The sequence below is a fragment of the Rhipicephalus microplus genome, chromosome 3 (genome assembly GCF_043290135.1).
Source record: "Rhipicephalus microplus isolate Deutch F79 chromosome 3, USDA_Rmic, whole genome shotgun sequence".
Classification (NCBI taxonomy): domain Eukaryota; kingdom Metazoa; phylum Arthropoda; class Arachnida; order Ixodida; family Ixodidae; genus Rhipicephalus; species Rhipicephalus microplus.
Window position 1 is genome coordinate 284,620,156 of NC_134702.1, and position 270,340 is coordinate 284,890,495.

At 46.7% G+C, this 270,340-nt stretch overlaps 3 protein-coding genes across 11 annotated transcripts; 2 read left to right on the top strand and 1 right to left on the bottom strand.

The window, feature by feature from the left end:
* The first annotated feature begins 2,952 nt into the window (after nucleotides 1-2,952).
* Nucleotides 2,953-214,305, top strand: LOC119167698 (uncharacterized). Of its 3 annotated transcripts, none has more exons than XM_037419224.2 (7): nucleotides 2,954-4,332; nucleotides 19,407-19,578; nucleotides 71,550-71,710; nucleotides 131,249-131,332; nucleotides 157,293-157,407; nucleotides 204,418-204,606; nucleotides 214,207-214,305. In XM_037419224.2, exons 1-6 carry the CDS (start codon nucleotides 3,746-3,748, stop codon nucleotides 204,580-204,582), a joined length of 1,284 nt encoding a protein of 427 aa, XP_037275121.1. In that variant the 5' UTR covers nucleotides 2,954-3,745; the 3' UTR covers nucleotides 204,583-204,606; nucleotides 214,207-214,305. The 3 variants fall into 3 exon arrangements, with proteins under 3 accessions (XP_037275136.1, XP_037275121.1, XP_037275129.1); XM_037419232.2 differs by having other exon boundaries at nucleotides 204,418-204,602; XM_037419239.2 differs by lacking the exon at nucleotides 204,418-204,606 and having other exon boundaries at nucleotides 2,953-4,332.
* Nucleotides 190,401-229,000, bottom strand: LOC119167716 (uncharacterized). Of its 7 annotated transcripts, XM_075887748.1 has the most exons (5): nucleotides 228,620-229,000; nucleotides 225,930-226,036; nucleotides 216,725-216,794; nucleotides 216,406-216,604; nucleotides 190,401-191,887 (listed from the first exon to the last, which is right to left on the bottom strand). In XM_075887748.1, exons 3-5 carry the CDS (start codon nucleotides 216,783-216,785, stop codon nucleotides 191,881-191,883), a joined length of 267 nt encoding a protein of 88 aa, XP_075743863.1. In that variant the 5' UTR covers nucleotides 216,786-216,794; nucleotides 225,930-226,036; nucleotides 228,620-229,000; the 3' UTR covers nucleotides 190,401-191,880. The 7 variants fall into 7 exon arrangements, 2 of the variants coding, with proteins under 2 accessions (XP_075743863.1, XP_075743862.1); XR_005109285.2 differs by lacking the exon at nucleotides 190,401-191,887 and having other exon boundaries at nucleotides 214,861-216,604; nucleotides 225,930-226,040; XR_012893958.1 differs by lacking the exons at nucleotides 190,401-191,887; nucleotides 228,620-229,000 and adding an exon at nucleotides 227,312-228,082 and having other exon boundaries at nucleotides 214,861-216,604.
* Nucleotides 229,001-251,106: 22,106 nt separating this feature from the next.
* Nucleotides 251,107-253,081, top strand: LOC119168079 (THAP domain-containing protein 1-like). The gene is made up of 3 exons (XM_075891072.1): nucleotides 251,107-251,436; nucleotides 251,591-251,789; nucleotides 252,444-253,081. Exons 1-3 carry the CDS (start codon nucleotides 251,366-251,368, stop codon nucleotides 252,849-252,851), a joined length of 678 nt encoding a protein of 225 aa, XP_075747187.1. The 5' UTR covers nucleotides 251,107-251,365; the 3' UTR covers nucleotides 252,852-253,081.
* The last annotated feature ends 17,259 nt before the right edge of the window (nucleotides 253,082-270,340 follow it).

Consider the following 270,340-nt stretch of genomic DNA (forward strand, 5'->3'; position numbering starts at 1 on the left):
CGCACTCAGCGCTCAATTCTAATGGGGGGGGGCCCAATGTCTTGTTGATAATTAGTCTCGTACTACCATTCCGATATGCCATGGCTACTCTGTCAATAATTATCTTACCAACATTAATGTGCTTCAATACTGCAAACAAAAGAGCGTGGGCAACGCAATCAAACGCTTTCTCTAGATCCAGTATGGCCACACGAGCTTGACTGGTGTCAACACATTCGAGCACGGATCGCATTTTATGAACGTTTGTAACTATGGACCGACCTTTGATTCCACACGTTTGGTGTGGACCGACGATATCTTTTATTACTGACTGAAGTCTAGCCGCCAAAATTTTCATTAATATTTTGTAGTCTACGTTTGTCAGTGTGATTGGCCTGTACGCTGTGACGTGCCTGAGCTTTTCAGTCTCGTCTGTTTTCGGAATGAGAACGGTACGCGATTCACCAAAGGATGGTGGTAATTTCTTTTCCTCATATGCCTCATTAAAAACGCCTGCAAGTATAGGAGACAGTTCACTTTTAAAACATTTGTACCACTTAGCACCTGGAGATTTTCCGGGATTTAACTTATCAATCGCCCGTTCCACTTCAGATGCAGATATAGATAATGCCAAAGCGTTTTTCACTTCCTCACTCACTTTCGGCATTCGTCCTAAATATTCTTCTTTAAATCTTTCTAGGTTTACCTGTCTACACGCAAAAAGGTTTTCAAAATGACTTGAAAATACGGATAAAATGCTGTCCGCATCAGTTACTTCGTGACCATTCTTCTCTATTTTTTCGATATGATTCTGTCGAGCGTTCGTTTTCTCCACCCCTAACGCTCTTTTGGTTGGCGTCTCTCCCGCAGCTAAAGCCTCAGCCCTAGCACGGACGAGTGCACCGCGGTAGCGTTCCTCGTCATGCAGTGCAAGTTTCTGCTTAATATTGCGTATGTCAATTTTATACTCACCCGGTTGTTTGCACTCCAAGTCTATTAGTCTTTCCAAAGTCTTTCGGAGTTCTTTTTCTGTCTTTTTCCTTTCGTAACTCAATGCGCAAGAACGATCAATAGCTTTTATTTTTATTCGCTGCTTGAACTCTTCCCATTGTTCTGCAAGTTTAACTTCATCGTCCATTTTTATTTCATTGATACAGTTCATTACCTTATCTAAGAAATATTTGTCAGTGATCAAAGTGGAATTCATCTTCCACAGCTCCCATGAGAAAGTTCCACCTTTTGTTTTCTCTCCCATATCACATTTAACTAAACAATGATCACTGAAGTGTATAGGGTAGACAGCATATGTTTTACAGTGGGCAATTAATTCAAGCGACACGTAAATGCGATCAAGGCGCACATGGCTATTCCCCTGAAAATGTGTGAAACGCACATCCCGCGTTCCCTCCATACAGCTGCCCACGTCTTCTAACTCGAATTCAGTAATTACGTCCGCTAGCGTCCTACTACTTTTATCGTAAATGGCGCGTCCATTTGCTCGATCTCGCCCGCTGAGGACGCAGTTAATATCACCAAGTAATACATATTTCCTTTCCAAAGTGAAGTGCTGCTTTAGGCTTGAAAAAAAAAGTGATCGCTCCTCGCAAATGGTTGGTGCATAAATACACACTATACGCCACTGACATTCATTGAATACAATATCACAGGAAACCAATCTACCAGACGGGCAAGAGAAGGTGTCTTGCACTACCAGACCCGGCAACTTCTTAATGAACAAAGCACTGCCTGCAGACGTGCCTATTGCTTGACTTACAATTGCGTAGTAACACGCCGTAAACCTCAGCACCATGCCCCGGGTCTCCTCCTCACCGTCTACTTTTGTTTCTTGTACAGCTAGTATATCCAGATCATGATCCAGGAGCAGCGTGTAGACTTGGCTCTGTTTCCGCTTGGCGGCAAGACCTCGAACATTTAACGTTGCCACTCTAAGTTTCGGTGCAAAAGTTATGTCTACACCATGAAGAAGTTAGCCCGGGGCATGATGCTTACCTTCAGCGCCTAGCATAGAGCTAGACATCTTCGGAGCCTCCAGGTGGACCCGTGCCACTGGAGGGCAAAGGAGGCCAGTGTTTGTCCAATGTCGGGTTGGGACGCAGCCTTGTGCTGCTGCGTCTGAACGAAGTGGCCTTCGCAGGTGGCCCCTCTTCATGCTTTTCACTGGATGCCTCACGCCGTCCTGCAGACTGCTCGCGGGGTCTTTTGCTTGACGCCCCACCACTGATACTCTCGCACAACACTGGAAGTTCGGTTAATTCCACCGGCTCCGGCGCCTTCGATGGGGTACTTGTGAAGCCTTCTTCAGTTTGGCCGGCTGGCTTTTGAGTAACCTCCCCAGATTCTATGTCTGCTTGTACTGTTGGTTCATTACCACCAGTCGGTGTGGCAGTAACTGTTGAAGCTTCTGGGTTCGCCACGTCGCCTGCGCCTTTCGCCGCGTCTTCAGCCTCGGTCACGTCCATCACCAACTCTGCTGTGTCTTCACCTTCAGCTGATCCTACAGCCGATGCGTACGTGCGCATGCACGCGTCTTCGCTGTGGCCAAACCGCCGACAACGCGAGCATCGGGGTACCTTACACTCTCTTCTAACATGGCCGGTACCTTGGCAGCGCAGACACTGCATTGGCCGACCAGGTGCAACCACAAAAGCCAGTTCACCAGCCACCCTGATTTGATGCGGGAGATCTTCAACCTTCACGCCACTCTTGAGCTTAAGTAGCACAGTCCGTGTGGTTGACCCCTTGTCGCTGACTCCTTGAACACGCTAATTCTCCCTGGTGACTTGTACGACTTCCTTCCCATAAGCCGCCAACGCCGTTCGCACGTCTTCATCGTTGACGCCATACAGCAGCCAATGAAGACGCAGCCGCACCTGCTGATCCTGGGCATGTCCTGGGGGTCTACGATGATGCAGCGTCGACCCTTGACTTTCAGTTCCTTCACATCCAGCAAGCGTCTCGTAGCGTCCGCGTTGTTCATGGTGACTGCCCAGACATGATTTATCTGGTAGGCCCCCAGTGCCAACACCTCCGGCAGCAGTCCTGTAGGTCCGAGCGCGTCTCGGAAATCTTCCACTCGATACGGTCTGCCGCGCACATCACCGTGTAAAAACACAGTGTTTTGCGCGACGCGTCCCTTGGGCAGTGGTGGCAAAATTACTTCGTATCCTGCGTCTTGCTCTTCGCTCATCCTGTTACCGCGGCTAGTATGTGCCGCAAACGCCGCTCCTACGGAGCACATGATTCTTGCGTCCGACGCACGTGAGTGCCGATGAAAGAATGACTACGCCACAGCTGCTGATCAGTTTGAGCTGGCAAACAAGCCGGTTTTGTATTGTTGCCACGCTAAACCTAACTAACATTTTTGTTCACTTTTTCGTTTGGACGTAATTTTAACTGGTTTTATCGTTATGTCTAGACTTACCGCTAGACACTCCCGACTATTCAAACAAAGCGCCTAACCAAAAATTGCATGACGTCACTTCCGTGCGGCGCAGCAGCCGTTTCTGTGTGGGGGTGGCTCGTGCGCCGCGCGGCGCAGCAGTCTCTGCTTTATTTATATCGCAGTTTTTTGATCTCTCGGGTGCCTTGCAAGTTACAACATCGCCAGTTCTTATTTAGACCCACGGCGTTGGCAACGTGCGACCGTCGATAGGAAAGTGAAACGTCCAGGCTCGACGACGGAGATGTGCCGTACCCCTAATGCACCCTTTGTGCAAACTAGTCTTCGGCAATAGGTGAAAACACGATGAACCGCAGTCATATGGAATCAGAGGATGGCATCCACATCAAGTTCGAGGATCTCCCGTTCGAGCTTCAGCTGCTGGTGTTCACTTACTTGACGCACAGCGAGCTTTCTGTGGCAGCCCGCGTGTCCAACTCTTTTCGGCGACTCGCGTACGATCCATCGCTATGGAAGCGCGTCAAAGTGGACAGCAGTGACTGTAACGCGGCTAGCTTCGGGGCGCTCCTCGATCGAGCGCCGCTTCTCGAAGATTTGACGATGCGCGCATCGCCGCACGTCCTCGAACTGGCGGCGCGCTCGTTCGCGGTGCGCAGGCTGCGCCTACTGGACGTCGGCTTCTCGGTGGGCGTCAACTGTGCGGCCGTCTCGGCGCTCGTGGATGCATGTACTGACCTTTCGCACCTGAACGTTGAAGGCTGCAAGGCCATGGATGACGCGGCCGTAACGATGCTCTGCCGGCTTCCGTGCTTCCTGAGCCTCAACATCTCGCACTGCGGCTTGGTCACTGACGAGGGCATCGTTGCCCTGGCGCGCGGCTGCCCGCACCTCAGGTTCCTCAATATCGATGGCATCCCCAGGATAACGGACAGGTACGTCGCTGTCGACGTCTCGGGCGCCAGGCATGCTTCGACTTCCTCCCGCGCCTTGCCGTGCGGGGCTTAGCGGTGTCCGCGGAAACGGAGATCCTCTAGTGATTGGATCTTACGGAAGATGTGGCAAGGTTCCTTTTGGCGTTGCATAAATGGTTGCCAGACTGGAAGGGTGGTTGTTGCCAAATTGCCGCTAAATTTCGCTGCAAAATTTTCTCCTGTAGTTGTGGCTTTTCCGTAAAAGTTTGGTGCTATCCGCGGTGCACTTCTTGGCTGAAAATTTTTCTCCTGTAGTTGTGGCTTCTCCGTAAGAGTATGGTGCTATCCGCGGTGCATTTCTTGGCTGAAAATTTTTCTCTTGTAGTTGTGGCTTCTCCGTAAGAGTTTGTTGCTATCTGCGGTGCATTTCGCGAGTGCATGAGCGACGCTGGCCGTTTTAATTAACGGAATGAACCAAGCCTAGCAGAAGCCGAGCGCGGCGCTGCTGCGCAATTAAGAGGCCGTTTTAATTAACGGAATGAACCGCGCCAAGCAGAAGTCGAGTGCGGCGCTGCTGTGCAATTAAGAGGCCGTTTTCATTAATGAAATGAACTGCCAATTACAGAAGTAGAGGCACGTTCTCTTGCTATGTGCGCAGCTGTGCGATTAAGATATTGCGTCTCAGTATTAGGGATGACGGGGAAAACTGAATAGAGTCGCAGGAGGTGATGCGCTGCCCCCCTCCCCCCTTACTTTTCTTTTTTTTTCCTCTCTCAGCTGATCGTGTCGCGTCGACCGCGCGCTACGACGGGGGACGCTACGTTTCCCCTAGCTGTGTCAACACAAGACATATCGTTCGGACTCGTATATACATGTGATGAATAAGCGTTCCAAGGCTGGTTAATCGGGGTACGTCGGATATGCTACAGCTATGTAAGCCTGGAAGGCTGCTTTATCGAAGCAGATGGAGCGAATTAAGCGCGACTTGCGCGTACCTGTAAATGGGACCCGGCCGACGAGCCGCCGTCGCTTACAGGGCCCCACCCACAATAAGCACAAATAGTCTCTCAGCTCAAGAGCGCAGTATAAAACAATGGGTGGGTACATAAGAATAAAATGCCATAATATGTCTCACTACACGCTCATCACTCAGGATATGGCAGGGATCCCTAAACGGGATATCGGCGAGCGATCACCTCCAATAATCGAAGGAAAGGGTCTTTCACGTTGAGACGTGCAACGACCAAGTACGTCTCGAGAGGCAAAAAAAGGAGCCTTGCCCCTGTCTACCCTGCATCGTGAGTGTCCCGCGGAGCTGGGACAGCTAGCTGTTTCCTGCAACCATTGTACCTGAAATGTGGGTCTGCTCGTTTTTTTGCCAGGGCGATTGTACGTGACGACTTACTGCATCCTGCGTCACCATAATTAAGCCGAGGTCCTTGCAAATTCCCCATCTCCCCATCACTCGGATGTCGGCGGCCGCTTCTGTGCTGTTCCCGACTGTCTGCAGGTCGAACTGCCGCTCGAAGCGATGGCGTCTTCGACAGTCCAATAATGCGACGGCTCCTGAAATGGTGACAATGTACTTTGCACAACTAACGTTACGGCAATTCATAAGGATCACGATCCTAAAGTTTAGGGATTGCGACCGAGATAGGGAGCACCAAATAAGGAAATTTAAGAGGTTTACGTGAGCAAGTTTGGCCATGTCTCGACGCCCAATGCATTGAGGTGGAGTACGTGCCCTGGGTGGTGTACTGTTTACATGATACGTGGGTCACATCACGTAGCATCACGTAACGTCGTTCGCACTCCCGCTCAAGTCACCGTTGCTGTGGAGAAGGAGGGGCAACGAAGTGGAGTACGTGACCTAGGTGTTGTACGATTCGAGGCGTCTTCGCCTATCCCGTATTTTCACACATATGCTCGCGTCGCGTCGGCGCCATGTCAACCAACGTTAGAGGTACAAAAAGGTTTTTTTATGTTTTTTTTTAATTCCAGGCATCTTTGCCCACCCCCTCTTTCTCCGCAGACACTCGCGTCGCGTCGGCGCCATGTCAACCAACGTTAGAGGTCCAAAAAGGTTTTTTTTATGTTTTTTTTTATTCCAGGCGTCTTTGCCCACCCCCTCTTTCTCCGCAGACACTCGCGTCGGGTCGGCACCATGTCAACCAACGTTAGAGGTCCAAAAAGGTTTTTTATGTTTTTTTATTCCAAGCGTCTTTGCCCATCCCGTCTTTCTCCGCAGGTGCTCGCGTGGCATTAGGGCCGTGGCCCATCCACTCTTTCTCCGCAGATGCTCGTGCCACGTCGGCGCCGTGACCCACCCCCTCATTCCCCGCTGATGCTGCATCACGTAGGTACCCTGTCAACGTTGGAGCGCTCTATCCCCCTTTCACCTCATGACCCTTATAAAATGCCGTAACGTTAGCCATGCTAGCTACACTGTTACCAGTTCAGGAAGCGTCTCGTCATGGCCACGCCATGGATAGACCCCAGCTTTGTCGAAATCGCCGACATCATAAGGTACCCTGCCGCGGAATAGGCCTTCCTTCGTGAAATCGGACTGTCGCCTGCGCCATCGCTTCGACCGGCAGCACATTCTTCCCGGGACGACGGTGTACAGCGACGAGTGGGCCGCGTACCAGTGCATACCCAGACTTGTGAATGCCAACGGAACACCACTAAACTTGGACTGGCACACCGTGAACCACAGTGTCAACTTCGTTGATCCACGACAGGCACCAACACGTAAAGGATTGAAAGTGAATGGCACAAGAACAAGTGCCGTCTCGTTCGCAACAGCAACAAGACGACTACCTCACTTATACCGTCTCACCTCGCCTGGCTTTGGTGGAGATCAATTAACGCACGTCCCAACGTGAAAGACCCTTTTCTTCTAATAATGGAGGTAATTGCTCGCCGGTATCCAGTTTAATTGTGATTAGCGCATAGTGAGACATATTGTCATTTTATTCTTATGTTTATGTTGTCATTATATTGTATTATTATTGTCATTATTATGTTTATTATGTCATTTTATTTATTCTTATTGTTGTATACTAATCTCTTGAGCTGATAAACAATACACAATCATTATTTGGAATTTTGGTAGTTTGTGCTTATTGTGGGTGGGGCCCTGTAAGCGACGCTGGCTCGTCGGCCGGGTCCCATTTACAGGTACGCGCAAGTCGCGCTTAATTCGCTCCATCTGCTTCGATAAAGCAGCCTTCCAGGCGTACATAGCTGTAGCATATCCGACGTAGCTCCGCGGGACACTCACGATGCAGGGTAGACAGGGGCAAGGCTCCTTTTTTTGCCTCTCGAGACGTACTTGGTCGTTGCACGTCTCAACGTGAAAGACCCTTTCCTTCGATTAATGGAGGTGATCGCTCGCCGATATCCCGTTTAGGGATCCCTGCCATATCCTGAGTGATGAGCGTGTAGTGAGACATATTATGGCATTTTATTCTTATGTACCCACCCATTGTTTTATACTGCGCTCTTGAGCTGAGAGACTATTTGTGCTTATTGTGGGTGGGGCCCTGTAAGCGACGGCGGCCGGGTCCCATTTACAGGTACGCGCAAGTCGCGCTTAATTCGCTCCATCTGCTTCGATAAAGCAGCCTTCCAGGCTTACATAGCTGTAGCATATCCGACGTACCCCGATTAACCAGCCTTGGAACGCTTATTCATCACATGTATATACGAGTCCGAACGATATGTCTTGTGTTGACACAGCTAGGGGAAACGTAGCGTCCCCCGTCGTAGCGCGCGGTCGACGCGACACGATCAGCTGAGAGAGGAAAAAAAAAGAAAAGTAAGGGGGGAGGGGGGCAGCGCATCACCTCCTGCGACTCTATTCAGTTTTCCCCGTCATCCCTAATACTGAGACGCAATATCTTAATCGCACAGCTGCGCACACAGCAAGACAACGTGCCTCGACTTCTGCTAGGCGCGGTTCATTCCTTTAATTAAAATGGCCTCTTAATTGTGCAGCAGTGCCGCGCTCGACTTCTGCTAGGCGCGGCTCATTCCGTTAATTAAACTGGCCTCTTAATTGCGCAGCAGCGTCGCGCTCGACTTCTGCTAGGCGCGGTTCATTCGGTTAATTAAAATGGCCTCTTAATTGCGCAGCAGCGCCGCGCTCGACTTCTGCAAGGCGCGGTTTGTTCCGTTAATTAAACTGGCCTCTTAATTGCACAGCAGCGCCTTGCTCGACTTCTGCTAGGCGCGGTTCATTCTGTTAATTAAAACAGCCTCTTAATTGTGCAGCAGCGCCGCGCTCGACTTCTGCTAGGCGCGGTTCATTCCGTAAATAAAACGAATTCTGTAATGCGCGGTTCATTCCATTAATTAAAACAGCCTCTTAATTTCACGGCAGCACCATGCCCGACTTCTGCTAGGCGTGGTTCATTCCGTAAATAAAACGGAATCTGTAATGCGCGGTTCATTCCATTAATTAAAACGGAATTAAAACGTCCTCTTAATTGCACAGCAGCGCCACGCTCGACTTCTGCTAGGCGCGGTTTATTCCGTTAATTAAATTGGCCTCCTAATTGCACGGCAGCCCCACGCTCGACTTCTGCTAGGCGCAGTTTATTCCGTTAATTAAATTGGCCTCCTAACTGCACGGCAGCCCCACGCTCGACTTCTGCTAGGTGCGGTTTATTCCGTTAATTAAATTGGCCTCCTAATTGCACGGCAGCACCACCCTCGACTTCTGCTAGGCTCGGTTCATTCCGTTAATAAAAACGGCCAGCATCGCTCATGCACTCGCTAAATGCACCGCGGATAACACCAAATTCTTACGGAGAAGCCACAACTACAGGAAAAAAATTTTCAGCCAAGAAATGCACCGCGGATAGCACCAAACTCTTACGGAGAAGCCACAACTACAGAAGAAAAGTTTTCAGCCAAGAAATGCACTGCGGATAGCACCAAACTTTTTCGGAGAAGGCACAACTACAGGAGAAAAATTTTCAGCCAGGAAATGCACCGCGCATAGCACCAAACTCTTACGGAGAAGCCACAACTACAAAACAGAACTTTTCAGCCAAATTTAGCGGCAGTCTGGCAACAACCACCCCAAAGTCTGGCAACAAACTTATGCAACACCAAAAGGAACCTTGCCGAAGATGTCATCCCCCGGGGCAGTCCTCTTCCTCTCCCACTTTCGCCTCTCAATTTTGATCTTTCCTGTCTTCTCCTCACGTCAATTTCTCCCCGGACATGGCTAGCCCGTGGTGGCGGCCCCTTTAATCGACATGTCCCAAGTGTGGATCTAATGTGTACAACCCAGAATAATGCAAAATAAGGTTCACATTGCGTGCTCACACTTGTACAGAAAAAAAGAAAGTAATGTCATTGCACTGATAATCTTGTTTCGCTTGAGGAAGAAATGAAGCTGATGTGGTATATAAAGCACCACATCGGTTGCAGGCAATTTCCTTGCGAATGGCGCATAGCAAGCCCATGGTGGCGGCCCCTTTAACGTAGCAGGTAAGATTGCCCTGTCGAAGCAGGGCCTCCTGGGCTGTTGGAGCAGGAGGCTTCTTTATGCATGGCAGGGTCTCCAGAAGCCTGCAAAGGGCAGGCATTCAGTGCCTCACTCAAGGACGTAAATTCTAGCCGATCTTTTTTGACATATTCGAAGTCGATGGCCGAATGTGGCTCATTTTAGCTGTTGAAGAGAGACAAACTGGCTCGAGTGACAAGACAGGCCCTCTGAGGTGCATATAGACAGGGAAATCGTTTCACAGATGAGCAATTTCACCAAAAACGAAAATGAGTGTACAAATAACAATTGTGATGAGTCTCACTTAAAATTTTAGCGCTAAAGAGAAAAACGATTTCTCCCCTGTTAGTAAATTACGATTTCCCAATACCGAAAGCACCCGTCTTGCTGCAAGAAGATACTTGGTAAGCAAGAAAATATGTGAAAAGAAATTTTGGGTAGAAATGCTACCTTGCAATTCCTGCACCAAACGCCATCCCGTCATAGATTTTGACGGCATGTACACGGCCATACGTTATTCCTAGTTGATACCAATAAACTTTTTCCTCTGAGGGGGCCATAGATATCACATACCAAGTTTCATCAGAGAATTCGTTGAGCGCTATGTCGCCCAACTACAAGCATACCTCTATATTTACAAATGAGACTGACTTTTATGTTCTACTCAATTTGCAAACATATGATGGTAAAATAATGAAATTAAATTTTTCAGAGCATCATTTGTCAGTCTAAGCCGATTTATTGTCTCACTTTAGTGTTCTTTTAACTGTATTCACAAACCAATTTTATCCTAATTTTATGCCCTCCTTACCTTTTCTGCACGTCAACATGTTTTATAAACAAACTTCAGTCCAACCTTTTCTTAACCTTATCGCCATGAAAAGGTGGTGCTTTATGAGGTAGGACAAGTACCTTAAGGCACAACTTATGCGGTGCACCATGGCTGATTATGCAAGCATCCTTGCAGTGTCCATCGGTCTCTTCACACTTCTGTTGAGTTTTAGTTCTTTGAACGCCCTCCCCCCAAGATATTCAGGGGTGTTACGTCAGAGCTGGGATCGAAACTAAAAGTTTAACAGTGATGATTCCGTTAGCATTGCCGATGATCAATGATGCATTGTTTGAAAGTAGATGAGGAGGCAACGTTGACGATGCCATTGGGCAGGCCATTCCAATCTAAAGCTGCTTTGATGAATAATGAGGCAGAATATGTAGCGGTATGCCATGGTGGGCGGGCAACTTGAAGTGGAAGGCTAGTGCGATGGCAATGGCATGAAATGGCTGTGATATACGGTGCTTTATTCAGATGTACTAAACAGCAAGGGGCAAAGGGGATGTGGCAAAAAAGAGAAGAGGCCAATGAGTTGCTGATAAAGCCTTTGTTCGGGTGCATTCCTGTGCGGTACCCCGCCGCGGTGTTCTAGTGGCTAAGGTACTTGGCTGCTGACCCGCAGGTAGCGGGATCGAATCCCGGCTGCAGCAGCTCTATTCCAATGGAGGCGGCAATGTTGTAGGCCCGTGTGCTCAGATTTGGGTGCACGTTAAAAAACCCCAGAGGGTCGGAATTTCCATAGCCCTCCGTTACGGCATCTACATAATCACATGGTGGTTTTGGGACGTTAAACCCCACATATCATTCCTGTGCATTACTTCTCACTGCCCTATGCTACCGTCTGAAGACTTTGTCACCTAGAACTCCTCGTGACATTTGGTGGAGGTGCTGGGTATTTCCAAACCTGGAACTCCGAAACCGGACTTTTCCCTCCGTGCCTGCCATGCCTGAAAACGCTGGGCCGAGCAACCCTTTCTAGGCACCGCCTGCGGTTTACTGTTCAGGTATGCCCTGTCAGCGAGACCCTCTGACTTTGCAGTGGAACTCTACAATTGGAACCTCTATAATCAGAACCTCTACTATTGGTTGTCCTTTACGGCAAAGTTAGTGTGGCCAATAGGTAGAATGACGCGGATAAGCTCAGCTATGGCAGCTTCTACCTCTCCGGAGTCGCAAACATTTGGTTCCACAATCATGAACTGAAGTTTCCTACCTGAGCGGAACTCAAGACCAGACTCCTAGATGTATTCGGACGCTCTGCTGCCCGCAAACTTCGGACAGAAGCAGGAGCTTCGTACCTGTGCTCAACAGGGAGGTGAAAACTTCACCAGCTACATTTAAGATGTAGTAAACCTTTGCTTTTGTATTAACATCAACATGACCGTAGAAGAGAAGATAAAGAGTATTATGAAGGCCATAGAGGACGACGCCTTCGAAATGCTCTTAGCGAAGAATACTCAGACAGTGAACGAAGTAATGAGTCTTTGCCAGAGTTGTAAAGAACTGTGCATCACATAGTACGCTTTTTTTATGTGATACGAGACATGAGATCTCGTATCACATAGTACTCTTTCGGCGCTGACAAACAGTTCCTATGCTGCCGCCTCCGACTCATTTCTTGACCAAGTCAATCAATTTGTTCGAAAATAAGTTGCATGTCAGCTGTCCCTTCTGCCAGTCACCCAAGCGTCCGAGTCGCTCTTGACGCCTCACATCCGGCAGGTCATACTGGAGCAAATGGCAGACGTCGTACCTCTTGCTCATCAACCAGCTCCTGTGACAGCTCCGCTAACTTACGCTGCCCTCGTTGCTAGGCTAAGACCACATTCTCCGACAGTTCCATACTCGTCTACGACCACCTTCCCTTTTTCACCTGTACCCGCGGCTGCGAACCACACACCAAGAACCTACTGTCCACCATCGCAGCCTCCTTGCCCTGTGCGGCAATATTTCGCTCCATCTGCGGCTCCTGTTTTCAAGCCGTGACGCACCCCTGACAACCGGCCCATCTCTTTCTCATGCCGCAGTGCTGGTTATGCAGCACGGTTTCGCCACCGACGTTCATGGTATTTGCCCGACTCTGTGCGGCCACAAAGCTCTGCTCCAGACTATGTCTTCCGCTCTCATACTGGCGCTCAGCCATTCGTTGTCGGGCCTGCTGCTTCCCAAGCTTTTAGCACACAGTGATCTTCGTTTCCTCGTCGGCGTTCCCCATCGCCGCTCATCCGCCGATGTGAAGCTCCCCAAGAGGAAAACTAATGAATGCAGTTTCGGAGACAAGAACTGTGCTCTGTACAAAATGCTCAAGACCTCATTTATTACCTACGAATGTAATTGTAGTTCATGCCAAAGATATTGCTGTTCATGCACTTGTCGATATGGGAGCAGCAGTATCAGTGATTTATGACCAGCTTCGTGTTAAGCTTCGCAATGTCGCCACACCATTTTCAGTATTTTCGTTATCCACAGCCAGCGCCGAGCCAATCGATCCCTTGGGAAAATGCACTGTTCGTGTTTTTATAGACAACATTCTTTACCACATTCAGTTCATCATTCTGCCTCGATGCTCTCATGCCATGATCTTGGGATGGGACTTCCTGTCATCCCATCATGCCATTATAGATTACGCCCGCGAAAAACTTTCGCTGTCTCCATTCGGTGGCAACATCGCAGAAGATTTCCCAGCCACTTCTAGTCAAGTGTTTGGGCCACAGACTCTACCATTCTTTTTTTCTCATCAGCTTTTGTTCCCGTCTCCTGCGCTGCGTTTTTCGACGATACCATTCTTTTGAGGCTGTCTAAGCTTGCTACTTGCCGTCATCACTTGTTACTTACTTTTGCCCTTCTTATGGCAAAGTTAGTGTGGCCAGTAGGTGGAATGACGCAGATAAGCTCAGCTACGTCAGCTTCTACCTCTCCGGAGTGGCAAATATTTGGTTCCACAATCATGACCCGAAGTTTCCTACCCGAGCGGTGTCAGCGCTCAGGTAGGACAAGGTGTCAGCGCACTTCATGTTTCCAACATGTTTCTGTGCCCAGTTCCCCTGCACCACGATGAGTGCCTTGGTCATGCTAATGACCTTGATCCAAGTTTTGTCTATCATGTGCCTGATGACTCCACTTCTCGATGCTGCGAACGTTGATGTTCTTCCTGCGCAGCCATCTCTTGACTTCCGTTTCCTCGATGCATTGACCCCAACCTCACACCCAACCAGCACACTCTGCTAGTCGCGTTCCTCGACTGCTTTCGTACATCATTCGACCTTCTACAAGCTCACTTAGGCCACACTTCCACTGTTGTCCACTACATTGACACCGGAGACCACGCACCGTTGCGTCAATGGCCATATCGTGTGCCCGCAACGGAGCGCCGAGTCATCGACGAGCACGTAGGAGACATGCTCGAATGTGGTGTTATACAACCTTCGTACAGTCCCTGGGCCTATCCTGTAGTTTTGGTAAAAAAGAAAGATGGCACCATTCGCTTTTGTGTGGACTACCGTCGTCAGAACAACATAACCCGTAAGGATGTTTACCCGCTTCCTCGTATTGACGGCGCGGTAGACTGCCTCCAAGGCGCAGAATTTTTCTCATCCCTCGATTTATGATCCGGCTACTGTCAGGACCCTGTGGCTGAAGCAGACCGCCCGCAACTGCCTTCATCACCCCAGATGGTCTATATGAGTTTACCATCATGCCCTTCGGCCTATGCAATGCACCTGCCACAATTGAAAGGATGATGGATAACATACTGTGGGGCTCAAGTGGCAAATCTGCCTTTGTTACCTGGATGATATCCTCATTTTTTCGCCGAACTTTCTTTCTCACCTACTTCGACTCGAACGTGTCCTCACATGCATCGCTAACGCCGGCCTCCAGCTCAACTTAAAGAAATAACGCTTTGCTGCTCGGTAGCTTGTCATCCTAGGCCATGTCGTGACAAAGGTGAGGTATTCCCTGATCCGTCGAAACTACACGCTGTTGATGACTTTCCACAACCTGAAATCCTGAAAGAACTTCGCAGATTTGTCGGGTTATGTTCATACTTTCGACGCATCATACGCAACTTCGCCATCATCATAGCCCCTTTGACATAGCTCCTTTGTGCAGACCACAACCTTTCAACCTGGTCACCAGATTGCGATGCCTCGTTCAAAACGCTACGTCGTCTTCTCACCTCTCTTCCGATTCTGCGGCATTCTGACCCAAACGCGCCGACAGAAATTCACACAGACGCCAGTGGTGTGGGCCTCGGCGTCGTTCTTGCTCAACAAAAAACTAGCTTCGATGACTACGTCGTCGCTTTGGCCAGTCGCGCTCTGACGAAGACTGAAATGAACTATTCTGTCACAAAAAAAAAATGTCTGGTGATAATTTAGGCCCTAACTAAATTCCGATCATACCTCTACGGCCGCCAATTTGAATAAAAGAACTTATAATGAAGGGTCGACAAGCAATGCAGAGATAAAAAAAAAGTAGTAATAGACCAGATTCAGCTTTCAAGGGTGAAAAAAATTTCGGCAGATCCCATGTGCCGTGGGAATCGATGTAATGCAAAGCATGCGGATGGAAGGTGACTGTGTTGTAATTTTTTTTATTTAGCAAAATGTGACGAAGTGGCCAACAAAGGTTGATGGAGCAAATTGTCAAGCCGTGAAGAAGCTCGTAGGCAAAGTCACCAGTGCCACAAGATTGTTAAAAGGGATAAGAGACAGGCACGGCGGTATAAAGGAAGAAAATGCCATTCGACTAATTCATTCTTTCAATATCAGCCGCATTGCCTACGTAGTCGGCTACCACTACCGGTACGTCGCTGATAATAAAATCAACATGCTCATTAGGAAAACATACAAGAGCGTCTTGGGCCTCCCGGAATCTATGAGTACCGAGGTTTTGACCCAGGGGGGTATACTTAATAGCCCAGAAGAAATATTCAAAGCACAATGCATTTCACAGCTTGACATCCTGTCGACCACTTCAACGAGAAGACAAATTAGGAACTAGCTTGGCATAACTTACCACCACCAGCACAGCCAGCAAACTTATATCCCCATTGAAATCATGGACACCATTACAGTAGCAAGTATCCGTGAAACTGTGCACCCCAACCACAACCGAGGCAGAAGAAAGGCAGAGCGGAGGCATTGCTTCGTTATTTCAGCAGAAAGAGGAATGACCGCTTTGTCGATGCAGCTGAATGTGCTGTTGGTCTTTAAATATACTGCCATAGTAACAGACACTGGCTCTAAAACCAGAATTGATGAAGTGTACGCATGTAATCTTTAGTGTGTCTGTCAGTGCCACTCATAGCTAAGGCAGAGAGTGGGGAACACCCTTTCTGCCATATGGCGTCATGTAGCACAGGATCCTTTTTACAAACTGACAGCTTGCATATCTAACAACATAACGAGCCTTTAATTCCTTCCACCTTTTATAACGAAGCAAAGTTCTTGTCCCAGCATATTTCATTTGCCCTCAGGTAGCTGTGATGATTAAGTGGCTTCACGGTGACAGTGTTGTGTTCTCGGTGTTATGTTGTGGTGTCGGCAGTTTGGTGAATGCAGTGGCATAGACACTACAGCAGCACCATGCAACGAACACGTGCAGCGCAGAGAAAATTAAGACATTGACAGGTGATTGCACGGGTCAATGGATGAAGGCAAAAAAGGCCATAACCAGTTGGAAGGCAGCACGGCAGTGACAGAGAATAAAACGACAATAACCGATTAGAAGGTGGTACAGCAAAGGGAGAGCTCGAGAAGCAGGCAGAAACGTTTGTCAAGGTACACAAACAAAAATAAGTCACAGGTTCAGTTCAATAAGTCACAGGGGGCACGTGCCCGGTGTGCAACCGCCTGGCTACACCCCTGGGAAGTGCCCATACTTTAGGAGTACTAGAAAAAGAACTGGCATGAAGTGAGCCCGATATAGGTCAGATTTCCACAGTCCACTGCTGTCGGAGAAGCAAGGAAGCCTATTTAGACTCTGTGGTGTCTTGAATGCAGAAGTTGCCTCTTTTGACGCATCAGGTCCATCTAAGGCCTATGGGCCGAAGTAAAGTATTCGCTTGCTAGGAGTGGTTGTGTCAACATGCCTGAAAGCAACGTATTGGGTTAGGTTGTAATCTTTCCTATGGTGAGGCTAGCAATTCAGCTGAGTCTACGAGCCACTGTATGCTCACTTATAGATGACCGCCTTCTCGCCAGTCTTTCCAAGGCCATTCGATTCCTTTCTCTAACCATAGCCAAACAGTTAGGCCTGTTAAGCATCTTGTTTGGGACGCTGTAACCTAAGCCTCAAGTAGAAATAAGGGGTGGTTTCTTTTGGACCTTGATTACAGACAATGGAAGAGTATTTTTTTGTAATGAGTGAGGGTTATTCACTTGCATGGAATAGGAATTGTGACGTGTTGTATAGTTTTTTCCACATGATAGTGTATATATGTAAAAAGTGGTTGGTATACAAAGGTTAATTTTATGTGTATGTGTGCGAGGACTATTTGGCGTGTGAGAGAACTGAGAACTTAATAGGCAGACGAGAGGACGATTCGGTGCTAAGGTCACTGAAGACACAGCGGGCTGGCGACATCCCTGCCCATGCACACAGCGTGGAGTCTGGCAGCAAGCACCTGGGCTCGTCTCATGACTGGCAACCGGCAGCAGGCTCAGCTGCATAAACAACTGGAGACCCTTCGACGCTACGGATCCTTTGTGCTCGACTCCGAAAGCCGACAGCATGAATCCAAAGAGCCACGTTGTGTCCCTCTGGCTACTCTGGGTCTCTCTCGGCAACTGGAGCGGAGAAGCCTGCTCGCAATGGATGTTCAGCTGCTTGATGGGACGGAATGCTCCCGTACCAGGTTTGTTCGTTTCTGAGAATGGGAGACAGCGCTGTTGTGTCCTTTGTGCTCGAGTCCGGAACTCGAGAGCACAGACCCTGACTCCAGCATCTCTTCCTCTGCCCGGTCCAAGTCAGAATCTGCGAGCTCCTTGTCATCGTCTTCTCTCCCGTTCTCCTTCTGCTGAGCCATCTTCTCTATGTTTCTTGTCGTTTTCTCCTCTGCCTTGACCGTGCCACTTTCCAATTGGTCGGATTCCTTACTGCAGTCATTCGTTGACCCGTGCAATCGCCCCCCCAACGTCTTCATTTTCTCTATGCCACACGTGTCCATTGTGTGATGCCGCTGTTGTGTCTATGCCATCACATTCGCCACACTGCCGAGAAATGATCATTGTTTCAAGATTAAATTTAGAGTATTGTACCAGATCTAACTTGCATGCTAATTTGATTTTTGTTTGCTCCATTAGAGAATGGAATCGCTTATCAAATGAACAAGTGTGTTGTATTAATGAACATTAGTTTTTTTCTACATTGTAACCACTCTGCTGCAGTACCTTTGGGTTAAGCAGGGTAATCATTGAATAAAGAATAAAAGCGTCGATTTAGCTGCCTGCTCTTAATGCTCATACACTGCGTAACATCACTGGGCTGAAGAGAACGTTCTATGTTTGCTTCCATAGCCAATGATGGCTCAAGCTAGCACTTGGAGGGCTAAATCTTGTGCACCTGCATAAATATCTATCACTGTGAGCAGCCGTCGTGGAATCGACAAGTTGAGCGGCTGGGTAAAGATGCATAGTAACCTATTGAAAAGTGTTTGAAGACCGGGTAAAAAGAAAAAAAAAAGTAGACAAAAGAATCAATAGCTTCAAACTAGTACTGATTTATAATCACACATGTAATACACTTTTCTAAGCCCAGATATATCGAATAGTATATTATGAATAGCAACTGGTGTATCAGATGTATGGGATTCTAATGTATATATTAGGAACATGGTTCTTGTTTGAAGTGTCCCATTTACCTTTGTTTTGTATTGTTTTTAATGCTTTTTTATTAGTGGCTATGCATAATTGAAGCGAAGCAGTTAATGCAAGGGACGTGTAATGCAAAAGCTTGTTTGTTTGGCTGTCAGTGTAGCACTTCCATATTCTTGTTTCTGGATTCTACATCTCAGTTTAAAGAAATCCTACAAATGACTGGCCTTCGTTATCAGTTCGCTTTATAGCTCTCCTCGTTCAGTTTATACTTCATTGAAACCAAGTTATCTGTGTTCTGTAAAACTGACGTTAGGCACACTCGACTTATTGTTCAAGGAAACAAGTGGAAATTAAGGACTCATTTGCTTTGTTGGTCCCAATAATAATGAGAACTAACAGACAATGAGTAGTAATTGTGATATACCTGTGAAAAAGGAAGAAAAGATAACTTTCTGCTGGCAAGGACCTTCCAGTAATGCGTCCGATACTCTCCCAACTGAGCTATAGTAGTGGCCATGCCCCCAGTTCACTTTACGGGATGTATATGTGCATTTAAACGTGGGAGTGTCAGTCAGTTCTACTAGTAGCCATGAAGGTGAGTGGGGAACACTCTTTCTGCCTGTTCGCATCCCGGCTAACACCCGGAAAACAGTGTGAGACACTCTTTTTTGACTTGTTTGATCATCGCTGTAGATCAGCAAGTAGAGCATCGAATGCGTTATTCTGAGGTCCCAGGTTTTGTCTTTTCCAAAGGCAACTTATTTTTGCGTCTGCTTTACCTTCTTATGTTACAATCGCTACTAGCAACATCCCCCATACTTTCCTTGGCATTGTTGTCTGTTAGTTTTCATTTATTATTACTGTTCAAGTCATTAGTATAATATCCCAGCTGCTGTTCCTGTTGAAAAAAGAATGGATTGTGCAGGGCAGTGCGTGAACTGGGCCAGCGCTTGGGACACCAGCTCATCTCTTTGGAGCTGGATGGGGAGGAGCTGACGGATGCTTCTATTGAGGCTCTGCACACCTGCAAACAGCTTCGCACCCTGGGCATTAGCTATGCCGAAAACCTCTCCGATGCCAGCCTTGCCTACATCCAGGCCAGCAGTTTCTTTTTTTTATTAAAACCTCAGTGTCTCTAAAGGAAGTCTAAATCTGGCCTGTGCAGTGTGCCGTGAAATGCCAAACAAGTGCCCTTTTACCTTTTTGGAAAGATCTGAAATAAGTGCCAAATAAATGCCAATGACCAGTCCGAGTCTGAGCAAGTGCCCCTTCCAAATCTGGTCAGATTATCTTTTGTTGTAGAGAGGGGGGAGGGTGCTTGCTCGGAATTTTCACTGGTGCAGCTATGTTACATTGGCAGAGCATGTGCACTTGCTCTCCACAGAGCTCCATGCATGTCGCCGTCAACCACACGGCAGTAGCACTTGCCAAAGTAACATGCATTTGCATTGAAAGGCCAGTAAAGAACCCTCCTGAGCTCCAAAAATTTTAATGAAGAGAAATATGGGCACTTTTGCTATCTGAACATGCTACAACAAGAATTTCGCAGACACGAGCTATAATAAGGAACTTTCAGAGGTTAGAACTTTAGTGTCAGCAAGTTTTATACTTTCACACGGCCTGGCCGCCCTCCTCCACTATAGGAAAAAGAAGGCCTATCATCGTAACTCTGGCCCTTTGGCAACATGACATGACGTCAGTGAAACGTCATTGGCGCACAGCAGTGGCGCAGCCAAGGGTGGAGTTGGGCTGGTTCAAACTTTCCCCTGAAATTTTAAGTGCAACCACGCCCCCCTCCGCGTCACTTACCAACCTTTTTTTCTTTTTTTTGTCACTTCGTGCTGACATGATTTAAAAACTTGAGAGTGTAACTATCACAAGTGATTTTTGGGCGCTTTTACAGTGAATAATGTCTGCATGCGAAAAAAACAGGTCGCAGTGTTTGCCAAGGCTTCGACACTTTCTTTAATAAAAAAAGAAATGCGTATAATACAGAAGCAGGTCCCAAAGTGAAAACTGTCAGAGGGACCTCCTGTTAGAACAAGTACATATAACGTAAACAAAGATTGATAACTAAGAAACTGTAATAAACTCTTTCAATATAACAAACTAGCACTTATTTCAATATTTATCAAGGGATACACATACATAGTGAGCGTACACACATATAAATATATTTAAAGCAATACTTATATAGATACACAAATACGATAGGGCGATGCGTGTGGTTAGTAAAAAATTGTTTGAGTTGACGCTGTAAGTAATGTAATTAAGGGCTTGATTTAATTGTTAATGGAAGTGAATTCGAAGATGAAATTGCAGTAAACAATGCTGTCATTTTACCGTAGTTAGTGTTTACTTTTGGAAGCAGAATGTTGCTATTTTCAGAAAACTGTGTGTTATTGTTATTGTGAAGATATTGCTACGGGGTGCCACAAATGAACATTCTAGAAAAGAGGACGATGTTTAGCGCGAGCTCGTGCAGACCGGGCTCCATATTGTATACCTGCCTGTTTACCAAAAGTAAAGGCATTTTTCAGACGCCTTCTCCCCGTAACATTTTGGTGGAGAGTGCGGGTCTTCTCACAGTCAACACCACGACGATTCTACGCAGCGGACGTTCCTTGGCTGCCTGTGCGATGCCTGATCAAGACGAACACGAGGATTCTTCGGAGACTACCCCAAGCGTGCTTCGTCCAACTACGCAGCAATCAACAGCACCGCATCCAGCTGCTACTGACCGCACCGTCGTCCTGACTCAACCGCGTGACCCAGGCACATTTTCCGGCAGTGACAGTACTGACGTGGAGGAATGGCTCCAGCTGTACGAAAGGGTGAGCGTTCTTTACAACTGGGATCCGACGCTCATGTTGGCCGATATTATTTTCTACCTTGATGGTACAGCTAAAGTTTGGTTTTCCAACCACGAGGAAGATATCACGAGTTGGGACATCTGTAAGCAGAAACTCATCGATCTCTTCGGCAAGCCCATTGGGCGTCGTCGTGCTGCGCAGAAAGAACTAGCGTCCCGACTCCAGTCCGGCACCGAGTCGTACGTCACATACATACAGCATGTGCTCGCCCTCTGCCGGAAGGTTGATGACAAGATGCCGGAATCTCAAAAGGTCGCGCACATCCTCAAAGGAATCGCCGATGACGCTTTCAATCTCCTCGTATATCGAAACTCATCGACCATAGACGACATTATTAATGAATTCCGACGCTTCGAAGACGTGAAAAGTCGCCGTATCACTCCACACTTTTCGCGTCTTCCCAACGCGGCTGCAACATCAACCTGCGAGGACGCCCGTTTGGCACCAGCCCCTGCTGCTTCCGACAATATCGTGCGCATCGTGCGCTACGAAATCGAGGCAGCATCTCCTTTGTCTGACCAAGTCCAGGCCCCTGACGACTCTCGCGCCACGATTTCTTTAATCAAGAGTGTCGTACGCCAGGAACTGGCCAACGCTGGCCTTCAGACGCTATGCCCCATTAACCGACCTGACTACCGACTGCCCAGTACACCTAATATGTCCTGCGGACCGAACAACCGCCCACGTTACCGGAACCCGGCAGAATGGCGAACTTCCGATGACAGGCCGATCTGCTTCAACTGTGGACGAGTGGGCCGTATTTCACGTCGTTGCCGCACTTCCTGGGGTTGGCAGCCATGGTCGCATTATGCCAACACCCGACGCCCACCTGCTGGCTCTCGGATGCGGATCTACACGGCACAAGATGATGCTTCGCCATCTAGGCCCGCCCAACTAAGCCGCTCTCCGTCGCCCTCTGGACGCATGTCCCGCTCAACTAACCGACGTCGCTCCCCCTTGCCCTCCTACCACCAGTCCTCGGAAAACTGACGGGCGCAGCTCCTAGAGGTGAGCCTGCTTCGACGACCCGACCCAAAATTCCTCTACACACGATACTTGGACACAACAACTTGATTAAAGTAAATGTTGACGGTACTTCTGTGGCAGTACTCATTGACACCGGCGCTCACATATCAGTCATGAACTCCAGCCTTTGTGCTCGACTCAAGAAAGTGCTCACTCCTGCTCCGATCACTCTTGTCCGAGTAGCTGATGGTGCAACACCAGCGGTCGTCGCCCTCTGGACGCATGTCCCGCTCAACTAACCGACGTCGCTCCCCCTTGCCCTCCTACCACCAGTCCTCGGAAAACTGACGGGCGCAGCTCCTAGAGGTGAGCCTGCTTCGACGACCCGACCCAAAATTCCTCTACACACGACACTTGGACACAACAACTTGATTAAAGTAAATGTTGACGGTACTTCTGTGGCAGTACTCATTGACACCGGCGCTCACATATCAGTCATGAACTCCAGCCTTTGTGCTCGACTCAAGAAAGTGCTCACTCCTGCTCCGATCACTCTTGTCCGAGTAGCCGATGATGCAACACCAGCGGTCACTGGGATATGTGCCGTCCGCGTCACTGTTGCTGGACGTCATACCACTGTTCTGTTTTACGTACTGGACCACTGCCCACATGACATCATTTTGGGACTAGATTTTCTGACGGAGCATTCCGCCCTAATTGACTGTTCTGCTGGTGTTGTTCAGCTCGTCCTACCACACGCCACTGACCCTCCTGATTCTACGACGCCAAAGCTATGCTTTGCCAACTTTTTTCGCCTATCTTGTCGAACTGTGATGTATATCGATGTCTCTTCTGATCTACCTGTGGCTGACGACGATTATGTCACTTCACCTAAACCTAAAGTCCTGTGTTCGCACAATGTTGCGTTCCCCCACACCATCATCACAATGAAGGACAACGTGGCATGTCTCCCTATTGTGAACTTTGGACTTTGCTCTGAAGTTCTGCCACGAAGGATATCCCTTGCAACCCTTGCCCCAGCCGGTAACTACCACATATCCGCGTTAACAGAGGATACATCGTCATCTGCCAGTATTCAGTCGGGCAGTACACTAGACTGCATAACTAAAATGATTGCCTCTGATCTGCCGGCCGAGCATGATACATCGTCATCTGCCAGTATTCAGTCGGGCAGTACACTAGACTGCATAACTAAAATGATTGCCTCTGATCTGCCGGCCGAGCATGTGCCTGCGCTTCGTGGCCTTCTTACGTCGTATCAAGACGTCTTTGATTTCCACGACCCACCCCTAGGTCAAACGACCGTCGTAAAGCATCGGATCAACACCGGCGATGCAAATCTAGTACACCTGCGACCCTATCGGGTTTCCTTCACCGAGCGCCACGTGATCCAGCAAGAAGTCGACAAGATGCTTGCTTGAGACATCACTGAACCTTCTTCAAGTCTTTGGGCTTCGCCCGTTGTGCTCGTGAGAAAGAAGGATAACAGCTGGCGCTTCTGTGTCGACTACAGAAATCTTAACAAAGTTACAAAAAAAGACGTGTATCCTCTGCCACGGATAGATGACGCTCTTGACTGCCTTAGTGGAGCAAATTATTTCTCTTCCATCGACCTTCGTTCCGGATACTGGCAGATATCAGTTGATGATCTGGACCATGAAAAGACAGCATTTATAACTCCCGACGGGCTCTATCAGTTCAAAGTAATGCCGTTCGGGTTATGCAATGCCCCAGCTACATTCGAACGAATGATGGACGCTCTTCTTCACGGTTTCAAGTGGTCAATCTGCTTATGTTACCTTGATGACGTCATTGTTTTTTCGCCAACTTCCGAAACTCACCTCGAGCGTCTCTCAACAATTCTTTCGGTTTTCCGCAAAGCAGGGCTCCAACTAAACTCGTCCAAATGTCACTTCGGCCGCCGGCAGCTCACTGTCCTTGGACACCTTGTCGATTCTTCTGGTGTTCGTCCCGATCCTGAGAAAATCCGTGCCGTCAAAGATTTCCCTGTGCCGACCTCTGCGTACGACGTCCGAAGCTTTGTGGGCCTCTGTTCTTATTTTCGTAGATTTGTACGGAATGTCGCTGACGTCGCACGCCCGCTCACGAAACCACTAAAAAAAATGCGACTTTTGTGTGGGGACCTGAACAAGCCAGAGCATTCGTTGAACTGACGACTAGACTCACGACGCCACCGATTCTCGGCCACTTTGATATATGCGCTCCGACGGAAGTGCGTACCGATGCCAGCGGACACGAAATTGGAGCCGTTTTGGCACAATGACAGCATGGCTGCGAGCCCGTTATTGCATACGGTAGCTGTCTTTTATCGCCGGCAGAGCGAAATTACTCCATCACAGAATGCGAATGCCTCGCGCTCGTCTGGGCAGTGGCTAAATTTCGGCCGTATTTGTGTGGACGCCCGTTCACGGTTGTCACTGATCACCCTGCCTTATGTGGGTTGTCGTTCTTAAACGATCCTAGTGGACGTCTCGGCCGGTCGGCTTTACGGCTACAGAAATATTCCTACACGGTTGTCTACAAATCAGGCCGCCACCATGAGGATGCTGATTGCTTGTCGCGTCATCCAGTAGACCCAGGACACCTTTCGGAGAGCGATGAGTCTACTTGCGTTTTGGCACTTTCCGCGTTTAGCAACATGAGCTAAACGCCGTGATCCTCACATCAGAGATATAACCCTTCATCTCGGTGGTCCCACAACTCCTCCGTCTCTCAGTATGTTCCTGCTCAAAGATGGTGCATTATATCGCTACAGCATGCATCTTGATGGACCTGAGCTGCTGTTGGTCATACGACAACATATGGGTCAGACAGTCCTTGCACAGTTGCATGATATTCCGACAGCTGGTCACCTGAGAGTTGGTCACCTGGGATCACCTGGGAGTTTCAAGAACTTATGACCGCGTTCGACGTCACTTCTTTTGGCCCGGTATTTACCGATCCGTCTGCTGTTACATTGCCTCATGCAAATCCTGTGAACACCGCAAAAAACCAGCCACCCTTCCAGCGGGACGCCTTCAGCCCATTCAGATCCCATCCGAACCATTTTATAGGGTAGGTGTTGACTTACTAGGACCATTCCCTTTATCGGCCAGCGGAAACAAGTGGATAGCAGTCGCCACGGATTACACCACTCGGTATGCCATCACGCGGGTCCTTCCTACCAGCTGTGCGACCGATGTCATATTACACCACGGCGCTCCTCGGCAACTGCTTACCGATCAGGGTCGCTACTTTTTATCACAAGTTATCCAAGACATATTGCACTTTTGCGCTACAAAGCACAAGTTCACAACGGCGTATCATCCTCAAACCAACGGGCTCACGGAGCGGCTAAATAGAACCATCACGGACATGCTCGCCATGTACGTTTCTTCCGACCATTTGACTTGGACTTCGCCCTTCCATTTGTAACATTTGCCTATAATACGTCTCGGCATGACACTGCAGGTTTCTCGCCATTTTTCCTCCTGTACGGACGAGAACCTACGTTGCCTTTCGACACGCTCCTTCCTGCCGTTGGCCACATGTCAGAATATGCCCGGGATGTGATTTCTAGAGCTCTAGAGGCACGTGAGATTGCTCGCCGGCGTCTGGGCGATTCGCAGGAACGACAACGACAGGTCTACAACAAGTGCCATCGTGATGTCCACTTCAGTCAAGGTGACACAGTCCCTCTCTGGACGCCGTCGTGGCGAGTTGGCCTGTGCAAAAAGCTGACTTCACCGTACTCGGGTCCGTACCGTGTGGTGCGTCAAGTCACCGACGTGACATATGAAATTGAACCTCTTAACGCCACCAGCGCGCGATCGTGTTCTGACGTTGTTCACGTCATTCGGCTGAAACGATTTTACTCAGACCTACCAAGCACCGAGACGGTGCTTTCGCCGCCGGGGGTGATGCTACGGGGCGCCACAAATGAACATTCTAGAAAAGAGGACGATGTTTAGCGCGAGCTCGTGCAGACCGGGCTCCATATTGTATGCCTGCCTGTTTACCAAAAGTAAAGACATTTTTCAGACGCCTTCTCCCCGTAACAATATGTTAGGAGAAGTATGTCAGTTGAAATGTCACCTCTTCTGCTTTTGAATAATAAACCACCAAGTTTGAGTTTAAAAGTGGAGGTGATAGGTAGAATCTCGAGTGTTAAAGAGAGGTGCTGCTGATGCAGTGTGTGATCTACGAGTGATGATAAGGATTGCTCTTTTATGAAGGTGAATTATGGATGCCAGACGAGTAGTGTACGTGTAGGACCAGGATGAAATGTAGTAATTAAGTTGACTGAATAAATGCATAGTAAAGTGATTTGAGAATTCGTTGCTGAAAGTAATGTCTTGAGCAAATGTGTATGCGGATGCCATTAGCAATCTTTTTGATGACATAGTTTTTATGAAAGTTAAACTTAAGGTAAGGATCTAATATTACACCTAGAAAAGTAACGAACTTTGATGGTGTAATGACGCAGTTATCTATGTGTATTTCCGGATTTAACGTCACATTCTTTTTATTTGAGTGAAATAATATGAAAGTTGTTTTAATAGGGTTGATTTTCAATAAGTTGTTATTGCACCATGAAACAAGATTCCCGACATCTGTGTTTAATTTTTATAGCATATTGGTGAGATATTTGTCACTGGAAAATATTTTTGTATTATCAGCATAAAGGATGGAGTCAGAAAAAGTAAGCGGTGATGGTAATTGATTACTGTAGATGAGAAATAAGGGATGTCCCGAAATTGAGCCTTGTGGAACTCTCTAGTTGTCATTTGAAAGAATAAAACACAGTAGCAGTTCACAACTTGGATCCTGTTAGCAAGGTAACTTTGTAGAAGGGCTAAAGCGGGCTGACAAATTCTCAAGGATTCAAGTTTAGCAATCAAGATAGTGTGGTTAATGGTATTAAGCACTTTAGTTAAGTCGATAAATACCGCCCCTGCCCACAGACCTTTATCAATAAACTGTTTTAAGTTATCAGTTAGTTTTATTTGCGCTGATTTGGTCGACAGCTTAGCAAGAAAACCAAACTGCTTAGGTGACAAAAGATTAAATTTAGGTAGTTTGTAAAGCAATTAACAATGAGCTTCTAATTAACCTTACTAAAGAATGGTGGGATTATTATTGGGCGATAATTAGAGAAAACTTTTCGGTCTCCTTATTTAATACAGGTGTTACGTTTCCTTGTTTGAGAATAGTTGGAAAAACGCCAGAATCAAATGCGCTGTTAATAAGATCTGAAAGCACAGATGATAAATAGGGGGAAACAAGTTTGATTTTGAAAGGAGAAATTGAATATAGGCCACATACTGTTGTCTTCAAACTTTTTATAGTGTGTAGAACTTCATCAGATGATGTGGGTTTCAAGAAAAGTGAGTAAGACAAGCGAGATGAAATTAGCGATAGCAGTGGCATTGGTTATAGTGCTGGTGCCGTTCGAAAATACTGTTGGAAGTGTGTCTGGCTGATCAAAATGTAAAAACTCTTTCTTTATTGTAATAGATAATAATTGAAGAATTTACGTTCCAGTTTTTGCTACAGTCATTACCATTCTCAAGCACTTTATTTTGATAGCAGGTTCGCTTAGCTTTTTTAAATAGGACAGTAAGGGTTTGTGAATACACTTTAAAGCGGGCCCAAAGCCCCGCCACGGTGGTCTAGTGGCTAAGGTACTCAGCTGCTGACTCGGCAGGTCGCGGGATCGAATCCTGGCTGCGGCGGCTGCATTTCCGATGGAGGCGTAAATGTTGAAGGCCTGTGTGCTCAGATTCGGGTGCACGTTAAAGAACCCCAGGTGGTCGAAATTTCCGGAGCCCTTCACTACGGCGTCTCTCATAACCATATGCTGGTTTTGGGCTGTTAAACACCACATATAAATCAAAGCGGGCCCGAAGAGACAAGTTGAATGGCCTGAGTTTTACTTTTTTCTAAAGATTGTCTTTTTTTTATGTGGCGCAGCAGTCCTCTCGTAATCCACGGGTTTCTAGGGGCTTTGTACCAACCTGATATAATGGTTGCAGACGTAAACGAATTTATGAAACCTGTAAGTTTCTTGGTCAAGGCATTGAACACTTTGTTAATGCAAGGATTTATGATAAATCTTCCCGCCTGAGCACAATACCATAACAACGAACTTTGCAGAATCTAAAGCACACTTATTGGCCATTTTAGTATTGCTATTAGTTTGCCTATTTTATAGCAAAAATTATATAATGGTCTGTCAGATTGAAATTGACCACACCGGCTTTTCGAACAGATATTATGTTACCGAGTGTACGGTCAATAAGTGTGTTGCGGCTGGGAGAAATACATCGTCTTGGAGAATCCAGGAGAGATTCCAAACCATGCCCTATGCAACAGTTGGAGTATTGAACACAAGAGGTATCGTTGATATTTGTAATGTCAATGCTTATGGCCTAAAATGATCACATTGTAGTTTTGAGATATAAACGAGCTTAGAATGTCATCAAGTTCAACACAGAAGTCACCGTAAGATGATGATGGGGACCGATAAATAGATGCAATGATAGTTCTTTTGTTAGATGGAAGGAAGCCACGGTGAAACTCGAGCCAGACTGATTGGCATTTCGCCACAGAAAATAGGATATCAGTATTTCTGTCAGATCTCAGTACGTCTGTGAGATATTAGTATGTCTGCAAAATATCGGTACACTCTGAAATTTCGGGCAGGAATCTGGGCCGCGAGCGTTTTAAGTATGGGATTAATGCTGCACTGGTGGTCATACCTGTACCACCGGAAGAGACCTCGCCGGAGTCGATCGCTGCGAAAAGTTTTCTCCAGGCAGAGGTTCGTTTTAATTGTAAAAACCATGCACAGTTTCAAGGTCTGATAGGCCACGTTCAAGCATATTGCATTGTGACTCTTCGAATGTGTGCCAATAATATACCTAAATCAGAGACTAACATTTTGATTGAACTTTCACACGTTCTGCCAACATCTAAACACACATACACACACACACACGTGAACAATCCCCACCCCCCACACGCGCATGCATGCACGAAGGCACACGCAGGCATGCGCGCGACAGAATATTCGGTTTATTCAAGGAACTTCAATTGTATGCGAGTGCACAATATATTGATACCTATTTTCTTATGCCCTAACTGCTAAAGGCACTCTGAAGTGATGTGTAGTGAGAAGGTGCAACACAGGCGAACGTGCAGGCCAATCACAACTTTAGAAAGGCCTACTAAATATCCATGATGTAAAAAGGTGATGGTTATAAACATAAAGCAGCATAATGGAAATTGTAGCGTGGGAAGTTCTGGTGATCACAAGGTTTATTGTTCAGCAGCGTGGCAAACAGCGCAAGAATAAGGAACATAAAGATGAAAAAATATGCAACGAATTAAAAATAATTCTTTGGATTCGCTTCATCTGCTCGTCCCTTTACATTGGCATGACTGGAAGCTAGGGCACCCCGAGCGATTTGTGCAACTAGCGACATAACGCACAACAAGAAATGCACAGAATGAAGAAACATGGTTGGATGTAGACATTCCAATATTAAGAACAATATACATTAACTATAATTTTTTGGAAGAAACGAAATAAACTCTGTGCAAGCGATATTTCATGCAAAGAACAGACACATGACACAGCAAATACTGTTGGCTATCTTCTTCAATTGATACAAAGATTATCTTGTGCATTACATGTCATAGTATATGCCACGTATGTTACCCAGAATTTACGAGAATCGTTACATGCAAACTTTGCTTGTTGCATTGCCGTTCAGACCTTTTGTATCTACAAACCACGTCTGCAAGTGAAAAGTGCCACCGAAAAGCAAGAAGTAGGCAATGGGAGGAAACGAAATCACTCTGGCACGGTGTAAAAGTGATTTTCAGCAATATATTTCAATCAGTTGAACATGCGCTTTTGCAGCTGGACGAAACGTAGCTCATAATAATTTCACCCAAACCGTCATTTTTATGACCCGCCATTATGGTCCTGTGGTTGTTGTGGCGCTTTATTGCTGACCCGCAGGTCGTAGAATTGAATCCCTGTCGTATTTTTGATGTAGACGAAAATGTGCGAGCCTGTGCATGTTAAAGAGTCAAAGTGGTAAAATTTTCAGAACCCCCCACTACGGCATCTCTCATAATCATATTGTCATGACGCAGACACAGCAGGAGTTCGATATAGAAGAGCTCACTTTAATTAAAAATGAAAGGCGCTCGTAAAGAGGACCGGGCAAGAGCTTCGTCTTCCTCTCTGGCTGTGCGAGCTCTCCTCTGCAGGTTGAATGCGGCATTTGCCTCCCTCCAGGAAGAGCATTGACCCGATGCTTGGCTACAGAATACCCGGTGTATGTAGTTGACGTATTACGCAACTGGCTCACTGCAATATGGCTTCATCCGCACAACGTGTGCGATTTCAGATTTTTGAGCTCGCGAGGAACTGTCAGGGATGACTTCATGATTCACGTCACTTAGGCGCCGTATAACATTGTAGGGACCAAAGTACTTCTTCAGTAACTTTTCACAAAGGCCGCGTCGGCGAATAGGGCTCCAGACCCACACTTTCTTGCCTGGTTGATAAGTGACGTATCGGTGTCGCAGGTTATAACGTTGTGCGTCGTAACTCTGCTGTCGGGCGATTCGCACGCATGCTAGCTGCCGTGCCTCTTCAGCTCGTTGGGTAAAGGCTTGAACATCCGTGTCTGTATCCTCGCAGTCGTGCAGCAGCATGGCATCAAGCATTGTCGTCACTTCACGGCCATAAAGAAGACTAAATGGCGTGCTCCGTGTAGTTTCCTGCTGCGCCGTATTATAGGCAAACGTCATGTATGGTAGAACGTCGTCCCAATTTTTATGATCCACGTCGATGTACATACTAAGCATATCAGCAATTGTCTTGTTGAGGCGTTCTGTTAAGCCGTTGGTTTGTGGGTGGTAGGAGGTAGTTTTTCGATGTGCTGTTCCACTCAAGCACTGACTTGAGGAGCATGGCCGTGAAAGTGGTACCTCTGTCTGTTATTATAATTCTAGAAGCACCATGCCTCAGAATGATATTTTCAATGAAAAATCGTGCCGCTTCTACTGCGGTTCCACTTGATAAAGCCTTTGTTTCTGCGTAGCGAGTAAGATAGTCCGTAGCGACAATTACCCACTTATTTCCAGTATGCGAAGTCGGAAATGGTCCAAGGAGATTCATTCCGATTTGTGCAAAAGGCATGGTGGGCACTTGAACTGGTTGCAACAATCCGGCTGGTTTTAAAGGTGGTGATTTTCGTCGTTTACAATCGAGGCACAAGCGGACGTAATGCTTTACAGTGCCTGGAAGCTTCGGCCAGTAGTACTTTTGTTGCATTCTGGCCAATGTGCGCGTGTATCCGAGGTGGCCGGAGGTTGGCTCATCGTGGCAAGCGCTCAGGATCTCATCGCGAATGGATGTCGGGACGACAAGTAAGTGGGCATTTCCGCTGGGGGCAAAGTTCTTCTTGTATAGGACACCACTGCGCAAGCAGAATGATGGCAGGCTCCTTGCAAATATCTTGGGAACGCTTGTAGACTGGCCGTTAAGAAAATTAATTAGAGGGAGCAACTCACTGTCTTCTTTCTGCTTAGACGAAATGGTGACCGTGTCGACCACTCCTAAAAATGCCATGTCATCATCTTCTGAGACATAATCTTGCTTTATAGGCGACCTGGATAAGCAATCAGCATCAGAGTGCTGTCGTCCCGACTTATAGATGACCGTCATATCGAATTCTTGTAGGCGTAAGCTTCAGCGCGCTAGCCGACCGGATGGGTCCTTCAAGTTGGTCAGCCAGCAAAGAGAGTGGTGGTCGCTGACTACGTGGAAGGGACAGCCGTAGAGGTATGGGTGAAACTTCAGAACGGCCCATACTACAGCAAGACATTCTTTTTCCGTTGTGGAATAAAAGGACTCGGCACGGGAAAGCGTCCTACTTGCATATGCAATCACTCTCTCGGCTGAGTCTTGCCACTGGACGAGTACAGCGCCTAAACCTACGTTGCTGGCATCAGTGTGGATCATGGTTGGAGCGTCCTCGTCAAAGTGAGCAAGCACAGGGGGTGTCTGCAGGCGCTGTCGTAGAGCGTCAAATGCTGCTTGTTCCTCTTCGCCCCATAAAAATGGAACATCGTCTCTCGTTATGCGTGTTAAGGGCGACGCTATGTGCGAGAAATTGGCGATAAATCTGCGGTAGTAGGCGCAAAGGCCAAGAAAACGTCTTACGGCCTTCTTTTCTGTTGGCACCGGAAATTTTCGGACGGCGTCGATCTTGTCAGGGTCCGGACGAACACTTTCATGGCTCACCACATGTCCTAAGAATCGGAGTTCCTTGAAACCGAAATGACATTTCTCAGGTTTCAGCGATAAGCCAGCGGACCGTATTGCTCGAAATACTAATAGCAGCCGTCTTAGATGTTCCTCGAATGTTGGTGAGAAAACAATGACGTCGTCGAGGTATACCAGACACGTCTGCCACTTAAGGCCTGATAGGACGGTATCCACCAGTCTCTGAAATGTTGCTGGGGCTGAGCACAATCCGAAGGGCAAGACTTTAAACTCGTAAAGCCCGTCAGGCGTAACAAAAGCAGTCTTTTCTCTGTCCCGCTCATCGACCTCGATTTGCCAATAACCGCTTTTCAGGTCCATCGACGAGAAGAAGCGTGCATGCCTCAGCCTGTCAAGTGAATCGTCAATACGTGGTAGTGGGTATACGTCTTTCTTTGTCACGCGGTTCAGCTTGCGGTAGTCCACACAGAAGCGTAAGCTGCCGTCTTTCTTCTTAACTAGCACTATCGGTGATGCCCAAGGGCTTTTTGACGGCTGAATGATGTCATCATTGAGCATTTCCTGGACTTGTTCTTGGATTGCTTCGCGTTCTTTCGGTGCCACGCGGTATGGGTTTTGTCGAATTGGTCTTGCTGTCTCTTCCGTTATAATTCGGTGCTTTGTCAGTGGCGTTTGATTTACCCTCAAGGTCGACGAAAAACAATCTTCAAACTGGCCGAGAATATCTAGAAGACTCTGCCTCTGCGCTGGCGATAAATCTGTGCTCACGTCGACAGGCAGTGGTGTTGAAGTGGCCGGCGTCTCTGCCTGTTGTACTGCGAAGCACTCGCGGAATTCTACAATTTCTTCGAAGTATGCAACTGTGGTACCCTCTGCAATGTGTCGACGCTCGTTGCTGAAGTTTGTCAACAGGACCTCTGCTTGCCCAGACACTACACTGACGAGACTTCTGGCAATAGCGATTCCTCGAGAGAGTAAAAGCGTCGATATTTGTTCCGCGACACCTTCTCCACTATGCTGCGTGTTACACGTGACAGAGACGAGATGGCATGACAACGGTGGCATGGTCACGTCGTCAATCACGCGCATGGGCTTGCGCTGCAGCGCTGCGCTATGGTCCGCTGAGAAGGTCAGTACACCGTCCGGTATATTTATAATGGCACCGTACTCCCGCAGGAAATCCATACCCAAGATGGCCTGTTTACAACACTCTGAAAGAATAAGGAAAAAAAAAAAAGAATAAGGAAGGTTGCCACGAATGATGAATCCCCAATCTTGATTCGTGCGGTGCACTTTCCGGTAGGTGTCAGCAGCTGGCCTCCGGCTCCTCCAATTTGCGGCCCCGTCCATTCCATTTTTACCTTCTTGAGTTGGTCGGCCAGATTCGCACTCATTATTGAAAAGTCCGCACCAGTGTCGACCAGTGCGGTCACGTTGTGACCGTCAATTGAAAGTGTAATGTCGGCGGTGACAATCTCGTCTTTCGTCGGTTCATTCGGAATGTGCGGCACTTCATGCGGCGGTAATGGGGGATTTTCAAATCTTCGGCAATTCGCAACCTTCCCCCCTAAGGTCGCTGCTTTTAGTTTCCCCGGCGTGGACTGGGAGACCTTCCTCTCGCCATGTCCGTGGTGCTACCCCTATTAGATCGGGGAAAATAACCTGGGGAGAGCGAGCGTGACCAGAACCCAGAAGAAACGTCTCGCGGGATCGTCGCGCTCGTTTCAACGTTGCGTCTTCCGTCCAAATAGTGCCGAGGGGTAGTGGACGGAAATCCTTGATACCCGGCAACGCGATGAGGACAATACCGCACGATGTGGCCTGCTTCCCCACAATGGAAGCACAGGGGCCTGTAGTCAGGGGTACGCCATATGTCGGTTTTGCGGAGTGGGGGTCGCATCGGCGTTGACGTTTCCCTGTAGTACCAAGGCACTGTCGGCGGCTGTTGCTGGTGGTACTGTTGAGGTGGCGGCACGTTAGATCTAGGCTGTCGACGGAGAATATCTGCATATGTTGGCCTAACTATTTCAGTGTTCGGCTCGGGAAGTGAGAGCGCTTGCCTTATTTCTTGGCGAACAACTTCTGTGACCGACGCAATCGCGCAGTCATTCGGTGTGGCGGCGAGCTTCTTCACCTCTTCTTGCACGATTTCGCGTATCAGGTCACGCAAAGAACGCTCGTCAGGAGTCACAGTGGTCACAGCGGTTGCGCTGATTTGTCCGCTGTTGTTTGGACGGTCGTACTGGCGGTACTGTAGCTGTAGTGCGCGTTCTATGGCGGTCGCCTCTTTCGAAAATTCGTCGACGCTTGAAGGTGGGTTCCGTATGAGACCAACAAACAGCTGCTCTTTAACACCATGCATGAGGTGGCTGATCTTTCTGTTCTCGCACATATGAGGATCGGCTGGATGAAAGAGACGAGCCATGTCCTCAACAAACATAGCAACAGACTCGTTGGGCTTTTGAATCCGTGATTCAAGGAGTCGTTGTGCATGCTCCCGCCTTTCGGTGTTTGCAAAGGTGTCCAGGAACTTCCGCCAGAACTCGTCCCACGTTGACCACACGCGATTCGTGAACCACATGCAAGCCCCGTCTTGAAGGGGGAAATACACGTACCCCAACTTCTGTGCGGCGTTCCACCCGTTAACGTTGGCTGTGCGCTCGAACTCCTCAAGCCAGTCATCTGCGTCCTCATATGTGTTGCCATGGAAGTCCACAGGAGTTTTAGGGGTGAAAACAGTCACCTGTGTCGTGCTTGGGCTCGTCATGGTGGGGCAACTGCTTCCCGGCGCGGTCATGTTTTCTGTCCAAGGACCGAACTCTGGGCTCAGGCTTAACAGGCGGCGGCTGGCGCGGTGAAGGGGTGTTTCGACGAGCGGAAGTCTTTGTGGACTAGATCCCGGGCTGTTAGAAGGTGTCCTGTTCATGTACCCAGCTCCTTCACCAGTGTCACGACGCAGACACAGCAGGAGTTCGATATAGAAGAGCTCACTCTAATTAAAAATGAAAGGCGCTCGTAAAGAGGACCGGGCAAGAGCTTCGTCTTCCTCTCTGGCTGTGCGAGCTCTCCTCTGCAGGTTGAATGCGGCAATATTGTGGTTCTCATAATCGTCTCTCATGATCACCTAGTCTGCCACAGAAAATCACAGTGTCTATGATGGAGATCAGTATTGTTTTTCTGTTAAATTCATTTTCTGCTTGCACTGATGACTCCACTTTCTCAGCGACTGACTCATCTTTTAGTGCTTCTAGAAAATTTGTCGCGTTGAGAGCAGCAGTCTTGTAGTGGTCACGCTCGTTTTGGCTTCTAAAACTGCCGAGCGCCTTCTTCTGACATGTGAGTGGAAAAAGGACCATGCTTGCACCAAGAACTTGGTGAGTTCTTGTCTCAACTTTCTTTTCCAAAAAGCACACATGTCTTGCTCCCTCATCATACTTGGAATACGCCATCAGCCAAGAGAAAATCTCTTACCAGTGAGGTTGGAACTTCAATTTGCCCTTACTAACTGAGGGAAAGCTGTACATATTGAGAGCCTGGTTTACATGTCGTCATTACCAAACGTCGTCTAGTCTTGTCGTGCTGCAACTCCTGGTGTCTTGGCCCGTTAAACACGCAAAGATCAATGTGGTCAGGAATCGCGGTTTCGGTTGATGCATCATGCTCCGATTGGTTTTCGGGAGTTTTCTCTGCGCACGAGTCGTATTCAGGCAGTGCAGAACTAAAGTTGGGAACTATTTCCTCTGCTGCTGTAGCTTTTTCGCCAGTTGTGTGTGCATCGGGAGCAGCGTCGCCTTTCGAGAAATAATCATCAAGCTTTACCTTACGGCGTTTCGGTGCGGCCAGATTGTACTCAAGCGTGGCTATGAAGTCTCATAGAAGGGCGCTGATTGACACAGAACATGAACTACCCAGCAATACGTGTAGGCAGCGTATTTCAATGGGGTGCCTTCGCATTGCTAGGAAGCAACACGCTCGGCAAAGTTCGGGCAATGACACTAAATGCGAGAAACGAGAACTTTATCGACGATACATGTCGGCTGGTAATATTCCGCCTTAAACACTAGCTCTCATTTTTCCCCTGGCGGAAAGACTCACCAGGATACATTTCCTCTGCTTCCCTTCAGGTGCCGATAAGGTCGCAAGCGCCTCAGTATCTTACTCTGCGCCAAAAAGGTCTCGAGTTTGTGATTAGGCCCTTACAGAAAGCTGGTGGATTCTGTTGTATTATGGTGCCATACCAAAAACGTGAATGAACGCGAAGGTGTTGATGCGAGCAGTGAAGTTTCAGTGCCTCGCATCAGAATACCTGAAACAGACGACTGACAGGCACGGATGGTGCACAGTACAGCGTAAGTAAACTTGTATTGCATGCGCTGGCAGGTGTCATTAGAGTTCTAAGAAATTGATTATGGTGCACTACGCTCTGAAGAAGATCGAAGTTCTTTACTTCACTAGTGAACCGATCACTCGAGATTTCGCGTGGTACAAGGCTACTCCTGTTCACGACGATGTAAGTGCTGCAAATATGAATGCACGAACAAGTTAGAACAGTGTCTACATGGCATATCCATGCTTCGCAGTGAAATATTCTGTATGGTTCTGAATCTGTTAACCTAAAAGGAACGCTTGGAAACAATGTAATACTTCTTGCTACAATGCTATGGTTTCAGGGAGCAGAGCGATGAAAGCTATGAAATAAGAAAATGAGAACATTACGCGTTTTGTGCATATTTAGGTTTTCTAGCGCATACAGGAAGCAAACTTATTTCTATGTGAGTAGGTATTGTCTGGTCCCAGGTGCATTTTGATTGAGTGTAGCAAACATTTCTCAACAATTATTTTCTTGCCCTCGCAGATTGCACAACAAAATCTCTGCGATTGGAGTACTTCATTGATATCAAAAGTCACAGTGCAACTGTAATGTCAACCATGGTTGCGAGTAAGTCTGCCTGAAGAATAACTCGTGCAAAATTGTGTTGCTAACGTGCAGCAGAATTTACAAACAAAAAAAAAACTTCATTGCGTATCGCAAGCATGCGTGGATGCGCACAGTAAAGTAAAAAATGTGTACTAAAAGTCATCATTGTGGCAGGGCTGCTTGACATATGGAGCTCAACATAAAAATCATTTCCATAGGCATGCAGTCATTCTTATTTCACATTGTAAGCGAAGCCGTCCTTGACTAGTGAAACGCACTTCGCCCCGACGAGGACTATATACGCCGTCTATGCTTAACAGAGATTAACAATTAACAATGTCTTCTCCCATCGGGCGGGTCGTCACAGTGATTTGTTTTCGAATACTAGTCCATTCGCAGGTGCGACAAGAGGCTGTTGCTTGAAATGACCACTGTACCTGTTGTTGTCTTGCTACTGCTGCTATTACTTTACTTTTGCTTACTCTCTTCACAAGCATAATGCCACGTTCCATTTCCTAAGTTTTGTTATCGTCCCAAAACACTACACAATTCTCAGCGCAAACCGCGCCTGCAGTTTTCGAGAAGCTTCCGGACTGTAGTACTAGGTCATTTCGATAAGATCACGCCTACTCTGCGAACAGTACAGATTATTCTGGAACCTACCCCACCACCAGTGATAACGCTAAAACATCCGACGGCAAGAGTATAAATGCCGACGCGCTTCGCCGCTTGTCAGTAGTTGATCGACGGCCGACGCTCCGTTCACTGCTATCTGGGCAAGACTGCTACTGTAATCGAACTTTCCGTTTACCAGGCACAGGTTCGCCCAAATAAACAGTTAAATCCCAACATAAAGTCTCCCGTCTTCGGCCACGTCACGACCCCGTGACAATATACACGTGGTGGTAGGAGGAGGAGGGAAAGAAAGTCTCATGACTATGATATACATGTACACAATATTCTCAATATACCACCGATAATGACATCACAAAGAAAAGCTGATGCCTGTACCCCCCCCCCCCCCCAGTCGGGTCGGTATGAACTCCCCCGAAAAAAATTTCTGGCTACGCCTCTGGCGCACAACCAATGACTGAGCAGGGCGCCCCCACATAAACACGTCATAGAGGCACGAAGAGGAGGCTTGGAGCGAGGATCATATTTTCTGTAGCAGTAAAGTAGCGAGACTAAAAATGTAGCTCCTTCATGTGTGTGTGTGTGTGTGTGTGTGTGTGTGTGTGTGTGTGTGTGTGTGTGTGTGTGTGTGTGTGTGTGTGTGTGTGTGTGTGTGTGTGTGTGTGTGTGTGTGTGTGTGTGTGTGTGTGTGTGAGAGAGAGAGAGAGAGAGACACAGGAGACGTGGTGGCTATGGCTATACGATGAACCATTTATTTGTCTTTGTCTTCCTCCTTCTGTACCATTCCACCGCACCGTTCTCGTGGGGTTCGTCACACGCTTCCCCCCTCCCCCGAGAGAGACATAGATGCAAGGTCGGATGATATCGTTTAAGTCTCCCAACATGAACAATATCAGTCTGGTGACCGAGTGGAGCCACGCTGCGTTTGATCTCGTAGTTAACTGCCGAAATCTTGAGTATGATAATATAGGGTCCTTTCATGATTGCGCTGAGTTTGCCGCGGTTCGGGTGCCAGGGTGTTTCATATAAAACAAAGTCTCCAACTTGAAGCTCTAATGGATGGAACTTCTTGTCATATATGATCTTGTTTTTCTCGTGATATGCCACTGAATTGCGGACTGCGTTTGTACGAGCTTCCTGCAGATTTTAGGCAACGCCTGAAAGAAGATAGGGATACGATGGTGTGTCATACATAAAAAAGGAGGGTGGGTAGCCTGTGACTTCGTGAGGTGTTCTATTGTACTCGTCGACAACCTCGGAGAGGAGACGCGGCCATGATTTTTGGGGTTTGTCGTTGATCTTGCATCGGAGGCGAGTAAAGATCGTCTGATTAGTGCGCTCGTTTAGGCCATTACACTGCGGGCGTTGTGAGCTTGTTAAAAGCTGATGAATATTGTTGTGCTTGAGGAACTGATTAAATTTGCTGGCAGTGGATTCTCTGCCGCGGTCAGAAAGGAACTTCCGAGGCTTTCCAGCAGCGAAGATACTCTTCAGGCAAGAGATTTACGCAACGCAAGTCTCATTCTTGTGTGCGAAAGCCCAGACATAATGGATGGCATGATTAACGGCAAAGTGGATGAATCTTTTGAATGAGCCGTAGTTGCCTAAACCTTCGATAGTGTCCATAGCCAGAAGATCAAATGGTTGTTCCGCTGGTGGCAAAGACTCAAAGGAACCAAAGCGTTTGGTGTTCGGTTTCTTGCAGAGCTGGCAAGTATCACAGTGGCGTATGTACTCGCTCACCTCGGTGATCATGTCGGGACTGTGGAGAGAGAAGCCGCAACATCTTCTTTACCCCGATATGACTGAAAGCGTCATGAGCTTTTTGAAGAAGAGAAGAGCGGAGGGCAAAAGGCACATAGACTTTTCGTATTCCTCTGCGTGTCATTATACTCAGTCCGTTCTCAATGGTATGCTTTCTGGGTGGTTTGTCCTTGTGATGCTCTCGCAGTTGCTCAGCTGATAGGAGTTGAACTATCGGGCTTCGAGATAATGCATCAGCTTCAATGTTGTCAATGCCCTTTTGGTGTTTGATGTTCACGTCGTACATGGAGAGTTTCAAGGACCACCAGAAAAGTCGGCCTCGGGGATTCTTGATGCTTTTAAGCCATTGCAATGCTGCGTGATCCGTGATCACAGTGAAAAGTTTCCCGTGTAGATGGCAGTGCCATTTATCAATGGCGTCTATAGTTGCCAAACATTCAAGTTCTGTGATGTCGTAATTAATTTCGTGTTTTAGTAACTTCCATGAATGGTATGCAATTGGGTGTTCTCTACCTTCATCATCAGCCTGCTTCAAGACGGCGCCGATACCTCTGTTGGATGCATCGCAGTATAGCACGCAAGGCTTAGTGGCATCATAGATGTTAAGGATTGGCTCTTCTGTCACGCATTTCTTGTGCTGAGTGAAAGCCAGTTCACACTCCGAATCCCAGTTCCAGGTGGCGTCTTTGCTGAGCAGGCGTGTCAGTGGGTGAGCGATTTGACTGAAGTGGTCGATGTATCGACAGTAAACATTGACAGTGCCGAGAAAATGCTGCAACTCTTTCGGGCGTGATGGTGTCGAAACCGTAGGATTGCATCCACATTGCTTTGCTTTAGAGGGACGGTGCCATGCGAAACCTTGTGTCCCATGTACTCAATGGAGGTTCGAGCGAATTGACATTTCTTTAATATCAGCTTGACGCCTTCGCTTTTGAAAGCTTTCAAAATACATTATAGATGCCTCAGATGGTCTGGAAACATGTCAGAGGAGACAACAATGTCATCGAAGTAATTCGTGACAGTCTGCAAACGGTGTTTCGCCAATATAAATTTGACAGCCCGTTCGAAGGTGGCCGGAGCATTCCGAAGACCAAAAGGCATGACAAGCCACTCGTAGTGACCGGTACGTGTGGCAAACGCCGTTTTTGGAATGTCAGCAGGGTAAATCTTCACGTGCCAGTAACCTGACGTTACGTCTAACGTTCAGAAATACGTAGATTTCCCCAGAGAATCGAGAACGTCATCGATGCGAGGGATGGGCTGATAATCAGGCACCGTCAATTCGTTTAGCTTGCGGTAGTCGATGCAGATGCGCGTGCGTCCTTCCCCTTTTTTCTCTGCCAGAAGTACTGGCACAGCGCATGGGGAAATAGATAGTCGTATGACACCTTGCTTGAGAAGCTCGTTGATCTGGCTGTTCATTTCAACGCTGTTGGTTTCTGAGCATCGATAGGGGACTCTGCGAATGGGAACATTGTTGGTGAGATGAATGCGATGCATTTCGCCATTGATGCACCAAATGTCTGTCTGTGACTTGGAAAAAATGCCATCGTACTTGTGGATAAGCTGCTTCAATGCCAACTGTTGAGTTTTATTTAGATGTAGTACATCGCAAACTTCAACACCTTGCAAAGACGCGCCAATGTTAGCCGTGGTATGGTTTTATGTACGAGAATGGAGGATGTCTTTCTCTTGGCGTAGAGTCATGGTGTCAAGGTCCAGTGACAAGTTGAAGAGGCAAGCACTATCCAAGCCAAGAAGTAAGTTGCTCTTCATACCTTGTAGAACATGAGCCTGAATTTCTCTTGCCACTTTTCCTATCTGCACCTTTAGATTAACGTGACCCAAAGTTTTGGTAGATGATGTGATTTATGGAACTGAGATGTATGAATTCCTCATTATTTGCAGGTGAAGCGCCTTCAGCACTGCTTGGCTGATGCAGGTAATAGTAGCTCCGGTATCAAGAGTAGCGCTGACAGGGTACCTGTTAATGAGGGCATCAAACTGAATTATATGAACTCTGGGTCGCCCTCCTTGTTTCCCTGGTTGGTGGAGAGGGCGGAAATGCTTGCGCGGCGTGGACATTCATTATGCCAGTGCATCTGTCGGTGTAAGCCATCCGTCAGTGTTTGCACTCGCGCACGTGTGTTCGTACCGGGGTATTACGTGGACGCTGACTAGTTCTGTCACTTGTTACGTTAATCTGTGTATTCCGAGCTGGTGGAAGGCGATGTAACTTCACTCTCTGCATGGTTGACTCTATATGAAGTGCAGCTGTGAGCCATGCCGCTGGTGTAGATGACGTAAGCCCAGCAAGCGCCATCTCCATATGCGCAGGATGAGCCCTGATATAAGGTGCGTGTCCTTTAGGTCGGCGAGGCGTCCGGGAGACATTTTTTCATTATAGTATTCCTTCAAGCTCTGGCCTCTTTTCAACCGGCAATGAATGAATTGGACGCCGCTCGTAAAGCGTTCCTTCATGCGTTCACATAAGCTCTCTCAAGACGCGTCAGTGTCGAAAACCTCGGTAAGAAACCATCGGAAAGCCTCACCGTCAAGGTAATCGGAGAAGTAGCACAGCTTGTCTCGCTCCGTCCATGCTGCGGCCGCAGTCCTCACCTCAAAGAGCCGGAGCCACTTGTCAAAGGGGACGTCCGTAGATGCTCCCGAGTACTTCGGGATGTTGATGACTTTCTTGGGTGTAGCCATGACGAAGGGCACGGTAGATCCTGTCGACTAGTGTGACGCAGGTGACGTGATGGCTATATGATGAACCATTTATTTGTCTTCGTCTTCCTCCTTCTCTACCATTCCACCACACCGTTCTCGTGTAGTTCGTCACATATATATGATGTCACGGGGTCGTGACGTGGCCAAAACAGGAGACTTTGCGTTGGAGTTTAACTGTTTATTTGGGCGAACCTGTGCCCGGTAATGGGAAAGTCCGATTACAGTAGCAGTCTTGGACTGATAGCGGCGAACGGAGCGTCGGCCCTCGATCAACTACTCACAAGCGGCGAAGCGCGTCGGCATTCATACTCTTGCCGTCGAATGTTCTAGCATTATCGCTGGCGGTGGTGTAGGTTCCAGAATAATTTGTACCGTTCGCAGAGTGGGCGTGATCTCTTCGAAATGAACTACTACAGTCCGGAAGCTTCTCGAAAACTGCAGGCGCGGTTTGCGCTGAAAATTGTGTAGTGTTTTGGGACGATAACAAAACTTGGGAAATGGAATGCGTGGCATTGCCCCCCTCTGAAAAAGACATCGTTTCGATGCTTTAACTAAACATGAAGGTACAACAATAATGCAAGAAAGTACAATGAATAAATTACGATACAATATAATACAAAAAAACACTGTTTCAGTTTGTTAACGCGCATGAAACGGCTTAAGGCACGCGACATGGACGACTTCAGGTCGCGATCGGCGTCATTGAGAGTTCGTGATGCTGTTGGGGACAACCTCGTAATCAAGTGGGCCAAGACGTCGAACCACCCTGTACGGTCCGAAGTACCGTCGCAGAAGGTTTTCACTTAGTCCACGTCGGCGTATCGGCGTCCACACCCAAACACGTTCACCGGGCTGGTATTCCACGAAGCGTCGTCCAAGATTATAACGGCGGCTGTCGGCCATCTGTTGATTCTTGATACGGAGACGCGCGAGTTGTCAGGCTTCTTTGGCGCTTTGAAGGTACTCACTCATATCGAGGTTTTCTTCGTCAGTGACGTTGGGTAACATGGCATCGAGCGTCGTTGCCGGGCTCCTTCCGTAGCCCAATTTGTATGGAGATATCTGCGTCGTCTCCTGCACCGCCGTGTTGTATGCGAAGGTCACGTACGAAAGAATGGCGTCCCACGTCTTGTGTTCGACATCGACGTGCATTGACAGCATGTCGGCGATCGTCTTGTTAAGCCGCTCGGTGAGGCCGTTGGTCTGTGGGTGGTACGCTGTCGTCTGGCGGTAGTTTGTCTGGCTGTCTGCCAATATCGCTTGAGATAAGTCGGCAGTAAATGCCGTTCCTCTGTCGGTGATAAGGACCTCCGGGGCACTGTGACGTAGGATGATATTTTCGACAAAGAACTCAGCTACCTCGAATGCACTGCCTTTGGGAAGGGCTTTTGTCTGGGCGTAGAAGGTGAGGTAGTCGGTAGCTACCACGATCCACTTGTTTTCGAAAGCCGACGTCGGGAACGGCCCCAGTAGGTCCATACCAACCCGCTGGAATGGTTGGCAAGGTGGTTCAATTGGCTGCAGAAGTCCCTCTGGCCTTGTCGGCAGTGTCTTGCGTCGCTGACTGTCCCGGCATGTCCTCTCATAACGAGTTACGTCGGTGGTAAGATGTGGCCAGTAGTACCTTTCTTGTATCCTTGCGAGCGTGCGAGAAACATCGAGGTGCCCTGCCGTCGGATCGTCGTGCAGGGCCTGCAGGAGGTCTGGTCGCACAGCTGGAGGCACCACAAAGAGGTACTTAGCTCGAAGCAGTGAAAAGTTTTTCTTTTGTAGAAGACCGTTTCGCAGGAAGAACGACGCAAGTGCGCGCTTGAATACCTTCGGGACTTCGGCGGTCCTGCTTTTCAGGTATTCTATTAGGGCCTTAAGTTCCAGGTCGGCCCACTGTCGTTCAGCGAAGTTGTCGGTAGTTATCGTTCCCAAGAAGTAGTCGTCACCCGGGTCGTCGGGTGGTGGTTGGTCGACAGGCGCATGAGAGAGACAGTCGGCGTCGGAGTGTTTCTTGCTGGACTTGTAAATGACAGTAATGTCATACTTGAAGTCTCAGGCTCCATTGTGGGAGGGGAGCTGAAGGGTCCTTCAAGGTGGCTAGCCAACACAATTAGGTTAGGTTTGGTTAGGTTAGGTTAGGTTAGCTTAGGTTAGGTTTGGTTGGGTTGGGTTGTGTTAGGTTGGGTTAGGTTGGGTTAGGTTAGGTTAGGCTAGGTTATGTTAGGTTGGTTTAGGTTAGTTTAGGTTAGGTTAGGTTAGGTTGGGTTGGGTTGGGTTAGGTTAGGTTAGGCACGGTGGTCGCTCACAACTTTGAAGGGCCTGCCGTAGAGGTAGGGGCGAAATTTCGACGTAGCCCAGATGATGGCGAGACACTCCTTTTCTGTTGTGGAATAATTGGCTTCTGCTTTGGATAGCGATCGGCTGACTTAACTGATAACCCTGTCAAGGCCGTCAGCCCTCTGCACAAGGACGGCGCCAAGACCTACGCTGCTTGCGTCAGTGTGTATTTCTGTCTCGGTGAATTCGTCGAAATGGCCAAGTAACGGAGGTGTCTGGAGGCGATGTTGAAGCTCCTGGAAAGCGTGTTCCTGTGGTGTTTCCCTCTTGAATTCCATGTCGGTCTTGGTAAGATTAGTGAGAGAATCGGCGATGCTGGCGAAGTTTTTCACGAACTGCCTATAATAGGCGCACAGGCCAAGAAATCGGCGCACCGCCTTCTTGTCAGTGGGCGGCGGGAAGTGGGCGATGGCGGCTGTAATTGTAATTGGTAATCATGGCCCCAGAAACAAGAGCTCCTCGCACGCAAATCTGCACTTTTCTGGCTTCAGTGTGAGTCCGGACGTCTTGATGGCTTGAACAGCAGTCTTGATGGCATGGGAGAGCAGGATTTGTAAATAAATAAATAAATAAAGTACAGCTTCAAGGCGCCGAAGATGCTCGTCGAAACTCGAGGAAAACACAACGACGTCGTCCAAGTACACAAGGCAAGTCTGCCACTTCAATTAGAGTGTACTAGAATGGGGGAGTGGGTCCACTGAAGGCTCCACGCTGAGGCGTTTTTTTCGGAAAATCCAGGTGGCGCTACCATCGCCTTCACCTGAAGACTTAGCCGTGGTTGCCATGGTTACAAGTCCCCTTTGCCACGCGGTTCGCGACGGGTGGGTAGTCTGATAGTTCGCGCGGTTCGCGTGCTGCTCGCGCGTCTGGCGCAGTCTCGCAGCGTTGTTGCTTCGTTCGTGCGTGCGTGGCCGTGAACGGCGTCGCACCGTGCTTCCGCGCCAGTTCAACAAAATCTAAATGTTTATATTGCGAAACGCCCTGCTCGTATAGGTAGTCACGCACGCAAGTACCGTGATTTCCACGGTAATTGTTTACAATCAAGAGCGTAAGTTGAATTTGGCTTTTGCGAAAACGTACGCATCGAAAGTGTAATATGAGCATTAACTGCGATGCTTTTAAAAATGTCAATATAACTGGGATATATAAGTAAGTTTGCGTTTGGTGCAAATTTAGACTCACGGCAGCAAATTGAATATGATGCAAGACTAAAGTTACCAGCTGTTATCACGAGAATTAAAGCTAAAGTATGCGAACCCTTCTGCAAATTTGCAGCTATTCGTTAGGGACGCGTGATATTATTGAAAAACTGAACCAGTCCTGTTGCGATTACGTGAGGGTGTTGGCAAAGGAAGTTTAGTCACATCGGACGGCAACTGTGCTATTCGTAGGAAATGACTTATAGGGCGGACGCACGTCCGTCGCGGTGGTTTTATGATGAGTTTTTGTTCGGCATCTAGTGCTGGTATACGTTGTAGGTATTAATGAAATATGTTATATTTTACCTTTTCTCTTCGTGCCTGCGGTACGTGTCCATGCAAACATTTGTTCGAAACATGAACGTGTTTTCACCTATAGATAGGAAGTCTGAAAGACACCAATAAAGAAGTGATATGCGCAAAATATTTTATTTTAAATTGACTGCGCAAGCTTTTCGCATAAATATAAAAAACAAAATAAATATCATCGAAAGACTTCGACACCGTCGCTCAAGGAACGTCAGGCTCTATGTTGTCCTGCTAAGCTTTAAGTGTTTTGCTCTCGCTCGTTTCGAAGCGTTTTCCCTGTTCATTCCCTTCACTAAGAAGTGAAGGCGAGTGAGCACGTAGAACGAAACGAGCTTTGTGCTCACTGCATCTTTGTGGTCTGGACAGCCGACCGCTTTCGAGTTCAGAAAATTAGTTTTCACCAATGAAAGGATGTCAGAGATGCTATCTGTGTGCAACATGGAAACACTGAAACATTCAGTAAACAAGTTTTCAAGTGAGGCAATGAAATCATACAGCTGTCGTGAGGGGTACAGAAGTCCACCCCAGTCGCATTGCTCCGTGAATTGCGAAGGGAGCTGTTCAGCAACCGCGACAGCTTTCTCAAACAGAAGCACTTCTTTGCATTGTACGCATGCCAACTTCAATACACACTTTCTGGCCACGTACCCTGCTGTGTAGTAAATGAGTCTCGAGTCACTCTTCTCCAAAGTCACATCGATGTGGTCAGCAAACTTTTCTGGCATCGTGGCAATCGTGCTTTCGACCTCGCCAAGTTTTCCCTGTGATATAAGATCATCAATTTTTTTGTGCGTGACCTTTAGACCCTGTCTGTCATGCACAGTGACAAGAGCGTTTATCATGTCAGGGTTTGCGTTTGCGCTGTCCACACTGTGCGCCAAGTTATAAAAGGACAAGCAGTTGACGGTTATTAGAAACTCATCCGGAGAGGGGTGCGCGTTGCAGCCACTTGACTGGCGAACGATGCCGAAGAAATGTTCCACGGGATCGGTGCTAAGTCGAGATGTCATGAGATATTTGAATCCAACGCTCTCTGTCAGGTACTTCAGCAATGAAAGGGTATTTGCTATAGTGACCCTAAAACCTATGGCAGTGGACTCGCTGAGAAAGTGCCGCTTGTTGTCACTGAATGATTCCCAGTCATTCAGGAAGTCCAGAAAATTGGACAGGAATGCCACGTCTGTAGAAGCTGGTCTCAGCGCTTCGGCCCGAAACCTGGAAGTCATCACGGTGATCAGTCGTTGGATCTTCCTGCAAAATAAACAAAAAGAATGTATGTCAGAAGAGCGCTCATCATGCGTTTGAGATGTTTACGATTACACTTAATTCATTTGGAACGTAGGCGCAACTCACGAGAAGAACAGCTGAGTTGCCTCGATGCTGCCACACCTTCTCTCGATGTCCTCCTTGTAGAAGGCCAGGCCCCGTAGGACATATGGACCGAATAGTTGGAAGGCGAAAGGGGTTCTCATCTTCTCAAATGAGTTTGGTTCCAGATGCGTCTCGGTCAAATTGGGCATAACTTTCAGTGTCCTAACACTTCTGTCTAGAAGGTACGCCTCCCGAACCGGATGCACAGACACCTAGAAATATAGGTTGAGGTAATGCAATGTATGCAAAAAACACAATCTTTGTAAAATGTCAACCATGAATCTATACGTACCAATCCGTCTGGTGTTGCAAAGCCTTTCTGGAGAAGACCATTCCTGAGGCATTTTAGCAGATGCGGGAAATCGGAGATAAAGTGCAATTTCCTCATCTCGTCGACAGGATGCTGTATGGCGCCATTTATTTTCTTCGATGACGCCGACACCCCCGCTAGCTTCCACATTTTTCGATTCCAGGGGGCTCCGTCACAAGTGATGTGGTCGACGAACAAGCCCGCCTGTTCCACGAGGATGGTAGCTTCCATGAGAATTTTCAATAAAATGTCTCCTCTCACATTTCCTTTTGTCGCAAAAACGCCCACAATTTGGCTCCATTTTCCAGCGAAAGGCACAAACATGATGACCATGCCGTGATCACATTGCTGGTACTTGTCTTCGGGCTTCGTAAATTCTCCAAGGTCCACGAAGCCTTGAATCTGGCCAGACGCCGTCACATTGAAATGTTCTGACAATTTCATTTCGTCCACCAATAGTCCGCCGTGTCTTTCGAGGTCTGACATGCTCGCGGTTTTTTTCTTTAGAGTGTTCATTACTGCTTGATTAAAACCGAAGGCCGACTCGTATGACCTCAAGTATCTTTTCAAAGTAGTGTTGCTGGGCATCATGAGAATTTCGTTCTTTCTGATGTGCTGATAAAGCCGGGGACTCTTTAGTTTCATGAGTAAACACTCGAGGATCCACTCCTGATTGTAGCGCATGCCCTGCTTGCTGGTTTGTTTGGCAGCTTGAAAGCAAGCGCGAACACTTGCCTGCTGCTTTCGCGGTAGTGACGATATTTTATCCTCTAGTATTTTATCCGCGACATTCGCATTGTTTGCCCTCATCTCTTCGAGACGACCAGCAATGTCCAACAGCCTTGTCGCCATCCGCTTGTTTCTCTGACTCAGGACCCGCAGTTTGGTGGAGACTGAGTTTCTTCGCTCTTTTCGTTTTAGGTAGCTTTTTCTGGTGAGTATTACTTTCCTCACGTACTTGCATGAAATGCATGAAGAACCTGGAAGTATACGAGAAAAAAATTATGAAGAGCTTCCAGTTTTTTACCATGCATGTTTGAAACGCAATTTATGCACTTTCACTTTCTGTAGGCAAACTATTCTTTCGTAAATGTTAATGAGTACTACAAAAATTAGGGGCCACACAAATGTTCTAGCATTAAACAGCTTACTGATTGATTAATTGTACAATTACAATTGACGTCTCAATAAACGTTTGCCGCACTCACCTTGTTGTTTAACCGCTCCTTTGCACGTGACACTGAAGACAAGGCCGTCGGAATGAGAGATTTGCTGCTCCAGTTTCTTCGTAAGAACGTCATAGGTGAAGTCCTTCGCCCTACCTGCTCCTCTGCAAGGGTGAAGAGATTCTGCGCAGTCCAGGACTTGTTTGGCATCTTCAAGGTTATAGGCGACCTTTTCGGAGATCAGCGTCTTCCGAACATATGTCCGACAAATCACTTCACTCCGGTCGGTACCGTAATTCATGAGCACAGTCTTTTCGATGCTTACGAGTTCACGACTTAGGGAGGCCGAAACATAAGCAATTCCGTCATAATGACGAAACTTGTGCATTGCCCAGTGGTCGTTTGGCCGGACAACGTCTTCAAGTTCAAATGCGTTGTCGCTTTGCCTCGCACTTTCGCAATCTTCAAATCTCAGTTGCGGCTCAACTGATTGCAGCGCAGTTCTTTTTGACGGCTGGTCTTCACAGGTTGGTGGTGAAGCCGCTCTCTTCTTCGTTGACTGCTCCGGTGTGGGCTGCTCGTCAGGACACTTCAGGAGATGAGGTATAATTATGGGTACAGCATCACTGCGAAGTTCCGGCTTTCCCCGCTCTATATATACTTCTCGGCCTTCGATAATATGTACATATTGCCTTAGTATGTATTTTTGCTCGAAGTGCAGCTCGCAAATGGCATCGGTGACTTGCAAGGGCCGATCAGCGCGGTTGAGATTCTGGTCCCATAGCCGGCGTCTTTCTTCGTCTTGAGGTACTCCAAAGAGTGAGAGCTTGGGCTGGTTTTTAACTCTGCTGTATCCGGTTTGGCAGCCTACGACACAACAGTAATTTCTACGCCTAGACGTGCTCATCCTCTAATCTTTTGAAGCAGCTTGGAACGCTCCGTTATGCAACCAGCAGACACATATCTGCGCACGCAAACGTGCCGTCTGCCGCGTATTCTTTGTCCAGACGGCTTTGCTCAAAGGGAAATACAAACCTACGCGTTCACGAAAAAAAGCATACATTTTATTTCATGTCACTTGTTTTTGTCTCTAATAATGTGTAAAAAAAGAACCAGGAGACAAATTGTGAAAACAGCGCACGAACGACGGTGCATCGAACAGACGACGGCGCGTCGAGCAGACGACAACATCGAGCGCTCAGCGTCCCCGCCAGCGCGTCGTGCGGCCCGAACCGCCGCACGACTCGCACGCTCCCGCCGAAACTGACGTCACTTCAGGAGAAGGCTACTGCAGCGCCACCAAATTTTCCGCCGTTTTTGCTTCACCCGCACCGCTTGCCGCCGGCCACAGTGGACCCACTCCCCCATTCTAGTACACTCTAACTTCAATCCTGCCAGTACTGTATCCATAACGCGTTGAAAAGTTGCAGGCGCTGAAAAAAGACCGAAAGGCATCACCTTAAACTCGAAGAGGCCGTCCGGTGTTATAAACGCCGTCTTCTCTCGTCTTCTCTCGGTCTCTTTCGTCGACTTTGATTTGCCAATAGCCAGTCTTGAGGTCCATTGACGAAAAGTACTTGGCGTTATGGAGCCGATTAAGTGCGTCGTCTATTCGTGGGAGAGGATACGCGTTCTTTATTGTGATATTGTTCAGGCGGTGATAATCGACGCAGAAACGTAGGGTCCCATTCCTTTTCTTCACTAACACCACGGGGGATGCCAATGGACTCTTGGACGGCTGGATAATGTCATCCCGCAGCATTTCATCAACTTGTCTCTTCATGGCCTCAAGTTCTGGCGTCGAAACCATGTACGGACTCTGACGGAGTGGTCTGGCATTTTCTTCGGTTATGATGCGATGTTTCGTCATCGGGGTCTGCCGAATTTTCGATGACGACGAAAAGCAATCTTCGTATTGCAGGAGCAGGGCCTTGAGCTGTTCTTGCTTATCGTTCGGAAGTCTGGGATTGACGTCGAAAGCTATGGGAGAGGCTTGGTTCCTCTGAGCAGGTTCTGCAGAATCGGTGACGGTGAAATCACTGGTGGCTTCGACAATTTCTTCGATGTATGCGACCGTTGTTCCTTTGTTCACATGCTTGTACTCATTACTGAAATTCGTGAGCATAACCGTTGCTTTGCCTCCCCGCAGCTCCGCAATTCCTCTTGCGACACAAATATTTCGGGTGACGAACAGATTCTGACTGCCTTCAACGACGCCTCCCAAGTCGGGTGATTCAGGAGCGCCGACTGAAATAATGACTCTTGAGCGAGGCGGAATGGTGACTTGTTCTTCCAGCACATTCAAGGCATGGGTTCCTGACGGCGTGCGCGGCGCTGGTGCTTCTTCTGTGGATAACTTTATCGACATTGTTTTTAGGTTGATGATAGCACCATGGAGACATAAGAAGTCCATGCCAAAAATGACATCTCTCGAGCAACGCTGTAGGACTACGAAGTCTGTAGGATAAATACAGCCGTTAATGGTGACTCTCGCTGTGCAGATTCCTGCAAACGTTACGAGATTACCTCCGGCTGTGCGGATTTCAGGGCCTTCCTAAGCTGTCCTAACTTTCTTTAACTTCGCGGCGAACGACCCACTGATGACGGAGTAGTCGGCTCCAGTATCGACAAGAGCGGTGACACTGTGGCCGTCGATAAGAACGTCGAGGTCGCTGGTTTGCCGTCTCGCATTACAGTTAGGGCGTGGTGTCGTGTCACCGCTGCGTCGGCTTGTTCTGCTGCTTCCATGTTGCGTCGTCAGGTCACCTTCGGCAAGTGAGGTTTTGCCGTCAGGGCTTTGCTTGGTTGGTGTTGTGTTCGGAAAACTCTGTCGCGGCGGCGTCGTCGTCGGAGGATCTTCGGTAGTTCGTCGCACAGCAACCGCACCTTCATCAGTTGCTGCCCTTAGTTTCCCCGATACGGGCTAAGAGACCGGCCCAGGGTTGGGCCAGAGTACTGCCGGTGGTGCGGTGACGTGCGGCAGCTGGGCGACATCGAACGGGAAGGGCTTCGTGGTGTCCACTGAGTTCCTTTCAGGTAGTCGGCGATGTCACGTGGCCGTTGTCCTGGCTGTGGACGCGGTGCAATGACGGCGAAGCCGCGCAGTCTCGCAGTCCCATCTGTCGGTACTGGCAACGGCGGTATGTGTGTCCAGCCTCGCCGCAGTGGTAGTAGATCGAGCGGTGGTCAGGGGTGTGTCAGACGTCAGTCTTCCTTGGCGCACTGCGCTGGGCCGCTGGCGAACGGTAGGACGTCGGTGGGGTGGCGTCTGGCGACGGAAGTGCGATGGGGCAGCATTCTGGCGTGCACGTCGAGGAGGGGCGTGGCGGTGGGCTGCAGCAGCATAGCTCATGGCTTGCAGCTGAGGCTCTTAAGACTGAGGAACGCCCAGCGGTTGCTGGATCTCCTAGTGTACGACGTCCGCGATGGATTCCACGTGAGGCTGCTGCGCTGAAGGAAGTAATTTTCGCAGGTCTTCTTGCTCGATCGCTCGGATCGTCTCACGCAAGGCAGTGGTTCCAAGCCCTTGAATGCCGGCGTAGCTTGTAGTCGAGAAGCCACGGTTATATTGCAGTGTGCGCATCTCGAGGGTCTTCTCTATTGTAGATGCTTCTGAAATGAATTCGGCGACCGTCTTTGGCAGGTTTCTGATCAGCCCGGCAAAGAGTTCCTGCTTTACTTCTCACATGAGCAGACGGACCTTCTTCTCCTCGGACATGTCGGAGTCAGCGTGGCGGAAAAGTTTAATCATTTCTTCCGTGAACAGCATCACGTTTTCGTTTGGCATCTGCATGCGGATTTCGAGGAGAGCTGCGGCCTTCTCCTTGCGCACCACACTTGCGAAAGTGGTGAGGAACTTTGCACGAAAGACGTCCCACATTGTAAGGCTTCGCTCTTAATTCTCGAACCAGGTCCGAGCAGCATTTTCTAAGGCGAAACACACATGCCGGAGCTGGTCATCGTCTGTCCAGTCATTGAAGGCGGTGACTTGGTCGAACCTTTCGATCCAGATTTCCGGGTCTTCCAGTGGCGAACCGCGGAAAGTTGGTCGCTCTTTAGGTTGCCGGAGCAGGAGTGGTGCAGGCTGCATGGCGGTGCTCATGGTTGCAGTAGTTAATGTCGGGATCCAGGTCTGCCTGGCTGCTTCAGGAAGGGGCCCGTACTCTGGTTGTAGTCCCCTCTGCCTGCGGCTTGTTCGCTGTTCAGGGTTAGCGTCCGTGTCTTCTTTGCCGCTTGGGCTTAGGTCGCGGCTTGAAGGGGGCGTCCGGAACATCAAAGAAGCAGCACCTCCACCAGATGTCACCGGGTCGTGACGTAGCCGAAGACAGGAGACTTTGCGTTGGAATGTTTATTTGGGCGAACCTGTGCCCGGTAAACGGAAAGTCGAACTAGAGTAGCAGTCTTGGACTAATAGCGGCGAATGGAGCGTCGGCCGTCGATCAACTACTGACAAACGGCGAAGCGCGTCGGCATTTATACTCTTGCCGTCGAATATTGTAGCGTTATTGCTGGCGGTGGCGTAGGTTCCAGAATAATCTGTACCGTTCGCAGAGTGGGCGTGATCTTATCGAAATGATCTACTACAGACCGGAAGCTTCTCGAAAACTGCAGGCGCGGTTTGCGCTGAGAATTGTGTAGTGTTTTGGGACGATAACAAAACTTGGAGAATAGAACGTGTGGCAATATATTTATATATATATATGTATTGTGTTCTGAGATTCTTTACTTAACACTTGTTTATCTCGGAGGCTTCCGTTTTGGCAATACCGCTTCTTCTGGTAGTCTCAGGCTCTACAAAAATTGCAGAAAGTAGAAAAGAAAAATGAAAATTGCACGGCCGAAACTGCATCACCGCAGGGCCAAGGCGCCGTTTCGTGGGACAGAACACAAATCAACGAGTTCGATGGTACATAAAGTTGCCCATGGGCATACATGCGTCATCAATCGAGTGTACACCAGCCTGGTCTTTCAGAGAGCTACGAATTGTCAGTAGGGCAAGCAAAAGGATGGCCTTGTTCGAAACTGCAATCACTACGCGTGCACTCTCGTAGTCTACTGTAAAGCTTCTGTTGGCATTCAAGTTTCGTGTACTTTATCGATTACGGATTCGAATGATCGCCTTCCACTCACATTTTTCCTGCTGCTGGCATTCATCCTATACTCCGTTTCACAAGCTGTCGGCAGTGCAGCCAAAGGTAGAGCTCCCTCGTCCAATTCAGGCTGTAGAAGTACGGCAAATAGTCCCTGAAATATTTTCACAATCCAGTTCTAAATTGCAAGCTACACCCACAGAAGTTGGACACATTGTTAGGATTGACTTGTTCGAAACACGTAGAATGTTTTAATCATTAGTGAAATCAAAAGGGAATGCGTGCATGGACGCATCTCTGTGGAGGCCTGTTGTAAGAGGCTGATGTGCCATCTTTTGGAAAAATGACGTCGCACGAGTTGGTTGTGTCTGCGCAAGATGAGTCTCCAGCTGTGTGACTAGTGAGCCATCCTTCGAATGTGCACGGTTATTTCAAGCGGGCGAAGCAAATGGCTTCAAAGGTTTTTGAAGGTCTTTGCGTCGATGGCAGAGCCAGTACAAGTGTGCATGGGACCGCAAAACTGACTTGGGTGAGCAAGTGAACGCTGTATCGGTGGGAAACAGAGATAGAGGACACCGGCAAAGTCCTACCATCTAAGAAGCGATCTTGGGAGAAAGGCCGTGATAGGACAAAATAACTGGATGATTTTGACCTTAGTGTCTGGCGAAGAGTGGTACATGGATTTTTTGAGAAAGGCTAAATTTGAACTATCATCGAAGAGTTGCAGCATTTCATACAACATGGGACACTACCGAATGTGTCCACAGCGAGGATGCAGAGGATGGTGAAGAAGAGGTACTGGCGAACTTGCCAAACATTAACGTCTTTTGTCACGATCGTAAAAATGCACGTGGCAGAGGCGCACTCATCGCCACTAAAAAGAACTATCATGCTCTCTAATCAACACATTTTCGTAACTAGAATCATTATGTGTAATATGCCGTGCCCCTCCCAAAGCAATAATACTTGGCGTATGCTATAGGCCCCCTCAAACTGACCCAGACTTCCCCCGCAAACTTAACAAAATCTTATCCCAGCTAACTAATAAACACCCTAACGCACGTATTCTGCTTTATGGGATTTTAACTTTCTCTCCAATAATTGGCTCAATCAGGTTTCACCAACCTTGGGAAATACTAAAGCAAGAGAATTTGTCGATGTTTGCCTCAACTTTAACCTCATCCAACAGGTAACCGAACCAACGCGTGTCACTAGTGAATCCTCAAACATTTTAGACCTAGTACTAACAAATAGCCCCGAAAGCTTAAAATCTATTGCATACTTACGTGAAATCAGCGATCACAAAGTTATTCATACGATATTTAACTTCACCCCAAAAATATGCCCCATTTTCCGCAAAACGATTCACTTGTATGATAAGGGTAATTATGAATTAATTAATCGTGAATTACGAGATTTCCTACCATACTGCGAACTCAATCTCTGTTCCTGTTTTCTCAATGACAGCTGGCTAATGCTTAAGGACAAGATAACTGACTTGACTAATAAATTCATCCCCACAGTGAGCTTTACTGCCAATAAAAATAAACCATGGTTTTCCAAAAGTTTGAAAACACTTGAAAATTTAAAAAAGTGCCTCTTCTGAGCTGCGAAGTATAATGGTAATGTGTGTGCATGGGGCAAGTACTATGCTGCGGAAGATGCTTACTATGCTGAAATTAGAAAAGCGAAACAGACATTCTATCACAATGATTTATCTAAAATTCTGAAATCTAACCCTAGAAAATTCTGGGAAATCATAAACCCGCAACTAGCACGAGACATCATGCTTACAAATGATAAAAATGAAGATGTAAGCCACACTGTTTGTGCCAATATCTTTAACACCGTGTTCTCATCAGTGTTCACTAAAGAAGCCAACGTACTGTTTCCTTTGCCACTTTTTACGACATTACCAGTGATGGCCCCTGTTGTGTTATCCGTTGGTGGCATTTCATCACTCATTGACAAAATAAAACTTTCAACATCGGCTGGCGTAGACAATATTAACTCTAAATTGTTAAAAAATACTAAGGAAATAATTGCAATGTACTTTTTGATGATGTTCTCATTGTCACTCGAAACGGGAATTTTGCCAGACGACTGGAAGGAGGGAAAGGTCATTCCAGTTCACAAATCAGGTAACAGACAGTCCCCCTTAAATTATCGACCCATCTCTCTAACAAGCGTCCCCTGCAAAATCATGGAACATGTCATATATTCTCACATCATGCACTTTCTTGACACCAATTTTTTTCATTCTTCCCAGCACGGATCTCGTAAATCATTATCCTGTGAAACCCAACTTTCTGTATTTATTCATGATCTACACTCTTCTCTCGACCGTCACTTTCAGACCGATGCAATCTTTCTCCACTTCGCAAAAGCCTTTGATAAGGTACCACACAAATGCCTACTGTTAAAACTTTCCCAGCTGAACCTGCACCCCAACATTCTTGCATGGATCACACAATTTCTTAATAACCGCTCTCAGTTCGTCTCCATTAAATATACTCATTCTAGCTCCCTCCCAGTAACATCCGGCGTCCCCCAAGGATCTGTACTCGCACCCCTCTTGTTCCTAATATATATTAATGATCTTCCCGTTCATGTATCTTCCCATATCCGTTTATTTGCCGACGACTGTGTCATCTATCGCACAGTTTCTAACATTTCTGATCAAACTGCACTCCAACAGGATTTTGATCTCGTGCAACAGTGGTGTGATCTTTGGTTAATGATGCTTAATCCGACTAAATGCAAACTGGTCTCATTTCAACGCCAGCGTAATCCATTATCATTCTCATACCTAATCTCTCATTTCGCTATCGAACAAGTTCAGTAATATAAATACCTATGCGTCACCTTAACATCTGACCTTTCCTGGAACGCACACATCAACATCATATCATCCACGAACAGATCCCTCGGTTTCCTAAAGCGTCATTTGCGTCACGCACCACTAGACATAAAACTTCTGGCTAACAAATCGCTCATCAGACCTAAACTAAAATATGCAGCGCCTATCTGGAGCCCGCACCAAATATACTTAATAAACGAAATATAATCTGTACAAAATCGTGCCACTAGATTCATTCACTCTTCATATTCATACGACATAAGCATATCATCCCTAAAACGTGACATTGATGTTGCTAATCTTTCTGTGTGTTGCCGCATCGCCAGCCTCTGTTTGATTCACAAGTTTTTTCACAGTTCCCTCAATCAAGCACCTTACATCATCCCACCAACGCGCATATCTCACCGCACAACCATTCCTTATTCAATCGCATGCGCACGCGCTCGCACTACTACTTTTGCTGCCTCATTTTTTTTTCGCACAGCAGTGGACTGGAATGGCCTTCCCCGTGACATTGCAGCCATCACGTGTTCATTAACGTTTGCGCAAAACATAAATGCGTATTGTTTGTCAGAAGATCACTCTCTGTAACCTCCATTTGAAAATCCACCCCTTATGTAATACCCCCTCACCGGGGTCTTTAAGGTAATAAAGTGAAGTGAAATGAAGTGAAGATTGGCTTTGAGTGCAAGAAATGCTTTCGGGATGCCTTTCTCATAAAAGCGACTGTCATGATATGCGCGGTAGGTTCATCTGGTGCGCGATGTTTGTGAGTTTGTGCTGTGCCGTACGCCGACGAAGATGACGATGAGACAAGGAAAAGGCGGAATCGTGTCGTCAAAGTCAAGCCAAGCCATGGGGAGAGAGAAGAGAAAGGCGACGACGGGGCGTTCGAGAAGGAGGATCCGAACGAAACAGTGGCAGGCTGAAGCGCTCGTCGGGTCGTGGTCCCGAAGCCTACCTGTGCCTGTGGTCCGCACGAGCCTGGCTCCCTTCTACCGTGTGATCCAGCAGCCGGCGCCGGTCCGTTGTACTCGGATCCGGGCATTTTCCAGACCTGGGCCTACTACTGGCTGTCCGGGACGTGCTTGCCACACATCGACTCTGCCTCACGCTCCGCTCCGACCATGCCTGAGTCATCGCTGATGTCGGCGTAAGACGCGACGCAACGCATCGACTCATCTGCCTTCGACGTCACATGGTGAAGTGTTTCAAACCTTGTGTAGTGCAGTGGGGGACTACGCTAAGCGTCAGACCTTGTCTTTCGAGAACGTGTGTCGTGCTCGTACCTAAGGCAGTTCTTCGCTGTTGCCATGTAACACGCCAAGCTTCATTAGCGTTTTTTTCTTTTTTTTTTTAAAAAAAAAACTTTTTGAAAGGGGGGACTTTTGTCATGATATGCGCGGTAGGTTCATCTGGTGCGCGATGTTTGTGAGTTTGTGCTGTGCCGTACGCCGACGAAGATGACGATGAGACAAGGAAAAGGCGGAATCGTGTCGTCAAAGTCAAGCCAAGCCATGGGGAGAGAGAAGAGAAAGACGACGACGGGGCGTTCGAGAAGGAGGATCCGAACGAAACAGTGGCAGGCTGAAGCGCTCGTCGGGTCGTGGTCCCGAAGCCTACCTGTGCCTGTGGTCCGCACGAGCCTGGCTCCCTTCTACCGTGTGATCCAGCAGCCGGCGCCGGTCCGTTGTACTCGGATCCGGGCATTTTCCAGACCTGGGCCTACTACTGGCTGTCCGGGACGTGCTTGCCACACATCGACTCTGCCTCACGCTCCGCTCCGACCATGCCTGAGTCATCGCTGATGTCGGCGTAAGACGCGACGCAACGCATCGACTCATCTGCCTTCGACGTCACACGGTGAAGTGTTTCAAACCTTGTGTAGTGCAGTGGGGGACTACGCTAAGCGTCAGACCTTGTCTTTCGAAAACGTGTGTCGTGCTCGTACCTAAGGCAGTTCTTCGCTGTTGCCATGTAACACGCCAAGCTTCATTAGCGTTTTTTTCTTTTTTTTTTGTGGCATTAAAGCCTTATAACTCAAGTTGCAAATGTCTTCGTCAGTCTCGACAACGATTATTTAAGTTGCCGTGATTACACGAACCTTATCCCTCACAGTCCCAAACTGTGTGGCCCTCCAAGTTCTCTTGACTGCACTCTTGAAAAAGTCGGCACGATGGAGCTGGGGGCCAGAACAAGAGCGAGCCTTCAAGGCGCTTTCTGAAGCTCTTGTGGCCACAGCCGAGTTAAAGCTGCCCGACCTGAACTGAGAGTTCGTTGTCCAAGCGGATGTGAGCGAGCTGGGTCTCGGCGCGGTACTCCTTCAGGAGCACGACGGCGTCCTCCGGCCAGTCGCCTTTGCGAGCCGGTCACTTAACACCGCTGAGCGTAACTATAGCGTCACAGAAAGGGAATGTCTCGCTATAGTTTTTGCTCTCCGGAAGTTCGACTGCTATGTCGACAGCGTGCCACTCGTGGTGGAAACGGACCAAATGACACTCACCTGGCTTGCGCGTGCCCTCGGGCTGTCTCGCGCGCTGGGCATTGACCTTGCAGCGGTACAACTTTGTTGTGCGCTACCGAAAAGGGAGTTCGAACGTCCTGGCTGACGCCTTGTCCCGTGCCCCTGTTTCGGCGTCCGACACTTGTGTCCGCCACTCCAGAGAGCAATCGCATCAAGTAGACTCCGGGCCCTCTGGCTCCAAAGGGTCGAAAGGTGCGAACTCCAATGGCGAAGTGACTTTCGTGTCGACAGCCTCGGGTGAGGACGCATACCTGGTAGACCCTGTCACGTCTGCCGGTATCGTCTTTAGCAGAGAGGAGCTGCTCAAGGCACAGCAGGACAATCCGTTTTGTCAACACATCGTTGACGAGCTCAAAGAGCTGAGCTCTCAAGCGGAGCGGGGCGGTGAAGCCGCCGGGCACGAACAGATAGCTGGTATTGCTGTCGGCGCCGAGTGCCGTACGCAGGCTGGTATTGCTGCGGGCACGTTGGACTCGTACCTGCTTGATGCCGACGGCGTTCTCCTGCACTACGTCCCATCTGAAGAAGCTCCCCAGGAGTCTTTCGAGGTGGTGATACCTCGCAGTCTAAGGAAAGACTGCGGGGTATCAGTCCTCAGCTGCAATCACGTCTTGAGTGACGCCGCCAAAGGCATCTCGGCCTCCCTTTCGGCCAAGTGGTTGGGCCCATACCGAGTGCACACCAAACTGTCGCCCCTGGTATATAATCTGGCTGACTTCCAAGGGAGACCAGTCGGCGGTCCAGTTAGCGTCTCCGACCTCAAACCTTTCGTTGCCCGCAGCAACGACTTCGGGGAGGGGGAAGCGGTCACCGAACCGCAGGGAAACAGGGATAAGGCTGGTTCCAAACCATGCCACTGGTACAACCTGCGAAAACGTACTTAGGCTGATTTTCGCCCCTGGCATGTAGCGGGACGTTATCCCCTCTATGTAAGGGAGCGGAGATTTATAGCTGCTGTGCGAGAGCCCATCCAGCAGCAACAGTAACGGTTACCTGGCGAGCTTTCTCCCTGCGAACACCATTACACGCGCTGCGCGCGGAATACCGACCTAGTTCCCAGCACTCCCAGCTGCTCGAGAGAGAGAAAAGCCCTTTTCCCGGTGGCTCGCTCTCTCACTGGGTATCTTCCACGTAGTCGGCGGGAGAAGGGAAGCGTGCGCCCTATTGGCTCACGCAACCTTCAATCCGACGGAGTAGGCTCTCTTGTGCGTTTCTGCTTTTCACCGACACCACAGCATTCGTTATGTCCTCCTCGATGACCCGTTCTTTCAAGAAAAAGCCCGGGAGACAAGCCGCTCGCTCGGTCGTTCCGCAGGCACCGGCCGCGTCCATGCCGCCTCCGTCGAATGCTCCCCCGGCCCCGGCTAACAAGACACCGCCTCGTCGTGAAGTCGCTACGTGGGCGTTCCAACATGGCTCTCGTCGCTGGTCCAAGCAACGCAAAGTCTGGGTGGGGTTAGACCCCGAGTTCGTCCCGCGTCCTTTCCACGGTCGCACCCCTTTCGGACCTGCTCAACGCTTCCGGAGGTGCCTCGATGCCGCCTGAGGCCTCCTACTGCGATGCTTGTGGTGTCCTGCTGGTGCACGAGGCTACCCACCTTTGTTCGAGGGTTCACCGAGCGAAGTCCGGCGGTGCCCCTGCGGTCATGTCCACTCCGGCGGTGCCGCCTGGCCCGGGCCTTCAACCTGGCCTGTCGACCGACTCAGTTCAGGCGATCGTGGCGGCGCTCATGACGGACTCTTCATTCAAGTCGGCCATCGCTGCTGCGGTGTCCGCCGCCCTCCCGCGGCCCCAGGCTGAGACGCCGCCGAACGAAGACACCGGGGCGCCCGACCATCTCGTAGACGGCATGGACCTGGACCTCAGTTTTTTCGATGTCGGTGGATGCTGTCATTACGGCGTCTTCAGGGCGGCCTCGATCTTAGGAGGGGGGATGTGGGAATCGAGAGCGCCCTCCTACATGGCGCCTCATTCCCCAGCTGCCGCACGCGTGCCACCAGCGTAGCCCGGGCGCGCATAAGCACCGGCATTCGCCAAGATGGCTGCCAGGGCGCCTCTTGGTCTGGGCCAGTCAACCGTTGGCTTCTTCCCGCGCTGGCATGTCCGGGCACGCTACGCTGGTGCGCTGCGTGGGTCTACGTCACAACGCCGCGCCATTTTCCACTGGACGCGCGTGAGATCCTCCTCTCCTACGAGCTGTGTTGCGCCCGACGATTCGCTCGTCTCGGCAGATGCTCTCCGGCCTCCACGAGAGGTTGACGCGCTGCTTAGCAGGCGGCTTCTCGTTCGTGCGCTCGACTTCGGCCCTTGTGTGGGAGTCGTAGCGCCCTAGGCAAGCGTACTTTCTCGGTCTTGCGGAGTTCCCTATACGGCCTGCAAGCCCGTGAGTGTCGCATTGTGCTGCATTTCGGGTTAATAAACCCGTTGTTGTTATCCTGCCTCGTGCGTGGTTTCTGCGCCGTGCCGAAGAAAACGACGAACCCGGCCGCAACGTCTTCGCACGCAGCGGCAGTGGAGGACGTCGCATCCCTACGCGGTTGCGCGTAGTAGGTAAGCCTTGTGCAAACCTATCTCAAGGGTTACAATAAACTTACTATAATGTTATGTATATTGGTAATCGTTCTACCGAATGTGCATAGGCGATGCTTCAACCTAAATATGGCAAGTGTTAGTTTTATCTGAAGTGGTTGCTTGGACGAGTTGTGATTTTTTTTCGTCATGTTTTCTGTCTTTTTTTGCCATTGTACTGTTCACTCTCAATAATGTTTGTTTGTGGCACAGTTATTTTTACAACAAGAGGGTTGCTTATTAACAAGTGCCGTTTTCGGAATGCCGTTATTAACAAGTGCCGTTTTCGTTTCGTATTTTCGGAATGATTGTTGCTCAATCTCTAGAAACAAAAGCATTGTAAACACCTTAGGAATGTATATTGCAGTGGGCTTTCTTCATTGAGAAACTGTGGACCTTGTTTCTAACGGTTTTCTTCATTGAGAAACTGTGGACCTTGTTTCTAACGGACTCGGCCATCTTGTCACGTTGTGCAGCACTATTGAGCACCTTCATAAAACAGGCAATGTCAGTGTTAATTTCATAAAGCTGTGCACACTGCTCAGCCTCATCCAAATTTTCTTGGATGGCCTGCTGTGCTCCTTTCATACGAGCGATCTGCGCTTGGGAGCAACACGTTTTTTGTTTAGCTTCTTCTGGCAGTTTAATAACATTGTAGCGCCACGCCAGATTTGGCCAACTAGCCGTGCCCAAAAAGAAGCGAGCCACATGGCACGTGGGGGGCGAGCCACGAGGATCTTTCAGAATGACTGAGCTCATGGCCTGGCTGGACGCTGCAGCGGCGACTCTGCCTACGCTTGCGTCCCAAATAAAAGCTGTCACCTCGGCACGGGCTCATCGCGCAATCTCATCTTCAAATTCTCAATATATGGTGACCACGGACTAACAGACACCGGCGCTGCACCACTGCCACTGAGCTTCACAATCATGTTCTAGCTAGCTCAAGCATTGTAGCCGCACTTTGACTCTTCTCTACCATCGTTCCGCACCACCGACGTCGAGTCATGGTTCCAAGAGTTCAAGGCTGCCTTGGAGCTCAACAGCATCTGGCTCCAAGAATTCATGTTCGAGGTCTTGGAGCATGTTCTTCCACCTGACCTCAAACGATGGCTCACCTATTACTCTTGGAGCCTCCGCCTATATGACGGACTACACCATGCCGTCCTACGGTTTTGCGGCGCTGAACATCGCCTCGGACAAGGGACCGACCACACGGAAGGTGCTTCAACACTGATCAAGCCTTCCTCGTGATTTCCATCAACCACATATCGTCCAGCGCTATTCCACAACAACGAGGCAGACGACCGTCCTACGACAAACGACTCCATGGACGTATCGCAGCATATGCTGCTCGAAGATCGGCCTTGAGTTGATTGGTCGGCGCCTGTTTACACGCCGGTGAACACGACTTCAGCGCCTACTGATGCATTGTGCAACACCCAAACTGGCGCTACCTGTCACCTGTTTGCTGACACTACGTGTGGCACCGTAACCGAACCAGCTGCCGTCTTCCACGCCAGCAGAAAAGCTACCGCCAGCATGGCAACGGCTGCGGACGACGCTCCAGTTATGCCCATGTCCAAGTTACCCAATTGTGACTCGCCTGCTAAGCAAGCATATGGCCAGCATACCATTCCGCACCCACGTTCTCCTGTGCCGGCATAAAAATGGTGGTATCATATCCACATACACATCGCACCATGCCCTGGCACAGCTTGAGCCGTCTGCGATGCACGACTTGCCGCTGAAAACCTCTGAAGACAGCGCAGAGGAACTTGAAATCGGTCGGCACTCCCCACACAACATCCAACGACACAGTCATCATCAGTGCTGCACAGGTTGGCGCGACAAAGACGTGGCAGCGTCGGTGCCATCTAGGTACACCCAGTGTCGCCCACCGGAACTGTTATAAACCCCAACATTTTTTCCGATGACGACTCAGACTCCCCCACGGACAATCCACAGACTGTAGATCAGTACACAGTATCTGTCTCTTTTGCTTGCCCCGCCGCGGTGGTCTAGTGGCTAAGGTACTCGGCTGCTGACCCGCAGGTCGCGGGTTCAAATCCCGGCTGTGGCGGCTGCATTTCCGATGGAGGCGGAAATGTCGAGGCCCGTGTGCTCAGATTTGGGTGCACGTTAAAGAACCCCAGGTGGTCAAAATTTCCGGAGCCCTCCACTACGGCGTCTCTCATAATCATATGGTGGTTTTGGGACGTTAAACCCCACAAATCAATCAATCAAATCAAATCATGTCTCTTTTGCTTTTCCTTTTGTACATATGCTTAAAATCGCGCAAAGCGTTTGGGGGGGGGGGGGGGAGCCTATGTAGCGCCACGCTAGGCTTGGCCAGCGGGCCGAGCCGAAAAAGAAGCAAGCCGCATGGCACGTGGGGCGCAATCCACGAAGATATTTCAGAACGGCTGAGCTCCTGGCCTGGCTGGAAGCTGCAGCGGCGACTCTGTCTACGTCTGCGCCCAAGATAAAAGCTGTGACCTCGGCATGGGCTCATCCCCTTTGGTCTCGTTTCTGATTCCTCAACAACGTCAAATGTAGTTTGACATGATGCATCTAAAAGTGATGCAATTTCTACACAGGTTTCATTCCCTATTCATTGTTACCTCATTTCACACTGCTTAAAAGATGAACACTTAGGATTGAGACAAACACTTGAGACGAACACTTGGGAACACCCAAGTGTTCGTCTTTTAAGCAGTGCGCAATAAGGTAGCAATGAAAAGCTACCAACTCGCCCAAGCAAATACCCTTATAAGTTAATTCCCTAGCTCAAAGTTGTTGCGCAGTGCAACTTCAGTGCTGTCGCTTGACGAGCCGTTTTGGCTAATGATAAGCCTGTCTTGTGAAGCAGCCTTGCCCGAACACTCGGCATGCAACTGCACATTATCGTCTTTTATTTCGAAGTGTGGCCACTTCTTCCTCAGAGCAAGCATGCTTTCCTTGTTCATGCAGCTTGGGTAACCGGGGAACGCAGTCGCCACAGCTATTGGCAAAAGTGCCCACAACTTCTTGGTTTTCTTCTAGTCCTGTTCTGTAAAACGCGAGGCACGCACCAGGGACCTGTCATTCGGCTGCCGTACTATTCCCTTCTTACCGTGTCTTTCACGGGAAATGTTTTGCAGCTATGCTGTCCTGTATTTTGCGTTATGGGGTAACTCGTGGTAGCGTACCTGCTGGTCCGCCGATGCAGGCGAGAAACGCAACGGCACACTATAGTTGCGCGGCATTTTACCTAATGCATAAAGTATCACACTGTTATGACAGGACTCCCTGGCTTGGCTCCACTTGAACGCATGGGACATTGCGACTGAGCCTCCCTTGATTTTTTCTGGGTCAGCGCTCCCCGAGATGCATCAAAAGCGGCGACAACACGAAAGTAGTTCTGCAAACTCTTCAGGGCCGTTAGCGCCCCTTGTAAAACCCTTTGGACATGCCTGACCGACTGACAGTTTAGGAATAGCTGTTGGCCGTCAAGACAGCTTGCTTTGTCGTCAAGGTGGCTCGGGCAAAAGGCCCAGCTTCTGAGAACTGTCTGTGAATGCATTTCCCACGTTCTCCATGGTGCCTTAATGCCCCTGTTTCCACAAATCATGGTCTGCCTGGCACCGCATACCCGCCACTGCAATGGACTACAGAGCTAATTTCCATGTAGGACTTAACGTCTTTGTGCTGTGCTGTGTCGAGCGTGGTGTGCAGAGTTTTGTCCCTCGCCATGGGCCAAGCTGGGCGTGCCCCTTCCCCTTTCTAAGGTTAGGAACAAAGAAGAGGCGTTTCACCTTCCCCTTTCGGGGGTGGAGGTAAAGATGGTGATTTCATTGCACTGTCCTAGCCTTCATTGTTTTTTTCTGCAGGTAATCCTGAAAAGGCCAGGACATAAAATGCTAGTGCCGAGACGCTCCCGACAAGCTTTCACAAGCTCCCAGAAGCTCCCATCAGCTTCCACCAGGAGCTTCCATGATGCTGCCATCATCCCATCATGTAGTAACACGCTACCTGTAAATAATGTAAGTAGAAGTTACTGTTGACAACTCCGGGCTTCTTTCCTGGACATCGCCCTGAGACTCTGGCTGACTCCAGTCTATAGGCAGACCCCCGACTACATCAACTGGATGGCAGCGGTGTGATGCAGCTGACAATCAGAACACATCAATTGGTGTCAGCGGTGGGATGCTGCTGTCAATTGGAACACATCAACACATGCTCATATTGTCTTGAGTGACACTCAGTGCGAGTGATTCATGTGAAGAAAACCAACAACTATTTCGACCTTCATGCTGAACGCGCACTCCTTTCCGTTCACGCCTCGCGTAAAGCTCTCCCTAGAGTTATTGTATATGCTACCTTTAGGTATGTGCCACGGTACATCATATCTCCCTTGATTTAGTATATATGCTACTTTTAGGTAGCAGAGTTGCGCCAAGGTACGCCATCTTAAGTTCAAAAGTCTTGCGGGAAAGGCACTCATCACCCTCGTAGGAGCAGCACTCACGTTTCAGAGTACTAGCGTTGTTTTCTTTATTTTTTGCTTTCTTTATATTTTTATGAAGATACGAGCAAAGCTCAGTTGCTTATATCACGCCCAGAAGCCTTAATTTTATGTTTACGTCGTTGGTACATAATAATGAAACAATGTGCGTCGGCTTGTTCAACCTGCTAGATATATATTTATATTGATGACAGATTAGGTTCATCTTTTTTCAGCTTTTTTTTTTTCATTTCCAGATATGAAATTATTTTTTCATCTTTGGTTGCTATTGGGCCAGTTAAAAATAATTTTTTTTTCGTCGCGTTGGGTCATTCGCGAACTGTGTGAGAAATACAGCTTTATTTTTGTAGTCTTCAACTGAATCGAGCGGGATAGCGATCAAAAGTGGCGGTGTGATGCCCGGAATACAGGCGGCTCTCGTATTAGGCTCGTGTTACAATCACGGCGCACGACACCTAATTTGAATCGTTGTTCAACAGCCGCGTCACGTCCAGCACTTCTTTCGCGGAAGGTTTGAAAGCTGCATGAAATTCACCCGCTTGCAGCTACACCTTGCCTGTTCTGTTCTGTTCATATGGGCTGCACGTACAATTCAACACAGAATGCACCTGCTACCACATTTCTCGCGACCAACAGGCAGCATAAGTTCAGTACTGAAGAAGCACGGCGAAAATAACAACAGCCGATGGCAACCACGCTTGATCTGCCCGGAATCTGCTGTTACGAAAAGGAGAGGCCCCAAGTGTCTCCTGGGTAGCGTGTCACGAGGGCCAACACAGGGCAGGGAGCATACAGGCTGTGGCAAGGCAAAAGGCAGCCAGAAAAAAACAAAAAAATTTATATTTACAGCCTATGTACAGAACGTGAACGATGAAGCTTCCGGCGCTAGATGCTCTGGCTATTTACAGGCGCCGAGTCTCTGAAGGAAGAGGGGGCAGCACCACCATTGAGACGCATGTCTCTGTGAAGGATGCACCCATTGTTCGTGACAGACACACTCAGTATCTGTGCGAAGGGCGCCAGCACGCTCATAACACTGCGAAGCATCAGTGTCGTCTGCGTAGTGTTGGCTTCTCCGCAGTGCAAATGAACCACCTGTCACCACGTGGCGGCACTCGGTGAATAAGGGCACTGCACTCCTGGAGGCACAGCGAGCGGCGCTCGAAAATCGGTGGTGCAACTCTGCTACCTAAAAGTAGCATATACAGGAACTCTAGCTCTCCCCTACTACTGGCTCCCTCTAGGGAGATGTAGCGACAATTGTCAACTCCGCTTCTACGCTCTCGTCTGCGCCGCGACGCGGCGAACCGCACTGTGTGTTTTTCATCAAGCGTCTGTGGCCGTTTTCACCAAGAACTCGACTTTCATTGAATCAACCGACCCACCATGTAAGCCTCTTTGCTCCCGGGCAACATACAATGCACTTTAACCAGGCTGTGTAAAAGCTGGATTCTACTATAGTGTATGACATTTGCCTACAACATGGCTCTTAAGAAAGCCACCAGCTTTGCGCTCCTTTTAGTCTGGTCAACGGTCACGACGTCCGCCCAGTGCTTCATATCATGATGATTGATTTGTGGGGTTTACCCCAAAACCACCTTATGATTATGAGAGACGCCATAGTGGAGGGTTCCGGAAATTTTGATCACCTGGGGTTCTTTAACGTGCACCCAAATCTAAGCACACGGGCCTACAACTTTTCTGCCTCCATCGGAAATGCAGCTGCCGCAGCCGGGATTTGATCCCACGACCTGGGGGTTAGCAGCCAAGTACCTTAGCCACTAGACCACCGCGGCGGGGCTGCTTGATATGCTGCGACCAACTTCGCCGGATGTGACTATCACGGATGCAGATGTATTTGTTTTAGTTGCCGTAGAAGCCCAAAAGCTAGCCGGCTTATGCATTTTATGGTGGCAAAATCAAGATGCTCGCTGGTACAACACCCATCAAAGATTTGTAGCATACGAACTGGTTGACCTAGTCAGGGTTTGGACCCCTATAGGTCAATGAGGGTGCTTAGAGAAATATTTATGCCAGTACTTAGGACCCTATAGAGTTCGTGATCGTCTCCAGGAAGTCATCTATGAAGTTGTCCCAGCAGACACATCGCAGTGCTCTTATAGACTAGTTCCTCAGATATTGTTCACGTCCCCAGAATGAAAGCATACCATTAACGTTGACTTTGACTGTAAGTCACAAAAACTTTATGGTGGGGAGCATGCCTTCAGGACTATTGTGCATTTCTGTTTTGTTTCTTTTATCCTGCCCTTGTGCTTCTTAACAGACACAAACATTTTGGCAAGCTTTCACTCTTATTCGGAGCCGCGGCATCCATACGATGCTTCCTTTTTGCTGGGAGAGGGTAATGTCACGCTGTCGAGGTGGTAGAAAAAACAAGCATAGAAGTTAGTGATGGCTGTGGCCAAGTAAGCAGTCTGCTTTAGGTTCCTGTTCGTCAATAACTCTTGCAACAATATGGGCACTTCCAAAGATTTTTTAAATAGAGCCTTTACTTCAAAGGCAGAGACTTGCAGAAACATGGGAGTGCCCAAGTTTCCTACTTTGAAACGAGAAAGGATGTTTTATTGGGAAGTCAGTATTTCTAACTTGCATTTATTAAAAAGGAATTTTCACTGTATTTTAGTGGATGTGAAGATTAAAAACTCTGCCACAATCTCAATCCATAACATTGTGTATGCCAGAAGCTTCATACAGTCAAGTATTGCAGCATCATTTTGAACATTCTGAACGGCCGCTTATTTGCCAGCTTCCGAAGTTTAGTAAGGCTATGTCAAGCGGCTTTTTACAAGCACTGACTACTGTTTTTGTTGGTACGTCACATCTGAAGTGATTTAGTGCAGTTTTTTCGAAATGAGACGGGACAAAGGGAACACACTTATGGCACTCAGCTGGCACAAAAATAATTCACATAGAGCAGTGAAGCAGAAGCAGTTGTTTAAAACGGGACTTAGCCACATTTTCTTGTTTGTAGCCTCAACGCTTGCCTCTGTTGATGACATACTGGCTAGTGCCAGCACTAGATCGATTTTAGTTGTACATCTTCACTGCCATTGCTCATTGCAATGAGAAACATACAAGAATTTGGCTGGCCTAAGTACACACATATGTAAAGAAGTGAGGCTCTCGCTGTATGGGACAATAGGCTATGTTCGTAGCTTGCTCATTTGACATATTCCACCTAGCTATGTGTCAGTAAGACACAAAGTAACGTGCAGCAGTGATTATGAAGTGTGTAATTTTGTGCTAGGTTAGAAACAACTTTTTAAGGGCTTTGAGTATAGTTTCGTATATTTAGAAGAGCCGTTTATTAAAAAGAAATCAATGTGGCCGGTGCTACCTGAGTGGTCCACACGTATGATGTGAAGCAACAGTGTTTACTTATGTGTGCTAATGCTATTAAAAAATTGTACAAATTTAAGTTTGTTGTTGCATGACCATAATAAAAAACAGCACGCAATAACAAAGACAAGAAAGGCCGAACGGGACTATCGTGATCTTGACAATCACTGTCAGTGCTACTTCTGTTAGGTCTTTTTTGTCTGTTTAGAAGTTATGAATCAATTCCTGTAAATAACTTGGCATGCAAAAATAGACAAAAGAGAGAAGTCAAGATACCACCAACGCTGACAAACATCTTAAATGACACACAGTGGTGGCGAAGAAGGTAGTTGTAAAGACTCTGAGCACATGCATGGGCACATAGGTGTGCACACAAGGATGAAAAGGGTAACTGCCCCCCGCCCCCCCAAACAGGGGCAGGGGGTGCAATATCTGTTGGGCCGTGCAGGTCTTTGATGGTCGAAATCTCCCGAAATCTCCCGATCCTGGGGAAGGCCAGGGACCAGTGGCAGGCCATTGTGAGAAGCGTGTCAAGGCTTCATTTTTTATTTATTTATTTTTCATTCACTGTGAAGCATGCTGTCCTTTGTGTCTGGCGAACAACGAGAAATGAAAACCCTAACTGCAGCGTACGCAATGTACACTGATGCCAGCGAACAAAGCGTCGGCCATCGATAATCTACTATGTAGTTTAGCGCATCGATTTTATACATGTGCTATTAAAGATCCCAGCATTATCTCTGGTGGCCACATTAGCTCTAGACTGTTCTCATGGTACGGGAAATCTAAACAGAATAATTTCAAATTATCGTGAAGCTTCTCGAACACTGCTGTGAGACATGCCTTGATTGTTGCTTGCAGTCTTTGTGGGGGAATCCTGAATGCATCAAAATAAAATGTGTGGCAGGACGTATCAACTAGCTTAGCTCTCTCTGAAGTACCAATTAGGCTGCACTGAGTTTCACTAAAAATGCTTTTCTTTAGTTGAAAAGTATGGCTTTCTTGGCTGTCTGTTGCAGTTTCGCTGTGTTGATTTATGCTGGATTAAAGATGGCATTGTTATGTCTTGTTTTCTAATCTGTTTCTCTCTGGAATTAGTGCAGGCGATATACGTTCGGTTCATCTTAGTTGAAAAAGGCAAGTGGTGTACGTTAGACGTGTTACTTGAGCTGCTTGCTTCTCAAATTTTCATCACCTCTTGTTGGGTATAAACAAGCCAGTTGTAGGAACCCGCTGCTCCTGCTTACCAATATTACACTCCTAGGGCTTGCACGAGCTGCGGCAGCTGAAGCTTCGACGGGGGCCACGACTGACGGCACGAGGGCTTGGCCGCATGTTTGAGAACCAGAACCTGGCGAATCTCATCAGCCTCGAGTTGGACAGTCTTGCCCTGGACGACGAGGCACTCACCCTTCTGGTTCAAGGGTGCGTGCGTGCCTCTTCAGCAGTGTGTATAATGGTTCTTGAAATGAAGGCTTCGATGGATGCCCGTTTGGTCGTGAAGAAATTAAAAAAACGCAGCTGACCATTCTTTGGAAATTTTTGTGTAAAAGCCATGCCTTACCCCTTGCTTGCAAACACACTCAGCACCTTGTTAATATTCCTATCAAAGCTGGCTGTAATAACCAACAGTAGGGTGTCGTCCACATACCCTTAGACTTTGTGGACGAACCCACCGAGGGCACTCACAAGAGCGCTGTCCACTGTAAACAGAAATGCGTTGCTCAGTGCTGGGGCCACCTTCAAACCAATACAGACCCACGATCTCTGGACATAAATCTAATCCTACCTCGTTTCTAGATGCCACACTTATTCACAATCTTCAATTCATCATTGCTGAAGATGCACTTCTTTATGCTAGCCAGCTTTGATCAGAATGTTGACATTGTGCTGAATGTGTTCACAAGCAAGGGGCAAGGCTTGACTTTTTCGTGCGAACTGCCAAAGAATGGTCAGCTGCGTCTTTTGCATTTACAGGTGTCATTTGAAGAAAAACATGTTTGCTATATTATTACCGCGAATCTGCTTCTGACAGCTCAAGACAAACCTGGCCGGTAAAGAAAGCAATAGTGTTAGCTTGCCTAAAATTTGTGTTGGACACCTTATGGCCACAAGTTTTTGCATGCAAGTAAAAGTTTAAGGAAGCTGGTTTTTCTGGTGATGTCATAGCGGCCACTTGAGAAAAAATTCAAACAATCCTTGAGCCTTGCTATACTTCCAGCGAAAGGGGTTTCACAGGAAAGAAAAAAGTATCTGAAATCTCGTACGTCCGTTGGCTTTTGCTGGGCATTAAGGGGAGACGCTGGTCTTGAAATGAAAATTTTTATTATGGGAGATATTATAATCAAATTAGATATGTATATGTATTTCTTCCTCCTCTTTTCAAAAGTGTAATTAGTTTTAATGTATACCAACTAGTTGTAAAATTGTTAGAGCATAAGTGAAGTCCAATTATATAATTTCTTACGGATGGTTAAGGCACTTTTCCTCAATATTTTTAGGTTCCGATTAAGATGCAGCTTTAGCCAAAGACCTGCCAATTGAAGCTATGCTATTTGTATTGTCACTGAGATATATAATCATATAAAAATTTTCATTTGCATTGATGCTCTGCAATTTTAAAATTTAATTAGCTCATATTATCATTCATAACATTTCATATGTGTCTCTTAACCACAAAAAAAAAATAGCATAGCTCCACAGTCCTGTTTCTTCCGAGTTCAATGGTACAAAATTTTAAAAAAATTACTTCACAAAAACATGATGAAAAATTCCGTAAGGCTGGTCGCTGAGAAAATCACATTTGAAGTTTCGACATGCACTGGAAATTTTGTGTAAGAAATTTATCCACAGATTTTATACACATGTTCCCCATCTATTCCCCTGCATCACAAAAGAAAATGCCCCTTATTCTACCCTAGGAATCATTTTTAAAAATTTTTCTAATGTGGAAAGCAGTATCAGAACCCCACCATGACAAAGCTGTTGAGGTGTTTTGGAAAAGCCATGGGGAATGAGGCTCAAATGATTAGCTGTTAGGCAGCATGCTGCCCTTGGCAATAAGTTGCCGAGCCAGTAGAATATACAGTCGATGTTTTGATTTCTTAGACCCTCAAGGGACCATGAAAATGTCTGGAAAATCGAATGCATGTAAAAATGCACCTTTTTTACAGGTATTTTTTGCTGACGGAGAGGGTCACGGCAGGAGTACAAAATTCTCTTTGCAATCTTGCAAATGCATCGTTTAGGTGACTCTGAAAAGAGCCGTTTATTAAAAAGAAATCCATGTGGCCGGTGCTACCTGAGTGGTCCACACGTCAGCCCCAAAAAGTCTCCTATTTTCTTTTGCACAGCATTCTGCTTGCCCGCGATGATGTCTGCCTCAATTTCAGCTACACGTCATGCTGTCGCTGTTCACTGATGACAGTGTCATCAAGGCTCGCGTCAACTCCAAGCTCGTTGGCTGTGTAGGCGCTGCTGAAAATCAAATGGCGAAGGCTATAAGCGCTGACTTCAAGGAGGTTGAACTTTGGCTGGGTAGCCGACTTCCCCAACCAAACGGTCTTTCTTTGCGCCGATTTTTCAACTCGCGCCTGCTCCGCCGTTGAGTCGTACGCAGCATCAATCAGAAGTCTATCGCACGTCGAACTTGGTCCCACGACGTCGTCAGTAGACAGCGTCACTAAAGTTTCCAGCAGATCCAGCGGGTCGGGCTGCGACTTCAGCTCAGCTGCCAAAGGCGCACTTGTAGCCGGCGCCTTCTTGTTCCAAGGCCATTCTTTATGCCTTCCAAACGCTCGATATGTTAATGGTTTCAGACCAAGAGTCTCTAGGCATCCTGATCGCGATAAAAAAGTATCGATGCAAAGCAGACACACGGTGCGTTGAGAAACACGCACGGTCGTAAAAGCATATGCACACAAACATACAGCCACTGCAGTGAACGCAATGCAAAAAAAAAAAGACGCGTCGGTCACGCCAGTCAATGGGAGACTTGGAAAGGCGTGCCGTGTGAGAGCCAATTGGCGGTCTGAAAATGACTTTCGGAAAACCTGCGACAGCAGCCATTCCGCTTAATTGACATCATTATGAGATGCCGTAAAATGTGCACAAAGAAAACAGCTTCAAATCAAGCCCAAGATGGCGGCGCTCGGTTCGCTGCAACGCGCATGACGTGCGCGGGAAGTTGAAACAAATTTCGTCCTTTTTCGGGCATTTTAGTGGGATCGGGGTGCATTGAAGGCCGATTTTATCGTTTTCCCAACCAAATTTAGCGTTAGCAATTTGAGTGGGTGCTCAGAAGTACAAATGCACCAAAAATAAGCTTTGAAAAAAATTGTATTCTATTTTTGGCCGTTGTAGGACCCGCGTCCCCCCTTAAGAGAGGGGCTTTTAGGTATGGGGTTAGCATCATGTTCTCTGAAAAAAAGAAAAAAGATGGGCCACATTCGCTCAGCATTTAGCAAGCGATTAGGCAAGCCCAATTGAGAGGGAATGTAGCATCAAGCACGCAAGACAGCTTGTCCCTTGCGAATATCATTATCGTGCGGGAGGCCATATACGGGGCAAACTGGAAGGCGCTTCAAAGTGCATATTTAGGAGCACAGCAGTTTCTTGGTTGGCAGGCTGTTCATGCATCTGCCATTGCACTGCAACGATTGTAAAGAAGGTAGATGCAAGTCTTTCTTTGAGCAAACAGCTGTGATGCACAGACAAAACTGGTCCACACAGAGTGATGTCTGGTGTGAGGGGCCATATTGCTTTGGTAAACCATCTATTAATCCGCACAAGGTAGAGACAGCCTTTCTTAAACAACACGCCATTTTATATCACTGAGTACTTGTATGTTTAACTTGTTTACATCAACTATTTTTGGTTTATCTGGTTTAACTGCATTTTAAATGTTTTCCCTGACTAAACTTTTCAGTTGCTGGCAGCGCGTTACCATGTGTACTCCTTTTTTGTGTGTGCTGTATTTTTCATGCGGCCTCAAGTTATTATAAACCAACACTAACTCAACACACTTTTTCATTTTACTGAATGGTTTTTACTTGACATCATTGAGCATGGCTTATTGGTACGGATAAAGGGTGGGGTGTGATTAACGCGGTGCACCAGTAAAGAGGGGCACAGAACGACAGCTACTACCTGCTTACTTCCACTAGCAACGAACTCGCCCAAATTTTTATTGTATTGGTGCTGAGGCATCTTCTCACTTCATCTAGAAGAGAAGGTTGTGCAATGCAGCGCGATTGAAGAGATGTTTACAAGCTCAGAGGGGCTGCATTTTAGAGAGGGCATTTTTCTACCCTCGCTGCCCGAGGAAATTCTTCCTTCCATCTTGCTTACGGGGTCCTTGAGAGGCATAGCGGGCCACATCTCAACCAAGCACTGTCACCGGCATAACTTGCTACATTCATGCGTACCAGACCAGAGAGCAAAAGACGCCCGAGGTGGTTAGGGTTGAGGCTTGAGCTAGCTGTTTCATGCTTAAGGGGAGACGTAGCAATGTGAATTGTAAGTTTGGTCAAAATGTTCAGTTTTTCAATTAATATTTAGTGGTGAAGCTCCTTAAGGTGAGTCTGTCCATTCTGCGTCGTTGTACTTGGCCACCGGAATGCGAGATGGGAGATGCGGTACTTGAAGTGTTCATTAGATGGGCGCACGGATGGACGGATGGACAGACGAATGGACGGACAGGCGAAGCGGGTATGTGCCACAGGGGATGTGAGATGGCGGTACTTGGAGTGTTCACTAGATAGACGCATAGACGGACGAACAGTGGACAGACGTGCAGACGTATAAACGGATGGACGCAGAGACGGACAGATGGACGCATGGATGGACACACGGACAGACGGTAGCAAGAACGAATAGATGGACGGTAGCACGAACGGGCTGACAGACGCTTCACCCCACTCATCATCATTCACTCTGTGGATATGCTGTGTTTTTTTTTTTTTTGTAATCCTGAGACTATGTTTTACATCTTAGTGTGATTTTAGATCAAAATAAGTAGTAGAAGTTGAGAAGCAAGCATTTTACTGGTGGGCTGTCATCAAAAGCTATGTGAAAATTGGGCATAGCAAAACGCAAATTTGCAGCTTTCCCTTGGCAAAATGCCACCATATTGGCATCATCATAAAGACGACAAATTGAAGCTCAAGATAGCCACAATGATGCATTTTTCCAATGAAAAATGAAGCTAGCTTCCTTCAGAGATCTGCTTTATTAGCTTCTAGCTCCAATTCCTTAAAGCTCCATTTTCTCAGGTTTAATTTTTTAGCAGTTGTTGTCAGTCATACCTGTGCCATTTCACAACAAATTAAGCTATAAGCATTCTGTTTCCTGCACTTGGATTATGAGACATTGGTGAGCGCCGTGAAGCTGTCCATATTTCTGTGCATATCATACAGACGTTTTTAATTGGCTTTTTGTAAAAGCTGTTGGTAAGGAAATATATGTTGTGTGCTTACTTAAATATTAAAAATAAACCAATAGCATTACAGCATTGTAAATATTACCATTGTAAATATCCTTATGCAAAAATTTTGACGAACTTGTGTCTAATTAACTAATTAAATTTGGGGTGATAATGAGAGTATCAAGTGTTGTAACTCAAAAGTTATATTAGATAGCTCAAAACTGATTTCAGTTATGTTATCAGCTTGAGAAATGACATCTGCATGTTGTTCATCTCTTTGGCTTCATAAATAACAAAGATAATTTTCATTGCCACGTCCCCCCTTAAGAGGGAAAAAACAGTGCAAAATTCAGACAGGACACTCAAGGTGTTGTTTCTTGTTCATCTTGTGTGTCCTCTTGATATTGTGTGTCCTGTTCTATCTGAATTTTGCGCTGCTTCGTTGCTCTTATAAACCTAAGGTGTCCTTAGCAGCTATAACATTCTCAATGTGTGCTTGCTATCGGCTCATTGATGCCCCCCTCCCCCCCTCTTTAGGGTGGAATGCAATGCCACTGACGTGGTGTTCTGTGTGTATTTGTTGCAGTTGGCAGAATGCAGGCTGTCCCTGCTGAAGGGCACCAAGAATTTGAAAAAATGGCGGAACGGTATTAGACAGAGGAAACCTAGTACATATTGTTCTGAGTGCACTTAGTGGCCACTACTCAATTTTTTGTTAATGAAGTTTAAATAATTAGCCACAGTTAATTTTGTAACTCAACAAGTGCTCATAATATAATCAAAATGTCAATGATGCATATGTAGCATGAGGTTGCCATCACCCCCTGTAAAGTCATTTTCACCTCGTGGCACGTTTTTTTTTTGTTTTGTTTTGGTCGGCATAGTTGACATACATGCCGTCGTGTGAGGAATTGCACTGCCTTGTAGGCTGTCGGTGAGGTTAGGCGGGTGAACGAGGAACAGCAATCGCTTGCTTTTATGGCTAGGCATGGTCAATGATGGTCGCACCTCGTGAACGGTCTGTGTTGCACATTGTATTTGTTAGGTTGTTTGTGCATTCTGTATTGGCATTTTACTGGTCTACTAGTCACATTACTGCTACATTTTGTAATATTTGGCTGGTGGGCTGGGTGTTATTTAAAAGCTGTTGACCGATGTCCATGTATTTGTATAGTTAAACCTGCTTATAACGAACCTTCGTATTTACTTTATTTATTTGCAAGATACTGCGGACAAAAAGTCCAAGCAGGGTGCGCAATATACATAACAAAACAGAAAACAAGGTTGCAAAGTGTTTTTTACAAAATGTTTTTGGTTGTAAGACAAGCAAAGAGCAATTTAAGAACTTGGTCATGATACATTCTTAGAAAGTAATAAAAGAGCAACAGTATTTGCACAGATGGTCACGGGCGTTCGGGGAATGCTTCTGTTAGTTTATTCCAATCTGCTATAAGTTGAAAAAAAGGAGTAGTGAAAAGTGTCAGTCCTTGCGAAGATTGGTGTTACGGAATGAGGATAGTGGTGCCGAGTGGGTCTGCTTAACAAAGGGAAAACGTAGGCTGCAGTGTCAAAGAATAGCCTGCGGTTTACTGTGTGAGGAAGAAACTCTAGATGACTTTTTTTCTCCACGTTTGTAGTACAGTCAAGCCCGTTTATAACAAACCGGAGCCTGACCCAGCTTCTGTTAGCTGTATTCCGAAGTTCGTAGTAAATTAGGCACAGCTTTTAAATAGTTGAGAGTGAAAACACAAGATTTTTTTGCCCCAAAAAGTCCATGATGCACGTGTTTCGAAGAGCAGAAGCGATTGGGGCAGTCTCGAGTTTATTTCAAACAGCAGTGTGCTCTTCGCCGATGCTCGTGGCAGAAGCTGCATGAGGCAATGGCTCCCAAGTTTCGTCATTCTAGGAATCCGATTCCATCAAATCGCTTTTGCCGTGTACTTACATCGCAATGCCCTAAACCGTGCACGGCGTGATGTCGGCGTCATCATCGGCTATAATGAAACAATCGCAACAGATGTCCCACCCTCTCTTCCATGTCGGAATTGACGACGTGCTGCGACAAATCGCCGCTGGAGTGGTCCTGTTCGGAAGCTTCCGGCTCGGCATCGAGCCCGACGTTGATGAATTCGACCTCACAACAACAGTTTCGCATGCATGTAGCCATCTATGCCGCCCACGAAATATTCACTGTCTCCACAGCTGAATACCGGGACGCCCGAAGTGGCAAGTTGGCAAGTTAGTCAACAGCTATAGGCAAACACTCCGCAATGAAGCACCTACCGCGCGGATTACACAAGCCAAGCGATCACTTTCGACATTTTGTTGAGCAGCAGGAAAAAGTGTGCAAGTCCTCCCGTCTGCCATCCTGATCACACACACACACCAAGAGCTAGCAAGATGCGCACATGCCAGTACGCGTAGAACAGCTCTGGGCCGGTTTTTAGTCAGAAAACGAAACTAATTTGAGCCAGCCTGGCTGGCGTCACGGAGCGGTGGAGACTGGCGAAGGAGTTGTGATCAAGAGAAGAGAGCAGATTTGTGAGAGAAGGGCAAGGAGTTGCGATAGATTGAGGAGAGGGGAGGATACGGTGAGAAGGCGACCTTGAAAAACGAAAACACATGGGAGGGAGGCAGTTCAGGTAGCTTGCTTAATAGGTCCGTGAACCGCGCACGTACAAAAACTTGAAATAGTGCGTGAGCGCGCAGAGGTGAAAGCACGGCCGCCTGGATCGGCGCGCGCGGTGGTGTTCAAAGAATCGGCGGCCGGGGTCAAAGAATTGTTTTGTTGCGCTGGCCAGTTTACGTGGCCTCACCGACTTCGATATTTCACGATTCGTTCCCTGCAAATTAACAGCCGTTTTTAGGCTTTCGCACGCCTGCAGAGGGCATGCTGAGTCGAGCGCAAAGTGAGCGAGAACAGGTCTTAAACACGAAACGAATCTCGAATTGTCAGAGTCGGCGGGGTAGCGTATGCAAGTGCACTAGAACGATACAAGATGCAGACGATCGGATACAGTCGGTGGCCAACGATGTTGGCAAATGGTCTGGTCACTCCAGGCCACTGAAATCCCGCACAATCAGTCTTTGCTTTGGCCTGATGATTAACAAATAATCACGATCAGGCTGCAAAACTACCTGGAAGATAACGACCTCATGCCTCACACGATGTTTGGGTTTAGTCCAAAGCTATCAACCTAAAATGTCTTACTTCCTCATCAAAGAGGAAGTTCTCGGCAACGTCTGGCTCTTGACCTCAAAGGTGCCTTTGACAACGTCAGCCATAACGCCATACTCTCGGCAATAACCAACTTGAATTGCGAACAAAAAATCTACGGCTAGGTCAAGGCCTTCCTCACTGATAGGACTGCGACCATAGAGATAGGTGACCTGCGGTCAGACGCGTTCAGGCTGTCCAACAAAGGCACGCCGCAAGGGTCCGTAATATCACCTCTTCTGTTCCACATTGCAATAGTTAAGCTGGCAGAGAAACTGAACGCTATAGATGGCATATGGCATGCAATGTACGCCGATGACATCACCATATAGACGAAGGGCTCGCTGGGACTCAAGGAAGAGAGACTACAGGTAACTGCCAATTGTGTGGAAGAGTACACAAAAGCAAGAGGACTGTCATGTTCACCTGAAAAGTTTCAATTACTTAGGGTGCGCAGGCTCAGACAAAATGATAAGGTTGACCTGACAGTCACACTGGCTGGGGTCTGCATACTGGAAGTACAGACATTAAGGCTTCTGACAATGTGGATTCAATATAACCAGAGGGCGGATTACACGATCAGACTGCTGTCTGGGTCGGCGACTTAGATAATGAAAACGATCACGCGCACAACCTACAGAATAAACGGCCTCTAGGAAAATACCCTCAAGCTTGTAAGAGCACTTGTGGTGAGTAGAATCACCTACAGCCTCCCCTACAATGATTTAAACCAAAGAGAAAAGGAGCAAGTGGAAGCAATTCTCAGGAAGGCTTTTAAGATAGCCCTAGGTCTGCCAGACAACCTCTAAATTAACAGACCTCGGCACAACAAATATCTATGACGAACACAGGGAGGTGCAGCTTGCCTCTCAGAAGACCAGACTACAGCACACTACTACAGGACGAGCCCTCCACCAGAGATTAGGCTACCAAGATAGTAGGCTTACGAGAAGCTGACCGCACGGTAGACATACCGGATGAGAGCAGATCTACATTCAAGGTCACTCCTATTCCTAAGCGCATGCACCTTATGGATCACCTGGGCAGGTGCAGGGCCAGGGTGCAGAGCATTACCAAGACCTACCAGAACAGAAAAAACATCGTCTATGTTGATGCTGTTAACGGGAAAGACTGCGTGGTGATGATGATCAACGCTCAATTAAACGATAAGTTCAGCGCATCACTGAAGAATTGCACCGTGTTAGATGCTGAGGAGGCCGCCATCGCTCTAGCAGTCGCTGAAGGCAACAGATCAGTGCAGTCGTTTGTAATAATCACGGACTCTCAGGACACCTGCTGGGGATACACAAATGGTAGTGTAGGCTGGAAAGCCGCCGGCATCTTGAACACTGGTGGTATGAGCAACGAAAAACACCAAATACTATGAGCCTCAGGGCATAAGGGTATGGCTGCCAATGTTCAGGCCGATCTCATATCTCGAGGATACACTAGCCGAGAGAGTGATGGCCGGGAGCGTCGTGGCGGTAGCCTGCACCTTAAGGGACATTCAAGGACATTTAAAAAAAAAAAAAAAAGGCGATATCCCCCACCGCACTTGAAATTGGACAGGGAGTAGTTGGTATCCTGGCGGCCGCTACAATTTCATACCCATGCTTACACATTTACAGTAAAATACACCCAACACAATACAGAGACACGTGTCCCTGGTGTGGCGACAAACCCACTGTATACCACAAAACATGGGGATGCCAAAGTATAATCGCAGCACCCGTTATGCACAACATCACGCCGGAGCAGTGGGAGGCTGCGCTGTCCAGCCGGGAAGCGAACAACCAGATCTAGCGGGTTGAATGCGCCATACGGGCAGCAAAGGCTGCGGGAGTCCTGCATGAGGACCTATTCTCAAACGTTCTTCAGAACAGCGCTTGGCAGAACAGCTCCAGAACCAAATAAAGTTTATTCTCTCTCTCTCCAGGCCGGCGACACCAACGACAGTATCAGCGATCAAGAAGTGAGGGGAAATGGCCGACCGGTTTTCGAAAGATCGGTGGCAGTGTGAAAACACGGGCCTCATCTGGCGATTCAGGGTGCTTAGAGTAGTGGGGGGGGACAAAGGGCTGAGGGGTGCGTAACAGAAAGCAGTCGGGGAGAGCGGCAACTAGAGAGGCGCGAAGGCCGAGTCGGCATTTGACAATAAGAATCTATGGAAATCTCGCCGATGCTTGGTTGGTGGTCGAAAGTGGTTTCCCGGAAAGTCCGCAAAACGCTGACTCCGTTCGCTGTAACCGACCGGCGGCGCTCGCAGACGTTCGTTGTAAGAGTGATTTTGTGCCATTCAAACAATGTATATTGCCACGTTCCATTTCCCAAGCTTTTGTTATCGTCCCAAAACACCACACGATTCTCAGCGCAAACCGCGCCTGCAGTTTTCGAGAGGGTTCCGGACTGTAGTAGATCATTTCGATAAGATCACGCCCACTGTGCGAATGGTACAGATTGTTCTGGAACGTACGCCGCCGCCAGCGGTAGCGCTAGAACATTCGACGGCGGGAGTATAAATGCCGACGCGCTTCGCCGCTTGTCAGTTGTTGATCGAAGGCCGACGCTCCGTTCGCCGCTATCAGTCCGAGACTGCTATCTGTGTGAGACTGCTGCTGTAATTAGACTTTCCGTTTACCGGGCACAGTTTCGCCCAAATAAACAGTTAAATCCCAACACGAAGTCTCTTGTCTTCGGCCACGTCACGACCCCGTGACATCTGGTGGAGGTGCTGCTTCGTTCATGTACCGCACGCCCCCGTCAAGCCGTGAACCCAGCCCACGTCGCGGAGCAGACACCGACGCCAACCAGGAGCAGCGAACAAGCCGCCGACAGCAAGGGCTACCACCGGAGTACGGGATTCTAGAAGACAAGGCGCGGAAGACCAAGGCCATGCCCACGACTGCAGCGACAATGACAACGGCCGCATCTCTGCCCACGATGGTCATGCATCAACCAAGGGAACCACCAGTTTTCCATGGGTCATCGTTCGAAGACCCGGAGTCCTGGTTAGAAACATACGACCGTGTGGCCGCCCTCAACCACTGGGACAACGAAGAAAAGCTCCGGCGTGTGTACTTCTACCTGGAAGACACCGCAAGGACCTGGCTAGAGAATTGTGAGTCCACGCTCCGAACGTGGGATGTCTTCTGCGGCGCATTTCTGCAAACGTTCGCGAGCGTCGCTCGCAAAGAAAGGGCCGCTGCTCAACTAGAGACCCGGGTTCAGCTACCGAATGAGAAGGTTGGAATTTTCACATAGGAGATGACCCGCCTATTTCGTCACGCTGACCCAGACATGCCTGAGGAGAAGAAAGTTCGTTTCCTCATGCGAGGGGTCAAACAGGAGCTCTTCGCGGGACTAATGAGGAATCCACCGAACACCGTCCAAGAATTTGTATCCGAGGCGACCACCATCAAAAAAACCCTTGACATGCGCACCAGACAGTATAATCGTCGCCTGACTCCAGAATGCGCTGCTGCTCAAACCAGTGACTCCGAAAACCTGCGTGAAACGATCCGAGTGATCGTGCGGGAAGAGCTGCGCAAACTGTTGCCTTCGGCGCAACCTCAAGTGGATTCGATCGCCGACATTGTGCGATCGCCGACATTGTGCGAGAAGACAAAAGCCCTGCCAAAAGGCAGTGCATCCGAGGTAGCTAAGTTCTTCGTCGAAAATATCGTCCTACGTCACGGCGCCCCGGAGGTCCTTATCACCGACAGAGGAACGGCATTCACTGCCGACTTAACTCAAGCGATCTTGGCATACAGCCAAACAAACCACCGCCGGACGACAGCGTACCACCCACAGATCAACGGCCTCACCGAGCGGCTTAACAAGACAATCGCCGACATGCTGTCAATGTACGTCAATGTCGAACACAAGACGTGGGACGCCATTCTTCCGTATGTGACCTTCGCATACAACACGGCGGTGCAGGAGACGACGCAGATATCTCCATACAAATTGGTCTACGGAAGGAGCCCGACAACGACGCTCGATGCCATGTTACCCAATGTCACCGACGAAGAAAACCTCGATGTGAGCGAGTACCTTCATCGCGCCGAAGAAGCTCGACAACTTGCGCGGCTCCGTATCAAGAATCAACAGACGACCGACAGCCACCGTTACAACCTTCGACGACGCTTCGTGGAATACCAGCCCGGTGAACGTGTTTGGGTGTGGACGCTGATACGCCGACGTGGACTAAGTGAAAAGCTTCTGCGACGGTACTTCGGACCGTACAGGGTGGTTCGATGTCTCGGCCCACTTAATTACGAGGTTGTCCCCGACGGCATCACGAACTCTCAACGACGCCGATCGCGACCTGAAGTCGTCCATGTCGCACGCCTAAAGCCGTTTCATGCGCGTTAACAAACTGAAACAGTGCTTTTTTTGTATTATTGTTGTATTGTAATTTATTCATTGTACTTTCTTGCATTATTATTGTACCTTCATCTTTAGTTAAAGCATCGAGACGATGCCTTTTTCAGAGGGGGGCAATGCCACGTTCCATTTCCCAAGCTTTTGTTATCGTCCCAAAACACCACACGATTCTCAGCGCAAACCGCGCCTGCAGTTTTCGAGAGGGTTCCGGACTGTAGTAGATCATTTCGATAAGATCACGCCCACTGTGCGAATGGTACAGATTGTTCTGGAACGTACGCCGCCGCCAGCGGTAGCGCTAGCGCTAGAACATTTGACGGCAGGAGTATAAATGCCGACGCGCTTCGCCGCTTGTCAGTTGTTGATCGAAGGCCGACGCTCCGTTCGCCGCTATCAGTCCGAGACTGCTATCTGTGTGAGACTGCTGCTGTAATTGGACTTTCCGTTTACCGGGCACAGTTTCGCCCAAATAAACAGTTAAATCCCAACACGAAGTCTCCTGTCTTCGGCCACGTCACGACCCCGTGACAATATTTTAATGTCAGGCGGATATTGTACGTTTTAAGTGAAATTCATTTAAGTGGGGCCGTTATATGTGGGCTAGACTGCAATTCAATACCATTTGCAGTTGGTAGTGCAGTGGGGGAGTCGACTTAAATTTACTATAAATTAATTGTACTGCTTTCCTTTGAATTCGTTCTAGGTTTTGAATGTTAATTTTTATGTGGGGATCTCAAACTACGAAGGTGTACTTCAGTTTTGGCCTAATTAAGGAAAAGTAGGACAGGAGTTTAACACTAGGTGGGGCAGTCTTGAGCTTGTGGCGAAGAAGGCATAATTTCCGGAAAGCGGCAGAGCAGATTTTATATATGTGTATATTCCAGAATGCATGTTTGACAACCGTATGCTGGAGAACACGCGCGAGAGAGGGGAGACGCCCATGTCGTCTGCTACGGCGTTCATTGGCAGCGGCTACCACTAACGTCATTTCCGCGTTCAGTTAGAATTTTTGCTGTTTCTCGCGGTTTCGGCACCAACAGCCAAGACCACCGTGGGCTCGACGGTAGCGCCGATACTGAGAGCAGATGTGTGTGTGGTGTGTTTTGTGAATTGGATTGCTTTTGGGTTGTTTCTGAACTACTGAAACCATAAGTAAATAGTCTTGGGCAAATTGCGTAGACAGACTGCACACAAGACGTATTTGTTTGCCGCAGCGTCGCTAGCACCAGGGCTCGCTTTTTCCCGTAGATCCCACAGCATGTTGGTCACAGCTGTTACACGTATGTCAAGTTTTAATCCGGTTGGCTTATTACGCTGTTGCAGGCACGGCCATACGTCACCGTTCATGTTTTGAGCGATTTCGAGGCTACAGAGCGTCTTGCCTACACGATCGATGCATATCGTTAGTAACTGCGAGTTTAAACTGTGAAGTGCTCATATTACGCCCCCGTCGGTTTTTTACCTGCAGCGAGAGCGGCGCAAAATGTGGGTTCAATCGCTGAGTATGTTTTGTTTTAAAATGAACTGCATAGTTACTTGACATTGCAGTGTCAGCTCATGATGCCTGTCACAGTTTCGCGTACCTTGTTCAGCAGTCATTCTCCAAAATACTATAAAAGGATAACTTGCAGGTGACTGTGGGTAATATTTGAAGCAAAACCAGGGAGATATGGGGTAGCATCAGTGCAAAACAAAAACCGGATTTGACAACATGTGCGTGGCTCACAACTGTATCACTGTGATGGTACTGAGCAGCTTACTACAATGAAGAATAGAAAAAAAAGATACATCACAGGCAGATAGTGCAAAAGAAACAAAATGCCAGGCCTGCACGGTAGGCGCAGCACAGTCAGAGCGAAAGCTAGAAGAGTGGCCTTTCAGAGCCTTTTTTTAAAACGCTCATTAGGTAACTACTGCAAGCACACTTGCTTGGTACTCACTAGGGCATTAATAATAAACTTTTGGGTAGTAGGCCGGCATTCGCTATGCTAATTTTCGTCAATCTTCTGAGAAGCGCCGTATTAGCTAAACACTTGCTAGGAATTTTTGGCCAATTGTCCATGCAGTGGCTGACGACGATGAGGAAATTTGGCTGAAGTGGATATGCTCCACACCTATTAGTGAAACAAGAACAAGCTTTTGTAATGGGTTGGAGCATTGGACAGCCCACTCGTTACGCTAATTGTATTGTGCGACGACTGGTTATTCTTTCGCTGTTGTAAAACCTTTATAAGCAGTATTAAAGCCATTGCTTTCCCGACATCAAGCCTGCCTTAGGCAAGTTTGAAAACTAGTCACAAGCACCGGAGTAGCTCAGTAGTAGATTACTGGGCTGGCAACTAGCGGACCCGGGTATGAGCTCCACTGTGGCATTGGTGCTAGGTCATGCCTGCCTAATGCAAGTTTGACAACAAGTTACAAGCACCGGCGTAACTCAGTGATAGAATATTGGGCTGGCACCCAGGGGACCCGTGTTCAAGTCCCACTGTGTCATCGGTGCAAGGCTTTTTTTCTAATTTCGCGTGATGTGGTTACGGACACCGGCGGCGGCGGCGGACAACATTCGACTGCGCGTGACCCGAGTTGTGACCTCATAACAGCTTTCGCTGTAGAAACTAAATGACAGTTAAGAGGGACTTTAGTTTTCAATAAATTTCTGCAAGAGTATGTTTATGCCAAATGTTTTATTTGTATTACTTTCAAGGCCTGAGGGCATCGCAGGAAGGAGTAAAAAATTCAATGCACACAAATAAAGTTAGCGTTAGTAATTTCTAACTTTACAGTGTTACCTATATAGTTGCGTGCTTCACAGAGGATCAGGTGTTTTATTATAAGTAAGCAAGTACTAATGGACAGAGAAAGTAAAACTCCTGTGAATAATGTCATCGGCTTCCTCCAGTCTCAGCACTTTTTTTTTAATTTTTCATTGCAACCAACTCACTTTATTTTTACTACGCTTCCACATTAAGGCTTCACTGTGAGTCACTCTTGCTGCCTTCATGTGGAGGGCGTCAGACAGGCAACATGCTTATTCACAATAAGCTACCAGCAGTTTTTCTTAACTCTGGGACGTGCTATTGTGATATTTTTTCAATACAGCTCTTCCATAACTGTTTAATAAACTTGACATATATTGACTTGAACACAGCTGTGCTCAAGTGTAAACAGTGTTTTCATAAACAGAATGAAGAAAGTTCACCTGCATTAGCAAACTGAACTGGGCTGGTTGGTATGTATATTACAGAATGTTGGATTTAGACAAGTCGGTACCGATCTGTTTAAAACTCACAACTACAAGCAAGCGCTGGAAACTGCTCAAAACATTAACGGCAGTGTACGGCCGTTAGAATGAGGATTAAAACTAAAACTATGGGGGATTAGAACTTAGGTGTGAGCTAAACACGCGTGGCAAAAAACAAGCTCCCCACGCTATATGGAATCCTGCAGCCACAGCCATACATCTCGCTCCAACGTGTAAATCTTGTCCGTCTACTACTCCTTGTAATGCCACGAGTGTGCCGATGCCGCCTGTCCACGCAGTCCGCCCCGATACTATTTACTTACGGCTTCAGTAGTTCGGAAGCAACCCCAAAGCAGTCGGATCACTGGCATATTGACACAACGCAGCACCGCGATCACCCGCTCCTCACCCCGCGAGTGCGGCGGCGGTGGCGAGGACAGACGAGAGCATCAAGCATTGCGCGGAAATGACATTTGCAGCGCTGGTAGTCAATGAACGTCGTAGCAAACGACACGGGGGTCTGCCCTCTCTCGCACGCATTCTCCAGCATACGGTTGTCAAACAGGCTTCCAGGATAAGGTATGCGTTAATGCTAGACTTAAGTATTTATAGAAGCCTACATTAAGCAAAGGTGCTTCAGTTAAATTGTATGTGTAGTTAAGAAGACGTTTTTGCACGTTAGAGGAAGATACACACATTTATTTGCATTAAGAAGCATTCCCCATTGTTCACACCATTTTGGGACATTGTCCAAGTTAGTATCAAGGTCGCACCGGTCAGTAATGCAGGTTACTTCTCTGAACAAAAAACAATCGTCCACAAATAGACGAATTTGTCCAGGGGTGCTAATTACATGGACAATGTCGTTTATGTAGACCAAAATCAGTAGGGGGCCGAGTACCCTGCTCTGCGGAATACCAGAAGTCGCCAGAAGGCAGCCGGATTGTTGTTCTCCCAGCTGAATGTATTGGTTGCAATTGTGGAGATAAGCTGAGATAAATAGTTAAGGTATACCAATTAACTAAAGCTTTATAATAAGTTTATAATGTATAACTGTGTCAAATGCTTTACTGTAATCTAAGAATATTATATCAGTGTGGCCGTTAGCATCAAGAGAATCAGCAAAGGTGTGAACGATGCTAACCAATTGGGTTGTAGTAGAAAATCCTTTTCGAAACCCATGTTCATGATTACTTGAAACGGAGTGTTCTTCTAAGAATTCATTTTATTTTTGGGCTATTATGTGTTCGATAAGCTTAAAGCACGAAGATGTTGAAGTGATTGGTCGGTAATTTTGTACTATAAAATGGTCGCCTTTTTTGAATATAGGAACGATGCGTGCCGAATTCCATTCCTCTGGTGATTCTACTGACAACAAAGAGACACGAAAAACTACGACCAAGTATTTTGCAACAGACTCTGCAAAGCGACGCAAAAATATGTTGGGGATATTGTCAGGTCTACTAGAACTTTTATTAGTCTTCAAGTTCAATAACAAAGCAACAACACCAGAATGAGAAATAAAATTCACATTCGCAGCATGGTTGGCATTTTTGTCAAGTGGGGAAGCACTAGGAGCAGAAAATACAGTATGGAAATATTCTTTGAAATGTTGAGCAATGACAGCTTGATCAGATACCATTCAACCATTTACAATAACTTGAGATATGGGTTTCTTTTTTTTGCTGATATAGTTCCAGAACTTTTTTGATCATTCTTTATGAAGTTTGCAAGTTATGTATTGAAGTAGTACTCCTTTGATGTGTGCACAGCGTGTGCAAGCTTATCGAGAACATCAGCTATAAGTTTGGGGTCAGCATGCGTTTTCTTTCATCTTTCAGCTTTACGTTAGAGGTGACTGATTGGTCTCGTCATCCAGAAAGTATGTTTATCTTCTTTTTTAGGTTTAAATGGTATAACATTTTCGATACAGTAGAAGCATGTCTGTTTAAGTTCGTTCCATAATCTACAAACATTGGTACCAACAAAATCGATCAAACAAGTTTCTAGGTGCTCAATAATGCAAACGTCATTGCCACGTATATAGTCTTTCACACAATGAAAGGATGTGCTTGCAGTTTCAAAAGGTGGTACCAGAGGGATAAAAATTGAAACAAGATAGTGATCAGATAGCCCTTGATCAATTACTACAGTGTGTGTACTAAAATTACAAGGAATAAATAACAATTTTAAAATAGATTTACCAGTGCCCTGATAAATTGTGCCCTGATAAGGATGCGGCGATGGCGTAGTGGTTAGAGCATACACCACGCATGCAAAAGGTCCGTGGTTCAAATCCCGGTGCCGCGCAGTTCCCAACCGGATTTAAAAAAAAATCAGCGTGGTAATGAAACTGCATTAAGAGGCCTGAGGTGCGGCCTCACCGGTAACCACCGCCGGGAACGCACTCCCTCACAGGAGAAGGATTGGCCACCCTGGCGCAGTATCTGGCCACTACTTCCACATGCATACGTCAAATAACTCACAGCCCTCAGTCCCCAGCAGCTGCGAAGCAACTGGCCACGGCGGCGGTCAAATCTGCAACGCAGCAGAGGGTGCTAAGAATCTCTGGATCCGGACAAGCCGCCATTGGAACCTGAACTTGGCAACGTTTAACGCTAGAACCTTATCTAGTGAGGGAAGTCTAGCTGTACTATTCGAGGAGCTAGAGGGTGTTAAATCGTGTATAATAGGGCTCAGTGAGGTTAGGAGGACAGATGAGGCTTATACGGTGCTACAGAATGGGCACGTTCTTTGCTATCGGGGCTTGGCTGACAGAAGAGAACTAGGAGTGGGGTTCCTAATTCACAGAAACATAGCTGGCAACATAGAGGAATACCATAGCATCAATGAAAGGGTGGTAAGTATTGTAATTAAACTGAATAAAAAATACAAGATGAAGGTGGTACTCACAAGAGTGGAAACTTGGGCTAGTTGATGCGTAGTCGTATTTGCAAGATGTTTCAGCGCGCGAACAAAGGAAAAAGGACAGGGTAGACAGAAAGAGCGCTGAAAGAGCGCTGTGAGCGGTAGACAGAAAGAGCAGCGCTCTTTCTGTCTACCGTGTCCTTTTTTCTTTGTTCGCGCGCTGAAACATCTTGCAAATATGAAGGTGGTACAGGCTTACACGTCTACATCCAGCCATGATGACGCTTCAGTTGAAAGCTTTTATGAAGACATGGAATTGGCACTGAGTAAGGTAAAAACACAGTATACTATACTGATGGGAGACATTAACCCATTAAGGCCCATTAAAAAACTAGGGGTCGGAATTTATTGATATTGGGCACAACTAATTAAATAAAGTAGACAACATCTGCAAAGTTTCATAAAGCTCCGTTTATTTCTTCTGAAGGAACGATACTGTACTTTAGGAAGTACGCTGGGCTTTTGCCATAGCAATGCACAAGTTAGTGCGATACAAAAACAAAGCACGTGAGACTCTGGCTGAACAAATGCCAGATTTATTTTGGTGCATGTAAATCGTTGAAGCACCCATGTTTTATGCACAGCGTAACATTACACTTTTCGCAACATCATTTTGGTCTTTTGTGACAGACAGTGCACTTCAACTGTTTTTCAAGCGTCTTGTAAAAATGTCCGTGCAGATCAAGGGCTATGGCAGGCACAGTGGATGCTGGAGACCTCTTGATGGCTCTGTTGGATACATCAAGGCGCAGGTAGTGCCTTGCTATAATGCGGGTGAATGACAGTATGTCCAGCAGCGAATCTCCAGTAAGTTGATAGATCCTCCATGCGTTGACTATGGTCATGTTGATCATCTGGGTGAATAGGGGCCAACACCACTTCTTCCCATGAATGCAGATTCTGTAGTTATTAACCGTTTGGTCGTGGAGGTCAACGCCACCCGTACCGCTGTTGTAGCTGTTGAACAGGTGTGGCTGCAGCACCTTTACTTTTTTCTTTTCAGAAGATGACCATCTGCTCAGAGCATCGCGGCTTGACTGTGCCGTAGTTCGTCGCCATTGTAACTATGCTGTTGTATTTCCACTTTACGAAGAGAACCTTGTTTTCTGGATCAAAACAGAAGCAGAATTCTCCAGGTTTTTGTTGCTTCATCTTCTTTTTCGTTGGCAGAGGGCATCCACTCAGTCGATTCTCTCGTATAGTCCCTGTTGCTCGAAAACCATGTTCGTGTAGAGAAATAAGGAGGCTATGACTCGTAAAAAAATTGTCGAAGAATACTTAGTGGTCACTGGGTGTGGGCACGGTTTCAAGAAAAGAAAGGACTACTCGTGATCCCAGTGGCCCTTTGTTTGGTGTGATCGACTTGCCACAGTAAGTTTCGAAAGTATAACAGTACCCATCAGCGCTGCGCAACATCCAATTTTTGTAGCCGAAGCTTATAGGCTTTATTCTGATGAACTGTTTGCATGGGTGGTGCCCAAAATATTTTATAATGGATTCATCTATGAACAAAGTTTCGTGAAAAATGCCGTGTTGTCTGAACTTTTTGTTCAAGAGCTCCATCAGTGGTCTCACTTTGAAAATTCTGTTGTTTGTACTGTGAAGCAAATCATTGTCGGCTAGGTGCAAAAAGCGCTTCATATCGAGGACTCTCTGTCGGCTCATATAACTTGCTACCAACGGAACGCCAGCGTCCTCGTCGAGGGACCAGTACATGCGCTGACTGGGCAGCTTGTCGTAGCCACTAAGCAAACAAATTCCAATAAATTTCTTCAGGTCCTCTATGCCGAAAACAAATCCATGCTCATTGTTCTGCTTCGCGTAGTTTCCGGTTCGCATCACAATATGCGTCAAAATTTCCTCATCAAGCATTGAGCTAAACACCTCATTTGGAGACTTTCCAAAATACTCAGATTTTAGCTTTGATTGCTTTTCTTCAGGCCCATTAGTTGATGCTGACCAGGTGTACTCTGGGTCGCTGTTCCGCCAACGTGGGGGCTGAACCTTTGCTCTTTTTTTGCGCGCCGTGGCATCATCTGGATCATCGTCACCTCCATCGCAGTGTAACTCCAGCGTGCCTAGAAGAGAATATAATCGTTAATGTTTCTATAAAAGACGCATGATCTCAGTAATTATGTATGTACACACCTGAGACGTCGTTCACAACCACATCCGTCATACCGTCGTCCCCCTCCTCCTCATCAGTGTCCACGGTAGGGTCAGGTGGGACAATGACAACATCAACAAGCTCGTCAATGTCTCCAGCGACATTTGTTGCAGCCTCGAGGGCCTCAGACAACTGACAAAACGGTCTTCCAAAAAATGCCCGATTCCATCTCTGAGGCAACCTACAAGAAAAAGCGCATATAAGCTCCCATGAAGGCACACTGTATTACACAAAGTACACCAACAATTAACAGTGCCTCAGAGAAACACTATGCACCATATCTGCTTCTTGGGCATCGCAGCGATTATTTTGTTCTTACTGATGTGTAATCAGTCCGATTTTTCAACATTTACAGTGAAAAACCTCAAATAACAAAGAAAAACTGGTACTCACTGCACGTGTTCCACGGGCGCCCGTTTTCCGGAACTTTCATGATTCACAGAACGAAGAACAGAGATGCGAGTGACAATGCCAGATTGGGTGTGTCTTGCTGGGACCTCTGGCGTCCGAAACGCGCACTAGCAAGATATTGGCATGTAAAATTTTGCTCCTCAAAAAACAATGTGTACTTTGTAAAGTACGCTGGGCGCTAATTGGTTAATGCAAAAATAGGGAAGAAACAGGCTGGAGACCAGGCAGTAGGAGATTATTACATCGGTACTAGAAACGCCAGAGGAGAGCTACTAGTAGAATTCGCAGAACGTAATAGTTTACGGATTTTGAATACCTTCTACCGAAAACGAGGAAACCGTAAGTGGACATGGAGGAGCCCTAATGGCGAAAATAAGAATGAAATAGACTTTATAATGAGTGCACACCCAGGCATCGTGCAGGGTGCAGAAGTGGTTGGCAAGGTACAATGCAGTGACCATAGAATGGTGGGGTCTCGAACTAGCCTAGACTTGAAAAAGGAACAATAGAAACTGATACGCAAGAAGCCAATCAATGAGCTAGCACTGAGAGGGAAAGTACAGGAATTCAGAGTATCACTTCAGAACAGGTACTTGGCTCTTAGTGAGGAAACCAACCTTAGCGTTGATGCAATGAGTGATAATCTGACGAGTATCATTACGGAGTGTGCAGTGGAATTTGGAGGCAGGGTAGTTAGACAGGACACTGGCAAGCTTTCCCAGGAAACGAAGAATTTCATTAATAAGCGTCAAATCACGAAAGTCTCAAGTACAACAGACAAAATAGAACTGGCAGAGCTTGGAAGTTGATTAATATGCGTAAGGTATGCGATGTAAGAAGGTATAACATGGAGAGAATTGAACACTCTCTGAAAAATGGAGGAAGCGTCAAAGCAGTGAAGAGGAAACTTGGGATAGGCAAAAATCGGATGTATGCACTAAGGGACAACGAAGGCAAAATAACTACCAATATGGATAGGATAGTTAAAATAGCGGAGGAGTTTTACAGAGATCTGTACTGTAGTCGGGACAACCACGACCTTAGTACTATAAGAACTAGCAGTAACCCAGATGACACCCCACCAGTAATGATAGAAGAAGTCAGAAAAGCTTTTTAGAGCATGCAAAGAGGCAAAGCTGCTGATAAGGATCAGGTAACATCAGATCTGCTAAAGATGGAGGACAGATTGTGTTAGAACTAGCCACCCTGTTTACGAGGTGTCTCCTGAAGAGAAGAGTACCAGAGTCCTGAAAGAACGCTAACATCATTTTAATACATAAGAAAGGAGATGACAAGGACTTGAAGAATTATAGGCTGATCAGCTTGCTCTCTGTAGTGTACAAGCTATTTACAAAGGTAATTGCTAACAGAGTAAAGAAAACATTAGCATTCAATCAACCAAAGCAGCAAGCAGGATTTCGAACAGGCTACTCAACAATCGACCACATTCATACTATCAATCAAATAATAGAGAAATGCTGAGAATATAACCAACCACTATACATATCCTTCATAGATTACGAAAAGGTGTTTGATTCAGTAGAAATATCAGCTGTCATGCAGACACTGCGGAATCAGGGCGTTGATGAAGTATATATAAACATCTTTGAAGAAATCTACAGGGGATCATCTGCTACTATAGTGCTTCATAAAGAAAGCAACAGAATACTAATCAAGAAGGGTGTAAGACAGGGGGACACAATCTCCCCAATGCTATTTACCGCATGTTTACAGGAGGTTTTCAGAAGCCTAGAATGACAACAGTTAGGGATAAGAGTTAATGGAGAGTACCTTAGAGATTAATAAGTTTGCGGGTGTAAATTTGCAGCAGCAAGCATAGGACCGGGTTAACTGGCGGAACATGGGAGAGGCCTTTGTCCTGCAGTGGACGTAGGCAGGCTGATGATGATGATGATGATAAAGCGTTGGTTCATGAACCAATTGCGTCAAATTATGTGCGAGCATGATTTCAAACACCACATATCCATTGCTGACATTGGCTGTACAGGTTTCATAACATTCCCAATCTATTCCGAGTAGATTGAAATCACCAATCAAAATAATTTAATTGTCCTGGTATTCAGACATGTGTGCCTTTGATTTTATTAGATATTGAAGAGTTGCGTCAGGGGTCTATATAATGTGCATAAGATGAATTAGTGGCCCCATGAAGTTACTTTAACACAGATGCATTCAAGTTCGTGTACGACCTCCAATAAGACAGCATCAAATTTGTGTTGGATTATGACGGCCACACCACCTCCCCTTGATTGCCTGCCCTTACGAAAAGCTAGATACGAGGACGGGAAAATGTCGTCATTCACGTGTTCATTTAACCACGTTTAAGTTATTATGGTGATGTGAGGGTCGTACTGCAGTAGCAGTATTTTGAGGTGCTCGGTTTTATTCATAACACTGCGGGCATTCAAATTAAGTAGGCAAAGTTGCTTGAGCACGTCCACACTACGTCAGGTTTTCGACTGTTGGGGTGCGGTGTTGAAGCCGGTCATTTTTACCCGCCTGATTTGCACCTCATCCCAAATATACATAACCTTATCGGTCTTCAGTTTATCATGTATCAGGCTGATTTTTTTTCCTAATCTATCTCAGTCTTTGTGCTGTGCTAGAGCAAACTGCATTTCTTTTGCGTTGATTTTGAGTAATAATTCTTAACAATGATATTAGAGCCCTTCAGTTTGCTTGCGTTTTTCAATATCTCTTTCTTTTCTGTAAAGTCTTGCAGATACTCCTACAGGTCGCTTCCCCACGTACTTACCCAGACGATAGATACGCCCAACAGGTTCACATTTAACCCGAAGTTTTTCTTCAAAAAGACCCTTCACAACCTTGTTTTTTAGTTCGTCTTCTGATTCTGCGGAGGTCTCAGGTATTCCATGAATAATTACATTTGAACGTCTGCTCTGGTCTTCAAGGTCTGTTAGCTTTTTAGTTTGAAAAGACATCATGTGTTCAAACGATTTCAATGAGGCATGCAACTGATCAGTGTTCTCATGTTGTGATGAGCGCTCAGATGCCACATTTTCGACAGTAAGCCTAAAGTCGAGCATCTATTCTTATAGCGCGGAAAATTGCGTTTTAATTTCCAGTAATTCCATTCACAGTTCTGCCTGACTATCAAGTAGTTGCTAATACAGTTCCTTTTGGGTGGGTCCTCGGTTTTCCTCGACATCACCCCAAATTAGTAGTTTGCAAATGACAAAGTGGTCATACGCCATTATACAAAATAACGCCACAGGCATGGCAGAACCAATACGCCTTGACAATCACTACGTATTGAACTGGAACAGGAACTAATCAAGCAAAGAAGCGTTCCGTTTAGCGACTCGGCACCCGTAGATCCACCCCCCGCAGGGGCGCCTGCGCAAGTAGGCGTTTGGTGTGTAGCGACACCACGGACCCGAGCTAACGGGGGAGTTTGGACTCCCTCCCACGCCTAGCCGTGCGTGGCTTTGCCATGTCTGGGAAAAAGGGGATCCTGGGGGTTGAGCTGACGCTGGGTGATTGGACCTTTAAGGCCCCCCGGCACTTCTTTTTACTTCCACAATTCTCGGCGGCAAGGGTTAACCTAATGTAGATATCCAACCTTGGGTAGATATATTAGGTTATAGCGACCATGTACGGCTGGCGCTTGCGTCTCCTTCGCGTCTCGCAGCGTCCCCTTGTTGGGCTCGGTGGTGGGTGGCTGGCATGGCTGCCGAATAAGCTACCAAATTCATGGGAACTCCTAGCCCTCTCACAACCAATCGTCCCTCCAAGAGGTGGCGCACCAATGCAATTTTCGAATTTCTTCCAAACAAGAAAGATAACTTCCCGAAATACCTCATCATTCACTGTGAAAGTACAGAAAAGAAAGCTAGAAGCATTTCACCTTTCCTTGTGTCCAGATGCCTTATAGAAACTCTAGGTGCAGGCTAAAAAGCCACAAAGACCACCAGTGGTGACCTGCTACTCGAAATAAGACTACGCACAGTACCAGAGACTGCATAAACTTACATCATTTGGGGATCAGCCTATCACAATCACACCGCATCGAACCACGAACACCCTGAAGGGTTGAAGGGTGTTGTATCAAATGGAGACCTGATGGACCTCTATGATGATGAACTTCTCACAGGCTGGAAAGAAGAAAATGTCATTCAGGTGCAGCGTATCAAAATAAGAAGAGAAAATAAAGAAACCCCAACGAAACACATCATACTCACTTTTGCATCTAGCACTCTCCCCACTGAAATAGCAACAGGGTATCTTAAACTGCCAGTCAGACCATACATACCCAACCCGTGGCGCTGCTTTAAGTGTCAGAGGTTCGGGCACGGCTCCCAGAGCTGCCGAGAACAGCTTACCTGCGCGAAATGCGGCACCAAAGGTCATATCGCTGACGATGACTGTCAGCTACAAGTCCACTGCGCAAACTGTGAGGGTGACCATCCTGCATATTCCAGGTCATGCGTGGCCTGGAAAAGGGAAAAAGAAATTATAAATACAAAGTTTAAATTGAACATAAGCTTCCGTGAAGCGCGGCAGCACGTTCCCCCATTTTGCTGGGAACACATCGTATGCCGGAGTGGTGCGAAGGGGTCAGCACCACTTCGGTTTTCGGCAATGCCTTGGACCATGCCCAGCGTGCCGAGGCAAACGGCGCAAGCCCCCATGGGGGAGCAGCCTCGGCTGCCCCACCCTCCTTGAGTACAGCCCCACCGAAGGCCCCTGTGAACCCTGGCAGCAGCCAGGGCACCACACAAACTAAAGAGGTCCCGTCGACCTCGAGCCCGGTGGGGTCGAAGGCTCCGTCTGTCACGACGAAGCCTACAACGAAAACAACATTGTCTGTCGTCTCTCCTGAGGCGATGCACACATCAACTGCACCGGGGCACACTGCGCCAAAGGAGCGGCGGGGTTCCCTCAACCGCTCTAAAAAAACAAAACGGTAATTACAGGGCCTTCTAAAGGCTCTGTAAGATAAGTCACTTTTCTCTTTAGACACCAGCCACACTCATTTCGTACACACAGCACTTCTTTACTCCCATAATGGAGACACAAATTATACAATGGAGTGTCAGAGGACTACTTCGAAACCTCGACGATGTCCAAGAACTCCTACACAAACATTCTCCAAAAGTGCTGTGTGTACAGGAAACACACCTAAAATCCAAGAATACAAATTTTTTGCATCAATATGTTGTCTTCCGAAAGGACAGAGATGATGCTGCGGCGTCATCTGGTGGTGTAGCCATTATTGTTAATCAAGGAGTATCATGTAGTCCTGTACCACTTCTAACATCCCTAGAGGCAGTAGCTGTTCGAGCAGTTCTATTGAATAAGCTCGTCACCATCTGCTCTCTATACATACCGCCACAACACCGCCTTAAAAAACATGATTTCCAGTCTTTAATATATGAGTTACAAGAACCTTATCTGGTTCTAGGGGACCTAAATGCTCACAGCGGTTTATGGGGTGACTGTCGATGTGATGCACGAGGTCGTCTCATCGAACAGTTCCTCTTTTCATCAGGTGCTTGTCTGCTGAATAGGAAAAAGGCGAGATATTAGAACCTTGCAAACAAAACTTACTCCTCCATAGACCTCAGTATTGCATCTCCTTCACTTCTACCCCTACTCCAATGGACAATTATAAATAATTCCCAAGGAAGTGACCATTTTCCTATTATTCTGAGTACACCAACATCATACCAATGTCCTTCACAAGTTCCCAAATGGCTGACATACAAAGCCGACAGGGAACAGTTTTATAACACTACTCATTTAAGTTGGACAGACATATGTGGGTTAAGCATAGATGAAGCTGTGGAGTACTTTACAGCTTTCCCTATTGACGCAGCAGCCAAGTGCATCCCGCAAACATCTGGACTGCCTGGCAAGCGACGCATCCCATGGTGGAACACTGAGTGTCGTAATGCGCGAAAGGAGCAGAACGAGGCATGGAGGTTGTTTCGGAATTCACCGACAGCCGAAAATCTTGACAGCTTTAGGAAAATAAAATTTCAAGGCAGGAGAATGCGCAGGCAGGCCAGAAGAGAAAGCTGGCAAAAGTCTTTATCAGGGATCAATTCATATACACAAGAGGCTAATGTCTGGAACATGGTTCGTAGGGTAGTAGGAAGACAAGTACATACACTCCCACTCGTTAAGACACAGGGTGACAGCCTGGAAGATCAGGCCAAGTTCCTCGGTGCCCACTACGAGCAGGTGTCTAGCTCATCACACTATACTCAACCTTTTCAAAGATATAAAGTAAGGATAGAAAAGCAGAAACTAGAACACAAGTGTACAAACTACTAGGCATACAACCAGCCTTTCAACTTAGCTGAGCTACTAACGTCACTAAACTCCTGCAGTAATTCTGCCCCAGACTACGATCGTGTCGTGTATGAATTGTTGAAAAACCTGCCGCTCGAAACGCGAAAAACATTACTCTCCCTATGCAATGCTATCTGGTTTTTTAGCGTCATCCCTGCTTCCTGGAAAGAGGCTATAATTATTCCAATTTTAAAACAGGGTAAGGACCCTTCCTCAGTTTCAAGTTATAGGCCCATTGCACTTACAAGCTGCCTTTGTAAGCATTTTGAAAAGATCATAAACCGCCGACTTTTACAGCTCCTTGAAACACACAGTCTGCTCGACCGATTCCAGGGTGGATTTCGAGAGGGTAGATCCACCACCGACAATCAGGTGCGTATCGAGGCACAGATCCGAGACGCTTTCGCCCACAAACAATACTTCCTCTCTGTGTTCCTCAGTATCGTGAAGGCTTACGACACAACATGGCGTTTTGGCATATTAAGAGACTTGTCTCACCTGGGTGTGCACGGTAGAATGTTTTCCATAATCGAGAGTTACTTGTCCAATCGAACATTACGTGTCCGTGTAGGCAGTTTTCTCTCCCAAACACTTGTCCAGGAGACGGGAGTACCGCAAGGTGGTGTACACTTTTCATTATCAAAATGAAGTCCTCTCACCTGTCCATCCCCCGCAATATGTTCTATTGTACATATGTCGACGACATTCAGCTTGGCTTCAAGTCATGCAACTTGGCAATATGTGAGCGGCAGGTTCAGCTGGGTTTAAACAAGGTCTCCAAATGGGCAGATGAAAACGGATTTCGACTTAACCCACAAAAAAGCACGTGTGTCTTGTTCTCTCGAAAGAGAGGCATGCACTCGAAACCTGACATTCGACTGAACGGGCAACGCCTGTCTGTCAAAGCCGAGCATAAATTCTTAGGCTTAATCTTGGACAACAAGTTGACCTTCGTACCACACATGAAGTATTTAAAAACAAAATGTTTAAAAGCCATGAATGTTATAAAAGTGTTGTCACGTACTATGTGGGGTAGTGATAGGCAATGTCTCATGAACATGCATAGAAACCTCATTCGCACCCGCTTAGATTATGGGGCCGTTGTTTATCAGTCTGCGACTCAAAGTGCTTTGAAGATGCTGGATCCCGTGCACCATTTGGGCATCTGCCTTTCTACGGGTGCTTTTTGCACCAGCCCTGTAGAAAGCCTTTACGTTGAGTCAAATGAATGGTCGCTTCATCTACAAAGAACTTACATGTCTTTTGTATATTTTCTTAAGGTGAAAACAGACAAGAAGCACCCCTCATACTCTACTATTAATGATTTGTCGAGCTCCATTCTGTTTCAAAACAGGCCTTCGATGAGGCAGGCCTTCTCAGTTCACCTGAAGGGTCTAGCTGAAGAAACTGGAGTGTCACTTGAACACAGTTTAATGGCTCCTGTAGCATACCCGCCACCGTGGCAGTGGCAGACTATAGACTGCGAGGTGTCTTTCCTAGAAGTTACAAAATATGCGCCTACTGCCCATATCCAAACATTTTTCCTGGAACTTCAACACAAATACACACGTCCTGAGTTCTTTACAGATGCTTCTAACTCCTCTGTGTCCTACGCTGCTGTTGGCCCATCGTTTTCAGATGCTGGCCCTCTACATCCAGGCACAAGTATCTTCACAGCGGAAGCTTATGCAATACTTGTGGCTGCTAAACACATCAAACAACTACAAATACAAAAAGCAGTAATTTATACGGACTCCCTCAGTATGGTAACGGCTCTGCACAATCCTAAAAAACAAAAAAACCCTGTCCTTGTCTCACTTTACTCCACTTTATGCACACTCTACACACTCAAACAACATGTTGTAGTGTGCTGGGTGCCAGGGCACCGTGATATCCAAGGCAACGTGATGGCGGATCAGCTTGCTGTATCCGTCCACGAAAGCACTGCCACTACACCCATATCAATCCCAGCTCTTGATCTTAAGCCGTTTCTCAAACGAAAGCTCAGGGACTACTGGCAGAGCAAGTGGGATAGACACACACAAAACAAACTACACGTTGTTAAGCAACACCTTCGCCAGTATCAAAATCACGTCACACAGAGGTAACACTAACGAGGCTCAGGATAAGACACACATACACAACACACTCGCATCTTTTGTCCGGTGGCGATCCACCATTGTGTGACTGATGTGGTGAAGCACTAACAGTTCTTCACATTTTAATCCAGTGCAAACAACTAGACACTCTAAGAAAACAACACTTTTCATTACCCTGCTGACAACGTATACCTTTACACCCTGCAATGTTCGTCGGTAGGGAACCACTGTTCACTCATAAATCGGTGCTAGCTTTTTTAAGAGATGTTCGCTTTTATCATGTCATATACCCAGGCAATGCGTAGCGCGACCTCTTAAGAGAGGTTGCTGCTGCAGTGACTACATTTAAAAGCACTTGCCTCGCAGCCCTTGGACACAAGGGCGCTGATGAGGCACTTGTGCTAGTGCCAAATATTTTTACACGTTTTTATTATCAAAACCTTTGTCACCCTTTTTTACTATGCATATCACGCCACTGTAATGATTTTAATACTTATGTTTTTACCTCATTATCGCGAGGAATTTTAGGTCCCCTATACAGCCACGCAACATATTGTCACGCGCTAAGAGCTGGAAGGAACGTACAGAGGGATGCGACTGTCAAAATCTCAGAGACAAAGAAGGACATCTACGCTGGCACAAGTTGCTCGTCTTCGTCTTCCTCGTTCACCGCCACAAAACTGACCCACTGTTCACTGGCACAGAACACCAGGTGGCATTACTCCTCCTCCCCAAGAGAGCATCGACCCAATGCTCAAACAAAAGTGTGCACAGCATAGGGTCGAAGTAGGCAACATAAAGAAACATTAAACAAATTAGTGCACGAGAGAAAATACGTCCTGGGCCCGGCAATCGGAAATAAACGGCATTCACTGTTCACATGAAGAGTTCACTGGCACAAGAAGAGAATTCGCATCACCGCGTAAAGTATGGTTTTGGGCGGACTACGTGTACAGTCTCTGGGCGCAGTAACCTGCGCTGGGAGGATGGTGAGCCTCCGTCTGAAACCACTTCGTAGTTCACGTCGCTGACACGTCTGAGTACTTTGTAAGGTCCAAAGTACTTCCTCAAGAGTTTCTCGCTGAGACTTCACCGCCTTATGGGTGTCCAAACCCAAACTTGGTCTCCAGGTTCATAATTAACTTCTCGATGGTGGATGTTGTACCGCCGTGCATCCGCATACTGTTGAGTTCGGATGTGCACACGGGCCAGTTGACGTGCTTCCTCAGCGCGCTGAATGTACTCATTGAGGTTGGGGGCTAATTGGTGGAGCCTGTCGATGTCCTCATACGGAATAATAGCGTATAGCATAGTTCTAACATCTCGACCATAACCGAGCCGGAATGGCGTGAAGCGTGTAGTTTCCTGCGTTGCAGTGTTATAGGCAAATGTTACGTACGGCAGGATGTCGTTCCACATTTTGTGCTGCAGATCCACGTACATAGAGATCATGTTGGCTAGTGTTTTGTTTAGCCTTTCTGTTAAACCATTACTCTGAGGGTGATACGCAGTGGTCTTTCGATGGGTTGTGTAACTCAACCTGAAGATATCATCCAAGAGTTTCGCTGTGAATGATGTCCCTCGATCAGTGATGACATATAACGGGGTGCCATGTCGTAGCACAATTTGATGCATAAAAAAATTGGCAACTTCAGATGCAGTTCCTCGTGGCAACGCCTTCGTCTCAGCGTAACGCGTCAAGTAGTCGGTCGCAACAATGAGCCATTTGTTGCCAGAAGAAGACAAAGGAAACGGGCCTAGGAGGTTCATCTCCACTTGTTCAAACGGTGTACGTGGTGGATCGATCGGTTGTAGATGGCCTGCAGGCTTTAAATGTGGTGTCTTGCGACGCTGGCATTCACGGCATTCTTTCACGTAGCGTTTGACACAGGCAAACATTTTAGGCCAGTAGTAGAGTTGTCGCACCCGATCCATAGTTCTTGAGTAGCCCAGATGACCAGATGTGGGCTCGTCGTGGGAAGCTAATAAGACGTCATCGCAGAGGGCTTCAAGCACGACGAGAAGATGAGATCTGTCACCAGCACCGGCGTTCCTTTTGTATAAGACGCCATTTCGTAGGCAAAATGATGGCAACGTTCGCGACATCGGACGAGGAATGGGCACGGTGCCACTTTCTAAGTGATCTATAATCGTTCTTAGATCGGCGTCATTTCGTTGATGAAACATCAGATCCGGTCCGCTGAGAGTTGCCACGAAGGCGCCGTCCTCTTCTGTGCTAGTACTGGCAGATTGAAGAGGTGCTCGTGATAGCGTGTTGGCGTCTTCGTGCTTTTTGCCTGACTTGTACATGATGGTGATGTGAGGAGGTTTATTAGCCGTTAAAGGCAGCAACGAGACAGCGTGAACAACCGTCCAGCGATCGGCACAGCAACGAACCGAAGCATGAGCCGAGAGAGCCGGGCGTTGGCGATGCTGCTCGCTGCAGGCACATCTTCTTCTTCACAATCGCCCCCGCTGAAAAAGGAGCCATCCTGGCGACTTAAGAAGTTTCAGGCAAAAGGCTCATGGTACGGTTTCAGTCGGGAAACATGGACGATGTCACGTGCACGCCGGCGCATGTCGTCCGATCGGGAAACTGGTTCAATTAGAAAATTAACCGGAGATGTTTTCTCCAAAACGGTGTAAGGCCCCTCGTACCGGGGGACAAGTTTTGAGGAGAGTCCCGGTGTTTGGTATGGGATGGCAAGCCACACAAGGGGCATAGCTGGGATCCGGAAGGGAGGTGCTACGGGTTTCTTTCTGGCGTTGTTGCCCTTCCGAGGTGAACGCACGGGCGAGCTGGCGGCACTCTTCGGCTTGTCTAGCAGCATCGGAGATAGGTGGATACTCTGAAGCATCAGGACAGTAAGGAAGTAGGGTATCAATTGTATGGGAAGGCTCGCGTCCGTAAAGAAAGAAGTAAAGGTGAGAATCCCGTGGTGGTTTGTATTGCGGTGTTATACGCGAACGTGACGTATGGGAGAACACGGTCCCAGTTGCTATGATCAGATGCCACGTACATTGAGAGCATATCACCTAGCGTGCGGTTGAACCGTTCCGTTAGTCCGTTAGTCTGCGGGTGGTATGCTATTGTTTTCCGATGAATGACACGGCATTCCGAAAGCAGAGTTTCGACGACCTCGGAAAGGAAAGCGCAGCCTCTGTCACTAAGGAGCTCTCGAGGTGCACCATGTCGAAGGATAAAGCGTTGCAAAATGAAAGAGGCGACATCCTGAGCTGTAACGCTCGGCAAAGCGGCTGTTTCGGCGTAGCGTGTCAGGTGGTCAATCGGCACTATAATCCACCGATTACCATCTGGTGTCAATGGAAGGGGACCGTAGAGGTCAACGCCGACGCGATCAAATGGCTTGGCAGGGCATGGAAGTGGCTGCAATGCGCCAGTCGCACGTGGCAGTGTTGATTTACGTCGCTGGCAGTCAGGACAGCACTGCACGAATTTACGTACAAAATTGTACATGCCGCGCCAGTAGTAGCGATGGCGAAGGCATTCATATGTTTTGAACACTCCGGCGTGGCCACATTGCGGATCGCCGTGAAGGGAGGCACATACTTGCGATCGTAAAGTGCGTGGAATGACCAGCAACCACTGGCGGCCATCGGGAGCGTAGTTGCGTCGATGAAGAAGTTGATCGCGGATGGCGAAATGGAAAGCTTGACGTCGAAGGGATCGAGATACTGGAAGGTTGGGCGTGCCAGATAAATATTCAATAAGAGAGGCGATCCACGGGTCACGACGTTGTTCGGTGGCAATCGAGTCGAGATTTAGTGATGACAAGGTCCGGAGGCAAGTGTTTCCGCACGTCTGATCTGGTGGTAAAGGTGAGCGGGACAGAGCATCAGCGTCACAGTGTTTGCGTCCGAAGCGGTATACGACGCGAATGTCGTACTCCTGGATGCGGAGTGCCCATCGCGCAAGGCGGCCAGAAGGGTCTTTCAACGTGGAGAGCCAGCAAAGCGCGTGGTGATCAGTTACTAGATCGAACGGGCGGCCGTATAAGTACGGCCGGAACTTTCCAAGCGCCCACACCAGAGCCAAACACTCTTTTTCTGTCACGCTGTAATTAGTTTCGGCTTTCGTCAGAGTGCGGCTAGCGTAGGCTACAACATATTCTGAATAGCCGGGCTTTCGTTGAGCGAGGACAGCGCCTAGCCTGACGCCGCTGGCGTCGGTGTGCACTTCGGTAGGAGCCGTCGGGTCGAAGTGGCGAAGAATAGGTGGGGAGGTGAGCAGACGGCGTAGAGTAGTGAAGGCAACGTCACATGCAGGGGACCAGGAGGTGAGGTTCACGTCACCGCGAAGAAGCTGGGTTAACGGTGACATGATAGATGCAAAATTGCGAACAAAGCGCCGGAAATAGGAGCATAGGCCTACAAAACTGCGAAGTTCTTTCATGGTCGTCGGCTTGGGAAATTCTGCGACTGCTCGAAGTTTTGCTGGGTCTGGTAATACGCCGTGCTTGGACACGATGTGGCCTAGGATGACGAGCTCGCGTGCAGCGAAGCGGCATTTTTTCAGGTTAAGCTGCAGACCAGCGTTGGTCAGACAACTCAAAACGTGCCTGAGGCGAAGGAGGTGCGTAGGAAAGTCATGGGAGAAAACCACGACATCGTCGAGGTAACAGAGGCACATATTCCATTTGAGGCCACGTAGCGTATTATCTATAAGACGTTCAAACGTGGCAGGCGCATTACAAAGCCCAAAGGGCATGACGTTAAATTCATATAGTCCGCCTGGTGTAATAAATGCCGTTTTTTGGCGATCGGCTTCTGCCATTGGGACCTGCCAGTAGCCAGACCGCAAATCTAGCGACGAGAAAAATTCCGCTCCGTGAAGGGTGTCAATGGCGTCATCAATGCGCGGCAAAGGATAGACGTCCTTGCGGGTTATCTTATTCAAACGACGATAGTCCACGCAAAATCGGATAGATCCGTCTTTCTTATGCACCAGGACGACGGGAAACGCCCAGGGACTGCGAGATGGCCGAATGACGTCTCTACGAAGCATATCTTCGACTTGATCGTTGATGACGTGGCGCTCTTCAGCGGAGACACGATATGGTCTTTGGTGTAGGCCGGTGTCAACATGATGTTTGACTTGTGATGTGCGGCCCAGTTGAGGTTGCGACACATCGAACGAACTCCTGAACTCATGCAGAAGATCCAGCAGGTCGACATGTTCGGTGGGAGTGAGAGTGTCGGCGATAGCGCTGGAAAACGTATCATTGGACGACTCCCCGAGTGCCGACAGTGCTTTTGGGTGGTCGCAGTAGTCGTCCGGGACATCAAACAAAAACGAAGGGTCGAGATCCTGCACGCGGCCGAGACATTCCCCGGCAAGCAATGTGACAGGTGTGGAAAGCGTATTGCTTACGAACATGTTGCTTCTTCCGGCGGCAAGGTCAATTGTTGCGAAAGGCAGCGGCAAAGCTCGACGACATTTGAAGATATCGGAAGGCATAAAAAGAACTGTAGCGTCAGTGTAGGCGTTGCATGAAACGGGAACAAGGGCGAAATTTCCAGGTGGAATATCGGTATCTTCATGAACGCGCAACTTCGGCGGCTGATGAGGAGCGTCCAGTAATGGGACATCACACAAGGGTGAAAACTCAACTTCGGCGTGTGCGCAGTCTATGACGGCATCGTGGCGGGATAGGAAGTCCCATCCGAGGATGACGTCATGCGAACAGACAGGAAGAACAATAAACTCCACGATGTAAAGAATGCCTTCGATGGAGATTCTTGCAGTACAGGCTGCGAGAGGCGTTACTTGCTGTGCGCTTGCGGTGTGAAGCGACAGTCCGGAAAGCGGCGTCGTTACTTTGCGTAATAAACGGCAGAGATTAGCGGCAATAACAGAAACAGCGGCGCCAGTGTCTACAAGGGCGAAAGTACAATAACCTTCAACAGTTACTGCGACCACGTTAGCAGGAGAGGAGCGAGGGCTTAGACAGTTCGAAAACGGCGCAGTTCTTGCCTCTTGAACTGCGTTGCTTAGTTTTCCTGGTCGGAGGGTCCGGGCTGGCGACGCATGGGGGAGGGCGATCGCCGACGAGGAGAGGGTGCGCGTTGCGGCTGGAAGTCAAGGTGGTCAGTAGGCGCATAGCGAGGTGGCGAGACGGGCCCGTATTGGACGAAGGGTTGGCTGCTGGGATGCGACGACCGGGCATAGTTGCCGAACGTCTGAGGTCGACGGCGGCAGTAGCGAGCAACGTGTCCGGGAGTGAAGCAAGCGTAGCAAATCGGTCGGTTATCGGGCGTCCTCCAGGGATTGGCGACTGGTGCTGCCGCCCAAGGTGCAGTATAAGCAGCCGGGTGTGCGGGCTGTGAGCGCGTGGTGTAGGGTGGTTGCGGGAGCCTACGTACAGCGTCTGCATATGTGAGCGGCGCGGCTACGGGCTGCATCTCTTGCGGAAAGGCGACAGGAGGAGCCACAGGCTGCGCTGCATACGTTAGGGGGGCGGCCACAGGCTGAACGGCTGGCGGATAGGTGACAGGAGCGCCTACCGGCTGTGCGCCACCCGGGCAGTGACCACGGCTAGGTAGAGGTGGCTCGTAGTGCGCAAGAGGAACAGCTTGTGCAACCTCTTCCGATATAGCAGTGCGAAGCGGGGCAGGTAGACGGGTGGTGGTCTCGTGAGTAAAGGGCACTAGGGAAAGTTGGCGGGCGACTTCCTCACGGACGAAGGCTCGGACTTGCTGAAGCAGTGGTGAATTGTCCGGCATGGAGTCGAAACTGGACAGCGACTCACCACCAGGCTGAGGCTGCCTAGTCAGAGTGCGTTGCTTTTTCAACTCGTCGTAGCTCTGACACAAGCTGACGACTTCAGAAACTGTGCTTGGATTCCTTGCCAAGAGCATTTGAAATGCGCCGTTGTCGATGCCCTTCAGGATGTTTTTGACCTTGTCAGATTCGGGCATGGTGTCATTCACACGTCGACAAAGGTTGACGACGTCCTCAATATAGCTGGTAAAGGTCTCGCCAGTCTGCTGAGAGCGGACGCGCAGGCGCTGTTCTGCCCTCTGCTTGCGGACAGCCGGCCGACCGAACACTTCAGCACATGACGTCTTGAAGACGCTCCATGTGGGGATGTTGTGTTTGTGGTTATTAAACCACAATTCGGCGACGCCAGTGAGATAAAATATCACGTGGCCCAGCTTGTCGGCTTCATCCCATTTATTGTTGGCGCTCACCAGTTCGTAGTGCTCGAGCCAGTCTTCGACGTCGGTCCCATCTGCACGGCTGAAGACCTTCGGCTCCCGTAGCGTAGGATGGCCAGGGCAGTTGAACTGGAGCGAAGGCGTCGATGTAGTGGCGTTGGCAGTCATGACAGGTGGTAGTGTGCGGCTTCGCAGCTCCAGGGTGTAGCGACGGGGATTAACAGCACCTTCCACCAAACGTGAGGAGGTTTATGAGCCCTTAAAGACAGCGACGAGAAAGCGTGAACAACCGTCCAGCGATCGGCACAGCAACGAACCGAAGCACGAGCCGAGAGAGCCGGGCGTTGGCGATGCTGCTCGCTGCAGGCACATCTTCTTCTTCACAGTGACATCAAATTCCTGTAGGCGCAGACTCCATCGTGCTAATCGTCCTGAAGGGTCTCGTAGATTGGTCAACCAGCACAGAGCATGATGGTCAGTCACCACTTTAAATGGTCGTCCATAGAGATATGGCCTAAATTTTGTAATTGCCCAAATGATTGCGAGACATTCTTTCTCTGATGTGAAATAGTTAGATTTAGCGCGAGACAGTGTGCGACTTGCGTAGGCTATTACCCGTTAAATGCCATCTTGTCTTTGTACCAAAATAGCTCCAAGACCAATATTGCTGGCATCAGTGCGTACTTCAGTGTCAGCATCTTCATCGAAGTGGCCGAGCACGGGAAGGGAAGAGAGCCGGTGCTGTAGTTCCGCAAAGGCAGTCTGCTGTTCGCCAGCCCAGACAAATGGTGTGTCATCACGCGTGAGGCGTAATAGTGGCTCCGCAATGTTAGAGAAATTTTCAATAAAGCGCCGGTAATACGCGCACAGACCCAGAAATCGTCGAAGACTTTTCTTGTCAGTTGGAGGTTGAAAAGCGGTGATGGCAGCAGTTTTGTCAGGATCAGGCCGAACACCAACTGCACTCACGACGTGACCAAGAAACTTTAATTCTTCGTAGCCAAAATGAGATTTCTCAGGCTTGAGTGTGAGATCGGCCGATCTAATGGCTTCGAGCACATTTCGAAGGCGACGAAGATGCTCGTCAAACGTTTCTGAAAACACAACGACATCATCGAGGTAGACGAGACAGCTTTTCCACTCGAGGTCTGCCAGGACGGTGTCCATCATTCGCTGGAATGTAGCTGGAGCGGAATAGAGGCCGAAAGGGAGCACTTTGAATTGATAAAGGCCATCCGGTGTTACAAAAGCAGTCTTTTCCCGGTCACGTTCATCGACCTCTATTTGCCAATAACCGCTCTTCAATTCGACGGACGAAAAATAGTTCGCACGTCACAGCTTGTCCAGAGAATCATCGACTCTGGGCAACGGGTACAAGTCTTTCTTTGTGACATTGTTCAACTTCCTGTAGTCGACACAAAAGCGAAGCGTACCATCTTTTTTTTTTTTTCACAAGAACGACTGGTGATGACCAAGAGCCGCGTGAAGGCTGTATCACGCCTTCCTGAAGCATTTCCTTAACCTGCGTTTGAATCGCGTGCCGTTCGGTTGGCGAAACACGATAAGGCTGCTGCCGTATGAGATGCGCGTCGTCGTAGGTGATTATACGGTGTTTCGTTATCGGTGTTTGACGTATCTTTGAAGAACGTGCAAAGCATGTGGGGAACTCCAGCAACAGCTCGCTCAAACGCTGCTTGTTTGCTTCAGAAAGCGTTGGATTGATGTCGACGCTGCGGAAAGGCGCTTCAGCAGTGCCGATGGCCTCGGAAGCAAAACACTCGATGACATTGGCGACTGGGTCGGCGTAGGCGATGATAGTTCCAGGAAAAAGGTGCCGGTACTCGTAGCTGAAGTTTGTGACAAAAACGTCGCAGTGATCATCACGAAGGTCAACAAGGCTTCTCGCTACGCAGACACCTTGAGACAGCAGAAGCGAGTGACTGCTTTCCACGACTGCTTCACCGTGCATCACTCCGTCCCACGCCACCTGAATCACAACAGTTGCATGGGGTGGTAACGTGACAGCGTCGTCGACAACGCGAAGAGACACTCGGGAGTGGCTGTGGTCTGCGTAAGCTGTTGTGGCGTTTGTGGTCGCGAAAGTGACTAGACGTCGTCGAATGTCAATTATAGCACCTTGCTCCCTGAGAAAATCCATGCCAATAATCAGGTCTCGAGAACACTGCCGGAGAACGCTCAAACTGGCAACAAATGTACAACCGCGAACTTGCAGTGTTGCCGTGCACATACCGGTGGCGTGACGATATGCCCGCCAGCTGTACGAATTGGCGTTCGGTTCCAAGGCGTCGTTACTTCCTTGAGAACGGCGGCCAGCTTTTCGCTAATTATGGAATACTCCGCATCAGTGTCCACTAAAGCGCTGACTTAGCGACCATCTAGCAGAACAGGAATATCTAAGGAAATTCTTCCGCAATCAGCCGGTGGTGTCGTTGTCGATGTATCGTCGGTATCTTCAGTCCGCGTCGATTGGGGCCCTTGAGCATGACCAGTCTGAGCAGCCTTGCCCCTGAAGGTCGCTGAGGCTAGTTTTCCCGACGCGGGCTAGGTGACCGGCCCTGCGCCACGCCCGCATAGGTGCGATGATTCGGCGAGAACCGCCGCGGTGATGGAGAGCGTGAGTGGTGCTGAGACGTCGATCCGCGCTGCTGAGCACCGTACTCAGCGATTTCCGGAGGCCGCTGGCCGTACCTAGAATGTGGGGAGTTGGCCGAAAAACCACGAAGTCCCAGCTCTTGATAAGTGCACTGTCGGTAAATATACCCAGGTTCACCACAGTGATAGTAAAGGGGACGTCGATCGGGGGCCCGCCACACGTCTGATTTTCGCACAATCGGTCGGCGGTCACTGAGGTACGGGCCCGCTTGGACTGGCTGGGGCTGTGGTATAAGGTGGAGCGAAATGTGGTGCAGGTTGGCGAAGAGTTTGCTCTGCTGGAAGCATAACAGGGGCCGCGGTGGGAAGCGGAGCCAAAGGTGGTGCTGGCTGGAGCAGAGTTTGCGCATATGACATGCGAGGGAAGTCATTTAGGGGCCGCGGCTCTGTCTGACAGGACGGTTCTCGTAGTGCCTGTTGAACTTCATCTCGGACGATGCCGGACAAAGAACTGACGACAGTGGGCACCAAGGGTACAGATAACTTCTGCAGTTCTTCGCGAATTACAGAGCGTATGAGCTCTCCGAAGAAGTCGACGTGGCCCCCAAGACCACCCATGTAGTCCGTAGCAGAGGTAAAGTTCACTTGTCGCTCGTACGTCTGGGTCCGTTGCCGAAGCGTGCTTTTAATCAGGACGGCTTCAGCAAAAAACTTTGACGTAGTCCTGGGGGGGCTGCGTACAAGACCACCGAACAACTGCTCCTTCACTCCACGCATTAGGTATCGCACCTTCTTTTCTTCCGGCATGTGAGGGTCGGCTCGTCGAAAAAGACGCGTCATGTCCTCAACGTACATTGCTACGCCTTCATTTGGCATCTGCATACGACACTGGAGTTCGCGTTCAGCTCGCTCTCGGCGATTGGGACTTGCATACGTTTCGAGAAGCCGGCGTTTGAAGTCCAACCATGACGTGAACACACCTGCCCGGTTTTCGTACCAAACACGTGCCCCGTCATTCAAACTGAAGAAGACATGTCGAAGCTTGTTTGCGTCATCCCGCATGTTATGAGCGGCAATGAAGTCATAGTGGACTAGCCAATCTTCAACATCCTCATGGACAGCGCCATGAAAGGGATTCGGCGTTCGTGGTTTGAACAGCGTATATTGCGATGGCGTTGCGCCTTCCATACCGGCTGGGTTGGAGTCGCTTGGGACGGCGCTGCCTGGAATAGTTGAGGCCGTCCGAACTCAGGGTCAGAAGTCCGAACTCAGGGTTCAGTCCATGGATCCTGCGGCTAGCACGGTGAACAGGCGTAATCACCGGTATGGGACTGGAGCTTCTTGTATTGGGAGGGGTTCGGTGCATAGGGTACCCAGCACTTCCACCAGTTGTCACGTGCTAAGAGCTCGAAGGAACGTACAAAGGGACGCGACTGTCAAAATCTCAGAGACAAAGAAGCACGTCTGCGCTGGCAGGAGTTGCTCGTCTTAGTCTTCCTCGTTCACCGGCACAGAACTGACCCACTGTTCACTGGCACAGAACACCAGGTGGCAATATCATTGTCCACATCTCTACTCATTGAAATGGCGCCCTTTGGCCATTAATTGGCCCTTGCGCCATAAAGCGCCACACATCATGAGCCTTGGATCCACCATGCCGGTAACGAATTTCTCGATATAACGCAGTTTTTCTATTCCCCGTTGTTGCTCCATGGAAGTGCATGTATTTGTGACCTCTATGTAACGAAGTAACAGAGGGATACAACTTTAATATTGCCACAGAGATTGCTCCTACTAATTATTTTACAAAGAGGACCAACAGGACACTATGTGAGCGTCTACAGTGCCTCGCAACCAACGAGATGCTATGCTATGTGGGCGTCTGCAGTGCCTCGCAACCAACGAGACGCTATGTGGGGGTCTACTGTGCCTCGCGCCTGCTCAGCATCTTCGGCAGAGCAGTGCATGCCTCCAGTGTACGAGCACGAGCCGGGAAGACTGACAGAGGAGTTGTTCAGAAAAGGACACGTAGGCGGAGCGCTTTTAGCAGACTCTTCTTTGTAACGTAGTTACTTTTCTGGGCACAAGTTCGCCCTCAATAAATCATTGTGTGTGTTCCCCCTCTTGTATTACGTAACATTCTGGTGGAGGTGCGGGGTATGATTGGAAGTCCCCCTGGCGCAAGAGAAAGAAGCCCTGACCCCCAGCGATTGGAGCCTGGCGAACTTATTTCAGTACACCAGCGTTCAAGTCGGCGCTTCCAAGGTGAGTCACCTGAATTCGGACCACTCCTCACTACTCCAGCAACACGGGCAGCGGTAACCGCAAATCTCAGAGAAATGGCCAACCCAGCATCAACATCTGAACTCATAGTGTCTCCCCCTTGCTTACCTAAACCCTTCCACGGTGACGCGCACGAAAATGTGGAAGACTGGCTGGAGCATTTCGAGCGGGTGGCAAGGACCAATGCCTGGGATGAGGCAAGAAAATTGGGCCGCGTGTGCTTTGCGTTGGAGGATGGAGCGAGAATATGGTTTGAGAACCACGAAGAGGCAATAGCGACGTGGGAAGACTTTCGGCAGCACTTGCTTGCTGCGTATGCCAGCACGGATCGCCGGGAAAGGGCTGAAAATGCCCTTCAATCAAGAAACCAACGCACGAACGAGAGTGTCAGCATGTATATCGAGAACATGTCCCGCCTCTTCAAACGAGCCGATCCGAAAATGAACGAAGAAAAGAAAGTGCGCCATTTGATGCGTGGAGTCAAACAGGACTTATTTGCAGGCCTGGTTCGCAATCCTCCTCGTATCGTTGCTGAATTCCGCACAGAAGCCACGACCATAGAAAGAGCACTGCAGCAGCGTGCCCGTCACTACAATCGGGATGCCGGTAGTGAGCCCGCAGGCGTCCTTTTGGCAAAGCGAGACAGCAACAACGAGACGCTGAGGGAGCTGGTGCGTTCCATTGTCAAAGAGGAGCTTCGTAACATTCTCCAACCGCAAGTCATGCCGACAGTTTCATCCCTCACATCCGTCATCCGTGATGAAGTTCGGCACGCCATTCTTCAGCCGGAACCAGAAGTGCAACCTCTTCGACTTCAACAACCCCTGCAGGAACGTCATGTATCAACGTACGCAGACGCTTTACACAAACCTGCCGTGAACAATGTCTCGTTCGCGACTCCCAGTGCTCGCCAGTCAGCTTCGACCAGCCCACCTTTTCTTGGAGAGCAGAGACCACGGAAAAGCGATGTGTGGCGCACACCTGACAGGACACCGCTCTGTTTTCTCTGCGGAGAAGCTGGACATCTTTACCGACACTGTCCATACCGAAGGGTTGGTCTGCGTGGGTTTTCTCTGTATGCTCCATGCCCGCGTAATGGTGAAAGGCCTATAGAAATAGAGGAGTACCTTTCAAGGCACGGATCTCTAGCCGCTAGCTTCCAGCACCAGCCAAGGTCACCAGCACCAAATCGTTATCGATCGCCAAGTCCGCGACGTTCAAGTTCACCACCAAATTCACGAAACCATCGGTCAACTAGCCCGCGTCAGGAAAAGTGAAGCCAGTGACCTGGGGAGGCAAGGCCGCTGATGTCCGACAGAGCAAAGATCCTCCGTCAAGGCCTCAGCGAAGCAGCAACGAGCCGAAAATGACGGCGAATATAAGTAAAGAAAAAATTCAGAATTGCGTGTCACTATGGACGGGCGGGAATTTAACGTATTGGTTGATACTGGTGCCGATTATTCAGTCGTAAGCTATGCTATTGCAAAAGATTTGAAGAAAGTTTTGACGCCTTGGAATGGACCCAAAATACGCACAGCTGGGGGCCATCTGATAACACCTCTGGGAAGATGCACCGCCAGGATCGGCATTCAGGGTGCCACTTATGTCGCTGATTTCCTAGTTCTGCCAGAATGCTCGAGAGACGTAATAATCGGAATGGATTTCCTGCTAGATAACGGCGCCATAATAAACCTGCAGAATTCTAGTATTTCTTTTTCGACAAAGCTGGCCATAGATGAGGAGACTGGAAGTTCTGCGTTGCGTGTTATAGAAGGCGACGTAACCGTGCCACCACGATGCAGTGTCCTGGTTGGCGTAAGGAATGACGCATTCGTCGACTCTGAAGGAATAGCGGATGGCAATGTCGAGCTGCTGCTAAAGAAAGATATTTGCATAGCTCGAGGCATTATTCGTTTACGTGGTGGGCTTGCCAAAATACTGCTCACTAATTTCGGAAATGAAATTCAGCATGTCGCAAAAGACACTGCTATCAGTTTTCTACACAGCTTTACTGAAGTTACCGACTTATGTGCCATTGCGTCAGAGCCGCCTACTTCAGAAACTACGCATGACCTTGGAACATCAGTTTCGATCAGCCGAAGTCTATCGCCAGCTGAGAGGAAAATCCTGGAAGACCTGATAGATGAATTCGCAGAATGTTTTTCCACCTCATCAAAAGTACGTCGCACGCAAATCGTGAAGCACAGGATTAGAACAGAGGAAACAATCAGGCCAGTGTATCAACACCCTTACAGAGTTTCGCCGAAAGAACGAGAGGTTATAAAGAGCCAGGTGCAGGAGATGTTGCAGGATGATGTCATTCAGCTTTCTAGCAGTCCGTGGGCATAGCCGGTAGTTCTCGTGAGAAAAAAAGACAACACGTTGAGATTCTGTGTAGACTACCGGAAACTAAACAGCATAACCGAGCGGGATGTATACCCCTTACCGCGTATCGATTACACATTGAATCGGCTACGGCACGCCAGATATTTCTTTTCGCTCGACTTAAAAAGCGGTAATTGGCAAATCGAAGTGGATAAAAGAGACTGTGAAAAGACCGCTTTCGTAACCCCGGATGGCTTGTACGAGTTTAAAGCACTACCTTTCGGCCTCTGTTGTGCGCCAGCGACGTTCTAGCGCATGATGGACAGTGTCCTCTCGGGGCTGAAGTGATAGTCATGCCTAGTCTACTTGGACGATGTTATGGTATTTTTTGCGACGTTTGACCAACACGTAGAGAGACAGCGGTCAGTGCTTCAGGCTATCCAGTCGGCCGGCTTGACAATCAAACCAGAAAAGGGCCAGTTCGGCTCCGACAAGCTTCGTTTTCTGGGACATGTAATCAACGCGGAAGGTGTTGGCCCTGATCCTGACAAGACCACAGCGGTCGCAGGATTCCGAAAGCCCAGAGATAATAAAGAGGTGCGTCGATTTTTGGGCTTATGCGCATGCTACAGACGATTTGTAGAAAATTTCTCAAAAATCGCCGAACCTCTAAACAAACTCACAAAAGACGAAGAATCATTCGCTTGGGGTGCAGAACAAGAAACAGTTTTCAACAAATTAAAGAAACGTTTGCAAAGCCCGTCGATCCTTGCCCACTTCCGACGAGACCGCTGACACGGAACTCCATACAGACGCAAGCAATATTGGTCTCGGTGCAGTACTCGTACAATGGCAAAATGGAGAAGAAAAAGTGATAGCTTACGCCTGCCGAACCCTCTCAAAAGCCGAAAAAAACTATTCCGCGACAGAAAAAGAGTGTTTGGCAGTGGTATGGGCTATCAGCAAGTTCAGACCATACCTCTACGGAAGGCCGTTCCGTGCCGTCAGCGACCACCACTCACTTTGCTGGCTGGCGAACTTAAAAGACCCGTCGGCACGTCTTGCCAGATAGAGCCTCCGACTACAAGAATACGACATTACTGTTGTATACCGGTCTGGGCGAAAACACAATGATGCCGATTCCTTATCACGCTCGCCACTTGACTCTACTCCTTCAGAAGAAGACGACTCGACACTTCTCTGTGTGATGGAAGCCTCAGATATTGCGGAGCATCAACGAGCTGACGCAGAACTGCTCCCATTGATCGAACACCTCGAAGGGCGTTCCGGCCAGGTCCCACATGTATTTAAGAGAACATTATCTTCATTCTGTCTCCGTGAAAATGTGCTATACAAAAGGAACTTCGGGCATAACAAAGAGAAGTTCTTACTCGTCGTTCCGTTAGCAATGAGACCCGAAGTCCTAGAAGCTTGTCATGATAAACCATCGTCTGGTCACTTGGGCATCAGCCAGACATTTGCCAGAATTCATCAGAAGTATTACTGGCCCAAGCTGCTGGCGTCCGTGCAGCAATATGTGAAGACATGTCGCGAATGTCAAAGGCACAAAAGACCACCACAGAAGACGGCCGGCCTGCTCCAGCCCATAGAACCGCCTGCTACACCATTTGAACAAGTTGGAATGGATCTTCTGTTACAAAAGCAGTCTTTTCCCGGTCACGTTCATCGACCTCTATTTGCCAATAACCGCTCTTCAAGTCGACGGACGAAAAATAGTTCGCACGTCGCAGCTTGTCCAGAGAATCATCGACTCTGGGCAACGGGTACAAGTCTTTCTTTGTGTCATTGTTCAACTTCCTGTAGTCGACACAAAAGCGAAGCGTACCATCTTTTTTTTTTTTTCACAAGAACGACTGGTGATGACCAAGAGCCGCGTGAAGGCTGTATCACGCCATCCTGAAGCATTTCCTTGACCTGCGTTTGAATCGCGTGCCGTTCGGTTGGCGAAACACGATAAGGCTGCTGCCGTATGGGATGCGCGTCGTCGTAGGTGATAATACGATGTTTCGTTATCGGTGTTTGACGTATCTCTGAAGAACGTGCAAAGCATGTGGGGAACTCCAGCAACATTCGCTCAAACGCTGCTTGTTTGCTTCAGAAAGCGTTGGATTGATGTCGACGCTGCGGAAAGGCGCTTCAGCAGTGCCGATGGCCTCGGAAGCAAAACACTCGATGACATTGGCGACTGGGTCAGCGTAGGCGATGATAGTTCCAGGAAAAAGGTGCCGGTACTCGTAGCTGAAGTTTGTGACAAAAACGTCGCAGTGATCATCACGAAGGTCAACAAGGCTTCTCGCTACGCAGACACCTTGAGACAGCAGAAGCGAGTGACTGCTTTCCACGACTGCTTCACCGTGCATCACTCCGTCCCACGCCACCTGAATCACAACAGTTGCATGGGGTGGTAACGTGACAGCGTCGTCGACAACGCGAAGAGACACTCGGGAGTGGCTGTGGTCTGCGTAAGCTGTTGTGGCGTTTGTGGTCGCGAAAGTGACTAGACGTCGTCGAATGTCAATTATAGCACCTTGCTCCCTGAGAAAATCCATGCCAATAATCAGGTCTTGAGAACACTGCCGGAGAACGCTCAAACTGGCAACAAATGTACAACCGCGAACTTGCAGTGTTGCCGTGCACATACCGGTGGCGTGACGATATGCCCGCCAGCTGTACGAATTGGCGTTCGGTTCCAAGGCGTCGTTACTTCCTTGAGAACGGCGGCCAGCTTTTCGCTAATTATGGAATACTCCGCATCAGTGTCCACTAAAGCGCTGACTTAGCGACCATCTAGCAGAACAGGAATATCTAAGGAAATTCCCAATGTCATCATTGGGCAAGAAGTGGATCGTAGTCGTTACCGACTACTTAACGCAGTATGCTGAAACCGGCTGCCTTGAACGAGGAACGGCAGCTGAAGTAGCCAAGTTTTTCATGCACAGCATAGTTCTTCGACATGGCGCCCCAAAGGTAGTAATCACCGACCAAGGACCAGCCTTCACGTCAGAGTTGATGCAATGTTTGATGATAATGACGAACACCAGCCATAGGAAAAGCACTGCGTACCATCCCGAAACGAATGGGTTAATGGAACACCTAAATCGCACGATCGCTGACATGCTGTCGATGTACGTGGGCTTGGAGCATAAAACGTGGGATGAAATCTCGCCTTACGCAACGTTCGCCTATAATACGGCCCTCCAAGAGACCACCGGCGTCACCCCATTTCAGCTTGTCTATGGTCGCATAGTCAATTCAACTCTCGTTGTCATGCTCCCAGTCGACAATGACTACTACGAGCCATCTGACATTGACGAATTTCTGCAGAAAGCTGAAGAAGCACGCCAGTTGGCAAGGCACCGAATACGTCAACAACAGTTCAAGGATGCAGACTACTACAACCTGTGCCGCAGGGGAGTCAAGTACCAGTCAGGTGATCAAGTATTGATCTGGACACCAATACGACGCCGCGGCCTGTCAGAAAAGCTCACGCCAGTTGGCAAGGCACCGAATACGTCAACAACAGTTCAAGGATGCAGACTACTACAACCTGTGCCGCAGGGGAGTCAAGTACCAGTCAGGTGATCAAGTATTGATCTGGACACCAATACGACGCCGCGGCCTGTCAGAAAAGCTCCTTCGACGGTACTTTGGTCCATACAAGGTCCTTCGCTGGCTAAGTGACCTAACTTATGAAGTAATCCCTGACGGACAAGAGCGCTCGAAACGGCAAAACCATGCGGAGGTCGTCCACGTTGTCCGCATGAAGCCATACTACGAAAGAGAATGAAACATCTACCCCCTCGACTATTAACCTTCTGAATTCACGCATCGAGATGATGCGCATTTCGGAGGGGGAGTAATGCCACAGAGATTGCTCCTACTAATTATTTTACAAAGAGGACCAACGGGACGCTATGAGAGCATCTACAGTGCCTCGCAATCAACGAGACGCTATGTGGGCGTCTGCAGTGCCTCGCAACCAACGAGACGCTATGTGGGCATCTACTGTGCCTCGCGCCTGCTCACGCATCTTCGGCAAAGCAGCGCATGCCTCCGGTGTACGAGCACGAGCCGGGAAGACTGATGGAGGAGTTGGTCAGGGAGGGACACGTAGGCGGAGCGCTTTTAGCAGACTCTTCTTTGTGACATAGCTACTTTTCTGGGCACAAGTTCGCCCTCAATAAATCATTGTGTGTGTTCCCCCTCTTGTATTACGTGACAATATAACAAACTTTTCCCACGGACAACCTAGGAATTTAGGTAATTCAGCCCCGGTTTTCGGTGCGACAGCGCATCTTCCATGGGTGTGCCACCAAAGCGTGAAGCAGCGGTAGCGCACACAGCACAGCAGGTGCGAGGGAGCGCTCGTAATTGCGCATGGGTGAGCACGAGGCAGGCCAGCTCTGCACGAGGTGGTATTGCTGCTGTTCTTGTTGCTGCAGACGCATGTGCATATCTGCCCCTTCTCCCTCAAAACAAAACAAAAAAAAACTGCTTTTGCGTTGACAGTGCCTGCTTTTAGTTAGCATCACATATGTGGAACCACGCTGCATATGGAGGGTGCTTTAACGAATAGTTTGCCGCGGTATCAGTGTCTGTGTTCATGTCGTTCGCTCTTCGTTGTCGACGCCGTGCACGCGTGCATAGTTTCACTATGTTGCGACCACTGACAATGTTAAGCTTTGCGTTTTTTTGCTTTTATTTTTTTTAAATGCAGACAACCGTGTCATCACCACCGAGGGGATGTCAGATTAGGCGCTGATTGAAACTGTGCGAGACCACAGTTGCGATAGATTTTTCGGAGGTCGACTGGTCATGCGCTTTCGTCTTGCACTGCGCTGATGGCTCGCAGGCTCGTAGCTTTCGCGATTAACCGTTTAATTCTAGTGACGACACGACATTGTGTTGAGTGCAATACAATGAGTGCGATAGCATTAATTTGTAATGTTATACGAACTAAGGCTGGCAGTCAACTCTTGTGGATCCGATATCGCGGAATTCCTACAAAACGCTGGTATGAGCAAAGACGGCCGCTCCAGGGAGAAGTGGCCATTCTGCACAGTCCCTTTGGTTTGAAAGCGCACTGATACTTGCTGATATAGCAAGCGTGCTAGCGATCACGACCGCCCTTGAATAAAGTTCATTGTTGCTGAGCGATCCCCCTCTCCCCTCCTGAGTTTTTTCATGCTCGTTTAAGACCGGTGGTTTCCTTTATATTTGAGCATTCGATGGCAGTTCAAACACACAGGGGATGTTATCTTATGCACCTTTCAGACGATAGAGGTGGACCGACTCATTTGATCTCTGCTTCAGCAGCGCTTGCGCGCCTTTACACGCTCGTAAATGTCACCATGTCCTGGGGCATGTTATCAATTTGGACCTGTTATGGGACATGGCGGCGACGGCAATAACCCGTAGACAGTGTCCATATAATTGATATCGCAACAGTAACGCAGTTTTTTATCACTAAATTAGAGTTTTGGGTTAGCTCTGCATTCAGTGTCTCTTTTGTTCAATTGGTGTGTTTATTTTCTAAATTTTCGTACTGAACCTACACATAACGAAATCCTCTTTATAACGAATATTTCCATGAATTTATCAATTTGTTATATCCAGGTTTAACTGTAGTGCAAGTAGCTTTAAGACCCCATAGTAAGCATGCTTAAGTGACATCTTACTTTGCCATTTTCAGTGGCTTACTGATTGCATGCTAATTTTTTCTGCATGATAAAGGAAGCCTGAAAAATATGAAAATATCACATGCGTAAACTGCAGCACGAGTGAAGAGGCAGTGCCTTCAGATAGGCTCACTGTGAAGGAGCCAGTACAGGCAGAACAGAATGCAAGAAAAGACTTTTACTCACTTAAATTTACTACCGCATCTGCCACTTTGCTCGGTGCTTCGCTTTTGTCTCGCAGAGTCAGGCTAAGGCCAAAACAGTGCTCCTACCTTGTTAATAATAAGAACAGTCAGCCATGAGATATGAATAATGATAGTGTTTTAAATCGAGGGGAATAAATTCATGCGAAAATGCAACGCATGTTGTGTGCACTTATCTTGTGCTCTTGCCAAGGTGTAGAACGCTGTCGCGGGCAACAGTTGAAGTGGTTGCTTGTGGTAAGCTTATTTGAACTTACTGAGAAAATGTAGTGATGCATAATTGCTCACATTTTAGGCCTTTGTCAGCTGAAAGAAGAGCACACCGTGAGTACATTGCCAAAATCGACACACTTACCTATATAACATATATTAACAATGCCTACACATTTCTGATTGACATTTTTGATAATTACGTGAGCACTTGTCAAGCATCAAGATTTATATTAACAGTGATGGAAGTGCTGCTCCATGCTGCTCCAAGCAGTAATTTTTGTTTGTAATTGCTCCAAACTTGCTCCGAATAGACACTGAGAGAATGGGAATGGCAAACTTTTGCTGTTTGACTGACTCATAAGTCCTAAAGAAATTGAAAAGTATGCTCCAAACTTTTGCTGTTTGACTGACTCATAAGTCCTAAAGAAATTGGAAAGTATGTTGCTAGTGTGCAACATTGCAACATATTTATCGTTGCAACATATTAAGCATGTAGCTTATGTGGCAGTGTTTTTTTTTTTTCAGCTAGAGTTGTAGGCTAGTGTGGTGATATGTGAAAATGGGCAGGATCACTTTTATCTCGTATATACTGATTATCTACTGCTAATTTGGCAACAGTTATGTGGGACTGGGATTACTTATGGAATGGGATTTACAGCTTCATTGTTTTGATTCGATTTCTGCTATAAATACTGCTATTTTAACGATATAGCTCTTTTCACAGCACATTTCTGACAGCCAGCTATCTTTGTAATTGTTGGCGTCTTGAAATTTACGTTGTAAGATAAATTTTATAACAAATAATAATATTCAGGAGATGCTTCATCACTGCTTTGAATTCCAATTGTTGTGTGGCAAATTTTGTATCTGCTTTTGAAACTCCACTAGCTGCTTTAAATTGAAATTTTTTCTGCTCTGAAAACACATATGGCTTCACAAAACACAAAACAGTACTTTTCTTGCTCCAAAGTAGGCTCCACAAAGTAACAAGTCACTTTTATAACTGTAATAATTATTGCGACCTCAATATTGAAAACGAATACTAGTGGCTACTTCAATGTACTGGGATCAGCATGTACAAGGCCTTCTTCACCTTACACACACAGTTCCTCTTTTTTGAAAGCTTAGTGCTGGATAGTTGGCACACACTCTATATCTTTTGTCTGAGCTGAAGAACGCTGTCAGTCAAAGGCTCACCTTCACTTGACTTCATTTCACTTTATTTTCTTTAATTTAAAGACCTCGCAGGGAGGTATTAATTACATAAGGGGTGGAGTTAACATAATAGTGGCTACATACAAAACAGTGGTTACATACATTTACAAGATAGTGGTTACAATGCATGTACAGGATGGTGGCTACAATACATTTATTGAGACATACCAAATTTTATTTTTTCAGAAAATGAGGATAAGCAGATGGTTTCGACGATATCGTGAGGCAGGCTGTTCCAGTCAGCTGATGATCGACAAAAGAAAGATTCAGAAAAAGTCGCAGTGTGGCTGCAGGGACGAGTAACTTGTAAATGGTGCCCTGTGCACAGAGATGTGTGCGGTGGCGGGGCCAGAATATATGGGGCATGATGAAGTGAGCTGTAGAAAAACTTGTGAAAAAGTATTAATGAATCGATGCGGTGCCGGAACGATAGCATGTTTAAGCCAGACGGAATTTCTAGTTGTGATACGCTGGTATATTAAAAATATGATGATTGAATGAACCTTATTGTGCGGTTTCGGATGGCTTCTAGAGCTTTGATAAGGTATGTTTGATGAGGTGACCATATGAGAGAAGCGTATTCTAGCTCCGGGAGTACGAGTGACTTATATACTAGAAGTTTTACATGACCTTAGTTCCTACTGGCCTGAAACCCAGTGTTACGCCAAAAGGGGCTCACAGCTTCACCTGTTTGAGCTGCTGCAGAAGTTCGGGTGAGAGTGACTGCTATCCGATAGTGTGTGATCTAAAGAAAGGAGAGGTGTGTGTTTAAAGAACCTCATTAATGTGAACGAAGCCGTGCAGCACACAGCGCAGAAGTGGCACAGAGTTTTGGTGAAAGGTATTCTACGGCGGAAAATTTTCGTGACAGCTGCAGAGAGATACCTTTAAGTAGGAAACGTTTTTTTGCATCTTTTCATCACATATTAGTGGAGCAGTAGGGTTTGCCCAATTACTGTGGCACATACCTACACTAGGGGTTTTCTGTTTGCAAGGTTGCTGTTTGTAAAGTTTTGAGTGGCCTAATTTCGTATAGCGTCACTGAAAAGTTGACGTCCCTGTGTGTGTAGATACTTGTTGTAGCTTGTGGGCATTACCAATACAGAAATTTGTGCTGTGTCTTGTGGTTACACATATCTGCTTTTTCGTTCCTGTGTTGAGTCAAGCTGAATATTCTTCATGTGTTGCAAACAAGACCCAATTTCTGCCCTGGTAATAAATGGACGCTTGTACTGGTGCCAATCGTCTGAACTGGCACTTTTGGCAAACTCATTTTGAAATTGTGCGTTACGCAGTAGAGAGTAGCTCCTGAAGTGAAGCAGGTTATTTTGCAGTGCCAGTTGGGGGCTTGGAAAGACCTCAACTATGGCGCATGTTTGTAGGCACCCTGGAGCAGTTTCATATGGACTTGATTCAGTGTTCTGGTTGTTGCCTTGCATCAAGCAGCGATAGGACTAAATGAAATGAGCTCTGATTGATTATGTGAGGTTAAAGAACATTGCAAACAGGCCATCTCTCATGTAACAACAACCAGAGCAGCTGCTTTCATTACAAAAGAATCCTTTTTTGCCATGTGCTCTGTTGCAACAAATTCTGAGCAGCCACAAAGTTTTTTTAGACATGTTTATCTACAGCTAGCAGTGTTACCGATTCATCCATGAAGCTATTTTGGTGTTCTGTGGTATAGCCAACTTTTAACACTTGTTTTAAACCAGTGCATGGCAGTGATAAAAATTCATAACACCATGCAAGGTTTTGCTAGATTATTTGGTGCTGTGGGGTCAGAAAATGAAAAGCCTGGCCACCATAAAAGAAGGTGTGTTAATTTGGGTTTTCTGCTGCTTTTATTCAACCTGTGCAGTGTGTGATGGTACTATCACATGCTCGCTAGGCCAAGTGAAAAGCAAGTGGTTCGTACTGGTACTGTTCACCGATCTGCAGGGTTTGCTTCCAGTGGCACAGCACCAGTAGGAACCACTGGTTCTGTGGTTCGTACTGATGCTGTGCCACTCGAGGCAACCCCTGCAGATCGGTGAACAGCCACAGCAGCTAAACAGGTGCGACCGCATTGTGCACACTAGTAGACCTTCTACGAGCAATCGGAGAGCACCCTGAAGGTGTGCGAAGCACTATGGGAAAGTGTGTACGTAGAGGGAGCCAGCTGTTTGGTTTCCCGTTACTGGTTTGTGCGTTGGGAGAACGAAACGAAAAGATGCATCACCACTTGTTGACTGTTATTAAACCGCAAGTGGACACAAGTGCAAACACACTTTCATGTGCGCATGAAATGTAAAAGGAATAAGGCAGTCAGTATACCGAGTGGATGTATATCGGACATAGCAGTGAAGTGACGTGAGAGTTATTGCATGCGGATGCATGTTAAAATCATTCAATTTTATTCAACTTCTGAGGGATGTTTGGTGCACAGACAAAAAAAAAAAAGCCTGAAAAGGCTTGACTAGATCTGTGCACCAGACTAGGGCATACATTGGTGTGAATTACAACAACAGTAGAAGTAGAAAGCAATACATAGTGAAAGAAAAATATAAAGGGAAAAGCACAGAGGAGGTATGCATAGACATCAGTAAAGGAAAAACCATATATACACATCAGAACTACAAAAACTTTTCTGTATTACAATCCTTAGTAATTGACATATACACGTTAGAACTACAAGAAATTTGCTAAATTGTAATTCTTAGTAATCGACATATCAAAACTATTAGAAATTTGCTAAATATAAAATGGAAGTAGCAAGCATATGTAGTACATTGAACAAAAAGGACAATGACCGTTGCATAATTGACTCGGAGCCATTGAAGCTACATTCGTACCATCCGTGGCAAGTTCATTCAGTAGTGTAGATAATGTGCACCTGAGCATTTGCTTTTTATAAGTCATATGGCGTTTTCGAACTTTCCATATCTGAGGAAGGCGTGTGTGTTATGCAGGTTCATTTTTTATCAATTTTGCCAATGCCTTTAGAAGTAAAATTTTCTTTTTTGTTTCCAACTTGCGTTGCCAAAATACTCTGAAATTGTATATGTTTTGTAAACTTATAATTTCGATGCTATAGTTTTAAAGAGGTCATTTCATAGAATTGTCAGTGTCGGCATCGTTGACTGTAAGCAAAAAATCATCATTCTTGCTTGACTGAAAAGCTGGGAAAGCTGCAAATAAAAAGAAAAAATCCTGTGTGCCAGTGAGGATCGAACCTGGGTCGTTTGTGTAGCAAGTGGGTGTTCTACCACACAGCCATGCCTCTGCTTGAGAATGTAGTGAAAATAACTTCCTCTGCTTGGAAATGCAGTGAAGGTTTCATGCTTTACAAACACGTGTTCTGTATGCATGATTCACAATACAATATGAAATATTGCCGTAATAACGTGTGGTACACGCGTACATTGCCATGAGGCATTTGAACATGGGATTATCTTAACGACTTCATAGTTTAAAGCCAGTCACTAACTACAAGGCACACACACACACTACTGCACGATCAAGGCCACGTAGTAGATGCATAGCAAGTTTAAAAAGATTTCATGCACTAAGTCTTTGAAGTATGCACTAGGAACAAAATATCGCTATCGCGCTGAACTCTTGAAGGTAAACCTTAAGGGTCCCCCAGTTTTTAAGCTTTTCGAACATGTCCTGCGTGTGACTTAGGTAAGAAGCGTTAGAAACTATGTGCATTGCACGCTTTTGAAATAAGTCTTGCATTGTCGTCCCCAGACCAGTGCACCATAGGTTGTGAGAATACCATGTTGTCAAAACATGCCATACTGAGCAATGCGAGCTAGAACCCTAAATTTATGTTTATTCATTGGTTACTTGTCATAGAGCTGTTAACGCCAAGCTGCAGTGTTCAGCTACGTATACTGATGATTATTCTATTTCCGTTGATATGTCGGATGCTGTGCAAGAAGGGAACTCATTGTGAATGTGTTTGATAAAGAGACAGGATAGGATTCGCTTGCGATTTATCTTGCTCTGCTAATTTGCTCTTTCTTGGTACGTGCTTACCACTGCAGAGCATGTTTCCTGGCTGTGTACTTATGCAATCTGCATTCAGTGAAACCAGGCTTCAATTTTATCATGGGGCATTTGAATGAGATCAAACTTGTAATGTATGCATGGCATTGGAATAAAGGCTTGCACATATAAGCTGAACAGTATAAACCGCCAAGTGATCGTCCAAGGATATCCTGCACACCATTGCATCGGTTTTTGAAAATCTCATTTGTACTGGAAGAGAAGATACAGTCATCTTCCACTCATGAATAATGAAAAAAAAAAGAAAACTGAGAATATTGCAGGTATATTATATATGCATAGGAAGTCGCATGGTCATACCTACAAGTTTTTTCAGTGTCCAAACATAGGCAAAAAAAAAAAGTAGACAGAATACTCTGGCCTTTTTTCCTGTGTTCACATGCTGAAAAAAGCTTGTCAGTATGAACGCACACCAACTAACGAAAGCTTTCATTCTTGTAAGTCGCATGGCCGAAAAACATGAAGTAAACCAATATGGGGTGAGGGCTGTGTTTTCTGCATAAAACAAGCTCAATCACATTTGTTTCATAGTGCACGAGAGGTTGTATGGTGTGCAGTGGGCAAATAAAAATGTGGTCAGAGACATGTCATCTGTTTTGTTAGTTGTTGTGCAAGAGTTGCTTACTGAAGTCTTCCTTATTGTGTTCACATGTTCACCAATAAGACTGGTCGATGTGTTAATACTTGTCTCGGAGACCATCGGAATTAAGCAAATGGAGCCTTCTCATTTGACCTTGCATTGTCGGCCATGGAAATGTAATCACACTTTTGAAAGCACAGCAATTCGTGCCATCACCTTATTAGACTTTTTGAAAAATCTTGGGGGCATATCGTATGATAAGAAACGCCGCACTTTGTGGAAGTCTCATTGTAAGTTTGGAATTCAAGTTTATTAATCTACTGTAAACATGCCCCTTGGTTGTTTGTATTTTTGTACATCTTTGTGACACGCATGACTCCCCACCCCCCCCATGTTTGCACATAGGTTTTTTCACACATGCAATAAACTTTCTCTTGTGAGAGAGGGCTCATGGTGTATATTTTATTCGAACCTGTGGGTGCTTATTGAATGTTACCTATAATGTGAGTGACACGTATATTGTCCATTGATTGTATGTTACTTTAGTAAATATAGACTATACTTCCAAGTGTACTCTTATGTTTTCAGAAGCTCATAATTTACTCCTCGTACTCCTCAGCAGTGTTGATGGATGTTTATTTCAAATGCATCAGCGCATTATAGACCACTTCTGTATTTTTATGTCATTTATGCCGTTAGGTGTACTGGTGCAGAAAAAAAAATAATAAGTGGAACTTCTGGGTCATTCTTCCGGTAGGACAAATAAAATCGTTGAGATGCCATTGCTGCTAAACACTGAAGTTCCAGATTGAATTGAGCAGTAATATACTGCACATTACCAAATTCCAATTACCTGAGAAATGGTGGCACGACACAAGCAGACACTTGTCGCTTCACAGCAGTGTGGACTTTTTCTGAATAGTCTCTTCTAAGGCATTGTGGCCCTATGCTGCATTCAAACCACTTTTCCATATTGGTTGTATGAAGTGAAGTCGACTGATACATTTCAAATGAGCTCTTTGAAATTTAGAAAGTTTTGATTCCTATGAGGCAAGTTTGAATTTCTTAAAGGGGCCTTTGAACACTTTTTTGAGTAACCGAGGAAATAATTCACTGGAAAAGCGTATTGCCTCACAAACTCAAGGCTGCAAAAATTTTAAGAATCCGTCGAGTACAAGCGGAGTTACAAAAATTTGTCACACGCTGCAATCGCATTCTCTCTTCTCTTGTCCCGACAAAAGTGCTGGAAGCCAAGTAGGGAGGGATGGGAGGGGCAAACAAAAATCGTCATGCACGCCTTGTTGGCCTTGAACACTTTTTCTTTTTCTTTTTTCTTTGAATCCGTGGCTTTTTCAGTGCAATAGGGCGTGCCTGTGAACAAGTGACGACCTTTGGCGGTGGTCTCTTTAACGACCGAGCGCACCATGTTCAATTCAGCCAATGGCTCATAGATCGGCTTACTATGAGTGATTTTTGGGCTTATTGCGGGATTTATTGAGAGGTAACTCTCAATAAATTACAACGGTAATTTCACAGGGTCTGTATTTCTTGATTTCACGAAAGCCTTTGATTCTATTAGTCATAATGTTTTATTTAGCAAATTAGAGTCCTTGGGAATCACTGGCCCATCCTTGACCTTCATAAAAAACTACCTTCTTGATCGTGAACAATCAGTCTGCATTGGGGGCGTTTATTCTAATGTTAAAATAATTAATCAAGGGGTCCCACAGGGTTCTATTCTTGGACCCTTACTGTTTTGTATCTATATTAATGATTTGCCTGACTGCCTTGGAGATTCTAAAGTTATTCTTTACGCTGATGATACGACCATTTCCATCTCGCATCAATCATTACCTACTCTGATCAATATGTTGAACAAGGAACTGACTAATGTCGTTGAATGGTGTCGCTTAAACAACTTAATTTTAAACCCGCTCAAAACTCAATTCATGGTTTTTAAAACATCACAAAAAATGCTACCTTTCATTCCACAAGTGTTCATTGACAATCATTTCATTCCTGCGTCTAACTGTGTGTGTTTTCTGGGCATAAAATTGGACCCTCATTTAAAGTTCACCAATCATATTCTTTACGTTAAACAAAAAACAGCATTTGGTATAAGATCACTCATCAAATCTCGTCCTTTTTTTTCACTTGAAGCCTTATTGTCTTTATACTTTGCCTTCATACATAGTCACATCACCTATGGCATTACATCATGGGGAAATACATATAACATTCATATTTCGTCTGTACAGCACATTCAGAATCAGGCCATGCGCATTATTACCAACAGTTCATCTTATTCTAATGCTACCCCACTCTTTCAGGCTAACTGTATTCTTACTGTGTCTGGCTTATTTAAATTTCACTTAATCACATTGTTATATAAACAACTTAACAAACAGCTTGTGTTTGATTTAATCGATGCTAGTTTACTCACTAACACCAATAGCACTAGATTCGCCCACAGTCACAACTTCCTTTTACCTAAATGTAACACCAATTATGGCAAAATGACGTCCGCCTTCGCGGTCATCAAATTGTGGAATAACCTGCCCTATACACTAAAATCATCATCATCTTTTTATGCATTCAAACGTGATCTTAAAAACTTCATCTTGCATAACTAGGTTGACAACGATGATTACTAAACGATTCTTGGTATCCGGGCATGACATGGGAAAGTCTTTGCAAATTTACGTTATTGCTTTTTGGCGTGATTATGTTTTACTTATATAATCTTATTAATAATGTTCTTGTGTCGCATTCTGACTGCCTGTTTTGTTTACTTGATGTTATTTTATGTATAGTTCACTGTTTATTTTTCTTTGTGTTGCGTGTTTTACGTGCTGTTATATAATCATTTTATTGTTATATTTAACCGAGGGTCCCCCTGCAGTCGCTTGACTTTGGGACCCTCGTCTGCATACTACACTCTACGAATTTTGTATTTTGAATGAATGAATAAACTGAACTGAACTGAACTGAACTGAAGAGAAAGCAACTTTTAGCTGACTTTGATAATTTATTGTGACTTCCAGGCCGCAAGCTGCACTATCATATTTGGCTCGTGGGTTGTCGGGAGCGTCTACTACCGATCGGCAGCATTTTCTGAGCATGCTCAAAAAGTGTTGCAGGGCCCCTTTAAGTGCTTGATTTTCATGCAACCTTACTAAAATGATATTTTAATGATGTATGTTGAGTCAAGATTTGCCTTCAGTGTGGTGCTGCTGATTGAGTATAACTGGACTCTTTGAGCAAGCACAAATTTGAAACATTCCTGTAATTAGGTAGACAAGATGCATTACATTATTCACTCTCAAGAAAGATTCCACCCTCCCACGCACCCACCTGAGCAGTAGTGCAACTGTGTTCATACACGCAGGTGCCCACAGCTGCACACCCTCGAGCTGCCCTGGTGCTGGGACATCACTGAGAATGGCCTGGCTGCTATCGTGGCCCACTGTCAGTGAGTGAGCCTTTGAGATCTTGGGAAGGCTTCCTGGGGGTTGTGCAAACAAGACGACATGTCAGAATACGCACACACACTAAATTTTCACTTCCCCAATGTTTTATTTATTTTTTAAAATTTTGTTTCTTTGTTAAATAATGATGTACACAAGGGAAGGACATTGTACAAGAAATCAAACTAGACATTATTAATGACAACCAAAGCAACAAACAATTTGTAAGCCTTATAGACGAGATAGCAAAAAAAAGTTATAAAATAAACACCACTGTGTTGCAGCATACCAAAATACCCCTATACTCTTAGCATAAAACTTCCTTCGCTATTCATGGCAAGAAAAACACAGCATATTCAGAGAGTGAATGATGATAAGTGGGGCGAAATGTCTGTGCATTTGCTCTTGCTTTCGTTTACCCATTCTTGCGTCTGTCCGTACATTCGTGCGTCCCTGTGTTCGTCTGTGCGTCTGTCTCTCCGTGCATCAGGCAGATGACTGACTGACGCGGCCAGCAGATGGTTCACTGTTTCCCGATAAAATCTTCTGAAGCTTTGCCCCACTCATCATTCACTCCGTGGATATGCTGTGAGGTGGTTACAACACACATGCATACATGCAGGTAAAGTGAGAGAGGTTCTTGTACTGGCTGCAATGGGAAGTTGGCAAACATTAAGTCTGTGCACGTCCCTCGTACTGTGGTAGATTGCATGTGGATACATCTGAGTGCGTATTTGGAAAACGTGTGCTGCACGATACAGTCATTAACAATGAGGTCCATGCGTCTGTGCGTCTGTCCATGTATTCGTCTGTGCGTCTGTCCATCTGTATGTCGGTCGGTCTATGCACATGTCAATGTGCACATGTCAACTTGAGAAACTTTGAGTTTATATTGTTACACGACATTGGCAATGAAAGAGCATCATAGACGACGAAAACGATGAAAGCAACCGTGCTCGTGTAGTTGTTGCTGTTGTACCTCCATCTTGGCTGCAGCTGCCTCTTGACTCTCCCTGTATATTTTGTAAATATATTTATTTCATTCATTCTGTCGCACCCAAGACATTTGGTGGAGGTGCTGGGTAAACCCGTCAACCCATACTGAAGTTCGTACCGATGCCAGCGGACATGGAATTGGTGCTGTTCTCACCCAGCGGCAACGATGACAGGATCGCGTCATTGCTTACGCTAGTCGCTTCTTTTCTCCTCCGGAGAGCAAGTTTTCCATTACAGAGCGTGAGTGCCTCGCACTAGTCTGGGCAGTCAGAAAATTTTGACCATACTTGTTTGGCTGTCGTCCCTTGAAGATCCAACTGGATGACTTGGCCGTTGGGCCTTGAAACTACAAGAATACAGCTTTGACGTGGCATACAAATCTGGCCTAATGCACCGGGATGCCGACTGTCTATCCCGTCACCCCGTGGACCCACCCGACCTTTCAGCACATGATTCTGACCCTTGTGTCTTCGCCATGTCTGCTTTCATCGACATACGCAAGGAACAGCTCAGCGATGTCCACTTGCGATCTATCATGCAGAGTCTACGTTTGTCCCACGTAGACCCGTCGCTACACTTGTTCGTTCTACGGGATGGCATTCTTTACCGACGCAACACCAGCACCGAGGGACCAGAGCTACTACTCGTAGTTCCTGCGACACTCCGTTCCGCTGTACTTGAACAGCTTCACGACGCCCCAACCGCGGGACATCTCGGGGTCACGCGCACGTACGATCGCGTACGGCGTATATTCTTCTGGCCAGGCCTTTACCGTTCTGTGCGCCGGTACGTTGCTGCTTGTGAGTCCTGCCAACGCACCAAACATTCCACCTTGCCACCAGCTGGTCGGCTCCAACCAATAGACATACCCACCGTTCCCTTCTACCGCGTCGGTCTTGATCTCGTTGGACCATTTTCTGCTTCTCTCACTGGAAACAAGTGGATAGCCGTAGCCACTGATTATGCCACAAGATATACTATCACATGAGCGCTACCGACAAGCTGTGCCACTGACGTCGCGGACTTCTGGCTTCATGACGTAATTATTCACCATGGCGCTCCTCGACAGCTGCTGACCGATCGTGGTCGCTCATTTCATTCAAAAGTAGTAAGTGACATTCTTTGCTCGTGTTCGACGCGTCACAAGCTCACTACGGCTAATCACCCACAAACAAATGGTCTTACCGAGCGTCTAAATCGAACCTTGACAACAATGCTCTCCATGTACGTTTTCAAAGATCACCTTGATTGGAATAGTACTTTGCCTTATGTGACATTCGCGTACAATTCGTCACGCCACGACACCGCTGGCTTCTCTCCCTTCTATTTATTGTTCGGCCACCATCCAGCGTTACCCTTCGAGACTCTTTTCCCATCAACTACGCAAACGGTTACAGAGTATGCCCGGGATGCCACTGCTCGGGCTCAAGTGGCCCGCTAAATCGCACGGGAACGTCTTCTTGGCTCGCAGCTCTCTCAGAAGGCCCGCTACGATAGCCATCACAGAGTAGTTTCCTACTCTCCAGGTTCATTGGTCCTCCTCTGGACACTATGCCGCCACATTGGCCTCTCTTCGAAGCTCCTGTCTTGCTACTCGGGGCCTTACAAGGATTTACGCCTTCTTACCGAGGTCATATACGAGATTGCTCCATTGTACAGTCAGTCGTCGTCGTCCGCACCCGTCACTGACGTCGTCCACGGGACCCACCTGAAACCATACATCTCCGCATACGATCCTACTCTCCTTTAGGCACCTAGACGGCGCTTCCAGCGGCGGGGGATTATATTTTACACGACATCGGCAACGAAAAAGCATCATAGACGACGAAAACGATGAAAGCGATCGTGCTCGTATTGTTGTTGCTGTTGTACCTTCATCTTGGCTGCAGCTGCCTTTGACTCTCCCTGTATATTTTGTAAATATATTTATTTCATTTATTCTCTCACCCCCGTGACAACATTGTCAGTGCCACATGATGAGGATGTTTTTAAGGCGTTAATTAACCTTACAATTCCAGCAGAATCAAAAGTGATAGGAAACATTTAGCAGTAGTCACAGGACACAACTGCATTGGCAGATGCAGCAGTGCTTCCTGAAAAATTTATGAAAAAAATTTTTTAACTAAAGTGGCACATCCTAAGCGGGTAGCGGTTCCTCAGATTCATTGTGGTGATAAATCTGTGTTTTCATTACAATTGGTCATGTTCCAAAATTGCTGAGGATTCTTTGACAAAATTCCTGGCAATAAATGTGTTTAGAAATTATTCCTAACAGCATGTACAGCTTCTGTGTATTCTGTATCAGCATTGTGATACGCTGCTCACCCATCATTTGTATTTTGTGACTTGGCTGTGCGAAAAAGGCACCTTTCACTATTAGACATTGTTTCAAGTGTGTGTTATACCACAGCCTTTTTGTGTTGTTTCCTATGCGTAGCAGGGTAACGGGCACATCAGTGAGATGAGTAACAAGGTTTCTGAAAAGATGCCAGTTTTCTTTTACACTTCGCTCATCAAAGTTGCTACAGTTATTTAGTTCCACGTGAAAAAGACGTGGTAATGCGGAAACGAAGCACCAAATGGTCGCTCTGACCAGGAAGACCAACGATTTGGGATATGAAGTCTGGTTCTATAGTCAGATCTAAGTCTAATGAATTGGATGATTCATTAGTTATTCTTCTTGGTTGCATTACAACTTGCATGAAATTAAAACAATTACAGAAATTCAGAAAGTGGTGAGATTGTGTTGAACAGGGATCAAGCAGAAAAACTCATCTGTGCCAGTTGATGGGAAGAAAATGCAGGTCACTGAATAAAAAAAGATAGGTCACGAAGGGTACCGAGTGATAACATAGCCGAGAATGTCGTGCAACTAATCTATGAATGACGATGAATAGTTTGTAAGAGGATAACAAATGCCTAGTGTAATCTTCATTTGTTTACTTGGATTGCCAACCCCAGTAGTAAGAAACCTGCACCGATTGTGCTAACCTGTGCCAACCGGAAATTACTGCACCATAATGCTTCAAAATGGTCTTTTTTTAATTTGTGCCATTGCTGTGCCACAGGGTGGTTCTGGAACCGAAAGTAATGTTGATAGCATGCAATTAACGTGAGTGAATATTTAATGATGGTCGTTGCACGAAATTAACATGAGCAAATATTTAATGATGGTCGTTGTCTTTATACTTGAACTGTTACATTTGCGCTGTTTCAAAATCACAAAATCGGCCGATCAATTTTATTGACTTCCGCGGGGTTGCAGTGGTCCTTCTTCTGGTAACTTTTGGCCAAAAATGAAGGTGATGAGGTGACTACTAAAAAGCGCATTAGTATGACTTATCACGGACAAAAAGCCTACGTGTGTGGCATAGCGTGCAGTAAGCTCTAAGCTTACTGCACGCTTTTAATAGCTGGCTACTACCTGTGAGCGCTGAGGCGCCGATCGCTGCCGCCTCAATCATTGTGCTAGACTGAGTTCAGCGTGCATCGCTTTGCAAAAACGAAAGCAGTTCACTGTTGCGGAGTTGAGCGTTTTCGATCGCGGGAACTGAGACCGCAAGCATAGCATGAGAGGCGACAGCTCGAACGCCCCTCTGTCCGCTGCCAAACTGCTAGAGCATCACTTGCAGAAATCTGGCATCGTCGTGTTGGCCCCGCCGTGGTGGTCTAGTGGCTAAAATACTCGGCTGCTGACCCGCAGGTCGCGGGTTCAAATCCCGGCTGCGGCGGCTGCATTTTCGATGGAGGCGGAAATGTTGTAGGCCCGTGTGCTCAGATTTGGGTGCACGTTAAAGAACCCCAGGTGGTCGAAATTTCCGGAGCCCTCCACTACGGCGTCTCTCATAATCATATAGTGGTTTTGGGACATTAAACCCCACATATCAATCAATGGCATCGTCGTGTTAACGCAGCAGGCTTCTCGCCGCATCGGTGCACAGTAGGAAGCAAGCAGCTCGGCACAGTGTGTACGCCAAGTAAGCAAAGCACTGCGCTCAACTATCTAGTAGACGACTAGCTCCCTGCGTCCGTACCTGTCTCAAAAAAAAAAAAAAAAAGAACGCGAGAAGTAAAACTTGTTGTCAGTCTTCGCTTGTAGCATATCGCAGCACACGTTTATCACAGACAGCCAATTATTATATTCATTTTGTTGCCATGTCTGTTGCTGGGTTAGCTGCATATCCCGGACTGCGCACAGTAGTTTTGAAATGCTCTTTCGCGTTGCCATCGCGTGCCATCGGGCGGCCATGTGGAAGTGCCAATAATTTCTAAACATTTGAAAAAAAAATGCAATGGCTTCGCGATGGGCACTCTGGGCAGTATTTGCTGGTGCACTGTATTTTTCTATCGGTGATGGCACACGTAAAGAAATGCAAATTGGTACTTCGTCATGGCAAGCGCAAGGGGGGGGGGGGGGGGCACAAAGCATTGGTGAAGCCAGAAATTTTTTTTGGGGGGGGGGGGGGGGGAAGGTTCACACTGACCCGACGGGGGGGGGGGGGGGGGAAAGGGAGGACATACATACGCTTTCCTCTGTGACGTGACTATCGGTGGTAGTTTGAGTATAGATTGTGTACATGTATATCAAAGTCATGAGACCCCCTTTCTTCCTATGCAAATGCTTGTGAAGAGAGTAAGTAAACGTAATCTCGGTAAAGTACAGTAAACGACAAGTACAGTGTCCATTTCGAGCAATGGCCGCTCGTCACACCATTGACTGGACTAGTCTTCGAAAACGCATCATGGTGATGACCCACACAATCGGAGAAGGCGTCGTTAATCGTTAATCTCTGTTAAGCGTAGATGGCATAGTCTTCGTCGGGCGAAGTGCATTTCACAAATCAAGCACGGCTCCGCTTACAACGTGGGAAGCGAGGTATACGCAGCATGTTTTTGTACATTCATTATTACATTTTGGTTTTGCTTACTTTGCTGAGCCAATTGCTTACTGTGGATGATTGTGACTGCATGCCTATGGGAATGATTTTTATGTCACGCTTTATATGCCAATCAGCCCTGATCCAATGATAGCTCTTAGTCAATATTTTTTCCTTTATTGTGCACATCCAAGCATGGTTGTGATATGCAGTAACTAATATTTTTTTGTAAGTTATGCTACAACAATTTAGATTGGTTGGAATCACTTTTTAAACATCAACCGTGAAATACAAGTCCGGCCGGAAGACATTCTCTCTGTTCTTTACCGGGAATGTACAGGGCTTCAGCTGAGTGGGTAGTATCAACCACAGCCACATGCTGAAAATCAAGGAAGAAAGTTAATTGAAGTTATTCTTGGATTGATGTTTTTCAAACAATGATAAAAACATAGTTGATAATGATTGATTGATGGGGAAACCACAATATAATTAAGAGAGACACCGTAGTGGGGCGCTCCGGAAATTTTACTGCTTTGGGTCTTTAACCTGCACCTAAATCAATGTGCAGGAGCCTAGAGCATTTTCGACTACGTCGAAAATACGACATAGATTCGATCTCGTAACCTGCGGGTCAGCAATAGTACGCCATAACTACTGAACCTCTGTGACGGGTAGTAAAAAAGACTGTTTTGGGATAAAATCGCTATTCGCTACTTTTAGCCCAGCTATAAGGATGCAAGTTCACCTGATTGAGATACATTGAGGAAAATCACTTTCACACTGTGGCAGCGTGACTCCACTCCTTCCCGTTTCCTACTCCTTGCTTTTTCGTGGCACTTTTCACTTGATGACGCGGTTCGTGAATATAAAAGGAGTGAACAACAATGCAACAACCCAAGTTCGCATGTAACAATGCTCGAACATTTTGGGTAACATATGTGGCATATATTGTAGTAAGACGGTAAGTTGGGCCAGTTGGTTAGGATCCATCGTGAACTTACTTACAGCACAACACCAGAAAAAATACAGGACAGGGAAGGGGCAAGAGAGAAAGAAAAGACGGCGCTGACTCACAGCTGTTGTTTATTGGAAAAATTGTGGTGAAAAGTATATAAATAGGTACTGACAGCCTACATCACAACATGCGCAGAATACGAGGTGCACCGAGGTAGCGTTGTCACACTCATTAGGTAGCGTTGTCGCACTCAAACAAGATTGGCCTAAATAACTTAATTCTTTTTCATGCAGTGTGACGGATGGTTCACTAACGCACTTGCTACCCCTAATCTTTATATGATATGCCTCAGTTGTGAGTCAGCGCTGTCTTTTCTTTCTCTCTTGCTCCTTCCCTGTCCTGTATTTTTTCTGGTGTTGCTCTGTAAGTAAGTTCACGATGTGGCATATAATATGACATGTAATATGCAGGATTATCTTTGTATCAATTAAAAAAGATAATCAACAGTATTCTGCTATGTCATGTGTATGTTTGCTGCATGAAACAATGCTTACACAGATGGTGATTTTGGGACGTTAAACCCCACAAATCAATCAATCAATGCTTACACAGAGTTTACTTCATTCCTTCAAAAAAAATTGTGCTTTATGTGTAGACCATGTTCTTGATTTTGCATGATAACATGTACACCCATGTTTCTTCATTCTGCGCATTTCTTGTTGTCCGTTAGGTCACGAGTTGCATAAATCGCTTGGTGTGCCCTTCTAGTCATGTTAATGTAAAGTAAAGAACAGATGAAGCGAATCAATATAGTATTTATATTTAATTTGTCACATATTTTTTTCAGCTTTATGTTCCTTATTATTGTGCTGTTTGCCACACTGCTGAGTAAAAAACATGTGCTCTCTACAGCTGCCCACACTACATTTCTCATTACGCTGTTTTAGGTTTATGACCACCATCTTTTTATTTATTAGCTACATGAAGAGTATTTTAGTAGGCCTTTCTAAGGTTGCGATTGGCCTGCACGTTTGCGTGTGTCACTATCTTTGTCACTAAACAATGCTTCGGACTGCCATTAGCTGTTAGGGCATAATAAAGATATGTATCAATATATTAACGCGATTGGGTTAAAGAGCTTGCTTCGCAAAAATTTTGGCGTTGGTGTTAGCGTCCTTGGTTGTGAGAGAAAAATCATCTGATGCGTGGCCGAAAAATTGAGAATGATGCAAATAAAATAATAAAAAAATCCTGAAACAGAGTCGGGATTAAACTCGGGTCATTTGGGTTCGAGTAAGGACGAACCTGGGTCGTCTGTGTGGCAAGCAGATGTTCTATCACACAGCCACTTGTCTGCTTGTGAATACATTGAAAACAATTTCCTCTGCTTGGAAATGCAGTGAACGTGTCATGCTTTACAAACACACGCATCCTGTATACATGCTAAACACTACAACATCAAATATCTCAGTAGTAATGCGTGTGCATGGTGCAAGCACCCTTTGCAATCGGGCATGAGAACATGTGATTATCATAATGACTTCGTGGATTAAAGCCGGTAACCCAATACAAAAGGCCCACATCCTACTGCGCCTGTTTCCTTAAAGCCACATAGTGTGTGCATAGCAAGTTCGAAAAGATTGAATGCACTAAGTATTGGAAGTACGCACTAGGAACAGAAGATTGCTCTCGCGTTCTGCTCTTAAAAGCGAAGCCTTAGGGTCCCCCAATTTTTCATACACTCGCATACAAGTGAGGCACGGTGACAAAACCGAATATTGTGGTGCGCACGTGTGAGCGTGTGTATGTGTGTTTATATGTTAGCAGAACATGCGAAGGTTCAATAGAATTGTTATTCTCTGGCATGAGTATATAATAGCACATGTATGAAGAGTCACACTAGAATATGCTTGAACGGGTCTTATCAGATTGTGGAAATGTGTCTGGCATTTATCGATAAAATGAGTCTGTGCCTAGTGAAAATTATTGTAGTGATCGATTTCGGCCAGATCTATTCCAGCGGGTTCATGTATGGCCACCGCTGCAGCATTAATACCGATGCCAAGCCAACTTACAACGTTCGTGGCCGAGATTCCTGTCTACAATCTCACAGAGTCCCAAAGCCTTGACAAACACCGGGACACGTTTTCTGTATGCAGGCATTATTCACTGTAAAAGCGCCCAGGAATGATATTGCCATAGTACTACTGCTTAGTTTCTAAATCATGTCTACACGAAGCGATGAAAAAAAAAAGTTCGGTGAAGGCGCGTTTACGCTAAAGAGACCCGACGCAGATTTTGGTCTGCGGGCTGTTTTTGTGGTTGTCTTTCGTCTTATTGTCGACCTATGTACACTGCAAAGACACAAAGAGTTCGCTGGTGGTCTCTCAAAGACAACGCCCAGGCCTTGTCTGGCACACAGTCTTTCGTTGGCCAATTCTGTGGTCGTATTGGAGGCACATGCAGCGACACCAACTAAACTTGCACACCTGCACCTCATTTTCAGCCATGCTTCCTGCTCTGCCATTGTCCGTCTCCATGGTGAGGAGGGACGAGAGTGGTGGACACAATAGAGAGATTTAGTGCCGGGTACCCAAGCGGCTTGCGTACCCAATATGTTGGGGTGGCGGTATTGCGCATGCGTGAAGCCCCAAGCAGATGCGTCGCAAGATCGCTGGGGCACTGAGGTCATGCGTCCCCGCGGCCATAAACAACGCAAATGCGAGCCGCACGAAGGTCACATGCGCTCGTAGTGCCATATCGTCTTGTCGCGTAAGTATTGTTTAATTATTTTTATGATTTAAAATGTTAAGGTAAACATACATAGTGACACGAAGTAAACCACTTTCAATAAATCATTTTTGATTAATATGACAGTTATTAACCAGAAAAAAAAAACTTTTTTTCGTATGTGCCGCAGTTGCGACTGAAGCCGGCACCATCGGTGCCAAGCAATCCAGATGGCCGGTCCTAGTCCGACAAGCACGACAACAGAACAACGGTGTAACATGTAACTCTGTGTAACTTTTAGCTTGTACGTATACTTCTTTACCTTAATTTGTTACCGGATACCGGTTTGCATTTACCGTCTTACTGCAACGCATGTCTTCCAACACTTCATACGTAAACTCCTGATACGTAAACCTTTATGTACATACGTAAACGTGTATACCATTAGGTTTTTGCGAACCATAAATAGTGATGTTAACTGCATTTAACTTACATATTTTTGAATTGCCATTGCAGCAAAATCACGAGGCTTTTTTTTTATTGTGTACAGCATCCTGGTATAGGCAAAAAGGTATAAAATACAAGGTTACTGTAACAATGGTGTCGACATCTTTTGACACTTCGTCCAACCACAGTCATGAACACGTAGGCTTACGCGTAATGTTTTCGAGGTGAAAATGATTAAAAGGTAACTCAATTATAATAACGCCTCTATGCGGTTTTCACACGAGATGTACAATGCACAATTTTTCTGCAATAACAGTTTCATGATTGCCTGATTCACTATGGCCCTACTAGATGGCGCAACCTATTCAGTTGTTCGGGGGCTCCCACGTTTTTGGTTTCTATGTCCTAGGCCATTTTAGCTTTGGTAATCTGGCTGAAACAATTTAATTCCTATTGATCCATGGCTAGTACCTCACCTAACAGAAAAATGTCCACCTCGGGCGGGAATTAAAACCTTGCTCAGCGCTGCTTTGCCGGAGGCGGCATTTAGAAGGCGGCCGATCCATGCTGTCCGAGATTTGGTGCCTTTGTGCTATAAAAATTGTGTCAAGCTGGTGGCTCTGCTCAGTCTCGGCTTGGCTCGCAGTGAAGGTGAGTGACATCATGGGTAACACAGTGCCAGCATGTGCGCCAGGGCAGCTTATTTCCGCTAGGAGGCTAGTGGTGGCAGCGTTGTTTATGGCCGCGCGGATGCATGGTCCTAGTGCCCCAGTGATCTTGCGACGCATCTGCTTGGGGTTTCGCGCATGCGCAATACCACCACCCCATCGTCCTGGGTACGCAAGCCGCTTGGGTACCCAGCACTAAAACTCTCTAATAGGAAAGCAAAGAAAAGACTTCCCTTGGGTGCTTCAGACGCCGCAGAAGCCTCGGAGAGGGCATTGTTAACTCCCCTAAGATTATGCCCTTCCTGGTCGCTTGAAGTGAAAACATGGGGCATGGGGCAAATTTTCGCTCTGCTGCCGATCTCTCGAAGACACGCCGACAACAGGTCTGCAGATGCGTTGTGCTAGTGTTGTCGGTCTCTCATCATATTATGCCGCGACATATTGCCTGCATTCAAACAACGCCCCCATCACCGCGCGCACAGGGACATACATGCGCGCCGTCTAGTGTTGCGCAGAGACGATGATGATCTTGATTGACTACGGAGTGGGAAATACTTCTCCTCCCTTGATCTCAAGAGCGGATATTGGCAAATTGAGGTGGATGAGTGCGACCGTGAAAAGGCGGCATTCATAACCCCAGACGGCCTTTACGAAATTAAAGCGCTTCTATTCGGCCTGTGCACAGCGCCAGCTACGTTTCAGAGAATGATGGACGCTGTCCTCGCGGGACTGAAATGGCAGTCCTGCTTGGTGTACTTGGATGACGTCGTATTCTCCGCTACATTCGAGCGACTCCGGACAGTATTAGAAGCCATTCGTTCAGCAGACTTGACCATCAAGCCAAAAAAATGCCACTTCGCTTTTGAAGAGCTTCGATTCCTTGGACACGTCGTCAGCTCCGACGGCGTTCGACCAGATCCCGAAAAGACAGCTGCCGTCGCGAAGTTCCCGACACCCAAAGACAAGAAGTCAGTATGTCGCTTCCTGGGTTTATGCGCATACTATCAGCGATTTGTGGAAAATTTTTCAAACATTGTTAAACCACTTACTAATCTAACAAAAGACGAGGTTCCCTTTATGTGGGAAGGTGAAGAACAGGAAGCATTTGATGAGTTAAGAACATGCCTGCAAGCCTTTCCAATCCTCGCCCACTTCGATGAGACTGCCGAAACTGAAGTTCACACTGATGCGAGTAACGTCGGCCTCGGAGCCATGTCCAGCGGCAAAACGGCCAAGGAAAAGTGCTTGCGTATGCCAGCCGCAAGCTTTCGAAAGCTGAGACAAATTACTCTGCAACCGAAAAAGAGTGTCTCGCGATCATCTGGGCCATAAGTAAATTTCGGCCGTACCTCTACGGTAGACCATTCCGAGCAGTCAGTGACCACCATTGCCTGTGTTGGCTGGCGAATCTTAAGGATCCTTCTGGCCGACTAGCAAGATAGAGCCTTAGGCTACAAGAGTACGATGTTACTGTTGTATACAAATCTGGGAAAAAGCACAGCGATGCCGACTGCCTGTCATGCGCACCAGTAGAGACGAGTGAGCCGGAGGAAGAAGACTTCCCATTTCTAGGCGTCGCCCAGGCATTGCAAATCGCTCAACAACAACAAAATGACCCCGATTTGCTGCCGCCTATACAGCATCTCCAAGGACTCAACGTTAAAGTCCCGCGCACTTTATTCAGAGGGCTCCCTTCGTTCTGTGTTCGAGAAGGGGTCCTTTACAAGAGGAACTTCAAGCCTCATGGTGACAAGTTTTTACTCGTTGTACCTGCACCTTTACGAAACGAGATTCTGCACGCATGTCATGATGAGCCAACATCTGGACACATGGGTGTCAGCCGTACATTCACCAGAATTCACCTAAAATACTACTGGCCAAAACTGTTATCATCAGTTCAGCGCTATGTGAAAACTTGCCGTGAATGTCAAAGACGCAAAACTCCATCCGTGAAAGCTGCAGGCCTTCTCCAACCAATAGAACCACCGCATGCCCCATTCCAACAAGTTGGTATGGATCTCCTAGGCCCGTTTCCGACATCGACTGCACGCAAGAAGTGGATAGTCGTAGCCACAAACTATCTCACTTGTTACGCTGAGACTGACTCGCTGTACAGTGCAACAGCTCTTGAAGTTGCCAAGTTCTTCATCAACAACATAGTCCTCAGACATGGTGCACCCAGCGTCGTAATTACAAACCGTGGCCCAGCTTTTACTGCAGTCCTAATGAAATGTTTGATGCGAATGACCCATACAGACCAGAGAAGAACTACAGCATACCATCCTCAAACAAATGGCCTAATGGAGCGCCTGAACAGAACTCTGACTGTCGCATATATTACAGCCGTTCAAGAAACAATGCGAGTGACACCATTTGAACTTGTATTCGGCCGAACAGTCACCACTCCATTGGATGTCATGTTACCACTAAATGATGAAAGCAGCAATCCACCTGGCCTAGACGACTTCCTGCAAAGAGCCGAGGAAGCACGACAGATGGCGAGATACAGAATACGCCGCCAAGAGCGTGTCGACTCCTATTGGTACAATCAGCGTCGTACCAAAGTGCATTTTCAACCAGGTGACAAAGTATGGATATGGACCCCAGTGCATCGCCGTGGACTTTCTGAAAAACTTTTTATCCGCTACTTCGGGCCTTACAGAGTACTTCATCGTGTAAGCGACGTAACTTACCAAGTCGGATCCGCTATACACGGAAGCTCAAAACGCCGCAACCCTACAGAGGTTGTACATGTAGTCCGGATGAAGCCTTACTATGAAAGATCACTGGAAGACTAGTGACGCCTACCACGAATCTATTCATTGCCTGACGCATCGGGACGATGCGTATGAGGAGGGGGATTATGCCGCGACATATTGCCTGCATTCAAACAACGCGCCCATCACCGCGCGCACAAGGACATACATGCGCGCCGTCTAGTGTTGCGCAGAGACGATGATGATAGCACGAGAACCCAGCTGGCCCCGGCTGATGTGCGCCACACGCTTGGGACTCTTCTTGAAGAAGTAGAAGAAGGAGACATCTTTGGTGTTCTGCTGTAACATGCTACGACCATAGTCCCTTTGAGTTGTGGGCACAGGTTCGCCCTTTAATAAATACGTTTTATCACACCCCGAGTCCTTCAACATCCTTACAATATTACACTACGACGAGATGCTGTCTTTTGCGGCGTCGACGACGGCCTAGTGTGACTAGGGGGTCTGGCAAATTTGTCAGTGGGCGACTCGCCAGCGATCGTTTGGGTCTGCCTCATGTCTTTGGTAGGCTCGTGTCAGTGTCGTGTCGTTCTAGTGTAAATGCGCCGTAAATCGCTTGGGGGGGGGGGGGGCGAGATGTGCGAGAAGTCAGTCTCATAAATTGATTTTAGAGGGGGGCGAGATGGGGGATAGCAAAGCCAGCCCCATGCATTGACATGAGTGTGAAGGGTTGCACTGTCAGCCTCACATATTGGCATAATAGAGAGGGGCCTATGCATTGACATGAGCATGAAGCGGTGCAATGTCAGCCTCATACATTTACGTAATAGAAAGGAGGGCACAAAACCAGCCTCATACATTGACGTTGTTGTGGGAGGGGGCTCAAAGTCAGTCTCATAAATTGATGTTAGTGTGGGGCGAGATCGGGGAGAGCAAAGTCAGCCACATGCATTGACATGAGCGTGAAGGGATTGCAATGTCAGCCTCATAGATTGTCATAATAGGGAGGGGGCACAAAGCCATGCCCCAAACATTTTTGTTATAGGGAGGGCGAGATGGGGGGAGCAAAGTCAGCTCTATGCATTAATATGAGCATGAAGGGGGTGCAATCTCAGCCTCATACATTGACATAATAGGAAGCGGGGTGTAAAGCCTGCCTCATACATTGACGTAATAGTGGGGGGGCACAATGCCAGCCCCATACATTGACTTCATAGGGAGGGGTTGAGAGGGGAAATGCAAAGTAAGCTCTATGCATTGGCATGAGAGTGAAGAGGGCACATTGTCAGCCTCATACATTGATGTTATAGGGGGGCAAGATGGGGGGGAGCAAGGTAAGCCCCATGCATTGACATGAGCATGAAGGGGTACAATATCACCTCATACATTGACGAAATTGAAGGGGGGTGCAAAGCCAGCCTCATACATTTATAGTGAGAGGGCGCACCAAGTCAGCCCCATACATTGACATAATAAGGCAAAATCAAGATGGAGGGTGCAATGTCAGCCCCATGCATTGACATGAGCGTGAAGGCGGCACAATTGGCATAATAGAGAGGGCGTGCAAAGTCAGCCTCATACATTGATGTATCAGGGGGGGGGGGGGCAAGATGAGGGGGAGCAAAGTCAGCCCCATGCATTGGCATGAGCATGAAGTTGTGCAATGTCAGCCTCATACATTGACGTTATAGTAGGGGTAGGGGCACAAAGTCAGCTTCGTACATTGACATGATAGGGAGGGGTCCAGATGGGAGGGGGGGTGCTAAGTCATCCCCATGCATTATCATGAGTATGAAGGGGGCACAATGTCAGCCTCATACATTGGCATAATAGAGAGGAGGTGCTAAGCCAGCCCCATACATTGATGTTATTGGGGGGCGAGAAGGGGAGGGAGCGATTTCAGCCCCATGCATTGACTTGAGCATGAAGGTGGTGGAATGTCAGGCTCATGCATTGACATAATAGGGAGGGAGGCACGATGCCAACCCTATACATTTGTAGCGATCCGCATCGCTAGTGTCGGCAAGAGGTGGGCAGAGATGAAGACAAGAAGGAGGAGGAATAGAGCAATAAGCCGATGCAGTCGTAATGTATGCATGAAAACTTTACATTAGCACAGCCAAGGTCAGGAATCTGCAAACGAAGGTCAAGTTCGACTTCATTCGATGTCAGGAACGACCTCTCATCGTGGGCTTTCAAGCAGAGAGCCACAGCTACTTGGAGCTGCAGTAATATGCTACAACGCCAAGCCTTCTGGAGACAATGGCCCACATCGCCGGAGCTACTGTTGATGGCCTCATCGCTCAAGGTAGCATGTCTATGAACATCACTGTGGACGATTTGGCGTCTCATATGGCAAAAGGTCTCATGGAATGGCACGTGAATTACGAACACCGACTAATGTCATTGATTATAACAGGGAAGGTGCCTCTACCGCATTACTAGAGATGCACAAGGTATATATGGCACAGCAACAGCAGCTTTTTGAACTTTATTTGTCAGCTGCAAAAGTAAGAAAAAAGAAGTTCTTGTTAAGCCCTACATGTTTGACGGCAATTCAAGTGTTAGCGTCTGGCTGGATTTCTACGAATTCACATGTGCCAGAAACCAACGGACAAGCGATGAAGACCGTGTGCATAACATGAGACATTTTCTCTGTGGAAACGTGCAAAAGTGGTCTTACTTACAAATAACTTCATATGCAAACACTTCTAGGGCAGTATAGAGGAAAAGCTTCGCAAGAGCCTTCGAGTAAAACCCTGTATAGCTTTGTAATGATGCCATTGTTTACAGACAGAGATGCGTAAATATCAGGGAGTACATTTTTGAAAAGTGGCGCTTACTTCGTACACTCAACATTGGCAGACTTCTCTGTCCTCGCCCTTGTCATACGGGACATGACAAAGTATTGCTTCTAAAGACTAGCTTCTTGCTTCTGAAGACGAGCTACTCTCAGCATTGAAGTACGTCACAACCCCTGAATATAACGTGCCTAATGGAGAGCCTAAAGTCAGCAGAGATCATAACTGTGAGAACACACACTGGTGTCTATGCACTCCAGGTGCTAACATCAAATCTAGCCTACACACCAGCGTGCGATTGAGTGCACAATGTCAGGACATAAATAAAGAAAGTCGATCTGTCGAGGAAAAAGCCTTTGTTATAAAGTGAGGCATTCAGGGTGTTGAGATGCTAGTGAATGGCCACAATCTATCAGTTTCGATTGACACTAGTCAGTTTAATCAACGAGAACCTTGTAAATTATAGCAACATTGTGCATGAGAAACACATTCGTGTGCACAGCGATGATAGCTCTTGTGGCGAATATTGTATATGGATGCAAGTTTTTTTTAGTATGAAGGTGATAAATTCAAGGTTGAAGCACTAGTAGTACCCAAAGTCAATTTTGACTTCATCTTATCGAGACCTGACATGACACATATGAAGATGAACATACCCTGGAATGACATGGTCATAATCGCAAGAGAGTGTGCCATATCGCCCATAAGGCTGACCGTAAGCCGTCTACCAAAGAGAATGTGCCACTGATTTTGCCTGAGCTTTTGTGTATTAGAGTGTACCCAAGTGCCACAACGGCCATTGAGGTACCCTTTCTATTATGAGACTACACTATTGTAAAGAGAAGACCGTATAGCCTCAGTCATGACAAGAAAGTTTGGTTAAAGCAGGAACTCCAAGGAATGATGGAGGCAAAAATCATCAGGCCTTTCACTTTATCATTTGCTTCACCCATTATCATTGTCCCGAAAGAAGAAGGGTCATTTCACCTATGCATGGATAATTGCCTAATAAACAAACAAACCGACCTTTTCCCATACCCAATGTCAAGAATTGATGATATCATTGATAAAGCAGGAGGATGTCAGTGGTTTTCCCGCGTAGACCTGTGTAAAGGATACTGGCAAGTGCCGCTAAGAGAAGATACTAAAAAATTTACTGCATTCCTCGGCCCTTGGACATCTACGCATACAATGGAATGCCCTTCGGGTGGGAAAATTCTGTATCATGATTGCAAAACATGAGAATGGTGTACCCAAAGACTTCATCGGGGATAATAGTGTACTCAAAGACTTCATCGAACATTTTGTAATGTCTATGTAGATGACATCATTGTATACTTACAAACTCGGGAGGTTCACGGAGGGCACCTAGAGAAGGTCCTCGAGGCACTAAGCTCGGCCAGACTAAAATTAAACATAAAAAAGAGTGAGTTCTTCTGCAGGGAAGTAGTGTTTTTGGGAATAGGTTTTGACAGACGAACCAAGGGTACTAAAGAAGAGAGCATTCAGCGCATCAAGAAGCTCACGAAACCTTATGACATTTGAGAGTGTTCCTTGGCCTCGCAGTGCACTTCCACACATTTACAAAGGACTATGCAAGGAAAACAAAATGTTTGACCATTCTGTCTCAGACAGAAGTTCCCTTTGTCTGGTCCGAAGAGTTATCAAGAACTTGATAGAGCCATTTCATCTTCTCTTGTATTAACCCTGCCAAACTTTACCTTGCCATTCGAGTTATACACGGATGCATCTCACTATGTTACAGGCACCATCCTAAATCAACGCGATCACAGAGCTGAAGGTAATCGGCTATTATTTGTATACGTTCACAAAAATGCAGGAAAATTACACAACAGAAAAAGAAAGGCTCGCTGTGCACTCAGGTACTTCAGAAGTTACTTGGAAAGTAAACATTTCAGTTTATTCACTGACAACCAGGCGGTGACATACAGTAAAACCTCGTTAATTTGAAGTCACTGGATCCGCGAGAAAACTTCGAATTAAGCGGGTTTTTGAATTAACAGAACATACAAGAAGTGGGATGCAAGGAACTTGGAACTATTCTAAGTAATCAGTGCTTGTCGTTTACTGTGCCGGCTAGCTTGCGGCTCCAAAGGTCATGTTTTTCAGCAATACCTGGTCTTTATTTTGCCGCTAATATGGAAGAACAATGGGCCTTGCTGCAGCCACAGAAAAAAAAAAGAAAAAGGTGCTCGTGATCAATTAAAATGTGCACCCGCAGAAAACAAGACATCTTCACTGCAACACAGTTGTGACATGCGGGCAGCATGTCGCCTGCTCCTCACTTCGTCAGCACGTCATGATGGGACCATTCGCTCATTCATTCTATATGTATGTGAATTTTATAATGGTTAGTATGACGAAGCTCATAATGTGTTTTGGCTGGAAAGAAATGATCTTTGAAACTTTTGAACTTAGTTTTCGAAGTAGGTGTTGCTGGCAAGAACTTCGCCACCAGTGCAAAGACGTGAATTGCTGGCAACCGGCAATCGGAGGTTCGCATACATCGTGATTTCCGCTAAACTGTCTTTTATTAATTTCTTTACAATCCCAGAAAGAATGGGTAAACCATGACCCGTTGACGTTGCGAGAAACATGCGATAAACTGTCCGCGTGTCATCGCTGTGCTACAGTGAAGCATGCCTTGTTTTTTTGCAGGCACACATTTCTGTTGACCACGAGACCGGTTTTTTTTTTTTTTTTTTTGTTGGAAGCAGAGAGACTAGGGTGCTTCAGCTACCATTTGTTAGTATCGATACGTTGCATTGCCTTGTGGCTATTAACAGCCGTCCTTCCGCGGATTCGCGGCAAAATCGGGATATGGAACTCGCACACGACACCCAAAGTTTTCTGATGAACTGGACTGATACTGGTCGACACTTGAAATTATTCGCTCAAACTTACATTGCAAAACACGGGACCGTGGAAAGACCGTGGAAATCCTTCAAATTAAGCAGAATTTTGAAATAACTGAGTTCGAATTACCGAGGTTTTACTGTATCTGTTGCAACTTGCACAGCCAAAGGGTAGAATAGCTCAATGGGTGAGCGAGATTCAGCAATTCAGTTTTGACATAGCACATAGACCAGGTTCGAAACATCAGGACGCTGACGCTCTATCACGTCTTCACGTGCAAGAAAAATTACAGAAAGAAGCATCAACTTGATGAATTTCAGGGAGGGAACGCAGGACATGGAGCTGCGTAATGGGCAAATGTGTGTCCCAACAACAAAAGTACCGGAAGTACTCAGATTATACCACCGCAGTACACATTCAGGAGAACACGATGGATTCTGGAAGACATATTATAAACTCGCCCGGAGATTTACAAGGACAAACATGAAATTGGATGTGGCCAATTATGTCAAGACATGCCACGAGTGACAAAATCAAAATATAAACCTCGTGGAAACAGAATGGTTATGCCAGAGTACTGAACCATCTCATTTGAAGTGGTTCACCTCGACTTCGCTTGAATTAAAGGTGCCCTGCAACATTTTTTTAGCATGGTCAGAAAATGCTGCTGATTGGTAGTAGAGGCTCCTGACAACACGCGAGCCAAATAATATAGTGCAGCACGCGGCCTGGAAGTCACAATAAATTATCAAAGTCAGCCAAAAATTGCTTTCTCTTCTCTCGACAAATCACACAATAAGCCCAAAAAATCACTCGTAGTAAGCTTATCTATCAGCCATCAGCTGATTTGAACATGGAACGTTCGGTCATTACAGAGATTGCCGCGGGAGACCGTCACTTGTCCACGCGTGCTTGTGCAATCGCACTGAGAAAAGTCGCACATTCAAAGAAAAAAATTAAAAAGTGCTCAAGGCCACGAGGAGTGCGTGACGTTTTTTGTTTACCCCTCCCATTCCTCCCTGCTTAGCTTCCAGCGCTTTCGTCGGGGTTAGAGAAGAGAGAATGCGATTACAGCGTGTGACAAACCTTTGTTACTCCGCTCATACTGGGGGGATTCTTAAAACTTTTGTGGCTATGAATTTGTGAGGCAATACGCTTTTCCAGTGAATTAATTCCATGGTTACTCAAAAAGTGTTTCAGGGCCCCTCGAAGAAGAAGAGTGAAGCCATCAAGAGAGCCCAAGCTTTCCTGGTCGCCGTGGATGAGTGCACGCACTTTGCGCTACCAAACCTGGAAGAGAAGACACGGATTGTGTCAGAGCACTATTAGAGAAGGAAATCTCCAAGAATACTGAAGTCATCGTTGCGGACAATGGGCCAGAATTTTGAAGTGGAAAGCTACGTAATTGGGCGAATGAAAAGGACACTGTACTTCGATACCCTCCGCCTTACCACCATGAGGCTAACTTTCTTGCCGAAGGAATGATTATATATCTGAAAATGTACCTGAAGTTATACCCGGGTGATTCCATGAGAGATCGACACGGGTCCAAAAGTTGATATTTTAGATTTCATTGAGTATTTTATATTTCATGCACCTCTCACCAGGTAGCCCGAAAGTCAACTTCGTTTTATGATTAACGGCATAACTTACGAGAAAAAAGAAATCAAACTTCACCAACACGTAGGCACCAATTTCGTCAGCTGTCATTTTAGAAAATTGCAGATGCTATAGAAAGACAAATATTTTTGTTTCAAGGAAGATAATTTTTACCTGAAATGCATGTCTAATGAAGAATGAAGTCATACGGTTTCAAGTTTGTAGACCTTAAGAAAATAACTTTTAAAAATTTCTAATTTTGCGACAGTTTAAAATAAGTTACGTATTCCCCTTTTTTTTTTCTCCGAAAGTAATGCAAGCAGCGTTTTCAAACTTGACACGTTTCAAGGATATAGTGTGTTCATCAGGTACATAAATTATTGCTGCTGTAGAGCAAAGGTAAATTTTTATATATTGCCTCATCAAAGTTCTCATATTGGCAAAAGTGTATTCCACTGAAATTTGAATAATAAAAAAACTTCATCTTCGATTTTTCTTAAAATCTCTTAAATAGACAACCGAAGGCCATCATACAGTAACATAGAAAAACATGTTGCATTATTTTGTTTTTAGCGACAATATTCGTGGTACAAATCGGAGCTTTTCGAGAATGGGCTGATAAGTTGAGAAATCTAGAAATCGGAACGGAAAAGCGGCAATAAGCTTCAAACGCGAGTAAATGTGACCGCATTTGGTAAAGAAAGGCTGTTTTAGCAGATAGGAGTAACTATTTTGAACATGGTATTCTACAGTATGTGAATTCACTCTTATATGTAGTGCACTGAGACTTCTAATATGTGGTGCCTCTCCATTACTGACACACAGATGGAGCTGCTGTGACGGCCATGTGTTTGCAACACGTTGGGTAAGAGAATTGAATGTTGAATGAGTTCATAAACGCTTCATAACAAATCTTTATCATTTGGGGCACGAAGACTGCCGCATTATACTAAAGAACACGCTTTAGGGCAAGTTGTCATCCGTCGTCTGCTCTACAGATGAATTGCTGTGCGCTGTATCTTGGAGGCAATGCTTTAGATCATATGGTTCAAAGTAGGGACAAAGATTATGCCTCCCGTAATTTTATCGACAAAAACATTGTGAAATTCATTTTGACGTACTATACTTCAGTTTTGCATTCGCACTGTGGATACTTGCGCACAAGTATAGTACTTAAAATGAATTTCACAATGTTTTTGTCTCTTACCCCACGTGTTGCAAACACATGGCCGTCACAGCAGCTCCATCTGTGTGTCAGTAATGGAGAGGCACCACATATTAGAAGTCTCAGTGCAATACATATAAGAATGAATTCACATACTGTAGAATACCGTGTTCAAAATAGTTACTCCTATCTGCTAAAACAGCCTTTCTTCACCAAATGCGATCACGTTTACTCGCGTTTGAAGCTTATTGCCGCTTTTCCGTTCCGATTTCTAGATTTCTCAACTTATCAGCCCATTCTCGAAAAGCTCCGATTTGTACCACGAATATTGTCGCTAAAAACAAAATAATGCAACATGTTTTTCTATATTACTGCATGATGACCTTCGGTTGTCTATTTACGAGATTTTAAGAAAAATCGAAGATGGGTTTTTTTCATTATTCAAATTTCAGTGGAGTACACTTTTGCCAATATGATAACTTTGAGGCAATATATAAAAATTTACATTTGCCCTACGGCAGCAATAATTTATGTACCTAATGAACACACTATATCCTTAAAACGTGTCAAGTTTGAAAACGCTGCTTGCATTACTTTCGGAGAAAAAAAAAAGGGGGAATACGTAACTTATTTTAAACTGTCGCAAAATTAGAAATTTTTAAAAGTTATTTTCTTAAGGTCTACAAACTTGAAACCGTATGACTTCATTCTTCATTAGACATGCATTTCAGGTAAAAATTATCTTCCTTGAAACAAAAATATTTGTCTTTCTATAGCATCTGCAATTTTCGAAAATGACAGCTGACGAAATTGGTGCCTCCGTGTTGGTGAAGTTTGATTTCTTTTTTCTCGTAAGTTATGCCGTTAATCATAAAACGAAGTTGACTTTCGGGCTACCTGGTGAGAGGTGCACGAAATATAAAATACTCAATGAAATCTAAAATATCAACTTTTGGACCCGTGTCGATCTCTCGTGGAATCACCCACCCGGATTTCAAGGGGGGCTTGAAGAGCGCTTCCAAAGTTCATATCCATGATAGGTCCTACACCGCTGGCATTGGGTGCAGCCTGGACTTTTCTGCATTGGGTACTGTCCCTTGGTTACTAGCTGACAAAGAGCTAGGTTTAGTTGGCAAGATTGGCAAAAAACAACAGAAATATACCGAAGCACAATGAAGAAGAACTTTGGCCGTTGCCACTGCAGAAAGATGCCTGAGATTGATCCCTGATCTATGATACTGGTCAGGAAAGGACTGGACTCCGAAGCTCCCTTCACCGTTCCATGCTTCGTGGTTAAAACAACTAAGCAACAAGTACAGCTAAAAACTGTATTATACTGGGCCAAGTGGAAAGACGGAAGAGGCATCAATCAGAAATGTGATATCTTATTACCAACGTGAAGGGAATGGCAGCTAACCAGGAGGGTGTAGCGATTTGCATCGCTACACCCTGTATCAGTCAGCGCGTGTACTTTAGGAGAGACTGGCAAGGATCATGTATTGTGACTGCGATATACCACGTTGCTCTGCTGAAACTGCGGTCAAAGTCGACGCACCAAACACAAGCTAAGCATTGTCAGGGTTGGCGAAGGCACGATGCAGGAACGACGAGAAGACGAACGCAAACAAAATAAGGTAGTAGTAGCAGTAATTAATTGATATGTGGGGTTTCATGTGCCGAAACCACCATATGATTATGAGAGACACTGTAGTGGAGGGCGCCGGAAATTTCGACCACCTGGGGTTCTTTAACGTGCACCCAAATCTGAGCACATGGGCCTACAACATTTCCGCCTCCATCAAAAATGCAGCCGCCGTAGCCAGGATTCGACCCTGCGACCTGCGGGCCAGCAGCCGAGTACCTTAGCCACTAGACCACTGCAGTGGGGCGTAGTAGTAGTAGCATAATATAGTAGTAGTAGCAGTGGTAGTATGTGTGGTTTTACATAAACACAACCACGATATGAATATGAGGCATGTCGAAGTGAAGGTCTGCGCAAATTTGACAGTCTGGCATTCTTTAACGTGCACTGACATCGCACAGTACACGGGTATCTACTTTTTTGCCTTCATCTAGATGTGACCGCTGCGGCCACAATCGAACCCGCGGCATTCGAGTCAGCAGCGCAGCACCCTATACAAACAGGTAAACTGAGGTGGACATAAAACGAGGGCTGGTTAGTGAATAGCATCTCGGGACTATTCAAAACAAAAATAAAAATAATAACAAGCTGAGATTTCGTTTCCGTGTTTTTATTATGTTTCTCAGCTTTCATTCATTATACTGATTTTGAAAGAACAATGCACAGACACAGGGAAAAGAAAGACACAAAGACAAAGAGTGCTGTCTTTGTTTTCCCTTTGTCTTTGCACTTCCCTTTCAGAATGATATGAAGCAGCTAGCCCAAAGCAAAGTACTCCTCATTCGTGCTACACAATAGAACACACAAATTGTACATGCCAAGTAATGTCACGTGCAATGCTCTTAATGAGCTGATGTTTTAAAATGCAGGATGTAATAAGGAGACAGAACATTTTTTGTCTGTTTTTCTAGATATAGCTAGCATTTAATTAAACTCTGATGAAGAGTTTACAGTAGGCAATGTCAGCCCACCAATGTTAACGTAAAGGAGCGACGTAAAAACAGGACCATTCCATGCGGTACGTCACTCCCTAGATCTTGGGGCGCACGCCCGCGAGAAGGGCAAGTGGCATTCATTAGAAATTGAGCGTTTTTACGCGACATGTAGTTTTGCAAATCTTAACAGGAATGATCCAAGGTGCCCAGTGGACCATTATATTTGTCAGCTCGAAATGCTCAAACCTAGTGAGGGGCCTCTTAAGGTGTTCACTGATAGGAGAGAAATTGGTCCAACGCGATCAGATCTGGCATGCCTCTCTTCTGAGGTATCCGTGTTCTAGTCATTTGCTCCTTGAGCCACAACTAAACAAAAGAGACCCAGGAGAGTGTTCATTGAATGGTGGTCACTGACGCACAATGCTAAACAATAAAACAAAAGACCACATACTGCGAATCGCGTGAAAAATGCATGCCTATGTTCAATCGTTGGTACCTTTCTGCTATCTTAAACAGTATCATTTTTTTGCTTCTTGCCATAGATACAAGTCACTGCTGTCATTGTTTTTGGACATTTCAATTTTTGCAGAAATTTATTGTGCTTATAATTATGATTTTAAAGGCCTAAAACGGTGTTTTACCTTCTTGTCTTTGGCACCTAAAACACGCTGTTTAATACCTAAAAATCTGGATTCTAGTAATGATGCACTGAAGGTCACCATCAAACCACCGAGACTTGTCGCCATGGGCTGACCTGGCGCAACTGTGCGATTTTTCATTGACCCGATTGAAGAAAAACGGTACCCCACCACAACACTTAATTCGAGAATTCCACGCAATCCAGGACAAATACAAAGGTTATACCGAAATTTTTGGTTCATTGAGGTCATCCTATGCCGACTCCGCATTGGGCACACTCACCTCACTCAGAACTTTTTGCTTAGAAGAGAAGATTTGTCAGAATGTGAAAAATGTCAACAGTCATAAACGGTTTTACATATTCTAATCACGTGTCCATACATTGAAAAATAAAGACGAAAACATTTCAGAGCACTATACAAACACCACATACCGATGCAACTGAATCAAATTTTAAGAGATGATTCACTTGTTCCACTGTCTAAGGTTATCAATTTCCTAAAAGAAACTGGATTCCTCCATAAGCTTTCGAACTAAAATGTATATACTGCTTATCACTGGGTACCTAGTATTTGGTGCAGCTTAGCCTGAGTCGCTCTTGTGCCAATAAATTCAATATAACTAACTAACTGTAATGTGCATGTGGTCTTGCCGCATTTTCACACAGCCTGTTTCACAGCTATTTTCACCTCCTTGCCAATTCTTATAAATGTTCTATCTTCAGAAATGAGCACAGATAAAAGTCTCTGCTTTGTGTGTGTCTGTGTGCTCAAACGTGCTGTCTTCTTTGAGCAGTTTAAAACATGTGTGCTCAATTAACTGTCAGCAAACTAGCCACATAACACATGTATATGAAGTGCACTTGCCAAGCATGGAGAAAAAGCAGTCCTTGGAAGAGAGCGGTCTTGTTTGTGCAGAAACCTGGTCAACCTGGTTCTGCTGGGTCTGTTCAAGATCCACGGCTTCTGCCTGGCCGAGCTCCCTACGCGCATGCCCCTCCTACGGTGCATCCACCTAGAGCAGTGCAATGAGGTGAGCGTCTACTGTGCTGCGACTTTCTAAGGGCACAACTTTATTTAACACTGAAGTTGCAAGGTGTCGTGCCACCAGTCTAAGACCACACCTTTAGTGTAGACAATCTGCTGTGAGTGGAATCAGCTGGCGAGGTGGTGCAGTTGAAATGTGTACTGGCTGCGCTCGCCAAGATGATGTTAGAGTCTCTGCTTTCTCGGGGGTCATTGGAAGAGTTGCTGAACAAAATTTTGCTGCAGAGATTTTCAGCCAGATGGAAGGATTGGGTATTGAAATCTATAGACACAACCTTCTTTTTGTACAGAAACTGCACTCAAACTGCATGATAACAGTCACATCTGAAACTGCACTCAAACTGCATGATAACAGTCACATCTGCCACGAAAAAATTTTGTTGTTTTAATTGAAAATTTATTATAAAAGAATATTTGTAATACTGTATTTTTGACAAAGCTATTGGTCACTTGCTTCGCTATAATACTGTATTTGTAATACTGTATTTTTGACAAAGCTATTGGTCACTTGCTTCGCTATAACCAACAATATGTTATATTGAAGGTTCAGTGAAGTTCAAAATAATAAACTTGGTGTGTTTTTCACAAAGAGCATCTGCACTTTGAACTAGAAGAGGGGACATTTGGTGACGTTTTATGCACCCAAGGCAAGCATGCAAACAATATGGGCTGTCGCTTCTGTCTATGGACACACTCATCCCCAATTACAGTTCCTAGAACCCCTATAAATGGCGGCATTCATCGATGCTCTCTGTGGGGGGGTAGGCGAATAAAGCCTTTATAAAGGGAGCCGCCCCTTTCTAGGTGAGTGGGCTGTAAAGAAGAGGTGGAGCAAGGGGCATGTGCTCCCTGTTTACATCATGAGTCGGCATAACAAGCAGGTGTTTCCGGGTCAGCTCTTTGAAATAGTGCCCACTGCAAAGTAGCCTCAGATTCTAATGGTTTGTTTTTAAAAATGTAGTCTGCACTGCAGGAGTGGAAGTGCTGCGCCATTCTGTCCTGCTGTGCCTAAATGGCAATTTGTGCTTGCAACGCCAAATTACTATTAGTAGAGTTTTATCATCGATCTAACAACAGGCGTGGGCTACACAAAAGGCACAATTGAATCCATATTCCATGTAGTTCGGTCATGTCATATTTTGTTTCATGAATGAATCTTGGACCACCTGAACAAAATGCCTGAATCTTGTTAAGAGGACATTTGTGTGCATACTTCTTTATGCAACTACAGTCAAACCTGGGTATATCGAACTCGCCAAAAATGGTTTATTACTTCGATATATGGCATAATTCGATATAGGCCTGCTATAGGATTTGATGAAGCAAAGGCACATCCAATACGAAAAGTACTTCATTAATATTGGGGCTTACTTGCGTGCCCTACTTTAGAACAAAATAACCCTTTATTTTCTTTTGTTTCAATGACTTTGCTGCCTGCGACAGCATGCACGCCTTCACATCGTCCAACGAGTCGAAGCAGCTAAGGTCCCAACCTTCCATATTGATGCAATATAGCGCAGGACAAGTGCATTAATCACTTCATAGGGAACGGGTCGTCATTTTCCTCATTACAGTCGCGTTGGCTTGTGGTCGGCAGGACAGATGTAGTGTCTGGGGAAAAAACGCAGCTCGATGTTGCTAAAGATTGTACTGCAGTGGTGCAATGAACAATAGTCTACGAGCAGGCACACCTTGCGATTTTCGCCTACCAAATCATCGTTCCACGATCATAGCCACCTGCTAAAAAGCTCCCCAGTCATTCACGCTTTTGAGTTTGCTCGTTAGGGAACTGGAAGCGACAGTGCATTTCGAGAACACCGCGGTGCCGGGCTTTTCTCAATAACTAGAGGTCGAAGCTTTTTCGATCCGTCTAAATCCGCTGCCAACAGCACGGACACACGGGCTTTGTTTGCCTTGCTGCCACAAGTCTCTTCGCCCCGACATGCAAGTGTCTTGTTTGGCAACATTTGCCAAAATAGAGATGTTTCATCCGCATTGGAAATATCTTGGGCTTGATATATTGTTGCGATATCTCGCCAGTTTTTCTCGAGCCCTTTGTCTACACTGTTCAGGTTCACCGTTCTGCTTTCTCTGCTTTCTTTCACCCGTAACTGCTTTGCCAATGATGTCAGGCCGTTCTTTGAACCATTGGAGCCAGCTGTAACCGCCTTGGAAATTGTTCCTACCAAGCAAGAAAGCAAGGCTCTTGGATTTCTTCTTGATCATGGGGCTCTATACCAGGATTTTTCGCGACCGAACGTCCACAAACCACTTGTAAATAGTCGCTTTAACATTTTCATACACATAAGTGCGCACACGTTGAGTGCCACGGGCACCCGGCCTCTTGTCCAACTTGGCCCTGATGTCTGCCTTGTTGTTCAGGATAGTACTCAAGGTGCTCCTTGGTATCTTGTATGTGGCGGCGACGTTGGACTTCTCACCGTGCTCGACTCGATTTATGATTTCAACTTTAGAGGCGAACGGCAAATTCAGCCTCTTTGCACAAGCCATGATGACAGCGCGCCAAGAAAGTTCACAAAGCGCCAACAGGCTACACCACGAGCATGGAACACGCTGGATGAGGACTCGAAAAGAGGAAGCAGCAGGCACACAAACATGAAGAAAAAAAAATGGCACTCACTTGTACTGCATCTGCTCCTTGGAGAAAGCTTGGTGGTCTCTGATTGGCTGTAAGCGTTGTGGGCAGGCTAGGATCATTTTTTGCAGGGGGGTGTTCGCCCGTGCGCAGCCGGGTCTAAACCACTTTTTTTAGGGTGGCGCCGGCTCTTTTTCCTGCCACCACGAGGGAAAGCCAACTAACTGGGGCGTTTTTGAGGCACATGGAGTTTGATATATTGGTTGTCCTTGCTACTTTCGTTCGATGTAACAGTAACTTTTCCGATATATTCTTAATGTAAATTTACTGCATTTATAAATTGTTCTATATACCCGATAATTAGATATAAATGGGTTCGATATAGTCGGGCTCGACTGTATGTGTTTTAACTGCAAAGGTTAGTCAATTAAACGGTAGGTCTCTCGATTTCGCTTGCTTTGCCTGCACTAGTTCTGAAAAGTGCTGCAGCGGTGCCAGTGGTGCTGTGCACGTGCAGCACTAGGGTGCCTCGACGCCGCACGCCCCAACTTAGGGTGCTGCCACCTTTTGTACTGTTTTTTCCACCATTGTAGTGCTTGCATCGTCTTCGCCCAGCTGTAGGGCTCACGTGCCACTTTCTTCAGCCAGGTATGCCTGAATGTATCATTCCTCAGTGCAATAATCATTCGCCTTAAGCTAGTAAGCCACTTCCCGCCATAGCGAAACAGGTATATAGCTGGAGCGATAATGGCAGCCGCCTTAGCAGACGGCGCAGATGTCTTCACTCTGAGTGGAGGAGGGAGCATCGAGGCACTCTAGCAGCACTGGTTCTGTAACTGCAGGTGCAGCCGCGACACTACCGCATGGCGGCTACTGCCAAAACAGACGTGCGGGCCGAGTTAGTTGAATAGCCAATGCGACTTGTATCAGTGGTGTTGTTTACCAAGACACTGCTGCGATGGCTGTCTTCGTATCTACCATATAAAAATAAACTGCTCGACAGAGTCGATGATTCCGACAACGGCAATCGTTACCGTAAGAGAGATGGTGTTGATGGGGTTTGTTTTAATTGGTCACCTGCTCTTTCTACGTGAAAATGACAGTTATGTTACCAGACGCTGTCGGACTGTTCAGACTGTCTATAACGATATTTGAGTGGTTTATTAGTAAATTTCGTACTGTCAGCTTTCTATTGAAGTGCGTGTGATATCATAAAGCAAGAAAAAGCAAGAAAAAACTGAATAAAAGATACAAGATAAAGGTGGTACAAGCTTACGCGCCTACATCCAGCCATAATGACGTTTCAGTTGAAGGCTTCTATAAAGACGTGGAATCGGCAATGAGTAAGGTAAAAACACAGTATACTATACTGATGGGAGACTTTAATGCACAGGTAGGGAAGAAGCAGGCTAGAGACCAGGCAGTAGGAGATTATGGCATCGGTACAAGAAACGCCAGAGGAGAGCTACTAGTAGAATTCGCAGAACGCAATAATTGACGGATTTTGAATACCTTCTACCGAAAACGAGGAAAGCGCAAGTGGACATGGAGGAGGCCTAATGGCGAAAATAAGAACGAAATAGACTTTATAATGAGTGCACACCCAGGCATCGTGCAGGATGTTGAAGTTATTGGCAAGGTATGATGCAGTGACCACAGAATGGTACGGTCTCGAATTAGCCTAGACTTGAAAAAGGAACAATAGAAACTGATACGCAAGAAGCCAATCAATGAGCTAGCACTGAGAGGGAAAGTACAGGAATTCAGAGTATCACTTCAGAATAGGTACTTGGCTCTTAGTGAGGAAACCAACCTTAGCGTTGATGCAATGAGTGATAATCTGACGAGTATCATTACGGAGTGTGCAGTGGAATTTGGAGGCAGGGTAGTTAGACAGGACACTGGCAAGCTTTCCCAGGAAACGAAGAATTTCATTAATAAGCGTCAAATCATGAAAGTCTCAAGTACAACAGACAAAATAGAACTGGCAGAGCTTTCAAAGTTGATTAATAGGCATAAGGTATGCGATGTAAGAAGGTATAACATGGAGAGAATTGAATACGCTCTGAAGAATGGAGGAAGCGTCAAAGCAGTGAAGAGGAAACTTGGGATAGGTGAAAATCGGATGTATGCACTTAGGGACAAAGAAGGCAATATGGATAGGATAATTAAAATAGCGGAGAAGTTATACAGAGATCTGTACAATAGCCGGGACAACCACGACTTTAACACTATAAGAACTAGCAGTAACCCAGATGACATCTCACCAGTAATGATAGAAGTCAGAAAAGCTTTGGAAAGCATGCAAAGAGGCAAAGCTGCTGGTGAAGATCAGGTAACGTCAGATCTGCTGAAAGATGGAGGATAGATTGTGTTAGAAAAACTAGCCACCCTGTTTACGAGGTGTCTCCTGACGGGAAGAGTACCAGAGTCCTGGAAGAATGCTAACGTCATCTTAATACATAAGAAAGGAGATGACAAGGACTTGAAGAATTACAGGCCGATCAGCTTGCTCTCTGTAGTATACAAGCTGTTTACAAAGGTAATTGCTAACAGAGTAAAGAAAACATGAGAATTCAATCAGCCAAAGGAACAAGCAGGATTTCGAACAGGCTACTCAATCATCGACCACATTCATACTATCAATCAGGTAATAGATAAATGCTCAGAATATAACCAACCACTGTACATAGCCTTCATAGATTACAAGAAGGCGTTTGATTCAGTAGAAATATCAGCCGTCATGCAGACACTGCGGAATCAGGGCGTCGACGAGTTAGTATATATAAACATCTTTGAAGAATCTACTGGGGATCAACTGCTACCACGGTGCTTCATAAATAAAGCAACAGAATACCAATCAAGAAGAGTGTAAGGCAGGGGGACACAATCTCCCCAATGCTATTTACCGCGTGCTTACAGGAGGTTTTCAGAAGCCTAGAATGGGAACAGTTAGGGATAAGAGTTAATGGAGAGTACCTTAGTAACCTGCGCTTCGCTGATGACATTGCATTGCTGAGTAACTCAGGGGACGAATTGCAACTCATGATTACGGAGTTAGACAAGGAGAGCAGAAAGGTGGGTCTTAAAATTAATCTGCAGAAAACGAAAGTAATGTATAACAACCTCGGAAATGAGCAGCGCTTCGAGATAGGTAGTAGTGCACTTCAAGTTGTAAAAGACTATGTCTACTTAGGGCAGGTTATAACCGCAGAGCCAGACCACGAGATCAAAGTAACTAGAAGAATAAGAATGGGGTGGAGTACATTTGGCGAGCACTCTCAAATTATGACAGGTAGATTGCCACTATCCCTGAACAGGAAGGTATATATAACAGCTGTATCTTGCCGGTACTTAGCTATGAAGCATAAACCTGGAGACTTACAAAGAGGGTTCAGCTGAAATTGAGGATGACGCAGTGAGCAATGGAAAGAAAAATGGTAGGTGTAACCTTAAGAGACAAGAAGAGAGCAGAGTGGATTAGGGAACAAGTGGGGGTTAAGGATATCATAGCTAAAATCAAGAAGAGGAAATGGACATGGGCCGGGCATGTAGCACGTAGACAGGATAACCGCTGGTCATTAAGGTCAGAGAAGGTAAGTGGGTTAGGGGGAGACAGAAGGTTAGGTGGGCAGATGAGATTAAGAAGTTTGTGGGTATAAATTGGCAGCAGCAAGCACAGGAATGGGTTAACTGGCGGATCATGGGAAAGGCCTTTGTCCTGCAGTGGACGTAGTCAGGCTGATGGTGATTATGATGATGATGATGATATATACAAGACAACAACAACTTATCCAATGTTGGTAGAATACACATTGAAACCGGAACTAGCGACACAGCATATTCCCCCTTTAAACCTTTGGTGTTGGTACGCTGTTAGTGTGAAAAGGAACAGTTGAGACAACTTCAAAGAACACTTAATTTACAACACTAACCACTAATGAAGAAAAGGTAACAAACTGCGCAAGAGAAAACCCACTGTTTATCGCATACAGTCGTTGTAACGTTTTGTAGGACGTCTTGATCTTGCTGGTTGAACACGTGGCGGGCACGGTTGTGGTTCAGGGAGGCCCGGGTCTGTAGCAGCCTGGTTGGCCACCCCAGCCGGAAAAGGTGCACCTATTTGAGGTTCAGGCATGTCGGCATTGCGAGCCGCATCGGTGGTCGCAGGAACAGGCATAACTGCAGCTGCCACTCTAGGAGCAGCTGGTGGCTCCGGATTTCCAAGTGATGTAAACACAGGTGTGCAGCCTCTGGCACATTCCAGGTCTCCTGTGAATGCAGCGTATTGGAATCAGAAGGTACTTTGGCAAGCTTAGATGCATTCCATGTCTTTCCATCACCGAGACGGAAAGAGGAAAGCCCCTGTTGTTCGACCAATTTACAGGGACTGCCAAACGAAAGGTCTCCCTTGAAGGTGACAGAGGGTTCGCTCACCCGAAAGAAGGCTCCAATAGTGATGTTCGTTGCCTTTGCAGCTCGACGAAGATCTGTTTGCTTCTTGCTGCTGTCTTGCTTTTGCTTTTCCTATGGACGCAACAAACTGAGCTCTGTGACTGGGTCTTTGAAGAAAGTAGAGGACGGGTATCCAACGATGTTCAGATGTGTTCTTGGCAGCCTCCTATGCAGCAACAGAGTTGAAGCGACCCCCGTTGTCGTGTGCGGTGTGCTCTGGTAGATGCCAAGGTAATCCATGACCACTGGGTGGAATTGCCAATGTTCCAGCAAAGCTGTCTGTATGAAGTTTTTTCAACAAACGGTTGAAGCGTTCTGCATGTTTATTTGCCTTGGGGTAGTACAACTAAAGGGGACAGAGGTGAATGTTGGGATCCTTCAGGAACTGGTTGAATTCTCCAGAGCAAAACAGAGGGCCATTGTCACACACAACTTCGTCAGGGTAGCCCTCTTGAAAAAAAACTCACAGCAGAAAGCTTGTCACTGTGTGCATGGACACCTCGCTGCAAAACTGTATTTTCGGCCACTTAGAGAAGTAGTCTACGAGGGTGATGACGAACCGGCAATCATGTGGCGCTCTTTCCATGGGACCAACGATATCGATGGAGAGCACGTTAAAGAACCTCAGGGGGTCAAAATTTTAGGAGCCCTCCACTACGGCATCTCTCATAATTATATGGTGGTCTTGGGACGTTAAACCCCACATATCAATCATCGATATCGATGGAGGCCTTCTACCATGGCTGCTCTGGAAGTTGGACAGCGTGCAGAATAACTACTACAGTCTTGGCACTCTTGTCTTCATTCTGGCAAACTACGCAATTGTGGATAGCAAGCTCCACTTGCCTGTTCATTCCAAGCCACAAAAATTGCTCTCACAGTTGCCTTGGGGTGAACTATCCCAAGGTGTGCTTAGTGTGCAGTGGAAATAATTTGTAAGGGATGGAGAGACTAGCAGGCGTTCTCCATGCTCACACACAGCAAGAAATGGCTGTAGTTTACCCAAGACAAACATGTGGAGTAGCCAAAATGATGAGACGTAAGCCATTACATGTTCCAAGGTAATATCTTCACACAGGAACTGCTGGAAGTGCTCTATGGTGAGGCAGAGTGGGGCAACGGAAGACACCACCTTGCCATTGGCCATACCATGCTGAATGCGCCGGTTCTCGTCAGGAGACACCACCTTTTCGTTGACCGAGGCATCTTCCTCTGAAAAAGGCACTAGAAGATGGGACAGGGCATTTGCAAGCTAATTTTCTGAGCCTTTGTGTTACTCCACCATATAATTATAGTGCATAAGATGTTTTGACCAGCGGGCAATGCAAAGAAGACATCTTCCTGAGCCTTGAGACGATAGACTTGGTGGTTTGTACGAAGTGTGAGTCGCCGTCCCTAAAGGTATGTGTGCCAACGCTCATAGGCTTAGATGCAGGCAAGAAAATACGCTGACCTTCAATTCTCAGACTAAGTAGCAGGAGGACTTTCTATAGTTCGGGCGTAAAGTCAGATGGCCCAGAGGCCAAAAGAAAGGTTTCGAACATGCACAATCATTGCGGCCACAGATCTGGTGGGTAGCCGTGCGCGGGCAAAAACGGTGGCGGTGAGGCGAGACCAGAGAAGCTCATGTTCGGAAGGGTGGCTTCAGGCGAAGTAACCCCTTCATTAAAACTTCTCGGCAATGTGGTGTCGCGGCCTGGGGCCACAAAGAAGAGAGCAGACATACTTTATTTTCATAACACAACACAAAGAATGATGTTTATTTAGAACACCCATATACAGTCGACTCCCGGTAATTCGAAGTCGCTTAATTGGAAGTTTCGGTTAATTATAAATGAGCAAATGGTCCCATTAGTTTTGCATGCAATCGTATAAAAAAAAATGCTCGATAATTCGAAGTTAAAAACCCATAATATTGGTTAATTAGAAGTTTTTTCAATCGACAGTCTCGTCGTGACCGTAATTTTACAGTAAAATGGGGAACTTTTCATATGCCAAAACATCTGCCGGACCGCGCTGGTGTCTTTGCCATGATGATGATGATGATGATCTCTGTGGTCTTCCTCTTTATACCGGGGGGCACCTTTTAGTGTCCTGACCGGAACGAGAAAAAAAAAAAGGAAAGAAAAATTACACCAGGTCCATGAACATCACAATTGTTCACTGTCTCCTTGACCACCACTGTAGAAGCCTTGCTTTGGTTATTGCTGTCGCTGCCAGGGGGTGCACGTTAGTATCGCGGCTGTAGCCTCCCGGTGCGCCACAGTCTTTCACAAAGCCGAGTGCCTCCGGTAGTGTGGCGCCATCTGTCTGACGGGGACACAGGCATTCGCAGTGAAGCACCAGGTGTTCAATATTCTCCTCGTCTTTCTCACATGTCCTGCACTGCACAGTGCCATCGGCCAACGACGGGTCGAAGTGACGGCGATACACCTGGGTACGGAGGGGACGCCGGAGCGAGCGGACGCGCGTCGCATGCGCTCCGCCGAACGTGTGCTCTCGTTGACCGGATTACTTCGATATCGTCGCCGGCACTGTGTCGGATCATCAAGTTTTAACTGTCCTGGGAACCGCACACCCTTCTTGAGGCAGTAGAGCATCTCCATTTTGCTCTATCGCCTTCAGAAGAACCCATGTGAGCGCTGGGCCGCTGGGCTTAAGCGTCGACCCAGCTCGCCTGTGCGAGTACGGGTGACTAGGCCTAACGGCGGGACCCCTTCCACAACAATATGGACGCTAGCACTACGCCAACTGCTGACGTGACTACTACCGGATGCGTTCAACCTGCATTCAGCCCCAACGACACCCATGTTAACACGGAATCTCTCGACCTCGACGAGCTCACCTCGGCAAGCGAAGATGAAGTTGCCGTGCACCATCCTACATCGTCTGCATCGCTGGGACCGGCGAGCGACACCGACGCCAACTGGAAACTGGCGATTTCCCGTCGCCAGCGTCAACGCCAGAAAAAATTCGACAAAGCTCGAGCGGAATTGATGCAGCCGGCCGGTCCTGCAAGCACTCCGCCCAGCCACGTCAACGCCGGGGCAGCTGCGGGTGCGAGCGCTCCTGCTGCGCAGGCAGACGCGGCCGGCGTCGCACCGGCGCGAACACCACCACCCGTAACGAAGCCGCGCCAGCTACGACGAAAGCTGCCGCCGCTTCCACGCACGGACATAAAGATCATCATGCGCCCAAAAAAGGGCCTGGCCATTCGGAACTTCACTATGCATCAAATCTCTCGAGCCGTAGCACTGGCGGGCAATTCACGACAACATTGTACTGGTGATCATTTCATTATACGTACTCGCCCCGGGTCGAACATCATCATTGCCAGCACGCCACATGTTGAGACGGCCGAAATTCTTCGTCGGATCACCACCCTCACGCTTGAGAGGGAGACCTACGAATTCAATACCTATGTGGCGGCTCCTGAGGGCACCTTGCGGGGAGTTATTCATGGGATAGACCCTGGCACAACTCCGGAAGAACTCACCGCCAACCTCCGCGTGTGTACGCAGGGAGTGACAGTGCACAGTGCACGAATGCTTGGTGCTACCAAATCTGCCGTGATCACTTTTGAAGGCTCCCTTCTGCCCCGATATGTACTGTATTACGGTGGGGAGGTGGCCTGCCATCCGTACAAGCCGACGCGACAAGCCTGCCAAGTCTGCTTACAACCGGGGCACCGCTCAGACGTATGCCCCACGCCAAACACTCCCGTGTGTCGGCAGTGTGGTATCCTCAACCCCGTTGACGGTCACCCCTGTGCTCCCAAATGTCACTTGTGAGGAGATGCCCACTTAACGGGCGCGAAAGAGTGCTCTCAGAGATTGAAGGCCCCGCGCCCACGGCCACCTCCTCAACCAGCAGCGCCAGCCAGGGGTCGCAACCCCCATCGTGACCCACCCACTCCCAAACGTAGGTGGTTCAGCAAGGAAAACGAGACCTCATGCAGCCACTCCCGCTCACGCTCGAGGTCACAGTCCTTCCCGCCCCTCCCTTCTGTGGAACCTGGCCAACAGCAGCAACCACAGCAGCGACAACATCCGAAGAACCAGATGACCAAGGGGCAGCAGCAGCAGCAGCAACCCACCTGTCAACAGTCCCAGCACGCCTCCAGCAAGCACAATGAGAAGCCCAATCCCACTCCATCAGCCGGTGCCGACAATAAGGTGAGCTGGTCAGCAAATGTAGATCCTCCCATCGCTCCACTCAATACCCTGTCCACCGCATACGAACACCTTCTCGCGGAAAACATAAAACTCAAACAGGAGCTGGCGGCCGTCAGGGCACGTCAAGCAAAGGACAGTTCTCAACTTCATGCCCTAATGGCACGTCTTGGATCGCCGCCCGACTCCCCCGAAAAAAAACCCCCAACCTCCCCCAAGAGACAGAAGACCCCTAAAACGGCGCTATCAATTCCTGCTGCGTCGGGCACCACAGTCACACGCGAAGAGTTACGCGAAATGCTCTCAACGCTCGCGCAGCAGCTATCGCAACAATTCAGTGCCGTATTCACGCAGTTCGGAGAACGCCTCGACTCTCTCGAGACACGCTTCGAGGCGCAAATTGCTGAAACAGGTGAAAACATACGCAGGAAGAGGGCCACTCGTAGCTCGCACGCCACGACAGATCAAGGTTACCATAGACTAGGATTGGAATCACATGCATCCGAAATCCTCGCTACCCCCGCATTGACACCCAGCGCCCTCACCCTCACTCCTACATCGGCGTCGCAAGCCGAGATTCCGATACCCACGCCTTTCCACTCAACGAATTAACCATGGGCAGCACAGCCCCACTCATTGGCGAACATTTAGAAGTCTGGCAATGGAACTGCCGCGGCTTCCGCAGAAAGCGGAGCCTCCTCCAACAGTACATTAACACACACCTTGCTCGGCCAGATGTCATAGCGCTTCAGGAGCCTGGAACGCCACCCATATTTTCAGGTTATGAGTCCTATAATAGTCAAACAAAGGCAAAGCGGCCATCCTGATTGACAAAGCGCTAACCGCAGTTGGCTTAGACAATATCCCAGACACCAACATAGAACATGTGATTGTGGAGCTAGTTCTCAGGCAAAAAAAGAAAGGAGAAAAGCGAAGTATCATTATTGTCAACGTATATAGCGCCCCAAAGCAAAAAAACACTGATTTCCATGCCCTCGTCCAAGGTGCTTGCCGATTGGCCCAGGGAAAAGAACTCTTACTGCTCGGCGACTTCAACGCTCTCGACGAAGCTGGGGTTACAACCGTTCGGATGTCAAAGGCAAACAGCTTGCGGCTGCCACTGAAAAATTTCAGCTTGAACTGCTTACGGATCCCGCGTTCCCTACCCGGATCGGCAACAGTGTGTGCAGGGACACTTGCCCCAATCTCACCTTCGCCCGTGGCCGTGCAAACTATAACTGGGACAACCTGCAGGAATCCTTGGGCAGCGACCACTTCATTCTCCGCACAAAAGTTACAGAGAGCGCAGCGCGTCGGTCTATTGGAGAAGCACGCATCACAAACTGGGACGCCTTTCGTCGTGAGAGCGAATATTCACTCGACAGCCTCACAAGCCTCACCGACTGGTGCACCCAACTTAAAGAAATTTGAGAGCGTTGGACCACCACCATTAACAGAACACCTGCACTGCCGGAAGTGGACGGCCATCTGCTACATCTGTGGGAAGCCCGAAGGAGCCTCATCCGCAGATGGAGGACGCAAATACATAACCGACGCCTCAAGCTAAGGATCGCCACACTCACCACTCAGGCAGAGCAGTACGCTACAGAACTGGCGCGACTCAATTGGGCCCAGTTTAGCGACTCTCTTCGAGGCTCATTGGGCACGGCCCGCACGTGGCACGTTTTGCGCGCTTTGATGGACCCCACTCGCACAAAAAATGAGACGAATAAGTCAGTCATGCGCCTCATACACGCCTTTGAGGGTACTGACGATGAGCTGCTGGATCAAGTCCGGCGAAAATGCTTTGGCGATTTCTACCCACCCGCATCTCAAGCTGCGTATCGTGGACGTGCCAATGACACTCTCGACCGATCAATAACGGTGGACGAAGTTTACGCAGCCATTCGCAGCAGCAATCGCAACACAGCTGCTGGGGCAGACGGAATCACGTACTCCCTTATTAGGAACCTCAACGACAGCGCCGTACAAGAAATCACGGCGTTTTTCAATGATCATTGGCAACGTGGCACGCTTCCTCCTGAATGGAAGCACGCGGAGGTCATAATGATACCGAAGCCGGTCAAAAAACTTCAGATCGAAAACCTCCAACCAATATCCCTCACTTCCTGCCTTGGTAAACTCTTCGAGCGCGTCATCACTAATCGCGTGCAAGATTACCTCGAAGACAATGACCTTTTCCCGCACTCAATGTACGGGTTCCGGGCACATCTTTCAACGCAAGATGTACTGCTACAATTAAAAGAAGTCATTGATAACGCCCCCCAGCAAGGAGAAAACATTATCTTGACTTTAGACTTTAAGGGCGCATTTGATAACGTTAGCCACCAGGCCATACTTGAGGGCCTCGAGGCCCTTTGTAGTGGGCAGCGCGTCTACAGTTATGTTCACGCCTTCTTGTCGGACCGCACTGCCACAGTCGGTCTCGGCTCCATCCGATCAGATGTTATCAAGGTTCCGAACAAGGGCACCCCGCAGGGCTCAGTGATTTCCCCGCTACTCTTTAATGTAGCTATGGTTGGCCTGGCACATGAACTCCACCGCATCGATGGCATCCATCACGCAATGTATGCGGACGATATCACCGTCTGGGCCACGCGGGGGTCCCTTGGAGAAAAAGAATATAACCTGCAGCAGGCAGCCACATGCGTCGAACAATACGCGCAGGCACGAGGCCTGGCCTGTGCAACAGAAAAATCTGAGCTTCTACGAATTTATCGACGCAAGCTCCCACCATCGACGCAGAACAACCAAGGCTCCCGCCTCCAGGTTGTCCTTGCTGGCAAACAAATCCCAGAGAAATCCACCATTCGAATATTAGGCATGTGGGTACAGTCGAACCGCCATGTGAATCACACACTTTCCCTTCTCCGCACCACTACACTACAAGTGGCCCGAATGATATCTCGGGTAGCCACTCGTCGCCATGGCATGCGCGAGGAGGACACCCTGAAACTCATACGTAGCCTCGTGGTCAGTAGGGTGACATACAGTTTGCCCTACCAACGCCTCACCAAGAGCGAACAGGGCCAAGTAGACGCAATGCTCCGCAAGGCCTACAAAGCGGCACTCAAGCTACCACCGGGTACTCTTTCTAGCAAGCTCCTCGCATTGGGCCTACACAACACCTTTGAAGAACTTTGTGAAGCGCAACTCGCCACACAACTGCAACGGCTCAAGCAAACACCTACAGGCCGTGACCTGCTCCTACGCCTCGGCTACATCAGCCAGTTTCACGACGCAGCTCGTCGCAAGCCCATTCCGGACCAACTTCGTGCCACTTATAAGGTCGCTCCCATCCCCCGCAATATGGATCCCCGACTACATCAGGGCCGGAGAGAAGCCAGAGTGGAAGCCCTCGAGCGAACTTATGCACATATAAACACTACGTACTATGTTGACGCCGCCAACTACGACCATGCAAACAATAAGGCTGTAGCCACAGTCGTGGACCACACACTCACAGAACGTACCAGCGCTTCCGTGCGGTGCCGCAACATCACCGATGCTGAAGAAACTGCCATCGCGCTCGCTCTCGCCCTCAGCTACAGACAACGAAGGTCGCTGACAGTTCTCACGGACTCTCAAGCAGCTTGCCGCAACTACCTACAGGGGCGCATCAGCCAACCCGCTCTCAGCGTCATCATGAGCGTTACAGACACTGGCGAGCATTCCATTACACATCCACTCAGAATTTGGCATCGGATTATATGGACTCCGGGCCACATGGGACTGGAGGGGAATCAGGCAGCAGATGGGGTAGCTCGAGGGTATGCGAGCCGAGCACCTTCCAACTCCGCCCCTGAGGAACTCGTTCCGGTCCCTTGCGACTATTTGGCCATCCTAAACCATTACAGAGGACTTAGGAAAGCTTATTCGCTACCACACCGAACACTAAATAAAGAGGAATTGGTCAGCTGGAGGCAAATTCAAACCGGCACGTTTCCGAATTTGCACATCCTGAGTAAAATGCACCCCTCAGCATACTCTCCTCTCTGCCCATGGTGTTCAGCTAAAGCCACTCTGTACCACGTCACGTGGGAGTGTCAGGCCATTACAGCCTTACAACCAGTACAAAATCCAACAGCTGAGCGATGGGAGGAGCTGCTGGCCAGCGAGAACCTGGAAGATCAATTGAGTCTGATCAACCGGGCCCGCAGAGCGGCTGCTGCAAGCGGAGCCCTGGACTAAGGGCCCCCCCACCGCAAGCCAAGCATGTCCGACTACTCGGAGCTTCTCCACAGAAAATTTCATGTAATTAAATAAATAAATATGTTTCCACCACCACCTGGGTACGGAGTGCTCCAGCACGGGCCTCAAACAGAAGCGCACTGCCGACATTATTGTCGTATAATCGTTCGGCGGAGATGGTGGTCTTGTGAGCTCTGTATAAAGCCAGGCTGGGTTTCATCTCCATAGCCGCCTGCCACATCGACGTCTCAGCTTCCTGCACTCTATTCCGTACTCCTACTGCCCATTTCCTCTCACTGTCCTCCTGGACAGGGTCAGTAAAAAGGGAGTACTTGCGGCACAGATTGTGGAGACGCCTGCGCCGTGGTGTGTTCATGCCCTTGATAGCTGTGTATCTAAATACACGACGGGCCCACCGCTGGTCGTTCATGAGGCGAAGACGTCCTTCGTAGGCCGCCTTGCTCCTTGCCTCGCGTGCCTCGTAACTTGACCATTCGAGGTCGCCTTGTATAGCTTCGACAGCCACACGTCCATGACACGCCAGCGCAAGTCGCCCGACCTCACGTTGACCTCTTTCCAACCACTGGCGTGTTGCTGCAGACAGGCAGATGACGGCGTTGGCGAATGTCAGCACTGGCACATGTACTGCCTTCCACAGTTCGCGCACCAGTACAAACCGGTTGCACCCCCACAGACTCCGCCGTCGCAGCACATTGGCGGCCCTCACAGAAGCCTGTCAAACGTGCTCCTCTTGCTTGTCATAGATATCTGTGGAGGTGCAAAGGTTGACACCGACATACCGGTACTGGTTTGATACCGGAATGCTTCCTCCATCGGGAAGCTGCACATCAATGGTCTCCACGCCTGAAAGCTGCAATATGGCTGATTTTTTGGCATTGAAGTGAAGGCCCAGACTCTTCAGGTGGTTGGCCGCCAGTGTTACCAACCTCTGAAGGTCACTGCTGCGCTCAGCCATCACTACTGTCCGCAGCGCCACAGATCTTGAAGCAACAATCTTTTTAACGCTGGCGTATCGCATCGGCAGCATCGACTGACTCTTTAGTTGACTTTTGTCGAGACTCGAGTGTGTCACCGCGTCACCCGCGCGCTGGGTTGATTCCACACGTGTTTCCGCGCTTCTGATTTTGAGTGTTGTGGTGGTGACGTACGTTTGATAATGGCAACTCGTGGCCCTTACCGAACGCTAGACCTAGCGACGAAAGTCGAAGTCTTGAAGGAAGTTGACCAGGGAGGCACCGCCAAACAAGACATTGCAAGAAAGTACGGCATTAAGCCTAACACGCTGTCGACTTTCATAAAGAATAAGCGCTCAATATTGGATGCGTTTGAAAGTGAAAAATTCAAGACATCGCGAAAGCGGATGCGCAACGACGCCTACCCCGAGTTGGAGGAAGCACTGCTGATTTGGATCAGAGAGGCACGAAACAACAAACTTCCTCTCAGTGGTGAAGTCGTCACGGCAAAAGCGTCATCGCTTGCTGAAATGTTGGGCATCAACGACTTCGCTGCTTCGGATGGGTAGCTTACGCGTTTCAAACATCGCCACGACTTGATTTTTAAAAGCGTGTGTGTGGGGAGAAGGCGTCAGTCGATGAGGAAACGTGCCTGACATGGAAAGCGGGCAAGCTTCGCGAGTACCTCGAAGAATACCAGCCGGCAGACAGTTTTAATGCAGACGAGACTGCGCTTTTTTATCGGCTGCTACCGGACAAGACCCCGACATTTAAAGACGACGACTGTTCTGGAGGCAAAAGAAGCAAAGAGAGAGTGTCAGTGCTAGTCGCGGCGAACATGACTGGCACAGAACGGTGTCGCCTGCTTGTGATCGGGAAGGCTGCCAAGCCTAGGTGCTTTAGAGGCGTGAAGACGCTTCCTGTGGATTATGCCTCGAACATAAAGGTGTGGATGGCATCCGATATATTTAAGGACTGGATAACCAAACTCGACCGCAAGTTCGCGCAATCAAGCCGTAAGGTGTTGTTCCTTGTGGACCAATGTAGTGCCCACATGAACGTACCTTCCTTGAGTGCCATCCGTCTTGTGTACCTGCCTGCAAACACGACGTCCGTGTTGCAGCCCATGGACCAAGGCATAATAAAAAATATGAAGGTATTGTATAGGCAGCATCTCGTCGAGCGCATGCTTTTGTGCATGGACAACTCGTCGCAATACGAGGTGAGTTTGCTTAGAGCCATCAACATGCTAGCGCGAGCTTGGACCCGCGTGAAAGAAGAAACCATCGCCAACTGTTTCCGGGCCTGTGGTTTCATGGAAAACTTGGGGGGTGCTTCTCCTTGTGCGCCAGTGGAAGTGCAAACAAATGAGTTCGACGACGGCAGCTTTCGCGCCGCTCTCGGTGACGTTCGTTTTGACGAGTATGTCGCTGTGGGCTGCAACGTCGAAACATGCGGTCCACTAACGGACAGCGAAATCGTGCAGATGGTTCGGCGCCATGACTGCATTCCTGAAAATGACGATGATGACGACGACATCGGAAATGAGCCATCACCGAGGGCTGCCGATGTAGCTGCGGGTCTTGCTCTTGCGCAGCAGTTTTTTGTTGGAGAACACAACGCCGAAGAAGCACTTCGACACGTGTATTCCTTACAAAACTTGCTAGCCGCAGCCAGATTCGGCAAGCAGAAGAAGATGACAGACTATTTTTCCTCAAAACTGTCGCGCTTTTAAACTAACAAAAGTGCCGTTTTTAGTGCTTTTTGCTTAATTCGAAGTTCGTTTAATTCGAAGTTTTTTGCGGTTCCTGTGAACTTCGTATTAACAGGAGTCGACTGTATATACAAGACTTCAACAGCACATCCAATGATGCTATACTACACATTGAAACCCAAACTAGCGACACAACGCTTGCCAATTTCGTTCAAAACAGCCATGGATTCCACCGCACCATCTGCAATCATCATGCAAAGTTTCATGAAAGGATTAATTAAGGTGCAACCGAGATGAACACAAGAAGAGACATGGACTAATGCCTTCTTTTTGTGTTTGTCTCATTTGTGCTTTATTCCTTTCATATAACATGCACCAACTAGCTCAACAACAAGTTCTACTTGAATGCAATGTTTTGTAGAACTAATGGGCTCCAATAGTGTATTAGACGACGAGTTCGATAATCTCGTTGCAGTTGTTACGCTCAAGCTGACTAGGTTACCACGCAACAGAATCTCAAGGTATCGCGAAGTCACAAGTCAGTACTTTAATTTTTTTCGAACGTGGCACGAAGGCGCTACCAATAGTCAGGGCTAAAAAAATTCTTGTCTGGCAGCTTCGACATTGCCGTGTCAACTGTACATATTTGTGTTGAGTGAATGTTGTATTTTCTCAACAGCATTAGTGCAGAAGTAATTTCTTGACCAAACATGCCGAAGCAGGAACGCAGCAAAGGTGGTTCAATTCCTAACAAAAGTGATGGCAAGAGAACTAAAAATACTATAAGATGCATAGATGGCTGACAGGTAGATATCAACAAGCAGAGGGAGGCACCTAACTTTTATTACAATGCCGTTCACGTCTTCATTCAGTATTGGTATCAATCTTAAGTGAGGATGCCGCTTGCAGATACGCATAATTTGTCTGCTGTCATGGCTGCAAAAGCGCGACTGTGCTCGAGCTTCACTACCTCCAAGCTCAGTGCAAGGTTTTGTCTGAACTGGCCGTGCACAATTCCTGCACTTGCTTTAAATGAATGGCTCAGTTCAGAGGGCGCCACCTTGCACGACCAAAAGAAATGGTCGAATGTAACACCACGTGAACTAGTTCAAGCAGCTCAGGTAAATTAAAAGGACCTTCTGCTTGAGTAATGCTCGTCACCCCAGCTTGCATGATTTTACCCGCGGGTGGAAGGTATGATAATGCCACGTTCCATTTCCCAAGTTTTTGTTATCGTCCGAAAACACCGCACGATTCTCAGCGCAAACCGCGCCTGCAGTTTTCTAGAAGGTTCCGGACTGTAGTAGATCATTTCGATAAGATCACGCCCACTGTGCGAACGGTACAGATTGTTCTGGAAGCTGCGCCACCGCCAGCGATAACGCTAGAACATTCGACGGCAAGAGTATAAATGCCGACGCGCTTCGCCGCTTGTCAGTTGTTGATCGAAGGCCGACGCTCCGTTCGCCGCTATCAGTCCGAGACTGCTATCTGTGCGAGACTGCTGCTGTAATTGGACTTTCAGTTTACCGGGCACAGGTTCGCCCAAATAAACAGTTAAATCCTAACACGAAGTCTCCTGTCTTCAGCCACGTCACGACCCCGTGACATCTGGTGGAGGTGCTGCTTCGTTCATGTACCGGACGCCCCCGTCAAGCCGTGAACCCAGCCCACGTCGCGGAGAAGACACCGACACCAACCAGGAGCAGCGAACAAGCCGCCGACAGCAAGGGCTACCACCGGAGTACGGGCTTCTACCAGACAAGGCGCGAAAGACGAAGGCCATGACCGCGACTGCAGCGACAATGACAACCGCAGCGTCCCAGCCCACGATGGTCATGCATCAACCCAGGGAACCACCAATTTTCCATGGGTCATCGTTCGAAGACCCGGAGTCCTGGCTGGAGACATACGACCGTGTGGCCGCCCTCAACCACTGGGACCATGACGAAAAGCTGCGTCGTGTGTTCTTCTATTTGGAAGACACCGCAAGGACTTGGCTTGAAAATCGGGAGTCCACGCTCCGAACGTGGGATGTTTTCTGCGGCGCATTCCTTCAAACGTTCGCGAGCGTCGCTCGCAAAGAGAGGGCCGCTGCTTTATTAGAGACTCGGGTTCAGCTACCAAATGAAAATGTCGCCATTTTCACAGAAGAAATGACCCGACTATTCCGTCACGCTGATCCAGACATGCCTGAGGAGAAAAAAGTTCGTTTCCTCATGCGAGGGGTCAAACAGGAGCTCTTCGCGGGACTGATGAGAAACCCACCGATAACCGTCCAAGAATTTGTAGCAGAAGCGACCACTATCGAAAAGACCCTGGACATGCGCACCAGACAGTATATTCGTCGCCTGACTGCAGACTGCGCTGCTGCTCAAGCCAGTAACTCCGGAGACCTGCGTGAAACGATCCGAGCGATCGTGCGGGAAGAGCTGCGCAAGCTGTTGCCTTCGGCCCAGCCTCAAGTGGATTCAATTGCCGACATTGTGCGAGAAGAAGTTCGGCAATCGCTTCAAATTTCCCACGCACCGCTGCCCGAGCCGGAAGCTATGAGCTACGCCGCTGCACTGCGCCACAACGCTCCTCCCCGTCCACGCCAAAACGCCGCCCCATCGCACTTCCGTCGACAGACGCCACCGCCGCCACCACCCCCACCGACGTCATACCGTTCGCCAGCGGCCCAGCGCAGTGCACCGAGGAAGACTGACGTCTGGCGCACCCCTGACCATCGCCCGCTCTGCTACCACTGCGGCGAGGCCGGACACACATACCGCCGTTGCCAGTACCGACAGATGGGACTGCGTGGCTTCGCCGTCAATGCACCGCGTCCACAGCCAGGAGAACGACCACGTGACATCGCCGACTACCTGACAGGAACTCGGTGGACACCACGAAGCCCTTCGCGTTCGCCGTCGCCCAGCCTCCGCACGTCACCGCACCACCGGCAGTACTCTGGCCCAACGCGGAGCCGGTCTCCTAGCCCGTATCCGGGAAACTAAGGGCAGCAACCGGTGGAGGTGCGGTTGCTGTGCGACGAACTACCGAAGATCCTCCGACGACGACGCCGCCGCGATGGAGCTTTCCGAACACAACGCCAGCCAGGCAAAGCCCTGACGGCGAAAGCTCATTTACCGAAGGTGGCCTGACGACGCAGCATGGAAGCAGCGGAACAAGCCGACGCAGCCGTGACCCGACGCCACGCCCTAACTGTAATGCGAGACGGCGAACTAGCGACCTCGACGTTCTTATCGACGGCCACAGTGTGACTGCTCTCGTCGATACTGGAGCCGACTATTCTGTCATCAGTGGGTCGTTCGCCGCGAAGTTAAAGAAAGTTAGGACAGCTTGGAAAGGCCCTGAAATCCGCACAGCCGGAGGTCATCTCGTAACGCCTGCAGGAATCTGCACAGTGAGAGTCACCATTAACGGCCGTATTTATCCTACAGACTTCGTAGTCCTACAGCGTTGCTCGAGAGATGTCATCCTTGGCATGGACTTCTTATGCCTCCATGGTGCTGTCATCAACCTAAAAACAAAGTCGATAACGTTATCCACAGAAGAAGCACTACCGCCGCGCACGCCGTCAGGACACCATGCCTTGAATGTGCTGGAAGAACAAGTCACCATTCCGCCTCGCTCAAGCGTCATTATTTCAGTCGGCGCTCCCAAATCACCTGACTTGGAAGGCGTCGTTGAAGGCAGTCAGCATCTGTTGGTCACCCGAAATATTTGCGTCGCCAGAGGAATGGCAGAGCTGCGGGGAGGCAAAGCAACGGTTTTGCTCACGAATTTCAGCAATGAGTACAAACATGTGAACAAAGGAACAACGGTCGCATACATCGAAGAAATTGTCGAAGCCACTAGTGCTTTCGCCCTCGCCGATTCTGCGGAACCTGCTCAGAGGAACCAAGCCCCTCCCATAGCTTTCGACGTCAATCCCAGACTTCCGAACGATAAGCAAGAACAGCTCAAGGCCCTGCTCCTGCAATACGAAGATTGCTTTTCGTCGTCATCGAAAATTCGGCAGACCCCAATCACGAAACATCGCATCATAACCGAAGAAAATGCCAGACCACTCCGTCAGAGTCCGTACAGGGTTTCGACGCGAGAACGTGAGGCCATGAAGAGACAAGTTGATGAAATGCTGCGGGATGACATTATCCAGCCATCCAAGAGTCCATGGGCATCCCCCGTGGTGTTAGTGAAGAAAAAGGATGGGACCCTACGTTTCTGCGTCGATTATCGCCGCCTGAACAAAATCACAATAAAGGACGTGTATCCCCTCCCACGAATAGACGACGCACTTGATCGGCTCCATAACGCCAAGTACTTTTCGTCAATGGACCTTAAGACTGGCTATTGGCAAATCGAAGTCGACGAAAGAGACCGAGAGAAGACGGCGTTCATAACACCGGACGGCCTCTTCGAGTTTAAGGTGATGCCCTTCGGCCTTTGCTCAGCGCCTGCAACGTTTCAACGCGTTATGGATACAGTACTGGCAGGATTGAAGTGGCAGACTTGCCTTGTGTACTTGGACGACGTCGTCGTGTTTTCGTCGAGTTTCGACGAGCATCTTCGGCGCCTTGAAGCTGTACTTCAAGCCATCAAGACTTCCGGACTCACACTGAAGCCAGAAAAGTGCAGATTTGCGTATGAGGAGCTCTTGTTTCTGGGTCACGTTATCAGCAAGTCTGGAGTTCGTCCCGATCCACGGAAAACAGCCGCCATCGCCGACTTCCCGCCGCCCACTGACAAGAAAGCCGTGCGCCGATTTCTGGGCCTGTGTGCCTATTATAGGCGGTTCGTGAAAAACTTCGCCCGCATCGCCGATCCTCTCACTAACCTTACCAAGGCCGACGTGGAGTTTAAGTGGGAAACGCCGCAGGAACACGCTTTCCAGGAGCTTAAACATCGCCTCCAGACGCCTCCGTTACTTGCCCATTTCGACGAATTCGCCGAGACAGAAATACATACTGACGCAAGCAGCGTAGGTCTTGGCGCCGTTCTTGTGCAGAGGGCTGACGGACTTGAAAGGGTTATTAGTTACGCCAGCCGATCGCTATCCAAAGCAGAAGCAAATTATTCCACAACAGAAAAGGAGTGCCTTGCCATCATCTGGGCTACGTCGAAATTTCGCCCCTACCTCTACGGCAGGCCCTTCAAAGTTGTGAGCGACCACCACGCATTGTGTTGGCTAGCCACCTTGAAGGACCCCTCAGGTCGCCTCGCACGATGGAGCCTGAGACTTCAAGAATATGACATTACTGTCATTTACAAGTCCGGCAAAAAACACTCCGACGCCGACTGTCTCTCTCGTGCGCCTGTCGACCAACCGCTACCCGACGACCCGGATGACGACTACTTCTTAGGAACGATAACTACCGACGACTTCGCTGAACGACAGAGGGCCGACCCGGAACTTAAGGCCCTAATAGAATACCTCGAAGGCAGGACCGCCGAAGTCCCGAAGATATTCAAGCGCGCACTTGCGTCGTTCTTTCTACGAAACGGTCTTCTACAAAAGAAAAACTTTTCACCGCTTCGAGCTAAGTACCTTCTTGTGGTGCCTTCAGCTCTGCGACCAGAACTCCTGCAGGCCCTTCACGACGATCCAACGGCAGGGCACCTCGGTGTTTCTCGCACGCTCGCGAGGATACAAGAAAGGTACTACTGGCCACGTCTTACCACCGACGTCACTCGTTATGTGAGAACATGCCGGGACTGTCAGCGACGCAAGACACCGCCGACAAGGCCAGCGGGACTTCTGCAGCCAATTGATCCACCTTGCCGACCTTTCCAGCAGATTGGTATGGACCTACTGGGGCCGTTCCCGACGTCGGCTTTCGGAAACAAGTGGATCGTGGTAGCCACCGACTACCTCACCCGCTACGCCGAGACAAAAGCCCTGCCAAAAGGCAGTGCATCCGAAGTAGCTAAATTCTTTGTCGAAAATATCGTTCTACGACATGGCGCCCCAGAGGTCCTTATCACCGACAGAGGAACGGCATTCACTGCCGACTTAACTCAAGCAATCTTGGCATACAGCCAAACAAACCACCGCCGGACGACAGCGTACCACCCACAGACCAACGGCCTCACCGAGCGGCTTAACAAGACGATCGCCGACATGCTGTCAATGTACGTCGATGTCGAACACAAGACGTGGGACGCCATTCTTCCGTATGTGACCTTCGCATACAACACGGCGGTGCAGGAGACGACGCAGATATCGCCATACAAATTGGTCTACGGAAGGAGCCCGGCAACGACGCTCGATGCCATGTTACCCAATGTCACCGACGAAGAAAACCTCGATGTGAGCGAGTACCTTCAACGCGCCGAAGAAGCCCGACAACTTGCGCGTCTCCGTATCAAGAATCAACAAACGACCGACAGCCACCGTTACAACCTACGACGACGCTTCGTGGAATACCAGCCCGGTGAACGTGTTTGGGTGTGGACGCCGATACGCCGACGTGGACTAAGTGAAAAGCTTCTGCGACGGTACTTCGGACCGTACAGGGTGGTTCGACGGCTCGGCCCACTTGATTACGAGGTTGTCCCCGACGGCATCACGAACTCTCAACGACGCCGATCGCGACCTGAAGTCGTCCATGTCGCGCGCCTCAAGCCGTTTCATGCGCGTTAACAAACTGAACTAGTGTTTTTTTGTATTATTGTTGTATCGTAATTTATTCATTGTACTTTCTTGCATTATTATTGTACTTTCATCTTTAGTTAAAGCATCGGGACGATGCCTTTTTTCAGAGGGGGGCAATGCCACGTTCCATTTCCCAAGTTTTTGTTATCGTCCGAAAACACCGCACGATTCTCAGCGCAAACCGCGCCTGCAGTTTTCTAGAAGGTTCCGGACTGTAGTAGATCATTTCGATAAGATCACGCCCACTGTGCGAACGGTACAGATTGTTCTGGAAGCTGCGCCACCGCCAGCGATAACGCTAGAACATTCGACGGCAAGAGTATAAATGCCGACGCGCTTCGCCGCTTGTCAGTTGTTGATCGAAGGCCGACGCTCCGTTCGCCGCTATCAGTCCGAGACTGCTATCTGTGCGAGACTGCTGCTGTAATTGGACTTTCAGTTTACCGGGCACAGGTTCGCCCAAATAAACAGTTAAATCCTAACACGAAGTCTCCTGTCTTCGGCCACGTCACGACCCCGTGACAATATGCCTGGTATGTTACTAAATTGTAGCTTATGCTGGCAGCGACGGAAAAAACTCCTCGAGTGTTTGTTTAATTCCTATTGTAATGGAAAATTTTCCGCTTCGTTGCCTAGCAGTGGCGTGGCAACCACATCTAAATCTCCTCAGGGTTCTCATGTTGGCTGTGGCACTTAACAGAAAGCAAAAGTTTTAATCAATCGCGTATTCGGTTGACCACTCTTGTCCTCTGGCTCGGAGTCGCCAGATGCCGAGACAGCTTGAAATCAGAGCGGAAGAACCAGTATACTAGCGGAATACCTCGGAAATCTCAGAGCGGCGCGCCTATAGCGCCACTGTGCGATGAGCGCAGTAAGCTGCCAGGTAAACACACGTTCAGTTCGGAGGCGCGTGCTCTAGACTGGCTGTGGTAAACAGCCCTGCACCACATTGACAAATGGTGCCAATCAGTTCAGTGGACATCTTGGACATAGTTAGATGCATCAATATACCTTCGAGCTCAGCACATTAATCAGGCAATCATCATCTGATTTGTATTTCAAGACAAAACACGTGGCTGTATGCGAGCTGGAAGGTCTCTTCGATTTAGCTGCACTGGTGGCACCAGTTCGACGGGTGCAGCATCTTTCTCCTAAATTTGCTGGTGCTGCGTGCGTGCTCTGCACTGGCTCTCTCGTTTTGTCGAGGCGTGAGCGTAGTGCTGCGTGAGTTCTCAACCGGCCTGCATTCGCTCAAGAGAAAGTGCAGAGAGCTGCGGCGTGGCGTGCACCTCCTCTTCCCGAGCTTGGAGCAGAGGACGCTGCGTGTTGTTCAGGGCGTGCGTGCAAAAACAATTGAGCTAAGCTTGTGCCACCGACGGGTGAACTTAGCCGTGTCTTTTTGGCATCTATAAAGGCAGGTGTTTTTATGTGTATGTCTCATTAGCAGAATTCACCATAATTGACTGCAGTGAAGCATCGTAAAATAAAATTTTTTAAGTAATAAAGATGTAGCTCGAGGCACAAGCTGTGCGCTCATTTATCTTTCCAAAGCGTGAAGCCAATGCAATAGGAAGCCTTCAAGAAAAATCGTTGAGTTTAAACATGTATTCAAGGGAGCTTGCGTACGTGTCTTAATGATATAGCATGAAGAAAAGTGGCCCTGTCGGTCAAAGAACGTACCCTCGAGATTTTTTGTTTTTTCTTGCTCTATGGCCCCGCACACACTACTAAACCACTAAATCGTCGTTCTAGACAGTCTGAACAGTTTAACAGCATTCCTGTACCTGAGAAAATGACTGACATTATCACGTACAACCATGAGACGACCAATTAAAACAAACCCCATCAACACCACCACTGTTACGATAACGATCTTGGTTGTTTAAATCATCGATGCTGCTGAGCAGTTTTTATTTTTTTATATAGCAGCTAATGATTGATTGATATGTGAGGTTTAACGTCCCAAAACCACCATATGATTATGAGAGACGCCGTAGTGAAGGGCTCCGGAAATGTCGACCACCTGGGGTTCTTTAACGTGCACCCAAATCTGAGCACACGGGCCTACAACATTTCCGCCTCCATCGGAAATGCAGCCGCCGCAGCCGGGATTCGAACCCGCGACCTGCGGGTCAGCAGCCGAGTACCTTAGCCACTAGACCACCGCGGCGGGGCTTATATAGCAGCTATGAAGACAGCGATCACGGCAGTGTTATGGTGAACGACACCATCAGTATACGCTGCATTGGCTATTCGACCAACTCGGCCTGCACTTGCATCTTCGTTTCGTTGTAGCCGCCGCGCTGTAGTGTCGTGGCTGCAGCTGCGCTTTCTGAACCATTAAGATGGTGCATTTATGGCTTCGTTAATGTGAGCTCACCACACTCATGCTCAGAAGTGCCACTAGCAATGCACATGCAGGAAGTATTACGCGCCCGGCGATGTCCCATTCGAAAGCGCGCTCTCGCACTGTTGGCACTGTTCAACTGGTTCACCTGCCGGCAGCCATGTGATTTGCCGGCTTGTGTCATGTGATCCGTCCTCTCGGTCAGGCTGTGCCACACTCTCACTTCGAAGTCAGAACAGTCAGGATTGCTCCAAGTGGGAGGCTCACGCTCTGAAAGAACTAACTGAAGGCAGTCCAAGCGCTCGAATTCTACGAACCGAACTGTCACTCACTTTTCAAAGCGCTCCAGAGCACTCGTAGACGCCCAATGAAATACACCATAACAGTGATTTGGTGCGACCCTAGAAATCTGCTCCAAAACTAAATTTTGATGCTATAAAACACACCATTTGGTGCTCTAAAGCTGCTCCAAAACTGCATTATTTCTGCTCCCTGAGCTGCTCCAAAAGACTCAAGCTCGCTTCCACCCCTGGAGTGGAAGTGCTGCGCCATTTGTCCCATTATGTGCCAATCTGACCTGCTGTGCCAAGTGGCACCTGAATGGCAATTTGCGTGTGCAACGCCAAATTTAGTCGAGTTTCATTATCGACCGAGCAAGATGCGTGAGCTATACAAAGGACGCAACTGCATCCACATTAAATTAGTTTGGACACGTATTTCAGTTTGTGCATGAATCTTGTTAAGGTGGCATTTGTGTGTATACCTCATTATGCTACACTATATATATAGTTTAACTGCAAAGCTGTTAGCCACATTATATAAACCTAAAAACAAAATAAAATCCAGTTTCACTGGCGAAATGATGACTGCAATAGCAAGAATTTGTAATGTTGTGATGGTAATGCCGTACGCGTGTAACACTGCCTTTTGCGAACCGTGCCTGAATGACTGGGAACAATTCAGATAATATTAAAACCTTTTGATGAAATTACGCGCACAACACGTACATTAGAATTTGTTCTGAAACTATGCACAGCTGCCAGCAATAACGTGGGAATCTTAGATGGCATGTGTATAAATGGCGACGCACTGAGCTGCTTGGCAGATTATCGACGGCCGACGCTCTGGTTTGCTGCTATCAGCCCACAGCTTGTATTGCTTGCAGAGTGACATTTCGTTTTTCGAGCACAAATTCGCCATATGAGGCACACTCATGAAAACAGCGGCTGCTGCCTTCGTTAACCTCACAACTTCATGACAATACGATGGCTGAAAGCTCAGACCCGTCACCCCTTTCCACCACGTATTTTTTCATGCTCGTTCAAGATGGGCGGCGTGTTTCATCTCTGCTTGAGCATTCGACAGCAGGTGTAAAATGTGGTGGGAGAGTGTTGTGTGCGCCCTCTGAGTGATAGAGATCGGTCGCCTCGTTTAATCTCTTCTTTAGCAGCGCTCACCACCCCAGCTTGAGCAATTTTACACACGTAAAGAATGTATGATGCATGGGAATGTTGCCAACTTGTATTTACGCAGAACATGGCGGCAACGGCGAAAAGCCGTTGAGTGCCCATGTATAGTTCCTATCCTAATAAAAAAAATCACTTGAGAGGAGATGCGGGTCGAAAAACGCGAGAATTACCGATTTTTTATTTTCGCCTGTTTTGACAAGATTAGTATCTCTACTGTTATGAAAAAAATATTACAGGTCGAGACTTAACTGGAAATGCTTTAAAATTTCATCTAAAGAGCGCAAGGTGCCTGTTAAAAGGTCGAAAGTGTGCATTCTTCGAGCACCTTGCCGCCGATAATGCGCCGCTGCTAGCCATTGTTGACTACATGAGTCGAAGAGTCGAGCCTCACTCTTCAAACAACAGTTTCTCTCGATGATGCAGCGCAAGAAATGATAAAAAGAATCACTCTTCTGTGCGTTTTTCGAGCGCCGCATCTGGCTTATCACATAATACGAATCGGGGACCGTCATTGGCCGCTGCGCGCCTGTATGTGCTCTGAAACCTGTTTGCGGGGTCCATGTCTTGTTGAGCAGCGCAGCTGAACAATGCTTTTCTCGTGTAATTATCTCCGTTATGAATGAAAAAAGGCATTGCTCGCAAGTGAAAGCCGTTGTGCGGCGCGCTCTCTAGGAATAGGCTACAAGCAGCTGGTCCGATTTACGGCAGTTGTTGGCTTGCAAAAGCCAATGCATCAAAGTCATTCACCACCGTTAGCCAGAAAGTTCGTGATGCGGCAATGGATGACGTCAGCACCAATCTTGAGAAATCGAAAGAGCTCGCAGTGAGAGTACTTAGCAGGAACGACATTGCCTTTATGTACGACGGTATGTGGCACAAACATAGCTGCAAAATGGCATGACACTTGACTTAGTTTGGATTTCGCAGCCCTGTCGAACTTCTTCCTAGCTTGCCGTTGGCACAAGGCTCTCCCAGATGGAGCGGACGTTTGGCAAGCGTTTCATGGCCCTGTCTGTGAGCGAAATGTTTGTGAAGAGTCGGCTCGAAAACACCGAGAGGGACAAACTCATGGTGCTGGCGTATTTTAGTCGCAGTGGCCACTACGAGAAGGATTGTTCTTTTTGGTGTGCAAATTTCATCTGATTTAATAATATCTTTTATAAATAAAAACTCAATTTTAACTTTAAAACTCTTTTTTTCAAAACACAAATTTTGCCATTTCTTCCAATGTACCCCTCCTTTTTCGGGCATTTCTAGTGCTCGGATCTGCATGAAATTTTGCCCCAATTTTTTCGAGAGTATGACAAATGCAATTATCTAGTTTAAATGTCAACATTTTATTGTGTAATAAAAAAATTGTATGTATACCTTTACTAACTAGGGCAGGTGAAATACGAACTTTTTATGTTTATTACTTTTCATGCGTATTACATATTTTGTATGTGCTTTCTAATTAGTTATTTGCACTCTAAACTTTACTTGAAGCATTATGAATGCTAGAACATTACAGAATTTTAGGGACGAAAAGAGGGGGGGGGGGCAAAAGGGTTAAGGTTTTCACTTTGTGATGTTGCAGAGCTAAAAGTGTGTAACTTGCAACAAAACTAATTAAATATTTGAAATCAGCATAAAAAGTTCCATAAACAGCTCAAGTTTCATTCCTCTGGGGTGAATATTAAAGAAAAAGTGTCTTCGAGTAGCATATCCCCTTAATTGCCTAGCAGCGATGCGGCGAGCCCATCTAAATGTCTTCACTGTTCTTATTTTGGCTACAACACTTCAATGACCGTAACATAAGTTACATTTATTTTTATAGAGCTCTAGTGGTTTAGTATGAGATAACTTTTATTATATTAGTTCATATCTAGTCTTGAGTTAAAGTTCATGTTAGATGCGGTGTTTTAATCACATTTTGAACATTGCAACATTTTAACATTGAAATGCTGAGTAATAAATTTTTTTTTTGTTGATGAGTGAGAAAGCAAAGTGAAAACAAGGATTCTAGTTAACTGTGACATGTGACCCAAGAAATCTGCTCCGGAACTGAATTTTGATTTTCCAAAACACGCCTTTTGGTGCTCCAGAGCTGCTCCAAAATGCCCCATTTACTGCTCCAAAGCTACCTAAAGAACGTATTATTTCTGCTCCCAAAGCTGCTCGAAAAGACTGAAGCACACTTTTACTCCTGTCTGTTCTTTTCTTGAAGAACTTAGAATAAGTCACGAGCCGTGATCTTGTCTCCGTGGTTGAAGTCCGCGTCTCCGCCACCAATCGGGTTAACTTGATTGTTGGTGCGTTCAATTTAGGGTTAATCAGTCCCGATGAACGAACTCACGTTGGCTAATCTGTTGTTGCCATCCCACTTCTGAAACATTGTCTTTGTGGTATCCTTGAAGCACACGAGACCTTGTAATAAAAAGGATAATTTACTCACACAGAATAATTCACATGTCACAGAGGCTACAAACAGCACACGGGCGAAATGTGTGCGAGTCTCTCAGTCTACGTAGTCATCCTCTTTCACTAGCAACATCAGGGCACGTGCCTCTCGTGCACGTGCTTGCTGTTTTCCAACAGTCATGACTGCTGGCGTGCGGTGCCTCGATGAATTCTGAGACTTATCAGTATTTCCGGGCACCATCTTGGACAGTGCACAACTTATTACTGCAGATGACGACGTAGCTGCTTCTGACTGCATCGATGGTGAGGTCATGGCTTCCGTGTCTGATGCTGCTAAAGTGTATCCGTGCAGTTATGAATATGCCATCGCTGCCACTGCTAACGAACCTATTGCTGCCCTACAAAGCTTGCATCGGCGCTCTGCGTCAATTAATGCTGTTGAGGTCGAATGAGCTGAATTTGCTTATTTGAAAAGCTTCAATGATATTGAGAACGACAGGAACTTGATAAGGCGCAAGAAACAAGACATGTTTATGGACTATTTTCATGCGAAATAAAGTGTGGTAACTTGCAGATGACACCTTATTCTTCATTATATTGTGAGCAAATCGTTATGTTAGCCCTTGTAATGAGTTCTGAGGCCTTAAATTCTTTAATTAAGGTCATAAATATACATATTTTGTATTTCGGATCATCAATATATCAAACTATTTCTTGATACCCTTCGAGTTCAATATATCTGGGATTGACTATATCCCAGTAAACCACAAATATTGTATAGACATCCATGGTATGTTTTTCGTGGACATTGTAAATGTCTCTTAGATATCCATAGAAATCCAAATTACGAATATTAGATGTACCCAGAACTGTTAAAAGCTCGGTCGAGTAAGGTTGCAGGTACGTTGCGCATAGACATTGAATGGACACTTGATAGATATACGTGGACATTGTCATTAGGTAAATAAAAGGTTTTTCATGCGCTTTGCACACTTACCGCATGTAGTTGGTGTGTTAGACCTGTGGTCCCACGGCAGTCTTGCTCATTGCCGCTTAGCTGCATTTTATAGAAAGCATCAAAAGCATGAGACTGGCCGGATTGATTGATATGCGGAGTTTAACATTCCAAATCCACCACATGAGAGATGCCGTAGTGGAGGGCTCTGGAAATTTTGACCACTTGGGTTTTTTTAACGTGCATCCAAATCTGAGCACACGGGTCTACAGCATTTTCGCCTCCATCGAAAATGCAGCCGCCGCAGCCGAGATTCGCACCCGAAACCTGCGGATCAGTAGCCGAGTACGTTTACCACTAGACCACTGCGGTGGGGCAAGGCTGGCCGGATTGCTGTCAGACGACAAATTTATGGCCAGCGTCATGGTGTTGATGCTTTCTGCCAGTATAGCACACCAGCTAAGACTCAGACTGCAGAGGGAGCGCAGGTTTCTTGCACACAAAATTATACATGCTGCAAGCCTGCCGAAAGTGCGGGGCTGGGAATAAGTTTGCTTTGTTTCTCCAGAGCTTGCTTTCCTCCTCTCTTTCTTTTTTTTTTCTTTTTAAGTTTTTTCGGTCTTCAATTTGCCTATATTTTTAATCTATTTCCTTGCGCTTTCTATTTTTCTTCCTATTTCTTTCTTTTACATCTTTTTCTATTTACAACTTGCTTCATCTTTTCTATATTGATGTAGTTTTTCTTGCGTTATGCCAAGCGACGACAGCCAAGGCCCTTAAAGTGCTTCAAATTTTAAGACACCTTCGGGCTGCATGATTTGGCGCTATCATGTACGGCAGCATTTAACGCTACACATGTTAATTTTATGGTAGTTCGTGCGCTTTATCTCCCCGCACATGTAAGTGTATGCATTAAACACGCTCAAAGTTACATGTCCATTTATGTTCGAGCACTTTCTAGATTTTACGTGCCAGTATATATTGTCACGGGGCCATGACGTGGCCAAAGACAGGAGACTGTATGTTGAGATCAAACTGTTTATTTGGGCGAACCTGTGCTTGGTGAACGGAAAGTCGGATTCTAGTAGCAGTCTTGCACTGATAGCGGCAAACGAAGCGTCGGCTGTTGATTAACTGACAAGTGGCGAACAGTGTCAGCATTTATACCCTTGCCATCGAATATTCTAGCGTTATCGCTAGCAGCGACGTAGGTTCCAGAATAATCTGTGATGGTCCGTAAGTGGGCGTAATCTTAACAAAACGATCTACTGAAGCCTCGAAGCTTCTCGAACATCGTAGGCGCATTTTGCGCTGAATGTAGTGTAACGGACTGATAACAAAACTTGGAAGACAGAAAGTTCTGCGATGCATTTGATGTTGAGAGCATGTATATGCGACGTCATTTGCGATATCTAGTTTTTGTCTAAGAGAGAAATGCATACGACGCTAAGAATACGTAGGCTTTGTAGACTATAAGAATAGCACCTTATCTAGATGTCATTTAGATGTTATCGTTAGACAAAGACGTATGGATCCTATTGCTATATTGACAGGATATCAGTGGTTCAGTGGGATTTTCTTTCCCTGTGCCATCCCTCCCTGCTCAGCTTCCAGCGTGTTAGTTGGGATGAAAGAAGAGATAATGCAATTGCAGTGTGCTACAAATCGTTATTAAAAAAAACTATGCTACAGTTATTGCGAAATAGGGAGTTAGGGAGCCGACACGATATCAATTGGACACTACAGGTGCAAAAACTAACTAGCCCAATAGACCTCACTTGCTCACGAGAAATCTTAATAATTCCACTCGCACGGGCACATTCTGAAAATTTTTGTGATGGTATATTGTCACCGGGCCTTGATGTGACCAAAGGGAGCAGATGGGGTGTTCAAGTTAAACTGTTTACTGGGCCGAACTTGTGGCCACGTGAAAGGAAAGTCAGATTACAGCAAGACACTACTGTTTACTGGGCTGAACTTGTGGCCACGTAAAAGGAAAGTCAGATTACAGAAAGACACTGGCACTGATATGGGTGAACAGAGTGTCGGCCGTTGATTAACTGACAAATGGCGAAGCGTATCGGTATTAATACATTTGCCAGTCGAATATTCCAGCCTTAGCACTGGTTTTTGCACAAGCTCTAGAATACAGTGGACTCCTCTTAAACGGAACTCGAAGGGGCAAGAAAATTTGTTCCATTTATGAAAAGTTTTATTTAAGCAAAGCCCACAAAATAAATGAAATATGACTTTATTTCAAAAGCACCAACTGTAGCCGACTGAACAAGAACATTTTGATACTACTATAGTTGATTAGGTAGAAAGGAAAATGTTGCTAATATTGCTGACTTGGAAAAAAAGAGGTGATAACAATTTGCTTGACCTTGCTCAAGCACCTTCTGACATAGTTGGAAGGCATCGCTGAAAGGCCTGGCAGGAACTCTGTGCCACCATCGTGTTCAAAGTAGCATTGCAACAGGGTGACACCATCTCTTGACACACTGTCAGCCACTGAAAGGAGATTGGGATCACACACCATCTCATCACCACTTGAGCACAGGCCCTCATCTTGAACTTCAGCTATAGGTTTCTCAAAACTGTCCTCAAATTCACGACGAGACGTCGATTGCTGCTCGGCGTGCGCAGACGTGCAATTACTGGATTCACTTAACAAAGCTAGCTTTGGCATTTGTTTCATGGTTGCTAGACTGCCGTTGCTACATCTGCCGTTCATGGATTTTGCCCGTTTTAGTTTCATTTAACTGATGTAAGCGAAAAAAATGTTCAGATTACCCGAAACTTTTTATCATTAAATATATAGGAGACCAACCAAATGTGCCTAGATAGTTTCGTTTATGCGGCTCTTTCATTCAATCGACTTCTGTTTAATGGGCGTCCACTGTGATCTCGAGTGTTTGCATGTTGCGTGCAATCTCAACAAAATGATGTACAATAATCGTGAACGTTCTAGAACAGTGAGACGCAGTTTTGGCTGAGTATTCTACACAGGCTTTGTGGCCTGTGTAGAATACTAAATCAAATGAAACAAATCAAATGAAACATTTGTGTAAATAAGAAATGTGCATGGCATTGCCCCCCTGTGAAAAAGCATCGTCGCAATGCCTAAAACTGAACACCGGTGGAAATACATCAACAATAGAAACAACAACAGTAAAGCAAAAAAAGCACAATAATAATTAAGTACCAACAATAAAGCGCAATAATAGATAAACAACAACAATGAACACAGCTCTTAAATTAGTTAATGCGCATGAAACAGCTTGAGATGCACGACATGAACTACTTCAGGTCACGCAGGCCGTCGGTGAGAGTTTGTGATGCCGTCGGGGACAACCTCGTAGTCGAGTGTGCCGAGACGTTGGTCTACCCTGTACGATCCGAAGTACCGTCACATGAGTTTTTCACTGACGCCATGTCGACGTATCGGCGTCCATACCCAAACACAGTTGCCGGGCTGGTATTCCACAAAATGTCATTGAAGATTGTAACGACGGCTTTCGATTGTCTGTTGATTCATGATGGGGAGGCGGGTGAGTTGTCAGGCTTCCTCGGCACACTGAAGGTAGACAGTTACGTCGAGGTTTTCTTCGTCAGTGACATTTGGTGGCATGGCTGGTTTTTTTTCCATAGACTGACATGTATGGTGACATCTGCGTTGTCTCCTGAACTGCCGTGTTGTATGCGAAGGCCACGTATGAAAGAATGGCATCCTACGTCTAGTGTTCTACATCAACGTACATGGCCAACATGTTGGCAATTGACTTGTTTAGCCGCTCGGTGAGGCCGTTGGTCTGTGTGTGGTACGCTGTCATCTTACGGTGGCTTGTCTGGCTGTATGCCAAAATCGCCTGCGTAAACTCAGCAGTGAAGGCCGGTACTTCTGTCAGTGATAAAGGCCTCTGGTGTTTCATGACGCAGAATGATATCTTCAATGAAGAACTTCGCTGCCTCGGCATCACTGCTTCTAGGTCGTGCCTTGTTTCAGCGTAACGGGTGAAGTAGTTGGTGGCTGCAACGATTCATTTATTCCCGCAAGTCGACGTACGAAACTGTCCCAGTAGGTTCATACCGATTTGCTGGAACGGTTGGTGGCTCGATGGGCTGGAGAAGTTCGGCTGGCCTAGTCGGCGGTGTCTTTCGTCATTGACAGTCTCGGCATGTCCTGACGTAATGAGTGACATCGGCTGTAAGTCATGGCTAGTAGTACTATTCCTGTATTCTTGTGAGCGTACGGGGAACAACAAGGTGTCCATCCATCAGATAGTCGTGTAGGACGTGGAGGGCTTCCATGGTGTAATCTTGTATGCGTTCCAAATTCGGATGGAGTCATTCCATTCCATTGAGTCGCACGGGATCGACCCATTCGAACTGCGACGAATGTCGTGATGTTCTATTTCACGGCAGCCAAGGTGTCGCATGTCTGTTTTTGTCCGTTTTTCAGGCAGAGGCGAAGGAACGGTTGGAGAGATCGTCTGAAACAAAACATATAGATTGAAATGGCTGCGAGGTGGCAAGGATTGGATTGAAATGTAAGCTCTTCACGCTTTTTCAGTTAAAGAGTGGCTACTTGGGCTGGTTGGTATTGCATATTTCTCTTCTCTATCTTCCTTCTAAAACATTTCCTGCCCACTAAGAAAGTATATTTCTTTCAAAAATGCCTTTTCAGTAACTGGGCATTTGAAAACATGGCGTTTCCTTTTTGTGCCATGGTTTTTAGTCTCGCCTGTGCGGCTCGGCAGCCAAGCACAAACGACGAAGGTAAAATGATGCATTTGAATAGTTGAATAAAAAAGAGTTCCGAAAATGTTTTCATCTATCGAAATGAACAGTGTGTATCTTGTGTGACGAACTTGACCTTATCATTGGATGCCAGTGAGCTAGTGGTCTAAAATATACACCAATGTCAAAGAACATATCGCCCAGACCATTCGACGGTCACTCACGTTTGTTCCTCTTTGATAGCTGTGGTGTCGCAGCGGGCCTCATGCACTTACGCTGTGGCTCAGTCCCCCCCCCCCCCCCCCCCTTCGTTGTTGTAGCCTCACCTTCTGTATGTCCGGGTGCATTGTCATAAACAGATGGACAGACAGACCGATAGAGGATTCACGGTTTACCAATAAAACTCTTTCAAGCTTTGCCCCACTCATCATCATTCACTCCGTGGATATGCTGTGATTTTTTTTCTGGGCAGGCCCTTCATAGTTAAGCCCGTTTCAGCTCCTGCCACAGTTGCCACCAGTCGGTGACTGTGAAGCCGTGTCCCAGCTCCATGGCTTTCGCTGTGAGATGGGGATGCTCCTCCATGAAGGCGAGCATCATCGCGCGCTGGGCCTCAGAAACGCGGAGGAGACGCTCTTTTTGGTTTCTGGTTGAGGTGCCCTCTGCCATGATTTTGCTCGACTGAGCCAATAGCTTCAAAAGTCGTGCCATTTGAATTTAAATAGTGGTGGAGACATGAGTAGAGCAATTGTTTGAAACGGGGTTGTACCTAGTGCCACCACTGAATGTACCACTAATTGGTGCCGCCTAGCGTTGTTTCAAAACAATAACGAGAAAAATACGTTTCAATTGTGTATTCCAAATGTTTGAAAATTAGTGCCAACACATTTTACTAGTGAGCAATAATAGTTAAACATTTCTCAACATGTTAGAAACACATCTCAACTTGCGGTCCCCGAGCTGACGTGAAAATTATGACATAGGCTTCCATTTCTTTCTTTGGCTGTTGCTCCCCTCATCCTCACGACCGATACAGGCCGCCCACTTTTTGGTGTAATGAACGGAACGCCTCTGTTGGAATTTGGAATGTGTACAAGATTGCACCACTGGTCTTGTACACATTCCATCTTTTTTTCAGGTGCCGTTTTTCAGGTGTCTTTGGTAGGCCGTTGTACAAAAACCACACTTCTATCGGTTGCTGCCTTTAGTTTTTCGAATATGGGCTTGGGGAAATGGCCTCGATTAGGGCTTCTGTACTGGCGGTGTTGTGGTGACATCTAGTGGCTTGGCAACAGTGAACGGGAAGGTCTTCGGGGTGTCCACTGTGCTCCTGCGAGGTAGTTGGAGATATCTTTAGGTCGTTCACCTCGCTGTGGACATGGCGCATTCACGTCAAAACCGCGTAGCTTTATTTGTCGGCAGCGGCAATAGGTGTGGGCAGCTTCCCTGCAGTAGCATAGTAGGCAGTGGTCGGGAGCGTGCCAAATGTCTGTCTTCTTTGGCGTGTACCGCTGGCCGGCTGGCGGGCAGTATGACGACAGGGGGGGCAGTGGTGATGTCTGAGGGTGAAACTGCAGCGATGTAGCGTCTTGGCATTGGCGTAGAGGCAGGGCTTGACAGCGGGCTACTTCAGCATAGCTCATGGCTTGCAGCTGCGACTCTTGAACCTGGTGGGCTCGGTAGCTGTGCGAAAGCGCAGTCTACTAATCCGTTCGTCTTCACTATGCGGATACTCACCGTTCTCACGAGCTCGCTCCTGACGGCTTTCCTGCCTACCGGACAAATGCCGTATTCCGCCCCCAACACCTTTGTGAATGGCTCCCACAACTGGTGCCATCTCTCGACCGATCTTCACTTCATCGTACCGCCGCCAGATGTCTCGATCTACGTTCCAGCCTGGCCATTCTCATCAAAGCAAACTTCGACGTCACCGGCTATAAAAGAGTGCCACCCGTCTTCGCCGCTCTGTGGGCTCGGTAGCTGTGCGAAAGCGCAGTCTACTAATCCGTTCGTCTTCACTATGCAGGTTGGTAACACCCAGGTTCTCTTTTGTATAAAGTCAAGTAATTATTCTCTAGTACAGCTGCCGGGCCCGCAGTGCTGTGTTGCTATTATTGTCGAATGTTTTCAAGTGCTGCGCTCATTACTGCTTTTGGGAGGGGATATTGAAACTAACCCGGGGCCTCCAGATACCATACATGCTGTACTCACCGAGCTGAAAAATCTTTCTGTAGCACAAACCAAATTGATCGCGGAACTTCAAACTGTTAAAGATCATCTGCGATCAACTGACGCAGCACTGAATGATGTATGCAAGCGTCTGACTAATCTGGAAACGCATTACTGTCAACTTTCAAGCATGCGCAGAGAGCTAGATGACACAAAAACCTTAACCACTGATATCACCCGGCATTATCGTAACTTTCAATCCCGTGCAGACGTTAGCGAAAACCATTCCCGCCGAAATAACCTGATATTTTATGGTATTCCTGATCCTAATCCCAAAGAATCCTTTGCCGATTCAGAGGCAACAGTCATTCGGTGTATCACTGAAAACCTTGAACTAGAAATACAGCCGTCACAAGTGGAACGCGCACACCGCCTTGGTCGCCATTCGCCTGACCGCGTCCGTCCTGTAATTGTAAAATTTAGTTCGTTTAAGGTCAAACAGTCGATCTTGTCGGAAGGCAAGAAATTTAAAGACACTAACTACAACGTTGGTGAGGACTTTTCCCCTGCCGTCCGACATGCATGAAGACACCTTGTCACTTTTGCCAGATCAAAATCTACAGCATTTAAATTAAGCTTCAAAACTTTGCTCATAGGTTCTAAACGCTACGTCTTTGATGAATCTTCCCAGGCAGTGAAGGAAGTAACCTAGCAATCACTGCGTCGTCCGTTATCATCAACTAATCCCCAACCAACGCAGCAATCTACCGTGTCTCTTTCCGTAATCTTCACCAACATTCGCAGTTTCATTTTGAAACACGAAATTGTCTCTAATCTTGTTTAATCATTCAGTAGCAACTTGCTTTTATTAACGGAAACATGGCTTAATAGTGACGTAAGCGACCAGGAAGTTCTAGCTGACTTACCTAATTTTCAGATCTTCCGTAAGGACCGGGACGGCAGAATGGGAGGAGGGGTGCTCATTGCTGTTAGCCAGGGCCTACCCGCAACTTTTGTAAATATTTCGTCAGACTTGGAAATAATATGGATAAAACACCAAGCTGTACCGCAATCAGTTTTAATTGGCGTGTGCTACAGGACCCCACATAGGAATCCTGACTTTCCCGGCAAGCTTAATTCGGTGCTAAATGAACTTTCAACAAAGTACCCTAATGCCCATATTATCTTGTTTGGCGACTTTAATTTCCCGAATATTGACTGGCCTAATCTAACTGTTAACGGAGGGCTACAGAGTGAGGCGAGTGAATTTGTTAATGTATGTCTAAATTTCAACCTAGCTCAAGTTGTCACCAAACCAACCCGCGTAACCCAAGACTGTGAAAACATATTAGACCTAATACTAACCAGTATTCCTGATAGTGTAACATCTATTTCCTACTTGTCAGAAATAAGCGACCATAAAGTAATTCAAGCCGACATTTTAATCACTCCTCCAAAACAACGAACCACCAAAAAAACCATACGACTATATGATAAAGGAAACTACACTGCTATAAATGATGAATTAAACTGTTTTCTTCCAATATTCGAAGATAATTTTCTTTATCGCATGGTGCATGATAACTGGAAGTTATTTAAGGATAAATGTGATACACTGGTCGAAAAATTCATCCCTAAGCTCAGTTTCCGTGCCTGTTCCCAAAAACCATGGTTCACTAAAACGCTCAAAAAATTAGAAAATAAGAAAAAACGCCTTTTTCGTTCCGCCAAGCAGCAGAATATCGAAAACGCATGGTTAAAATATTATGCTGCTGAAAAAGCTTACCTCACGGCAATACGAAACGCTAAGCATTCTTTTTTTCACTCTCATTTACCGAAAATGCTTGCTAGTAACCCTAGGAAATTTTGGCAGGTCATAAATCCCAACCACTCGTGAACTATCACTCTCACTAATGAAGCAGGTGATGTGGCCACTGACTCGGAATGTGCCGACCTGTTTAATAGAGCTTTCTCATCGGGTTTTAGCACAGAAACTGACATTCCACCCCCACCACAGCCTACCATAGTCAGTACTTCCATGCCGCCAATTCTTTTTGTTGAACCCGGAGTTTTGGCAATCATTGATAAACTTAAATTATCTTTATCATCAGGTATCGACAACATAAATTCAAAATTTCTAAAGAACACTCAACAGATCTGTGCAAAATTTTTGTGTCTACTTTACTCGCAGTCTCTTTCCACGGGTGAGCTTCCTAGTGATTGGAAACACGGAAATATCACCCCAGTATTCAAATCAGGTATTAGAGAGTCACCCCTCAATTACCGACCAATTTCATTAACTAGCATTCCATGCAAAATCATCGAACATGTCATCTACACCCGGATTATGGACTTCCTAGACTCAAATAACTTTTTCAATTCTGCGCAGCATGGCTTTCGTAAAGGTTTGTCGTGCGAGACTCAACTGGCTATGTTTTCGCACGACTTGCATATTAACTTGGATTCTAACGTACAGACTGATGCCATATTCCTGGACTTTGCGAAGGCATTCGATAAAGTACCACATAAACGCCTTCTGTTGAAACTTTTCCGCTTAAACCTACACCCCGACGTCCTAAAGTGGATCCGTGAATTTTTAAGTAACCGCACTCAAGCTGTCTCTGTTAACAATGCTACCTCTACTTCACTTCCGGTAACATCTGGTGTCCCGCAGGGGTCGGTTCTGGGCCCGATTTTATTCCTGATATTTATTAACAATCTCCCATCTCATGTATCCTGTAAAATCCGAATGTTTGCCGACGATTATATTATTTACCACACTGTTTGTAACGCTTCTGATCAATTAGCTCTACAGAGTGATCTTAACAATGTAAAACAATGGTGCGATGATTGGCTAATGGAACTTAGCCCTCACAAATGCAAAGCCTTATCCTTCACCCGCCGCCGTTCTCCACTTGTTTTTCCATATTCCATCAGTAATATTCCACTTGAAACTGTTAATTCTTTTAAATATCTGGGGGTCACACTCTGCAACGATCTTTCATGGGGTTTGCATATCACGAAAGTCATATCATCGGCAAACAAAACATTGGGATTCTTGCGACGTCATCTACGTAACGCACCTAGAAATGTAAAATTATTGGCTTACAAAAGCCTTGTTAGAACTAAACTTGAATATGCTTCCCCAATCTGGAGCCCGCATCAGGCCTATCTTGAAGACGCCCTTGAGTGTATTCAAAACCGTGCCGCTAGATTTATCAATAATTCTTACTCTAGTGACGTCAGCGTATCTTCACTAAAGGCAGAACTTCAACTGCCCCTCCTTTCCCTCCGCCGCCGTATCGCCAGTCTTTCGTTATTTCATAAGTTTTTTCACAGCTCGATGAGCATGCCACCTTATTTTGTTCCCCCAGCGTACATCTCTCAACGAACTAATCATCCACTTCAAGTCGGACGCCCACGTGCACGCACCGTTACTTTTTCAACATCATTTTTTCCTCACACGGCAGTTGCCTGGAATGGCCTTTCAGGCGACATTCCTGCCATTACTTGTTTATCTACCTTCACAACCAGTATCACTAATCATCTTTCACTTTAGGACAAACGATTGTTTTCTGCTCAATTTTTATGTACCCACCCCTTATGTAATGCCCCGCAAGGGGTCTTTAAGGAAATAAAATGAAATGAAATGAAATGAAATGAAACCTTAAGAACGCCCAGCAATCGCTGGATCTCCTGGCGTACGACGTCTGGGATGCAGTTCACTTGAGGCTGCGGTGAAGTTAGCAATTTTCACAGCTCTTCTTGTACAATCGTTCTAATCGTCTCACACAGGTCAGTGGTTCCTAGGGCTTGATTTTCAGCGATTTCCCTGTGAGATTCTATGTGATAGGGCATCCAGCTTCACGTCTGAGTTGGTGAGAGAACTCAACAACTTGCTGTCCATCAAGCATCCGAATTCAACATTATACCAGCCAGTGTGCAACGGGATGGTGGAAAAATTCAATGGCACGCTGAAACAGATTCTGTGTAAGCTATGCCAAGGGGATCCGAAATCGTGGAACCAGCTGCTGATACCACTCCTGCTTGCGTACAGAGACCAAGAAAAGAGAGAACAACATTTTGTGGACCCCGGAAAGAGAAGCAGCTTTCAAGACACTGAAGCAAGCCCTTGCACCGGGACCAATAGTGTGAGCTCCTGATCCAAAACGCGTCTCCATACTGCGTTCGGATGCATCTGACACTTGTATCAGGGCAGCTCTCATGCAGGAATACGATGGCGTACTACATCCAGTGTCATACGCCAGCTGACAGCTTTTGCCCCGCGAACACAATTACCCCACCATAGAACGAGAATGTCTAGCACTATTCTGGGCAATAGAAAAATTTTACTTCTTTTTGTACGGAATGCAGTTTGTTGTACAAACGAATTATCAGCCACTGCAATATCTAGCTAAGGCAAAATGCCCGAACAGCAGAGTACTAAGGTGGAGTTTGGCTATACAGGAGTATTCTTTTGTTACTAGACATATGAAAGGCTCAGAGAATGTAGGAGCCGACTTCATGAGTAGGTTGTAACATAAGCTTGCACGGAAGTGTTAAAATTTTTTTCTCTTGTGTGTATTCGAACATTTTTTGTGGACTTCTTGCGGACGTGTGTTCACTATGGCAGTGCCAGTGTTCTTGCGCGAAAAAGTGGTCAATGGGGCTAAAACATACCTTCAAATTTAAAAAAATAACCTTTCTTTCCCGAAGGAGGGGCATGTGTGAAGGGCCAAGTGAACAGTGAATTGCGGGAAACTCGTTCAAACTGCGCGCCTCTGAGACCATCAAGGAAGACAACGTGTGAAATCGGGGAACGCAGTGGTGCTAGACACGGTGGGACAAGACCGAGAAAGAAGAGAAAGAAGATAGGCAGATGTGGCTGGCAATCAAAGAACCAGGGCGCGGGAGCAGGGACCTGTTGTGTTGTGGACTCGAGGTAGCAGCAGGCTCCCACCTGGGGTCAAACCAGCCGTCCACGCACCTGGGGCCGAAGCAGCCTTCTGACTACCTCAGGCCTGGGGTGGTTGAAACGTCAATGGGATGTCCCCACCAGGTGAGCCACGCGTGTACCACAGTGAGCCTCACCCAGCATTTGTTAGCAGCATAACAGGAGCCATGCGTGTTCAAGGTCAACGACCTCGATGGTGAGAAGCGTTGCTGACAGCGGCTGGCAGCACAACTAACTACGGCACTACCGGTGAACTAATTTTTTGCTTCGTTCGATCATTGAGTTTTTTTTAGCACTCTTGGCACTTGTCCTATTTTCCTCATTATATTACTATTATAACTCTATCATCCTCCATAAATACATCGGTTTTGTTCGTGCATAAACGGCCTCGTTATTGTTTGGGCTTGGCTCACGGCTGGAGGGGAGAGTTCGGTATATAGGCCAGCAAGCACCTCCACCAGATGTCACGGGGTCGTGACCTGGCCATAGGAAGCAGACAGGATGTTCAGGTTAAACTCTTTATTGGACTGAACTTGTTGCCACATAAAGAGAAAGTTAGAGTACAGCAAGACACTGGCACTGATAGCGGCGGACAGATCGTCAGCTGTTGATCAAATGGCAAGCGGCAAAGCGCGTCGATATTTATACATGTGCCACAGAATATTCTAACCTTACCACTGGTCTTCACGGAAGCTTTAGAATAATCTTGAGTGTTCACATGTTGCGTGCGGTCTTAACAGAATGATCTACAATAATCGTGAACCTTTTAAAACAGTGAGGCGCAGTTTGCGCTGAGCATTTCAGACAGGCTTTGTGAGCGAAAGCTGAATGAAACAGAAGAGTAAGTAAGAAACAGGCATGGAAATAGTCGTGAAGAATAAAGCTCCTTTATTGTATCTATTCCATGGCTACTTGGAAAAATGTTGCGGGCCCCTTTAAGTGTTTTGGCTTTACAGATTCAAGTCAAGAGTACTGTGCAACACGTTGAAGATAGTGTTAACTTGTTTATTGTTGTGAACCAGTTTGCAAACTTCTGATAGATTGTTTCTGCAAACTCAGACTGAAAAGCAGCAAGATGATGAAGTTCGTGAAGACAAACGAAACCTGCATCTTGCACCCTCCTTATTACACCCGTGCGCTACAAATAGATAAAACTTTTGTTGTTGGTTACGTTGTGCAATGAGATCGTTGGATGTACACTTGTCCTATTCCATTGTCACGAAACTGTTCAAGATGTGCTCTTTTCAGATAAGCTTGGGAAATGCAAGCCCTGTATTTCATACTATTGACATATCACACAGTTTGAAGTTTAGTGCTTGTAGTGTGTAAATATCCAAGGACAACTGTACTTGCCTCTTCTGTCTCGGCATGTAAAACCACTGCATTGAACCTCACTGAAGAAAAGCACCACACATTGTTTATCTGTCGTTGTTAGATGCAGCATGTGTGTTTATACAGTCGAATATCATTAATTCGGACATGCCTAATTTGAACTTCCGTTTAATTCGAACTCACGCTGAGGTGCCGTCAAAGCTGTGTGCATTCCAATGGCCTGTAATTTGAATGCGCAAGCACTTGCTATGATTAATTCGAACATACTGCGCTTCGAAAATGCTCTAAGCATCACGCCCCATCCCGCGACACCTCAACCTCCGACACCTCAACGCTGCACACAAAGGAAAAGAAATAGAAAAAAAAGGCTGCCGTGGGATGTTTGCTCTCTTTCAAATGCCAATCTGCGCCACGTCTGCGCCACGCTTCTCTCTTTTTCGTCCATGCCATGTAAAGACCCTTCTACTTTCAATGCCATGCGCGAAGAAAGGAAAAAAAAAAAGACACCTGTTGAGGAGTGTTGGCTCTCTCCCACCTGGCAGTGCCACTCTTCTCCCTTTCCCGTCCCTGCCAGGTAGACCCTTCTCTTTTTGACAACACGCATGAAGAGAACAAAAAAAAATTGGCCCTGTATCTGCATGTAATCTGCAAATGTCGTCGACAGACAATAGTCTTGCGTGTTAAGAGAGTGAACAAAATATTTATTTGATGTTCTGCGCAAGAAAATCGGTGAATGGTATTCTAGAGGCACTGCGTCAGAGTGCCTCGAGCCTGCAGCGAAGGCGAACGAGCGCATCAAGTCACGTCACACATGAGACATGAGCCCCATCTGGCAGTTTTTTTGAAAAACAAAGCGCATGGCCCTGAGACGGGTGTGCGCGCTCGTCTCAGAGGTGATAAGTTGTAGAAAGCGTGGCGACGGGTAGGTGTCACTACCGTCTTGTCTTAGCAAAGCATTGAAAACACTCCCCGTTCCGTGCAAGCGTTGCATGGTCAGCGCAGGGTGATAAGCGCTACGGTCCTTAGAATAACTTATGTATGCCTTTTCTAGTAAAAGACGAACAGGCAGAATATATACCTATTGGTATGGTGCCTCAGATATGCGCAATAATTGCTGTTTAATTGAAAATCGCACACGTATGAACGCTAATCCTTGAGTCACATTGGTGGGCGCTGCGGATGGGGTCGGCCTTGTAGGGTTTTGGCTGGTGCTGTTTTAAGTACCCGGTTCGCGGTAATGGTGGACAAACAGACAAATGTACAGACAGACAGACCAAAGTTTTTGCATCGAAGGTCCCCAAGAAAGACTATCGTCTTTAAAAAAAAAAGCTGCCGTGGAGTGTTAGTTTTCTCCCAAATGCCGATATGCTTCTCTTCGTGTGGAGATGCTCCTTCTCTCTCGTCACGTGCTGGCCACGCTGCAGCTGCGGCACATGTGGAGACGCAGTCGTTATGGTCGTCCTCAAAAAGTGATGGTGCTGGACATTTCTGCGCGCAACTTCTCTTGCCAAGAAAATGTTTTGCAAGCTGCATGCAAAATTTCGCTGCAAGGCAAACGTGTGCAGATGCGCAACACCGATTACTTCAAGTAATAACGGATGTTCCGTGATTTGTGAATAAATGTAAATCTTCTGAAACTTCCCCGTCGTGTGTCAACTCAATGCACATGTGTCGCTGCAAGGTGAGTCCTCCATTCATTTAGCTTTCATTAATTCTAACTTCTTTTAATTCAAACTTGTTTTAATTCGAACAAATTTTCGGGACCCTTCGAGTTCGAATCATCTACATTCGACTGTATAGATTTGTTGTAACTTGGAGTGCTAAAGGGCAAAATGCTTCTTGCCAGGTGGTGGACTTGCTGTTAGAGTCACTGGCCCGGCGGCTTCCGCATTTGAAGGTGTTCAACTACTACGGGGAAGTGGTGGTCCCCTTTGAGCAGTCGCCCTTGCTGGGGTCATCACAGTGTGCTGAACGGCATTTCGCTGCACCTCTGGAGCAGTCCCTGGGCTAAGTGCGCTGCTCTCGACTGATGTATGTAAGAGGCATATTTTATTTTGGCAACATCTTAGTTAAGAAGATCAACCCACAGTGGAGGCAAATATTGCATCTTTAAGCGAGCTCTTTTTGTGAAATTCACATAGCACTACGCAAGAATGAAACGATGAGACTGAATCAAGGATTAATTTTTTCTGTAAGATGCAACCTGAAGAAGGCATAAGGCAGGTTGTTTATAGTTTTTAAGTGTTGTGTAGGGATTATGACATACCATAAAAACCCGCATATAGTTCGGGGTGTAATTTGGGGATAGCAAACGCAAAAAAAAAAAAAAAAAAAAAAAGTTTTCCCCCAAATATACTGCGAGGAAAATGGAAAAATGCATTTATTGACACACTTTATTAATCATCGTCACCAGACACACTCTTTTTTGATGCTCCCTTGTTGGAAATGTTCTCACACAGCGCATCATCCTCAGTGCCATTAAGCGCGTTCGAGATGGAGCACTTTCTAAGCGCACGGCAAACGAGCATCTCAGGAATGCAGGCCCAAGCCTCGACTATCCAAGAGCGCAGCATGGCTGGCTAGGCCCGTTTCAGCTGTCCGGCAGTGGTCACTTGTGGTTCTCCAGACATCATCTACTCTCGTACAGGCGCTTGACATGGTCTTTAAATGGCTTATTAAGGCACACATAAGGCAGCTGCAGCTGTGATGTCATCCCTCCTAGGATGAGGATAAGCTCGGTGCGGGAGCCCCGCAGCAGTCGCTTTACGGAGTTGGTCAGATGACACCGAAACCCTTCGAGCACAAGCATTGAAGGGAGCCCCAGAAGTGCTCTGGGCCATCGACACCACACGGACTTTATCCAGTTAAGCACTATCAATTCGTCTATCCGCCCCTTGTCTTTGCAGAGGACGACAACATTTCTCAGGAACTTCTCCCCCTTCGGCAGCGCCTTTCTTTTGAACACCACGTAGGGTGGTAGCTTGCGACTGTCTGCAGAACAGAACAACATTACGGTCACTCGCATTTTTTCGTTCCCAGTCGATCGCATGATAACCTGCTGGGAGCCCTTCGATGCACCATCAGCGCCGAGGGCATATCCAGGTAGACATTCCCATTGCCGGTCTGGTCTAGCTCAAAGGGGACAGCCTTTTGCAACCCAATTACATACTTTTGAAACTTCACAAGGTCTTTTTTGTAGCTCTTTGGTAGCTTCTGCGAGATCGACGTATGCCAACGTAGGGAGAACCCAGTGCGGCGCATGAAGAGAGACACCCAATGCTTGCTCGCTTTTAAATCCTCTTGCTGAATGCCTTTGTCTCGGGCGATCACCTTTGCCTTCGCTTGGAGCAGTTCGATGTTAACAGCGAGATGTGCAGCTCGCTTCTCCCACACAAAGTCTGCAAGTTCTCGTTCCACTTCGGGAAACTCTATTTTTTGGACTACCGAAACTTTCTCACTGGTCGCTGTAAGCAAAGAGGGCATCCTTCTGCTTCCACCAACCACAAATACTTCGCTCGTTGACTCCGAACTGCTGCTCTGTGACACAGTTGCCGGTGGCTTCGGCAGCAGCGATAACTTTCCTTTTAAAAGCAGCCGGGTACGGCCTGCGTGGTGCTGACATGTCGTAAAATCACAGAAGCAAAATCGTGACCGTCATTATGGCCGCCAAGTTCAAGCAAAGGCCATCGACCACTGTTTCATGCATGGGTCTGTAAGACTAACACCGGCTACAGCTGTTAACACTACCTAGCACCTAGCGCAGAAGCGTAGAAACACCTGATGATCATGATGATAGCACCGCACTATGTTCGAAAACAAAATTGAATTTCGGGCGAAAATTCTTGGGACCTGCATATAGTACGGGACTGAAATTTCGTACCGTAAGATCTAGAAAAAAAGGCTGGACTATATGCTTGCTTTTACGGTATCTCTAAAAAAAATAATGTGGATGAAAAAACAACCTGCTATCAGTAAATATCAACCTTCAGATTACTGGTTTTCATGCTTTGTGACAGCAATCGTTCTCTCATCTACTGTATTGGGTATTTCTGCGTACATGACCCTGGGAATCACGGCAGTGAGACATTTTTTTGATGAGGCTGCATTCAAAGCGCTGTGCACATCATGCGGGCACATGTGGATGTAGAATCTAAAGCACTGGAGTTTAAGCTTTGCCGAACATTGAGGTGAACGCAAAAAAGAATTATCAAGATTATTACACGGTAATGGGAATCAATCATTAGCTATAAGGCACGTCGCTGGGCTAGTTAGTTGAAGTTCATCATTCATATGGGTATAGCGCACCACAACAAGGACAAGTCCTTGTCGTGGTGTGTTATAGCCATATTAATGATGAAGTTATTAGCCTTCAAACTAGAAAACCCCAGCAGATGACTAGAAAAAAACTTTCCGTTTCACTCTCTCACTGATGCCAGTCTGTTTGAAATCACTGCGCAAATCTCACAGAAACAAACCGGATGACTCGCCTCATGGAAGCGCCCCGCCGCGGTGGTCTAGTGGCTAAGGTACTCGGCTGCTGACCTGCAGGTCGCGGGTTCAAATCCCGGCTGCGGCGGCTGCATTTCCAATGGAGGCGGAAGTGTTGTAGGCCCGTGTGCTCAGATTTGGGTGCACGTTAAAGAACCCCAGGTGGTCAAAATTTCCGGAGCCCTCCACTACGGCGTCTCTCATAATCATATGGTGGTTTTGGGACGTTAAACCCCACATATCAATCAATCAATCAATCGCCTCATGGAGGCTGTTGTACAATGCTCCTAGGGCTGGCTTGCGTTTTTTTTTAACATTTTCATACTCGGAAACAGAAATCCATTTGTATCTAATAAAGTATAAATAGTGCTTTTGTAATTTTTAGTGCACAAACGTATATATAGCCTGTCTGAGATGGTACGAATATCGCACACGGCTTGATGCGTCAAACCTATCAAAAGGCACAACCTATTTCATCTTTTTGTGTCGTCAAAAGTGTCACTTCTGACTGCAAGAATAGAGACTATGTGTTGCCATAGTTAAAAAAAAGTTGGTTCTCCATAGATATTAATTTTAACAGCTTTGTTTCTGACATTGCCACAATATCAGTGTATTACACTGTTAAAGAAGAAGCAATGAAAACAACACACTTAATTTGTGTCTCAGGGCCCCTTTAAAAGCACTAATCGCTTATCACAGCCACCTATTTTTTTCCGGTGCTCCACATTCAAAGATCCTTGTGACAACAAGTCCAGTGAATGTGCTCTAGTTCTTCAAGGGCACTGCTGTTGCCACAGGCTTAGTAAGCCAGGAAAAAAAAAAGTAATAAGAGGAACCTACAAGTTCCAGTGCCTGCTTGTTGTGAAGTCGGAGATTTTAGTGGCATAGGCTAGTGCAGAACTATTCACTTTGGAACTTCATATATGTCTACCTCTACCCTAATTTTGTAATGTCCTTATTATTATTATGAATTAGAGCAGTCCAGGAGAATAACTGAAAGAGAAGGTATTGAAAACCTTGTCTGTGTAATGAGAGTTTGACTACCGAGTTTCATGTTACTGTTCACTGTAGATGTAACTGCAGGAGATGCACTGTTTACTCTTTGGCATTGGCTTTTTCGCATCATGTTCCAAGGTCTTTCTCCATTGTGCACTATCCCGAAACCATTAAAAAAGTTTAGTATAACCTTTCACTGAAGCTTCATTGGCCGTTTTTAGATTATTGTGTGCATTGACTAGTCTTGGAAGTTCCCTGCACCGACTGCTAAAATTAAAAGATGAAAAGGGAATGGAATTAATTATTATTTATTAATTATTATTTCATATGGTCTCAAAAATTATTACTTTATTTACTCGTGTAATGAACGCACTCACATAATAAGTGCACCCCCAACTTCAGTCATCAAAATTTGGATTTTTCTTTCCCCAGCGTAATAGACGCACCCCTTACATTCATCCGCTGCAGTCTTGCAAACCCCACCTGGCGCCTCTTCACCCATTGGATCTCTTCCGTTCTTTTATTACTTTGCCGACCCCCCTAGACCACCTCGGCTGGCTCTCTCCCCCTCTTTGCCCATTGCCGCGGGCCGTATTGCTTTTCTTTCTATCTGTAATAAATGCACCCCCTACATTCATCGGCTGCAGTTCTGCTAACCGACACTTGGCGCCTCCTCACCTGTTGGATCTCCTGTTTTTTATCACTTTGTTGACCCCCTCTACCACCTTGGCTCACTCCTTCCCTCTTCTTCACCTGTTGCCGCATGCCTATTGCTTTTCTTTCTATCTGTGTGGGGCAAGTCCCCCATCTTATTTGTGCTCAGCAGCAGGGTTCAGGAGCAGTGGGTGCCAGTGTAGAGACATTGCAGCTGATAAGCACACAGCCAGCGAAGGTCACCAAACTGCCCCTTGGTCGCTTCCTGTGACCCGCTCCCCCCTTTCTTCTTTAGCCTACTTTCTTTTTTCTTCTCTTTAACTGTCTCTACATTCTCCGTTCTCTCGTGAGTGTATCAGTTGAGGTGTCCTCACATGAGAGACAGTTATCGTGCACTCCACACCCCTTTTTTTTTTACCTTTCCACCTCTTTTTAAAGAATCGCCCTCCCCTTTTCCCCGCCCCAAAAAGGCCAGTCACATGTGCGCGATTTTCGATTGACGACGATAGGGTTTGCTGTCGCATAGGGTCATTCGTCGCTATCACATGGCATGTTTCTGGAGAAGCAGACAAAATCGCTCGTCGTCCATAGAAGATTGTGGTGATTTCTGCAACATGATAGCACCTCCGATTTCTGCTTCGCTTGTTATCCACATGTAGAGGCATTTCTCATGTAGAAGCAAGGCGGCGGGCATATTTTGTCATTAATCTTGTTATCGGTGTTTTTTTTTTTTTTAATGCTTTTAGCGTAGCTTGCTGCAACATTGGTTACTTGCTACCACGACCTCGTCGTGCTTGTTACAATGTTAACGGCGTCGTCATGGTCATAGGTCATAGGTTGCCGCAAAGTTGGTTAAATGCGTGGTAGCATCGTAGAGCACGCTTTTGGGTACCCTTCGGGATCACAGAAGATGTCACTGTTGCGATTTTACGATTGCGAGAAAAGATAGCCATAAAACGTTTTTATGGCGTGCGCGGGTGGCCCGGGGACAGCTTGCAGAAGATTGTGCCATCAACCACTGAAGATGAGTAAAGTGCAACAAAGAAGCTGTTTTCAAACAGTGTACGCATATGTAAATTGCGAAAGGTTAAGCGACCCAACTTTTTTTTTGCATTACACCATTTTTTCCTCCTCCCAAAAAACTTTTCATAAAATTTACCCCGCATAATAAATGCACCCCCCAACTTTGCTAAGATTTTTCTAGAAAACAAGTGCATTCATTTCGCAAGTAAATACAGTATTCACATATCCCTGAGTGCTCTTGTTACAATAATAAATGCATGACGCCTGTTTCTGAATGAAGTACAGAAAAACTACAATATTGAAACTTGCAGGGGTGCAACAGCTGCGGCGATTGCACCGATTTGAAGCAAATCCCCATTTCTGCGCCGAGCTGCATCAAAACCTTGAAATTTTTTGAAATTGCACCACCCTATGCCAAAATGCCCCAATCGCCTCAAAGTTTCTCAGTTGGGCTAATGTCAGCGAGAAATAGAGGCCACATTGCTCACCGGTAGTTTGTGTCATCAATCAGTCCAAGCGACCCTAACCCTACACTGCGGTGTCGGATACTTTCTCATTAGGTCAGAGCACTTGTGAGACACGATCGATGAGTTAAAGTAAGGAAGCCACGTGCCCATATATCTGTTGGCCGCAGCGGATAACTTTCGGCGGGACGACACAACGTCTAGAGAAAAGTGCATTATCGTAGCCACCAACGCTTCACGGAAACATGAACTTTCTAGTCAGCAAATGTAGCTATGGCAAGTTAGCAGCTAGAGCGGGAAGCGCATCCCGCGTTGTTCGCGCACGAACCCAAGCAACAATTTGTCCTTAGCTAGTGGTCGGCAAGAGGTCTGTTACTGACTGCGAAGTGGTTGGCCCGACCTCGGAAACCAACGTAGGACCGGTCTTGGGGATTGACATTGGTCTCACGTCGGCCAATGTCACAACACAACGTAGGCGCAACCGCGTTGGCCGACGAGTCCGAGTGCGTGCCGCACGCTGGTTGACTATGGCCCAACCTTACATAAGCGTCGATTTACCGACGGCTGCAGGTCGGTTGCCAACGTTTCTTCCTCTGCTTTTCTTTTTTTGTATTTTATGCACATATGATAGCCAGGCACTCTTTCTCAGAGGCAGAGAGTAGTTTCTCTCCTCCTTCGACAGACCACGGCTTGCATAGGTGATTACCTTTTCGTAACCGCTTTGCTTTTGGACGAGGACGGCACCCAAACCGATATCACTGGCGTCCGTGTGCATTTCCGTTTCGGCGTTTTCGTCGAAATGAGCGAGCACGAGCGGGTTTTGCAGGCGTTGTTGCAGCTCGCAAAATGCCTTTTCTTGGTCGTTTTCCCAGCTGAAAGGGGTGCTTTCTTTCGTCAGGCGCGTGAGTGGCTCTGCAATGCGTGCGAAGTTTTCGACGAAGCGCCGGTAGTATGCGCACAGTCCGAGAAACCTTCGCACACCCTTCTTATCTTTCGGCCTTGGGAAGTTCGCAATGGCTGATGTTTTTGCCGGGTCAGGTAGGACTCCCGCGGCGTTCACGACGTGACCCAGGAACTTGAGTTCCTCGTACGCGAAACGGCACTTCTCAGGCTTCAGCGTTAACCCTGGCGTACGAATGGCCTCGAGTACAGATTCCAACCTTGTGAGGTGTTCGTCGAAAGTCCGGGCGAATACGACAACGTCGTCGAGGTATACGAGGCAAGTGTGCCACTTCAGGCCTGCTAGCACAGTGTCCATGACTCTCTGAAACCTTGCGGGCGCCGTGCACAGCCCAAACGGCATCACCTTGAACTCGTATAGACCGTCCGGGGTTATAAATGCAGTCTTCTCTCGGTCTCTCTCGTCCACTTCAATTTGCCAGTAGCCGGTCTTCAGATCCATGGATGAGAAGTACTTGGCGTGGCAGAGGTGGTCGAGGGCGTCGTCGATTCGTGGCAGGGGGTACACGTCCTTTTTGGTGATTTTGTTTAGTCTCCGGTAGTCAACGCAGAATCTTAAAGTGCCATCTTTTTTCTTCACGAGTACAACCGGCGCAGCCCACGGACTTTTTGATGGCTGTATTATGTCGTCGCTGAGCATGTCATCAACTTCAGTTCGGATGGCTTCGCGCTCGTGTGAAGAAACGCGGTACGGTGACTGTCTGGTAGGTCGGGCTCCATCTTCGGTTATTATCCGGTGCTTCGCCAAAGGTGTCTGACGTAACTTCGAGTTCGAGGAAAAACACTCGCTGTAGCGACGGAGCAACTCCAGTAATCTGTCCCGATTTTCTTGCGACAGCGCCGGGTTCACGTCGAAAAGATGTGGCAGCCTGGAAGCATCTGCGCATGCGCGTTAAAGGGGGCGACCGCGATCACTTGACTCGCTTCTTGCGTTTGTTCGAGGAACGCAATTGCAGCGCCCTTGTTTAGATGCTGGTACCCCTCGGTGAAATTGGTGACCAAAACGTGGGATCTGCGTTGCTTAAACCGCGCAATGCCTCTTGCGACAGACACACCGCGATCTAGAAGCAACCTTTGGTCAGTCTCCACGATAGCGTCGACGTCAGGAGCAGCACCTTCACAATAGACGGCGATCATCAAGCTTGCGCGGGGTGGCAGGGTGACGTGATTTGCTGCTGGTGGCCGTCCTGTCCACAGGCCCTTTAATATTGGATCTTCGATGACTCTTGCAGGATTGACTATATTTATTATGATAAAGTGTTTTGCGAATTAGTGCTCTTAATCGGCGAGACGCAAGAAGACACAAAAAACTCGAATGCAGCTGGCTGCATTGGTTTCTTCGGCACAGGTGTCAGGAATGTTGATTTCCATGGTTTATCAAAGTTTTTGATGACAGAAAGGTGCACTGCAAAGTAGTCTCGGGCAACTTTTTTTATGTCGCTCAGTGTACCATCACCTGACGAGATAACCGGCAGGCCGCTTTTTAAAAAAATACTGACGTGTCACCGCAATGTTCTAGGCGATCAGCACTTGATAAACAATGCCCAAGGGCAAGTGCCGACGACGTTAGCCCATCTAACTACAAAACAGCTTGTCTGCCTTGCTCAATAACACGTGCGGCCTGTGACAGCACGGGAGCATTCACGTATCAACGGATGAGAACGGCCGTACGTGTTTGCGCTAGACATAACAGACGGCAATGCAGTAGCTCTGGCCTTCGTAGATCACAGGCTTCGTAAGAACATTGCAATAAAGTTGTTTCCATCCACCGTATGAACACTTCGCCGACGCACTGGGGTTTCATGCATGTGCGTTCGGTCAGTCACGCGTGAACTGTGCGAAAGCATTTATTTCATCGTCGACCTTGTCCTTCGCGACAAGCAAAACTCGGCAGCAAGAACTTTTTCACCTTTTACAACACCACGCTTGGCATTGCAAGTTTTGAGTTGGAAGTTAACACTTTCTTTCGTTGTTTCCTTAGACCGTTGATACCTTTTAGCACTTCAGGTCTTTAAGACATGAAAGTGAAAGGCCTTTTCTGTAAGTTAAATTTTGACTATATTGACGGTGCATAAACACGTGTGTTTGTGACCACTTTTGAGCGGTGATGTGTCATTTTTTTTTTCACTTTAATCTCTCCAATATTATGTTTACTCGCGTACATTGTTTGTAGTACGCATGTCGAAACGGCAGAGCGTCGCGCTCAGGGCTGCAGCTGAGCATATAGGCCACATCTAATCATGCCCGTAGTCCCAATGATGCGCATTAGTTGCGTTTTATTTGTTTGTCACTGCGGCTGCATCAAGTGTTTTGGACGTCAAAAGGGGTCAGAAGCGCTCTTGGTAGTACTGAAAATGTGCAAGGCTAGCTTGGGCTTGGTTATTTTTAATTAATCCTCAAACAGCATGAAGGACACGGACAAGAGAGGCACATCACTGTGTTTGTGGACTCTTTTGTCTCTGTCCTGCGTGCAGTGTCTGGATTAATTACGAAAGTTTACTCTATAACTTATTGTTAAGTACTTAAATGGCCTTGATGTTCAATTTGCACCCTAATAGGAAGAAAAGGACAGGGAGGTTAGCCAGTTCTCAGACCGGCTGGCTACCCTGTAATAATAGATTAAACACTATGGTAAAAGAGACTACTAATTCGTGCATAATCTTGCATTGTGAACATATAATGTAATCAAACGAGGCTGTATTCATGCACACATAAATTACATATCAAACAATGTGCGTGCTTTTCACCTTTTAGAATATACATTTATATATGTACGTCTGGTAACTATTTACAACCCTAGAACCTAATTTCTTCATCAATATGCTCTGCTGGTGCAATTCATTGGTTTCTAAACAACATGTATAGAATGTTTAGACTAAATACCCCATATGTGGTGACACTCATTATTGGAACTACTGTCATTGCATTTGTAATGCTGTTGAGGCAATTCTTCAAAGTCCAGATTACACCCTGCAAACGTGCTTCATACACTGCTCATTGAGCATCAAGTTAAAAGTTGGCTGTGTCAACTGTGGTGTTTATATTTGCAGGCTACCAGTGCCCTGACTGACTGACCACTGCCATCACTATGACAGATCCCCCAAGACCTTTGCTGAATTTGATGCAATAAATTTGACTAAAGGCAATCATATCGAGTTAACAGTCTCATTATTTTGTAGCATATGGTGCAATTGCATGCGCGTCTGTCCGCCTCAGTGGAACAGTGGCTAAGGTGCTAAAATGCTGACCCAAAAGTCACGGGTTCAATGCCGGCTGCGGTGGTCACATTTTGATGGAGGCGTAATTGTAGAGGTACGTGTAGTGTGCAGTGTCAGTGCACGTTGAACACCACATGGTCAACATTTCCAGAGCCCTCCACTGCATTGTTTCTCATTCGTATTGTGGTTTTGGGACATAAAACCTCAGATAGTATGCATATGTGCGTCGCTGCACCTAAAGATAAGTGTCATTTGATATATATCAATGTTATTGTAGAACTGCTGTGGACAATCTCTGGATGTTGACGCTCGTCAAAATGGACATTCTTTAAATATTGTATTAATATTGCCAAATATTATATCAATATTGTGTGTGGAACTGGTGTGGACATTATATGAAGGTCCACTCTGTTCAAAATAGACATCCTCTAGATATTGTATAAATATTAAATTAACTTTTGTGGACATCCATTGAAGATAAGAATATCATATGGTCGATATTTATTTGATGTCTACTGGACATTACATGGTTGGCTGGGCAGAGCCTCTCCCAAGTTTTTTACTTCATCCGTGAGCATGCCCCATTCGCATGTTTTGTAGCAAGCACAGAAGAAGCGCCAGTGGCTGAGATATGTTGCAGGTATGTATTTAATGTTTCCCACCCGTTTAAATGTAAATAAACGCACACACAGATTGGGCGCCCGAGCACATCCTTGCTAGTCTTGCGAGCGGCGATGGTGAGAGAGAGAATAAAACATTTATTTGCGACCGAGGAAGGAGTGGGCTCCTTAGTCCGGGCCACAACCTGCTTTATAAACTTATGACCGGCTCATGCCACCACTCCACATGTCGCCAGGTTTGCTTGTTTAACTTTTTTAGTTCTCAAAAGTGCCGCAGCACGATATGGCGCTACAACTAACCCTCATCGCTGCAGCCGCCAAAGCGCTTTAATGTGCGGTGCGTGCATGCGTTGGCTCGTTTTTGTGCCATTTAAAGGTTAGCGCTCACCAGAATATTTGTTCAAGACTCGAGAGCGTTAGGGCACAACAGGTACAGCACCATTCACATAAATGATGTCACTCGTTGTGAAGCAAGGTGGTCTTATAGAACGTCTGGAGTGGCAGTCCCGGCCGCCGCCAACGAGAGAAAATGAATTAAGCCGCCAGCAGCCAAATTGCTAGAGGAAAAACAGGGCGAAACCGCCTTAGACTGCAATGGAATACGCACGTTGTGCGCCTTGATTTGCAGTTCCACGATAAAAAAATGAGATAAAAACCATTTTTAAGTTACACCAACGAATAAATGGCTATTCCTGTTTATGAAACAAATTATTTCATGCACCCATTGTCAGCTGCACGCTTTCAGATTAATGTGTATGGTCAAGGAATGCTTCGCATATCGAGCTTGCTGGCGCACTATTGCGGTACAAAAAGGTTTTAGTATATATTGGGTGTTTTAAGAAATGTGCCTGCAGATACTCAAGATCAAGAGGAACGCGACATTTGCTCGCCTCTTTTATGTATGCGCTTGTGTGTGTCAGCTGATTTTTAGAGAATATATAAGGAAGTTCAAATAATTAAAGCTAAAGCTGGAAAAGAGAGGTAATTAGATAAACTGAGAGTCACCAGTAATTTTTCTAGAGTTATCGAATTCTAACCAAGTTACAGGCGGAACCAAACCAAAGCACCGATCGTTGTCGCGTGCAACCGACCAACTCCAGGAGACGTACCCCAAATAAACCGATCATAAGAACGATCGCAGTGGCGTTAGTTCTAAATAATATTCGTCAACTTCAGTTGGCGACGTGTGTTGTCATGGCAAGCGCAGCATTCAAAGCCTAGAAACGAGGTATCACGATGTTTGATATAACTCCACTCACTCATTTCGACAACTTGGTCTATCGGTGTTTTGGTTTTGGTTTCGTCGGCAAGATAGAATGAATTTCAAAGGTGTCTTATTTTCTTTTAGATGCAATTGCTTATTTTCGTCACTACATTCTATTGAAGCTACGTCAAGGAAGTAGAAACTAACAGGTTTTTGCAGATGCGCTCGGAAAGCAGGAAAAATCGAAGGTGCACTGCCAGACAGCAGTGTGATATTCTGCCCAGTTGTGTCGAAGCAGCGTTCTTCAAACTGAATGGAACAGAGGTGGTCACCGTCCGTAGCCCTCCAACTACTTCTTCGAACAGCACGTTCCCTGGCAGAACGCAGCACACTGTATTTCGGAAACCTGTAATACGGATAATCATGGCATGGTATCATTCCCTACGTTTGCGAGTTCCTCAATAAACATGCATCAAGTTCAATATTCACCCGCCAAAAAAATGTGCATGCACGCCGTCAGTTTTACCTTGTAAGACAACACCAGAAAACTTGGAATTCAAAGGGCACCCAGGCGTCCTACTCGTCATGTTTGATACCTGCAACCATAAATCGCAAGTGCTTCATCCATAAACTTAAAACTCGTGGACAACGTCGTGTGAGCGAGCATTTAAAGCTTCAAGTTACCCTTTCTAGCCTAGCACCTTGAGCTGCAGGTACAAACCTCTGTTCTAGGCTTGTCTCATTTTTTAGGGAGTTTAAATTGTTCCAAAATTTTGCAGCTGCCTTTCTATCCTTTTTATGTACTTCTGCCAGCCACTGAGTCCTCTTTCTTCCAATCTTTTCAGTGATCAGATGGAATGCTTCCTTTCTGACGCTTAGAAAGATGTACCATTTTCTTTCAACATCATCTGTCGGTTCACCCCGCGGCTTAGCATGTCTGTGTTCCCTAGAGGCTTCCAGACGTTTAGCTATGGCTTTCTTAACTTCTTCATCCCACCAACTCTTGGGTTTGTGTCTTCTTTTCCGGGGTGACTTGTCACATGCTTTAGCAAGCTCTAGCTCAGTCCAATTAGATTCGTGTATGTTCACACTGTTTTATTATCCTCAGTGATTACTTTCTCAATTGGTTTAGTAGCTATTTCTGTTTGATTTTCTGAATAAAATTTTTGTTGTAGTTGCTCATCTTGTCTCCTTCCCAGTTTCGCTGCTCTTCTGAAACTTAGCTTGATACGTTTGTGATCACTACCCAGAATTCTGGAGCCACCTTCATCTATGTGCATTCCCCTGAGCTTATCATACATTCTATGTGACATCAGTGCGTAATCTATCGTTGACTGCAGCCTTTCTACCTCCCATGTTATTTGGCCTTCACACTTCTCGGTGTTGTTGCAAATGATCAAATCATGCCTTTCACACATATCCATGATCATTTTGCCTGTTGAGTCAGTATACCCATCTATATCTTCTATGTGCGCATTCATATCTCCTAGAATAATTATCTCGCACTCTCCTCCAAATTCCTCAATGTCCTTTGATGTACACTCCACCGCATGTTTGTGCGAAGCACCATCGTGTGGACAACACCAGATGCTTAGCCGACCGAGTGCTTCTTGTTGCAGAAAAATCCAAGAGATGGCGCTCACCAACACAGCCGCCATCATCATCAACACAAACAAGCGAGGCGTGTTTCGATCTCTGGGGCTTGCTGTTCTGTCGGGACGCCCAGTGAGGGACGACATGCTGCAGCGAGTGCGCAACGAAAATTGGAAGAACCCCTTATTAACCAATACATACACGATAAGCTGGTACGGCTTATGCGGATACAAAATGCATTATGTTCAATGGCCGCCGAGTCGGGGCTTTGACTTCACTACTTCTTATCGAAACTACTGTTTATGCAGGTACGGTTTAACGAGGTTTTATTGTACACTGTTGTCCTTTATGAAAGAGAAAACGTGAACACATGGACTGCGCTCAGTGGGGACTGGCTACAGTACCATCAACCTACAGCTGAAGAAAATGTGCATGATTCTGTTTTTATCAGCACCTATCTAACTGCCATAATTCATTCCTTTGTTTGGCAATAGATGCCTTCAAAAGGCAATGTGGTTTGTTTAGCGGTTGTTTTGGTTGTTACAATTCAGTTAGTAAATAATGGTAAGGGAGTACCACCACAAAAACTGGACATGTCATTTCTTTTATTGCAATGAGTGGCTAATGACCCAGTTATCTTGACTGCAAACCTTTCTTTTTTTTTTAACGCACAACAGTTAAATTGTTTAAAGACATTTTCATAGTGCTCTGCTCGGGCATATGAACGTTGCCTCACAAGATACCACAATGCTCTAGACTTGTGAGACTGCATATTGTCACGCAGCAAAGGACGACGCAGTTGTCTATGAGGAAAACAAGTTTATTGGAGCGAACCTGTGCTCCCCTAACAACTGAAAAAATACACAGGTGGCGAAGCAGCGGCCAGCAAAACGACGGGCACGCTAGTGAGCGTCGGCGATCGAATGACGCGGCATCGGCTGTGCGGGAATTTATATCCCTCGGCGCGAGGGTTTCTCGAATAGTCGAATTGTATCGGGAACGCCGTGATAGCGTTTGTTAGAAACGCTGTTCAGTCGAACAGCTTTTCTAACAAACAACGCTTGAAGCGTTCTTTCTATCGAACAACGCCTGAAGCGTTGTTCGATAGCGTTTGTTCGAAACGCTGTCGTAGCGTTTGTTCGAAACGCTGTGAAAATGGCGATAGCACAGGCCGGCGCAGCCAGGCCGAAAAAACAAAACACAAATAAACAAACCCAATGCATGGTTCGCGGCATTACCCCCCCTCTAAGAGTGCATCGACCCGATGCTAACATAAGGGACAGTCCACACAAATTAAAAGTTCGTCATCGTCCGTAGAAAGGTTTTAAGCGAACCACATGGACGACTTCGGGCCGCATGCGTCGTCGTGATGTACGGGAGTCCCCATCGGGGATCACTTCGTACGTTAGTTCCCCAACACGTCGTAGAATCTGGTAGGGTCCGAAATAGCGTCGTAGAAGTTTCTCACTGAGTCCACGTCGTCGAATGAGAGTCCAAACCCACACACGATCTCCAGGATGGTACTCGGCGTCTCGGCGTCAGAGATTGTAGCGTCCGGCATCCACCAGTTGCTGGTCTGTTATACGAGCTCGAGCGAGCTGGCGGGCCTCCTCCGCACGTTGGAGGTATCCTTGGACATCGGCGTTGAGGTCGTCGTCTTCTACGTGCGGAAGCATGGCGTCGAGCATCACAGTCGGCCGTCTTCCGTAGACGAGCTCGAACGGTGTCATCTGCGTGGTTTCTTGAATAGCCGTGTTGTACGCAAACGTGACGTACGGGAGGACTTTGTCCCACGTCTTATGTTCAACGTCGACGTACATAGACAGCATATCCGCGATTGTCTTATTGAGCCGTTCCGTTAGTCCATTCGTTTGGGGGTAGTACGCCGTCGTTCTTCGGTGATCTGTGTTGCTGTAGCGTAAGATTCCTTGCATGAGCTCTGCAGTGAAGGTCGTTCCGCGGTCCGTGATTAGGACCTCAGGGGCTTCATGTCGCAGCACAATTTGGTTAATAAAGAACTTTGCAACTTCTTGTGCAGTTCCCCTAGGAAGAGCGGTGGTCTCTGCGTAGCGCGTCATGTAGTCTGTCGCTACGACAATCCATTTGTTCGCGGATCGGGATGTAGGGAACGGGCCCAGCAGGTCCATTCCGATCTGTTGGAAGGGCCTCGTTGGGACGGCGATCGGCTGCAGAAGTCCGGCTGGTCTCGACGGTGGTGTTTTTCGTCGCTGGCTGTCACGGCAGCTCCGGACGTAGTGGGTGACATTGGATGTAAGGCGGGGCCAGAAGTTGTTCCGAGATGTGCGGAAGACGGGTTGTCGTGGCACGCTTCCAAAATTTCGTCACGAAGGTCTGCAAGGATGACAAGTAGATAATTCGTTCTCGTTCCGGGGTTGAAATTCTTCTTCACTAGGATAGAGTTTTTGAGGCTGAATGCTGGTAAGTTGCGCTTGAACGCCCTAGGCACGGCGACATTTGCGTCCTTCGAGGTAGTCGATCATGGCGCGGAGGTTAGGGTTGGCACGCTGCTTGGCGGCTAGGTCGCTCTCTGTCACGACTCCGAAGAACGCGCTGTCTTCATCGGAGTCCTGTGGTGGTGGGTTGACGGGGGCGCGGGACAGGCAGTCGGCGTCGGAGTGTTTCCTGCCGGATTTGTAGAATATTGTAACGTCAAACTCTTGCAGGCACAAGCTCCACTGCCCAAGACGGCCAGAGGGGTCCTTCAAATTGGCGAGCCAACACAGCGCATGATGGTCTGTCACAACCTTAAACGGTCTACCATAGACGTATGGGCGAAATTTTGAAATGGCCCATATGATAGCCAGGCACTCTTTCTCGGAGGCAGAGTAGTTTCTCCCTCCTTCGACAGACCACGGCTTGCATAGGTGATTACCTTTTCGTAACCGCTTTGCTTTTGGACGAGGACGGCACCCAAACCGATATCACTGGCGTCCATGTGCATTTCCGTTTCGGCGTTTTCGTCGAAATGAGCGAGCACGGGCGGGTTTTGCAGGCGTTGTTGCAGCTCGCAAAATGCCTTTTCTTGGTCGATTTCCCAGCTGAAAGGGGTGCTTTCTTTCGTCAGGCGCGTGAGTGGCTCTGCAATGCGTGCGAAGTTTTCGACGAAGCGCCGGTAGTGTGCGCACAGTCCGAGAAACCTTCGCACACCCTTCTTATCTTTCGGCCTTGGGAAGTTCGCAATGGCTGATGTTTTTGCCGGGTCAGGTAGGACTCCCGCGGCGTTCACGACGTGACCCAGGAACTTGAGTTCCTCGTACGCGAAACGGCACTTCTCAGGCTTCAGCGTTAACCCTGACGTACGAATGGCCTCGAGTACAGATTCCAACCTTGTGAGGTGTTCGTCGAAAGTCCCGGCGAATACGACAACGTCGTCGAGGTATACGAGGCAAGTGTGCCACTTCAGGCCTGCTAGCACAGTGTCCATGACTCTCTGAAACCTTGCGGGCGCCGTGCACAGCCCAAACGGCATCACCTTGAACTCGTATAGACCGTCCGGGGTTATAAATGCAGTCTTCTCTCGGTCTCTCTCGTCCACTTCAACTTGCCATTAGCCGGTCTTCAGATCCATGGATGAGAAGTACTTGGCGTGGCAGAGATGGTCGAGGGCGTCGTCGATTCGTGGCAGGGGGTACACGTCCTTTTTGGTGATTCTGTTCAGTCTCCGGTAGTCACCGCAGAATCTTAAAGTGCCACCTTTTTTCTTCACGAGTACAACCGGCGCAGCCCACGGACTTTTTGATGGCTGTATTATGTCGTCGCTGAGCATGTCATCAACTTGAGTCCGGATGGCTTCGCGCTCGTGTGAAGAAATGCGGTACAGTGACTGTCTGGTAGGTCGGGCTCCATCTTCGGTTATTATCCGGTGCTTCGCCAAAGGTGTCTGACGTAACTTCGAGTTCGAGGAAAAACACTCGCTGTAGCCACGGAGCAACTCCAATAATCTGTCCCGATTTTCTTGCGACAGCGCCGGGTTCACGTCGAAAGGATGTGGCAGCCTGGAAGCATCTGCGCGTGCGCGTTCAAAAGTGGCGACCGCGATCACTTGACTCGCTTCTTGCGTTTGTTCGAGGAACGCAATTGCAGCGCCCTTGTTTAGATGCTGGTACCCTTCGGTGAAATTGGTGACCAAAACGTGGGATCTGCGTTGCTTAAACCGCGCAATGCCTTTTGCGACAGACACACCGCGGTCTAGAAGCAACCTTTGGTCAGTCTCCACGATAGCGTCGACATCAGGAGCAGCACTTTCACAATAGACGGCGATCATCAAGCTGGCGCGGGGTGGCAGGGTGACGAGATCGTCGGCGATCCTTACAGCAGCACGGTGTCCGAGGTTCAGCTGCGGCGTCGTGGAGTGATCGGAAGAAAACGTTATCGACCGGGTCTGGAGATCAATTATTGCGCCATTGTCCATCAAAAAGTCCATTCCGAGAATTATGTCGCGGGAGCAGTTAGGCAAAATGACGAACTTCGAAGGGTACGTAGTGCCGTCTATGGTGACGCGCGATGTGCACATTCCACTTGGGGTCACGAGGTGGCCTCCTGCTGTGCGTATGTGCGGACCGTCCCATCTGGTCGTAGCTTTCTTTAGCTTGGACGCGAATGACCCGCTCATGACCGAGTAGTCGGCTCCCGTGTCGATGAGGGCGACTATGTCAAGGCCGTCGATAGACAACTGGACGTCGGATGCCGCTTTCCTCGAATTGTGGGTGCGTCGAGGGGTCGTATCGCGGCTTGCACGTGTTGATGGTCGGGCACTATGCGTCGTCATCGTCGTCTTCTCAGCGGCAGGCTTCGTCATTTCGGGTACGCGTCGCGCAGCGTAGCTGTCGTCGTTTTCGGGGGTCTCGTCAGGGTGTCGTCAGGTCGTCGGGATGAGGGCATGTCGTGAGTCACGGTATTGCGTCGTTAGAGGGTTTTCATTTTCTCGCCATTGTGCAACTTCACCTCCAGAAGTTGCTGCTTTTAGTTTCCCCCTCGTGGGCTGGGGGACCTTCCACGGGCGGGATGGTCCTTGGCTGGTGTTCGACAGGTATTCTTCGATCTCAAATGGGCGCTGGCCGGCTCGCGGGCGGGGTGCGTCGACGGAGAACCCACGCAAACCCAGCCTCTTGTACGGGCAGCGGCGGTAGACGTGGTCGGCCTCTCCGCAGTGGTAGCACAGCGGACGATTATCTGGCGTTCGCCACACCTCGGTCTTCCTGGGCGCCTGGTTTCGGGTTACAGGGGGTCGGGCGGGCGACATTGGGCGGCGGTACGGCGGGGCCTCTTGATAACAGGTTGGGACGGGTCGGGGTCGACGAGCAGCAGCGGAGTAGGTCATCGCTTGTGGTTCGCAAGATGCTTCCGACGGCGTGGAATTCCCCAGTGCTTGCCGAACCTCCTCGCGGACGACGTCAGTGAGGGAGGCGACTTGGGGCTGCGGCGTTGCTGGGAACAATTTCCTCAGTTCCTCGCGAACGATGGCGCGGATGGTCTCCCGCAAGTCTTCCGTCGCCAATCCAGGGGCGTTTACTGGGTTCACCGAAAGGGTGTTGAGTGGTCTATCGTATTGCTGCGAACGCATATCCAAGGTCCTCTCGATCATCGAAGCCTCGGTGACGAACTCAGCGACGGTCTTAGGGGGGTTGCGGATGAGTCCAGCGAAGAGCTCTTGTTTAACTCCCTGCATCAGAAAGCGCACCTTCTTCTCTTCTGCCATTTCGGGGTCAGCTCTCCGGAACAGCATCTTCATCTCCTCAGCGAACAGTACAACACCTTCGTTAGGGTGTTGCATTCGCGTCTCCAACAAAAGGGCGGCTCGTTCTTTCCGCACAGCCGTAGCGAATGTTTTGAGGAATTCGCTCTTAAAGACAGTCCAGTCGGTTAGGGAGCCTTCATGGTTCTCAAACCACGTTCGAGCTGCATCCTCCAAATAGAAGAAGACATGACGAAACGTTTCTTCGTCATCCCACCTGTTAAAGATGCGGATGCGCTCCAGCTTCTCCAGCCACTCTTCCGGGTCTTCACCAGGAGATCCTCGGAATGATGGGGGCTCACGAGGTTGTTGCAGAACGACGGGAGGGTCGGTAGCGCTGGTCATGGTGCCTGCGTTGATCATCGTGGTTTGTATGTCTTCTTTCCTTTTTTTATCCGGGAGCAGTCCAAACTCTGGCTGAAGGCCTTGCTGTCGGCGGCTGACACGAGTTGGGTGTGCTTGTCGGCTTGGCAATGGCTTAGGGTTCATGTACCCTGCACCTCCACCAGATGTCACGCAGCAAAGGACGACGCAGTTGTCTATGAGGAAAACAAGTTTATTGGAGCGAACCTGTGCTCCCCTAACAACTGAAAAAATACACAGGCGGCGAAGCAGCGGCCAGCAAAACGACAGGCACGCTAGTGAGCGTCGGCGATCGAATGACGCGGCATCGGCTGTGCGGGAATCTATATCCCTCGGCGCGAGGGTTTCTCGAATAGTCGAATTGTATCGGGAACGCCGTGATAGCGTTTGTTAGAAACGCTGTACGTTCGAACAGCGTTTCTAACAAACAACGCTTGAAGCGTTGTTTCTATCGAACAACGCCTGAAGCGTTGTTCGATAGCGTTTGTTCGAAACGCTGTGAAAACGGCGATAGCACAGGCCGGCGCAGCCAGGCCGAAAAAACAAAACACAAATAAACAAACCCAATGCATGGTTCGCGGCAATATTTTTTTACTTGTTTGAGAAAAGCAGTGCACAGGCTCGTTTAAATGTACATGTAATGTGTGTCTGTTGCAATAAATTGTCCTCTGTGTCACGCTTTTTATCCTCCGTCCTCCTAGGATTATATGTATTGAGATGTAATACACCTAACAATACAACTACACTGACTTGCATTTCTCACTGGGCCAGGTGAATGAGCTGGTCAGCTACTCTACATCATTCTTATAAGTTTTTATGTTTGGGTGTTGAAAGGACACTAAAGAGCGAAATAATTTTTCGCATACTGTTAAAGTATGATTTCACATCACCACTCTTACCACGACACGACGCTTGGCAAGTGCGAAACCGCGCAAAGAAAATGTCTCATCAAACACCATGACATCATTATTTTGATGGCATTTACTGGGTTCTACATAGCTTATAATCGATAAATATGAATGACATTGTCATCTGTGGGTGTCAAAGACCTAGCATATGAAGTTTCAAAAAATATCACAGAGCCAATCGCAAAATTGTGAATAATACATTTAAAAACTCTTGACGTCACGCATGGACATTTCGGCACAACTTTCAATAGTGAAACTTCAACCTTAATTTTCTCCACTAATAACGAACTTGGGATAGTGAAACATATGGCATTGGCATTAGAGTACTCGGAGTGCAGTTTGTCGATCTAAACAAGGTCACTGCTTCTCTTCAGTATCCTTGTAATGCTTTTGTAAAAAACACACAAGAAGCTTGTGAATAAAGTGCAAAGCTACACAGCAAACTGGTGTTGCGAGTACGGAGTTTGTACAATGTGATTTCACCCTTGCCACATTGCTGCAGTGAAGGGAACCAAACTGCTCGAGACTACAGCAACAAGTGCCTATAAATCCCTCCAGAGTTTCCTTCCACAGTTTCAACCACATGGGTTCAATAGTGGCAAAACATGACATTTATTCCACTTGTTCTTTACAACTCTATCATAAACAGAGACAAACACATGCATTTTTCTTGGTTTAAATGTTGTTTTTTGATCTTTTAGTGGATAAGATGTCTTGAGGTAACACCGATATTATTGAAAATAGAATCATATTGAGGAATATATTCAATATCTCTGCTGCTAGCCTCCTTTCTGACATGCATTCATGACAATTGCATTAATTGGCAATTGTAAGAAGTTTCACCCTAGTAGTAAATTTACCATGCATCACCCTTTCAGCAAAATTAACTTCCTAGATATGACGGTATCTACTGAAACATTCTTTAATGTGAAGTATGAAAATATACAAATCCTTTGCCCACACCATAAACATATAGCAGGCAATGCCAATCAGAAAAGAAAAATGAACAGGGCAGAGCCAAGTGAAATTTTGGGGAGGAAGGATGTGCAAGAGAAGCGGACTCTACCCCCAGTTGAACAGGACAAAAAAAAAAAAAAGAAAAAAAAAAATACCTTGGTTTGGTTTACAATGTTGTTTTTGCTGCTGACATGTTTGGTCCAATTTAATCTTCAGTGGTGAATTCTTGTGATGTGCATCTTAATGGGGTTGTCTTGGAGTTCTTTCTTTTACAGAGAAATCAAAGGTTACGCTCTACATAATGCAAAGGAATAGCCAACTATAATACATAGACTACACAAGCCATCATCTATGACACGGCAAAGAAGAAATATTCATCAGACAGGCAGAGCCTTCAAGAAGCGTCTGTAGCGACAATGATCACTATGCTCACCAATTAAGCAAGCCAAAGGAGACATTTGGCGAAATGACCTGAACTACACTCTGAACAAAATCCAAACTGAAGCTTGAAAATGAGGAAATCACCACTAGCTGAACATGTCCCATAGCACAGCTTAACCAGCCGCTAGCCTTTGCAATCAAATACCAAAATGCATTTCCAAACTTAAATAATATATTTTGCAAGTATTACCCAGCATTAACTAGCAACGAGCCGCTTCGGAAAATGTTCCCCGACATGTCAGTGCATGCAAAAGTAAACCCGCATTTTTTTTTTTTGTACACATAATACCTAGTTGTCAGCTAAGATTTAAAACCTGCAAACACCTTCAAGATTATGTTAGAATCAAAAGCACTAAAAGTGATTTATGCATAGTATGAAATCTAGTTTTACCTGCACTAGTTCAAACATTATCCACATGATTAAATATACATATTGTCACAAACAGGACAACATTTTAACATGGTGTAGTAGCACAACTTCGACAGGGACATGGAGTACAAGAAAACACGACACTCGCTTTTCTTGTCCTCTGTGTCCCCGCCGAAGTTGCACGACTATGCCACATGTTAAAATGATATTTCACCAACTAGTCTAGCTCTCAACCCTACTGAACAAACAGGACAACCTGTTAACGTTTCATTAAATAGGCATCAAGCAAGCATGGCAAATGACTGGAAGCAATGGTGCAACAATTTATAGTGGTAGGACATATCTTCAACAATCTTAAACCTTAAATCCAGTAACCAACTTTTCGAAAAAGAAAAATTGCCGCACCTTATTCACAAGTTTAATACATTCCAGCCAACAAGTATAAATGTGTCAAAGGCGGCACTTGAACCAATTTGACATGGCACATACACCACGAAAACCTATAAAAATATAACTTCAAGGAATTTTTAAGGCTAATTATCCCCATTGTCAGGTGGTGCTTCCTCGAGGCAAAGATAATTCAGCAAAATGTCTGCTCCTTTTCTACCCATCCATGCAAAACACTAGCTCCCTCCTGCCCCTCATTTCTTTCTGTTTCATGGGCTTTTGATTGATTGCCCCTTTTACCCTGGTGCAACCCATTAGGGGGATTGGCTTTCAACTCACCCAATTCAGCATGCCGATTTCTCATTTTCATCTCCCCGTTTTCGCATGTGGCCTTCCCTGCTTTGTTTAAGTTGGAGGAGAGGGTATGAGAATATACAAAATGCACTAAGATAGGCAAGGGATGAATTTTGGCCTTGTTGGTACAACATATATGAAATGTTTTGTGGTCATTTGCTGATTGTTAGCACCAGTGTATCCCACATTCCCTTCATTTTGATAAATCTGCCCTACACAATTCAGATAGGTCGGCAGTTGCAGCCTTGAAGAAGTCTGCATGTTGAGACGATGGCCCTAGCGACAACCCGTGTTCACAAATGTTTCATCTCTTTAAGCTTGTCTTCCTCTCAACTTCTGTGTTTTTTGGTTTTATAACATGACACTTCTGATCTAAAAAAATAATAAAATTGGTACTGCCTTGTCTAATTCGTCTTAATGATAGCTCATTTTTGTCTGTATTTTAGTAGATTTTCAATGCACCAATTGTCTTGGTTTTTTTCGAGCAATCATTTGACTGAGTTAGTGAACTAATGATTGCTCTTCGTTTATTTTCCGCCATCTTTTGTTTATTTCCTGCCATCTTGCATCTACAGACTAGTACATACTATACTAAGACTGAAATTATGAAAGAAACAAGAAGAATGATGTTTTTACACTGCAGCACCGAAACTAGAATATTTAGTAATAGCGTCTTTTTATTTTATTACCAGCATGTCAAGTTGCCGGAGGCATGAGTGCTGGCTAACTAACGAAGAGTTCATTCCTGGGCGAAGGTGAAAAACATCCCTCCCTCCCCCCTCCCCCCCCCCCCCGCCGACGCTAATCTGCAATCTTTTTTCAGCGGTTCATTATTTCAAATAGCATAACAATTCTAAAAGTGGGCCAAATGTGACGTATCACTCTAATTTGAGCAGCTGACTCGCCCGTCACTCAGTGTCAGCGCAGCCGATTTTACCTGGTTGAAACGCTCCCGCTGTAGATCGGGCACAGCAGAAGAGCGACATATCACCCTAAAACCAGCAACGTGTTTAAATTACACACACAATAAATGTACATCATGATTACACGTATCGCAACAAGAGAAATAAGCAACACGTACGGTAAACAATGAAAGTCTTACTTTTATTGTCAACATCTGTATAAGCATTTACAATAACCTTATCAGGCTGCTGTACAAACCGAGCAACTTGAGCAGCGAGAACGTTTTCGAATTGTGGTACATTAACACAGAGCGGTATTACCACCACTGCCACGAAATTAATGGTGCAAAAGCGCGTTCACCCGGAGATTAGTTAGAGGTTGAAAGCTTACCCGTCCTTGACACGAGGTGCTCTATGAACCTGTGAACGTTTGTGTTCATCACTGTCGTCACTGAAGAGCAGATTTATTGCGAGGAAGAGTGCTTGCCGCAAATAAGCACGTAGCTTGAACTTCGCGCTGGTTCAACGACAAACTCGGAAGCCGCCATGACACTTTTTTTCACAGAAAACGAGCCAACGCAAGCCTAAGTTGTTGCAAGCAAAATTCAACGCAGCCACCACCTCAGACACAGCAGCGATGACCGGCGATTTGTGCTTAATACGTTTTCGTTTTTTATCTGTCATTTTAAATGTTTGACGAAAACAATCGCTTCACATGCTTGAATATTATAGTCATCATCGTCAGTAAGCCCGCAAAAATTGAATGCGGAACTTCAAGGCACCCAAAAATGCCATTTTTATTGCTATTATTATTATTATTATTATTATTATTATTATAACTTGCAGAGAAATTGCAAGGCTCCTCTGAAAATTAAGTAGAGCCACAGTCACATGCATTCTCAGCGCTGCCCTAGAACACTCGTATGCGAGGACTAGAACAAGAAAAAAATTATGACTTAGAGGAAATGAACAAAACCATAACTACATTGATTCCTAAAACGCAACTGCAGTTAGGTTAAAGCACTAGGGAACGAAGTAAGCAAACTCTCACAAATCACAAAAAAAAAGAAAAAAGAAACAACAATCTACAAAGGCTACCCCTTCAAGATCTAAAGTTGAATTAACTCAGCTAAAAGGGCTAATTAACAAAAAGAAAATTGCCGACATGGGGATTTAGAGCACCAAAGAATTATATGAAGAATTCAAAGAAAGGAAAGAGCATGACAACAGGAAACTAATTACGAATGCACACTCCAACAGGGAGAGTAACATAAGGTCCGTTCGATTCACCTGCACCGGTCGGAACCAATTCACGGCTGTGCACGCGAAGTTCAGAAATTGTGCAGCGTGAGTTCAGCGGTGCAGGCACAGCACGACACCCGAAACGAATGACGATGTGCCGACGAGGTGCAGGCCTTATTTCTTTTCGCTTAATTTACACCGTTCAGCAAACACTGACCGATGGCAAATCGAACATGCGGACAGTTTATGAGGCGCAAACAACTTGGCAAAACACTGCAACTTTGGGGCTGAACTCGAAAACATGCTCCGGGACCGCGTCGTGTGTGTCATAAACAATGTAGATGTCCAGACAAGACTTCAGGAAAAATCGGACCACACCTTCGACGACGCCATGCAGACCGCCTTGGCAATGGAAGCAGCAAAAAGGGACTCAGGTGAGATAGATCAAGTGAGCACAAGCAGCTTTTTCGACTCACCGTGTCTCGTCGGGTTCTGGGGACATCACCTGCTACCGCTGCGGGGACGGACATCTTGCATCAAAATGCAAGCATGTGAAGACAATCTGCATTTACTGCCACAAATGAGGTCATTTGGCGAAGGTGTGCAATTCGCGACGAAGGGACAGCCAAGCCCAAAGCAACATCCCGACCAAGGCACGTTCATTCTCAACTTGCAGTTCACCGTCGTCGAGTAACCGTCATCGTGTTAATACGGTACGCAAGCAGGACGCTGCTACCACTTCATTTTGCGAAGTTTTTGACATGTGGCAAGTCGACTAAGCCACGCCGCCTCCGCCTTTCACCGTCACTGTTGACGTTTGCGGTAAGCCGCTCCGCATGGAAGTGGACATGGGGGCAAGTGTCTCTGTCATGGCCAAGTCGCGTCTTCTTCAGCTTTCGCCTTCGGTTCCTGAGCAGCCGTCACAAGTGCTTCTGCGAAGCTATTCCGGGGAACTAAAAAAGGTTCAGGGCAGGGCTGATGTCAGTGTGAATTTTCATGGCAGAGAGGCCGACCTACCTATTTTTCTGACCGGAGACGGATCGCCCACTCTTCTTGGACGCAACTGGATGCGTGAGTTGGGCATTGGCGTTTCCGATGTTGAAGTGAACATCCACGCACTTTCTGACGTCAAACACCTAGTCCAAGACTACGCCGAAGTGTTTGAAGAAGGCCTGGGTACATTCAAGGGTGCTAAAGCTTCTCTACATGTTCCTTCAGATGTTCCGCCTCGGTTCTTCAAGCCACGTTCACTGCCGTACGCCTTGACAGATGGAGTAACTCAAGAAATCCATAGACTAAGAACAGATTCCATTCTTGTTCCAGTCAAGACAGCAAAGTGGGCTGCACCTATTGTTCCTGTGACCAAAAGGGATGGACGCATCAGAATCTGTGGAGACTTTGGTGTCACCATAAACCCAGTGGCAACAGTGGAGCAGTAACCCATCCCAAGGATCGAGGACCTGTGGACTGTGCTTGCTGGAGGTGAGAAATTCACAAAATTGGATTTGCGAGATGCGTACCAGCAAGTTGTTCTTGACGAGGCCTCTAGGGAGTATGTCACAATTTCGACGCATATGGGGTTATTTCAGTACACCCAGTTGCCTTTTGGTGTCTCATTTGCTGCTGCCATATTTCAGCGCGAGATGGAGAACTTGTTCAGGGGACTGCCCCATATAGCAGTCTATTTTGACGACATTCTTGTGACTGGCGCAAATAATGCTGAGCACCTTCGCAACCTTCGTGCTGTGCTTAGCAAGCTTCAGGAATCTGGCCTCCAGCTGAAACTGGAAAAATGCCATTTCTTCGTGCCGCAAGTTGAGTATCTCGGGCACATCATCAGCAAGGAAGGCCTTTCCCCGAATCTTGACAAGGTAGCAGCCATTCTGCATGCTCCTGTGCCTCAGGATGTCAGAACACTTCAGAGCTTCTTGGGACTTGTAAACTTCTCCAGGCGCTTCTTACCCAATCTTTCGTCACTCCTTCGTCCACTGCACTTACTTCTTTGTGAAGGGAAGAAGTGGGAGTGGAGACATGAACAACAAGATGCATTCAATGCCTGCAAGCACTTGGTGACATCAGCTCCAGTTTTAGTGCATTTCAACCCTGCCAGACCTGTTTGCCTCAGCTGTGACGCATCGCCTTATGGTATAGGTGCAGTTCTAGCGCACAAAGATGCTGATGGCGGGGAACATCCCATTGCTTTTGCCTCGAGGAGCTTGTCAAAAGCAGAACAAAACTACAGTCAACTCGACAAGGAGGCACTGGCTTTAGTGTTTGGTGTAGATCGGTTCCACCAGTACTTGTGGGGCATCTCATTCGAAACACACACTGACCACAAGCCACTTCTTGGTCTGCTGGGTGCCAACAAGCCCGTTCCCATGCAAGCTTCGTCTCGAGTGGTCAGGTGGGCTCTGAAGCTGTCTGCTTACAAGTACGAACTTGTATACAAGCCTGGAAAAGAGCTCGGCCACGCTGATGCTCTTAGTAGACTGCCTCTCCCAACTGACACTACTGCATTACCACGACCTGCTGAAATCTTCTTGCTAGAGGAGGCATATCCGAAACTCCTTTCACCAGGCGTTGTGGCCCAAGCCACACGAAATTACCCACTTCTGGGCCATGTTGTTCTTGCAGTTCTGAAAGGAGAAAGCCTTCCAGTAGAACCAGAGTGGAACCCTTTCAATACCAGAAGCTCAGAACTCAGTCTCCATGAGGGCTGCCTACTCTGGGGATCAAGAGTAGTGATCCCAAAGTCATTGCAGAACCAAGTTCTTGGTGTTCTTCACGCCAGCCACCCAGGTATCGAGAAGAGCAAGATGATTGCCAGGAGCCATGTTTGGTGGCCAGGCATTGACAATGATATTGCCAACAGCGTGAAGAGCTGCGCTACGTGCCAGACTCAACATCGAGCTGCACAGCCGGTTCAGCAGACGCCGTGGCCTTTTCCACAGCGACCCTGGTCAAGGCTTCACATTGATTTTGGGGGACCATTTCTAGGTCACACATTCTTGGTTATTGTGGATGCGTTCTCAAAGTGGATAGAAGTCTTTCCTGTGTCTTCTACATCTGCAGAAGCTACCATTTCTGCATTGAGAATTGCATTCGCTCAGCATGGCCTGCCTGATGTCATAGTTTCAGACAACGGTCCTGCCTTCACCAGTGCCAGGTACCTTGAGTTGTTAACTTGAAATGGAATACGTCGCATGCTTGTACCGCCGTATCACCCTGCCTCAAATGGTGCAGCTGAAAGAGTTGTACAAACTGTGAAGAACAAACTCAAGAAGTCTGGTTATGGGAACTTCCAAACACAGATCTCCAGGTTTCTGTTCCACTATAGGACCACACCACATGAAGTGACAGGTCGGCCACCGTGTGAACTCTTGACAGAAAGAATGTTCAAGACTCCGTTGGATGTCTTAAGGCCAAGCCTGCAGGCATCTGTATTCTTATAACAACTCAAGCAGAAGTTGTATGCTGACAGAGGGTCCCGGCAGGCTCCATCACTGCAGCCAGGTGATGATGTGTATGCACGTAACTTTCGCAGGGGCACACCCTGGGTGCCTGCCAGTGTCGTGGACGTCACTCCATCATCAGCCAGTGTCCGTTTTGAAGATGGCACCTTGGGAAACCGACACAGCGACGACTTGCGCCTTGTGCAGAGAGAAACAATGGCCTCTCCTGAAACTGCTATCGCTGCAGCTCCACCACAGTTGGAGCCGCCGCTTCATCATGCGCCAGCTATTCCAGAAGTGCCTCATCAGGAACAGCTACCTGGAACTAGCTTCTCTGGGAGTAGCTGTGCCACAGAGAGTGACGGGACAGCGCTCAACAGGGGTGTGCATGTGAACAGTGACTCTGTCGTGCCTACACCTAGCACATCGAAGTTGCGACGTGGCAGAAGGACTAGGAAACCGGTGAATAGGTACTCCCCGTAGTCTTCCTCCTAAGAGGGGAGGAGTGTTACAACGTTGGTTCAAATGCAGCGCCCCCACACGGCGCTGATAGTTCTGTTGAGCTGTGCAAGCCTGGCACAGCAGCGGGGTGGCCGTTTTGGGAAATAATAAAACAGTTCGTTCTAAGCTAAGGGCTCAAGATGTTCTCGTGTTCTTCGCGGGCCTGATGGCCTACTGTTCACGGTTGTCACTACCGCCTGGCCATCAGTTAATCTACACATGTAACACTAACGTAAAATTGCCAATACCAAACAAATAAAGAAAAAGAGAGGTGAAAGATTTGAAGAATTATACACAGATCAGCAGATGTCCCACTGTGGATTATAGTCATGCGCTGTCAAACTGAAAAATCTGCCAAACGGAATACATCCATTTAGCTTGCAGAGACTAATAAAAGGCATTAGACTCGGTAGAGATACCAGCAGTGTTAGAGTAGCTAGTGCATAATGCATGCATGAATACCCTAGCCAACATCTACAGAGAGCCCACAGCATACAGACAGACAATGAAATTTATTACGTTCTTGAGGGGCGGCTAGAAAAATCCCTTCATGGGGGAGGAGCTGTCGCAGAGCAGGAAAATTTTACTCGTGAAGTGTATCTGGCAAGGAGACGAAATCTGAGCAATATTTACAGCATGCTTAGCAGAACTATTTGAGCCACCATGTTGATAAGAAACACGAAAAAACATTTACAAAGAATATCTCAGTACTTGCGCTTTGCAAATGACATTTTGCTTTTCAGCAGTGGTGTCGTTGAAATACAATAAACTGAGGGTCTAAACCGAGAAAGTGTTCAAGTAGGGATACAGATAAATAAGTAAAAGACAAGGATCTAATGTTAGGAGGCCAAACAAGAAAGCGAGAGTTCATAACGGCACACTAGAATGCTTACAATATATATATTTTTCAGTCAGATATCCACAGGACACACTACTCATGAAAAGGAAATTCACCGAACAACATGGATGAGCTCAAGCTTTAACGGCAGACGTTCCCAAATCATAAAAGGCAATTTACAACTAAAGCAGAAAGTGGTCAACTATTGTATGCTGCTAATACTATCATATGGTGCAGTATCTTAATGATAGTAAATAAAAAGAAGAAAAAAAATTCCAGCAGAGACCAAGAACTACGCGAAGTAGAAACAGAAAATGTTTTGCATAACATAGAGATATTAAAAAAGCAGAGCTCGATAGAGAACAAACAGGGATAAATGACATTCTAGCTGACATTAAGAAAAAAAAAAGAAGGATCTGGGCAGGTCAAGCATTGTGAGGGAGAGACAAGTGACCAGTTAGAGAGATTGTGTGGCTACGAAAAGATGAGAAAAATAGCTGGGAAAGGCAGAAGGCTAGATAGGATTTGCACGCGTAAGATTGATTAAGCTTGAACAGGGTTGGGAAAATTATAGGTGACTGCGAGAAGCCTTTGGATAACATTGGACATAAAAAAAGGCTGATATACAAAAAGAGCATGTGTTATCGAGCTGTTGCACATCGCAGGTTGGTTTCAATACTAACAGGTTATTCAACTCACATCGCAGAGCTACTGCTTACGTGTTGTAGTTGTACTACCAACTGCTTTTCGACATGTTTCTAGCAACGTTGAAACATATCTAGAATATTTAGCAGAACCATGTACAGCCATGTCCCCGGTTCTGTATAGTGCATCTGCAGCCAGGCTTAATCCGTGGTACCTTGCGGAAGTTGTGAACTCCGTAAGTGTTCCCAGGAGCATGCGTGACCTGCTGAAAAGACATGCTGAGCTGTTTTGCACAAGTATGATCATGTTGAAAGGTGTGCCTGTTTAACTGTAGTTGTACGACTTCTCAGGGCGCTTTCAGCACGTGACTTCTGAGCGATGACGAGTTTCGTCTGATAGCACATGCCTGACTAGGCACTTGTTATTGTGCCTGGTTAAGTATGATACGGTTGGCATTGCAAAACTTCTTTAGCACCAAACACTCCAGTTCCAAACTAAAGCACATTGCATGAATTTGGTAAATAAATAAGCGTGCCTGCCACCACAATTCGGATTTTAAAATTTTACATATTTGCTAACACAACCAAATGAAGGCATGACTTCTCCGAAAGGCAATGTTCTACAAGAAGTGAGTGCTCTTTTTGGGGAAATCACACCTTCATTTGGTCATGTTATGAAGGTATATGAAATCATGATTTGTGGCAGCAGGTGTGCTTTTTTTACCTGCTTCGTTCACTTTGCTTCAGTTTGGACCTGGAGTGGCTGGCACTGAAGAGGTTTCGCGATGCCAAGCGTTCAGACATCACTGAGGCAAACTGGAACTTGAAGATTAGGCATGCCTGCTGTTTCATACTGAAAAAGCCTGCTTGCACGACCTAGGAAAGCCTCACTGGGCTAGGAAATGTTCACATTGCAGAAATTGTGCGCTATGTACTCAACAATGGCCCAAAATTTAGCCAGGAACCTCTGTTGCTGGCTCACTAATTGTTGGCATTGCACCGACGAGTTGCGGTAAAAGTCGATATCGCAGTTAGGGACTATTGCTTAGAAAACAAAGTCTAAGCTCTGGCAAGAACAGGGGAATAACCCTCTTTGTCAGGATAATACGTTGGTGGGTGTTGTCATTCTTCAAGTGCAACAATTTGTGCCCATTTCAAGCGCATAAAAGTAGTGGCTTTGTAGTAATGGATGTAGATTTGTGTAATTTCACGGCAAGACAAGCAGTCTACATGAGCTTCATCAAGTTAAAAGTCATCAAAACAAGAGTTTTGAAAAGCAAGGCAGTGGCTCTGAGTAAGGACTTAGAACTTGCACGACTAGCAGAGTCTATTGCATACTGCAGCTAGCAAAAGGAACACCCTTTCTGTGTTTTTTACGGCCAAGACGCATAAGCCGGGTGTTTCATTCAGGATAATTGTGAGTGATTGAGGTATCTGGCAGAACATGATTAGTCAGTTTTTAATGAAGCGGCTAGACTCGGTTGTCATGAGGGACCCATTTTAAGTTGGGAATTTCCCATGTATCATCCACTTTCTTCAAAGAATCCTTGGATGGGTACTTGTTCTTAGTAGATGTTGAACACTTATTTTATTCTGTCCTACACGGTGAATTGTTTTTCTACATAAGAAGTTGCACAGACGAGAGTGGTGTGATTGCCTTCTAGAATGCCGCGGGCATGGCAGTATACGCTTTGATGGCCCTTCTCAAGTTTTATGGTAAAGGTAGCTCGTATGTTGCTCCTGTGTTGTGCAATTTCTTATGTTTGACCTTAACTGCTTTTATTACGTTCCACTAACATTTTGGGAGGTGGGATAGTGGGAGGTTTTGGAAGTTCTTACGTATGACGATTATTTTGTTATTGTTTTAAAGCAACTAACCACCGTCACATATTAGCGCATTGTTAACAATGTTCTAGCAGGCTTTCACAGACTGAAAAAGGATTGGTGTTTACACATGAGTTGAAGGCTTGTGGCTTTTTGCAGATTTTGGCTTAGCGCATTACCTTGAAGAGTCGTCACGGCTGTTGGGCTTTTTTGTCTAGGTGCGCTGAAAAATTGCTTACATACGAGTTGACGCATTCCAAAACTGTGAACACGGCCATAGCTGAACAATGCCCCGAGTATGCATGTGCAGGGTTGTGCTGACACGTTATATGCAGAAGACTTTCCTAAACCAATTGGACAGCTTGTCTGTGGTTGGTTTCCTTCACATGCTCCTTAACGCTGTAGCTGAGTTGCTCCACCATACTATCAAGAGAGAACACCACGGTACTGGGGTAGAGCAAGAGTGCAGAACAGCGAGACCTGAGGTTGTATTGTGTATGCACCGAGCTGCACACAACCTAAAAATGGTTGCAAACAAAGATGGCATGTCGATTCTTTTTTTCTGCGCCACAAAAATCATCTCAGCTTTCTCATGTATACTTTCTGATGGAAGCAACAAAGGTGGGTAGGGTAAGAGGCACACCAATCATACACAAAATGTGTCAACGTGGTCGTTTATGAATTTCCACTATACTACGACAAAAGATGAACGTTGGCCGGGCAAGAATATGCGCGAATGAGCATGCACAGAAACATGAGCTTTCGTTAAAAGATAAAGATGGGGCACATTTACTGACACATTGCAATTCTCATAAGTGTGAGCCATAACTCGATAAGGTTTGGATTATCGGGAGAAGCAGGGACACAACTATTCGAGAATGCATGGATGCATTCTGTATAAAATCACGAGGTTCATTAGGTATCCGTGATACTTTGTCTTTCTGGTAGGTAGAGAACAAGTTCACAGATTGTAATAAGTTAGTATGCTCTCAATGTGAGCCTAGCTTACTCCACACATGTGCGCCTATAATGTTTGATGCAGATATGATGAATAAACTGTCAAAACTTTGAGCTCCCCTAGACCCCTTTTGTCATTATTTGGTCATTAAAAACAGCCATATCTTTGTGGCTTCTACAAGAACATGTACCGTTTAGAATAGCAAAGAGTACTTCTAGCCTGACCTTCGTGTCTTAAAAGTACGTAAGGGCAAGTTTGACATAGAAGACGGACACCATGTCTGGGTGATGCAGACCAGGGAGACATGTGGCTATGACAAGTTACCGATATGCAATGACAAGGGGAATGAATGGAGTGATTGTGCGAGCATCCCAAACTAGAAAAAGGCTAGGAGTGACCAGTGACTTCTGTCACATAAGCCATGAAATAACAAAAGCAACCACCGTCACCTCTGCCTCCATCTGGAACGTAAGACTACAGCCAAAGGCTGCATTCATTGTTCTTCTGCACAGGCTTATGGCATGCATCTCCATAAAAGTAAAGCGAGGGCACATAAATGCTTCAATGTGGTAGTGTCAGAGCACATACTCAAATCTGTTGCAGCAAAATTATAAAAAAAATCACTGCTTTTTTACATAGCCGTTTTAAAAAAACTTTAAATCGGTCTGAAGACGTTACATTCTACAGATATTTGCTGGTGAATGGAAATTCTTCATTATATTAGAGACTTCCTAAGATGGTTTTGCTAGATAGAGTTTTATTAGTATTCATTAGTAAAAATTACACATTGGGGGGCCATGAAAATTTTGTAAACGGGGGGTGGGTGCTGGAGACGACGTTTTGACAAGTGGACTTGTCTTTTACAAGGCTCATCAAAATTTTGAGAAATTTCGCTCAATACCATAACTATATTACTTTATCATTGTGCCTATCTCAAGAAATGAAGTTATTTATAATCTAGAGGAGCCGAGAAATATAACTTCATGCTATTTAATATTGCGCACACGCCAAAACGAAGACCAGAAGCTTGTATGGTGCACTGACTACTAAGTGGGGACAAATGTGCTAATCTGATAGTAAAGTAAACATCACATCCTTTTGATTAAAAAATAACATGCAGGAAAACTAGTAATAAGACCCAAAATGACATTGTACTTCTAAAGAATGAAATGTCCTTCAATTTTCCATGTGATACTTGATTTAGCAAGACCGAACACATACATGTGCTTGAACGTATACATAGTGTTCATGCGATGTCACTTCCGCCGATGTCGCCATTTCCCGCCATGCCCGGGTACCTCGCTGGGTACCTACAGCAGTTAGCGTGCTGCAGCGCGGTTTGTTGAGGGCTCGTCATCTGTTACTGTGCGCGATGCTTGAAGAGAAACCGTGCGGTGTTTAGTTGTCATGCTTTAATGAGCTTATCCGATCAGGAAGGCCTCACTTGTTCACTTGATACAAGACCAGAAAATAAAAACGTGTGACACGTATACCAGCCACCGCGAACACCGGCTGCCCGCCACGATCTATGAGGGCCCATTATCTCGCTTTCACTACCAATTGCGTGGTCTAAGAACAGGTGAAAGATCAAAGTCTCTCGAGCTGCAATTTTAAAAGTGGATAAGCGAAGCGCACAGCTCCCATCGAAAATGAGTCATCGTGCAGAGCTAGGCAAGTTTACAGGAGATATATATTGCTGCGGCCCACACCCCCAATGTGGCAGCACGGCTCCCCAAGTGTTTTAAATATTGCTGATGTTAAGCCTCTTTGATTGAATATGTGGAAACAACCAAGGAATATATTATGCAAGGTAGAGACTTCGCGTGGTACGTGCCGCGTTTATGCCGGTCACTTTTTTTCGCGTATGTTTAGACTCATTTTTTACCTTGTATATTACTTTTGTTGTTGTGCGCTAATACACAGTATTGTCCCTGAAAATGATGCAGACCGTCCGTTTTAGGGAATCAATCAACCAATTCTTAAAAAGCATGACCCCCCATCTCGAACCGATCGGCTATACTTCAAATCGCGAGTGAATGAATAGCGATTCACATGTATTTTCACAGTTTGTTTGAATGCAATACCCGAATTCCCACGATTGCCTTCACAATTTTAACCGCCTCCCTGACACGCTGATTGTGCAGGCAGCAGTCGCGGACAAGTTTGTATATACAGTACCTATCTCTGTTTGCAGGTACGTGCTTGGTTATAGCACTTACTCGTAATGAAGTTACACCTGAAGACGCATATATCAGCGATTCTTTAAGTCGTTTTTGTTAATCTGTGCCAGCCAAACATGCTGGTGCTTTTTGGAAAATCGCAATGTGCGTTCTCAATATTAGGTAATAACTTTCAGCAAAAAGAACACCCTGACGCTCTGCTCGCTCTTCGTGGACTGTTATATCAACTTGCCTCACCAGCAGCTGATAATTGCTCCAACTTGCATCATTAGGCAAAACTGAACGGGCGCTTGCGCGAGGAAACAACACGGCAGCGGTCGGCTACGGAGTCAGTAGGTACCCAGACATGTCGGTGGCGCATTTCAGATGTGACGAATCGGCGCTGCATGACGCACGAGCACACTATGTATTGTAACACAGAGCAGGACTACACGGACACTAGAGAAGGGACAAATCGCTCTTGTGCCCGCATAGTCGTGCGCTGTGTTAAAATATGTTAAAGTACTGTCACCAACTGGTCCAGCTTTCAGTCCTTCTGTGTACATGTGCTTATTTGCGGATGTCCCATTATTACAGACCTAGCTACCCGGTATGATGCGCCTTTTCTGCATAAATTTGATAAAATAGCTTTGTATATGTAGTAAACTGTTTTTCTTGCATGCTTATCTACTAACGCAACCAGCAGCCAAGAAGCTAGAGACCACAAGAGCGCACAGAAACGGTTTGAGCATTCGCACGTGCGATCATACCGGTGTCACACGGGCACTTTTGATTGCAATCAGCAAGGGCGTCTGCACGAAATCGATCCGGCGCAGCAGCGACAGACCTGTCGATCTCGATCAGAAGTATTCGAGTGACACCAGTATTAGTCACCGCTTACTGTCTTAACTAATCGGATCAAATACGGGGCAGCCGTCATCTAACTGCGATATAAAAGGGTACGACATAGCAAACAAGAACCCGTGTGACAGTGGTGTTGTCAGTACAGTGTGTCAGACCCTAAATCTCATTCGGAAATATGTCTGCACAAACATGATCACGCTTACGCGGGTGTAATTCAACGCTACGGCTCGCATGAATCAGCCAACACTAAGGTATCATCAAATGTGCAGGGAACTAAATTTGTCAAACAAACCACCACACAGCACACACGAGACAGCCAGCACTTGAGCATATCACATCGACGCATATGTTGATCATTCAACGCTACCGCTTGCACGAAACACCCACGGCGCTCTATCTTCCCCCTCTGAAGGATCGGTCGGCCGAGAATCACTGCCACGTCACCAGATTCGCAAGGAATAATACCGCAATCCATACGCACCGCCGCACAACACCAAAATCAACATCGACCAAACTAGAGGAAGCGCTGACAGTCGACGTTGGTGCAGCGACATTACATTCTGGCACATTTCCATGGATGGATGGATGGATGGATAGATGTGGCTGTACCCTTTAGATCGGGCGGCGGCTAACACCACCTAGCCGTAATACTAAGTGAACTAACCACTAGATTTATCTTTTTTTTTTTCCTTTAAATAGTAAAATTGGACGGGTACTTTGTAGTGAAGGGTTTAATTTTCACTCGTGCCTTGGCTTTAGCCATCAATCAGATAACCTCCTTCTAGTAAGTCTACCCGCTTAAAGTCTATTTTGCCCTCCCTGTCCCTAGAGGTGTGCGCCGAGGTGATTTCGACCGGCGGCGGCGTGGGGGTCGTCCAGAGTCGGCGGCGGCGGCGTTGTCGGCGCACGCCGGTTTTTTCATCGGCGGCGGCGTGCGGCCAATTTTCGTCGGCGGCGGCGGCGTCGGCGGCGCAGAAACCGAAACTGAAAATTCAAAAGGCTGTTCTGCCACAGGTTACTGAATTCGTTGAAATTCAGGGATTTTCATCCAAATAGCATAAATGACACTACACAGATGTGTCGACATCCCGATGAATGCAAAGCGTTTTGTAAAGTAGTTTTTATTTTGCCTTCATAAAAAAATAACGCGCATTTCAATATATGTCCATGTTCTACCGTAAATGTGCAGCACTTTGCTTTTTTTTTTTAATTTAAGATGCAGCAGTTTGTTGCTGCTGTTGGCTACGTCATACTTTATGAAACCTTCTTTCATTGAACAATGAGCAAGCAGTGACGCACGTCACTCATTTCGCTTTTTTCCGAATCCGATCTTACTTTTACACTGTACGCTGCACAATAAAGAAGCACATCTGCTTCAAGTTTTCTTGTTGCGATAGCATGAAACCGCTTTTCTGAGTATCTGTCATGCTTTTAATGTAACTTTCCTTCAAACGAATCAAAATATCTTCTTTTCACAATGTGAGAATCTTTTATGCAGTGGTATAGGATGCGGAAGGAAACAAATCTGCGCATTTATTCAACTAGTTCTCAGCAGGGTGTTCAATGAATGAAGTGTAGACATGGGCGTGGGCGAGGCGGGTGGTGCAACACGAACACTTGACCCCTTCAAGCTCCATCAGCACTTGCTACCCACTCTAGCGACACCAACACGACCCGCTCCCTCAGTCGTGATGCAAGTTGAAAGAAGGGTTTGCATCCCCCCAAGACAAAAACCTGTCGATGGTCATATGTGCAGATGAGAGAAAATGCAGTATTTGCTCAGGTACACAGCCCATACTGGTCACGAGCTCGGTGTCCGTTGACCACGCCTGCAGAGAACGTTGACTCCCCGACCCCTTGGTGTTTGGTCAGGGGAGGGGGACACCCCTTGCAAGTAGGCCCCATTAAAATTTCTCTTAAAAACGTCACAAATAAGAATGCTTGATAAGTATGTATAAAACATTCAACTTTCCAGTGCTTTCTTTTTATAGCGTGTACACGTGCTCGATACCCATAAGATGTGTGAGACAATCGGAATAGCAACTGCCACTCTCGACTTGTTCCGGAAAAGACTCAATAGAAGAATGCAATGACGAGTGCTGGGATCTATGTTTGTTTGTATATTTGATTTCTAGGCATGATTTAAATTCTTATATAAACAAAAATAAAACCTGCAACATATTAAAAAAGGCTGCTATTGCAAGATGTGTGTTGCAAGACGTGATTTTTCTAGGCTTACATCTCTGCAAGGCACATCTGGTGTCACAAACTTGCAAGTGCCCCCCCTTTTCCCCACGACATTTCCCGAACCCCCCCCCCCCCCACCTCTCTAATAAAAAGTCACCAATGTAGGCCTCCGTAGGCCTCCGTCATTGCCTACTGGTGCGTGGCGGGCCATTCCGGTGGCTAGGACCAACAGTGCCGATTTCGACTTGCTTTATTGCAGGTGCTGAAGGATCAAGAAAAGGCCGATATTTGTAAATTTCTTGAGAGTACAGTGATAGTTTCTACTTGAATACCGTGGATTATTTAACTTCACTTTGAGTGTAATCCTCCAATGAAAAAAAAATGGTTTCATCCTGTGTCACTGCAGAGTCAGAAGCCATCACATGTGCAGGCATCAATAAGCTTATATATAACATTGCTAAGATTCAGTACATTTGTACAAATAATTCTCGTTAATTGAACATTTTGAGTATAATCCTTGCTTGGGTTAGTATGTGTGAAACATAAAGTTGAGTTTTAAAAATTCTCCTTGTGGGTTTCTGCAGCAAAGACACATTGATTAAAACTGATGACTTCGGAGCTATGGCAGAGGTAACATTCGTTATGTTTTTTTTTTCGGTTACGGTAACGGTAATGCGTTACCTTTTTTATGTATTTATATAACGTGGAGCCGTGAAACGTTCCCCTTTTTCTTATTAGAGTAACGAGTGAGGTATTTAGTTACTTTTTACTGTAACGGATACATCACTAAATAGACTTACACGAGTGTTGCCGGCCCACACCGTTAGTTGTTGTTGCGGTCTATAGGCTGGCTGTAAACATTACATGAATATATTCCTTTCACCCAGCACGTGATAGGGAAGGGTTGCTTGACCACTGAGGATCTCGACCTTTGAGAAATACACAACAGCTTCTTGAATATGCATATCAGCCTGAATATGCATATCATCCCACCGAAGCGTGCACTTCGTTTCGTTAAAGTTTACAGTCAACGTGAGTGCTGTCGTCACGCCGTATGTTTTAGGTAGAAATTTAGCCTACTCAAAATACCCAAAGACGTCGATCCACCTTCCAACGCGTGGCCACCCGCTGACGGTTCTGTATGAAAATGACATCCACAGTGAAGCATGTTGTATCTGCTGAAATTTTATCGCAACAATATTATACTGCCACGCTCGCTTGTATTTTTATGTCACTGTCTTGCGCAAAGGCACTGACGTAGTGGTTCAGTAGCTAAGGTACTCGGCTGCTGACCCGCAGGTCGCGGGATCAAGTCCCACCTGCGGCTGCTTTATTTTCGATAGAGGCGAAAATGCTGTAGCTCCATGTGCTGCGATTTGGATGCATGTTAAAGAACCCCAGGTTGCCAAAATTTCTGGAGTCCTTCACTATACGGCATCTCTCATAATCATGTGGTGGTTTTGAAACGTTAAACACTACATATTAATAAGTTGCCTTGCGCAAAGGACGCTTGGCTGTCTGCGAAAACTCTAGATTATTTTGAAATCTTCTGATGAGCTTGAGACACCTACGATATGGATGCTACGTGTATAAATGGCGACGTACCTTCGCGCAGATCATATTACCAACGACCAGTGCTCTGATTACCGCTATCTGTGTAAAGCACGAATTTCTAGTACTTTGCACTTTCCTATGCACATGTTCACTCAATAAAAAGTGTCGTCTTGAGCAACCCATGTACCATCTTCTTTGACGTCGCAACTACGTGGCAATACCGTAAGTGAAATGAGAACGCTGAAATGATCGATACAAAACAGTGAGATGGGGCGTAAGTGCACGCCCAAGTTTGATTTGAGATGCGTATACCACAAGCTATTTTCTTCTATAGAACCAATATGCTGCGGATCTGTTAAATTACTGTGAAGTTGAATGTCAAGAAAGGAAGAACACGAACTTGGAAAGAGACAGTGGAGACGAAAAGTGATAGGTATTTACGTAAAGTTTGATCGGTCATTCCACGCCAAACGTCCAAGGCGTTTTGGCGACTATCTCAAGTGTATTCGAAAAATGTTGGGCTTATTTACTCTATTGAAAGCAGTCTATTGCGAAAATGTTTTGCAGAGAAAAATGTTTTTGGTCACCTATATGTGACCGAAATTCCGGCAATAGGCTGGGCCCTATAATGAGTCCTAAGATAAAAGAGCATTTACTGAGTGAGTCTATGTGGGCTCCATTTATTTTGCCGACCTATGGTTCCGAATATTTAAAACCTCACACGATGGCGTGCCTTGTTGTCGTATTGACGTTCCGGCTTGTAAAGCCGAAAATTTTATTTTTCAAATTATAAGACTGTTCATATCTCCCCCCTCCCCGGAACTCGTTCTAGGGTTGGTCCTTTGATAAAAACCAGTCTTATATCTTAAAAAAAAATGCTTGGATATCAACTATTTATAACTCTCATTTAAGGATGTGGAAATGAAATGACCGTCACTAAATGACCAATGAGGTAAAAAATAACATTAAAAAGCATAGTAAACGTGACTAAAAAGCTAATTCTACGCTAAAACAATGTAACCTGAACTAATGATGTCCCCGCACCTCTAAAACCACATGCAATGTTTATTGCATACCTTCTAGGTGGACTTATTCGAGCGCTTTTTGGAGTGAAATTTGGCCACTGAGTTAATTCTGTTCATGGTGGTGCTATTTCTAAATTTACCGTTTGAATATCTAATGAGGCATTAAAAAATTCTTTCCACGAAATGCGTAATTTTTTTCCGATGTAACTGAGGGTTGTATGCATTGCGCCGGCACGAAGTTTAATGCAGGTGATGTGTTTATAGAGTACACCGTTCGCTGACTGTGGTAAAATAGAAACAGCAATTTATGTTAATTCATGCTACAAAACTCACGTGACCTGCTCTCAAAGAACAGAAGAATGCATAACGAAGGGCGTTACTAACGAACGGAAGAATTAAATAATTCTCGGTCTTTATTGTTGTTTCTGTAGTCCAATCTACAAACGTTCGTATTAAACGAGCATGACGGTATGAAGGCATGGAATTGGGTTCTGCAGCATGTTGTGACGCATAGTGCAGCTTCAGGTCACCTTTATTACGTGACATTGGAATCCACACTGAGCTTGATCTATGATTATCTACCTAATCAACGGAGAATGAGTGCTAAGCTCCGGTTTCATTATTAATGTGGCTTCAAAGACGAGAAAGCAGCACGATTCGCAAGCAATCGAGCACCCGTTCTGTTTTTCTATTGCGTTGAACTGCTTGTGCCCTCAGATGCCACTTCAGTTTTTTCTTGAATAATTGTGGCGATTGGGAAAGTGGTGAGCGCCAAACAAGATGTTAACAAGAACGAGAGAGACAGGACGGATGCTTGTGAACGTCGTGTGGAACCATTAGTTTGCGCTCAAAATTTCCCGATAGCAATGCGCCATCTGGATGGATTTCAAGTTTTGTTAAAATGTGGCGATGGCACAGACCATGGGCTTTTGTCATGTCATTTACTACCATTTAAACAGTGGTTGCGTAATTTAGGGTACCATGAAAATTGTCGCGGTCATATTTCAAGAAGGAAGGAGGCAGAAACGCACCGTTCGTGCCATACGTGATCCTTCATCACTCGTGGAAATAAATTTATTCAAGCTGTAACGTGATTGAAGGATTCTGTTTTCTCGGCAATCAGAGAGGCTTTTAATTCTCCAGTCTCTTTATGAGATACTGCTGCCATCTTTTTCCAACAGGGCTGCAGCTCTGTTGTACCGACATAGCAACACCCATGTTTTTGAAGATTTTTTTTTTTCATTCCCATTCAAAAACGTTTCTATTCATAGTCATTTCTGAAGCACATAAGAACTGAATTCCTGTCGTTCGTCACCCGTCGCTGCGTTCGTCCAGTACGCACTGCAAAAGGCTCGATGGCAAAGTCGTTTTCCACGCTCAAGTTCCTCGTACCCAACCTTCTGCGCTCTTTGTGCACTTCAAGGAATTCAGAAAGACTACAATACAGCCCAACGAGCTGTACACCGTGCTGTCGGGACTGGTATGCATGGCGCAAACATGTTGCCAGTGGTCTCGCAGTGTTCTGCCATTGCGCTCCGTTCGCTGTTCCCAGAGCTCAAGTTGGGTCGACACGCGGCGTCGTTGCGGCGCCATTGGTGTCGTGTTTCCCATGTCTTTTCTTATACGCAGTGTTCTGCGAATAAATGCCTCTGTTTAGCCGCTGGTGCCAAGGTCACGGATTACGCTTTTCCTTCTTTCCTTCCGCAGGTGTGGCGACAATTGGTGGTTAGATTATCGGTTATTTCTTTATTTATTTTAGTTTTCTCGTTTAGCTAGTTTTCTGTATTCTTGCCCAAGAAAGGTGATTCAGAACATTTTTTTCTCGTGGGAATGATCAGAGGTATGTGCGTATGTGGTTGCAGCTCCACATTTCCAAATCGTACGACTCGGACTGCCCTGCCGACGGCCCCTATTCTCTTTCTGCTCTAGCAGCCATGGCCGTCACGTTCTTCCAAACATTCTCCTCCTACCTACTTCTAAACTCTTTTCTCCCCTCCCCTCCCTTCAAGGCGCTGAACAGTGCTTTCGCAAGGAAAGATAGAGTCTCTTTCCTTTTCTTCGACCACAGATTCATCCATTCAGGGGAAGCTTGCTTGCCTTAACTGGTTTGTAAGGCAGGTAAGGTTCGCGGAAAGTCACCTCACCCTGAGCTGCCGAGCACAAAACAAAGCTTAGCCGAGAGTCTTGAGAAGGCAAGGAGATTACACAGCAAGATGAAAAGAGAAGATACTTTGCCTAATGGATTATTGCGAAAGCCAGTGGGGAAACCCTTTTCTTTAAAACAATCCCCACTTCTAGTTGTACATCGAAGTAACGAGAAAACTCCAACCAAAACATATTTAAAAGAAGCGACGTTTTTAAGCCAATCTCTCACCCCTGAGGAAGAAGCCGGACCAGCTTCGAAACATCGGGTTTTTTTCCCTTAAATATATATTGGTTCGTGTTCTCATTCCTTCAGTTTCTATTCAAGACAGGCAGACTTATATCGAATGTTTACCTTTGATTCCAGTCGTACATTATATCCTCGCTGCTCCGACAAACCCCCTCACACCGAGACATTTAGAGAAGGAGTGACAGGTGCGCAACCATAAGCAGCCCCTCTTCCTTCTTGGGCGCTTATAGCTCTCGTGTGCGTGTGTGTGCGGGGGGGGGGGGGTTGAGAGAGGAGTACTGACGAAAAAAATGTTACATCTTGGTTTGTTTGTTTTTTTCTGCACCAGGTAGCTAACGACCTAGTCATTATTTTATTTTTGAGGAAGCAGCATACAATACAACGCAATCATGCCCACCTAAAAAGACGCAAACACAGGCATTGTATTGCAACTGATGAGGTATTGTCGAAAGACTCAGCTTATGTAAGATAACACGTACATGTGCACTAACACCAGAGCATACAATGAAGACAAGTTTTCTTGCAGTGTTTTACAGGAAGACTTGATGAATGATGAACCATGAATGCACCTTACCTAATTTGAAACTCGGGACAGGTAACAGACTTTTTAAAGAACGCGACCCTGTCAAGTCATGGTTCTCAGATTTTATGCTGCAAAAATTTTATATTACACCATTCCGCACAATGGCCAAACTACAAGCGTAGGCGAATGTATTGACCAGCATAGTATCACCAAATTTCAAAATAGCACAGGTATTTACAGCAGCCAATTCATGTGGTACTCATTGTATATAGTGCTATCAGCGGGCATGTGCCTGTCGCAGAAATTGCATGTTATGTTAGGTTTCTCTTTAATATTAATATGTAGAGGCACGGGAAATAACTTGTTTTTGTCTGTTGAAATATTATATATATATATATATATATATATATATATATATATATATATATATATATATATATATATATATATATATATATATATATATATATATATATAGTGGGAGTAATAATTCAATGGGCCAGTTAGTCTTCGTGAAGGTATGGGATATGGCACAACGGGGGCGTTGTCAACAAGGATTAATATATTTATTTCCCAACAGTTTCGGGAGGGGTCCTCCCTTCATCAGGGGATGGTGAAGGGAGCACCAAACACAAATTGCCCCAGACACTTGGGCAGACTTGAATATAATGTTAAGTTTTATTTGGTTGATTTTGAGCATTACCTTCGCAGCAGAAGTACATCTGTCAGCGACAATCATTCTTAACCTCTCCCAGTGCCAGTGCCAGTAGGTCCGTTCAAGTTACGTGATGAAAACCAGTTTGCTGGACTATGTCATATATGACATGTCGCTCAAATTTCGGTCTCATGCATTTTTGATGAATCCAGCCGTCTTTTGTAAAATCTCTACTGGCAAGTTTTTTTTTTTAATTTTGTTTTGTTACTTTTAAAACTGGTGGCCTCAGACAAGCTTATTACGCCGCTTCTCACCACTGGATAGCCGTTGTTACGCACGGCGCCTGGGCCGACGGGGGAGGGCCGCGTTCTTTGTTCATCAAACAAGTCACCAAAGGGCTGCCAGCCTGCTGTCCGCCGTGTACGTCCATCTTAGCCGGGAAGTGAGGTGGCATTCCGACAACATAATACGTTCGACGAGACGATCACAATTGTTTCTTGGTGTCACAGGTGCAGTGTGGTAGTCACGCCCCAATCAAAGATCTTGACTTGAGCGAGCGTGAGCGGCACCGTCAGAAATGGTCCAGAATGAGCTGTTGAATCACGAGACATACACACCCATTCCTTGATTTAGTCAAAATGCACACTTTATAGTGAGCCACCCAGCTCATTCGCAAGAGATCTCTCGCCCTGTCTGTACAGAATGTAACAAATACTCTGTTAAGTTTGCCGTCTTACTCCTGAGTGCACATGCGTTTTCCTTTCTGTCTCTCTACACGCCCTTTCTTGCCCCTATTTCTCCACCCCCAGTGCTGGGCAGCAAACCAGATGCCAAGATATGGTTAATCCCCCAGCCTTCCTTTCTCTCTCTTGCCATCTTACTGCCTTGTCATCTTCATCCCGGATATCCAATGTCTTAAAATACCGGTACAAATAGATAAATTAAAGAATAAAACAGATGGTGAATATTTTCCGCATGTTCAGACGCTGCATATAAGTGGTCATCCTCGAAAATTATCAACTTTAACACCGCGGACAGGTGCTGATGTACCCTGAGTAGCTTCGAGCATGTATTTAGACTCGACGCTTTTAATCTTCATGAACTTCTCCCTTTCGATTTCATCCTTCGGGGCTTTAGGTAGTTTTTCATCTAACGCGCTGCATTCGTGCTGCACTGCTATCACTTCATTTCTTCTGTATATACTAACTGTTTCGGGCACAATTATAGGCTGCCATCTTGGACTGATAATGATGCCGTTTTGCATCCGTATTAATATTCGAATAGTGCTATGGTGAACTCGCACGCATCGAAACGCCGGGTCATTACATTCAACGTCGTATGACCATAATCATAGCTAATTACGACAGAAAAACAGCAAATATTGCTTTTAAGCTTAAGAAGGCAGTGTCTATGCTTTACTGTAACTGTTACATTTATTTTTTTGTCAATTTGTCCAATATGTCATTTCATGCAGCGGCCGCCGAACTTGTGCCGCTGTTCATAGTGGTACTCTCGGTTTCTGAAGCTGGATGAAGATAACTAAGAAGCCTGATTTTTACTGGCTACATAAAATGTGAAACGAAGCTATGAATCAAGATGAAAAAGAAGACAAATCTGTGAAAAGTCAGTGCTGGCGCATAAATGGCGCGCCGATTGTGCCGATGAAAAACGTCGGCGGCGGCGGCGTGGCGACAACCCTCGGCGGCGGCGCGCCGACCAGTCGGCGCACACCTCTACCTGTCCCTAAACCCAACGCCACCTAGACTATTGACAAGGGCCCTTCAGGGAGAGCGTGACGTCACGCTAGTTGCCCACCTGCACCCCGGCCGTCGTCGCCACTCGTTCTCGTTATATGTGCTGTGGGCACTTATTGAAAGCCGGTGTTTCTTTTTTTTGTTCTTTTTTTTTGTTCCTGCGCGTTCTGCATTTGTTTATGCCTGCCTTTACACTTTAGTGATCAAACTGTAATAGTCAGAAATGCATTTGTAGAAGTGTTTTTTATTAGGACGAAAGGCTAAAACCATCCTACCTCATTTCTTGTTCAAGGTTTTGATTTTTCTGACAGCTGCCTTTTTTTGCGCGGTGCTTTGGATGGTGTCATTTCGAAGTCTACAAAAGTTGTTCAGAGCGACATTTGTTGCAACCAAGGAGGATATAAAAACTTGCTGGAGTGGAAGCGACGCCCGTCAGGTGACGCCAGCGGCAGCCATCTTGCCGTAGGCAGAAAGCGCGCTGCCGGTGTGTCGCCTCCACGCTTCGTTGCTGGTGCACGCTGTTCTCTTCAAAGTTTTCAATGAGTGCAAGTCTTGCTCTTGGATAATGGTTACCTCTTGCGTTGCCTACGGATGCACAAACAGGCTGAAGAAAGGTTCTTGCCTCACATTTCACCTGTAAGTACATGAAATTTAGCGTGTTCTACTCGCGGTCATTTCTCGCGGTTCTACTCGCGGCATCGTAGTTGCTTGCAGGCCCGCGCATGAAAGAGCAGCAAAATGGCATTGTGTGTACGTGTGCCGCAGTTGATTGTCGTATATTTCTTGACAGGTTTCCAAAGAATGCAGAAGTTCGGAGTCTTTGGGAGCGGGCAGTTCGCCGTGAAGGGTGGCGCGCTAAGGATGGAGACCGCCTGTGCTCTGTACATTTCACTCCTGAGTGCTTTGACCACACTGGGCAAACGACGCGACTGCGGGTGGGAAGTGTGCCCACGTCGTTTCCAGCTTTTCCGCCTCATCTGCAGAAACCTGTGAGTATTACTGACATCGTTGGACGAGAAGCGTAATGTTTAGCGTGCATAACGCTTGTGGCGTTACGGCCGCTACATAATACTTGTTCCACGAAATGTTGTTGCGGGTATACGTGGCATTTTTTGCGTGCCGAGAATTGGCGGTACTGTGGAGGAGTAGCTGTAGATTTAGCATATCGTTACCGTGTTTGCGTTACCGTTTACCGCGTTACCGGACACCACCGGCGAAGGTGAAGTTACCGGTAATGGTAACTGCTTCACCTTCGGCTTAACTGGTGATCAAGATATTTATTTATTTATTTATTTATTACTACTGACCTGTTTACCAGGTCTTAAGCAGAAATTGGCATACAGAAATGTTTACTACAGAAAACATTATTGACATCTACAGCATACTGACAGTGGTTACAATTCAATACTTAAAGGCACATCCGGCGAATGGAAAGTTATACCAGAGCGGGTGCATGTCCTTTTTGCTGGCATACAATGTCTCGTGCACGACTATGAAAAAGCTTGTTACTTAATACATTTATTATTTCTTCAAAGAAAATGTGTAGCTTAAACGTACCCACATTATACGTGTGAGGTTTCATTTAGTTTTTGCGCTTGCTGCCTTTTTAGCTCGTCTGAGAAAACGTATGCTTTCAAACCCAGGTCAAACAGAAGCGTCCCGACCCCAAGTCTCGAGATTTCCCGGCCCCGCTTGGTCCTGAGTGTTCTGGGTTGTGCGACCTGCCTGGAGCTGAATATTTTCCTGAAGACTCGCCAACCAAACAGTTCTACAAAGACAAGGTCCTTTCCTCACAAGAAGAGATAACCCAGTTGAAGAAGAAGGTCAAAACACTGCAGCAAACTAAACGAAGGCTGGTCAAAAGAAATGAAACCGCCCAAGAAATCATCACAGAAATCAGAGAGCGAAAACTCTTGTCAGAAGAAGGCTCGCATGTGTTTTCATCTGTTTTCTCGGATGACATTCAGCAACTACTGTGCAGGGTGGGCAATGAGCAGAAGGGCAAGTACCCACCTGAGCTGCGAGCATTTGCACTGACTTTGCATTTTTAGTCCAGCCGCGTACGAGTATGTACGATCCAAGTTCAACGAAGCCCTCCCATCCCAGCGAACACTAAGGGGCTGGTACAAGTCTCCCCGCACTGCTCGTTTCGGCTATACTGTTCGCATATATTTTTAATGTTTGTGTGATTGTGTTCTTCCATTTTCGAGTTTCTCAAAGCGTTTTCGTAGGCCATTTCGCCACCAAAAAGCAAAGAATAAATGCTTACAACCTGACACAACTGTTTTTATTGCTTTGAAGACGCGAGAAACTGCACCTGCTGCTTAGATAAGCGCGAGCGCAGCTGTACTCGGCTGTTTCTTGCCTCTGCCAAGATGGCCGCCGGCGGCTCGGTGCGGCTTCACCCGCTCCCATGGGTAAGCATAGGCGGCTTCCACTCCAGCAGGTTTTTATATCCTCCTTGGTTGCAACACGCACTACATGCCGCACGATAGTCTCAGAGGTATGGCCATTTTCACAAGTCTCTAGCTCAACATCTCCTAGCAGTGATGTGGTAATGGACAATGCCACGTTGGCTGTTCGATGCGAGGAACGCCTTTGCATTTTCTCCATTGGTGAGCTTTTCGACAACAAGCGTTGTCACCAGCACCATGTGCACAGTACATGGCTGCGGAAACTTTAAGCTTTTTCTTGACAAGTTGTCAATCATTGTGTTACCTTCCACACCTATGTTCCTGCTCTCCAGGACGAGCACGCTACTGCAAAATGCGCATGACAGATTCTTCAGAACTGAATGAGAACAATATCCAGTGATATAAGCAACGACCTCCATGTCATGCTTTCGGTTGGAAATTTCATCATTTGAGATGTGAACAGAGAAGTTATGTTGCGATACTTCTGTGTCACTTTCGCTGCTGATGTCTGGCTGCGGAAGCATCAGCAGCTTTTGCAGACGAATTTTCTTTTCAGACTCCAGAAGCTGAATCACGGAAACATGATATTGTGCACCAGCAAGCTGACGGTAGCGACCGAAGCGATCTTCAAGAGTGCCAGTTTGAAATTTTCCCAGCAAGACATACTTGAACTTCAGTTCTTCTAAACAGTACCGCGACAGCTCAACAAGGGAGTAGCAAGTGAGTCTCAACGCAGGATGTGTTTTCCTTGTCAAGCAGCCACGGCTCATGTTGACGCTGCTCCAAGCATCCAGCCAGTCTACCATGCCACTAAGGAAAACCAGCTGTTGATCCACCGTAGAATTCACTGGATTTTGAAGGGTGTCGTTCAGTCGGCGACCTTTCGAAGGGGTCTTCACGACAATTTTCCACCACGTCGATATGGTGTTTATGAAGAGAGCTGTTGAACTGGCACATGTGGTTTCAAGGGCATCGCCACGCGTCTCAAGTGCGTTTGATACAAACGGATTAATGACATTTAACACCAACTTTACATTTTGTCTCTCCATAGGTGTTGGATTGATTGCCTTGGAATTTAGCTTGTAGCCAAGCTTGAGAAGCGATGTCTGCTCCTATGCATACAGCTGCCGTACGGCTTCAAATGATGCTGCTTTCATTCTGGGCGGCCCGTCGGGCAATATTCCTTACAGGCTCACTTCAGGAAAGTAAAAGCATATTCCTTCGTTTTTTTTATTCATCCAGTTGTTCCTGATGCATTTCAGTATGTGCACAGGGTCTACGACATAAAACAGAGGCCGATTGTTGTCGGCTGGATGAGAATATACAATGCTTACTTCCTGTTTTTCTGAGAAAAACGACTTCATTTTCCGGTTGAGGGAATTGTTGTCGGTAATTACAGCAATGACCCTGAGGCCCATAGATTCCACTTCTAAAATTACTTTCTTGCAGAACTCATGTAGAATTTGGGCGGTTATTTTAGCAACAAGAAGAATGTGAAGCACATCTTTGTTTGATGACATAAGCGACTGAAGCATGAAAACATGAGCGGTTGTGGCTGCTTCTTGAGAATTGGCTGCAGATTCAACTATGCTGCCCCCTTTATAATCGAAGTATGGCTTAATATGAATTTCATCAACCATTAGCGTCACCGTCTTTTCGTGCAGCTGCATGCACTTCATTCTTTCTCGAATGTAGGAGAGGAAGTTCGCTTCGTTTTGCTCCTTCAGTGGATCGCCTCCATACTTGGAACAAACGCGGCGCAGGGTTGAAGGATGGGGTAAAGTCAACGTCGACGCTGATCTGGCAAAGTTATAGGCGTGCGGAGATATGGAGTGCAGGATGCTAGAAAACACTAATGTTTCAGCACTGTAGCGACGAATGGGGGCAGCGAGTGCGAGAGCTATTTGCTCATTTAGGAAACGAAACAAAGCACTGTGTTCTTCGGTCGTGTCACTGTCTTGGAACAGTTCATTCAATAAGGAGCCGATATGCTGCAACACTGACGCTGTTTTCGACGGACTTGCAACTTCAGGCGTCTCAGTCATGTGGTTTGCCAGCTGCTGGAGCAGTGAGGACAACATCCGGATGTCGCGCACTGCGTCTGAAACTGCGACTCCGCAAGGTAATGAAACCAGCTTGATCATACCTGCTGAGACTGCAAGTGAGAGATCAGCAAGCACAGTGACGGAAAACCTCACGTGCGGTGAAGGATTATCTTCGATGCGGAGAAACATCACGCAACGATCGTTGGCCTTGATGGTCCAGAAATCATTACTGCATACAGCAGAAAGCTTGCCTCTTAAGTGTTCGAAAGAGGACACAGCATTTCTCTCCTCTTCGCTTTTTTTTGCGCATATAGAGTCCTTAATCCCTTTGCTCACGGCCTCGTCTTCCATTCGAGCTCGTTTCGAGACAGGAGATTCTCGACGATTGCGATTCGTGCTCAGGTAGGACGGACAGTTCGGAAACACCGATGGTATAGCATCTGCTAGTCGCACCCTCTCGCTGTCGACTGTCAATGTCCGTCCCGACGCTGCGTCGAAATGTGACAGCTTTGTGATGAAGTCAGCCTCGAGGAAGTGGAGTTCACAGACCTGCGCCAAGCATAACAGTGACTTCATTACTTTCATACGAAACGGGCTAATGGGAACTTTGACACGAGCCTGAGTATTTCTGTTCTATTTTACCGCACTGCCCTACCTGAAGCGCGACAAAACTACCATCACTACTCACGATACTCGCTCCGTTCAACAGTAACAGAGCCAGAAAGCCAGTAATGCGATAGAGCCGGTAAGACAACAAACTTCAGCAGTTTCTCACCTTGGAGTGTATGCTTGGTGTGAAATCCTTTCGCGAAATGGCTTTTATCCAAGACTTCTTCCGAGCTTCATCCTTGGGGAATGCGAAAACACGCACTTTGGGACCACTGTCATAATTGCCGCGGCACCCGGGAACACAACAACGTCCCATGTCGCACTGATCGATGTGTAATCACATACTCACAAATACAACACCAATAAAATAGGACACGTGGGAACGGACGCAGAGCAGTGCGATGCAGCACCAAGCCTAACGCAGTCTAACCAGCGAAGCAGGTAGCGATGAAAGGCAAACCTGTCGTGGCTTGTCCGCCGTTCGGGGTAAAAAAGTGCGAGGGGTGACCAACACCACCACCTGAGCGACGCGTCCTCGGCCACTGGACAGTCGGTGATATGTCCTGGGAGGGGTTGAGGCTGCCACCCAGGATTCGGCGAAGGACGACTCTTGCAACGCGTCTCACGAACAAGTAGAAGATGCGTTTAATTTACATATTTACAAGAGAAGTACATTGCAATGAGAGCGTACAGACGCGCCTTTCCATCACAAGGGCCCAGAGCGCACTCGAGACGAGCGGGCCAGCGAAGTCCAGAGAGAGAGAGCACAGCGCACTCCCGACACGCTCCTTTTATAGCCGTCCGTGCACGCGCTAGACGCCGACTGTGTGTCCCAGCGACGCTGATGTGCATTTCCTGCGGCGCACACAGACGCCTCCCGCGTTCCTGCAGGACGCGGACAGCGTTTGAACGTGCCAGTCATAACATCGGACAACCAGCGTGACGTATGCCGTCTGGAGAGAGGGGTATGAACGGGCCTTGTCAATAGTCTAGGTGGTGTTGCTAAATCCCAGTGCTTTGAAAAACTCTGCGCCATCATCGTGAACTATAGGGTGAAGCCCTTTACAGAACATTATCAAGTGTTCGACAGGTTCTTCTTCCTCTCCACACGCACTGCATACCGTGTCTACCACTTCGTATTTGGCCCGATATGTCTTGGTTCGCAATACTCCCATCCTGGCCTCAAACAGTAGAGAACTACCCCGAGTATTATCATAGATCCTTTCTTTGGCAATTTCCTTATTAAAAGTTCAATAGATCTCTAGTGCGGACTCGTTAATCATACCAATTCTCCACATGTCAGTCTCCGTTTCCTTGACTTTCTTCTTAACCGATAGTTCTTTTTGGTTTGGCCACCTGCTGTTTTCTAAGTATTTACCAGTCAATTTCCTGGTTCGCTTCCTCCATTTTGTATCGACATTCTTCATGTACAAGTAGCTGAAAAACTTCCTAGCCCAACGCTCCTCCCCCATTTCTCTCAATCGCTTATGAAATTTCATCTTGCTGCTAGCTTCCCTGCCTTCAAATGATGTCCATCCCATGTCACCTTGTACTCTCTGATTTGCTGTATTCCCGTGAGCTCCTAAAGCAAGCCTACCTATTCCACGTTCCTCAATTTCTAATCTTGCTTGAACTTCTGATCTCATGCATAAAACCGCATCGCCAAACGTCAGACCAGGAACCATGACCCCTTTCCATATTCCTCTCACCACATGATACCTATTGTAATTCCACAGTGCCCTATTTTTCATGACTGCTGCATTCCTGTTACCTTTAGTCATCATGTATATTTCGAGTTTCCTCGGGTACTCGGTCCCATTGCTTACCCATACGCCCAGATATTTGTATTTATCTGTTATCTCTAACGTGACCTCCTGTATTCTAAGCTCACTACCTTCATTGTCATTAAAAATCATGACTGCTGATTTTTCCTTACTGAATCTGAAATCTAACCTATCTCCCTCATTACCACAGATGTCCACCAATCTCTGCAAATCTTCCTTGTTGTCGGCCATTAGCACTATATCATCTGCGTACATCAATGCTGGTAGTGCCTGTTCAATGAGTTTTTCTTGTTTCACGAAAGAGAGGTTGAAGCCCAGTCCACTTCCCTCTAATTTGGCTTCTAATCCTTGTAGGTACATCATGAGTAATAAGGGTGACAGGGGACACCCCTGCCTAAGTCCCCGTTTGATCTCTGCAGGCTTGGAAACCTGTTTTTCACACTTTATAACCACCTTGTTACCTCTATAGATATCCTTTAAAAGATTAGTAATTCCATCTTCCATAGTGCGTCTAGTATTCCCCGCAAGTCCTCTTGAACCACGCTATCGTACGCTTCCTTGATATCCAAAAATGCTAGCCACAGGGGCCTGAGTTCCTTTTCTGATATTTCGATGCACTGCGTCAGTGAGAACAGATTGTCTTCCAACCTCTGCGTTTCCGAAACCTATTCTGCCGTTCCCCCAGCACCCCCTCATCCTCTATCCATGCCTGCAGTCTTTCCTTTATAATCTGCATCGCCAGCCTGTAGACCACTGATGTCACCGTTATAGGACGGTATAGTTCTTTATGTCAGCTTTGTCCCCCTTTCCTTTATAGATCATGCTCATCCTGCTAAGTTTCCATCCATCGGGAACTTCACCATCGATTATTATTTTCCTCACTGCCTCTCCCAAAGCCTCCTTAAACTTCGGACCTAATGTCTTTATCACCATAATTGTAATGCCATCTGGGCCTGTTGATGTGCTACTAGGAACCCTTTTCTCAGCCATTTCCCACTCTCGTTGTGAAAATGGAGCCATTGCGCCACTTGATTCATCCTTGTCTAGTGTGGTGCATAAAGCACTTTTTTGTTGAAATTTTTCTGTCACCCTTGTTCTTATATATTCAATAGCTTCGTCCCCTTCTAGCCTAGCACCTTGGGCTGTAGTTATAAACCTCTGCTCTAGCCTCGTCTCATTTCTTAGGGAGTTTACATGGTTCCGAAATTTCACAGCTGCCTTTCTATCTTTCTTATGTACTTCTGCCAGCCACTGAGCTCCCTTTCTTCTGATGTTTTCATTGATCAGAAGGGATGCATCCCTTCTACAGCTTAGAAAGGTTTCCCATTTTCTTTCAACATCATCTGTCGGTTCACCACGCTTCTTAGCATGTCTAGAGTATAAAGTTGGGCATGTTGGTAAGACATAATTACTCGACGTAGCACGTTTAGAATCATAGGACAAGGGAAGGCACAGACGGGAGCGCTTACTTCCAACAAAATTTTATTTCGAGGAGCGTACATATATATGCTCACGAAATTCGAATACAACAGACAAACAGATGAAAAACCCTCTATTGCCATGCGCTAAAAACTTATTATCTCAAAAACGACAATTCTTTTTCACAAAGACCGAGAGAAGGAGTGCTGACGCAGTTCAGCCCTAATCTACTAATCCTTTCTGCTTCAATAATCTCCCTTGTCACTTTATTTCTGTTTTTTCCTATGATTACCGTACCATGAAAAAGTGGTTTGCAGCCACACGTGCTGCAATGTAGTGCCAAAAAAACCATCTCGACCATTTTTTACGTTGCAAGCGTGTTCACGGAGCCGGTCATTAATACACCTGCCAGTTTGTCCTATGTAGTGTTTACCGCATGAAAGAGGTATCTGATAGATTACAAATTGCGCACATGTGACAAACAGTGTTAAGTGCTTTTTAGAGCATCCCAATTTTGCATGTGAAACAACTTTCATACACAAGTACGAGAGCTTTTTCGGGGCAGAAACCACCACCTTTACATTGGCCCGCTCCCCAAACTTTTTCAAGTTGTGGGAGATTCCATGCAGATAAGGCACTACGGCAAGCTTCTGACGTCTTACTGGCTCAACATGAGGGAGAGCTTGCTGCAAGGACTGAAGCTTCTTGACCAGAATTCCCGCGACGGAAACGTGTACGTGAGAGGGGTGGCCAGCGTCTAGAAGTCGTTTTGCTTGTTCCTTGAAACTAGCTGCTATCAGATGTGGACAAGTTTTCTGTAAGGCGTTACTAAAGCACATGTTTACAATGCCTTGTTTTACGAGCTTAGTATAGGCGGAGTGGTACGGAAGCAAGGTTTTGTTACTCCTTGGTTTGTACATCCAACATATGTGGTCTAGGTGAAAAATGAGAGCGGTATCTAAAAATCTGAGAGTGTTATTAACAGGCACCTCATGGGTTAAAACAAGGGGACTAAACCGCTCCTTGATGAAGTTGGGGATATCTAGGGCACAAAAAGTGGGGTCACAGTCAAGAAAAATGAGGAAGTCGTCAACAAATCTAAAGATGCGCATGATTCGGTTGTCACTAAGGTCACCGGAAACGGTTCTGTAGAGCTTGGCTAAAAACAAATTACTTAAGATTGGAGCAATACATGATCCAATACAAATGCCCTCCTTTTGAAGGTGGGGCTTCCCGTTCCATTGAATAAAAGTAGATTGCAAATAAAAGGATAAATGTTCTAAAAAGCTACTAGACGATATACCAGCACTATTCTGAAATGTTATGCTACCAAGCTTGTCAATGCACTCTTCTACACAACTAAGAATCGATTTGTGAGGCAACGAATAATACAGATCTTTTACATCAATGGAAAAACCACACATGTGCTGATTCGAACGGGACCGGACGAAGTCAAGAACTTGATGGGAATTTTTCACGAGAAATGGGTCATCTACTGTTAATAGACCAAGCTTACTTAGTAAAAACAACGCAACATTTTTTTGCCATGTGCCATTTTCTGAAACGATAACACGAAATGGTTTTTCAGGCTTATGTGTTTTCGCACTGAAGAATACCTCAAGACAATCTTTTTTGCAATTTGCTATGTCACTAACAAGTTTACTGAGGTCGAGCTTTTCACACATCTTTTTTGCCTGAGACTTGACTTTAAAAAGAACAACATTGTCGTAACTTTTGAAAACAGATGAAACAGCTTCACTTGCTTTAGAACTGAAAAGCTTGTAAGAAAGAACGGCAAACCATCCTTTCTTGTCGGCTGGAAGTACGGCGAGGGCGTTGTTCCTAAGGTAGGCCTCCACTTTTCTCAGCGGCAACTTGGAAGAGTGTTGCTTCGAACGAAGGAGCACATCAACACCTGCCGACACACACCGGTCATGTTCCGCGTCAGTTGCCTTCTCAGAAATTTGGCGGACCAAGGAGAGCCTTTCAGGCGCGGAAAGCCTTGGCTCTACCGCAAACTTCGGTCCTACACAGTAAAAATTTTTACACCCAGAAGGGTGTAAATGAGCTTGTCCCGTGGACGACACCCTAAGGGTGTTAATTCAGCACTTTCAAAAAGGGTGCTTTACCATGCACCCTTAGAATAGGGTGTACATGTAAAAAAACTGTAGGGTGTTACAAAAACACCTTTAAGGAAGGGTGCCCTCGATGTCCATCCCTTTTTTAGCACCCTCTGAGGAGGGTGCGAGAAGGGTGCACAAGGGTGTTGAGTGCCCCTGGCAGGGGTGGCAGTATTCTTTTAGACTGCACTAAGAGGTATCAGCATGCACTGATTACACACTACTTGAAGAAAGTGGTCCATTATCGATGGTGCGCCACCTGTCGAGCTCCATTCATTGCGTGTGGGCAAAAATATAAACGCGTACAATCGTGTATGAACTTGTGCTGGATCTATATATACGTCACAGTATATGCATAATGCGCGTTACAGAAAATGAAGCTTTGCTGCCCTTGCATATTGCGTTTATTTAATAGGAAAATAAAACATGTACTTTCCTTCTGCCACACAACTTTTTCATCAGATATACGTTCACGTATACGTACACTACACATGCAACACCTCAAATGTTTATTATATTTTTTCAGTTTCACTTTATTGACAATTCTTTGCAACATACAATTACACTGGTTTCTGTTTAGTATACTGCTTCAAGTACTTAGAGACTACAAATGAAATACACGCTAATATATCCCTATAATTCTTTCAAGTATCTACAATCCCAGTGGTTTCCAGTTTAATACTTCTTCATGTGCACAATCGGTTAATAGGAATGAAATACAGGCAAATATATACTTATGATTCTTTCAAATATATACAATCACCATGATTTCACTATATACGCCTTCATGTACACAATCGTTCCCAAGAAGTGATGCACACAAAAATATATATGGATATTGTTTTCAAATCTATACAATCACAGTGGTTTAAGCTTTGTATTCCTGGATGTATAACAATTGGTTATGAGAAATGATGTACATGCAAACATATACGGGTTTTCGCACATATAACTTTAGCGAATAATTAAGAAACCAATACAATGATCAGAAACACAATAAGCTAAAAACGAACACAAAACTGAGTCAGGACACACAAAAAACAAAAAAGGTAATGCATAATTATGGCTAATGACACAGCTGGGTCACTTTATGCCAAATGCCCCAGCCATTTTGGCAACCATCTCAAATGTATTCGAAAAACTCGTGCTGCATTGAAAATAGTGAACTTGTGGAATATTTAGGAAAGGAAAAATATTTGGTCACGTGGCTGCCTTCTGAACTTCCTGGAATGCCGTCTAGGTGTTGTATGTGAAAATTTTTATTTTAAAAGCACCGCTCCTTGTTTCCGTACGAAACTCGATCTACGTGTTACGTAACAAGAGCTTAATTTGGGAGAGTTGGTTCATCGTGGTTGTGTGCTAGTCACAGCGCGACAACTTTAGGAAGAGACAGAAAGGACAGGAAAGAGCACCGACTGTCAACTGAATTTAATGAATGTGCTACGAGCGCTTTTATACGGAGTACAAGAACCGTGTTCATGTGCGACGACACGTGTGAGCACAACAAAATAATCTCAACTGTGAAAAGAATACTCCCTCTCGGAAAGGATAAGTGAACGTGTAGTGATGCACTGATCATTGGTTTACCTGATAAAAATACTTCTACAAACGTTAAATTGGCATTAAGTAAACCTATTCTCGTGACGAATGGGGCAAGATTGACTATTCCTGTTGCTGTTTAGTACACACACTCTTGAAAGCTTGCAAGGGGTGGAAAACAACACGCTAATATCATATCTGCTGGCTATTTTTTTTAATTGTGAGACACGTGATGTGGTATAACATGCAAAGGTTTTGGTCATTGTTTTTTGTTGGTCCTGTCTTCTTTAACTTTACTTTCTGCAGGAGGGTTTTGAAAACGGGTGTGATGATTATGTTGGGATACCCAGCATCTTTTAGTCTTTTAATCTGGTTTTTAAGCCTGACCTCATCCTTGTCCTAACATGACTTCTGAAGGGTGGCCTGAATACATGTGGTATCAATTCCTCTTTCTACTAATTTTGAATGCCCACTATCAAAAGGCAGACCATTCTTAGCACTCCTGGGCTGATAGCACCAGCCAATACCCCAACAGCATCATCACACTTGTTTGCGAAACCCTCCTGCAGAAAGTAAAGTTAAAGGAAACAGGACCAAAAGAAAATGAGAATGACCAATCACCTTTGCATGTCACACGGTACTACGTACATAAGGTGTGTCACAATTTTAGGAAAAGAGCCAGCAGATATGGCATTGTTGTTTTCCACCACTTGCAAGTTTTCAAAAGTGCATGTACTTATACCAACAGGAATAGTCAATCTTGCACCATTAGTCACTTGAATAGGTTTACTGAATGCCAATCTAATGTGTATGAGATACCGCTAACACGTGGAAAAGTAAACATAGGACAAACTGGGCAATGCTTCAATGATCAAGCAAGACAGCATGCTTTAAATGTTAAGAAGGGCTATAGTAGTCTCATGGCCGGACACCCTAAAGAATGTAATTGTAGTCCTAGGTTTCATAAAACACGGTTTTTGAAAAAAAACAAGCAGAAAAATGAGAGATTTTAGAACTTTATCAGGAAGGCCAAGGATCAATGCATCAGTACAACTTCACTTATCTTTTCCAAAAAAGAGTATTCTTTTCTCGGTTAAACTTATTTTGTCATGGTCACACATGTGTTGTTGCAGATGAGCCCTGGTCTTGTGCTCAGTATTAAAACGCTCGTAGCACCTTCAATAAAATTCAGTTGACAGCGCTCTTTCCTGTCCTTTTTGCGATAAGATTTTTATTACAGAAAGAATTTCATTTTCTTACAGTTTAGGTATAATGATGAGTTTTCATAGTATCACAACATGGAGCAAATTGCATCACAATACGGACAAAAATCACGATTTTGTGAAATTCGTGATATTTTCTCGTATAATTCAGCAGCTTGAGAGGTATAAAGATATTTTTTCCTCAAAATATACCTTCTGTGGAATAAGTATTCACCGCTCAGATATTCATACAAAGTGCAATATTGCAATAAAAAATGCAAACAAAACACATTTTGGCTTTATTCTTGGAAGCGAATGTGGCAAGAAATTGCACTATTATTATTGAGCTTCAAATACCTTACAGAAGCAGATTTAGTTAACAGGTAGACAGAATTTGCTTTAGAAAAAATAAGCGGTAGTTTTAAAACGAAATTTTCCACAAACAACACACAGACGGCATTATGCCAGGAAGTTATAAGCCAGCCACATGAACAAAACTTTTTTCTCGCTGAAATATTCTAGCAGCTCACTGTTTTCAACGCAGTAAGTCAGCACATTTTTTTTTCAAATACAATTCAGATGGTCGCCAAAGTGGCTGGGACGTTTGGCATGGAATGGTCCAGCCATATTTAAGCAAAATAACTTACACAAATAACAATATTTGTTCATCTACCGTGACCACACTAGAAAAAGTTGTTCAGGCGTTGTGACACTAAAATTTTCAGCATCGTACTGCCTGAACAACTTCTTTGATAAGCTCACGCCGAGAAAAAGCCGCTCAATCACGGTGGTTGTTAAAGGCCTTGCGGCCGTAGACAATGTTGAAAATAAAAAAAAAATCAACTCATCAGTGCTGTCACTCCTTCTTCGTCATTACTGACACGGAAGATTTTTCGGTTATCCATGTGGAGGCTCAGGAAGTAGGCTTGCTCCAGGCTGGGGCCAGGGTAGACTACGCAGGACGTCAGCGGCACTCTCTCATCCTGTAATAAGAGCAAATATGACTTCTCATAAAAGGATGTTCGTGCTGTTCTGGCAGCACCATATATAAACAATGTGTAGTGTGTATCCTTCGGAATGGCGTGTAATTGACATTACACTAAACTCGAAGCATACAACCCATACTTTCCAATAATTTCGTATGATAAAGATAAGAGTTTTTCAGCATACAGCTAATTCCTGAAATGAGGTGAAGTGTAAGACTACAGCTCAAAAATGGCACTTACGAAAGCCTGAACTCACCTAAGAATCAAATTCCTTCTAGGGTAGTGAGCCAGTGTGAAAAACAATTCTTAAAGTACAACGTTCAGAACATGTAGCATTAATCAAAACGCACAAGAAACTTACCTCTTCATGTACAAACAGTGAAGACATCTCTGCTTTCTCTTTTACGTGAGGACAAATGATCTTGGGCGTGGCACTAGCGAAGAGGTCTGCAAAAAAAAAGTAAAAGATTTACTGACTTCAATCACGCCTCTAACAATCTGAGGAATTTTTACAAGTCACCAATCAGTGCAATTCTGACTGCCTCTACAAGGGCATCAAAAATGAACAATTTTCTCGTTCTTTCTACCCTCACAAGACCCTCCGTCAGTGGAATCTAATCCAAATTTGACGCTGTGCTGCCTATCTGCCTGCTTTCTAGACGTAGGGCTGCGAACATGTGTTTTGTGCACCTAATCTAGCACAGAAATTCGTCATCTATAATTCAATCACCTTAATTCATTGTAATTTGATAAAAGATGTGATAGCTCGTCCAGTTTTTAAAGAGTTGCGGGCCTGCAATAGGCACTGCCTAGCACGTATGAAAGTATTTCTTTAAAAAAATTTTTTCAAAGCTTGCTTTCAGAAAAAGCGTGTGGCATATTTCGACAACCAAGCCCATCCTCTGATGGCAATCAGGGGCACGCTATTAGCGATTATTGACCACGGGATTTAAAAACGTAACCCGTGCCTAAATACTAAGTTAAACACAATCAAGCAAGTAGGAGCGCTCGAACGACACCAACGCGCGCGGACGCCGTCTACGTTGCAGCAGCCATGGCTTATGCTAGAGCTACCGCACATAGCTCCCACAGTCACGTATACTCTCTCGATTCTGTTATAACGCCGAACGTTATCGCAGATAAAGGCAAAGCACGAAAACAGCAAACAGAAACGAGGGAAAACAACGCACGGCGATGGCCACAACAACGCGCCTTTGGAAGTCTGCTAGATCTTTCCCTGTTGCTGGTGACACTTGTCCTAAATAGCTTAAAAGACCGAGGCGCACGTGCTGGGAGCATCGCGGCATATCAGCACCTCCAACTATACCGTCCTTAAGCAAAAAAAAGCCATTTCGTACAGTGCGCCTCTGTACATAATTTTTTCTTTTTCTTTCTTTTTTTACGCTTACACCTACAGAAGCACGTTGCACATTTGAGTATTAATATAAATGTTATTACGATGTAGCCCAAAGCACATCTTAAAACGATATTAATCACTTTGTGCAGTGTAGAGACAATGTGCGATCAGCAACTAATCCCGCCCTTGTTAAGTGATCACATCACTCACTGTATGAGTGATGCAGGCACTTACACAACATCGCGCATAGCAGCGTGAACTCGTTAAGTCACACGTTTAATCGGGCATCTGCAACAGGCCCGCGAACGCATGCTGTTGTAAATGGCTGGCAGCCTACTTCGGCAGAGCTGCTGAAGGCGCCCAGCTAGAGCTGTATGATTACTACCTACGAAAACAGTACACTCACCGTTAACAGGCCCACGTTGTCCGTGTCCGCCACTCCATGAATATTCCTTAATCCGAGCGCCACTTCGAACACGGTGTCATGCGTGACCACCATTGAATATGCGCCTGTTCGCTAGAACACACACAGCGACCAAGACCCCAGACCAACGCAACGCATTTGAAAGACGATGAGACAGAGAGACTGAGAGCAACGTTGAGAGAGAGAAGGAGGAGGCACTGGCGGCGGCGCCGCAGCTGTCGACGCAGGTGTTCGGTGACACAACTATTCGCTTATCTACGTCTACGCCGCCGTTGTGGGAGCAACGCTGGCCGGGGTGAGCGAGGGGGGGGGGGAGGAGCGGGAAACCCGCCAAGACGGCGCCGAAAGGCAAACGCTATGGCGCATACGGCGGACGGCCGTTCGACGCGGAATGACTCCTTGTAAACGGCAACTCTCCCTCCAGCCAGTCGCAAAGCGACGCAGGTTATTTTTCGGGTTCTTTGAGTATTTTGACAGAATGCGATTGCAGTGGGCGAAAAATAGTGAAGCAAAACTTGCGGAAAACAAAGCGCATCATGAAATGGCCAGAAACAATAATTATTTCATCCTCAGTGGCATTAGCGGGAGAGCATCGCTACACCTTTTTCCAGAGGAATTTCTTTTCGCATTGTCTGTGTCTGGCAATTCCGCGTATGGTGCTGCAAACACTGAATGCGTAGTCGAAGCAGGAACAAATTAATCCACAGTCGCGGATGTTTAGAAGGCTTGTCACGCACCACGAAACGTGCCGAGGTTGTTATGACAAACTTTTTGCTGACCACATGATCAGCACATAATTCCATATGGTTGCCCAATGAGCTAGCTAAGCACCTGTAGCAAAGGCAGGGCACGTTCTTTTTAAACGTTGTTAATATAAACGATGGTTGTGCATAAGTGCAGTGACAGCTTTCCGTGTGAATTGGTCATAACCCACGTTTTCGAGCGTAGAAGCGCCTCAGCGGACCTAATCAGCTACCACAGCAAGTTCGTAAGCAATGATGAGGTACGAAAATGTACGAAATTTGAGGGCGCACGGGCTGATACACACGCATACTTATGCACAGGTGCACACACATACACGTATACACACATACGGCAACATACACACGCGACCGTAAACGCACGCATGCATGGGCGTACACATGTGCACAGGCATGCTTAACACAAGCACGGACTCGCACATACACGCGCACGCACACATGCACGGGTATACACACAATCGCGCTTACACGCGAACACATGCGCAGGCTCACGCACACACACCCATACTCGGGCAAACATTATGTTCCTGTATATAATCCACAGCAAACATGTAGCTTATAACCAACGCTAAGGTGAGCTTTCGTAACGTGGATTGCAGTTAATTGCCATTATAGACGCGATTTGCTTCTGCTGGCATTCTGCTGTATTCGGAGAGCACCATCACACATTCTAAGTCTAGGCCGTCATTTAACGCAAGGCCCACATATTCGTGCAGTAGCTACGCTGCTCGGCCGCCAATCCGAAGGTCACGGGTTCGATGCCGGCCGTGGCAGTCAAATTCAGATGGAGGCGAAAAGGTAGAAGCCTGTGCACTGTGCGATATCAGCGGCCATTAAAGAACACCAAATGGTCAAAATCTCTAGAGCTTTCCACTACGACGACCTTCATAATCATATCGAGGTTTTTGAGACGTAAAATCCCAAATATTATAATTATGTGTTCTTATGCTGCATATTCCATCTGATGAATCGTCACCTACACCCTTCTCAGGCACAAAAGCACCCTTAGAGCCTATTTTAGGGTGCTATCGAGGCAAGCACCCAAACAAATGGGTGCTTTTTTTTTCAATCGACCATTTATGGGTGTTTAAGGGTGTTTCAAAGGGTGCTTTCTCGTAAAAGCACCTTTTTTACACCCTTTCGGGTGTAAAAATTTTTACTGTGTAGTGACCGGGTTTTCGACACTTCCATGGCCAACTGTAACGGCTCCAGCCTGTGAACCTTACTCATGCCTTTTTCATCCCGTCTTGGTGCCGATCTAGCCTGACTTCGCAGACGAGCCAGATCACAGACCCATATGGCCTCTGTAGTTTGATGAATGGCGCGCTGAAGTTCATGAAGCTGTCTTCTTCGCTTGGCATCATCTCTGCTATTTAGAATTTGAAGCGAAAACCACTGCCAAAGCAGTCGCACTTGCCTTCTGAACTCAGTCCTCAGAATCTTGCACACTCTTATGCCATGTCCGACGGAAGGGGTGAACCCACCAAAGAGTATCCGAACTTCTTCAGGGAAAATTTTCTTCCGCATACAGAACGTAAGTCTTCGCGCACGGCAAGTGGTGTGGGCTATCAACGCAGCTGTTATAGACGGAGTAGGAGGAGAGCACATAAAAGGGCCCGTTGTACTAGAAAGGTAATTGACTAGAGTATAAAGTTGGGCATGTTGGTAAGACATAATTACTCGGCGTAGCGCGTTTAGAATTATAGGACAAGGTAAGGGACAGACGGGAGCGCTTACTTCCAACAAAATATAATTTCGAGGAGCGTACATATATATGCTCACGAAATTCGAATACAACAGACAAACAGATGAAAAACCCTCTATTGCCATGCGCTAAAAACTTATGATCTCAAAAACGACAATTCTTTTTCACAAAGACCGAGAGAAGGAGTGCTGACGCAGTTAAGCCCTAATCTACTAATCCTTTCTGCTTCAATATAATCTCCCTTGTCACTTTATTTCTGTTTTTTTCCTATGATTACCGTACCATGAAAAAGTGGTTTGCAGCCACAAGTGCTGCAATGTAGTGCCAAAAAACCATCTCGACCATTTTTTACGTTGCAAGCGTGTTCGCGGAACCGGTCATTAATAGACCTGCCAGTTTATCCTATGGAGTGTTTACCACACATATTGAAGCAGAAAGGATTAGTAGATTAGGGCTGAACTGCGTCAGCACTCCTTCTCTCGGTCTTTGTGAAAAAGAATTGTCGTTTTTGAGATCATAAGTTTTTAGCGCATGGCAATAGAGGGTTTTTCATCTGTTTGTCTGTTGTATTCGAATTTCGTGAGCATATATATGTACGCTCCTCGAAATAAAATTTTGTTGGAAGTAAGCGCTCCCGTCTGTCCCTTCCCTTGTCCTATAATTCTAAACGCGCTACGCCGAGTAATTATGTCTTACCAACATGCCCAACTTTATACTCTAGTCAATTACCTTTCTAGTACAACGGGCCCTTTTATGTGTTCTCCTCCTACTCCGTCTATAACGGCTGCGTTGATAGCCCACACCACTTGCCGTGCGCGAAGACTTACGTTCTGTATGCGGAAGAAAATTTTCCCTGAAGAAGTTCGGATACTCTTTGGTGGGCTCACCCCTTTCGTCGGACATGGCATAAGAGTGTGCAAGATTCTGAGGACTGAGTTCAGAAGGCAAGTGCGACTGCTTTGGCAGTAATTTTCGCTTCAAATTCTAAATAGCAGAGATGATGCCAAGCGAAGAAGACAGCTTCATGAACTTCAGCGCACCATTCATCAAACTACAGAGGCCATATGGGTCTGTGATCTGGCTCGTCTGCGAAGTCAGGCTAGATCGGCACCAAGACGGGATGAAAAAGGCATGAGTAACGTTCACAGGCTGGAGCCTTTACAGTTGCCCCCGGA

Bases quoted from the DNA above. Each gene is read 5' to 3' on its own strand.
- LOC119167698 (XM_037419224.2), top strand. From the start codon at position 3,746: ATGAACCGCAGTCATATGGAATCAGAGGATGGCATCCACATCAAGTTC. The intron at 19,579-71,549 runs GCCAGCAGTTTC...TTACACTCCTAG, and splicing joins CCAGCCTTGCCTACATCCAG to GGCTTGCACGAGCTGCGGCA. The intron at 131,333-157,292 runs GTGAGTGAGCCT...TTGTTTGTGCAG, and splicing joins GCTATCGTGGCCCACTGTCA to AAACCTGGTCAACCTGGTTC.
- LOC119167716 (XM_075887747.1), bottom strand. From the start codon at position 228,668: ATGAACACAAACGTTCACAGGTTCATAGAGCACCTCGTGTCAAGGACG. The intron at 216,605-228,619 runs GTAAGCTTTCAA...TCCGTATTACAG, and splicing joins GCACCTCGTGTCAAGGACGG to GTTTCCGAAATACAGTGTGC. The intron at 193,870-216,405 runs GTTAGTTTCTAC...GTTTTGTTTCAG, and splicing joins GAGCGCATCTGCAAAAACCT to ACGATCTCTCCAACCGTTCC.
- LOC119168079 (XM_075891072.1), top strand. From the start codon at position 251,366: ATGGTTACCTCTTGCGTTGCCTACGGATGCACAAACAGGCTGAAGAAA. The intron at 251,437-251,590 runs GTAAGTACATGA...ATTTCTTGACAG, and splicing joins TCTTGCCTCACATTTCACCT to GTTTCCAAAGAATGCAGAAG. The intron at 251,790-252,443 runs GTGAGTATTACT...TTTCAAACCCAG, and splicing joins CGCCTCATCTGCAGAAACCT to GTCAAACAGAAGCGTCCCGA.